We start from the raw sequence: 271,909 nt of genomic DNA, 5'->3' as shown, positions 1-271,909 counted from the left end.
TAATCATGTGAAACTGGTTACATAAATTTTAGTTTATCAATCATTTTATTTTTTTTAATGCCTTTAAAACTTGTATTACTACTCGTTTTTCTTTAAAATTTATATTAATTTTCTCTACTATTTATTAATGACCTATTTTATTTCATTTAGTGTTTTAAAACGCATTACGCACTAGTTAGGTGTTAGACGTCTAGCGTCTAGGCCGCCTAAGTGGGGTTTAGAAAAATTATTTAAAATTTAAATAAAATTCACATATATATATAAATAGATTATATATATAAATTTTTCTTTTTAACACTAAAAAATAGTTAAGTATTGGGTAACAAGTATTATATTAAAAAAATAATGTTAAAGAGAAATAAAGGGCAATTGGAAATTGGTGAGACTATTGTGGCTAACTTATATATATATAATGTTAATAACTATTATATTAATAACATATATATATATATATTGCTAACATAATATATTAATATCATATAATAGTAGGGAAATGAGAAAATTAGAGCAGCTGGTGGAAATTTCCTGTATATTGGAAACACAAAGGGCTTCTACCTCCATCGTCATTTTTTCTCTCTCATGTGCTGCCACTTGAATGTATATATTTGTATATATGTATAATATATGATATTAAAATAGGATGAATAAAAGGTAGCGGCAAGAGCCTTCTCTCTAGCGTCCGTCTTTCTTTTCCCTGAACCTTTCAGAATGCGTGAGCGTGCATTCTGCTTCTTTAGCGCTGCCTCAGTGCTTCGATTGTCTTCTTTCTCTTTTCTGTCCATTTGTTTAATATGTCGGACTGGTTTTTCTTACCTCCATGGTAGCACTAGGTGTAGTCCAAATTGAGCTTTCAACGTATGTGGGAGACTATCATGCAAGTGCTTATAAATAGTGGTCGAGTATAAACCAAGTGTCTAGAAATTAGGAAAAAGAGATAAAGAGAAGGTGGCGAGTTGACAAGAGATGACCCAAGCGATGCATGACGAGAGAGAGAAAGAGAAAAAAAAAATACCAAACAACTCAATATTAGTATACATGTTTGACACATATTTGGTCGACTCAGGTGTTACCTTGGCCGCACAGGTGTCGATTAATCGGCCCGACATCTGAAATTGTCGATTGGCAATTATTCACGGTGGCCAAGGGTCGCTTAACACGCTTAACGCTTAGGTGGTGCCTAGGCGACTGCGTAGGCCGCCTTTTAGAACACTGATTTCATTCACTCTCAACTCACAAGTTTATATTAGTATTTTTTTATATGATTACAATTATTTTAATTGAGTCTTGCATATATTTAATATAAGTCACTCAAATTTTATAATAAATATATATTTTTTAATTTTATTTTTTTTATTTGACTCCACATCCATCGTAATATTGTCAAGTCTGTCACACTCATATTTTGTAAAAAATGGTTCTTTATTACTTAACATTCTATCTCATATAAAATTATCTTTTAATTGTTTTATAAAATTTTCTCTTCAATTTAATATATATAAAACAGTGGATGTACTTTTTCATTTTAATTATTTTTCTTTAATTCTTTGTAGTATATTCATTATTTTTTCCTATCTTTTTAGATGATTGATCCAAGTTATTTGAAATCTTTTTTTGGAGATAACTTGATTTTTAAATTTTACGATAACATTATCTAAACTTATTTTTTTATTAAACTGACACTTTATATATTTAATTTTCAATTTACTTTGAACTTACAAATTTTTAGGTGATGTTCTCTTTATATTACATTTTTTAGTTTTGAGTTTTGAATTCATTTTGAATTTTGTGTTTTGAGTGTTTATTTTGAGATTTCTAAAAATGTATTCTCTTTGTTATTTTGAGAAATTATTTCTCAAAATTAAAAATTGAAAATGTGTTTACTTTCAAATTTTAAAAAAAATTATTTTATTCACAAAATATTGTCTACTTAACCCAATTTTTAATTATTTTATTTGTGTGCAGTGTAAGTGTATATCTACTTGTTATTGATAATGTCTAAGAATCTATCATAATAATAATAAGCTACTTCAACATTTAATGGCTGTTTAAATTAAAAGAAAAATAAAATTAATTATTATTATTATTTTAAAAATTAAAACAAATATAAAGATGATAAAGTGTATTTTTGTAACACTGTATTTTTTATTTTTAAATAATTTTAAAAAACATTGAAGGAGGCGGTGATGCAATCGCAACCGCCTCCTCTGCTCTTCCTCTTAAACCTAAAGAGGAAGAGCAGAAGATGAAGAACAGAGGAGGCGGTGGATCTAGCTGGAGGAGGCGGCAGATCTGGCTAGAGAAAGCCGCAAATATGGGCAAATTTGAGTTGCTAGAAGAGATGGTGGCTAGAGGACGAACATCGGCTATGGCTGAAGATGAACGATAGCGGTGGCTGAGGGCGAACGGCAGCCGTGGCTAGAGGGCGAACGACGGCCGTCGGAGAGGGTCGATCTAAGGCGATGGTGGTTGGAAGAGAACAAACAGTGGCGATCCGAAGGGCTGATCTTGGTCGACGATGGTGTTTCACAGAGGAGAAGGAGAAGGAGAAGAGTGAAGATAATACAGAAGAGAGAGAGAGAGAGAGAGAGAGAGAGAGAGAGAGAGAGAGAGAATACAGAAGGGCAGATGGAGGCGTTTTTCGTGTTTTGGGTTTGGCACTGTGGTTTTAGCTGAAAACGGCCAAAACGTATTTTTGGCGTTTTCAGTTTTGTGTGTAAAGTTTTTGGGTGTTTTGAAAAATGCATTTTTGAAAATGAGTAAGTAAACACGTTTTGGCCTGTTCTCTTTGTCGTTTTCGGACACTTTTGCTTTTGTTCTTCCATTACTATGCAGGAAAAAAAAAAAAAGAAGGTAGAAATTAGAAGGCACACTTTTGGGATTATCGCCCTTGCGCGGTCCCCTACTACTCATGCCCTTGATTTCAATAGAGAAGACAAATCATAGGTGGAGGCCTTATTTCATTACATAAGACAAAAAATCGAATTCACGATCTATTGGTATGAATTCCAACTTATCATAAGCTAACCATTTAACTTGTGTCTTGGGGGTTTAGGAGTCACACTTTTGAAGCTTATAAGTTGCACACAAGAAGTTAATTTTGACCAAATTAAAAGACAAATATACCCTTAAATAAATTTAAAAATTCCAAAAAGTATCTTGTCTTTTTCTCGTTAGTTAGTTGGTTGAACCCTAATTGCTGCACCCATTGTTTGCCATCTTCATCTTCCTCACGCCATTTGCCAAAATAAGAAGTAGCAATTAGGAATTTTTTTTATTTAAATCAAGACCCTCCCATAAGATTTCTCTAAGAATTTTGTCATAATTTTATTTTAAATCTATAATACTACATATAAATTCTTTTGTGTTGATTTTTGTATCTTTTCATTAGCCGTCTTTAACAAATTTATATTTTTCATTATTAACCTATCAAACATGAAACTAAATTGATTTTCAAACATTTTGATTTTTCTTTTTAATCATTTCTCCCAAAGTTTCATTGTTGCTTGGTTTCTCTCTGTAATTTACGCAACTTTAAACTTGGAACATGTTCTTTATTCTAATAAATGAGAACTAAAGTATTCTTTCTCCACTCCTCTAACAACATTTTTTCTCACATTAAATAATTTCATTAACTAAAAAACACTCTCTTTTGATTCGAATCCTTCACTATTATTTATCTTTTCCAATACTCGGCTTTATTTTGCTCTGACTTTTAGGACAATATATTTGCACTAGAGGGGGAACATTCACAATGTTACTATACATGTGTTGTTGGTGCTCTTCCAGGATTGGAAGTTGTAGCTTTTGGTTTTTTCTGCTTGTTGGACTTCTTATCTTATCTCGAAATTCGTTATACGTACCGTTGTAAAGACTGAAAGACATAAACTAAGGCTGTAAATCTGCAAAAATTAATGGAAAGGTCTTGCAACCGTCCACTGTCAACCCTACACTGAAATAGAAAAAATCTATCCACGTCTCATAAAAGCAGAAACTATATTACTACATATGAACTTCTTGTATTGTACAAAACATAGAGATGCCCTTTTTCTTGGTGGATGCATACTGTAATTTTATTAGAGAAAAAAAAAAATATCTTCTTCCGCTCGAGAAAAGGGAGATTCCCAACACACACAGCTCCTAGTTTATGTCATGGTGAAATGTTAATCCTTAAATTCTTCATCCATCATCTCGTACACTAAGATTCATAGAAGGAAAGACATTAGACCTCGTAGAAATCATCTGATTTGATAAAACATTAGCATGCATGTAAAAGGGTTCGCTCAAATTGAGCAGTTACAGACTTTTCTAGGCATACAACGTAGGAAAGAACAAACGGCTATTTTCCCATGCTGTAATATCATCTTTGCCTTTGATTACAAGATATCTGACACTGAAACTGAAGGGGTAAAAACATATCAGTCAGGTCAGTAAGAGTTGGAACTTCAGTTGTGGGGTGGATGCTCCTCTGGACGCAAGGATTTAGCTACCAAATACTGAAACCGACATCTTTGCACCTCTTTGAGAAAGTACTTAGCTTTGGTTGCATTCATGGAAGATGAAGCAGATAGAGGGGTGGACGAAGAAGATGGAGAACTCTTTGGATATAGAGTAGGATCATTCGAACCGATGTCTCGTTCTTCTTCATTGATCGTGTCCAGCATCTTAGATGCTCTGTTCCTCATGACACTCACCAACTGAGGCGGCGCTGCCTCAGTGACAAACCTTGCAATGCGAGCGTTTGCCATTTGATCAAGAATGAGAGAATAAGAGCTAAGGAGGTTGAGAAAGAGCTTGGAGGGGAATGCTTTCTCTGGATGGAATTTATAAGGCCGTTGTTGGGTTTGGATCAGATTTGTGAGGGCATGCTTGTCCATAGACAGAGTCACTAGTCCTAAATGTTTAAGTTACATCAGTTCTAACTTTTAGTGCCGCCCTTACTTTGGGCATTCATTGCATGGACGTTGATGTCAAGCCATTTGTGAGACTGTATACTGATGGGTGGAGCTGATTGCGCAATGTGTCGATGGATGGAGAGAAGAATTGGTATCTCTTGGAGATATGTTTTTTGTTGGCATCGAAAACATCCATTTTGAAACTTTCTGATTTCCTAGGGAGGTGCTGCTTAAATGCTACGTGTCAGGTAAAAGTTTCTGAGTGAAGATGCATGGTTTTGCATTAGGTTGAGTCAAAACAATGGTTCAATGGAGGAGTTTGTGCGTGCTTGACTTGCCATAATTATACTTTTCTGAAGAATGGCTCTCTGGACAGATAGGAAGCCGCGTGGAGCCATTTGGCACGTGGGGTACCTCTTGGAGGTGCCTAGCTCCCGATGTGGCCGGGGGTGAATTTGTGCAAGAATTCAAATGATATTAGGTCTGAATTTCATTCGTCAAGAAATGACCAAAACACCCTTGTCTTGGTAGCGACAATCACTATCAACACGGGCATTTTTGGTCATTTGAGCCCCTCAACAACAAATTTGGGCCGAACATACGTAAGTTACAAGAATACGATGAAACGCTTCAAAAGTAGAAGTTGGTTTATCTAACATTGTTTGCCTAAATCACAACATATGGGGAATCGATTAAATAAATTTTAAATTTTTATTTTTTTTCTATCAATTGCATTTTCTTTAATAAGACTTGTATATTTAGATAGTGTTTATTAAAATGAGCGAGATAAGATTATAGTAAGGTTTTCAAATCAAAATATGGAATGACCAAGATAAGGTTGAAAAGTATTCTAAAATTTTTATCAGACTGTTAAATTTTTAATAATCTATTGAAAATTATACTTTTTCTTTTCAAGTGTGAGATAAGATTTTTTTTATCAAAATATCCTTATTTTCAAATTAGTTCAAAACTATATGTTAACACCAATAACAAATTTATGATTAAAATAATATTTTATGATTAATGTGAATTGTCAAAAAATAAAAATAGTGTTTTATTTTCTAAATGTATGTTCAAAAATAGATTCTAAAAGAACTCAAAAGGTAGAAATAATTATTGGTGAAATTACAATAATTTCACTTAGATAATTAAAAATTGCCAAAACATATTTTTAAATTAATGTGAATTGTCAAAAAATAAAAAATAAAAAATAAAAATAGTGTTTTATTTTCTAAATGTATCTTCAAAAATAGATTCTAAAAGAACTCAAAATGTAAAAATAATTATTGATGGAATTACAATAATTCCACTTAGATAATTAAAAATTGTCAAAAATATATATTTTCATATTAGATAATAAAATATAAAATTAAATAAAATAATTTAAAAAATTGGCAAAAGGAATTTGTGTTAGATAATAATATATATATATATAGAAATTAAAATTTTAAAAATCGATGAAATCAATAATGTCATTTAAATTTTAAAAATTTTCAAAACATATAACAATTTAAAAATGTATTAAATGACATTAATTATAAGACTTAATAAATAAGTTCTTTTAAAACTAACTTTATTGTCAAAATAAAATTTAATAAATTTAAATTTAAAAAATATATTAAATGACATTAATTATTCTAAAATGGGTATATGAGTAATTTAAGTTTATTTGTAAGATCTCAGATAAATTTATTTAAAGGGAGCCTAGATAAATTTATTTGTAAAAAATCAAATAAGAAGTCATGTGAATGTATTTTTAGAAATTATTAGATAAATTTAACAAATACGTTAAAAAGCTAAAAAGTCTATAATATTTCCTATATCTTATATTTTCTACCACATATCTTAGTTATCAAACACAGCCTTAATATTTCCCTTAACCATCTTTGACTAAGTATTATTTTATTTTTTAGTATTCCTATATATCTTTGTTATTAACTATTTCTATACTATCATGAGTCTGTATTTGTGACCTTATAATATCAATTCTCTCTTGCATCTTATCTTTAACGATAAGAGCTATTATGACCTTATTACAAACAATTTCACTTTTAATTTTATCTTTATTTTGTATAATCATACATTTATTTTAGCATCCTGGTCTCAATTGTGCTGATCATATAACCAACATTATGTTTGCAAAAACTAAATGTCAACAATTGTTAACCAAACACTAAAAAATGAGAGAATATTTTCTTAAAAGTATTTTACACACATTTGTCAACAATTTTTTTTGGGTGTTTATCCTGCGGGTTACCCTGCAAATTGTGTGATTAACATTATATTTTCATGACTTGATCCAATAATCCTCTCTCTCTCTCACTGCATAGTCTTATCCACATAGAATGACTCTCTCTTTCTCTCTCTCTCTCTCTCTCTCACACACACACACACACACACACACTGCATAGTCTTATCCACATAGAATGTGTAGTCACACCTCATGGGAGAAGTGAGGTCTACATTCACACAAATGTCACACAGATGGTTTTAATGGCCACACTCCATCTTGAATGCATTCTTGTTCTTTCCTATTTATTTGCTCACATGTTGCCTTCATGAGCCGATGCTCACAGGCTAGCACTTGATATGTATATATATAATGGACCGACTGGGACAAGAAGTATACAGATGTTCGTATTTAGGCCGTGTCCTCGCCTCCCTGGCTTGCAGGCAAAGCACCCATATATAAGCTGAACGCACGTGATCGCTCCAATTACTGAATTGTGTTCATTGTAGGATGAGCAGCATTTCCTGCACTTTGCGCAGATGACACGTGATATACCACTCTGCATATCCTAGGTGGCATTGTTTACATACTGGCTACATATGTTGTGTCTGAAATGTGTTATATGGATCTTAACTTAATTTTGTTATCATTGAAAATCTTAACACATTAATAAAGATAGACAAAAAATGATTAAAATAATTTAGATATGTGAGAAGAATATTAATACACTTGTAATAAGAGTGGATGGAATAGAAGAGAAGTTTGAAAAAAAAAAAAAAAAAACAGATGAAGATGGAAGAATACTTTGTGGAATAATGATACTATAAAAAATTTGTCTTGGATTGGAATGATTGCTAGGATAGACTCGATAATTTTGTATAGGCAGCCTCACATGATTGGGATAAGGCCTGGTGGTGGTGTTGGCAATCTTAACTTGGGTGGCCTTTTAATGAGATAAATGATACATAATTATGCATTCATAACAGCAATCTAACTATATTTTTTGTTATACCAGATCTAGTGGTCAGAGCATGTACATAACTATGGGATTTGGCCACCGCAATGGCTTCATCCATGGCCTTTTCAAGTGCGTCCAAAACTCTTGCTTAGCCCAATTCTGAAGGCCCTATAAACCAAATAAGAGAGGGAGCTGTCATCCACATCTTTTGTAGAGTATGATGAGCAAACTTCACATGAATATGATCATAAATCGTAGTCTTAATTATCTTTGAGGTCTCGTAGCTTCTTTTGCGCCTCTCATAGACCATATATTTTTGGTAAAACCACAGTTTTGAACTGTCCCTTGAACGCATCCTAGTGCACACCTTCTCAATGCTAGCATGCTTTCAGTGCCATCACAATGCAATACCGGCGCATGCCTTAGCCGGGTCATCCTCAATGTCCAACCTCAAAGTATCTTTCGAATTACGAAAAGAAGTTTCCCACCTCATTGGTGTCTCTTATGCCCTTGAACTCCTTTGACTTGGGCAAGTTAGTCTTTAAGAAGTTAAGAAGTCTCGTACTCCACTCGATCCTTTGCTAACTTCCTAGGTCGATCCAAGGCACAACACTGTTGGGGTAGTTCCAATTAGTTCGCCCAGGGCAAGGCCAACCTGGCACCGGGAATGATGGGCTTGGTTCAAGCCGAAGTGTTGCACAACACACTTAGAGTGGTTTGATTACAATGATGGGTGTCAAAATGATTTAGGCTGTGACATGAAGGAAGTTCGTGGGGAAGAGAATGTGAAGGGAGGGGAAAGGCTCGAAACAAAGCAAGAGGAGACATGTTGTTAATAAACTGTCTAAAGAAAATATGAGACAAATCTCAGAAATAACTGCAGGCAGCATTTAACTAGTTAGCTTTAATAGCTGAGCAAGAAAGAAATAGAGACTAATTAGAAAGGCAAGAAACCCACAAGCAGAGTGTGTAATCCAAACTTAAAAGGTTAATTTCCGATTAGTACCCAATCAAGGTTAATCATAATCTTAATTTTGATTATCTTGTTTCTTTTACGGTTCGTTCGTTCGTTCTTCTGCTTCCATTGTTGCCGTTTTGCGTGTTCATTTCTTAACTCTACATTGGTTGTGTCCAAACTGCAAAGGCGATAAGATGAAAGAAAAGCACATCATCATCGATAGACCAGGCTTATTAAACCCAACAAAACATTAAAAGAATACCGTCATAATTCTCTTTACGATGACCCTTTGCAGTTGGTGATAAGGTGATGCCACTAATGGCTTTTCTGTTGTACCAAGGGCATCAACGTTTCTGGGTTTAATTATGTAGGGCATCGATATATTGAACGTGGGTTTAATCATGTAGAAAGGGGCATCGATACATTGTACAAGGGATACGTACAAAAATCTCTTCTCCCTCTCCAAAAAAGAGACAACCTCGAAAAACAAAAGAACACTCAAACAACCAGCTTTGACATAGCTTTTTGAACAGTGGAAGAACAATCTCCATGGTCCATGGATGCAACTTGGAGCCACCTTCCAAATCTCTCTCTCTCTCTCTATATATATATATGTACACACACACACACACACACACACATATATATATGTATATCAAATACCAGGTACAGTGCAACTTTAAAAGCGTTGCAAGAAATATTCCATGTGGGTGGAATGCAAATGCATGCTCAGTGGGAAAATATTGAAACTGATCTCTGCAACTTCTTGAGAAAGTACTTGGTTTTGTTGTTTGTGCTGCTGGAAGGTGATGAGGAAGGAGAAGCAGTAGACGTGAAAGAGCTGCTGGAAGAGGTAATTTTTGGAGAGAGAGAGAGAGAATCAGTTGAGTTCGCATCGATTCTCTCTTCTTCATTGATCGTATCCAACATCTTTGATGCTCTCTGCCTCATCACCGTGACAAACTGTGGCGGCGCCGTCTCTGTAACAAACCTTGCAATCCGGGCATTTGCCATTATGAATTATAATTAATTCTGTGAGGAAGAGGGAGGGAGGGGGGGAGAGAGAGAGAGAGCTTTGTCAGGAATTTGGAAGGGTTGGGAATGAGGAAGGAGGGGGGCGATTGCTGAGGGTTTAAATGGAGTAAATGGATGAGATATGCAAGAGCATGGACAGGCTTAAATTGAATCACTGGTCATAATCACACAAGTTCAATCACTTTTAGCTTTTAGTGCCGCCTCCCCCTTTTGAGTATTAAGTCCTCCAATGATCCAAATGGCGCTTTTGAAGTGAAATCTACAAATATTTTAAATTGAAAGTAGGTTCGGCTGACAAAGCCAAATTAATTTTAAGAAAATCAGATGGCGGCACCCGCACAAAGATATGGTTTTTGTTAGGATCCATGGGATGCTTCCATTTTTGCACTTTCCCCAAGAGTTATTTATTGTGTATGAGAAGATGATGTATTGCAATTACTTGGCTGGCTGAATTGAGTGCAAAGGGCGGCTGCCCCTTTTGCATGCATTGAAGATCCTGATAGTTGCTCTTTGCGTGCTTAATTAATTAACTCAAAATACATACCAACAATGTTGACATGTGTATTAAATAAATTCACTCTCACAAATATCTAAATTTTAAATGTTTTAATGTTTAATTTCTGTTCATTTTAAACTCATGAATATATATTTCTTTCTATTTTATTATTTTAAGAATAAATTATATGTGGCATTCGTATAGTTTGAGATTATTGTGAGAAATATCTTTAATGTTTGAGAAAATACAAGAAGTGCTTCCAAAATTTAATATATGTTGCTTTTTTTTTTTCTCTCTACCTTTAGTTAACTTCCTTTTAAACATTAAAAATAATTAAAATACTGTTATATTTAAACACTTCTTTCTCATTTTTTATTTTTATTTCTCTCTCTCTCTCTTTTCAATCTATTCTCTAGGTCTCTTTCTCTTGCCGCCAATGATGACAACAATATTATTGATCTCTTTCTTTTTAATTAAGGTTTTGATTATGTTGACAATCGTTTTATATTTGGAACAATGAGACAGTAGTGACAATTCAACAATAACAGTAAGTTTTTTTTTTTTATCTCTCTCTTCTCTATGAATCCAAATCTGGTTTAAGTTTAGTGTCTTTCCAAATTGGACGATCGTTCCTAATTTGAATGGTGGGATAGTAGCGATGATTCAATTCTCTCTCTCTCTCTCTCCTCTACAAGAAACTTAGATGATCTTATCGTTCTTTTAGACCTAGATGATTCTAAATCTAGAACGATCTAGATAGTGGAATGAAAACGATGATTTGACTTTTATTTTCTCCTCCATGATGAACGCCATTCTAGATTTAAATGGTAGAAAGTGGAGATGAAAGCAACTATTTGACTCCCCCTTCCCCTCTCCACCTTCCCTTTCTCTCTTCTATGATGAACCTAGACGGTCTAGGTTAACATCATCCTTCTAGATCTAGGCGATTGGTTTAGATTTGGAACGATCTAATTGGTGGGATGATAACAATGGGTTTAGAGGAGATGATGACAATGGTTCAACAAAGTTGGAGGCAATGTTATCTCTCTCTCTCTCTCTCTCTCTCTTCCTCTTTTACAATGAACACAAAAACATTATGATGAACCTTTTGATGACAATACATGAAATATCATGTATATATATGTTCCTTATTTTGCAAAGAAATTGACATATTCTTTTGCTAAAGAATATTGATTTTCTAAGGAAAGGTTGAGATATGGTTATCCTAAACAAATGGCAAATTGAATGAAAGGTTGCACATTTTAGGAGCATTTGAAGCTAATTGCCTACACTGTACAAGTAACCTGTCAAAACTTATTAGAATTTATGATTGAAAATAAATTTGAATCAAATTATCAAACACACAAATACAAAAGATTTACGTGAAAAATCTTAATCGAGAAAAATCACAGGTAAAAGGAACAAAATATTACTATAATAATATTGCTATAATAATTCTAAGGTATTGGACACTTACTTAGAAATGTTGAATGGATTAACGATGGTGTCTATTGAAAAATATATGTTAGAACAAATTGATTGTAATAGTTTAATTATTGATTTTTCATCTAAAGATACTAAAAGAGTAAATTTAAAGTAAAATATTATGAATTTTAAACTATTATTATGATAATTTTGAATATTTTTATATAATAATTTTTTTTATTAATATTTGTTACATATAATTTTATTTTTAAATGTAGAGGGCCCCATATATAGGTGTCAAAAGGGCCGGCCCGGCCCGGCCCGAGTCAGCCCACGGGCTTTTTAAACGGGCCGGGCCGGGCCCGGGCCCTTTTATCATTGATAGGGCCCGGCCCGACCCACGGCCCCCCTACAAAGGGGCCAGGCCGGGCCGGGCTGGGCCAGCCCGTGGGCTAGAGGGCCGGGCCGGGCCCTTAGCCCACAGGGCCTAACGGGCCGAGCCCGGGGGGCCGGGCCCTTTTTTTTTCTTTTTTTTTAAATAATTTTTTTAAAAATAATACATATAATATATACATATATAAAAATTAATTTTTTTCTTTTTAAAATATTTTCTATCTTAATTCTTAAGTTTTAAATATTATTTCATTATTTTATATACCTTATAATTTTTCTTGTGAATTGATATGAAAAATAATGTACATATAAAAAGGAGAATGTTTATTTATAATTTAAATATATAAAAAATTTAACTTAAAAATTTTAAATAAATTAATTGATGGTTATTATTTATATATATGGTGAAATTAAATTTTTTAATATCCAATATCAATAATTACTAAATAATAATAAAATTAAAAAAAAAATGAGTAAGGGCCTTACTGGCCCATAAGGGCCTCATGGGCCCAGCCCATAAGGGCCCAACGGGCCACGGGCCGGGGGCCCAATTTCTTTGGCCCAGTTCGGCCCCCCAATGGGGGCCGGGCCGGGCCGGGCCCGTATGAACAGTAACGGGCCGGGCGGCCCGCGGGCCGCCCGGCCCTTTTGACACCTTTAGCCCCATATAAAGTTTTGCTTAGGGCCTCTAAAATCTTAAGCCGACCTTGTAACTCTATGATTGTGACATTTTATTAAATCCCAATAGTGCATCATCCAAATCTAAATTTAAATCTCAATAGTGCATCATCTAAATCTATTTATGCCAAAATTGCATACATCTTTACTTGTCATAATAAAAATCTAATATTTCACTCCAACAATAAAATATCATATTTCAAGGTTGCCATTGCCAATATCAAATAACCCTACCCACGGTCAAAAGCTAATAAACAAAAGACTCAACAAAAAACAAACAAGGATAGCAGATTTGGGCAACAAACTTAGGCTAGACAGATCTGGACTAGGCATATCTGGTGGGTTGAATTGGGTCTTGAATGGATCAGATTTGGGTGGATCTAATGGATTTGGGTAGATCTAGACCGGATTTGCAAGATTTGGGAAAAGCTTGGAAGGTTATCGTCAACGGCGGAAGGAGAGCTGATGCCTATGGCAAGAGGTCGGTGACCGAACACGAGACATGGACTATTAGTAGCAGTGGCGGAGGCTTAAGGGGTTGTTGGGTTTTGTGTTTCCTAATGAGGCCCAAGGCGGTGACGATGGTTCGGGTTAGCTAAATAGGCTTCGGCCCGGGATTGAAGCAACAGTTCAACCCACTTATTGGCAGCCTATTTATAGAAGTCGGGCCATAAGCCCTTAATCCTCCATTTGGAGGAGAAATGGGCCTTGACCCATTTGCTCAAATGAGGAAGGAAGCCCATGAAGCCCAAGTCCATGAAGCCCAAGGCCATTTCCTCTCTTGCCCTAAGCCCACAATATAAAAGGGATTTTTCCCCTTTTGTGCCCTAGGTGTGGCAGCCGATTGTGTGCTCTCTCTTGTTCTCTCTCTCGGTCGAATCTCCTCTCATTGATGGCGATCCTCTTGGGGTTTCTTTCCTTCTCGGATGGATGCTTCTTTCCTTTGCTGTGTGCCGCACTTTCCTTGTGCGTGGTGGCTGTTCCTCAATGGCGTTTGCAACGCCTATTTAGTCCGAGTTGTTGTCTTCTCTTTAGGGTAAGTTTTTCGGCCATTGTTGAACCCATATCTTTGTGATTTCCCTCTGTTCCTTGGTGGATCCTACTGTGTGTGGAAGCTTGTGTGGCTTGGGTAAGGGTGTCGATCGGCCGAGAGATTTGGGGGTTTGAGGGCTTCGGTTCTTGGGGCTTTTGGGCTCCTTTGTGGCTTGGTGTCCCTATTCGTTGGCGTTACCTAAGTGGTGTTTGAACGAGCCCAGATCTGAGCCTTGAAGCAGTCTTCGTGACTGCCATTGTTGCTAAACATGGAGTTTAATTTTCTGCCTTGATTTGTTCTTGCATTCAGTTATTTTTAGTTTGATTTCGATTGAGTTCTAACCCACTGTTTTGTAGAGTTTTCCGCAACAGGGGTCATCGTCAATGGCATGGTGGCAGAAGGTGATCGGAGAAGGCCGATAGTTGGCCAATGAAGATGAAGGCAAACGGGAAGTTGAAGAAGCGGTCGCCGACGGTTAAAGACAAAAATGAATCGACAACGATGATGGATCGATAGCTACAACAAGTTGCAGTGACAGAGTCAACGGTTGGGGAAGCCACAGGAATAGGCAGCCACGATGTAGTTGACAGTGACTACAAAAGAAACTGACGACAGTCGGCGGCCACGGAGCTCAGGAAACTAACAACGATCAGCGGCGATGAAGCAGAGGCGACGGTGGTTAGAAACCCCAGTTGTAGAAGATGATGAAGGATTGCAGGTCCGAGGTCTGAGATCTACCAAAAGTTAATGATTTGATCCAACAACTTTAATGCTAGTTTGTAAGGATTTATGATTGATAACAAATCATAATCAAATACATAAATGAACATAAAAGATTTATGTAAAAAAATTTAAATAAAAAAAAATTACAGATAAAAAGAACAAAACATTACTATGATGATATTATTACAATAATTTCAAAATAATAGATACATATTTATAAATCTATCACTTATCTATAAATGTACATAATTTTTTTTTTTAATAAATTCACATTCTAATAAGAAGATGAGCAATGAAGAAGATAAATCATGTTGAGCCTTGAAGAAAATAAATATTCAATTGTAGATATATTTTAATTTTCAATAATGATTAAATTTAAATTTTAGATTATAATTATCACAAATACTACATCAATAATTAATAAACCTATATATATGCTTACGTCTTGCGCATGGCATGGAACAGTCACAGGGTTCAGGCCTCATGGGCAAAGCAATGTAGTGAAATGTGTGAGTCCATGACTTTTGGTTGTTTGTTGAAAGTCTTTCCACTTTTTGTCTCACCAGTCTCCTTCAGGGATAGAGTATACAGCTACAGTGACCTTGGATAAGCACTGGTAGGGGGAAGAGCAGTAACAAGCTTGTTCGCATCTCCCTCCAATTGAATGCAATACTGACAGATCCTGCAATTGGATGTAATAAGGACAGAACGGTTTCTATTAACGTGAGATATATATTGGATTAATTAATTAAGATAATCTAATTATGTTAGGAGAGTATATATATATATATATAGAGAGAGAGAGAGAGAGAGAGAGAGAGAGAGATTCAAGTACGTACTAAAGAGAGTGGTTAATTAGAATGATAAAAATATTGATCTAACATTAAAAGATAAAAATATTAAGAGTTAAGACAAATTGGTGAGAGAATGGAGAGGTTTAAGTTCTAAAGAGAATGGTTAGAATGAAACAAATTAAGTATTGATCTAACATTAAGAGATAGAAATACTAAGAAAAACTGGTAAAAAAATTAACACTTAAATATCATGTGAATTACAACGTCTTTACAAATGATATATAAGCCATAAAATTTTATGAATTTGGCTTGACTTATTGTTTATGAATTTTGCTTGAGTACTTATTTAATTTGTAACTTTAAAAATAATTAATAAACTAAAATTGGACTGACTGATCTGTACAAGTATATATGATTAATATTGGAAAAAAGTTGGTATTTTGTTGAGTACGATGAAATGCATGCACATGCACATCAGCTTCTTCTTTCTTCCCTTGTGCATACAGAGCAGATTCGCTTAGTTAAGCTTCGTCTTCGGTATATAACTAGTTAGTAGGGAAGCACACTGGAAAACTTATTGATCGAGGCATCATCCATGCATGCATGTACATGCATCCTAGCACTTGCGCCACCGGCGGCAGACAGTACTGATTACTACTGTACAGTACTCATCATTTTGGACACCACCGGTAATGGTACTGGCGGCTTCTTGAGACATCCATTGTTATCCTTATCGGCTATATAAGCTGTCACATTATAAATAATTAGACAAATTTGCCGTGCAAGGGAGGGCAAGAAATTAAAGCAAAAAGGTATCCTCACCTCTTCCAAGTCTTGACTTTTTAAACAAATAAAGCAATCCTTTGTCTCTTCTACTTCTATGTATGATGATTCCCTCTCTCTCTCTCTCTCTCTCTCTCTATCTCTCTCTCTATATATATATAGAAATAAAATTTTTATATAATAAGATTTTGATAAAGAATTATATATATATTTGTAACTTATTTATATTCATGCATTGTGAAGAAAAAAAAAATATTAAGTTAAACTGCCGTATTTAAATAGTATTTTTTTATTTAAAAATTATGTAAGAACAATATCATTTTCAGTTTGTAGCTCCCACCATGAGAAAAAAGTGAATGTCCCTGGCAGGCAGGCGGCTGCTTGATTGAGAGCGACTCAAGGGCTCCAAATTAATGTCCAATTAAACATGACGATATTAAAACAGAATATTTATAGAATTTAAAATAATTTTAAGCAAAATTTTATATGCAACCAATTCTTTTGTTCTCTACACTCACATTTTGATAAAAAATTATTTTTACTCTTACTTGCAGTCACCCATCATTGACGGCAGCCCAATCTCTCATGACTGCGTTCTCATTGGTTGCCCAAGCTCCCATCGGTGGTCGCAACGAACACGGCCGCCATCAACTCCCACTTCTCACATATCATCACACCCAATTTCCCCCTCTCTCTCTCTCTTGTTTGTGTTCCTTGCGCCCACCATCCTTGAGGCGTTCCTTCTGGGTTCAGGTGAGATGATAGCAACCACGAGGAATGCCGCAGGAGAGGGGGAAAGAGAGAAAGTACAATAGGTTTGGTGGGAGATGCCGACGAGGGAGAGAGAGAGAGTGGGTGTGATGATGGGCGGGAGATGGAAGCTGATGGCAGCAATCGATTGGAGCTTGGGCTGCCAACGATGATGCGTGATGAGCGATGCAAGTGGATGGTTGTGTACAAGGGTATTTTTGAAAAATAATTACAGAATTATAGAAAGTGATTGTGAAGAGTAAAATAGTTGGTTACAAATAGAATTTTCTTAATTTTATGGAAAAGTATTATTTTTTGTCGAAATTACCCTTTTCTTATAGACTCTCCGAGATGCACACGGTCAAGACTTTCCTCATGAACTTTTTTAACCTTTGTGTGAGTTAATTCATCTAGGGTCAAAACTATCACATAGGTTTTGTTTCCTTTCTTCTGGGGTGATCCCATAGCTATAGTCTCCCAGAGGTTCCTCATAAGATGATCTGAATTACTCTTTTGCGACTCTTGGCATTTCATCTTTGGGGGCCTTTCTCTATAAAATGGGCCTTAGTTATTTTCATTTTCATCACAAGTCAAAATCTTTCAAAGATTCTTAAGATTTCTCTACCCTTGGAAGACTTTCTTACTCCCCCACAAATTCCTCGTAAACTTTCTTGATTGGTCACTTGGTCTCTTAGAGACTTTTTCAATCACATCCAAGTCTCCCATAAACTCTCTCGTTCTTTCTTTCTAAATTCTTTTGTAAGTTTCTCCAAGTTTTATACTTAAGAGAATTTAGTGATGGATAGAATGTAGCAAACACAGAGACCTTCTACTCTTGAGGAAATAAAAATTATCCTAGGTAGTAGGTCCTGATTTTTAGTGGCAAATCTTGTGAGGGTTCGTGTGTTTTTATCCTTTTTTAAAGAATTATGAAATAAGACTTCTTGCGAGGGTGATACATGTACTGCTTACATTAACGAAGACTGCATAGGAGTCCACGAGCTTTGTTGGCATTCGGTCTTTAGTTTTGCCTTCTCAAGTTTGGGGTGAACTTCTTAAGGGAGAGTTGTTTGGACCCAATGCATTTTTACCTTATCGGATAAGCCAACTGGTGGTATTCTCAATCGTATGTCATTAGAGAGATGTGATGCCCATTAATTCCTGAGTTATTCAATTGCTTTTATCGAGTGAGAGGGATAGACCATAGGATTTAGTTTTTCATCCTTCAAAAGTCACTGGGGATCGAGAACTTATTTACCTATCTTCAAAGTAAGGTAGACATGGCCAAAATTGAACCGGACCGGCGGTTCGAACCGGAACCGGACCGACCGGAACCGGACCCGGAACCGGCCGAACCGGAATCGGAACCGGACCGAACCGGCGAAATTCGGTCCGGTTCTAGTTCAAGGTTCCGGAAAATCGGAACCGCCGATTCCGGTTCCGCGGAACCGGCCGTGCCCCCCCCTCCCTCCCCCAACGGTCCCCCCCTCCCCCGTGCGGCCGTGCCCCCCCCCTCCCCCAACGGTCCAATTTTGGACCGTTGGCCCCCCCCTTCCCCCCTCAACGGTCCAAAATTGGACCGTTGGCCCCCACCCCAGCCAACTTTTTTTTTTTTTTAAATTTTATAATTCCTATCTATATATACCCTTCCCTCCCCCACTCATTTTTCACACTTTCTCTCTCTCTCTCTCTCAAGTCTCAAGCTATTATTCTCTCAATTTTGTCTCTCATTTAATATTTTAATTTCAATTTCTTCAATCTTCTCATTTTGTTATTTATCAATTTATTCAATTATATTGTTAATTATTTATTACTTGTTACTATATTATTTTATCATTATTATATTTTTTTATTATCATACTTTTTTCAAAAAAGTGGCAAGTGAAGGTAGAAATTTTGAAAATGTTGAAAATGTTGAGTTTGAAGCTCAAAATTTTCAAACACAAGAGAGTGAAACTCAACAAAAGGGAGGTGGAAAAATTTCTACTTCTGATATTTTTAATATTCATTTCAAGAAAACACCAAAAGGAGATGGTAAATTTGATGTATCTTGTAATTATTGTAATCAGGTATACAAATTCAAGCAAGAAGGTGGATATGGTACTTTCGCCCGACATTTGCAAACAAAGCACCCGCTCAAGGTTGGATTGAGCCGCGATCAAACACAAATATCCGGGTTTGCTACCTCTTCAAACTCTCCTCAATTATTTCATTATAATGAAGCTAATTGTAGGTCTGGTTTAGCTGAAATGGTAGCAATTGATCATTTATCTTTTAGTTTTGGTGAAAAATTAGGTTTTACTCGATTTTGTCAAAACTTTGTTAATCCTAGTTTTAAATCAATTCCTAGAAATACTTTGAAAAGGAATTTGTTAAAATTGTTTAAAAACTCAAAAATTGAATTGATAACATATTTTCAAAACAATAATATTAATGTTTCTATTTGTAGTGATATTTGGAGTGATCATTGGCAAACTCATTCATATATGGGTATTACTTGTCATTGGGTTGATGAAAATTATGTTTTACAAAAAAGAATTCTTGCGTATTGATGTTTTGATGAAAGTCATAATGCTGAAAATATTTGTAGATTAATTCAACAAATTTTACAAGAATATAGATTAGTTAATAGAATTTTTTCAATTTCTTTTGATAATGCATCGGCTAATACTGCTTCTATTAATGAATTGAAAAGAATTTGCCAACCAAATTTTGGTGGAAGATTTTTTCATGTTAGATGTGCATGTCATGTTTTAAATTTATGTGTTCAAGATGGTATTAAGTCACTTAATTCTTATTTAGATCCAATTAGAAATGTTATTTCTTATATTTGGGTACACCCTCGAACTGCAAAAGCATGGGCACATTTTTGCACCTCCAATGGTCAAACCCCAAAACGTTTTTCAAAAGATGTCCCTACTCGTTGGAACTCAACTTTTAAATTACTTAATCAATCTTTTGAATATAAAGATTTATTGTGTTCTTTTGCAGCAAATTATATTCCACAATATCCTATTTTTCCAACTATGTGGAATGTTTGTAGTTCAATTTTGAATATTTTACGAATTTTTAATGATGCTACTCATACACTTAGTAGTGTTTATAAACCAACTTCACATCAATTTTTAATAGAAGCAATGAATGTGGCCGGTGTATTAATGGAAGGAATTAATGTTGAAGAAATTTGTCATGCTGTTTTAGAAATGAGAGAAAAATGGTTACGTTATTATCAATTTATTCCTGAAATTTTTCTTGTTACTATGGTATTTGATCCTAGGTGTAAATTTGATGGTTTAATTGAGTGTTTGTCTAACTATTATTCGTTGTTAGGATTAGAAAATAATGAAGAAATTGATGTGAATATTATAATTTCTAAGGTTAGAACTTTATGCAATCAATTATATGAAGCATATGTTATTGCTCCTAGTAGTGAAGAATCATTTCCATCCATGGCTCCGCATTCCTCTTCTTCCCAACCAATGAAATGGGGTCATAAATTTTTAGATCAAAGGAGGAAAAAACCTAGATCGAGCTCACATTCGGAGCTCGAAACTTATCTAACCACAGTTTTTGAGTTTGGTGATGATACAGGTTTAAATTTTGAAATTTTGGAGTGGTGGAAAAGGCACAAGGAGACATTTCCAACTCTTGCAATTATTGCAAGTCAACTTCTTGCAGTTCCAGCTTCAACTGTAGCCGTTGAACAAACATTCAGTAGTGGAGGCAACATTTTGGACGAAAGAAGATCAAGATTGGCTCCAGAATCATTGGAAGCTCAAGTTTGCCTCGATGATTGGGAAAGAGCTAACATGCGACGTCAAGAAGAACTTATCCATTCATCATCATCTGACGAATGGGTTAATGATGGTTCAACAACGGCGACTTCCGACTCCAATGAAGATGCGTAGGATCCAAGTCCATATTTTATTTTTTTTCACATTTATAAAAATTAATTACTTGTATTACATTTTTGTTGTAATTATTTTTTAATGAAATTAAGTCTAATTCTATTTTTTATTTTTTATTTTTCACATTTGTAAAAATTAATTACTTGTATTACATACTTGTTTAGTTGTTTTAATTATTTTTAATGAAATTATTACTTATATTTCTTCAATTTTTAGTAGTGTTTTTTTATTAAAAATATGGTTGAGAATATTTATATTTACAATTACATTTAACAATTAAAAATCGAAACCAAACCGAACCGAACAACGGAACAAGGACCAAAATTGAATACAACAATATTTAAAAAAAATTAAAAAAATTCGGTTTGAACCGGAACTGGAACCGTTGACCGAACCGGCTCAAACCGTTGACCGAACCGGTCCAAACCGTTGACCGAACCGGCACAAACCGGAACCGGAACCGAACCGTCCCAAACCGCCCTTGGGCGGTTCGGTTCAGGTTCAAAGATTTCTTGAACCGGAACCGACGGTTCATGAACCGGAACCGGCGGTTCATGAACCGTGGCCATGTCTAAAGTAAGGTTGATAATTTCAAGGCTAGTTGGTTCATAGTGAAGCCACCAACGGGTTGGTACACACCTCCACAATGGTGTTGGGACGAAGAGCGAGAAACGCAAATAGTTCAAATGCCTTCTCTCAAGATGTTCGCACGTGCTATTAGTTCAAATGCCTATCTTATAATGCCTTCTCTAGTTAGTCCCATAAATTCCCTTCCAACTTCATGAGGTGTTAACCTTCGAGAACATAGCTTCAACTAAATGGGGGCTTTCAATTGTGTAGCTACTAAAACCTTCTGATTTTTTTCATAAGGGAGCTACTTTCCTAGTTAGCCTTCCAGTCTAAAAGGGCAACTCTGCAACTCTTCTCGAGCAAAGAAGAGGGAAAACTCTTTTTGGAACCCATTGAGGATCCATGCAAGAGGTGTTCCTTCAGAGTCCTCCGAATTTTCTTCTTTGATGCCTCATCTTCTAATGATGAGCAGGGGGAAAGGCTTTTCCATGATCACAAGAGTGAATGGGATCTTCCTCCTTTACTGGTCATCTTTTATTGGCACTAGCTTCTTTTGCTTTAATACTTGATTGATTATCTTCTTCATATTAGTTGTCTCTCGTGCGCTAAAAACAATCTTATTTTCAGTCTCCAATTCTTTTTTGGGTTGGTTTTTTTGAAAAGACACCGAGTTCTTCTCCTACATTTATACTTTACTACTTCGTATGTAGTATATGTCTTACGTGGATGTGCGTTCCTAGTTTCATCATGGCCTATGCCTACACCAACCCCTACTTGCCGAACTAGGTCCCTCTTTAGCTATTGGATTGGGTCTAGAGAGTCTCTTCAACACCCCTCTCCCAATAGACTTATGGGATGGGTGGATCATTTGGTTGGTTATCTCAAAAACCTTCTCTTAGAATCTTTTACTAGGTCTCATGTGCTAAGTCATTTTGCCCATTTTTACATAATTTTGCAAAGTTGATGGTAGTGAGGCGTGAGGTATGACATTCTACAAGAAAACCATAATTTCTTGGAGAACCTTATTGCTCTCCTCGTGTTGTTTTTGAAGGGCTTCATACTAGCATAGAAGGACAATCTATAGTACAATCCCAGAGGCCCCAAGAGCCTTTGCCGAGAGTTTCCCACCGTTTTACAAGGTTCGAAGGACTGTTAACATTTTGTCTTTCGCTTTGCCTATTACCAACTGTTTGTAATCTTGTGCAAATCATTTTGAAATTTAGTATGATGAATGCATTTGGCTTTTTGATTGATATCCCTAGATAACATCAATTGTTGTGTTATTGTTTGAACACAATAATGAATTTATTTGCCAACGAATTCATCTCAAAGCTGCAAGGATTCTGCAAAAAAAAAAAAAAAAAAATTCTGATGACTACGTTAAATTCTCAGACAAGATTCCAGAGCTCTTAGAAGAGTTGAAGTGTTACCTAAGATGGACTCTCCTCTGTTTATAACTAAGTTGAGAGGGGGAAGTGATAACTATCCCCTGATATTTTGGGATTAGCATCAATTCAACAAAAACATAATTTGTTACACAACTTTTGGAAAAGATCACGGAGGTATATTTACGCATCTCTTTCATAAAAAATACCCTAGAGAAGGGTCTACGAGAGACTCTCATGACTTTTCCAACAATTTGGTCCTTCCCTTTCCTGAGGCACTGTCTCATCTCTCCATGCTGGAGGGACCTGCACAGATACACTTTATGCAAGAGAGTATCCAGGCAGGCAATCCATGTCTACATCAACTATAATATTATATAAATTATTTTTATCATAGAAAAAATAAGGACCATTATTTCTTGGCATCAGTACCTTTCAAACATGTAATAGAATTATTTAATAAAAATAATAATTTACAAATCGTCGACATCCCATAAGCATACAAAAGCATTTGTGCGGACTCACCTTAAAAAATAATCACCCACATCCCATTACATACTCTTTATCTCTACATATACAGCTTAACATTGGGGTAAAACATAAAAAAAAAAGAAAACCGTGGGGTTGAATTTCATACTATATATATGGAGCATGCACAGCATGATCTGTCGGCAAACCCCTCTAGCTTTTTTACTCTCTCTCTCTCTGGGTGGCAGCCAAATTCTCAGGAAAAATGGCAGCTGTTCACATTGCCGGCGAACCAAACGCCGCCGCTGCCTCACTCAGAAGTCCGTTCTCCGCGGTTGCCCCGCCTCGCTTCCCGGCGGCCCCTCGACGGCTACAAATCCGAATAACCCTCGAAACGATCTATGAAGAAGGAACCGGGGACGACGAGTCCAAGGAAACATCATCGGGTGCTTGCTCTTCATCATCAGCCTCAGTTCTGCTGCAAAATCTTTGCTTCTTGGAGGTTTCCAGTCACTAATCGATCTGCCTCTGCCTACAGCCGCCATCATTGTTAGTGTTCTACTTAATTAGGGGGAGGACAAGTCATCTAATAACTTTTTAATTATGGGCTTCTCTTCCATCAATTAATTATGGGCAGAAAGAGAGTGTGTGGAAATATTAATTAATTAGCTCTTCTTGTTGGGATATATAATAATTAATTAATCTTGGTAGCAGTGTGATGTTATATCAATCGCGACTCGTATGATTTCTTGTGTTTTGCTATAATTGTGGACATGTATAATTAATTAATCACTACATATGAGCCTCTATATTATATTCTTAAATTTTTTTTCTTAATTAATCAAGCATTCCATGTAATTTATATAAAAAAAAATTGCATTCCGGCCTAGCCATATAATTTTAGCCTAGAATTTTGATAATAAAGATGATTAGAATGATGTGACTAAGGGCAGTTTTGCAACTATATATGAACTACTTCAATAGGGGTATCTTTTTTCAATACATAGTCACTATATAATGAATGATGCATCTTATTGCAAATAACATTAAGCCCGATATACTGGGCAGGTCCTCAAGCCCAGGTTAGTTAGCCCAGTCAAGCCTTGAAAGTGAAGGAGCTGAAGTCAAGGCCTCAACAATCAATTAACTTACTGATATATAATATATAATTTAAGCAGCAATTAATAAGCTACAATTAATCGGGCAACACCCCTCTAAAGAAAAAGAACCCTACAATAAGAAATTCCCAAACATGAGCCGTGGCATACATATACATATATATATAAAAGTTACCTGTTTATGCAGTTTTTATGACATTTCCCCGTGGGGGCAGCTATGATGATCAAATGCTTATGGTGCAGCCCCAAAGACATGGTTAAAAAATTGCATTGATTAATTGTTTAAAAATTGCATTAATTAATTTGAGTCAATTGTAAATAAGAATTTTATTGTGAAAACCAAAAGACGTCTATAATTTTAAAATGAAAAAACACTCATTTAAATTAAAAAAAATAAACTATATACAACTAGCAGAAAAAGTTTGTAAAAAAAATTCATTGAAATGCGAACTCTCGAACTCATGTTAACAAATCTTCTTACTTGAAGGCTTATAACATGAATGTTTACATTTATGATGTTAACACTTGATTATTTACTTAGAAAAATTTAAAGAGAGCTCATTCAAAGTATAAGTTGTCAAGTCATGGAACTTCCCTAAGCATTAGATTAGTATATTTGCATGGACGACAATATTTGTGATGAAAATATTGGCTACTTCCTAGGTAATGGCTTAGAGTGTCAACAATATACTCATGAATCAACTATTATTTTACGTGAAAGTTGACATTAGTAATGTCAATCACCAGTTACTAAGTAATTCAACTTAGTAGAGTAGAAGAATATTGGTTAGCCAAGAGTTGCCAAAAATGTTGCAAAGCACGGTTCTACAAAGTATGAGAAAAGAAAATGGTAACTAACTTTGTCCAGACAATACACAAAATTTGTTGTGCCAATTGGGACACGGATCGCTTTTGCTTCTTAAAACATCTATTGTTGTGCTCTTTTCATAGAATATAAACCATAGCCTGTAAAACCAAATGGTTAACTTGCTAAGGGCTTTTACCACTCCACGTTGTTATTGCCCATAGTACTCCCCTTTCCCATCGACGCCAATGCCATTCAAATTTCTTTGAATGATAAAAGAAAGACAACACTTGACAAGAATATAAGTAGTAAAAGAAAATATGACAGTGTCGTTTTGTTACGTCAATCTTGTAAAGAAAGTATCTATTTAAAAAATATAAATAATGATTAATATGATCAAAAGTATAACCAATGTTCAATCATTATCCAAAAAATAAACATATATGAAGGAATACTTGAACTATGCCATACCAAACGATACCAAGAAATACATGGACACTGCATCAGAAGACCCTGCAAAGGCAGAACGAATAGAAAAAATTCCATTTGAGGTTGCCAACCACCTCAATTCATTCTTACACCCAACCCTAAGAAGACTAGGCATTTGGGCTTGAATAATTTTCAAACATGGTAATGAAGTTGTCTCTGGTCATATCCAGGAATCATCGACAATGATTTCTGAGACCTATGTCTTAATAGAGATACCCAACTGCTGAGGCAATTGGTGAGAAAATCAATCTATGAAAACCCCAAGGAAATGTCACTGGTCATGACACAAGAAGACTTTTCTACCATCTCCTATCTTTCATCCTAATTTATACCTCATCACTTTGTGGAGTGATATAAGTTTTTAACAGTATGGGAAACATGAATAAGGCACTGGAAGCAACTAAAAACACTGATCGTTTACTTGGTAAGTGTGAACTCACCTAACCCATAAAGATTCACTGTCACCCAATAGTAGCTACCAAATTAATCTTGTACTGAGAACTTGGTTCCAGATACATAAAGTTTGACGCCTAAACCTCCCCTGCTCCATCAAGTAGCACACATCTCTCTAGGCAACTTTCACTTTATGGAATCAACCTCATTGCCATTCCATGCGAAGTTATGCAGTAATTATTCAAACTTGAATTAGATTACCCTATTGCTCTTAAACTTGATATTTTATACAACTTACATGAATTTCTTAATGCTCATGAACAGTCGAATTAATACGAGTGATCGTGCACACTGTAATCAATGTGTGAAATGTCAGGATTAGTGAATAAATATAATCTGCTTTAATTAATAATCTCATTTTACACAAACGTTCTTATTATACAGCCATGCATGTACAAGCCCATTAGAACAATCCCCAATTTACAGGCTTTAACAGCTTTAATTATGGCAAGGAGAGGGGAAACCACCCGATCTGATAAACAAATATAAAACCAATAATAATAAAAATATAATCAAACAACGACACATCTGTTGGCTAACGCGTGGCAAAGAAAAGTAAGAAGATTCCTGAAAACCCTCTTCTGCGCAGCCGCCGCAGCCTCCGCCTCAGCGGCGTCCGTATCTCCACCACTATCAGAGCAGCAGCAGCCGCAGCCGCAGCAGCAAGCCTCTTCAGCTATGGTGTCCAACCTCGGAGAACACGAACTCCAAGGCTTCTTCTTCTGATTGTGAGACACGAGAAGCGCCGGCGCCACCTCCCCCCACTTGTTGTACCCTACATCTCTCCCAAATTCTTTCGCCATTAGTTGTTACTTCTCTGATTCGACGGCTCAAAATAAAAGAGATCAGAGACGATGCCGGAGATGGAGAGGGCAGGTGACAGCTTATATATATATATATTTACACATACATATATATTGTAATTTGCACGTGCAAATCATTTGTAACAGTGAATTGTCAGTGCAATGAATCTACCATTATTTATTTCGATTTCTTCCAAATCTCACCCACTTGATAACTTACAGACGTCACCTGCTTGGTATTTTTTATTTAGTAATTAGGACAAAGCTCTCGTTACGTCAGAATTGTCATTCGTTTATAAGAATTTGTTAATTTTATTGTATACTCCCACTCCCACTCCCACTCCCACGATTTAAACAGTTTATAAAAGCATCTTCCCACCAAACGAAATAAGAAGTAGAGTGTGCTAATACTACAGTGTTTTCCACAGTGGGATGGGGGGCGGCCGACCAAATACTGTGGATATGTGACACCACATTCACGACCACCTAAACATTTATTAGCCTTACTTGTAAGAGTGAAGACAATTGATTTTCATCTCACGTGTTTGTTTAAATACAGTTTCAACGTGACAAAAACTTGATATATTGTGAGTTTGGATTTGAAATTTTGAGATTTAAGTGTTGAATTTCGACAATGATCCTATGGCTTCACATATCGTTTATTGTAATGCCATCCAAGATGTTTTTCAACCTAGTATTAAAAATGACCAAAATTTGTCTAAAAAGAAGTGTTAGGTTTGTATATCAATGACACCAGTACTTAAAAGGATGAATTGGGTTATTTAAAAATTTGATTGATGTTTGAAATCATTTTTGGTGAAAAATGAGATTTTAATGCTTGTAAAAGAATTGTTTAGAGCTATAAGTAAAACATGAACAAAAACAAGAAAGACACAAATGATATATAATAGTTCGATTTAAATCAAGTCTAATCTACTTAGCTCTTTACTAAGAATTTTTCAATTAATCCACTATAATCCTCTTATAACTTTGAATAGACCCTCTAATAACAAATTAGGAACTTACAATCTCTTGTTATCCTCTTATAACTTTGAATAGGCCCTCTAATAACAAATTAGGAACTCACAATCTCTTGTTTAAACAAATAAGCTCTCTAATAACAAGCTAGGTATTACAATCTGTTGTTTAAACAAGCAAGTCCTCTAGTAACAAACTAGAAAATACAACTTCTTACAATCAATGTAGATTCTCTAGCAATCTTACTAGAAAAATTAATAATAATACAAAAGAGATGATCTAAGTGTAGATACTCTTATTTTCAAATTTTCTTAATAAAGAAACAAGACTTGAAAGTAAATTTATAAAAATGAAAGCAAGCATTGGAGACAAAAATGAAAAACAAATGAAACAATTAAGTTATCGAAAGAATAAACACTTGAGAGGTTGAAATCAATCATCTTGGTTCACTTGAATAATCCATTTATTCCCTATTTATAGAGTTTCACGACTTCTTTAAAAAATCTTGTCGTTAGTAGTGGAAAGAGCATTTTAGATGAGAGAAAAAAACTAGTCGTTGGTGATATCAGACAAAAGAAGTAATCAACAGATGAAAAGAATTAGTCAATAGATGCAAAAAAGTTTGAAAGGTTAGTCGATAGTTTATGAAAATCGGTCGACAGTTTTGGTGTAAATTTTCAATCTGTTGATAGATGTAAAAATTACATTCTGTTGGTTAATAAATCCAAGGAGATTAGTCGACAATTTTGCCAAAGAAAATTGAAATTCGATTTACTATATAATTAATTTTGTTCGTATATATAAGTGAGAAGTGCTGCAGATGGAGTGGTTTTGTGCGTGCGCATAGGAGCCCATGTGCGACTAGTGGTGAGGGTTTAAGCTTGGAATCAACAGCGATGGAATTTTTTTTTAAAGCTCTTTGAAAACAATTTTTCTATACACCATTTTAATCAAATACAAACATAATATTTCAAATACCATCACAATATTTTTGACACATAAAAACATAATATTTCAAATGCCATTAAAAAATTTATCACAAAATTTTTGACACATTTTTAATCAAATAAAAATATAATATTCCAAATGCTATCAAAAAATTTTTCTTTAACCTTGGATTGCATGATGAATTTAATTTTTATTTTGGTACTTAATAGATCATATAAAAATAATTTAAAACACCAAGTTAATAATTATTAATAAAATAATTTTATCATCAAAATAAATATAAGTCGTTACAAATCTCCATTTAAAATATATATGAATATAGCTCTATTTTAACTAAGTATATGAAATTGATTTTTATTTAAAAATCATATGCTTGACTTATGATGTAATATATAAATCAATATGTTTTTCATAATCAAAATTAAACACAAAATAAAACATCAAGAAAACTTTAATTAAGTTTCCTAAGACTCGTTTTACCTAAGAAAGAAAAAGATTAGAGCAAACTTCATAACTCCTAAATAAGGCAAGTTAATGGCTATTAAGTCAAAAATTATTCACAAACTTAATTTGGCATAGATGACTCACCTGAGCTTGACCAATGTAGTTTAGGAGATAATGAGATGTCACATTATAACAAACTAACATTACACATGCATAAACTTTAAAATGGGATTTACTTATTTTTTAAGTTCAAGTGAAGTTCAAATTATTTGACTTACACATTGGTTAATTCAAGGTGTTTTGACTCAACATTTGACCACCATAATTAGAACACTCGTATACATAAATATATAAATCCTATATCTAATTCTTCTCCAACCATCCCATAGCTATTCCAAAAACTCTCAATTATCAAGAGCCCTCTTTCACTCTCTTTTAAGGCCTTCAAACGAAGGTTAGTTACTTGGCTCTTTGCATAGCCATGGCCAAGTAAATAAGCTCATACATGAGCAACTGGGTCGAGGTTGCACCACGTCCTTTCATTCCCCCAAAACCCTCATCAAATGCTCCCAAAATGTTGGAAACGAAACGATTGTCCAAGAAGGCTTTAATTTCGTGCAGCACAAGGCCTTCTATTTTTGCCCTGTGATTCTTTCTCTTCTGTCCTATGTTGTGATAAACAAATACACCGTTAATCGAAAGTGTTAATTTACTAGGCATATATTCGAAAGATAGTAATTGGAATTCTCATTGATAACAAGAAAAAAGACAAAAAAAAAAAAGAAAGAAAGAAAAAGTGCAAGCTTTTCATGAAATAAATAAATGGAGAGATCTCTCTTTAACGAAGAAGAAATGACACAGAGGAGTTGAGATACGTCTAAGACTAAACATATGTCGAAGAAGAAGATTTCATTTTGTATGTGTTTCTTGCGTTATGTACAGGTTAGATGGAAGAGCAGCCGCTGATCTCCAAGAAGTTTTGAAAAAGATGGACGTGGAGGTTAAAAGATTATTATATATATTTCTAGGCCTCTGTGGTTAATTATGAAAAGGGAAACGAAGGCAATAATACACAAGATTTGAGATAGCTCTCCCCGACTATGAACTGTTCTTATTATAGTTGAGCCCCCGGGATTTTCCAACCATATCCATACATGCTGCACCATCACTATACCTCGTTGTATGATTTCACTGCTTCCAGTGCATTCATTTTATGAAATTACATTTGCTTACAGTACTAAAGCATAAATGGAGCTGCAATTTTCGTCTAAACAAACAGCAGATCAACAACATCCACACATTAAAGGCTTTGTTTTCAGGCAATTTTGCATGTAACACCCAGAACAACACCGCATCTATTCAAAATGCCCCAACTTCTGTCCATATCAAGTTGGTTGTTCTACCTCTGTTACAAGCATCTGGCTGAAAATTCATATCAACTTGGTTGCTCTACTCTTGTTTCCTTTGCAGAAATTGCTCCAAAGAAAATATCCTCTATGAATTTTCTGATGCCGGAACAAACTACCACCCCCCACTCAAAGATAAACTAGCTAGCTTGTCATGCTTATAAGGAAGAGGCTTCGGCTCTCCATGGAAGTGGAGGTTTGGATTCTTCTGTGGAATGAAATACAAATAATTACTAGAGACAGATAACTAATGGTCAAAATAATACTAGGTCAGAGTTTAGAGCAGAGGTATTTCACAGTGAAATTGGTTGTTTGAGAGATAAAATAACAAACATGGGTTACAATGTGGGCTGGGACACCGCAACACAAGTCTTCACTATTCCAACAGATATCAAACGCTGTTCATGGCATTTACAACAGCTCAATTTCAACTGATGGTCAACCTTTGTGAGTGTATGCATCGTCCCGCATTAGAAAGTCTACATTTTTCATGCTATTAACTAAGAACCAAGGAACGGTTGTTACTGTAGCCTAACCCTTATAAAGAAGGATCTGGATTGTACCCTTGCCCTATATCATCTAGAAACACTAATAATAGATCATCTAGAAACATTAATAATAGGCAGCTGTTACTAAACAAGGAAGCTTAGCTGAAAACCATAGATTAAAGCTCACTTGAGTACCTTCTTCCAAGAGACTTCAAAACAATGGATGCAATTAAACCCTATGCTGGAAAAGAAAGTGAAAATGAAATAGAACAATCTGCCCCAAGCATCAATACAAACAAACATCAACAATACGAGAACTCCTACAAGCTAAAACTTGTATGAACCATGGACATATCAACAAATGACAAACACCAATTAATAAATGATTCCTATATGGATGGCCAAGTGTTACAAAACTGGATTAGGTGCATGAGTAATATACCACACAAGCTTGTAGACTATTTGGCCTTTTGAATTTTTCAACAGTTCCACAAAGATAATTCCACCATCTGAAATTGAGACCTTCAGTGCATTCCTATCCTTTCTTATGCTGACATATCCTTGCATCAAGTTGGAGGTAGGCTTTCATAATCTTAAAGTGATACAAGGCCTCATACTCTTTAAGTGTTCAAGAGAGTTGAAGGATAACCATGTTTGGATGACAGGCACACTTGTGCTTAACTAAAGGAAATCCAAATTCTCAATTATGTTGACATCGATGCCTGAATTAAGACATAAAAAAGCAAGACAAACAGGAACTTACATACCACATGATATGAAGTCCCAAGGCCCATCAGCAATTAATAAATTGATCAATACTCGCTTGCGGACAATACATTGGCCAAAACCAATATTAATGGCATATACAAAAAAATAATTCCCCTAAAATATAGACTAACTATTTAAGGCCCCCAATAAGCAATAAGGCTGAAATTTCACATCAAAATTAAATTTATCAAGTCCTCTCCTATTAAAGTTTACTGTATATCACAGTTAATACAATGTAACTGGGATGAAAAATTACTTTTAAGGCAATCACATGATAAAGAAGTAAGATCTCCTTCAACTAGAAATGCCTTTCCAGTTCCAAGATAAATAAGTTGTATCCCCATAAGGCCTGCATAGAAAGAATCCAGAAGATATAAACCATATTAGATTTTTTTTTCTTCAGTTGGCAAAAGAGGAACGTAGGACGATTAAGGTAGCAACCCCCTCTAGGTGTAACAATGAGGGACAGCCCTTGCTAGGGAATGTCTGATTTGAGCCATAGCTACTGCCAAAAAGGCGAGTCCATTGCAATGCACAATGTCAGGTCTCTGTATCCACAGCACTTTTTGGCATAATGGGTCTGGGTCTTCCTGCAAGTAGGATGGATTTAAGGTTTGAACCCCAAACCCAAGGGACACGAGAACTCCTGAACCGCTAGGCTACCACCACGATGGTAAACCATATTAGATTTTGACAATGGATTGGAAAAACTAAGTCTAAGGGTGGTGCCAAATCTGTGTACCAGGAGATATGTAAAGTTGTAAACCTTTAACTGATAGCTACCTTGAGCTAATAAAAATATTAATTAGAGAGACATCCAACGATTTAGTGTTCAATTTTAGAAAAAAAGCAGATTTAATGCAGATATGAGCTAATTAGAAAGGTAAAGAAACCTAAAACACACAAGAAGAATCTCAATTTGAGATTGGTAAAATGGATCCCTTTCCGTCTTCGTTCTCTTCCAAAAGCATATTATTGACTAAATCCAGCCAGTCATTTCATTCTTTTTCTGTTTTTGCCTCTATCCCTCCGTGCCTGAGCCCTAAAGCTTATTGGCAAACTTAACTTTTTATAGGCTCCAAGAAAATTCTGTTTGACCCTGAGAAATCTTCAGAGAGATAATAGATTTGATGGCATGTCCAAGCAAACCCAAAAGTGTTCAAAAATAAATTGAACTTGGTGGAAATCAGAAAAAGCTGCCAGCTGTAAACTTTTAAAGCAATAACCATTTCTAGGCAATAGGCATTCCTAGGTTTTCATCTATGCATTCTTTTCAGTTAATTTTGAATTCACAAGGAAGACCATCCCCATACAATTTAGTGGGTGTTTGGCTTAGCTTATTTTTAGGTCAAAGAGAGCTTATAAGCTCTTAAACAGCACAATATTTTTTTTTTTCTTTTTACCTGTCTAGCAAAGTTGGACAAACTTATAAGTTACCCAGCATAAGCCCTTACTATAGCTTTTTCCAAAAGCTAATACCCTCTTAACTTTTTTGTTGGAGAGATTATAAGCTATCTCAAACGAGATCTTTGTTGACCAAGTAAAAGACCAAAATACCCTATAAGCTCCAATAATTTGAGCTAAGCAAAAGACCTTCTTACTGTTCCCTTTCCTATCTAAGATAACTGATGCAGCCTAATTGATGAAAGACTCAAATGTTCCCTTTCCTATCTAAGATAACTGATGCAGCCTAATTGATGAAAGACTCAAATTTACATTGTTAATGAGTCGAGGATTGTATATGGAAGTATTCTTTTATTTATGGTGCCATATCTTCTTACTTTGAACGCTATCAAGGCTTTAATGATGAAACTTGGTCATTAAATAGTTATCATAATATATAATAATTGTTTATATAAAAACTACTTGTCTTCAAGTTTTAGAAGGTTTATAAAATGGCCCAAAAGTGTAGGGCAAAATTAAGTTCCTGAATATTTGGACATCAGAGGAGTTAGCACTCTCCTTTTGTCTTATTCCAATGTTTCTTATTTAAGTATCTGTTATTCTCCAATTATCTTCCTTCTTGCCTTTTTCCTCACGTCTATCCTTATTCTTCCTCTCTAGTCTACTTCACTGCTTCTCATTGCTACTCTGTTACCAGTTCTCTCTTATATCTTCTCCAGTCTTCTGTTAGCTTCTCCTTATTCTTCCTCTACTTTTCCTGCTTGCCACTCCATTATTTATTTCCTATTGCTGCAGGTTAGTTTTACTTGGCTGCTGATCTATTTTTTCTGACTTCTCTTTTTGGATGTGGCCATAATTTTTTGAAATAGTACCTGCTGCATTTATTGATATTAGATATTATTTTTCCGAACATAGGTTGCGGGGAACTCTAAATAAGTCCAACCAAACTACACAAGTACTAAATAACGTATAAGGAAATAAAAAGATAAAAATAAAAATAAATCAGCCAATGGCAAAGAGAAAAAGTAGCAACCACAGACCAAAAATAACTCCATATATATATATATATATATTTTGGGGGGGGGAGTTGCTCAATGCATAAAATATTTATTGCAGCCTTAAGTAAACATATAATGATATCTTACAGTTATCTGCGGATGCTTGAAATTTTTTACCTTGGATTTTTCACATGAAGCAACAGGAAGACGAGGGAGATGAAAATAGAGGAAGAACCAACAAAAAGGTAGGCCACCCCAAGGAAGTCATTCTTTCCACCCAACCAGCTTGACGTTGAAAGAACAAGCCTCTTTTTTCCGCCAAAACTGTAGGTATTATAGTTGTTCAAAACTTTTACAGTTACAACATCTTCCACATCCAAATCCTCTTCAATTCTTCCATACAATTTCCGGAAGCTAGGCAGTGCAGCAGTCCTCATCCACACTACAAGATCCTCTTGGTCACTCAGCTTTTGATTTGATGAGCCCCAAGAGTAACCAATCCAAAGAAAAGGACCAAAAATAAAAGAAAAAGTTAGGAATAACTGTTAGAACTCATTATTTTGGCTGATTTGCACAGTAAAGGTCATGCTTATCCTTGCTTCCTCTCTGAATGCTGCAGATGCAAGCAGCCAAGAGTAGATTTTTCCATATTGAGTGAAACATAACACATCAGACAACGGAATACTGCAGTGAAATTGGTCCAAGTGAAACCTCAACAATCTATCACAGTATTACATCATATGTGAACTTTAAGACGATGAATAATAACTAGTCCCATCAAATGGTTTCATATCCAATTCCGAGTTCAACTATAAGTGCAATTAACCTTTTATCAAGCACAATAGTTTCGCTTCTACCAATCATGCGGTCTAGTTCTTGTTGATCAATATACAGAAAATTTCAGCAGACTAAATGCTACAATAAATGAGCTATAATGTTCATCAGTAATAATCTTATCTAATTAAATTTAGTCAGAATGCAAGCTCCGAAGAGAAGATGGAAAAGAAGAAAGGTGTTAGTGGTATGATATATTGCCAGTAATTTTATGGAATCTTTTATATTTTGATGTAAAGTAGATATGGAATATTTAAAAGAAAATTTAGGTATGTAATTTTTTACATTTTGATATAATATATTTTTTAAGCAAAAAAATATTTTATGCCAAAATAAGTGAGGCATTACTTAAAATATTTGTTTAAAATGCTTATTTAATATACTAGAGTCTTTTTAATTATTTTGCATATCTACAATACAATAAAATATTAACCAAACACTTATCACTAGCTTTTAATGTTATCTAGTTTGCCTCGAGTAAGCCCTAGGAGTTAGTGAAGCAAGTCAATGTGTAAAGCGGTTGTTTTAGTTAGGCGGTTATCTTCCAACGGTACATATTGGGGGTAAAACCAGTAATAACTAACCCGGTAATTGTATAGATTAGTCCGCCCTTATGTCTATAAATAAGAGAGAGGGCAGGGGTTAGTTGTTTGTACACATGATTAGACGAGTACATTTTGTTGTGAGAGGAAAGGCTAGAAAAGTGGTAGTTTTTTGTAATCTTGTGAGATCAAGATTGTACTCGTGTGTGTAAGGCTTGTACTGATTCATTCTAATTAAAGGAAGACTGCTCTCGAGAGATTTGAAGGCTGGATGTAGGATCATTCCATCGAATGATCTAAACTAGGATAAATCTTGTTGTCTCGTGTGGTTTGGTTTATAATTTCTGAACTTATTCATTTACGTTTTGTTTGTTCTTGATTGATTCTATCTATCTGTGTGTGTGCACGTGTGTTTCCAATCCAAACAAAGTGCAATTTCAGTGCTCCCGGGTTTGACATTTAACATTAACAAGGACAACACCAGTCAATTACCAAACTTACTGCTTTCATCAACATTGCTTTCATAGCACAAAACAACAAAGCATAGAACAAGCACAACATAAGACAATAATACCAACCATGGCTACTTCTTTCTCCACACAGAAGATATAAGCTTCAGAAAGTACATACTAATTACTCAAGATATATAAATTCTTACAGGAATATTTGGATCCAGCTTTCCACCACCAATCAAGGTGCCATTCTGGAAATTGAAGGGATAGACATGCCTCCCAAATTTGTGATCCCGGTCACTCTTCCAGGCAATGTTCTTCCTATTGACTTTCAGCCCCACTGTCCCACGAGAAAAGCTATATGTGTCATTAAACAAACTCCAAGCAATTAAACCACAAGGGACAATTGGAAGACCCTTGTTGGAGTCTTCAGGTTTACACAAACTTGTGTCATTGTACTTCAAACCATATATGAGCTGCTTATCACTTTTACTCTTAACATATCTGGAAAAAGGGCATAGAGCTGAATCATTATTGATGAATACTCAAACAGCAAGTCTGCTAACAAATAAATTAGGAAGCAAGATGGAATCAACTAAAATTTACAAAGCCCAGGGGCAGGAGAGAAAGGTATATAATTTTAGCATTCAAACATTGATTATGGCAGGTTCTGTAACCCAAATTAATACAAGATGTGCATAAATTATAGATTGATGCGAAAATACCATTCAAACAAAAGAAAAAGATAATACACGTGTTAAAACATATAAAACAAGCCTTAGAAAACCGTGAATGCTTGCCTAGATTGATATTAAGAGAGCTTGAAAATATATACGGGTTATATCCTAATCTTTCTCCTATAAAGTAGGAGAATATTTAGGTAATCTATCCCCTAAGAACTAGGATGAACTATCTCTTAAATTTTAGGAGATAAAAACAGAAATAAAATACAAATTTACAACAATATCTACAACTTGAAAAATAATTAAACAACTTTAAGATAATCTGATTTTAATCTACGCCCAAGAATTGATAGGCTTCCACTTGGAATTTCAATCTCGTCCAATACTCCTCCTCAAACTGGTGAATATATGCAAGTCATTCCCAGCTTGCTAATTAAGGACTCAAAACATGGTCTTGCAACTATTTTTGTTAAAATATCAGCCACTTGATCAGTAGAAGGTATATAGGATGGACTTATCCCTCCTTCTTCAATCTCCCTCTTTATAAAACTTCTATCTATTCTCACATGTTTCATCCGATCATGCTACACCGAATTTTTTGCAATATTGATAGTTGATTTGCTATCACTAAATACCTATGTTGGTTGAGATAAAGGTATTTCCAAGTCTTTCATTAGCCTTTCTAGCCAAATCACCTCACACATCCCTTGAGCTATTGCTTGGAATTCAGCTTCAGTACTGCTGTGAGCGACCACCGATTGCTTCTTACTCCTCCATATAACCATATTCCCCCATACCTTGGTACAATATCCTGAAGTTGACTTCTTGTTCTCTCTAGAGCTTGCCCAATCTGCATCTACATAGCTCTCAGTTCCTCTATTCTCAATTTTCTAGAACATTAAGCCTTTCCTAGGAGTACTTTTTAGGTATCTTAGAACATGAAACACAGCCTTCATGTGCCTTTAAGTGAGAGAATGCATATATTGACTGATTACATTGACTGCATATGCTATGTCTGGCCTGCTAAGTGACAAATAAATCAATCTCCCTACTAACCTTTGGTACCTTTCTTTTTCTACCAAAATATCATCATCTTTTTCTTCAATTTTCCAGCCCTTTTCTAAGGTAGTTCCAGATGGTCTGCAAGCTAGCATCCATGTATCTTTTAGTAGATCAAGGGTATATTTCTGTTGTGATATTAACAGCCCTTCTTTGCTTCGAGCTACCTCCATGCCTAGGAAGTATCTCATGGCTACTAGGTCTTTTACTTCAAATTCAGCCTTTAGTTGCCTCTTCAAGTTGTTAATTTCCAATAAATCATCATTTGTCACGATAATATCATCAACATATACAATTAATATAACCCTTTTCTCATTTCCAGTGGGTTTTATAAACAAGGTATGATCTGATTGTCCTTGTTTATACCCTAATCAGTTGAGAGTCATGTTAAATTTCTTGAACCATGCCCTTGGGAACTGCTTTAATCCGTATAAGGATTTCTTTAGCTTGCACACACTCCCACTATACCTAATGTTCAAAACCGGGTAGAAACCTCATATAGATCTCCTCATTCAAATCACTATTAAGGAAGGCATTCTTAATGTCAAACTGGAAGAATGGCCAATCTAAATTCACAGCAATAGACAGTAACACTCGAATGGAATTCAACTTAGCAAACGGAGCAAATGTCTCCTTATAATCAATCCCATAGGTTTGTGTAAACCCTTGGGAAACCAATCTAGTTTAGTACCTTTCAATACTACCATTAGCATTATATTTCACAATAAAGACACACTTACATCCTACCACTTTCTTGTTCAAGGGCAGTTTCACAACATCCCATATATTGTCCCCACCAGGGCATTCATTTCCTCCATAACTGTAGCCTTCCACTTAGGATTATTCATGGCACTTTGAATATCCCTTGAAATTTCAGTGCTGTCAACATTCGCAATAAATCCTTTGAATTGAGGAGAGAGCTGTGCATAATTTAAATGGTTAGCAATATGGTACTTGACACATGATTTTACCCTTTTCCTTAGAGCAATAGGCATGGCCCAGACCATCATCTTCCCTGGTTGTACTATTGTCACTATTGTCTTCCCCTTTTTCATTTGATGGACCAACTAGACCAGCCTCTAGAATAGATGGTTGACTTTGTTGAGGTTCTAGATGGCCTTTAGGGCGTTTGGAATAAACAAGCAAGGGATTGTTTGGGTCTGAATGGGAAGGACAATGAGGCACAACTGTTATTTCAGGTTTAGAGGTAATAGGGGGAGGGTTTGGACTAGGATCTGCTAGTGTTTTCTCAGGTGCAGAAGATGAAGATGCTCCCCCTTGAGAACATATTGGCAATGGAAGGCCATGATGAGGTAAGGGAAAGATGGTATTCTGGCTTTTAGGAATAAGCACCTCTTGAGAACAATCAGATTGATAGAATGGTAAATCCTCATAGAAAGTAACATCAGTAGAGATAAAGAATTTTCTGGTTGTAGGGTAGTAACACTTATAACCTTTTTGAGAGGGTGAGTACCTAATAAAGATGCATTTTTGGGCCTTAGGATCTAACTTTGTTTGTGTGAGGCTACTGTTGTGTACATATGCAGTACACCTAAAGACTTTAGAGTCAATTTTTGAGAGATAAGGAGTATGAGGATATATATCACATAGGATGCTGAGAGGAGTGTGGAAGTTCAAGGTTTTAGAGGGAAGCCGATTGATCAAATAAGTAGCTATGAGAACAGCTTGCCCCCAATAGGAATTAGGAACATGAGAGGTAAATAGCATAGCTCGTGCCACTTCTAGAAGATGTCTATTTTTCCTTTCGGCCACCCCATTTTGTTGAGGTGTGTAAGGGCATGAGTTTTGATGAAATATTCCATGTTCAACCAAGTAATGAGTGAGATCATTAGAAAAATACTTTCGACTATTATTAGTCTGAAGGATTTGGATAAAAGTTTGAAACATATTCAAAAAGAATCGATGGAATCTTTTGAAAATGTTGCTAGCTTCTAATTTTCCTTCATTAGATAACCCAATAGGCTCTAGAGTGATCATCAATAAATGTGATGAACCATCTTGAGCCGGTGATATTAGGGTGTTTAGAAGGACCCCAAATATCACTATGTATCAAATGAAAAGATTTTGAGGGTTTATAGGATTGAATAGGATGATGACATCTAGGCTGTTTAGCAAGAGTGCATGATTCACATGAAAAACCATGCTATTTATTGATAAAAATTTCAAGATACAAAGATTTAAGATAAGGAAAGCTAGGATGCTCTAAACGTTTATGCCATAATAAACTTTGGCATTAGAAGTTACATTTAGGACTAATTTATTGGTAGGAAAGTTGAGAGGATCTCCTTCCAGATAGTAAAGACCACCCACAGTTTTAGCATTGCCAATCATCCTCCCCAAGACTTGATCCTGAAACAAACAATAGGAGGGTGAGAAAATTACACTGCAATTCATATCCAGAGTGATCTTGCTTACGGATAAAAGGTTGCATTTTAACCTTGGCACATGTAGGACTGATATCAGCCTTAATGATGATACACACACTGTTCCAAAACCCATAGCAGGGGATGTTGTGTCATCGGCCAAAGAGATGTTAATAGGTAAAGTGCACGAAGTATAATCAGTCATTAGGGTTTTAGAACTTGCCATATGGTTAGATGCACCCGTGTCTACCACCCACACATTTTTTAGAGGTCTATTTGAATTTGAGGAGTAGAATAGAGAGTTACCTTGCAATGCTACAGATGCTATGGGCTGAGTAGCCATACCTTGATTGAGTAGCCTGTACAAGGCCTGAATTTGTTCCTCAAAGAGATTCAAGTTGGTACTAATTTTAGGTTTTGTAGGAGTTTTAGCAACATATGTTGATCTTGGTACTTCCTTCCTTTTTTTTGGCTTCCAATTGGATGGTTTTCCATGGATCTTCCAGCACGTCTCCTTCATGTGGCATGGTTTCTTACAAAAATCACACCACAATTTGTTCTTTCCCTAATCTTTTGGAAAGATCTCCCCTTGCCTAGCAGTGGCCAGTGTTGAGTTTTGATGGTGTGTTGAAGCATGACTTTATGCTTGCTTTCTTCCCTCTTGACTTATGCAAAAACTTCTTTAAGGGCTAGTAGGGGTTTTGAACCCAAAATCCTTCCCCTGACCTCATCCAAATTAGTGTTAAGCCCATATAGAAAATAAAAAATCCTATCCTTTTCTACCATCTTACAGTACTTTTGGCTATCCGTAGGAGATTCCCAGCTAATGGAGTGAAATAAGTCCATTTCATGCTACAATTCTACCAAAATATTGAAATATTCAGTAACACTTAGATTATCTTGTTTGGTAGACTTTATGGCTGACCTAATTTCAAAGCATTGGGATGAGTTTTCTAGGTTTGAGTACATCTCCTGGATTGAATCCCAGATCTCTTTTGCAGTTTTGTAGAAGAGATAAGTCCTGCCAATTCTAGGCTCCATCAAGTTTATCAACCATGCTGTTAAAGCATTTGTTCTAGATTAGAGTTTATAATAGTAGGGATATTTTCATATAATGTTTCTGCTGTATTTCTAGAAGGATTTTATTAATTTTCTAGGGCTGACCAAGTTGGTTGTAACTGCCAGTTTTGGGCAGTCGGTCAGGGGCCTTTTCTCCTATTAGTTTCTTATATATAGAGGCGGAGGAGAAGGCTTTTGGGGTGGCTTTTCTTTCTCAGGTTTATTGATCTGTCTTGGGGTAAGATTGAGCAGTGAGGAAGAGTGAATATCTTTCTTGTATCAACTCTATATAGCTTTCAGGTATTTTGGGCTAGGTGAGAGTTGAGTTTGAGTGCTTTGTAATCTTGTATTATCGTTCAAGATAGTGGATTAGTGGGGGCAAAAGCCAAGCTGGATGTAGGTCTTCTTTAAGATCGAACCAAGGTAAATTCTTGTGTTCTTGATTGGTTCTTGTTTTGTTTTCTGATTGCTGGTTGTTTGCGAGTCAGGGAGAGACTTCATTTGAGTGTTTTTGAGTGATCCTTAAAGGGTGAGATCTCGGTTAACACATGCCATGATTGTCGAGTTCTCCGCCTCCCATACGCCATAGGTGGCTACATTTGTTGGTGGAGTAGGAGTAGATCCTATCAAATATCCTGCCTTTCCCTTCCCTTTAATCACCAACATCACAGATTGAAATCACTCCCTGAAATTACTCCCATTTAGTTTATGTGGAGTGATTTGCAAAGGGTGATTATCAATAGGGACGACAAGAAAATTTTGCTGAGGAGGAGGAGGAAGAATGCTCAAAGAGCTGGTAGCAGAAGCTTCTGTTAGGGTAGTGTTAGGTTGTGGGTTGGCCATGGTTGGAACAAACAAAGATTGAAAAAACAAGCAAAGACTTGTTATGATCGTAAAGCAGGCTCTGATACCATGAAACAAGCCTTAGAAAACCGTGAATGCTTGCCTAGATTGATATTAAGAGAGCTTGAAAATATATATAGGTCGTATCCTAATCTTTCTCCCATAAAGTAGGAGAATATTTAGGTAATCTATCCCCTAAGAACTAGGATGAACTATCTCCTAAATTTTAGGAGAGAAAACAGAAATAAAATACAAATTTACAACAATATCTACAACTTGAAAAATAATTAAACAACTTTAGGATAATCTGATTTTAATCCATGCCCGAGAGTTGATAGGCTCCCACTTCGAATTTCAATCTCATCCAATAACATACAGTAGAACCAAAGGAGAAAAGGCAAATAAATTAAAATAATGAAGCAATGTAATTGAAGTAAAATGGTTTATCTTTCTATGTATTAGGTAAGAGGAACAAGAAAAACTCTCACCGCCTATGGTTCTGGTAGTAGTTATCAAGCTGGTAGTAGACATAAATTGGAGACTTCATCGGTTTGGGTACCTGAAAATTAAATATAAACCACATTCATATGATAAACAAACAACTGATAGTTTTACCTTGAAGATTAAGTGATTAACCAGTTATGCACATAAACTATTAAACATCATCAAGTAATGCAAGTTTCACCTAAAGAGATGCTAGTTAAGCAATGAGCATCACAGAATTTGGGGTCTTTAATGATCTAGGGTACCAGAAGCCACATTACTTCCATAATTGTATTCCTTTTTAGTCATGATTTGAAAAAATGGCAGGAAAGTTTAGCAGACAAAGCAAAGTTCATAAATTCACAGCACCTAAAAGAAAGGAAGACCAGAAAGGTGTTTCTCCCACCCTCCACTAAAGAAAGTAAACTTTTAACATTAAGGTAGATGGGCCCAGATTAGTTGTCTGTATGCCATCTCACATCATCTCCTTTGCCCACCTAGGCCTCACATATCAGCCTTGTGAGTTGCACTCTAACCAATGAAATTTTGTTGTGTTGATTCTCTGTCAATGATAAGGTCTAAAAATAGACATAGACAGACCAGCGAAAAAAATGATATGTGGCACACACATAACTTCAAAAAATTAAAGGATGCTAAACAGTGATGACACCACTAACATGTGTGCATGAGCGCATGAATGTGCATAGTCTTATATATATATGCAACTATAAATGATACAAATAAAAAGCCATGCTAGATAACATGTTCTATGTTTTCCCCGCTTCCCTTCTGATTGCATTTCTCTCTTTATTTTTCTTCTTCTGATTTGGTGTTTTCTACACACCAGGCCTCACAAGAATTATGAATCCTAAGCCATCTTAATGCTTGGCACTAAATAATTACAATAAGACTTAAGACAGAATAAGTTTAGAACTATTTAGGAACATGACGAATTACCTCAAGATATTTAAGTGTGAAATTAGTTATATGGGCCTTTACAAAAGATAAGATCATAGATAGAAATGACTAGAAAGTTAAGAGTTTATGTAACCGACCCACATAGTCCAATAAAGGCTTAGTATGTCATTGTTGTCATTGTGGGACTACCTTGAGAACTATGGTCCGATTGGATATTAAATGAGCTAAGAGATTGAAAATCCTCACACAAAAATAGGTCATCAACTGTGACAACTTTTGATGGCCATTTAATAGTGTCACTTAATTCAAATTTTACAATCAACACAGATAAAGCCAAAATTTGCTGCTAGATAGAACAAACGAGATCTGCTCTGCAGCACTGGAAGTGCAGCTATTTTAAGTGCTCCTTCCATAACAAGCTTCAATCTAATTTATGCACTATATTGTGAATCATGTACATATGTGCTCCTATAAACCCAGTATGCCATTCTCTGCTTGCAGAATGTCATGTACCTAGGGTTGAGCTAGGGTTTAGAAAGGAAATGAGAAGAATCCGAGGAAGAGAGAGCAGAAATGGAAGGAGAAACAGAACAGAAAGAGAGAACAGAGGAGATTGAGAGAGAAATTAGGGAGAACCAAGAGAAAGTGAGAAGAATTGAGAGAGAATCTGAGAGAGGCAATCTGATTATCATTCCACAATGACATTCTCTAACTAATCTAGCCTATTTATAGGTTGTCTAAGCTTTCAGTTATTAGAACAACTGAAAGGTACATACAGAGAAAGCAGTAAAGTACAACAACTAACTATTACATGTAATATGCTATGACTAATATACCCTTGGGGCCGTGACACAGACTTAATAACTAGTAAATAAAACACAAAGCTTCTGGAACGTAAAGACTAGAAATCCCACTCAATGAAACAGCCAGCGCTCCTCACAGCAAAAGTAAGACAGCCATCACAAGAGAAGGATCATTAAAAGTAAGACAACCATCTATTGGAGAATGAAAAAGGAAAAAAGAACTCTTACTTGAGAAAATGAGAAGGCATATAGACTCACCTTCAGATGCAGGGTACAGTTTTTGGGGATTGAGCTATCCTTGATATATGCAACCTTATTGCTTTTAAATGGATCAGGTATGCAGTAAGTATCATATCTGTCCACAATTTCCACAACCTAACAAGGAAATGTCAAATACTTTGTTATTACACCAAACTTTTTGGGCTCAATTGAATTCATTGCCGGTATTTTTTTTTTTTAGTTTTTTTTGTGTTCGCTTATCATTTTTTTCAGGTTCAAAATACATCAATATTTTCTGAATTATTACATATATTTAATTATCATATGTAAACATATTTTTATCAAATGATAGGTTCGATTTTTGTTTTTAAAATTTTGAGAAGAGACAACATTATCAAATGACAACTTTATCAAATGATAGGTTGTGAGGAATCTAGGTTCACCATCCAAATCTAGTCTAGCTAAAGAGGAGGAAGAGCAGAAGAATAAGAAGAAAAAGAAATCTGAGATGCAAAGAAAGAGGAGAAGAAGAATAAGAAGATGAAGAATCACAATCTAAGTTCACCATCCAAACCTAGTCTAGCTAAAGAGGAGGAGGAGAAAAAGAAGAAGAAGCCAAAAGAGAGAGAAGAAGAAGAAGATCAGACAAAGCCTTCTTTGGCTCTATTACAGGAGAGAGAAACAGAGAAACAAGCACAGGCGTGCACCCACCCTGCAAACAGAACAAACACACACAGAGAAAGATGATAAGTGCAACAGAGAGAGAGAGAGAGAGAGAGGAAGAAGAAGATAAGTGGAGACAGCGCCTTCATTGGCTACAGCAATGGTGTCAACAGCATTGCTGTGCGAGAGAAGAGGTGTAGGCAAATGAAGGAGATTCAAAGAGAAAAACAGGAAAAAATGCTTTAGGGAACTCAAAGGGAAGACCTCAAAGATGGGTCCACGTTTTACCAAAAACCCCAACTTCCTTTTGCCCATGCAAACAAACAAACCAAATTTTGCAAAAAAGTGATAGAATGATCAGTATTTTCAAAATCAAAAAAACCCTACTAAATGGTGTTTTCTATTTAACTTTTTTCCAAGAATTTTGAAAACAGAAATAAAGAATTGAAAACCACAACAAAATCAAATGAGCCTTCATTTAGATGCTTTAGAAGGAGAATTAAAGCAGTAGCAAGACGAATTAAAGAAGTAAAAATAATAGCAAAGTAGTGGAAATTTACACTTTGTGAAGCGTGAAGAGACACAAACCCAACAGGAATACAAATGACGCCCATCAAAAAAAATGTTGTAATGACCTGGCATGGATGACATTCATGAAACACAGCATGAATTGTAGATAGTAGATTCTAAAAATTTAATCAAATGGGAGATAAATTCTTCAATGATGAGCTTACAGATGCTGGAGACAGGACAGGTTTACAAGATGGCAGACTTTGTTGGGTGAACTGCTGTATAGCTGCAAAAGGACCATGATCACCGCACACAACATGAATTATAAAGACAATGCGACAATAGCATGAGTTATAAAAGTAACGAGTCAAATGTTCCCTATAAGTACAAACATATTAATAACGCATATACAAAGGAGAAAAACGAGAAACTACTATTATGGTACGGCGGCTGAGGCACTACCTCAAGGAATGTAAAACACCCAAGGAATGTAACCAAAGACTCGGGTAAACGAAAAACCACCAAAAGGACCAAAAGGAAGAATTTGATGGCCCAAACATCAACACCATATCAGACAGATTAAGAATCTGAATAAAGGGTTCCTATCTTCATTTGTATTCATTCTCAAATTTAGTTAACTATTCCTGTGAAGGATCCTAGTACAGAGCTTCTCTCTCTAAGAGTGGGTGAGTTTCTCTCTCTAGCTTTGTGTGGGAAGCCTCCATCCAAGAGCTCCGTTCAAGTGTGGGCGGAAAGGCTGAGTTAGCCATTGTCAAGCAGGAAACTTTGGCTAAGCACCAACACATCTTGGCTCGGGGTAATCCGGGGGCTAGACAGTTAACTGTGGTATAGACGTAAAATGCGAAAGTTTGTTCTTTCCACGAATTTCAAATTAACAAGGTAAACATCAATGCATGGTCACGATTTCATTTTACGACATCAAGAGTACTAATTGTTAAGTATAACCAGAACTACGTGTTCTTCTGGTATAAAGCTTCACCAAAATTGAAAAAAATAACACTAAATTTGCCAACACAAAAAAGAAGAAAGAAGAAGAAGAAGAAGAAGAAGAAGAATTTACCGTTGGATCGACGAGTCGGAACGCATTGATCTTCTGGTACGGCGGCTGAGGCACTACCTCCGTCCATACGGACCATATCCATCAGATCAAAATATGCGGCCAACCTTCTAAACCCAATCTCCCAGTAACCACGTCAATCAAACGACAATCTGAGAACCAGAAAGAAAGGTTAATCGGTTCGAATCCGCATCAAGTCATATATAGGGTTCCTACTAATAGTCTCCGCTTAGTTGCCCAAACACACAAGGGGCTGCCTGACCTTGAGAAATCAAAGAGAGGGAACCAAAGATGGAGTAGTTTAGGGTTTGTCATCTGCGAACGTATAATAAGATTGCTTCCGTTGGAGGGAAGAGAGAGATAGAGAGAGCGTGGAGGACAAGGGGAGAACGAGCATTTTTGAGGATGCGACGCTAATTTGCGGGAGATGCCTGCGTGCGTGGACCTGTCAAGGTCAAGCCGAGCTACCCACTTTACAAGATACATGCCCCAATTTAAACTCCGCTGCACGTCATGTAGCAATGCGTTACAGCCAATAACGTAACGTTGTTTTTGTCACAAATGACGGATTCATAAAACATCTTCCCCAATTGAATTGAGCTCCGTCTCGTCTATTATTGAAATATTTAATTTTGGTGTTTGGTGTTGTTTGGGTAATTATCTCTGTTATATAATTTACATGTTTAAAGATGAGAAATACGTGACGTTGTCTCAATTCTTAAAAAATAAATAACAAATGGCCTTGGCCTTGTGTTTAGTACCTGAAGTTGGTAAAGAAAAATTGTATTTTAAAATTTAAATCTTAAATTTTTTTTTAACAATTATCGTGAATTAACGGGCCTGTTGCAGCTTAAAAATTGTAACTTTTAGTTTCTAGCTTAAAAAAAGTGGGTATGTAGTGTTTATTTTTGTTTTTAAAATTCTAACTTATAGCTTCCACTAGCTTTTAGAAATGGTAGAAGTTGGCTTTTTTAAAATTGGGGTACCTCAACTTCTATAACTTCTGATTAAACAGTTACATTTTTTTGACAATTTTGCCTTTATTTTTAATAAAGAATTATTTTTCTGTCCACGCAATCAAGGATCTCTTTTCTCTACCGTCATCTCTATTTTCAAATCTCTTCTTTTTCGTCATCTCCCTTTCTCTCTATACACTAATTAATTTGTTTATAACACTTGAAATTTATACATATACACTAATTAATTTTTAAATTATCATTTTATAACTATTAAAGGTATTATGGATAATTATATAAAAATAAGTTATTTTATAATTTATGGTATCAAATACCATAACTGTTTAACTATAACTTTTGAGAAGTTGTAATAAATAAATTCACAACTTATTCTAAATTTTAAAAATTATAATCTAAAAAATTAGGAGCTATAAATTTTTTTAATTAAGCTACGACAAACGAGCCAACGTCATGAAACGATAATATATCATTATTATATTATAATACCCGACGACCAGATGGCATTGTTATACTAATATACCTAATATTTTCTGCTTTGTCGAACCGAACCGACCCAAAATCATGAAAATGCTCCGCGCGTTGAGATTCAGTTTACAATGCTTCGCCCTCAATGGCCAACGCATCTGATCAACCCCTTCCCTCCAAAACTCAAACTCTTCACCGCCTCTCAATCCTCCCTAACTCGGCCACCGAGCTCCCTCTCTTCCCTCTTAGCCCTCTGCAAAATCCCACGACATCTCCAGCAAATCCATGCCCGCTTCATCCTCCATGGCCTCCATCAAAACACAGCCCTCGCTTCCAAACTCATCGACGCCTATTCCAATCTTGGCCACCTCGGCATCTCTAAACAAGTTTTCTACTCTATTTCCGACCCAACCACAACCTTGTACAGCACATTTCTTGGGTGTCTTTGCAAGTTTGGAGAACATAAGCAGGCCCTTTCGGTTTACCAAGAAATGGCCTTGAAATCGATGTACCCAGATGAGGTTGCGTACCCTCTTCTGTTGAGGTCATCCTCTCAACTCTTAGATGATGAAACTGGAAAAAAGATTCACGGGCATGCGTTGAAGTTGGGTTTTGATTTATCCGAAACGGTGCGTTGTGCTTTTGATGATGGGAATGACCGACAGTTGTTCGAGAAAATGACTGCTAAAGGTTCAGTTTATTGGAGTTCACTGATTTTCGAGGCTTGTTTAGATGGCGATCTAGAGAAAAGTTTTCATATATTCAACAGAATGAGAATGGAGAGGATGGAACTGGAACCAGTTACTGTAATTAATTTGTTGAGGGCAACTGTTGATTTGGGCTTGTTGAAAGTAGGCAGATGCATTCACTCTTTGATAGTTGTGAGCAGTTTATGTGAAGATATGGCTGTGAGTACAGCATTGTTGACCGTGTATTCCAAATTGCGTAGTGTAGAAGATGCTAGGTTACTGTTTGATAGAATGCCTGAGAGAGACTCTGTTGTGTGGAACCTTATGATTTCTGCATATTCTCGCAACGGTTACCCCAAGGATTCATTGGACTTGTTAATGAGGATGGTCAGATCAGGGGTCAGAACTGATTTATTCACTGCAATTCCAGCTATTTCTTCTGTTGCAGAGTTGAAATCCCTTGAATGGGGGAAACAAATCCATGCTCATGCTATTAGAAATGGTTCAGATTATCAGGTATCCGTCCATAATTCTCTAATTGACATGTATTTTGCCTGCAATGGCTTAGAACATGCACAGAAAATTTTTTATTCATTGACAAACAAGACTTTGGTTTCATGGAGCGCAATGATCAAAGGATACGTAAAGCACGAACAATTTTATAATGCTTTGTCCTTGTTCGCAGAGATGAAATTGGCGGGGTTTAGAATTGATAATGTTACAGTTATCAATATATTGCCGGCTTGTGTGAATATTGGGGCACTCAAACAAGTGAAAGACCTTCATGGATACTCCATCAAATGTGCTTTAAACTCATTGCTGTCAGTAAATACAGCGTTTTTAGTCAGCTATGCCAAATGTGGATGCATAGAAATGGCAAGAAAACTTTTTGATGAAACAGAAGTTGATAGCAAAGATACAATCACATGGAACTCTATGATCGGTGCATATTCTAAGCATGGAGATTGGTTCAATTGCCTTGAGCTGTACAACCAAATGAAGCAGTCTATGATTAAGCCTGATCACGTCACCTTCCTAGCTTTATTGACAGTTTGTGTTAATTTGGGTTTTCTGGAAGAAGGGAGACAATTTTTCGAGGAGATGAAAGAAACCTATCACTGTGAACCTAGTCAAGAGCACTACGCATGTATGGTAGACCTTCTGGGGCGTGCTGGACATGTAAACGAAGCCTCAGAGCTTATCAACAAAATGCCATTCAAACCAGATGCCAGAGTCTGGGGGCCATTGCTGAGTGCTTGTAAAATGCACTCAGAGACCAGGCTTGCAGAACTGGCAGCCGAGAAGCTTATAACCATGGAACCGAAAAATGCAGGAAACTATGTTCTGCTTTCCAACATATATGCTGCATCAGGAAAGTGGGATGAAGTGGCTAAGATGAGAATCTTTCTTAGGGATAGAGGTTTGAAGAAAATTCCTGGATGTAGCTGGCTAGAAATAAATGGGCAAGTTCATGAGTTTCATGTCGCTGATCGATCTCATCCAAAAGCCAATTATATATATGCGATCTTAGAAAATCTAGAGTTCGAAATTAAGGAATATGAAGAGAAGGGTTCAAATTATCCTTCATATAAGCCGATTTGTAGCTGGAGATATTTTCAACTTTAATTTGTTCAATAGTCCTCCCTGCAATACAAGTGAGCTTATTTTGCACTTCAGTTTTGCAGCTGCCCATGGTGAAGGTGGCTTCTCTGGCTGCTATTATGCTCCATCTTGTAGCCTTTTCTGAAGTCATTCTTCTGTTGTCGTGCGGATAAATTGAAAGCAAGACACTTCTATCAAGGTACATATACATTTCTGGAGGTCTTTTGTTATTATACAAGAGAATGGTTGCCTTCACAGTTCAAATGTTTTGTTTTTTCTTGTAATTGATAAGAACTTGGGGTCAATACATTCGGATTAGAATACATTATTAATTAGGACAATTTGGAAGTGGAAGAGGAGAGGAAAGCCGCCTTGTTGCTTTTACTATCCTTGAGGCTTCTGCCATATGGGATTCTGAAAATATATTAAAAAGAAGGAACCATGTTTTATCTTGGTTCTCTTCCTTTTTAATTAAAAGATGTTCTCTCCCCCAAAAATTTTTCTAGGAATTTCTGGGTTCTAGCAAATTAATGACAAAAAATCATTGAAGAAAAGGTCTTACCAATCCTCACACTGTGAATGAATGTAATTGTGCTTTTAGGGTAAATTACTGCCACCCTTAGGTAAAGAGTTCTCCTTACAGTGGCATCTTTTAATATTAGAAATTTGGAATAATTTAAACCTTTTTGTTAGATAATTGTAATTAAATTTTAAAAAATATATAAAATACCCTCTCCCCATATCTCTCTCCTTTTTGAGAGAGCGAAAGTCTTTTTCTCTCACTTTGTGTGAACCCTAGTGTTGATTGGGTTAGTTTTTGTTGGGTTCTTGCAAACTAGCGATTGAAATTCAAACAATAGAGAGAATAACGAAAAAAATGTAAGGTTAAATTGGTTATTTATTTTTTTAATAATAAATGAGATTTATATAATTTCTCAAAGTAAAAGAAAGCTCCTAAATTATGCTTTGCCACCTGACTTGTGTACTTTATCCTATTTTATTAAGATAAATTATGTTATTGGTTTTTAAATTTTACATTTTGTAATAAATTAATCATTATACTTTAATTTTTATCACTATAATTATTAAAATTAAATTTTTATTAAAATTCAATTTATTTTTAATTTTTATCAATTTCTATTTATAAAAATTGATGTGATATACATTAATATAAATCATAAAATCACTTAATGTTAAAATTAATCAAAATCTCACAATCTAATGATTTTAGATATTGTATTAATATATATCACATTAATTTTTTAATAGAATTTAGCGAAAAATTAAAAGTGTTAAAATTTAGTAGTTAAAATAACAAAAATTAAAATTTAATAACTAATTTATTACAGAATGAAAAGTTCAAAAATTATCAATGTTAATTTACCCTATTTTATTATATATATAAAAAGTTAAAAATATTTTCAACTAATGAATTGTTTGATTTATTGATTAATTTAATAATCTATACTATGCTAAATAAATTTTATATGTAAATTTAAAAATACTTTTCGTGTGTTTGGGAGATGCCGCTTGTGAGATCAGTCAATAAATCATTCATCGCGGGACTCAAGTGGACAGCAGGAACCGACTCACCGTTGCGCCGCCGTTAGACGGTGAATTCGAAGAACAAGGGCCGCTCCGCCGTGACCGGAACACCGTTGTCGCCTCTCGGATTCGGTGCCAGCTGCAGTAACCCTCTCTCTTTCTACCTAGGGTTCGCATTATATTCCTGCATGCTATTTTTTTTTTTTCCCAGTCGTGTGTCTGATTTACATCTTTCTTATGTACTTCACTCTGTTATCAATTCTGTTGGTGCTGTCTGTTTTTTGTGCGTTTAAACCTGTTTTTTCTTCCTGTTTCTTCCTTTCACCTTTCTTCTGCAATATAAAATCAAAATAAAAGAATATATGGAGAATAGGCGAGAGGGCAAAGACCTTCTGATAGAAGAATAAATGCCTAATTTTTTGAATTGGTTTCTTCATTGTATCATGCTGTTCGCATCTGGAATTTGTGTAGAGCTACAAATACTAACCAACCTTTCTGATCAAATATTATTTTTATTTCCTGCACTTCTATGCAGGGGCCGTAACCAGAATTTTATTAAGGTAATGAGGCTTATCAGGTGTAGGACTCCCCAGCCTAAATTGATGCTACTTCATAAAATTTATTTAATGTATTAATAATTTAATAATTGAAAATATTTGGCAGGATAGAAAATCATGTTTTTGAAATACATTACATCAAATTATCGTTTTCTTCTTTAATGTTTTTTTTTCCTGTAAATTTTCTTCTTTAATGTTACGGGTCTTAAAAGTTAAACCAAAATTCAAAAGTAGTTTAAATTTTAGAGAATAAGTTCAAAATATATGAATAAAAATCTTAGACTGATTTATCAAATAACGAAAATTATATGTTTTTGCTAACTTTTCTGAATTAACATTTTAAACTTAACCAAGACAGTGAAATATGGATGAATTTTGGGAAAAATGTTGAATTATTGTTTAAAAATTATGAAACGAAATCTGTTGATGGCATCATGGACTCTCATTAGTTAATTTTCAAAAGATTTTAAGGGTCCCGACATTTTAGCATAATCATGTTTTCCATATAAGAGATAAATTATCTTCAAAATTTTAGGGATTCAAGGATAATTCCAAAAATTTGAGCCCCCTTCCTTTCACCACTGAAAGTACATGGTGATGCATGTGTGGTACTATATTTGAAAAAACAATTGCTATGCAATAAAGTAAGACTCATCTAATGTATCCTTGGAAATGGGTCAGTACTTTACTCATGCCATAGTGCAATATATTTATGGATAAGTGTTCTAACTAAATAAGAATCAAGGGAGCTCTAATAGTAAAACACACATAAAGACAAACTATATGATATGCCATAGGACATCCCTGCCAATAATCATCTAGAAGAAAATGGTATTATGTATATGGAAAAAATCCACATAGAAAGTTATCAATTTTTTACCGCAAAATTACTTAAAAATTTCATTTAAGTTTGGCTCAACATGCAAAAAGGCAAAACTTGATCATGTTTTGGAATTTCTTTAAGTTTTTAAGCTCAGGCTGAACTTAGTTTAGTAAATTTATTCTGCTCTTGAACTGTTTGTAAAAGCTACTTAAGCTTAGCAAGAAATAGTTCATTCGGGATGGTCTGAGTATCCTCTTTCATAATTTCATAAGAGTATTTAGGAGTTTGAGAGAGAGAAAGAGAGTTTGACTATTTTCTTTCCATGCCTTGTCGCAGTCAGTACAAAACAAATGTCTTACTAAATTGTCAAAATCATTCTTTGAAGCTTGCAAGATTAAGTTCCCTAAAACTTGAAATTGCTATATGCATATATGCATAACTACAAATATACATGAAACAGGATAAGTTGATTTTGACAAAGCTAACGAGGCCATGGCACGAGTTGACAATTCATCACAATCAGAACCACCCTCCTTGGAATCTTTAATTGCAGGTCTCTTCCTCTTCTTCTTCCTCTCCCTCTCTCTCTCTCTATATGTGTGTGTACTTTTGTTTTATACATGCCTTTGTTTTAGTACCTATCCTCTTTTTCACTTTACATGTACATATGGAAAACCTATTTGTACCTATACATGTATAGTTCTTGGATAAATCCCAAGGCCCAACACTATAATTGAAAAAGAAGGCTGAAGATAAAATACACATTTCTTCTTTTATTATTATTATTTTTATTTCTGTTCTTTTAGGGGGTGCAGTCAGTTGGAGTTTGTGATAGGTATCTCCCATCAGCTAGATTCCATTCCATATTTCTTTATTTTGACATAATGGTTTATTATAGATAGTACAAGTAACTGAACCGCCGCTGACAATTGATCAACAGGATGGCAGCTGAAAAAGTATACAATAGAAGAAGTTGTTCACTTCAGGAAAAAGAAGTTGAAGCTTATGGTTTCAAAAACTGTTGTCTGGTTCTGAAACTTAAAAGATCAGCATAATGCATTTGGTGAACTGATTGCATAAACAATTTTCAGGAAATTAGCGTATTCCAGTTTTATAAATGATATACCATGGCACAGAAAAGGCAAAATAGAAATTAATAATAAATGGGTTGACCCAGATCAATTGGGCCAACCCAGCGACAGAAAGACGCAAGAGCCTGCAGCCCAACCAAAGTGGCCGCAAGGACACATAATCCGAAAAGACAGCCGTGGGGGCACCCCTGCGGCCACCTGGGCACTCCTGTGGCCCACACGGCTGCAAGGAGGCCCCACGGCCATACGACCGCAAAAGGCCCCTGCGGCCGAGGAGGCCCGTGGGAGACCCCCACGACCTCAGAAGGCCAAGCAGCCCATCCTTCGTAGTCGGCCCCAGCCCTGGAGTTCAGCTCTGCAGTGGGCTTCCTCGTCCCCCCGAGGCAGCACCATCGCCAAAACATTTCCCTGAATACGGGGGGTTCCAACGCAACACGCAAAACAAGATAACTCCGATATTCGAAAATTCATCCGGGAAGATAAATATCATCTATAAGAGATGGATGTTATCTATAAGAATCCTAGTTCTAGCCTACTTAGGATTATCTTATATCCCTCTATAAATAGGCAGACACTCATTCCAAAAAGAGATACGTCTTTGATATTGGTGGAAACTTTGCTCTATAGTTTTCAGCATTCTCAGTGTCTGACTTGAGCATCGAAGTGTTTGTGCGGGGGTTCTCCTGTGCCCTCTGATTGTTTCTTTCGTTGCAGACTCAAGTGGCTAGGTGACGACGTTTCTAGTCAAATAAATTTATTGTTGTATCTCAACAACAATAATAAACAATAAAAAGGCCTTTTAAGTATTGCTAGAGATAAGTTTATTTTCATCAGTAATTGTTGTTCTCTTTCTGAAGGTGCAATCTTTAAGATTTTGGAAGTCGATTAACTGTCAGCCTTTTTTAGCATATGAGATGATCATCTCCCATCAGGGGGATATAGGTGAGCTTGGCATTTGTCAGTAGGTGGGTCTTTCTCTGTGTTCTATGGGCAATCCCCATTGTGACAAAGGGAGAGCAGATTTTCCTTAAAAGTCTTTTGATATTCAAAATTTCCTCCCAGAGTTGCCTTTTCTATGTGGCTAGCCCCTTCGGTTCTATTCTCACTTCTGATAGGCTGAAGAGGAGGGGACAAGTGGCAGTTATTTGTGTTTTTGTGGAAAGAGAATGAGAATATGTTGATCAACTTTTTTTTTTGCATTGTACAATAAATATTTGGAGTTTGTTTTTGTCTATTTTTCAGGCCCATTGAATTATGCCTAGTATAGTTCTGGAGGTGATGTGGGACAGCAATGAATCACATAAAGTTGAAGACAAAGAATTGATTAAGAAGAAGAAGAAGCTGGAGAAGAGAAGAAGCAAGAAGAAGAGAAAAGTAGAGAGAGAGAGAGAGGGAAACTCAAGAAAGGGAAATCATATTATTCAATCACCCAAAGTTGAATAGAAGATTACATTACGTGCCTTATTTATAGGCAACAACAACAACAATATAAACCTATCTAAAAAATAACTAATGAAAACATGATTATAATCTCCAAAATCAAATATAATTCCGTCTAATCCCTAAATTAAATAAAATTCTGTCATTTAAACAACTATGATAAATTAAAATAGAACAAGATAAAACAGGATAAAACCTAATCTAAATCTTAATTTTAAAGTCAAAATCAAAATATCCCTATGAGGAGGTCCTTGGAGCTCATAGTTCAGTCTGAGGAGCTGAGATGCACTTGGTTAACCACTCCTTTTACTATCATGGGGTTCATTTCGCATGAATGTAATTGGAGCGTTGAAGGAGTTGAAAAGGATAGTAAATAGACTGAGGAAATTATTCCCATTTTCTATTTTTGTGGGCCAGGGAGCACATTCCCTTTTCTTTGGATCCCTACATTTGGTTTGATGGAATGGGGCAAGAGGGTATGGGAATGGGGAAGGAATCCAAAAGAAGTGTGTTTGGTTGCAACATGGGAATGGAATGGACCATACCCATGGGAACATAGTTGTCAAAGGTGCAAGGCGCACTAAAAATTAGTGCTTGGGCCCTAGGCTTGAGGCGCAAAGTGAAGATAAAGCCTCAGGCACATGAGGCGCACATTTATTCAAAATGCTTATAAAATACTTATACACTAATCTTTTCAATATGATGTGCCTATACAGAGATAAATGCAAACTCATAAAATCATAAATGACAATATCCAACTCTATTATAACAATTAGTATTATTATAGAAAGCCAATTGAGTCCATGAAATTCCATCCAACCATTACCCTTACTTTGTGTCAGAGCTTAGATCTGACAATGGGGAATTCTCCTTTGCAACAGGGAGAATTGAGTAAGAGGAAAGAAATAGGGAAATGGGATAGAGATTGAAAGAAAAGAGAGAAAGAGAGGATAAGAAAGATAGGCAGGAGAATTATGATGATTATATTCCAAAATGATCATCAAGAATGGGATCAGTGATTATTTATATTGATCCAAGCTCAGAAAGAGTGCCAGTAGGCTGCCAAAATTCAAACAATACATGAGTTTAAAAATAGGCTATAACTACCTAACTACATTTGTTACTAGATAGAATCTTACTGAATTTCCTGCCAATCAATTACACTCTATTTCCATGATAATTCCCACCCCCTTAGGATATTTCTTAGCCTTAAGAAATCTAGAGGAACCCAGTCGCCTTTGGAAATTGGGAAAAGAGGTATTCTCAGGTGTTGTTCTCTAGATGCAAGTTGGACCAATGCACCAAGACTTGTGTAAATGGGGCTCCACGTCAGTAGATAACCCTCTTATCTAGGATGGTTGAAGGTTCTAGTTCCTCTTGGACTTCCGAGAGTAGGGTAGGCAAAGTTGTACTGACTATGTTGGTTCCTGCTGACTTTTTTAAAAGGGACACATGAAACACTGGATGTATTTGAGAGTTTTCAGGTAGCTAGAGTCTATAGGCAATCGTCCCTACTCTTGCCATGACAAGATAGGGATCATAGTACTTGGGGCTAAACTTAGTGACTTTGCCTCGTGCCAGGGCCTTTAAATGGGCATGCCTTAGTTTCAGGTAAACTCTATCTCTCACTACAGATTCTCGGTCACTTCTTCTCCGATCCACAAATTGTTTGGCCCTATTTTTTGCATTAGCCAACTCCTTCTGTAGCAACTTAAGTATGTTCAACCTTTGTTGTAGGTAGGAATCCACCACAACTACTGTAGTAGGCTCTAGGATAGATGGTAGTAGGGGTGGTTTATACCCGTATAAGGTTTCAAAGGGGGTTATTTTGATGGAACTATGGTGGCAAGAGTTGTACCACCACTGAGCTAAGGATAACCACTGGTGCCACCCTTTGGGTTGTAGGAAACAGAGGCATCTCAAGTAGGTCTCAAGGCACTAGTTAACTCTCTTAGTTTGGTCGTCTGTCTCTGGGTGGTATGTAGATGACATGTGCAACTTGGTCCCTAAACATCTTAATAACTCCTTCCAGAATAGGTTGGTGAACACCTTGTTCCTATCAGACACAATGGATTGGGGTATCCCATGTAGCTTAACTCCTTGGTCTAAGAAAATTCGGGGCACTTCTTGTGCTGGAAAGGGATGTGATAACCCGATGAAGTGGGCAAACTTTATTGTCTGTCCACTACCACAAATACACAATCCTTCCCCTCTGACCTTGGCAACCCCTTAATAAAATCCATCGACACACTGTTCCATGCTTGCCCTGGGGTGGCCAAAGGTTGCAACAACCTAAGGGGAGCCACTATCTCGTGTTTACACCTCCTGCATGCATCACACTTCATAACATGCTCCACCACCCCTGCCTTAAGCCTTGGCCAATAAAAGAGTTGTTTAACTCAGTGGTAGGTATTTTGTATGCTTGAGTGGCCTCCTAAGGGGCAATCATGCAAGGTCGGGAGGATCTTATCCTTTAGTTGATCATCATTTCCAATCACTAGTCTTCCTTGGTATCGAATTATCCCATTTCTTAGGGTATATCCTACCCTACTACTAGAGTCCAGGATGAGTTGTTCCAATAATTCTTTCGACCATTCCCCCTCCTAGTAATGATGTCCTAGACTCTCAGTACCATTTAGGTACTACTAAAGTAATTGAGGTCAGGGCTCCTTCTACACATCAAGATAAGGCATCAATAACCTTGTTTCTTTCCCCTTCCGATATTGTATCACATAGTCTAGCCCCATAAGCCTTGTCATCTCTTTCTTCTGTAGGTGGGTATGTAACCTTTGTTGCAACAAAAACTTTAAGCTCTCATAGTCAATCTTTATGATGAATTGACCCCTTCCAAGTAATGCCTCCACCTATCCACTGTGATGAGCACTACCAATAACTCTTTGTCATATACACTCAAGCCTCAGTGTCTAGGGTGCCAGGGACTTGGCTAATAAATGCTAGGGCTCTCCTCTCCTGTGTAAGGACTACTCCTACTCCAGAGCTACTTGCATCTATTTCCAGCACAAATGGCTTAGAAAAATTCGGTAGACCAAGGGTAGGTATTTAACTTATCACTTTTTTAAGCTTCTCAAAGACTTCTTCTGCCTTATCACTCCATTGAAATCCATCATTCTTTAGAAGATCTATAAGGGGTTTACTAATGGCCCCATAGTCCCACACAAATCTTCGATAGTATTTGGTAAGTCCCAAAAAACCCCTTAAAGCTTTCGCATTCGTTGGTTGTGGCCATGCCTTCATAGCAGCCACCTTCTTTGGGTCAATGCCTTCATAGCAGCCACCTTCTTTGGGTCAATGCTCACCCCTGCACTACACTAGATATTACGTGTCCCAAGTATTCCACCTGATGTTGTGCAAAGGCACACTTGGATTTCTTGATAAACAATTGGTTGAATCTAAGGACCCTTAATGTGGTTCATAGGTGTTCTAGGTGCTATTTGAATGAATGGTTGTATCTCAAGATATCATCAAAGAAAACTAAGATGAATGTCCTGAGGTATGGCTCAAAGATTTGGTTCGTGAGGGCCTAAAATGTTGCTAGGGCATTGGTAAGCCCAAAAGGCATTACTAGGAACTCATACTGCCCATAGTGTGTGGTGAAGGCTATTTTAGGAATATCATCAGGGTTCATACAAATTTGGTGATACCCTGAACGTAGGTTCAATTTGGTAAATACAATAGCATGTTTCAATTTATCAAGTAGGTCTTTGATGATGGGTATAGGGAATTTGTTCTTAACAATAAGGGTATTCAGCTATCGGTAGTCAATATAAAAATGCCATCTATCATATTTTTTCTTTACAAGAAGTATAAGGGAGGCATAAGGGCCTTGGCTAGGTCTGATGATGGACTTTTGAAGCATGTCCTTAATCATATTTTCAATTTTTGCTTTTTGTTTGGGTGGATAACGGTAAGCCCTTATGTTTATTGGTTCAGGGTTAGGTTTAAGTGTGATGGAGTGGTCAAGGATCTAGTAGGAGGAAGGGAATTGGGTTCCACAAACAGGGTCCCCGTATTTAACCAATAGTTTATCTAGAGAATCGAGTTAGTGTGCCTTCCATTGAGGTTGGGAACGGCTGTCAGCAGTCAGCCTCAATCCTCCCTTCTGCTCCTATCCTTCCTCCTCATGTTCCACTGCATGAATGGAGAAGAGTTGGGCCACTTGTGCCCACTTGTTCTTGAATATCTTTTGTAGCCTTTTTCCCAAGATCATTTTACATACCCCCGTCTCCGTACTACTGGCAGTAAGAGTCATTCTCCTCCCCTCTCTTTCAAAGGTCACCTCCATCCTGTTAAAGTCAAAGCTAATAGGGCCTCACTCCTTTCATCCAATCCACCCCTAGAACAATATCACATCCCCCAAGTTTGAGCAACCTTAAATCAACCTCAAAGGCTTCCCCATGCATTTCCCAGCAAAATCCCACACATGCCAATTTGTAGATCACCTTGTTATTGTTAGCCACTGTAGTCGATAACGGTTGGGTTCTCGTGAGCTCACGTCTCAATTTCTTGGCAGTGCCCTCATATAGGAAGTTATGGGTGCTTCCACTGTCGATTAAAACCATAAGTTGGTTGTTATGACCCGGGGGTAGAAGTGTAATAAATAGAGGTTGTAACCGTAGGAAACTAACTGGAGGGGCTGTTGTAACTAGCGGGAATGGCAGTTAGCCATCCAACAGATTGAGTATGCGCCTATTAAGTAGGTTGTTGTAGAAGGAAGTGTTATGCTTGGTTGAATAACAGAATTCTCTCTCATTCTTCTCGATTCTCTCTCCATCTCTCTCGTTCTCTGTTTCTCCTTCTTTCTCATTCTATCTGCTGTTTCTCCCTTCCTCATTCTATCTGTTCTTCCTACATTCATTTCTTCTTGGAATTCAATGCGAATTCCTTCAATTGTCCAGCCCACAATTTGAGGGCATGACAAACGGTATCAGAGCTAGCAATCTTGGCAGTCGGCAAAGGGAGTCCGTTAGGCGGGACGACGGACTGGAAGGTAGTTCCATTCACGCCTGTGAAAAATTCCGTTCCAATCAATTGACCCAGGTGGACGTAACTAAAGTGGGGTTCACGACGCTGGAATTTGGGGGTCGAATCTTGAAGGCAAAGCAGTGCAGGGAATTGAATTCCAGCAATCTTGGGTCGGAAATTGAAGGCAGTGGCTGATTGTCGATTGGAATTGGTCGTGCAATTGAGGGCGGTAGCTGATTGTCTATTGGAAGTGGGTTGCGCAATTGAAGGCGGTGGCCGACGGCGGAAATTTGAGCAAGAATTGCCTATCAGAATTGGGTCGCGCAATTGAAGGCGGTGGTGGACCGCGGCTGACGGCGGAAAATTTCAGCAAGGATTGGCGATCGGAATTGGGTGGCGAACGACCCCAAACCATGGCAGAAGGTACGCGTTTGAAGCAACTTGAGTCTCGGATAGAGGCTATGGAGTCCGGTATGGCGGCCATGAAGGACCAAAGCCGGGAGGATATGGCGGCCCTAAGGGATAGCATATGTGAGCTAGAGAAGGGCTGAGAACGGGCGGACTATTATGGATAGAAGATTGACAGAATGTTTTAACATGCTGTCTGCCTTGCCGCAATTCCGTTTACCGGCGGATTTCCCTCCAAGAACAGGGCCGGAACTGATCTTGGACCGGGACGGTATCCTGCCCAGACCGGATGGGCTGAGGGCTGGGGAGAATAGGTCTGCATGGGAGCGAGAAACGTAGGGAAGGGGTCCTGCGTCTTCGGGTGTTGGCCATACCCCCACACCATTGGAAATTCCAATCTTTGAGGGGGTGTGGGTCCGCTGTTGTGAGAGGTTTTTCGAGTTGTACCGGATTAGTGAAGAACAGAAGGTGACTATGGCAGCATCGTATGTCAATGACACTGCCAACGCTGGTATCAAGGTTGGAAGCAAGCTGAGGGTGGAGCAGTGTCTTGGCTGGAATTTTCAGAAGAATTGTGTGGCTGGTTTGGTTAGAAGAGCATGGCGGACGTGGTCGAGGAATTCAACAAATTGAGGCAAGATGGGTCAGTTGAGGACTACCAAAAGAAGTTTGAAGAGTTGCGAGCATTACTATGGGTGGCACAACCAAGCTTGACCGAATCTTATTTCGTGTCAAGTTTTATTAGTGGATTGAAGGAGGAATTATGATCTATGGTTAAGATGATGGGGTCTACAACAGTGAAATAGGCGGCTGAGAAGGCAAGGCTATAAGAGCTTACGTTGGTAGCAATTTGTGCAATAAGTACGCAATGGAAACAGACATTCAGCCTTTGCTTAATCAACCATTGGAAGGAAATCCAGTGCATGTGAATTCTAAGGTTTATCCCAACCCGGATGCAGCCGAATCAAATACCATGGAGCAGAGACGGAAGTTGGGATTATGTTATAAATCCGGCCACCGATGTCAAAAACAGTTACTTAGCATGGACGGCATAGAAGAAGAAAATGAAGAATAAGAACCCGCAGGGATTGGGTAACAAAGAGGGCACATCAATTCTAAATTCTTGGAGACAAGAATTCTTTCATGGGGGGGGAATTTGTTAGGGTAGAAGTGTTATAAATAGAGGTTGTAACTGTAGGAAACTAACTGGAGGGGCTGTTGTAACTAGCGGGAATGGTAGTTAGCCATCCAACAGATTGAGTATGCGCCTATTAAGTAGGTTGTTGTAGAAGGAAGTGTTATGCTTGGTTGAATAACAGAATTCTCTCTCATTCTTCTCGATTCTCTCTCCATCTCTCTCGTTCTCTATTTCTCCTTCTTTCTCATTCTATCTGCTGTTTCTCCCTTCCCCATTCTATCTGTTCTTCCTACGTTCATTTCTTCTCAGAATTCAATCCGAATTCCTTCAATCTTTGCTGGCATGGGTCTTGACATCGACAATCCTGGGTCTTCCCTTCTACCTTAATGACCTTGCTATTAGTTAATCCCCTTAGGTCATGGAGTAGGATCTCCACATTTTCTTCCCCTTCCATCTTTGCTGGCACCATAACTCCTTCTGCTGCCTCCACCTCCTCCTCTCCTTCCAATAATAGGAGTTGTCTCCGGCACTGATGTCCTGGAGTATATTTGTCCCCACATCTAAAACACAAGCCTGCCTGCCTCTATTTCATAATTCTTCCATTATTAACCAGAGCAGGGACAATGGCAGTTGAGTTACTCATTCCCTTCGTGCTCTAGGTATTCCTTCTATTCTCTCTATTGAATCCCTTGTTACCAGCTTGAATGACCCCCGAATTCACTCCCCTCATCTGCCACCTTTGTTTCTTCAACAAAGCCTCAACCGGCAACTCCTGCAACTGTGCACATTCGGCTGCTTGTTTAATAGTCTTAGGGTACAACATTTTCACAGTGGGTCTCAGCTCTCCACTCAAGCCACTCACAAAGCTAGAAACAAAGTACCCCTCCGTTAATTGTGGATTTAGAATCAGCATGAGAGATTTGAGCTCTTTGAATCTCAGTTGATATGATTGCACCATTCCCTCCTGCTTTAGTTTATTGAACTCCTCTAGAACATCCATCATATTTCGGTCCCCAAACCATTCACACAAATCCTCCACAAATTCAGACCAACGACAATTCTCCTTATCTCCTATCCATCCTTGGAACCACGTGTCTCCCGTGTCATTGAGATAAGCAGCAGCAAGAGTAACCCTCTGCTGTTCAGGTATGTTGTATACACTGAACATTCGCTCACACTACATACCCACCATTGCGGATTCAATCCATTGAATAGGGGAATTTCCAATTTCGGCATGGGAAAGCCAGGCTGATGATGTATAGTCTGAGCTCCCTGCCTCCTTTCTACTACATTCTCTACTACAACTGCCAGATCAGCCTTGAATTCCGAGGGTCCTTCCGTCCGGTGGGCAATGCCATGCCCTGGTAAGATTGGATCTAATCTCTCTTTGGCGGGGAAATTCAGGCAAGAGTCTTACCTAATTGTGGCTCGTGAACATACGCATAAACTGTTGCATCTGATCTCTCAATTGATTGTTCTGTTCTCAGCTCTCTTCGTGCCACTTCTCCATTGCTCCGTCTATTCTCCTTTCTACCATCAATTCTACCGTTGATTCCAAACCTCCCATCCTTACTTGCATATCTGCCACTGCAGCTGTCGCCTGCTGCAATTGCATCTCCATCTGTTTCATGCGGGTGCCATCAGCCATCATACCCAACGTCGCCCTAGACCATGCTTTGATATCAGAATTGTCAGAGCTTAGATCTGACAATGGAGAATTCTCCTTCGTAACAGGGAGAATTGAGTAAGAGGAAAGAAATAGAGACATGGGGGAAAGATTGAGAGAAAAGAGAGGGAGAGGAGAGGAAAGATAGGCTGGAGAATTATGATGATTATATTCCAGAATGATATCAGGAGTGGGATCAGTGATTATTTATACTGATCCAAGCTCAGAAAGGGCGTCAATAGGCTGCCAAAATTCAAACAATACATGAGTTTAAAAATAGGCTATAACTGACTAACTACATTTCCCGCTAGATACAATCTTACTGGATTTCCTGCCAATCAATTACACTCAATTTCCATGACAATCTGTTAATAAAATTACAACAAACCCAATGTAAATAGTTGCCAAATGAAAATAGACCCACCATTCTGTTGCCTAGGGGTGTTAAAAAAAATCGGTGCACCGCGAAAACCGGCCAAACCGAACCGAACCAAACCGAACCGATCGATTTTTTTTTTTTTTGCGGTTGAAAATGGTTTGGATTCTATCCAAACCGCGCGGTTTGCAGTTTGGACAGTTGGCGGTTTGGTTTTAAACCGAACCGCCCAAGAAAATAAAAAAAAAATTATAAAAAAATTATTTTTATAAAAATCTAATAATTGGCAGCCCTATCCTATTTATTTTTTACACTATTTTGTCTTTATTTTTTGCTCCTATTTATTTATCAATATTTGTGTCTTTATTTACCATTTTTAAATATCTTTTTTAGTGATTTTAAGTAACATTTTAAATCGCGGTAAACCGCACCAAACCAGACCGCAAATGCGGTCTGGTTTGGCATGCTGAAAATGATTCAGACCGGCCATACCGCACCGCAAACACCCCTACTGCTGCCAATTCCTCCATCTCTTTCTAAGTAGTTGCTTGTTCCTTTTTTTTTTTTCAGGTTTGCCCTCTGTTGATGCTTTATTTTTTTGTCACCTTATCTGTCTCTCATGAAAAAGATTGTTGCCAAGCATCTGGAGCATGTCTGATTCTAAAGATGTTATTGAAATAAGAAGAATAATGTAGATGCGAGTTCAAAGCATATCGGGAAGTGAAGTGTCGGTGTCTAACATCTGTCTGATAAAGTGATGAAGTATCTTAAGCAATACAAGAACTAGATGATAAGCTACTTTCCAAATGTGTCTCAAAGACAAGCTGCCTGTGAACCGCTTCAATTACTAATCTCACAAGAAGGCAGATACTGTTACTTACCTCTTAATATAGTAATAAAACTAACATAATACCTCCGAAGACAGGAATGTTAAGCATATAATGATGTTAATCCAAAGAGTCTACTAGCTCTTTTTACACAGTTATGACTTGGATTTTGTTATCGGTCCCCTATTTAGATTGCATTAATGTTTTTTATCTTGTTTGACTATTACAGTTTTCTCGTGAGTTTGTTCATCCAGGCTATTTGACAGTGTAGATACTAGATAAAATGTGGAAACACTTCTATATTTCACTAACTCCATATTGTGCTTTGCAGAAGCTACAACATACGGCGACAGTGAAAATGAGGTTTGTCCACTTTGCAAATATAGATACTCTTAATTTTAAAACCGAACCTTTTGTCAGATTATGTTCTTTAGTGAGTTGAATTGCCTCCATTTCAGTCTCTTGATGCCAAAGCGCAAAAGGCACTAGAATGCCCTTGTATCGCTAACTTAAGGAATGGCTCATGTGGTGCCCAGTTCTCGGAGGCTTTCCTCTGCTTTCTGAAGAGCACCGCTGAAGAAAAGGTAAACAATGTGAAAGAAAGTCAAGTGGAAATAGATTATTACTCTTGTTGTCTAGCTGCTGCTTTTGTATGCTGTATCCTAGTTTTACAAGTAACAAAATTGACTAGTGCATCATAAAAAGTAGGGTTCAGTGACACATTAATGGTTTCAAGTCTCCAAGTCCCATTACGTTTAATTTAATGAATAAGTATATTTGAGTGAGTTTTTAGTTTTTCTTCTTTGTATTTCCTTTCAACTAAAGGGTGAACTTTGATAATAACAATAAAGTTGCTCCTTTATAACTAAGAGTCACGAGTTCGAATTATAAACATAATCTCCTTGCAAAGTAAAGGTAAGCTGTGTATAACAAAATGATCATCCCTTAACCCTCACAGAGCGAAAAGCATCATGTACCGAGGATGCATTTTCTTCAGCAACAATTTGTGTTTTATCGACTAGTACTAGTGATGTGTCGAATGGGTGATGGTTGATTATCAAAGTTACGCGTTAGTAATCTAATGTTTATATTTTTGTCTCTCTCTTGTAGGGCTCTGATTGTGTAAATCCTTTCGTGGCGTTGCAGAAGTGCATCAAGGTAAATCCTGATGCATTTTCAGAGGACGTCTTAGATGATGAAGACGAAGTCAAGAAGGAAGTTGAGCCAACTAAAGAATACAAAATAATTCCTCCCGAATGGTCTGTGGCATCGCGAAGTCCGAAGCAGAAGCTATAGTAATGTTTGTTTCTTTTCTTACCCTAGGAATTCATAGGGTGCCCTTGAGTTTGGGGAAATTTGAGTCATCCTAATTACTGATATTTATTTTCACTTTATTTTTGAGCTTGATTGATATCAAGACAAGAATAAGTTAACCATTGGATTGATAATAAAAATAAAATTTAATTATCGAGATTTGATCTCATAATCTCTTAAAGTATGAAGTATTTAATATTGTAAATTAATTAAGTTTTGTGTTAATGAGGTTAAATTCTTAATCATCATATGAATTCTTTTAAATATATTCAAGAATTTAATCTTTTACTGAAGTGCGACAATATTTAATTAGTTTGAGATATCAATTATTTTTGTGCAAGGTAGTACTTGGAAAACACAATTTTTTTTTTCTCATTGGCAACTTTTTTTTTTTTTTTTGATAATTCAAGTTTCGAGTTTCCCTTGATTAGTTTTGAGGATAGGCAGTTGTTTCCTTAGTTTACTCGTTGGGTAAATTCAAATGTGGCCACAGCTTTTACACACACAGAATAAAATATTATCACAAAAATTTGATTCTTGATACTTCTTGTAAAATTTTGCATGCTTCACCATTGAATCGTACCTATAGGGGCTACAACTTCTTATTTCATGTGTTGTGTGACATGATCCTCAAGAAATAGTGTCCCTTTTAATATTTATCTAAACACATAAAGTGTATGAAGGTGATACTAAATAATATGATAAATTATGAATTGACCAAAATATTGACTTTATAACAAATTTAAAAATTAATAATTTCATACAAAAATTTTAAATTCTGTATAAATTTTTAATGTAGACATTCATTAAGAAATTTTAAAAATCTTTATGAAATCTTGTTGTGGTGAAAAAAATAAAATATATCTTCAACACATACAAATGCTAATTTGGTAATCAAACAATATATTTTACTTTTGTTGTTCGAAGAATATTTTACTTACAAAAATATTGTTTCAAAAATTGATTTTATCTAAAATATATAAATTTTTATCGTTTTTACATAAAAAGGTATTATATGTAGAAAAGCCAAATGATAAAATATTTAACAACATTCTATATAAAAAAGATGAACCAAATACGCGAAAGTCGATTGTATGAAGACTCAACATTACTTTTAAGCTGAACGTGTAATCTCTGAATCATAGCAGAGCAACCTTCGATAATGTGTGTAACTTTTGTTAAAATAGTAAAGCTTTAAGACTTAACAATATTTTGGTATGTCATTTTTTAATATTTTCCCCCTAAAATATCACTTCTAATATTTTAAAATATATTTTGTTTTTCATTTTTTGCCTTCAAACCCTGTAAATAGTAAAATATTTCATCCAAAAACATTTTGCTCCAAAACAATCGCAGCCTAAATAATCTAATCTATCTAAACAGCTCTAACCATGTTAAAATCAGTTGGGATGTGTCTTCTGGCAGGTAAATCGGCTGTGCAAAAGCATATATATATTTACTTCCTCTTACCAGTAAGTAAAGATTCTTGGAAACAAAGGCAAAACCTTGTAAGCTGCAGCTATCTAACATAAAAAGACGCATTAAAGAAGGAATGTCACTTCTGTCCGAGTAGATTCACCCATAGCCTTGATAGTGGTTTTGCTATTCTTCTTGCCGAAGGCCCCTTCTGTTGGACAAAATCAACTGATTCTGAAAGCCGGTTTAGAAGGTTCATCAGGGCAATCACTTCGTTGCGCTGCAACTCTAACTGCAAGCAGATGCAAAATAAAAGTGGAAACTCTTAGTTCAACAATCATTCAGTAATCGCCCAGTATTAGTATAAAACTAAGAGCCATGCTACAGTGCCCAAATGGTTGACGCACGGAACGACCGAGTGGAATGAAGCCTGCTCGGCCAAGGTTCGACAGATTTCATCTAAGATGAAATCCGCCCAACACACTGTTTTTAAAATAAAAATAAAAAATAATTAAAATTATAATATAAAAATTAAATTAAATTAAATTATAATTATAATATAAAAAATAATTAAAATGAAAGGGCGGGCGTTCTTCAACTATCCCATTCAGTTTGGACAGACTTCATCCATGATGAAGTCCACCCGACTTTATTTGGATGCATGTTTCGAGGTGAAACAGCAATTTCAATGTGAGGGTATTTTTGTCTTTTAATGCTTTTAGTTATCCTGTGCGTTAACCAATTCGGGCCAAGTAGCATTTTTCTAAAATTAAAGGGAAAGCAAATCCTGGAATGTTGGAAAGCAATTGCAGATCTCGAAAGCTTGACAAGTTTAAGGGGTGAAGGCAATGAATGTCCTTCCTGTCAAAGGGATTTGCTACATTCAGGTTGAATTTTGGATTGGTTTCCAAGCAAGGCCATGAAGACTTAAAATTGGCATTCCTGCTTTCTTGTTTCTTTATACATATATATATATATATATTAATATTTTGGCAAAAAAGGTAAAGGCAAACCAAGAAAAACTTGACGAGAAAATAAACAGCAAATCCAAATGTTGTTTTAGCAAGAAATTGACTTAATATATATATATATATATATATATTAATAAGGCACCAATATGTCGTCGTCTTCAGTATTTCAACAAAATTGAAAAGTGTTTAGCAATTACAAGAAGATAAACAGCAAATCCAAGTTTGTTAAGAAAGAAAACCCTAGTCATTGTAGTTTTTTTATAAATGTTGACCCATGCATGTCCTCTGTGTACAAGATTCTCTATAGCGAAGCAGTTTTACCTAGAACTGCCAGTCCAGAATTGTTCCCCTCAGATGGAAAGAGTAACAAATTAATCGTTCTCTCATGGTTCTCATGCCTCTTTTGTTTATTTCAGTATTTAGGTAATCAAATCTTCTAATTCCCATCATTAACTTGAATGGTAGGGTACGTTTTGATCTCCCCCCACAACCTCCCAATATTAATTTCTTCTGGAATCCTATTAAGTGCTTCCATTAGCACAGGAGTGCAGAAATGGTCTATAACAACATATCAAAAGCCTAAATCCCATTAGGTGTGATTGGCTACATGAATTCTGACTGTCCGATCATTAGATTACAACACCAATTAGCAAACATAAGGGAAAGGAAAATTGAATTTTAAAGCCATGTTTAAGTAACTTACAGTTTGAGCCAAATTCTCTTGTCCATTGACAGAGAAAAGGATTTTCAATGCAGTACCAAGCCCAAGAACCTGAAGCTTTCCCCAAAGACGACACTTCTCACATCCCACACAGTCCATTATTACACTGCAACGTCAAGAGAATGCATGATGAAAATACTAATATGTATAATATACAAATTTTTATGGCATATATAAATGAAAAGACAGTAATTTATGGACTAGCCTACATGGAGAATATTTAAACCAATTTGAAACGAGAAACTGGTGCATTCTACATTTGAGATTAAGATTTTATTTTTTGACCTAAAAACATTAGTCAAGGGGTTTTAAGCAAAACCTAAGGGCCTGTTCTTTTTCCCGTTTTCGGGCCGTTTTCTGTTTTCAATTTTTGAAAACATGGAAAACGCGTTCTCTTTGTTATTTTTCAAAACGCGTTTTCAAAAACAACTAAAAATTTTGTTAAGAAAACCCAAAACAACATTTTGTTGTTTTGGGCGTTTTCAATGAAAATACACTGAAAACACAAACCAAATGCAAAACGTGGAAAACAGGCTCCACACCCCCCCTCCCTCGGGCACGCGCACAGACCCACTCCCCCCCCTCTCTCTCCCTCTCTCTCCCCATCTTCTCTCTATTCTCCTCTCCTCTTCTGGCCATCGCCAGCCATCTCCATCGCCACTGCCACCGCCATCGAACTTCAACTCCACCGCCACCACGACCAACGCCCCTCAATGCCACCGCGACTAGTACCGCAACCATCATCATCGACCTTCAACCCCGCAGCCACCGTCACCGCGACCAGCTCCCCCCATCGCCACCACCATTGCGACGAGCACCCCCCCCCCCCCCGGCAACCACCGTCATCGACCTTCAACCCCACAGCCACCGTCACCGCAACCAGCACCCCCCTCTGCCACTGCGACCAGCGCCCCCCATCGCCATCGCCCCCCACTGCCATCGCCACCGTGACCAGCCCCCCCCCCCCTCCCCAGAAAACCCTAGATGAAGAAGATGGGTTGCGGCTGATTTGATTTTTTTTGTGTTATTTAATTTAATTTATTTTATTTATTTATTAAACTGAATATGTGATATATTTTGTTTGTATTAATTTTTTTAAATGATATTTCTAAGGTTGTTGATTTTTTTATTTTATTTTATTTGAATTTTATTTTATAGTTTAAAGTATTTGAATCAAATTTATAATTTATTAATAAATATTTATTATTTATTTTAAATTAAATTTATTAAATAAAATATCATAATAATAATAAAAAATCATTTTTAAAATTTTAAAATAAACGCGTTTTCTAGTTTTCTGTTTTGAGAAATAATTTTTTAGAATGACAAAAAGAACGCATTTTCAAAAATTTCAAAACAGACACTCAAAATACAAAATTCAAAATAAATTCAAAACTCAAAATACAAAATTGAAACACAAAGAGAACGCTACCTAATGTTTCTGAATTGTCTTTGTATTTGTTGCTTCAGTTCAGGTCCCCTTTCGCCTTTCCACAATTTGGCTTCATCAAAAGGGATTGGGCATGCTGCTTGTAATTTGGGATGATAGAGTAGCTGCCTCATCAAGGACTGTGCTTTGAGGTCCTCCTCAGGGTTACCTGTGTCATACTCTGCCTTCTCCAAGTAATCTGCAGCCTAGAAAGCATTGCAAAGAGATGCTATCACAGAAAACAATCACAAAGGAATTGAAGTTTTATGACTTACTTTTGTCACAGCACGCAGAACAAACAGAAAAGTGAAGTACAAGTTGCTGACACGATCTGGATATCTCAAGACTCGATCATACATCAATGAAAGATTTTGACCCCACTGCAATTAGAGAAGCCAACAACAAAAATTAGAAAAGAAATCAGCAACCAATTTAATAAGAATTATTGAATTCTCTTTTTCTTTTACTTTTCTGTTTGGCTTAATTGATGGCAGAACTTGTCAACCACCCACTGCAGAGTCAGCTGTCCCGAACATAGTAATAGCTGAAATTGTCTATATTACTAAAGGGCACAGATCATAACGCCAAGATATTAAGAGCTAGGCATTAATTGAACTGTTTGTATCTGCTGTTCTTGGTAGTTTGTAAGAGAGGCCAATGTAACTCTTCTGAACATCAACTGAATGACCAAAAACATAAAGATGTGAACCATGAACCAGAAGCTTTACCAAGTTTTTTGCTTCATCAAGTAGATAATCAGCAGCAATATGAATGGAAATGGATGAGTGAAGGCCTGATATCAATTTGTACAATATATTTTTCTCTTGGCAGAACTCTCCAGATGGATCTGCAACATGTATTGATTATCAACATAGTAAGTGCCAAGTTTTTTGCTCATCAAGTAGATAATGTCAACACAGCTGTTTACACTTTAGACTTGTTTTAACTTCCTATCAATGTCCTGCAGAAATACATGCTTCAGTAAAACATAATGGAAATCACCTAAGCTAATATTTGTTGCTAACACCATAAATCACTGGTGATGCCCATCTAGAATGGTGAGTTTTGTCCTTCATTTTTATTGCAATCCACTACTAGTGACTTAGATTTTTTGGTGTCCTACATAGCAATAATGTGGCATTCTATATATTATCATATTCTTTAAATGGTCATGCCACAAAGGTAGTTGATATTGGCCCACATTATGCACCTAAATTATCCAATTAAGTTCCTTATTAATGAAAAGTACATAACAATTCTCAGCCAAAAAGAAAAAGAAATGAAACTACATAACAATTAAACAACATGCATGTTTCCTGATCATCTTGAAGTTCCAACACTGTGAGGTTATGTAAGTACTACTTATCTTTAATAACTAATTAATTATATCATATAACATGTTAATTTAATAAATATCAGCCACTCAAAGAAAACATATAAATTTCTTCCATAGCTTCAGCTGTTTTAATATTTTAAGGTAGGGCACTTACCATTCTACCCAAAGAATAAAGCTTAGGTCAGATGGGAGGTACCCTACCTACATGTGACAGAATATCTTCAATAGTTTGCTTGAGGAACACATGGACTAGTATCCATGGAAATCAGGAAAGGAAACAACTTACATTTGGGACAGTTCTCTGTATAAATAGCATCCCATATTTTTCTAGCTGAGGGACCAGTATAGCCAGTGTACCGTTCTGGATTCAGTTGAAGATTGACGTATGTCATCTCAGCTGAAAGAAAAAATTACCAATCAATTTCTAAACAAGCTCCAGGTTAAAGCAAAATAAAATCAGAAGAAGGGCTTATCTCAAAGAAAACAAACCCAAGAGAACAACGAGTTTATTTTGGAAATATAACAAAAAAGGCAGGCAATGATATTCTTAAAAGTATAAGATGACTATTGAAACTGCAAGGTAGTTTTTATGTAATCTACATTATGATGCATTGATATCTGCAGTTCCAATTGGATCATTTGTGACTGTCATTTGCATAAAATTAATATGCACTCATCAGTTTTAGGTATGCCAGATTCTATCAAGGCACAATATCTTTAGTTCTCGAGGGTAGTACTAGTGACTATTTGAATAAAATTAATAGAAGGCATCAGTTTTCAGGATGATAGAAATCCACACGGTCAAGGGGCACCAAATACAAATAGAATAAAATATCAAACACAGGTCTAAGAATTGTAAGATTAAATAGCCTTAAAGTGAAGCACCATTGTCTGTCTCATCATCATGTGTCCATGGATTGTCTACTTCTATCCAGCCTTTGAAAGCTTTGGAATCTATAGTGCGGTCAACAACAGCCTCTGGCTTTCCCTCTTGACAAGCAACATCATCTGATGAAAGGCCATGATTGAAGGACCTTTTAAATGGTTCCGGAAACTCATTTTCTGGACATTCACAGACACTGCAATCCCGCAAACGGCACATACCATCATCTGGCCAGAAAGGGCAGTCACACCATAACTTAACCTAAGAAGCAAAATATGGACCAGAAATAAGAATAAGAGAATATTCAGCTTATTAGGGGAGGACCATTTCAATTATGCACGTATTAGATAACAAGGTGACTAAAAATGAAACTCAAGGAGTCCAGCTTAAAAATAAAAATCAAAAAGTGGAAAGCCCCCGAGTTTACAATTCCCCATTCAAGCTGAACATTCATTAAAACAGGCAGTGGCACATCACATGACAAGCTACAAGATCAAATGACTGATTTTGGCTTTCATAGGGCACTAAATTTATAACTAAAGGGAGATACATGTTTGACAGTATTACATTACCAAGAAAATCATTCAGGCAGCACATTTTGAATGAAAGAATAACACAGAAGCTTATATTAGTCAGAATTACTTTATACCAGTTTAAATTTCACACTATTTACCTAGTCAATGTTGCCAATGTTGGATGGAAGTACATTTAGTCAAATTACAACGTATTTAGCCTCATTACAAGAATTAAATAAGTAGATTTCACATAGACAACTTAGAATAAGAGGTTCTAGGGCTGTAAAATAAATACAAAACACAGTGTTAATCAAGTTTTAAGTAAAATAGCAAAACAGGAAGATCAGTTACTATAAAAATGTATGTGTATCAAATAAAATTGTTGAATCATTGATTTTAATGTTTTCTACAAAACATATGCTTCAAATATAATCTGTTGAAATAAAACTGAAAACAAATTGTTAATCGAGTGATAGTACTCATTAATAGATTAACATATCTTTTACTCGAATAACATTCCATCTTAATCGAGTAATTTTGTTAGGAAATGTCAGTTTTAACTAACTTTCAAAGATTACTTGAGCAATGAATATTATTAATTAAGGTATATTAGGGTTTGAAGGTTCAATTAGATTAATCAGCTAACATATTGAACTTAATCGAGTAATAGCTTATAATCGAGGAAGGAGATATTTCAGTCGAATAACAAGCATTTTATTCGACTAAGTTCTCTTTGTAATCGAATAAAGTCAAGACACTTAAGACATTAACTGATTACTCATTTACATTACTCGAATGATGATGAAGAAATGTTAATCGAGTGACCAAGGAGTTAATCGACCAAGAGATATTTTAGTTGAGTAACATATCTTTTTAGTCGAGTAATTATTTTGTGACAGTTGTACTCAATGGATTAATCGACTAAGAGTTATTCCTTAATCGAGTAACATCTTGCTTAGTCAAGTAAGATAATCATTTAATTGAGTAATAATACTTTGACAAAGATGTATCTAAGAGTTTAATCGACTAAGTGTTAATCATTAGAGTCCTGGTCGTGACATTCCCTCCCCCTTAAAAGATTTCTTGTCTCCAAGAAATCACAGCAATGAGCCACTATTCTTCATCCAATCCTAGTTTTCACTATCTAATTTAGACCAGTCCTTTAACTTTTCTTTCCTCTTTTCTTTTTCCGTTCCTTACCTTCTCCTTCTTGACCTTTTCCTCTTCTAGTGTAGAACCATATGTATTCAATGCAACAACCTGATAAGGTGCAGAATCCCTGACCTTCATGCAATAACCACACCAATGAGTTTTAGTCGTAAGTACTCCAGCAGCACCCAGCTCTTCCACCATCTTCCATTCCTCAACATTCTTGGACTCTAACAGTGCTTTAAAAGCATTTGTTGCTTCCTGCTTGCTAAGGTACACCAAAGGTTCTTCTTCAACAAATTTCTCCTCCAATAGTATCACAGTTATTTTTCCTAATAAATCAATATTTTTTTTTTTCCAATTCAGATTGTTCATCGGTTTCTTGTAAGTCAAAAATCTGAGGAAGGACTCTCACATCAGTTTCCTCATATATGAATGATTTTTTAGTTAGAATTACCTAATCCAATGTAGGTACTTCATCAACTTTTTGCAAATCGGAGGTCTTAGGTAAGATTCTAGCTCCGGCTGGAATCAATTCTGCAATAGATCTAGAATAAAGTTCCATTGGTATACTGACCTAAAACTTCCTTAAAATCAAATCTAGTAAATCATCAGGCTTTTGGTTGAGGTTAGCGAATTCCTTCTTGAATCCGTTCTCCATCCCATAATTCAAATTCGTCGGATTGTACTCTGGATAGCAATGGTAACTAGATCCAAGAATGGGACTGCTCTGATACCAATTTGTCAAGAACCCGAGCTTGACCATAATTCCTTTGATGAGAGAATTGAAAGACAGAGAGAAATAGAGAGAAAAAGGGAGAAGAATTAAACTGGTTAAGAGGGAGCACTGAGAATTGAGAGAGAGAAAGGAGAATTTAGACAAGGAGTAGGGAGAAATAGAGAGATCCGAGAGAAAGGGAGAATTGCAAAGAAAAAGGAAGATCTTTAATTCACAATAATCATAATGATTCTCGGCCACGTGGTTATAACTTTATATATAAGCCAACCACAAATTTTAAGGGGCAGTTACCACTCCTCCACTACCAATAACTACTCTTAAATGATTCCATAACCTCCTAAATCAATCCATAACTGAGTTACAGTAATAACTCCTCCTACAAAAATAAATTAATTAACTGTCCTGGTCATGACAAAAGGTTAGGTGCTTGAGCCTCAAAAGCACACTTTGTAAAGGTTTCAGCAGCATCTTGATAAAAACTATGTAAAGGTTCTAGCTTAGCCTTCTAAAAGCTATATAGAGTAAGTTGTTGAAAATCATTAATGAGTTAAGGTGGTAGTGGAGTAGGCAATTGGGGCCAAACCAGTATAAATAGTTGTGTGCTGCATTCTTACTTTATTTACTTTTAAGTTTTTTTAAAATTTGAGTGAGCTTAATTCACTCTCCTTTTAACCTAATTGTCTTTCAAAAATCAAACTCAAAAAAAACTACCCTTTAATTGGTCACGCTTTGTGGTAATTTATCAGGCTATAGGTGAAAATAAATATGCTAAAGGCTAAGTTCAATACTAAAGGAAGAGTTCGAAAGGATTGTCTAATGATATTAGCAAGTGCTAAAAAAATTGATTACACGTTTCAGGATACTATTCTTTAAGAACAGCTAGACAATCAAAAGTAAAAAAAATATGCATCCATAACAATCAAGAAAAAAGAAAAATATTTCAGAACCATTAAGCAGTCCATGCTTCTCATCATGCAATACAAAATCAGTAGGGAATATTAACATGCCTTGAAATACCGGAAAAATTGGGTTTTAACCAGCTCTTGGAGCAAGATGCTCAAGACTTCCTCATTAAGATGGTCTACCGTCTCGTAATCACAGCAACAGTCCTCCACTATCCCATTTTGCATATGTGTATCCTGCATCAATTTTACCAAACAAACACTTATTTCAACTCAGAATAGTAGGTTCCTACAACTTGTGAAGAGAATAATGAAAAAGAAAATACTTATGCACTCTTTTTTAAATAATCAAACCAACAAATGAACTTTCTTAAGAAACATCTATTTTAGTTTTCTCCTTAATTTTCTGACCTCGCCTGGCCAAATAATAAACAAGTTTAGCTTCAAATCTTTTTATTTTCTTTTCTTATCTTTTTCTCTACCCTCTATATTCCCCTTAAACATTCAAGGCCCAAACACAGTAGTAAAATCTAAGAATCCAACGCACTCTCGGAGTTCTCCCTAATGTTGAATGTAACTTCAAGCATAACAAACCACAAAACATAAAGAACAAAATTTCCGAGAAAAAAAAAGATGCATAATAAAGATTCTACTTCATGAAAGACTACTTTTAGGTTAATTTCTCGAAAAACAAGCATGAGCGAAACGGAAAAGTACCGAACCACAGTGGCATCGGTCGCCCCTTGAATCGAAGACACCAATCGTCGACGCACCTCTATAAGCTAGTGCGACGGCCAAGAAGATGGCGATGAGAGCGCCAGCGTGCCAAACCCATGGGATCCGTCGCCGATTCTCGTCAACCACAGTATTCGCCATCACTGGTTCAAGTAATATTCAAGTGGCAACTCTAAAAATCGACAATTTGGTTTCTGAGAAAATGATGCATACAAGAAGAGAAGAAGAGAGTAAAGAATCACAATGTATGCCTTTCGTCTTTGCAGGGCTTTCTCGGTAATCAAACGGCAGAGAGTTAAAAGTGTAGAGAGAAAGGGATTCGAAACGGTGGGCGTATTCCGGTTGGCTCTGCAGGTTGAAAACTGGAAAACCGGCGAACGTTCGTAGTGGAAGTTTCTGTGACCTTCCAATTTAAGATTTTGGTAAATTATAGCAATCTTCCCCCAAAATTAACCTAATTATAAGTTAAAAGGCCCACTATTTCATATTTACACTTTCTAATCTCGTTGTGACGAGGAATTAGGAAGAAGGTAATATAGGATTCTCACTTGTCATCTAAGTGAATATTTTTTTTTTTTTGTATAATTATTTAATTACATAATTTAATAAGTTTAATAACAATTTATTATTAGAATATAAAAAATAAATTATGCAAGACACTTAAAATTTGGTATTTTTATAATTATCTCTATTTAATTAGCCTGTTAAGTTTAAAATTAAGCTGATTAATAAAATTTATATTTTTAATAAGTCTTATAGTTCCTTTCTCTAAAACTTATAATAATTTTTTCTACTTTCGCTATTTTCTTTTTCAATTATTATTTTAAAGTCTATTTCTTATTTCTTTCTCTCAAATAAGTAACAGATTCTATATTCTCCAAATAATGATATTTTCATCAAACCAAACTATTAACCAGAATTGTTGAGCAAGTGACTGAATAAATTAAAATGTCTTGCCTTTAATTTTTACAATTATTGAATTATGGTATGTATTTACACATCTTGAAAATTAAACTAAAATCTTCTTAGTGAAATCAACGTGGTTGTGTTGTAACCTACTGCAATTCCCCTAAAGAAGTCTTTAGGGAGAATTCTCTAGAAAGAGATATCATTCTCAAGAAGAGATTTTCTCTTGAAAGGCTTTTGGGGCTTGTATAACTTGATCGAGTAATCTTTTTGGACAAAGACTTTAGGGAGATTTGTCTCCCACACTACTTAGCCGCATTGTTCTGCACAACGTGGCCTGCCTCTTTCCAGGCCTTTTTCCTTCGAGGGATCATTCTTTCAAAGGGATTTCTCACTAGGGTCCTTTCAAGTTTAACCATAGGATAATTGCGTGCAATCAAAAAAGTCACACAACTTAAAATTTGAGGAGTCGCACGTTCTCCGCATATGTGTGCCATGTGTCCCAGTCACTAATTAATGCATATAAATACCTCTTCCCTCGTGGTTGGGATTCTAATTTCCAATCCTGGATTCCAATTTTGATTTCTCAAATTCATATTTGATACCTCTTTAACTTTTTAGGTGACTCAAATGACTATTTTGTGTAATTCTTTGATAACCATCATATATTTGGACCACCAATTGCATCCACATTGCTTCTGCATACTTTTTCTACCATAACAATGTTTGATTTAAGTATCAAAAGGCTCGCGTGGGAGAAATCCCCATATGCTTTTTAACTACTTTCTGCCTTGCAAACCACATCTTTGGGCAACCTCTTCAAGGATATTCCCTTACTCTCTTAGACAGTCGATTAAGCATTCATCCAATTGTGTTGGATTCTTTCGAATAGACCCTTATGTTCCCTCTTAGCCTTACCAACTTCTTGAAGAGAATCACTAGTATGACAACACAGGCAAAAATAAAATTTTTACTGTGTATTAGATACACAACATAATATAATATACACGACATACATAACTTAGGTATTTAAACAACAAGTATATTCAACAATTGAATACATAAATAAATGCATACATGTTATTCGATGTAAGTTGAGGTACATAAACAATTTTTGTACAAAAATCATGTCCACCTCACTCTATGATGGTTTTAGTTTGTTCACACCTAGTATACAGCAAAATACCATTCTAGTCACATTTTCTTATGCTAGACACAAATGATCTACATACCACCGATACCTGTGTTTCAAAATTATACGCATAACAATTACACGTATAATTTTTATGATTTTTCAAAGAAAGTAGAAATAAGAAAAAAAGAGCAACGTGTGAGGGGGAGACAGAGAAATAGCGAAGGAAAGAAATAGGGAAAAGGCCCTACCCCTTTATTTATTAATTTTTCCTCATCACTTCCCCCTTTCTTCTTCTCCCAATTTCATTCTTTCTCATATATGTCGCCTCCTTAGTTATTATGCAATCAATAATTGATTTCATTATGCACTATACACATAATCCGCCATCTTTTAGTGTACAATCAATAATTGATTTAACATTATGCATTATACATTTTTACTAGGCACTATACATTTTAACTATGCACAATTGGCAGTCGGAGGGCCAATGGTTAACTTTTGACTAATCAATTCTTGAGATATTTTGGGCACACGATATTGATGTCAAATACAACATTGTATGGTGTGTGACTTTTTAGATTAACTACTCGCTAGCAATCAGGTAACATCGAAACTTTTTTTGGTATTGGTCAACCCCTTGACCCATCATCGGAACTTCTTTAAATCCCAACGACCCTCTGAGAGTTTTTAAATAGTGTCTAGCAACGGTTCAAAATAATATAAGTGCCTGTGAAGTCTCACTTTAAGTGAACTTATTACAGTTAACGGTTATTGTGTGCTATAATCCTTCCATCACCGAATATCTCGATTGATCAAGAGTCATGAATGACAAATTCACAAACTCAATAACTATATGTTAGACCTCATTAATGTGACTAGATAATACTTTAGAAAACACATTTCCTGACTTTCAATCTGCCTTGGTCAGGGATTATCCCGTCACATCAATAGTAGATCACATAGAACGTTCACCCCATCAATTACCAACGAGGGCGACAGATGTTGTTCCCAACATCTATCTCCATATACTAGTAATATAGAACCACATAAATGAACTTTCTCACCTTCCAATTGAATGGTTTGGCTCATTAGCAAATCTCACACACCAATACACAAAACAACCGTGCCAATTCAAGTCTAAGGATCAATACATCATCGCAACCTGATGACACGACCATTATCTATTAGGCCATGTGGTCAGTCATCGACATCACATTCAGCTGATCGTTCACCAACTCACCCACAAGTTTACTAACGACATCTCATGTCATATAGCGTGTGGCACACAATCCTTCCATCAGTATCTCCATATTGAATGAGGTAGTAACCTTTGTGCTAGTCCATACTCGATTAAGTAGAGTTCTCATCCAAAAAATCTAAGAACTATGAATAGTTTAAAAAGTTATGTTACCAGATAATCATGTTACACAGTCTCAACACATTAAGAATAAGATTTTCACACAAAAAGATATAGGGACTCATTCATATAATTAATTAGAGAAAATATGAAATAAAGAAAATCTTGCATTTTATTGATTTATACAAAAATACAATTAATGCATAAAAATAAATCTGCTAGATGTGATCATCCAAATCTAGCATCATAGCACACAATACTAACACTCCTTGCTGAACTTTTTCGAAACAAATAAATGTTAATTGTCATAATCCAGCAACAAGAGGTTGCACGAGAAATATTTTTAATAATGCCAAAAGATCAAATTTTTCTTTTTAAAATTATGATTTTTTTTATTTTGGATCAATGATCAAAATTATTAAGGTTTTAAAAATTAAGATTACAAATTTGGGGGTTTACATCAAAGAGATTTGGACAAAAATCAAGAGTTTTTAAATCAATGAATTGTCTATTCAGAATATATTAATCTTCCAATATTAAATCTAGCTTAAACTAAAGATAAAATTTACATGTTACAAGTGTCAAGTGTCATGAATCTAAAAAGAACACAATAATCACTTTTGGAAAATTAATAATTGAGTTGAAAGCTCTGTTTAAGAAAATATAACAAAAATAATAGATATGATAATTTTTCCCTATTTCCGACATCTCCATTTTATCTAGTTTGAGTTAAAAGTTGGCCTTTTATAAGTAAATTGGATTTGGATTCAAGTTTAAATTAAAAAAAAAAAAACTTAAAATACAAAGACTGTTTTCAACGACATCGAAGATAATACTCCCTCTCTTGAATTAAGAATTGATTTGATCCAATCCAATCCGATACTGACCCTAATTTGTTTCATCTTTGGTTTAAAAATTGATCTGATCCAATCCAACACTGACCCTAGTCAATGTTCTAGATTTTAAAAGATATTTACATTATTTATTTTACTTGCTAAAATTTTCTTTTTCCATTCCCCATTTTCTTCCACTTCTAGAGAATTCTTTAACCTTCCAGAGCTTTCTTCCATGTGTGAAATTCAATTTCACTCATTACAAAAAAAATGATTTTTAGCAGCGTTTTTTTTGCGGTGGCTTCTAAAACCGTCGCAAAATACTATTTTAGTGGCCGTTTTTTTAATATTTTGCGGCAGTTTTCAAAAAATCGCTGCTAAATTTAAAAAATAATTAAATAATTAAAAAATAAAATAAAATTTAGCTGCGATTTTTGAGAAACCGCTGCTAAATTAAAAAATAATTAAATAATTTAAAATTAAAATTAAATTAACATTTGCGGCAGTTTTCAAAACCGCCGCAAAATTCATCAAAACATTTAATTTAGCGGCGGTTTTGAAAAACCACCACTAAATTAAAAAATAATTAAATAATTTAAAATTAAAATTAAATTAACATTTGTGACTGTTTAAAAAACTGTCGCAAAATTCATCAAAAAATTTAATTTAGCGGTAGTTTTGAAAAATCGTCGCTAAATTAAAAAAATAATTAAATAATTTAAAATTAAAATTAAATTAACATTTGTGGTGGTTTTGAAAACTGCCACAAAATTCATCAAAAAATTTAATTTAGCGGCGGTTTTTCAAAACCGTCGCTAAATTAAAAAAAATTAAATAATTTATAATTAAAATTAAATTAATATTTGCAGCGATTTTTAAAAATCATTTAATTAAATTTTTAAAATTGTTAAAATTAAATTGAATTAAATTAACAAAAAGAAATATAAAATCTTACAAGAAATTTAAAATTTAATTTAAATTAATTACAAAATCTTTATATATATAAAAGTAGGATAGTCTTGAAAAAAGAAATTTTTCCCCAAAACTTACATTAATGATTTGCAATTAATACTTATTGTATTAATAATTTATATTTTGTAATTTACATTAATAATTTAAAATTTTCAATTGCTTTGAAATAATAAGTAGTAATAAATTTTTTCCCCAAAACTTACATTAATGATTTGCATTTAGTACTTATTGCATTAATAATTTACATTTTGTAATTTACATCTTTATATATATAAAAAGTAGGATAGTCTTGAAAAAAAAATTCCCCCCAAAACTTGCATTAATGATTTGTAATTAATACTTATTGTATTAATAATTTATATTTTGTAATTTGCATTAATAATTTAAAATTTTCAATTGCTTTGAAATAATAAGTAGTAATAAAATTTTTCACCAAAACTTGCATTAATGATTTGCATTTAGTACTTATTGCATTAATAATTTACATTTTGTAATTTGCCTATTTATATATATAAAAGTAGGATAGTCTTGAAAAAAGAAATTTCCCTCCAAAACTTCCATTAATGATTTACAATTAATACTTATTGCATTAATAATTTGTATTTTGTAATTTGTATTAATAATTTAAAATTTTTAATTGCTTTGAAATAATATGTAGTAATAAAATTTTCCCCCAAAACTTGCATTAATGATTTGTGTTTAGTATTTATTGCATTAATAATTTACATTTTGTAATTTGCATATTTATATATATAAAAGTAAGATAGTCTTGAAAAAAGAAATTTCCCTCTAAAACTTGCATTAATGATTTGTAATTAATACTTATTGTATTAATAATTTACATTTTGTAATTTGTATTAATAATTTAAAATTTTGAATTACTTTGAAATCATTAGTAATAAAATTTTCCCTCAAAACTTGCATTAATGATTTGCATTTAGTACTTATTGCATTAATAATTTATTTTGTAATTTGCATCTTTATATATATAAAAGTATGATAGTTTTGAAAAAAGAAATTTCCCTCCAAAACTTGCATTATTGATTTACAATTAATACTTATTGTATTAATAATTTAATTTGTATTTTGTAATTTGCATTAATAATTTAAAATTTTCAATTGATTTGAAATAATAAGTAGTAATAAAATTTTCTCCCAAAACTTGCATTAATGATTTGCGTTTAATACTTATTGTATTAATAATTTACATTTTGTAATTTGCATCTTTATATATATAAAAGTAGGATAGTCTTAAAAAAATAAATTTTCCTCCAAAACTTGATTTAATGATTTACAATTAATACTGATTGCATTAATAATTTGCATTTTGTAATTTGCATTAATAATTTAAATCTTTCAATTGCTTTGAAATAATAAGTAGTAATAAAATTTTTTCCCAAAATTTGCATTAATGATTTGCGTTTAATACTTATTGCATTAATAATTTACATTTTGTAATTTGCATTAATAATTTAAATCTTTCAATTGTTTTGAAATAATATGTACTAATTATTGTAAAATTAATAATAAATTTTAAATATATGAGTTTTTCAATACTAATTGTTTTGTATTAAATTTGCATGAGTTTTATGAGAAATATTAATAGACAACTTAAACTATTAATTAAGTCATAAAAAATTATCTATTTATTTAAAATATTATTTTTATATCTTTATTCTATGTATATTTATATAATATTAAAATATGATAGTCAAATAAAGTATTTTGCAAGTGTCAATCAATGGTGAATTTTTTCCCTCAAGAATTTGTATTAAATCAAAGGTAGTGATTAATTAATTATTAATTATTTTAATAATTATATTATAGTCTTGAAAATGTGATGTCTTAACAAATTCATAAAAAATTATTTAAGGTTGTCAAATACTATGATTTTTCAATGCTAATTAATATTTAAGGTATCACATTTTTAAGACTATGGAAGAAATTAAAATTCATTTTTTTAAAATTTTGTTATTATTGAAAAAATTTATTCTTACTCATATTTAAGAATTTTAATTTATATTTATAATTATAATATAATAAATATAAAATAACGAACGTCTTTAAGTGGAAATATTATAGATTTTATAATATTTATTTATAAATAAATATAATATAATAAAAAAATTTATAAGTATATTGAATTAAAAGTGTTCTCCATTAGCATATTGAATAGTGAATAATTAAGTAAATTTAAATTTTTTCAACATGATTAAAGATTAAAAAAAATATAATTATCAATTTTGTTAAAATTATTTAAAATAATAAATTTATTTTTTTAAATTAAACTCTCCCATATATCACACGGGTTCACCACTGGTTAACTAAAAATTTAATTTAAAAAAATAAAAATAAAAATAAATTTAACAAAATTTTAATAATTTTAAAAAATATGTATTTTTATTTTTAATAAATTAATTTAGTTAATTTAATTCAATTAATTTATTTTTAATTTATTCCTTTACTCTTTTAAAAAATAATAAATTAATTAATATTTTTCTTTCTATATTAAAAAATATAAAATATAATTCTGAAAAATAGTGGTATATAATTTATATATGCGGTTATATAACAAGGAAGCTTGGCAGATCAAATGGTTACACGCACGCACGTGCACAGGGGAGGTTGTGGGTTCGAAACTGGGGAAGAGGAGCCTCGCCACGTGGCTAGGCGGGCAGGTCCAAGCGAGTGGGCGCGGGCGTGTGGGAGAAATTAAAAATTTTAAATTTGTTTTATTTTAGCGGTAGTTTCCAAAACTGTCGCTAAAATTAAAAATTTTAATTTTTTTTTAATTTTTGTGGCGGTTGAAAAACCGCCGCTATATATTTTAAAAACCGTCGTTAAATCACTAATTTTGCGGCGATTTTAAAACCGTCGCAAAAAATATGATTTGCGACGGTTATTCCAGCGATTGGTCAAAATCGCCACTAAATGCTCTGCAACGACTGAACCGCCGCTAAATGCCAGTTTTTTTATAGTGACTTACTATCGATATTGTGCCTAAAAGACTATTGAAATTTCAACTTTGAGATCACTATTGAAATTACGGTTGAAGTTACTATTAAAATTGCGGCTGGAAGTCACTATTGAAATTGTGACTAAAAGTTACTATTGAAATTACGGTCGAAAGTTGGCAAGTTGAAATTGTTCACTTTCCTCTATAAATACAGCATTTCCAATATTTGAGACATAATCTTCAATTTTTCCAACAATCTAAAGGTAGATGGCTTCTTCTGATATCAACAATTCTATTGACAATACCATCAATCCAAATGGTGAGGAAAATCCCATCAATCTTCCATCTCATGTTCCATCCATACCATTATTGTCATATGCCAAGGCGTTTCCTGACATATCCAAGATCGAGGTTTTTTCATTATTATGTGTAGCAGAATCTATCTTTAGATTGTTGAAAAAATTAAAGATTATGTCTCAGAGATTGGAGATATTGTATTTATAAAAGAAACTGAACAATTTCAAGTGGTGGCAAGAAAGAGTAAATTTAATACTTGGCGTGCATGGAGTTGCCTTTGCGTTAACCAGATCCAAACCCAAAGATGGTGACAAGCAACTGGAAAATTGGGTGCATGCCAACAAGGTATGCATGTACACCATTATTAGTACCTTATCTGATGATTTGTTTGATGCCTATTGTCTTTATAAAGAAGCAAATGAGATATGGAGTTCCATGATCTCCAAGTATACTGCTGAAGATGTTAGCAAACAAAAGTTCCTAATTGCAAAATACTACTAATAGGAGATGATAGACGATAAAGATATCAAAATCCAAATCAACGAGTACCAACAACTGTTGGATATTTGAAAACTAAAAAGATTAACTTGCTAGACAAATTTATAGCTGGGTTGCTGATTGAAAAGTTGCCCAAGTCCTAAAATGACTACAAGCAACAACTCAAGCACAAGTACAAGCACAAGCAATTGTCACTGTCAGATCTCATAGTCCATATCATCATCGAAAACAACAAATAAAAAGGAATTGAAGCCTACTAAAGCAAAAGAGATTGTTTCAAAGGCTAACTTGGTGCAAGGAAAATGTACCAACAACAACAGGGTGTTCCTATAAAAACTCTAAGTTTAATTTCAAGCCCAAAATTTCTAACCCCAATTTTAAGAAAAAGAAGGGCAATTGTTTTGTTTGTGGGAAACTAGGTCACCACACACTTCAATACCGAAAGAGAATGAGAAATGACAATCCTACTAAGACTAATTTGGTTTTGAAGTAGATGACAATGAAATAATATCTGCGGTCATTTCTCAAGTGAACCTCATGGCCAACATGAATAAATGGGTGGTAGACTCTGGTGCTACCAAGCATATTTGTGCAAACAAAAATATTTTTTTCCTTTTACACACTTATAGGGAATGAAGAAGAACATGCGTGCCTGGGCGACGCAAAAATTGCACAAGTTATTGGAAAAGGTAAAGTTCTTCTCAAGTTGACATCGGAAAAAACTCTAGCTTTGCAAGATGTGTTACATGTTCCAAACATGTGGGTGAACTTGGTTTTTGTTGCTCTTTTGGGAAAGGTGGGGGTTAAAGTGTTATTTGAATTTGAAAAAATTGTAATGACAAAGAATAATGTTTTATGGGAAATTATAACTATTTTCATAAGGGACTTTTTGTTTTGAATGTTGCTCAAATTATGAATGAGGATGATGCTTCTTCTTATGCTTACTTGATCAACTTGTATGATATTTGGCATGCTAGACCACGACATGTTAGTATTTCTTACATCAAGAAAATGCAATCACTTGGCTTGATTAATTAATGGTATAAATAATTCATGTATGGATAAATGTGAAATTTGTGTTGAGACTAAATTGACCAAGAAAATATGTTCATTTGTTCATAGGGAAACTAAATTATTGAGTTTGATTCATACAGACTTAGGAGATTTAAAATAGACTACGAGTACAGGTGGTAAAAAATATTATGTGACTTTTATCGATAATTTTTTTAAATATACTAAAGTATATTTACTTAGAAATAAAGATAAGGCTTTTGATGTATTTCTTACGTATAAAGTTGAAGTAAAAAATTAATTAAATAGGAAATTTAAAAGAATAAGATTAGATATAGGTGGTAAATATGTTCTTTTGAATGATTTTTGTGAAAAAAAAAGGAATTATTCATGAAGTTACACCACCTTATTCACCTGAATATAATGGTGTAGCAGAAAGAAAAAATAAGACATTGAAAAAAAATGATGAATGCTATGCTTATTAGTTCTTCTACACCTAATAATTTGTGCGTGGGGAGGAGAGGGGAGCTATACTTACAAAATAGAATTCTTTATAAGAAAATTGATAAGACACCTTATGAACTTTGGAATGGTTACCTACCTAATTTGAAATATTTAAAAGTTTGGGGTTGTCTTGCTAAATTTATGTTGCTTGATCCCAAGAAAAGAAAAATTAGGTCAAAAACTTCTGATTGCATATTTGTTGGTTATGCTGATCATAGTACTGCATACAGATTTTATGTGTTAAAAAGTGATGTGCTTGGTTGTAATACTATTACTAAGATAAAAAAATACAGAGTTTTTTGAAAATATTCTTCCTTAAAAAATTGAGAGAATTTCTTCTTCACCTGCTGTTCAAAATTATTTTGAACATTTGAATGAGGAATTGAGAAAAAGTAAAATGCAAAGGAAAGAAACTTCTTCTGGAAATGATTTTTAAACTTATCTTGTTGAAAATAATTCTTCAACTTTTACAGAAGTTATTTCTTCTCCTAATGCTGTTTTTTGAAAAGAAGCTATTAAAAATGAGATTGATTTTATTTTGCAAAATGATACTTGAGATTTGGTTGATTTGACTTCTAGGATTAAACCGATTGGTTACAAATGAAATTTCAAAAGAAAATATAATCCTGATGGTTCAATTGAAAATTTTAAAGCTAGACTTGTTGCAAAAGGTTTTACTAAAAAAAAAAAAAAAATGACTATTTTGATACTTATGCCTCAGTGATTTCTATTCGTTTTTTGATTGATTTAAATTCGATTTACAAACTTTAGATATATCAAATGGATGTTAAAACTGCTTTTCTAAATGATGATTTAGAAGAATAAATTTATATGTTGCAACCTGAAGGTTATGTTGTTTTTGGTTAATGAAGTAAGGTTTGTAAATTAAGTATTTATAAGATTTAAAGCAAGCACCTAAACAGTGGCACGAAAAATTTAATCAAGTCTTACTTTGTGATGGATTTTCATCTGTTGAAATAGATAAATATGTCTATACAAAATTAATTGATAGTGACTATGTGATTATTTGCTTGTATGTGGATAACATGCTTATTTTTTGTATTACTTTTGATATAGTACATAAAACTAAATATTTTCTTAAATCTAAATTTGACATGAAAGATATGGGTGAAGTTAGTGTCATATTGGGAGTTAAAAGCATGAGGAATAATAATGGTATTATGTTGTCATGAGAGCATTACATTGAGAAATTACTAAAGAAATTTGGTAATTTTGATATGACACATGTGAGTACTCCTTATAATGCTAATACTCAATTAAAGAAAAATCGGGGTGATCTAATATCACAGTCTGACTATGCACAGATTATTGGGAGTCTAATACATTTAATGAATTTTTTGAGACTTGACATAGCTTATGTTATGTGCATATTGAGTAAATATACTCAAAATCCCAATCGTGATCATTAGGTTGCGTTAGTCAGACTAATGAAATATTTGAGAGGTTCCATGAATTATGGTATTATATATAATGAATTTTTCGTTGTATTAGAAGGATACAATAATGCTAATTGGATCTCTGATTCAAATGGGATAAAATTCACTAGTGGTTATATATTCACTTTTGGTATGGGTGTTATTACTTGGAAATCAACCAAACAAACTATCATTGTTAAATCCATCATGGAATCAGAGTTTATACCTTTAGAGTTGGCTAGTAACAAGGTTGAGTGGTTGAGAAACTTCTTAACCGATATTCCATTAGGTGTGAAACCAACACCATTTGTGTCTATGCACTGTGATTGCCAAGCGGCAATAGCTATTGCAAAGAATAAATTTTACGATGGCAAGAATAGACACATTCGTTTATGATATGATGTAGTAAAACAGTTGCTTAGAGATGGAATTATTTCCATTGATTTTATAAAGTTAGAAGTGAATTTGGGCGATCCTTTGATTAAACCCTTGGGTTGAAAATTAATAAATGAAACATTGAGGGGAATGTGACTATTGCCAACAAACAAAGAAAAATCAATAGTGATGGTAACTCAACCTAAGTGATTGGAAATCTCTTGAATTAGATTCATATGGGTAATAACAAGTCATATGTTGATATTGGTGAAGCATTATTATTTTTGTGGTATTCTATCATATGGTGTAAATAGTGCATATTAACTGCAATGTATGAGAGTTGAGTTAAGCTCTTAATGAATTACATATCCTTTATGGGTGGTGTATAGTATTATAGTATACACTTAATGGATTCACCTATATATGAGTGTGGAGCGAGATTGCTCTAATAAAATTTGTGACTAAATTTCTAGAGCATTCATGAATTCAAGGCACATGCGTGGCTTGTTAACGCAAAACAACGATGAACAACAAAGAATTGTGGGGGTGTAATATGAATTGTGAGGTTTCTAATTTACAATAAAAAATATGATTCATAGAAATTTTATATTTCACCATTAATTTTGTAAATTAAGCTCACTAGTTCTAGTTCTAGTTCATAGCCTAAAAAGTACTAGATACGATGCATTACATTCAAATAAGATAATTCAGCATTTGATGATTTATTTTTTTATAAATTTTTTGAAATATGTGAGGGATTATTATATATTTCAAAAGATATTTATATTATTGATTTTACTTGTTAGAATTTTCTTCTTTCAATTCCTTTTCTTTTTTTCCACTTCTAGAGAATTCTTTCACCTTTCCATGTGTGAAATTTAATTTCACTTACTATTGATATTGCACTTGAAAGATTATTAAAATTTTAATCACAATTAAAATTGCGACTGAAGTTATTATTAAAATTGCAACTGAAAGTTAGTGTTAAAATTGTGATTGGAAGTTACTATTGAAATTGCGATTGAAACTTGATAAGTTAAAATCGTTCACTTTTCTCTATAAATACAGCATCTCTAATCTTTGAGACAAAATCTTCAATTTTTCCCACAGTCCGTTCCATCTTCGGTTTAAAAAATTTAAGAATTTTAATCTCAATTCAGTGGGACAGAAGAAAAAGGCTTAATTACACCAAATTTGAGGTCCACGTAAGACAGTCAAAGGGTGAAAATGAGGTGGAGGAGAGTCAAAAAAGCATGAGATTTGGGAGTGGAGAGATCACAAGTTGTGGGTCTCTGGAAATGAAAAAATCATTGGTCAACACTGCAATGCGTCGTCACCCCAACCCACTACAGATCATTCATTTCAATTCCGTTTCCGAAATGGAAGCTGAAAATCGGCCACTGTCCACGCCAGCCACCGCCAATTATTGCGATTTACAGCCCGATGACGTATGCACTGGAAGTAAAATCATATTTATCGGTGAACATACAAAATTATATTAAATCGAACACAATTAGTAACCGTTCATTTCACCAAAAAGGGATTAACGGCCGCCGCCGCCAGACAAGCATGGTCTGTGGCAGTTACATAATTTTATAAAAGATTATTGATATATTTTTGTATATACCTTAAATTACACAAATGCATATCAATAATAAAAATATCCCTTCTGAAACGCATAGAGGCGTGTGAGAGGTATTTTGGTCATAATACCCTTTTATATAACTGAAAATATACAAAAATGATGTATATCTAACATGATTCTTTATAAAAAAATGAACCAATTTCACTTGTATGTTCTATTTTAAATATGATCAAAACATAAGAGAAAATTATCATGATATATAATTAATAGTCTTAATAAAATGATAAGTAATTGTGTCAAGAACTAATTAGTCTGGTGTTCCTTCCAGTTTCATAAATTTAAGTAAACTTCTAAATCTCATATGATGATCATTTGTGATTTAATTTCATTGAGCTTAAGGGATATATAAAAGACCCAAAAAAATTATGACCAAAATTTAATAGAGATATTATGTGTGTGATGAATGAGTTTTAGATACACTTAATTTTCTTCACTTATATAACTTAAAGTTAGCCTCATGAATTAAACAAAGACTAAGTTTGATCTATGGCACACAAATATCCATTAATTCTCAACTTTACCTCTTTTTGCTGGGGAAAAAAGGAAAGTGACACCTTCTTACAGCACATATACCCAAATCATCACTTTTTAAAAGGTACCCACCCTAGCTAGTATTTATAAGGTAATTAATTACATGATTCATGCATGTGTATATATAATGAAGTCGCCTATTAATATTTATATGTTAAATAATCAATTTTTGTAATTTCTTATATACAAATTTGTATGAATATATATTTCCCTTTATTTCTGCTAGAAATTAATTAATGTCACTGCCCCTTTTAAAATGATAATATTGTTATCCTCTACCCACCATGAAATTAAAAATGATGTATCCTTAGTCCTTACCCAACTTTCCCATAGAAAAATATAAATTAATTATTTTCAATTGCCAACCATATTTCTTTTTTTAATATTATAGGATTATTAATTACCCAAATCATTTCCTATATTAAATACATTGTGAGTTAACAGTTTCTCTCTGACGAATGCCTCATATATATTTTCATGCTTCATATCGACCGATTGCAGGTTTACAACCAAACCCATAAACCTCAAAGGGTGAAGAAGAAGTGGCCTGTAATAACTTCTGCAACTAAAAGTGTACTGATCCTTAACAAATAGTTTCTGCTAAGAAAGTAAAGAGAGAAAATGATTAATGGAGAGAGGCAGTTTATGATTAAGCAACCTTGTCGTTAATATTTCCGGGCAACCAAACAGCTCTGAAGTCTGAACCACAGAGTAGAGACATATGGTCTCTACGTAATAATTAATTCATGATTCATCACTGTCGCTATATATACATATATAAATATATGGGATATATAGTTAAAAAGCATGATAATGTCATGATCTTCTAACATGGGCAATGTCAGATTTGCCGGCGATTATGTTAGATCGGTGATGACGTCGTCGACGGCGGGCGTAGTCATGGTTAGAGCCAGAGAGCGCCGGCGTCTTTGAGGAGAGGGACTAGAGTGCCATTGATGTGGCAGGCCATCACGGCCTCGATGCCGCCCAAGAACTTCCCGCCGACAAAGACGGCCGGGAGCGGCTGCTGCGACTTGCCACCGGCGAGCTGGCAAAGGAGGGCGTGGATGTCGGCGCCGGCCTTGTCGTGGTCGAGCTCGACGATGGAAGGCCCCACGCCGAGGCCGAAGAGCAGCTGCTTCACCACGTGGCACATGCAGCAGCCGCTCACCGTGAACACCACCACTGCCTTGCCGGCGGCTAGGCGCCGCACCCTCTGGTACACGCTCTCCATCATCCCCTCTGTTCGCGTATTATATTATATTTGTATATGTATATGTTGGATTGATTGATTAATCAATTTCAGCTGAGATCGGCAAATCCCAAATGCCTTTGAGCTTTATATATAATAGTGAGGATGGAGATGGGGCCAAAAGGAAGCGACAACGATGGAGAGAGAGAGAGAGAGAGAGAGAGAGATTAAGGTAAGTGGACTGGGGCTCCTAGGGTTTGCTTTGCATGCAGAGAGAATAAGGGAGGGGTTTAGGTTTTAGCTGGAAAAGGAGGGATGGGTCTGAAGCGAAGCCGGCAAAGTCTGAGGCAGTTTTATATATATGTTGGGTGGTTGCTCAGACTCAGAGTACCATTTCTAATCATCATCATCATCCACCTTTAATGGCATGCCTTCCCTCCCCTCTTTGTCCACGTCCACGTCTTCCTCCTTCCTTCCATGCATATATATTAGAAGTGAAATCCCCTTTTGATTCATATACTTAAACATAATGTTATGATGTCATTAGAAAAGATGATAAACAAAGAAGACAACAACACATAATTTCTTTAGATTCATCTAATGAAAAAATGTTTCATAACTAATGACTCCTAATATTATTCTAATTAATGTCCATGCCTCCTAATTGTAAACATGGCTAGCTCCAATATTTATATTTATATTTATAGGGATTTACACAAAAGAGTGCAAAAATTTGTTTAAAATAAATTAAATATGTTAAAAGTAAGAAGATTGATTAGGATCAGTGGAGCTCTAGAGGAGTAGTAGTAATAGACATGTGGCAACACTTCTCAGTTTCATGCACTGTGAATTGAAGCTATTTTAAGTCATTAGAGTTAGATTAAGGACCCCATGATAATAGGATAGGGGATGTGTAAAAATAGTTCCTTTCTCTTTAATTTGATTATTATGGGATCAAATTAAATATTGTATTTTGAAAAGGGTTAAATAAATATAAAAACTTACTTGATTTTTCCAAAACTAAGAAAAAAATTTGAAGAGCTGACGTGGAAATGGCGATGGAAGGGGGCAGTGAATAGTAACAAAATCCCAACAGAACAAAGGTGGCGTGGCGTGGGCTGGCGGGCTGCCTGCCCGCCTGAAATCACCTGAGAGAAGAGAGAGAAATGGTACGGTGATATTACATACATACATACATATATATATATAATGTTATGGATGCATGCGAGAATCGGTTTCGTTTGATTTGAATGAGAAGAGAAAGTAATTATAATTTATATTTTTATTAAATTGTTTACTTTTCAGGGAACCGACAACCCGACAAGTAACGTCTACCCCGCCGTCGTTTGACGGTCAGTCCTTGTCTCTGCTTCTTCAAACTCTGTGCACCCGCCCCTTCCCCCCTCCTCATGATATACTTTTATCTGTTATTTCACAGTTTTATCTTCCTCTTTTTGAAAAATAATATGACTTGTGTTATCGGTACAAGTATTTTTATTGATTAATAAATTATTTAAAAATAAAACATTTTATTATCAGGCTCAAAGGTGTATTTCAAAAATGATAAAAATTACCCATTATCTTTTGCCCAAACATAGGATAGCAAAATCTTATAATATATATTATAATTAAATGTGATGTATTTTTCTAATAAAATGTGATGTGTTAGAGATTAAGCTTATTATAGAGAAAGCTTAAGTCCAAGAAAAAGAAAATTAAGAGACTATTCAATTTTTAAGAGACTGTCGATAATTCTAAATACAGGAAAAAGTATATATCTCAAAACTCAAAAAATTATTTAGTTTTTGAGAGATTATTGATAATTTCAAAAAGAGGAGAATGTATGCACCTCAAAACTCACTAGAAGGCTATTGACAATTTTGATAGATTAGGGTCTCCCCATAGTAATCAATGACAATTTCAAAAAGAAGACCAACAAGAAAGGTTTTGAAAGAATAAAAGGTCTCATAGAGAACGATCTTGCTTTTGGCGAGGAAGTCCCAAGTAAAATGCAAACATAATGCCAAAAACCATTCCAAGAATCTCATAATGAATAAGCTTCATCGACAAAGAGTTCTAATCATATTGAAATCTTGAATATCAATGATGTTTTTCATAAATCTCCAAACTCTTCTATAAATAGATAAATATTCACCTTTAAAAGAATGTCTCTAATATTAATTTCAGTACTGATTATAAGTTTTCTTTAAATTCAAGTGCTTAACTTAAATATTGAAGTGTTTGCATAGATATTATCTTGTGCTCTCTAATTCAGGAGCAAGCTAGGATTTTGATTCAATGGGGGCAAACTTAAATACAAAAAATGTAATTTAAAAAATAAGACAATAATGATAATATTAAAATGCAAAAACTTTTTACAATTATTCTTTACGGCTTTTCATACTTTGATAACGTCATATAATGATCTCATTATCAATTTTATTATATACATCATTTTCAATATATATAACTAAATTATAATTCATCCATTGGTCTATAATCTTATTATTATGCAATCGATTCTTCACAATATTCATTACAGTAAACACTTTTTCAACTGTAGTAGTAGCAATAAGAAGAAAGAAAATCTTGTGGGAATTGGGAAAGAAAGCAAGAAATGAGATAAATTTAGAAATGAAATGGATTAGGACTTAGGAGTTAATGGATTTGGGCCATTTGACTTATTTGAGCTAAGTTTTAATATAATAATTTTGGGGTGATTTTGAGAGTTGGGCTTGAGTTAAAAATAATATAAAATTAATTTTTTTTTGTTTCTTTTTTAGATTCAGCTCAGTAGATCTACCCAACTGAACCTCACTTAGGTCCACCTTTGCTCTAATTATATTCTCTCTTGTGGAATTCAAAATGACATGATCAGGAATTTCTTAATTACAAATTTTATTGTTACGTAGCAGCAACAATAATTGAAAACTTCAAAATTATTGTAAGCAAAATGAATTTGCAATTTAACTCGATACATTGTCATGTTATTCGAGATATTTAAAAAAAAAATCACACTAAAAGCATAACACTACAAAAAAAAAAAAAAAATTAGTGACAGATTTAGTGACTTAATTTTTTTGTTGCTAATTAGAGACGGCTCAATATTCCGTCCCTAATTTTTTTTAATTTAGTGACGGAATATTCTATCACTAACTAATTTTTAATATTTTTATTAAATTTTAAATTTAGCGATGAAAAAATCCTTAGCTAAAAAATTTAAATAAAATTTAATTTATTTCACGATGGAATATTCCTGTTGCTAAATATTTAAAAAAAAATTACAGTAAAATTAAATTCATTTAGCGACAAAATATTCCCATTGCTAAATAATTAAAAAATTAAATAAAAATTAAAATTATTTAACGATGAAATATTTTATCGCTAAATATTAAAAAAATAAATTAAAAATTAAATTTATTTTAGTGACGTGCAACCTGTCACTAAACAGGGACGGGTTGTCCTGTCACTAAACTCTTTGCATTTAGTGACGAGCTGACTGATCACTAAAAAAAATGTTCAGCGACGGGCAGACACCCGTTACTAAACAAAACATTTAACGAGCTAACCTCACGCCCCTCCTTTCCTAGTTGTGCCCTCCCCTTTTAAATTAAAATTAAAATTATTTATCGACATAATATTTCGTCACTAAATATTTAAAAAAATTAAATTTATTTTAGTGACGGGCTATCCCGTCACTAAACAAAACGTTTAGTGAGCCCCCGTGCGGCCATGCCCCCTCCCCTATAAATCCCCCTTCTTTCTTAGGACACTCTCTTTCTCATTTCTCTTTTCCTTCTCCTTCTCCTCACCCTCTCTCCACTCCCAATTTCATATTCAAAATTTTATTTAATTTTTTATTTTTATTGTAGTCTTTATTTAGAAGATACAAGTATCACCAAAATTTATAAAGTATTTTTTTTTGTGCATTATATTTTTAGTATTTTATTATTTTAACTTTTAAATACTTCTTTGAATATTTTTTAGATTAAAATTATCCATGTTATTCATATTTATTGCATGTATATTATTATTTATTTTTACATTTATATAGTTGCATATTATGTATATATTATTGTGTTGTGTATATATTATTAATTACTTAAACAAGATAAAAAAATTAGAAATAAAAAATTATTATGTCAATTTTTTTCAATAAAATATTAATTATATAAATAAAATTTTAATTTCTATTCAATTAATTAAAATAAATTGTTAATTATCATAAATTTTATTTATATAATTTATATTTTTAATATATATTAATTATTTACGATTAAAAATTTTATCTTTTATTTTTAAATTTATTTATTTATTAAAAAATATTATTCATTAATATATTAAAAATAAATAATATATTTATTTTATTTATAAATTTTTTAAATAATTTATTTTTTAATTTATGTTTAAATTTATTTATTTTTATTAAAAATAATTTTTTATTTTCTTATTTAGCGACGTGATTTCTTATTGCTGATTTAGTGATGGGTATACCTCCGTCTCAGATTTGAATTAGTGATAGGGTCTCCCGTAATTGATCAATGACGAGTATCTTTCGTGGTTGATTTTGTCACTAAATACATTCGTTAGTAAATTTCATCACTAAATTTTAACGACGTCAGTTTTAATGATGGAGTTTTTTCGTTCTTAAATTTTTTAGTAATGAATTCTCTCACCACTAAATTATGAATTTTTTGCAGTGTAAAAAGAATAACTATTCTATCTACAAATGAAGATGAACTCATGCATTTCTATAGGAATAGAGGGCATCATGATCAACCACCTACCACCTAAACATTTAACATACCAACTTCTAGTAACAATTTTTGGGTAGGTTGGATTCACTTTTATAGTAACTTGGATATCAAATCAAGGTAATTGAGTAACCTAATTTTATACCTACCTTTGATTATTATTGCCTTCATTAACTGGGATGGATCTTACATTCATTCAATTGTCATCATTTTGGGCTTTGGGCAATAAACATTTTATGCATGCAAACTGTTACATTCATTTGGTTATGTTTAATTTCCCCCGGGATTAAGCTTCTAATTATATTAATTTGAACTGAATAGGGTCGGCCGGCTCAATCAGTCCAATGCAAACTTCTATATTATATATCAGTAATGTAATTTGTCAATATAGAATTAAACCCCTGAAATTAAATACTAAATCCGTATGAATCAAGCATAAATAGCCACTACTAGACAAAAGGTATTGTTTCAAATTTTAGCTTTGGGCTATGAGTACTGAGCTAGCAGCCCAAAAAAAGACTCAGACCTCACAAGATCAGGCCCAAATAACAATAAATTTCTCAAAACTCTCCAATTTTTGAGAAATAACAAAGGAAATAGAAATCCAATATAATGTTAAGGATGCCATGAACATAACTCATAAAGTAACGTATTTAAACAACATACAATTTTTATATTCTTCAAATTATTTTTGCACGAAAATAAAATACTAAATTAAAAAAAAAAGTATATTGTGTTTTATAGGCGCCACAATGGTCGCATCTTAAACCAATGATATATTGTCATGCGTTGGTTTTAGGATTCAAGCCAATTGCCCTACTTCAAAGGGTTACCAACAGATTGGGATTACTAATAGAAAGATGTTCTCTAGATCTCCATGAAAATCAAAACCATGCATCCAAAATAGAAGCTCTACTAACAATCTATTTGAATTTACGCATCTTCTCCCGTATTTTCATGGCCGAAATGATGGAAGATCACACCTAATTGGATCGCCTTACCAGACAACCGCCATTTTCGTTTTCGTTATGCCTGAATCTACCAGCAATCCACCCTCTTATGGCCCGTAGCGATGGGCAAATTCCCTCATCGTCACGAACTGCGAAAACTTTCCTCGCTGAATCTGAGAAGCGATTCCGTCAACACCGATGATTCGATCAACGTCGAGGAGCTCCACCGGTACACCAGCCTGAAGGACATTATCGAGACCTCGCCACCCCGCCGCGCCGGCAGCCACGATCCCTCCGGCTTCGACTCCGCCAACATCTCCATCCGCAACGAGCTCGTCAAGCATGCCGCCTCGGTCTACGTCCAGTCGGCGGCGATTCTCATCCAGCGCGACCAGAATGTGCTGGCTCGGTTCTGGGAGAATCTGAAGCACAAGCTCCCGCCTCGCTCGTGCTGGCGAGCCTACGTCGGCGAGCCGCTGCGAGCTTGCTTCGAGCCGGTGTTACGGCTACTGAATTGCGCGGCGAACAAGATCGCGAGAGCGAGGCGCGAGAGGTTTTACAATCGCATGAAATTAGTTTAATTAGGTAATCAATCAATCAATCAATCATTTTTTGCTTGAAGATTTGTGATCGAAATTAATCTGATTGCACATACTTAGATCATCGTTATCAATTCGCGCGTAGATATATCTTAATTTCTATATTTGATTTTGAGAATGTGGGATTGATGTAGAATTTAGAATTAGAGGATCACTGATCCATTGTGAATATGTAGCGACAGTTTTCGACTTCAAATTTCATCATCTTCCATTCATATATTTGAATCAAGTTTTTATGTAAATTTGTTTGTTTGTTTATTGAGTATTGACCAACCCTAATTATTTTTTATATTAGAAATTATGTTTCTGTGTCGAATTAATTACTTTTATATTGAGAGCATTTTTATATGGATAATCTTTTAAGACATCTTCTCGATCCTTCTCTCAAACACGATCATCTTTAGTTCATAATTAAATTAACTCATAAATTAAGTATGGGCTAACATTAGTTTAGGCACTGACCTAGATTTCATCTCTTAATCAATGGTTGATCCGCTTAAAATGAAGATACAGAGGGATATGTGCTAGACTCAAACTTACATCATGATAATGTTTGGTAATAAACTTTATCTACCTGGGATTTGTGAGAGACTCAATCTACATGGTGATGAACCTCATTTACATTTACATAGGGTGACAATTTTAAAAACAAATGCTATCAAGTAATCTTATGATACGTGTCTAATGAATTCATCTTATAGATAATTAGAAAGATAATTAGGGTAAATTACACTCGACACATTAGAGATTTAAAAAAGTGATAGAGATATATATTTAATATTTGACAAATAATACAGATCTCTTTTAACTTTACGACTCTGGTTACATTTTCTCTTACTATTACTTTAGAAATGTAATAAATTTTAATATAATGAAAATACCTTAACATTTTATCTTCTCCTTGTAATAGTGAACTAGTCGAAACCTAGTCCTCTCTCCCTTTTTCTAGTTTGATGATGGCTAAGCCATCATCGAACCACAAAGAAATAAGAGAGATCGACAAAAATTGTCTAATTTTGACTTGTTTTCCCAATAGAGAATGAGGATAAAAGAATTGACTAATTTTGGCTTGTTTTCCCAATAAAGAACAAGGATAAAAAGATAAGAGAGAGAAAATACAATGATATTTTTATTATACTAACATTTTTGACAATGACAGAGAGAAATATATAATTGGAGTTGTAATATCATAAGGGTCATTACCTTTTCTCAAACATCAGAGAAATTTTTGTATTTTTACTTAACCTCAACACACACCAAGTCTCTTGAGTGTAATTTATTTAAAAGATAGTGATTAATGATTCAATAAGAAAAAATAATAGAAGAATACAAGATTTAAAATGTTGTCATATTTTTTTTGGGGTATTGCAATAATCACCCATAAGGTTTAATGTTATTGTAAAAATACCCTTCATACTTCAAAAATATCAATAACCTCCTTTATTCTCATTTTTTTTCCTCTCTCCTCCAAAATTTGGAAAAGTAAAAATAAAAAAAGAAATAACTAGTGGTTGTTAGTCGCAAATGACCACTAGGTTCAAACCCCATATATCTAGGTTTCCAAATCAAACTCCCATTACATCTAGATTTGATCATGATCTAGAAGAACCCAAATGAGCTCGCCTATGGGTTCAATTAATACCAATTTAAATGTAGAAGATTTGTTAGAGTTTAATCAAATCTTTTACATCTAAGTTTGAATTAATATCAAACCCTAGTAAGGATGAAAATTAAGAGAGGAAAAAAAGAAGAATAATTATTTCATGCCAGACAAAAATAAAGTGATTGGTGGTGATGGTTGCATAGGCGAAAGTAAAAACAAATACAGTTGAATTTCATGAAGAAGAAAAAAAACTTTTCGAAAATGATAATGACAATGATTATTTGGTGGCTAGAGAAAGGGTGAGAATATACAAGGTGTTAGAAGAGAGTAAAAACAATAATATCAAGAACGATTATTTAGTTATCTGAGAGAGAGAGAAAAGTTTTTTTAAATATGTAAATATTTGAGTCAATGAAAAATATTCTAATTAGGGTTACTAACTATAGGAAAAATTATAACACAATATTAAATTTATATTTCTCAAATATTAAAAATAATTTTCATAATTACCTTAAATTTCAAAAATACTTTATAGAATATTTTATTTGTTTTTAAGTTAAATGAATGTTGTCATCTTTTGATTAGCGTGTGAAAGGCCTAAAAAAGAGGATGAGAGAGAACGAAGTCGCCTCTCTCTGCGTGCGGTATGTATGGGGGAATTGGCCGGCAAAATCTGACCACTCTTCTCTTAATTGTCTGAGTGAGTATATATATATGGAGAAGAAGATGGAGATGGAAAGAATAACTTTTGCTTTATGTCCATGGAGATGGAGTACTGATGAGGAGTTGTCATCTTTGAAAGGTCTTTCTAACTGCCTTTGCCCGGCAAAGTTAGACTTAGACCCCCCATAATTGAAAGGAAATAAAGGACATCTTTTGATAAAGTTTGATTTGAGTACAATTTTCACGAGCAGCTTGCAATTCAGACTCACAGCTTATCTCTTCCAGATCCATCCTTGAACAAGGCAAAGCCTCTATGGAATCCAAATTTTATTTCTACACACACACACATATATATATAGGAGCCACTTTGTTTTTTTTTTTTTTAATATATGGATGTTAATCAGTCACCTCTTAGTAATTTGATTTTATTAATTAATAATAATCTTTTAGGTGATTAATCATCAAAAATAAAGGGAAATAAAAAGAGAAAGGTAAGAAGAGTAATGGATAAGTGTAGGACTTGAACCAGTGGTTCTCCTTCACTGTCTAATTAGTTGAAATCAAAGTAGGAAATGTCAAAAGCTTGTTCTCTTCCGCTACTCTTTTAGTCAGCAGCATGTGCCAACACACCTCTCCTCAGGTAGGACCTAAGATATCGACTTTTTAAGGTAGGATATATGAACCTTGGTTGGCTAACTTCTTTATTTATTTTAAAACATTATGTCTTGTATTTGGTACACATAATTAATAGAGATGGCATGTTACTGATAGCGTCCTTGATTTTGGTTATTTCATTAATTAAGCACTCATAACTCACAATTATGGGCTCAATATTAATTAGATTTATGGGTTCAAAAACTGTACGTGTTGTGTGATGAATAATGCATTTAGTGAGTTTATGTGCTGCTTTGAAAGGATTAATAAATCCATCCACCTTTGAAGGGTGGGCGAATCATATCATTGATGTGGCTGCCGGCATCTCCAATTAACCTTTGTATAATGCGCCATCATTGGCCCCTTTGCCATTTTAGTTTTGGCATAAATGAGAGAATGGCATCCATCCATTACCCATATGATAATGTCAAATTATTGACATCTATTATATTAATATATCCAAGGGACACCAAGCCAGCATGGTCCAATTAATTGGGTGGTTTTTATTTATTTAAATTTGATTTATGAATAATATGCTAGAGATTATGTTTTATCTTTTCCTCATCTAAATGATAAAAAAGAGCAAAAGGGCAATTAACCCAATGCATGCATGCACGAAGATGGGGTCATCTAAATATTTTAATTTATTAAATAAATATTACACACAAATTAATGTTATTGTTTTCAAACATTCTATCACTTTAAATAATTTAAGAACAAGTGATGTTAGAAGTCATAATTAATGACAGTGTCATCAGTCATGTGTTGCATCGTCTTTAGAAGAGATATTAGACAAATGAGACAATAGTACATTATCTGCCTAGCATCTCCTTTAATGAGGAAGCACCACATAATCAATAACTAACACCCTTATCAGTCATGACTCCTAACATTATCCTTTAAGAATTATTAACTAATTTAGTAATTTCATAGCTCAAATAAATTTAGGAAAATGTGTTCAATAAATTAGTTTTTTTTGAAAAAATTAAGAAATAAATTAATTTTTAGAAATCATAAAAAAAAAGTCATAATAAAAAAGGATCTAGTCAATTGTCATGTGAGATAGGCTTATCGAATAAATAAAACGAAAAATGGGATTAAATACTGAGGGATACCACATGAAGTGACCTATCATAAAAGCATGATTCTACTTTAAATTAGAAGCCAAAATCTTGAGAATATAATTTTTCCCTTTCCTTTTAGTGGATCTCTTTTGCAAGATCCAATGAACAATGATATACATATATTGGAAGTGTTTGCTAGAATTATGCCAACCTAATCTTGGACATAACTAAAACTATTTGCTATGATATTAGTGTATTTTTAAGAATAACTCTTTCTTATTTAGGTTAAGAGTGATTGTGGCAAGAAAATGTTTTTACCATTATACATATTATAGGGATTATTCAATTCTGTGAGTACTTGTGTTAAATGTGGACTATTTAATTTATATTTAAAAAAAAAATAGAAGCCAGACATCAAAATGAATTTATAAAATACTTTGTTGTGAAAATAAAATATTTTAAAGTAAATGGGTGGTCAAAATCAATGAAAAGAAATAGTTTTAATTACAAAGCTATTGGGCCACAGAGCATTGAACTGAACGAACATATATAGCAGTTATATGTGAAGGTTAAACCACAAAAGCTGGAAAGAACTTCTTGTTTGGCTGTCAATTAGATAGAGTTGATGAGCTTTGTCCTTGACATTATTTTGCCCTTTCACCGTTACTATATATTATTTAATTTGCAAAATCCAACCCACAAAAGCTGTAATTATCAATCATTTGAGGGGTTGGTTTGATTATAATAAGATTGAAATTTGAATGTTAGTCTGACAGTCTCCTCCTGAGCTCATCTCTTTGACTAGCTAGCTAGCTAGGTTAAGCACAAAAGCTGCCAAAACTTATGCTTTATTCAACTCTTGCCTTGACACATTAAAAATGAGCAAAATCAGCAGCAGGAGTCAAATTGACTGATTTTTTTAAGTTATATATTATCACTATGTTTAATCACTCACACTTATCCATCTCCCCCAACTCATTACTTGCCTTGTTTCTCTTTTCTTATTCCTTCCTGCTTTCAACTGCATATCTATCTGTCAAACCACTAAAAATCTTTCAAACCTACCACTCTCCGCCCACTCCAGAATTTTCATCAACTTATTATTGAGATTAAACCCCTCCTTCAAGAGTACTGTCTGAGTTTGATTATATAAAAATATTTAGTAAATTGATTGAATTGAATTTTTAATCATAATAATTTGATAAAATACTTCAATTTAACTTGGTGTATTTATTGCATCGAAATACTCGAGTTGAGTTGAATTAAAATTTATCAAATTTATTATTTATTACTACATTTGACCATAAACTCCACTTTCCATGTGGGTAAATTCAAAATCATGAAAGACCTAAATATGTTAAAAGAAAAAGATGTTCGGTAGTGTTTCTTTGTCCTCATTTCCTTTTTTTTTTTTGTTTTTTTTAATTAAAAGAAAAGCCTAATATCGAATGATAGGTAAATAATCTCTTTATCTTATTATCTTTTATAATAGTGTTATTAAGTTCTTTTTTTTTATCTTTTAGATCTATAAAAGAGTGTTTGTCATTTACGATACTTGAACTCGAGATTTAAGCTTTTAGTAATTGTAATAGATATGTTTGTCGTCATAGATAAATACCAAACTTTTCTTAAAATGCTATACACACATATATATATTATTGTATGGTATTTCTAAAAAATATCTTAAACTATTTGTATAAATGTCAAGGCTGTGGGTGTAGTTTGTCTATGATTATATTTGTTATCATTAATAAAATTCTTCCACCTTCTAATTAATAAAAAATATAATGCTCTTAAAATATTAGTTTTCTTGCCTAAATAATAACTCTTTCAAAAATAATTCCATATCTAATATGGAGTTTATGAAAACATGTACGAGGCCAATTTAGAAAATATGAAATATGCTCTGAGTTAGAATATGTAGCAAATGTCAAAATTGTCCCTCTCGTCTCATATAACCTAAGTAGCATGAAAGTATCAGAAAAAAAAAAAAAAATCATTTCTGTATTTGTATTGTAAGTGTGATGGATATGCAATTTTATTAAAAAATTTTAAAAATTACGAATATATTTGTCCGACACTTTAAACAAAAGTGTCAAAAATTTATAGATATGACGAATTCTTTTAAAATGTTTACAAGAAGTTGGGATAATTTTTAAAAATAATTTTTATTTTATATCATTGTACGTATTTAATGATGAATTCTTTTATAAATATTTTAATTATTTGTATAATTATATAAAATTTAAATTTATAAATTATATTTATATTTTTTGTAATTTTATTAAAAAAATAATATATATATATATTATTGTGCACTCGTTTCTTAATTTTTTTAGTGTCTCTTTTTTATGCGCCCTTTGCATATAATAGACACACAATGCGACAGTCAAATGACTCAGCATAGTTCTTCACTGCATAGTAAATAGAAGTGGGGAAATTAAGCAAAATAAGAAGGGCAAAATCGTAATTCCGGTGGTAGGAAGGGAAAATGTTGAGCTCTATAAGCAGAACCAAGCCATGCTCCTCTCTGATGCCTGTCCTCCCCCCCCTCCGCCCCTCTCTATCCAATATCAGGAATAAGCCAACAAGGCCGGGTTTGGAGACACCGAGAAAACGCGAGGAAAAACTCAATTTCCTTGTCTCCATTTTAAAGACGTAGATGGAAGGAGCCATACATCCGACGGATACGTCGGCTTTCAGAGACTGCTTTTCGCTCGCATGGCGGAATCCTTATGTCCTTCGCCTCGCCTTCTCCGCTGGAATCGGTGGCCTTCTCTTCGGCTACGACACCGGTAATCACCTTCTCTCTCTCTCTCTCTATATATATATATATATGTATGTATATGCAGATTATATGTATTCTAATCTCAATCTTCTTCTTCTTCTTCTTCTTCGTCTTCGTCCTCTCCGTCTGGTTCTATTTTGCTGTTTTGCAGGAGTTATATCAGGGGCTCTGCTCTACATTAGAGATGACTTCAAGTCTGTGGATAAGGAAACAGTTTTGCAGGTAAACTACAAAATTGCATTAAACATATTAATTTTAAAAAAATAAAAACAAACAAACAATCAACTCTAATATTTTATTATTTTTTTATGCAAGCCTAAGGTCCCTCATTTTCTTGTTATTTTAACATGGTTAATATAACTACAGATTTAATAAAAAAAATTATCTTCTAACCCATAATTCATTCAGATTAGATGTTATAATACTTAGTAAATAGTTCATAATTATAAACATATTATTAGTATAGTATTTTAATTTTCTTTTCGTATAAAAATACTGTAAAAATATTATTTTCCTTGCTGTGTTGCGTTCGAATATAATCAATAATGCGCCTCAGTTTTCCCTCTCCCTGAATGGATACACTGAGGTACTGAAATTGAAATACCCATTTCTTTTATTCGCCCTTCTAATTTGATGATCACTCAAATTCGCCCCCTTGCTTTTAAGGTTTTGCAGAAAGGCCCTACCCTGAATGTGTTTGCCGACTTCAGGTTTAATAAGTGGCAGTTCTGAAAGAGTTTTTTTTGTTTGTTTGCTTTTACCTACTTCATCTTCTATGTATTTCATCGTGATGGTGACTGTTTTACAAAATAGAAAGACGGTGAACTTTGTTGCCAAATTAGGAGGGGATATTTCTGAGGTATTTCCAAAATAAGAGGGTATATTGGAGTATATACGTAACTAAGACGGCAATCACTTAATTGCCCTTCTAGGATCTAGATTACCAGTATGCCCGGTGATGCCTCCGTACGTTTCTTGGCACACTGCATCATTGATTGAGGGCATTCATGGCTATTGACCAAAGAAATGCTAATTACATGAACTACCATGCCTGTTTCCTGGATAAATGCTTAGCTGCCAATTCCCACAATTGCTACTTTACTGTAACTCTATTAATTAACACTGGCTTAATTTTTTAGCTTAAATTCATTATTCTCCTAAAAAATTATAATCTAAGACACTTTTTTTTTTATAATTTTATTTTTTGATTGAGAATTTCCTTTTACATTATTATTAGCCAAAAATTCAATTAAATTTACATATTAGAAAAAAATGACCATAATACCCTAATTAATCTTAAACAATTATAAATAATTCTATTATTATAAGTTAATGATTAAAAATAAAAATACCAAGCTTACTTTTAAGTGGAAAAGATTGGAGTCAATTGATAATTAATTTGAGAGAGAAAAATAAAGGAAAAAGTGAGATAATGTAACACCAACTCCACTCACTTTCTAAATTCAAACAAAATTTTAATCTATCTCCAAAAAAAATACAAATCGTGCAAGTAAAATAAATTTCAAAGAATTAAATTTTTGATTGAATTTTCTTGTTTTTCATCAGTAAATGCCATTTTTTTGTTGAATGTTTAAACACATAATTATTTGAACTTTTTTCCTCTTGATGGAATTTTCAAATACTATATTTGTGTTTCTAATTTCAAAAGTTAAAACTTTCTTTTTTTCTTAAGTTAGTGATTATATTTTTCGTACTTTTTTCTTTATTTTTCTCTTTCAAATCATTAATTGGTGTCACTTTTCTTCTCTTAAGGGTAAGTTTTAGTTTTTTTTAATTGATTGTAATAATAGAATTATTTAAGATTAATTGGGCATTGTAGTAATTTTATTATACGTAAATTTAATTTTCTGGTCAAAAAATAATGTCAAACGAAATTCTAAATCAAAAATAAAACTATACAAGAGTTAAGTATCTAAAATTGTAAACTTTGAAGGGATTTAATAGATTTTAGCCTAATCTTTCTGATGCTAATTAAGACTTGAAATGCATTAATCGTTATGAAGGCTAAGCTACAATTACTACAAATGATTTTTTTATTTAATTAATATGCTGGAAATGGTAATTATTATATATGAATTTTGTTTTTCACAGATAGTTTTTAAGTGTTTATCAGCAGAAGCTGCATTAACTTGTGATCTGGGAAAAAATTTTAGGCTGATTCAGATTATTGGCCGAGTCCGGTAATATATATATGTAATAACCCTTGCTCTTATTGATTAGTCCGGACACATACAAGGGGCGATGGGTTTATATCATTCTTTTTGGGAATCCTGGACTGAGAATTCTGATTATGGAGTTGTAAAGCTGTTGTCTCGGTTGCAAATTAAGGACAGGAGTCCTTGAAGCAAAAAAGATCAAGGACGATGAATTGCCTTTGTATCAGCGTACAAAGATCAATCCTTATCGTTTGCTCTACTTTTAATTGGAATGCTGAATTGCTGGGCAAGTGTTCCTTGTGGTGAAATGAATGGCTAAATGAAGTTTGTTGTCTAGGCTTTCTGCCATCCTAAATTTTCCTCTTGTGACTAGCTGTAAGCCTTTCGTTGAAGCTCTACTTTATGATTCAAATTCCAAGATTAATGTGAGTCATGGCAGTTCGCAAAATTTTGCTAACCTTACATTCAGTAATAAAACTGAAACTTACGTAAAATTGCCTTATGTTAGAAGATGATTCAAAATTAGTGAGTCTGTCGACTGCAGCTCCAACGGCCATCCTCCCTTATCTCTTTATCCAATTCCAACTGTTTTATTTTTTTTCCTTGAAGTTAACGATCATTCTCTTATATATATAAAGACAGAGCATACGGAAAGATATAATACCAAAAAGGAAGTTCTGTGCGTGTATCTCCTGCTTTTCTCTGTTGAGTGAATCACTGTAAACTGAGAGAGAGAAAGATCAAGAGTGGTCTGTGTATATGTCGGAGAGCATGTGTACGGGCTTGTAAGTTCTTGAGGCTTCTTGTACTGTAATCATTTTTTGTTTTTATAGTGGATTGACTAGGGATCAACCCCTGCCGTGAGTAGGATTCATTACGAATCCGAACACGTAAATTCTGGTGTCCTTTGTGTGTGTGCAGATTGCTTGTACACTCTGTTCTTCATGTTCTTTGTATTTCTTTTATGTTCTTGAGTTATCGTGGACAATCTAGCTTCAGTAAGTCGACAGAAAGCATTCAAAACCTCAACACCTTAGATAAACGTTCTTTAAAATTTAATTCTACAAAGATATGGTCTGTAAAATTGTGTAATGGCGATGTTTCCTGCAGGAAAGCATTGTGAGCATGGCAGTTGCAGGAGCAATCATCGGCGCTGCTATTGGTGGTTGGTTGAACGATCGTTATGGAAGAAGAACTGCAATCCTAATTGCCGATTTTCTCTTCTTCATTGGAGCTGTTATCATGGCTTCAGCTCCAAATCCTGCTCTTCTCATCCTTGGAAGAGTTTTCGTTGGACTTGGCGTTGGAATGGCGTCAATGACATCGCCATTGTACATATCAGAAGCTTCCCCAGCAAAAATCCGAGGGGCCTTAGTCAGCACCAATGGCTTCTTGATCACTGGAGGCCAGTTCTTGTCATACCTTATCAACTTAGCCTTCACCAAGGTAAAAAGACACAATTTTTTTTTTTTGTATGTTTAGATAGTGTTTGTTAATTAAAATATAAAGTGAAAAAAGTAAATATAAAAAATATTCTGAATATTTATTTTTTTCAACATGTTTGATAAACTTATTTAATTTTTTTTAAAAAAACTCTTACGTGACTTCTTGACTTTTTACAAATAAATTTATTTGATTTTTCTTTTCTGATAAATTTATTTGATATTTTACAAATAAACTTAAATTATTCATATGTCGGATAATTAATATCATTTAATATATTTTTAAAATTTAAATTTCTCTCTCTCTATATATTTTATTATCTATTATAAAAATATGTTTTGACTTCTTTTTAGAATTTATTTTTGAATATGTACTTAAAAAATAAAACACTAATTTTAATTTTAATTTTTTGATAATTTATATTCATTATAAAATACTATTTTAATTATAAATTTATTATTGACGTTAACATACAGTTTTGAAACAAACAGTTTAATAAAAATTTTAAAATATTTTTCAATATTATCATGACTATTCTATATTTTAGTTCAAAAAATATTTTAATAGAAGCTAGGACCCGACTTTTGATTATATTATATGTTTATCTTGATCTCTTGTATAAGTTTACACCGGTACAACTCTCTCTATCTCTCTCTCTAAATGGTTTTATTCGACAAACATCTCACTTGTTCAGCTGTTCCTATCCTCTATTACTCTGAATTAGGCACGGGGAACGTGGAGATGGATGCTCGGAATTGCTGGAGTTCCAGCTTTGCTGCAGTTCACACTGATGCTGCTACTTCCGGAGTCTCCTCGTTGGCTATACCGCAAGGTTCTTTTTATTTATTGCTTCTAAACCACTTCTCAAAAGTTCAATTCTCATTTTTCTTTATTTTCACATTAGTGATCATTATTTGACAAATAACAGGGGAGAGAAGAAGAAGCAGATGCCATACTGAGGAAAATATACCCTGCAGAAGATGTGGAAGCAGAGATTGCGGCCCTTAAAGAATCAGTCCAAGCAGAAATTCAAGAAAAGGAATCTTGCCAGAAGATTAGCATTGTCAAGCTACTCCAAACAAAAACAGTGAGAAGAGGACTCATTGCCGGTGTCGGCCTCCAGGTCTTCCAGCAATTTGTCGGCATAAACACAGTTATGTATTACAGCCCCACAATAGTTCAGTTGGCTGGTTTTGCATCCAACCGAACTGCTCTCCTTCTTTCGCTCATCACATCTGGACTCAACGCTTGTGGCTCGATTGTGAGCATTTACTTTATTGATAGGACGGGAAGGAAGAAGCTTCTTGTCATGAGCTTGTTTGGTGTTATTATCTCGCTCGGCCTTCTTTCAGCAGTCTTTCACCAGACTACAACAAACTCACCAGCTGTTAGCGCTTTGGAAACGTCTCATTATGCTGCATACACCTGCCCGGATTACAGTTCAGCAGGAACTTCTGCTCATTGGGACTGTATGAAATGCTTGAAGGCTTCTTCTCCAGATTGTGGATTCTGTGCTTCACCAACTAACAAGGTAAAGGACACGTTCTTTTAATAGAACTACTCTTAAAACCTATGCATTGTTAGTAGGATAGAATTGAGTCTTCCTTTTGAAAATCATTGCCATTTTTGGGTAGATAAGCCATGGCTTATGGTAAGCACAGCATAATACATAGTTTTCACCGTACTGATCTCTGCTCTGAAGGTTTCGGCCTTTAGATAAACAGAGGATGAACCATATACAAAAAAGAATTCAAATGATCGAGCTTGAGAAATCTGATTTAGGCTCTTCCTTCACAGGGTTTTTTTTTTTTTTTTTTTTTTAATTTATAAATTCAAGTTGGTGGCTAATTATTCTTAGCTGTAGTATTGCATATTTCACATATTGCCAAAATTGTTAATGTTGCAGCTGTTTCCCGGGGCTTGTCTGCTCTCCAACGATACAGTGAAGGATAAATGTCGGGGGGATGACAGGTTATGGTACACAAGAGGATGTCCAAGCAAGTATGGATGGCTTGCACTCATCGGCTTAGCACTCTACATCATCTTCTTCTCTCCTGGGATGGGAACTGTGCCATGGATTGTCAACTCGGAGATATACCCTTTAAGGTTCCGGGGGATCTGTGGAGGCATAGCTGCAACATCAAACTGGATTTCAAACCTCATTGTTGCCCAGTCCTTCCTTTCCTTGACACAGGCAATAGGGACTTCTTGGACATTCCTTATATTTGGGGTGATATCTGTTTTAGCCCTCTTCTTTGTCCTAATTTTCGTTCCAGAAACCAAAGGGCTTCCCATCGAAGAGATCGAGAAGATGCTGGAGATGAGAGCTCTGCAACTGAAGTTCTGGGAGAAGGGGCCTAATGCACAGCAGAAGAATCAAAATGTGTGAACAAAACATGAAGATATGTTGGTGCATTGAAAATATTTCTGCCTAGCTCTAGGTTCCGTCTATTTATCTAATAATGCGTATATATGTTGTAAGTACTTGACGCTTCAATTTGTGGGAACATGCACCCATAAATTCTTAATTTTCTGATCAGGAAGAAGCCAATAGATATGAGTTGGATTTGTTGAAACTTTTCGTACATAGCACGACATTGTTATTGCAACAATTATGTGTAATAGTTAGAAGTTTAGAAATTTGTTTGTATGTTCGTCTTAAAAGTGATTTAAATTTTAACAGTAGAAAAAGGTTTATCTTACTACTCGGACATGCAGCTCTTGAAATTAAAGGACTATTCTTTGAGTGACTTAATTAATAAAAAATTAGGTCTCTTTTTTTAATCGCATATTTAATCTTTCATATTATTTGATTAGAAATTGGGGTGTAGTTTGTGCATGCTTCTATTTTGTGATATAATAAAAGTAATTGTTAGCTTCGACAAGGACTAAATGATTTGAGGATTATAGAAGTACAAAAGACGAAAACAAATGGAACATTTGTCCTCTTCATCTGACATTTTTCCAGACAGCAAATTAAAGAAATAAAAATAATAATATTGTGGCTCTATCACCAACTGGAAGGTGGGGGGAAGGAAAGAGTGGAAAGGGGACAAAGATAATGTGGTCCAATTGACACCACAATGTCTCCTTCAACACATCAACTTCACTTCTCAATGATGGGTTAATTTTCCTTCTCTAACCTTTGGAAATATATTTTGTTTAATCGTTAGCCTACCACATAATTATTGTGATTTGAGTCCACCTAAAATTATTAGGAATTTTATAAAGCTATCAGATGATTTGAGAGTCACCTAACAAACAAACATATATAGTTTAATTTACCTCTAGAAGAAAATTACACAAAATAATAATTTATGTTAAAATCAAAATTGGATCAGGATATTAAATCCAAAGAAGGATGATTGATTGGACCGATTTATAATTTAAGAATACGATATAAAAACAAAATCCATCTTCAATTTTAGATTCCTAATCCAAAGTGACACATATCTGCTCTATTATATAAATAAAAGGTCATGTTATTTGTATATTATTTATGTATATCTTAATCTACACAAAACACATAAATAACATAAATATTTCTCATCTTACTGTGTCTCACCACCCACCTTGGATAAGAGCATTTTAAATATTGATACATCATTGTATAGCTCAAGATGCATACAATTATGTACTAATAGTATTTTTTATAAATAAATATATCATTTTGATGTTATTAAATCTCTTAAAAAAATGACTTTTTAAAAGCTCCTTAAATATTTTTAAAAAATTAAAGTTAAAAAAAATAAAAAATATATATATATTTTTTACAACTGAAGCGACTGTAATTAACCTTTCGAACATCTCCAAAATCAACTTTATAAATCAACCGATTAGGCCATCTCCTGCTCTCAATCATATCGACTTGTGGAGGGGAGATTCAGCTGCCGCTGCCACCATCAACTTTCTTATTTTTGTTATTTAACCATTAAATTGTATATTTCAAAATTCATCTTTAAAAGATTTTGTCCATTACATTGGACGAAAATAATAATAAAATTAAGATTTGTAATTGTGGGTGTTGTGCCGTTATAGTATAAAATAATATTAATTAATTAATGCGACAAACTTTTACTATAAAAAATATTGTAAAATTAATAAAATACTTGGATAAATTTTATTTGAATTTTGTATTGCTTAATTAGGTTATTTTTAGGTTGAATTTTTTTTAAAAAGGAGTTCAATTTAGTAGACAAAAATTAGTTAGTTAGTTAGTCAGCGTGTTAAGGTTAAGGTTAAGGGTTTGTGGAAACTCATATTCAGTTTATGTTTAGTTTTTACAAAATCACATATAAAATCAATCATTGGTGGATTCATTTAAGATAAACTGATGGCAGGCAGTGTGTGTAGTTGTACTGATAATAAGTGTAGAGTGTTTGGCATCCGTAGAATATTAATAATTTTCTAATAAATAGAAAATGGGAGTTTGGGAGTGTGTTTAAACCTTAAAATGACCAGAAATATATATATGTTTAAAATTTTAATATTTAATGTTAAACTTAACGACGGTGATTGCTGTTGTCGTTTCCCAATAGGCCCGGGGATTTGCTCCAATGGCCGGGGAATTCACCTTAGGGCATTGAGCCCCCCAATCTCTCTCTCTCTCTCTCCCCCGATTTTGGATTTTGCTTCAGCTTTCTGAGCGAGGCAAGCAAACCCTAGATACTCAACTTCTCTCTCCCCGGAAGAAAATTGAGAACCCGAAGGGAGAGAAACGCCTCATCGAGCTCCAAATCGAGAGGGTCCGTTAATGGCGGTTTTGGCCTAACTAGTTTTTGCAATTGCTTGTATAACTTGCGGACAGAGGTAACTTAATTATGTTTCTCTCCCTCCCTCCCTCCCTCCTTGAGAGCATTTTGAAGGGATTAGAGAGAGAGAGAGAGAGAGAGAGAGAGAGAATGTGGGTTTGAATCTCGAGGGAGCAACACAGCTCAGGAAACTCGGGCACCAGACTTCGAAGTAGTAGTCCTTTGTTTTTTCCTTCTTTTTTTTTTGTGACTTACTCCTCCTATCCTCTTGAAACCAACCCGGTCCTCTTCGCCTTGTTTCTCGTTTTCCTGATTAATTTGATGGAGCAACCGAGCTGCAGACTTGCCTAGAGTTGTTTATATGTTGTTCAAATTTTGTATGTTTCAGTCAGCTAAGACAAAAAATTTGTCCGTTTCGCGCGTGGTGTTACCGTAAATGAGCTGCTGCCTAGTAATTTCGAACTCGAGTTTCTTTGTGATCGAAAGCATTATGCTGGTCATGTGTTTTTGCAGCTTTTGATTTCAGAAAATTTTGGATATGTTTGGATCATTTTAGGTTTCAAGTACACTTCATTTACCAGTATGCGCATGTTCAAGCAGCACAATTAACTAGATAGATTCGTCTATCTAAAGAGTACATTGACAATGCACAACTGCTAGCTGAACGAACCCATTTATTTGACTCGTGATAGTTAACTTTTTATCCTTGGACGTCATTATTTGGTTGGGTAAGGTTGATTGATCATCGTTAAGCGGGGGAGATTCATACGAACTTTTAGCTCTGAGCATATATAAAACTTGTCCTCTGAGTCGGAAATTGATGCAAAAATTTAATGTTTTTTGCAGGTCACACGGACTGAAGGGCACAGTTTCTGTTCGTTTTGGCTGTATAATCGGTCGTGTAATTATATCTTGTTATAAGCAAAGAAAGCCGGTAAGAAATCACACCTTACCCTCCTTTGTCCTCACTCTCTCTCTTCACACAGGCGTGTAATTTAGGCACAGTGGCTTCATTTTTTGGTTCGATAAGCGCAGCGGAGCATTGAATACGAAGCTGATCGAAGGCACAGCTTTAACACTCCTGCACAGCTACTGATCCATAACTTTTATCATCAAACGCCAGCTTGCATTGCACTTGCAAGCCGAGAAAGCTCAGATCAAAGGTAAATGATAGATAGAGAGAAACACATTACGCACAAGAGGCATAGTAGACTTTTCATCATATTACAGCTTTCTCTTAAAGCTGAATCATATTAGAAAAGCTCAGTGTTTTAGGTCTGATATATAATAATGCACACACATACTATATTGTACTGTACACAGCAAAGTCAGATGCTATTCAAACTATGCCGCCGGCAACTTAATAATGGGTTCTGGCGATCGTGTAAAATCAGTGTACGTCTCTCAGCACCTGATGCCTTTATTTACCCCTTTTTTTCGTTTTTTTTTTTTTTTGGGATCTGTTTGGTTTTACTCTTCACAGTTCACAGGCTGAGAATGGTCTGAGCGAATTCAGAGGCCTTGCTTTTGAAAGCACTGCAAAAAGCTTAGGCGGAGCCTTCCTCTGACATTATCGGCCTGCGAGTGAACGTGATATATCAAAGCCTAAAAGAGAGGACTTTATAAATATCTAGTTATCCTCTGTGTATACATCCATACAAAAGCCAAAGTGCTCCGCGTGATTATCATCAATGCAAAGGACACACATAGGCCCCAACACCCACTTGCATACAACCAAGTTTTTCTCTCTCTACAAACTCTAGCCCTGGTTCTGCTTCCCCTTAGGCCTGGCTTTCTCTCTGTAAAAGTGGGGGATAAGAAACAAGGGTGAATGCTTGCCTTTTCAGTTTTGTAGAGAGAGTAATGAAAGTGATATGGATGTGGAGGAGATTCGCACGCAGGGATGTAAATTTCAAAGGATCGGCAACGGTAGGGCTGATCGGGACAAGATAGGGAAAAATGGGGACGAGCAATACCCAGACGATGAGGAAGACGGGGAAGTCAAGACAGGTGGAAGAATTGGTGGTGGTGGAAGTGACATCGGCCGCGCTCTTGGGCGGTTTTGCGGGTGGCCAGCTTCCCGGATCGTTAGGGTTTCTCGATCATCTGGTGGGAAAGATCGGCACAGCAAGGTCTGGACCTCAAAGGGGCTTCGAGACCGTCGAGTTCGCCTCTCGGTCTCCACTGCTATTCAGTTTTACGATCTTCAAGATCGTCTGGGTTACGATCAGCCGAGCAAAGCCGTGGAATGGCTACTCAAGGCTGCTTCCAAGTCCATCGATGAGCTCCCTTCTCTCAACGCTTACTTTCCGGACACATCCAAGCAATTGAGCGACGAAAAGTGGTCAAGCACAGGTACCGATCAAGGATTCGATTCTGCTGAAGTGGAATTAGATGGCGATCTGAGCTATCAGCAGCAACAGCAGCAGCATGTTTCCTTACCCAAATCTGCTTGTAGCAGCACCTCGGAGACGAGCAAGGGGTCTGGGTTTTCCCTAACGCGGTCTAAGCGTCGCATAAAAGCCCGAGAACGAGCCAAAGAAAGAACGGTGGAGAAAGAAAAGGAGAAAGAAACCAATCATCCAACTGTCATCAACCCTATATCTCAAAGCTCTTTCACTGAACTTCTCACCAGTGGCATACATAGTGTCAATGGCAACAACCCTGCTGCTAGTCATAATGGATCAGCTCATCAAAACCATGGTGGCGGCGAGGCTAATTTATTCCAGAAGCACCATCGTCAGTGGTCTTCGGCTCCGATGGACTGCTTTGTCTCGGGACTTCCCCATCACTCATCTGGGTTTTCCGGGCAAATTCAACTGGGTAATCCTCTTCCACAGTCTATGATCGTCGATCACCATCACGAGCTGCAGCATTTCTCTCTTGTCCCAGACCATTTCATTCCGGTCGCTTCCACCGCCGGCGGGACTGACTATGACCTTAACTTCACAATTTCTTCCGGCCTTGCTGGCTTGAATAGGGGGACCCTTCAGTCCAATTCACCGTCTTTGTTGCCTCACCTTCAGAGGTTGCCTCCAATAGACGGATCAAATGTGCCCTTCTTCATCGGCACTGCGGCTCCTAATGCTGTCCCTGTGGAGAATCACCATCACTTTTCAGCTGGGTTTGATGGCCGCTTGCAACTCTGCTACGGCGATAGCGGCCGGCATTCAGACCAGAAGGGGAAAGGAAAAAACTGAATCTGCCGGAGAGCTATTTCCTCTCGCCTCAACTTATTCTCTGGTAAGAATACCAAAATGCTAATTTATCCTTTTTTTCACGTTACATTTATTTCCCTGAACCGTCTGTGCCTTTCCCGCTTACTTAAATCTTTGCTTGTTTCTCTTCTCATTTGTTTCCCTGTGTTTGCTGCGGCAAAACTTTCCTGAATTGCCTTTGGGTCTGGATCTACGTATTGTGGTCCGTGAGTCTTTCGGTTTATTGATATCATAAAAAAAACACAAATACTGGGCACATCACATATTTTATAGCACTCTTAATATTATCTTTTCTGAAAACTACGTGGATTGATGCGAATGGGGATCGGCTGGTTGTCTCTTTGTCTGTTCTCTTTCTGGTTCCCCTCTTTCTAGCACGCCCGAGGTCAAGCCAGGTGTTAGTCCCTGGCCTGGACGAACGCACTTTCAGCAATGGCGTTATTCTAGCAGCTAGAGTTAATTTCTCCCCCCCAAGAGCTTCTTTCTGACCACTGGTACAATAAATTTCAGTGGCATCGATAGATGCCACAGCCGTTCCCGCACCATCTGACAGTGGAACGGCTGATGGCTGATTGTCCAACTTTAGCGAGTAGCGGAATGACTTGTCTTTTCCGGCAAATACTGTCTATACATGTGTAGGGTAAAGTTAAACCTGGCATGCACAAGGTACAATTATGTTAGCGCGACTTTTTGAGGCCATGATATGGATCCTTAATATTTATATAAAGAATAAGGTATCAAATTATTAAATTAATTTACAATGATAAAAAATTTTCACTTATAAAAATTTTTGCCTCGATATTATTCTTCTTAAATTAATTGTAATGTTCACTTGGCTAGAATGTTAATCAAAGTTGATAGTTGTTTTGTGCAAATTTATCAGAGGTTAAGCTACATTCACTTTGTGTTTCAACTTCTAGAAACATTTAAAATTTATTAGTTTTGAAAGTTTAGACTATACTTGATGAGACCAATCACAACTATTTATATATATATATATATAAAGTAATGTTATGTTGCGTCGCTGGCGAGCAACATAGCATTGGCCCCACATGCATGGAACTCACGCCTCTCTCACTGGCAACAAATGTGGGCAACACAACATTACTGTATATATATATATATTTATATATATGATAACCTAGATTTGCGTTCAGGAATAAACAACTTAAAATAAAAATAAAGGACACTTGTATAGAAACTTGGGAGTCAATAGAAATAATATGGAGAGCTAAAAAGTATCAAATTAAGACAAGCACTCTAAATAGAGAAGTTAGTAGGGTTTACTAACTTGAGATGCAAAACCAGTTTGACACAAAACACGGCATAGAAAGCCTTGCTTGCTCGACTCTGGGACACATTATACGTCTTGTGTTTGATCTAGATATTATTAGTGAATTAGAATTTATGTAGCTAATCTCACGAATTAGAATTAAAACTTCGATTAAAAATTTGGTTTGCAGTTTTAATGAGGCTGCATTTTTATTCCCTCCTTTTTTCCATTGTTGCACTAGACCATCTCCTTCCATATGGCGACCTCCCATAGATATCACTAACTGGCCTCTCCCACCTATATGGCTATAATCGCCAAGGGACAAGAGAACACGCATGTAAATACTCCTTTACAGTTTCTCAAAGTTCTCCTTATTCTTGACATACCTGATTTCCCAAATGCAGCCCCAGCTACATTCCATTTGAACTCACCAACAACTGGAGGTCCCCATAGAGAGAATATTGGCCATTGCTTCTTATTTAGTTCCCAATGTATCAAAAGATCAGATAAGTTAAATAAGTGATTACTACCCATTAAAAAAAAAAAAAAAGTAATAAGTGATTACCATTAAATGGAAATTGAGCATCCTAAACATGTATCCAAGTTGATGATTTGATTTGGATATGATTTCAGAAGCTTTTCAACATTCATTTTAGTGTTACTGAAATGATATTCTGCTCTAACTATATAGACAAGCGAAAGTAAAAGAATAGAGAAAACAAACTCTTTTTTCATTGAAATTTACTCCCACTGTTGAAACAATTCTTTTAGAAACTTATACAGAGGTGTCATTCCAAATTCTATTTGTATTAGACCCAAATCCACCTAGATTATTTGGACCCAAATCCAAATGCTTTCAACAATTATATAACCAAACAATGAATTCGAAATTTCAAATTCCAAATGACAAATGATAAGGTCAAATAATCCTTTACTCGCATAACCTTAGAGATCTTGGGCATATCCAGCTTGTTCCCCACGAGCGAAAAACTTTACACTATAGCCCGTAGGAAAAATCACACCAAAGAGCTGATTTACTGATCCTGAATACTCACGGCATGGCGGGCCTACATCGTAGCTGCTACTAATACTACATTTTTTGGAAGGATTATCCCTAACATTCAACCTTCCATGTATAGCTAGTTAAGTGAAAATCTGAAAGATCTTCCAGTTGCTTAAAAGATGACTTCACAGAAAATTGCCCGGCAACAAAAACTCCATAGGAGCCTGTCTTGAGAAGTCTGCTTCCGATTTATGCTAGAGATGATCTTTGAGAGGGTTTCCAAAGAGACCCCTTCAATTGGACCGAGGACTTTCACCATCTAAATTCCAAATCCAACTGAATCAATCCAAAAATCCTATCTTTTACAACTTCCCTGGTCAAGAGAGAATGTTTTCAATCTGGAGATAATGTTTGAGCAGGGTTTGTTCAATCCACACATCCTCGCAAAAACGAACATTATCACCGTTTCCAATAGGCAATGGTAGATCTTTTCTTAGATCTTTCTAGTTCGAGGATTCCACTATCAACATGTATAATATCACTCCGAAGAGCCTTCTTGATCCCCTCGATTTCCATTGAGGCAGTGAGGTTACTCCACATTCCTATTAGTTACAAATAACTCTTCCCACTAAGAATTCTTATTCTTTAAAATCTCCATCCTCCTAGCTCCTTAGCTCTTCTCACAAGATCCCATTTTAGCAATGCCATTTACAAAAACTCTTCCCACAAAGAATTCTTATTCTTTAAAAATTTCCATATCCAATTAAACAATAGACTTTTTTCAGCAAACATCTAACGCCAAGTCCTCCTAGCTCCTTAGCTCTTCTCTTGATTTCGTGGCGGGCAGCCCCTTAGAGTAGTTTTTTGTAAGCCTCTGTCTAGCATGCTGACTTTTGATCTTCCATTCAGGGAAAAAAAGGGCTTACTATTACATGACATTTTGAATATCTTTTCTTTATGCGGAAAGCCATTACAGTTGCACCACAATAAATCTACTGTCTACCCTTATTGGAAGCCGATCACGAACCTTCATACTCGGGGTTAGAATTCGATTTTCAGCATACTTTATTTGTTTTCAGCAGTCTCCCAAGCGTTTTTTTGTTGACTAATGTCTACTTTGATTGAGTTCCCATGTGGGAGGAACTTTTACGTGGTAGAAGTTCTTGAGAAATAAATTGTCAGTCGTTCTCCAATTACCTTTGTAATATCTTATTTCACCTCTTGTTGTCTCCCTCTTTCGTTCGCCTTTTACTATTTCTCCCATTGGAAATGAAGAGGTACTTGGTCCTTGGTTTTTCATGACTAAACTATTTTCTTATTACCAATATAAATGGCTGCTACTATAATATTTCTTTGTACCTTAATCAGAGCCGTATGTTTGTGATGCTGTTTCTGTCTGTCGTGTACACAAACTCAACTCCCAGAAAATGTTGAGCTACTACTTATGGTTTTCGTAGTTCCAAGAAAATAAAACATGTAGCATGAAGTACTTTTCTTGTTGTCCATTAATTCCTCACTCTTCCTAGTTTCCAAAATCTAGCGTGTTTATAGCAAAGCTACTCTGCTGCTCTCACGTGGAGTCAGCTTGTCTTTGCACGTGCCTGGGTAAAAGAGCTGCGGATAACATAGTATTCGGTCAATTAGCTAGAAGATACAGACGGCACTCGATCGAATTTCTTAATTTGGTTAAGCATTCACCTTCTTGTCGCTATATTCCTTCGTTAATTTCTCCTTAACCTGTGAACATGATAAAGTAGAAGCGCAGATAGATTTATTAAGAATAATTTTCTTGTATTTTCTGTGGGAGATAAAAGTTTCTTACCATCTCCTCCCTGTGGTTACATACTAGAGAAAACATACCTTTAACGTCACACTCCAGGATTTCCCGAGCCACATGGAGCAAACTAGACCTCTCCTGGTGGCTAAGCCCACCTTTCACGCCAATGCCTAAAGAAAAGCTAGCTCACCCTTTTCAGAGAGAAACACCAAAGGAAGCTTTCTAGTGAATGTAGTTCTCAACTTCTATAACTTTGAAGATGATTACAAAATAGGACGAGGGGGATTTATATAGGCCTATAACTACAAAATGTACTACCAAGATGTAAAAAATCTAACAGCTTATAATGAGTGACCTTTCATGTGGGTGACCTTTGTCTATTCACCTACCCAGATATTTCATAGCACATTCTATACAATATGGGCATATATATAGAAAGACACAAGATAACCACTATAGAATGACCTTGGACAGTCCAGAGTCTTTCAAAAGCTAATAGATTTTGTAGAGAACTCAAAGGTCTTGCCATGCAATTATATGTGCTGTTTGCGAAGTCATCGCATCAACCTGCCAAGCGCTTGCGTGGCACTTGCATAACAGTCAGCCTCGCACCAAAAAATTCAACGTATAACATTAAGTTCAAATCCTTCATGTTATAGATCTTTTATCATATTGACATTGAACTATTATATTGTGTGTGTGTGTGTGTGTGTTTCCCATAAATGTTAAATCATCGACGTGGTGAAACAATTAAAATGTCAATTTTCCTCTTGCCATGATGTATAATATTACTTTCACTTCATTGAAAATTTTCTTAATAAAATAATATCACTTTTATGAATTCTTTTTTTTTTGTACTATTTATTTTCTGTACACATTATAGTGAATTATTATCTTTGCATGACATGTTTTTCATCCCTTAAACCCCACCACTTATATGTGAGGAATACGTTCATATTAATTAATTTAATTTTTTATGGTCTCATAATTTTTTTTATGTGAGGATGGTATTGAAAGTTTTATCTTATCATTTCTTCACTAGAGGGTTGCTTCAAAAAAATATTCATAAAAATTTTGCCACATTATTCTTTGGCATAGATTTGGATTTTCAATGTTACTTTTAAGAATGAATTAAAATTATGAATGTCACCATCCTAAAATTAGTTAGGATAAAATTTATTTATGACAATATATATATATATTTCCTCCTCGCTGTATGAATTTGGTACAACAAGAAACCGTGTTCTTCTGCAGTTCTGTTGAATGTAGATTAATGTTAGTTTTGTTAGTCGCTCCTTAGTCTGATTTTTCTCAATGCATCGTCATTTCTTGTTGCATTGCCTTGACCGAACCTTCTTAGTTTCTGCTTTTCCAAAATCTTTTTAGGTTACGAAATTGTAAGTCTCAAATTTTTTTTGAACAGTGAGAATACAAGGACACAACTACAATTCAACTCCACATAAACCCCATTCAAAATGATCACACACTCAAAGATATAAATCCAACAAAAAACCATCTAAATAGTCTTCAATTAGGGGGGGGAAAAAAAACAGAAAAGCTCATAGATTTCATCCAGGATTCTTGTTTCCCTTGGAGTAGATTCTGGTCAAAATCGTGGGGCCGGAAAATTCTATTTGAAATATATAAAGTTAAATCTTCAATAGTAGCCTAAATCTATAGGAGTTGAAAAGTTATTTAGGTTAGATAAACGAAATGTTAGTTGTCTAGGAATACGATAGAGACACTGTTATTAAAGGATCAAGGCGCACTAAGACGAAAAATGGTGTTCGAGCTTGAAACACAAAGTACAAGATGGGGCGCACGCTTGATGGAACTAAGCGCATGATAACTAAACAAAAATAAAAATATATATCTTAATTGAAAAATAAGATTTAAAACATATCAAAACTTCTAATAATATATTTACAAGCATGTTATTAAGGAAATTAAAAAATTCAATATTTACTAATGAAAAGAACAATAAAAAAATGTCAAAAGATGCAATCTAAAAGTCTTTAAGTCAACTTAAATTAAATTCTAAATAATTTATAAGTTTTAAATTTTAATCAAGATTAACTAATTATGTATTTTAAATAATTTAAAAATCATTCTTATCATTAAGATCAAATATTTCCATATTTTTATCTTTAGAAGCATCATCTCTAATATCTTTTTCACATCATCTTCCTCTCCATCTTCATCTAATTCAAATTCAATTGGAGCATTTGAATTAGTAGCCTTTTTATCTATTGTCAAATTTGTAGTTGAAGTAATAAATTTAAACCCTAAATAATAAAAATTAAATAAAATAATAAACAATAAAATAAAAACCCTAAAAGACAATTAAAAAAGTCCAAGCGTGCCTAAGCCCAAGGTGTCTTGGACTTAGGCGCACCTTGATGGTCTGTGCTCACTTGGAAGTATTCCAAACACCCAAGGTGCACCTAGGTGCGCCTTGTGCTTAGGTGGGCCTTTAATAACACTGACAAGAAGTACTTAGATATTTGTGTGCTTAGATAGAGTGTTTTGCATTGTGTGGTTCTGTCTAATGGATATCAAAGGTTTTGTATGTACGAGTGTATAAATATCTATTTAAGTAGTCTTGTTTAGTAGAGTGAAGTAATGTTTAATTTGCAATAAAATTTATACTTTTGTACTTCCTTTCTTTGTAAGTTTTGAGGATTATCCTGAAGATAATATTCTTATTTTGCTTTCGTTGTCAACGTCGAGTATCAACAAAATCACACACAAATGTGATTTTGACTTTGAGGAAATAAGTGATAATTTTAGTCCCAATTATCACGTTCCAAGGATAGTATTTATAATTTTGGTTTTTTAATTTCTATTAGGGGGTATATGTCTTGTAGCTAGAGACAATTAAGATTATTTGTCTTGTAGATAAGGTAGTTAAGATTTGGGGTACAATACACTTGGGTGCTTGGCGTGGCTGGAGGCTATATATTAAGCCACAATTGTAGGATGGAGTAATGAATTGATATTTTGGTATCTCTTTCTCCTATCATTTCTTCCTTCCTCTTGACTACTCTTCTTCAGCCTTCTTGTTATATCTCTCCCTCCCATCTGATCTCTCCATTTAAATCTTTCTTTAATCTTCCCAGTTCCCTTTAATACCCTAGCTCAACCTAAAGGGTGAGAGAAATGGTATTAGAGCTAGCTTTATGGCCACTTGTGCGCCGCTGATGACTACTCATTCTGATTAAAAGTTTCGACCCCAATTGGTGAAGCAAACCGGTGGCCTTCGAGAGTTGCCCTCCCTGATCGAAAGCTCTAACCCATATTGGTGAAGCAAACCGTTGGCCTTCGAAAGCTGCCTACCCTGATCGGAATAAGATTCCTATCTGTTCTAGAGAGGCAACATAGAGCCACAAGTCCTAGGTTCCAACCCAAACCAGAACATGAATCCAACTGGTGCTAGGCGATGCGTTGAAGTAGTTAGAGCATAAGGCAATTTCAACCCAAACGATGAACCTTCTTATTGGTGAAGCTTCCATCCGGTGTGCGGTTGTGTGCTGTAGTTTTGATTGGAATGCTATGATTTCAGACCCTTCCCAACTATTAATTCTCGATGATACTCGACCGTTGCTTCTCGACACTTTTTGGTAGATTATTTTCGATCGGTCCTGGGCTATGAGTCAAGCAATTTGTAGGCAACCTTCAGGCTTAGGATAAATTCAAGTAGAGACGAGTCACTATTGAGAAAAATAGGTTGCAATTAGAACAGGAATAACGAAAAAATGTGTTGTGACAAGAAAAGAAATCAAGAAATCACGCAATCAACTCGTAGACCTCAAACACAAGCTGGATGACTTACTAACTCTGTTTTTACAGAAGTTCCAAGTTGGTATTCCAGCTAAATGTTTTCCCAAGAAACATTCTAAGTCCTTAAGAAGAAAAGTTTTGAAAGACAGTTTGTTTGTTCAAAATTTTTATACTGCAATTGAGGAAAGACCAGAATTGGAGCAGACAAATCCAGGATGACAAAGAAAGAATGGCAGCTACTGAAGACATTAATGAGGCTCCTCTGGGAAAGAAATTTGTTGAAATAAATTTGGTTACAATTGTCAATAAACCAGAAAAAGAGCTAATGGATCAAGATGTGCCAATTGAGAGGGTACAGGAGAAAAATGAGGAATTATTTGATGAATTGACAAAGGAAGTAAATGTCATTGCAGTGGCCCAGGGGCCTAGTTCAATATTTGAAGAACCGGCTAATATTTAGGAATGGAATCTTAAGAAGCCTTATCTTGAGAATGGTGGGTTTAGACATACTACTCCCTTGCTCTTGGCTGAGGAGTTTGATAGGATACTGAAAATGGAGAGAAATACAACTGAAAAATTAAGCAAATGAAAAGAAAAGTGGACTTTCGAGACGTCCACTCTTTCCCAATATCCTCACTAAAAATATTCCCCCCATCTACTATATTTGCTTATCTATTTATAGAAATCTGTTGCCCTCACATGCCCCCCCCTCTTTCCTCTTCCCATTCTACCCCTTAACTAAATTTGTTAGTCTGCACATGCACCAATTGGCCTTTTCCTATTTCAATTCCTATTATGTCCTTATTGCTTAGGTCTTTGGTAGCGGAATGTTATAGGCTGCCTATCAATACTCCCCCCACGGAACTAACCTTGTCCTCAAGGTGAAAAATAGGGAACTGTTGTAGGGTTCCTAGGTGGTCCAAGGACCCACTTGGGCTTGGAGTATGTGAATATTGTCTTCAATTTGTTGGGCTATCTCCATGATTTGCGATAGACCCAATGGCTGTAACACCGTAACTTCTACCTTGATTTTTTGCTTCAACCTGTTAACAAATGTGCCCTCCAGTATGGCCACTGAAACTTCTCCCACCAGGGCCGCCAAAGTCTCAAAGAGGAGGCAATATTCCCGCATGGAGTCATCCTGCCTGAGGGCCAAAAGCCTCTCCTCCATTGATCCCTCCTGTGAAGATTGAAATCGTTTACTTAGGTGGATCTTCAGATTCTCCCAATTTCGAACTCCCTTCCGTCGAGTCTCCCATTGAAACCACGCCAAAGCCCCTGCTTCGAAACTTGATTTTCTCCTCCTCGAACAATTGATTGATAGAGAAATATCTTTTGGCTCGGAAAATCCATTCATCCAAATTTTCCCTTCAAAATTCGGCATCTCCAGCCTTCCTCCCCACACTTTCGGTCACCAATTCCACCCTCGAACTCCCTGCCCATTTCAATTCCCGGTGATCCCTTGGAATTCTAGGTAAATTCTGAAGGTCTATCTCCCTCCTTCGCTTTGCTCTTCCTCTCTTGTTCTTGATCCTCCCACTTCGTCCTCAAGTATGCGAACTAGTCTAACATGATTGCTACATTCCTTTCCATCGATTGCACCTCCCTTCTTATGGCATCAACTCCCTTCTGCAACCCCTCTATCTTCCCCTCTAACTCCCCAACTCTATCTGACAAATTCACCATTGGGATCGTTAACCGGCTTCTTAGAGAATTGAGCCCTTGACTTCTAGAAACATGCTACCCTTCCACCATCATGACCTACTTGATGAGGCACCCACCCCTCATGATGGTGAGAATACATGGGGGAGCGGCTCCATTATCAACTTACCCCATGTGAAAACTCTAAGAAACTGGGCTAAGAATCAAACTAGCTCTCCTAAACAACATGGACCGTTGATGGTGCCCCAATCATCAGTAAGATGCTCTCTTTAGATGTCTCTGGATCCGCAGTCCTTGGAATTTTAAACGGACTTATCGTCAGATGCCCTTCTGCCTCGCTAGTGAACTCCCCAACACCACAGAATTTTACCTTCATCGTCTATGGAGTTAGGCCTACCATAGAATTCAGCGACAATTCCACCATCTCACATTCCTTAATCGTGTCCTCCAGCTCATCCAACTTCTCCACCGTGCCTTCCCGCATGGATCCTAAGTGATTCCTCAACAGCCCCTTTAGCTTTTCCCAGCTTCTCACTCTTCGTCTCCATTGCTCCCACTGGAACCCTGAAAGTTCAGCACCCTCCAAACACAATGTTGTTGTGTCCATCTTCTCCTCGTTAGTTAGCCCATTCACCGCAAAGTACCTATCAACTCGGACTATCCAGCCATCAAGTTCTTCGCCTTCAAAGAACGGCATCTCCAACCGTCACCCTCGGATCTCCGACCACCAACCCTCCTCGGACCCCCTAGCTTCAGCTTGCGGCACTTTTATTTCCAGCGTCGCCTCAGAATCCAGAATGAATTCGGGGCTGGCCCCCCAACTTCTCCTCGTTCTTCCTTTCCCGTTCCTGCTCTTCCCACCTCTTTCTCATCCAAGTGAACTGTTCCAGCAAGCTTGCCACCTTCTTCTCCACCAATTGAACCTCACTCTCATGGCATCAACTCCTCGTTGCATGCCTTCCATCCTCCCTTTCAATTCACCTACTTGGTCCGTCAGGTTGACCATTAGGATCGATGATGCTCTGATACCAAATTTGATAGGATACTCAAAATGGAAAAAATACAACTGAAAAATTAAGCAAATGAAAAGAAAAGTGAACTTTCGAGAGGTTCACACACTCCCAATATCCTCACTAAAAATATTTCCCCCATCTACTTTATTTGTTTCTCTATTTATAGGAATTTGTTGCCCTCACATGCCCCCTCTTTTCTCTTCCCATTCTACCCCTTAACTGAATTTGTTAGTCTACACATGCACCAATTGGCCTTCTCCTATTTCAATTCCTATTCTATACTTATTGCTTAGGTCTTTGGTAGTGGAATGCTATGGATTACCTATCAGAGTCCATAACTTTGGTTAAATCAAGCATCAAGATGATGACAATAATTCTAGCAGGAAAATACCTCATTGTTGTTATGAATATGCTTGATCCCAAGCAATATGACAGTTTTGTTGTCATTTCAGTTGGAGCAGACCAATTTTTTATTCTTGTCCTAACCAGGGCCGGACCTTCCACGAGGCCCAAGAGGTGGTTGCCTCAGGGCCCATGGATATTTAATTATTTGGGGGCCGCCCATGGATATTTAATTATTTGGGGGCCCATAAATCTCCCCCTCTATAAGCGCCCATAGCCCACTACCCAAGTAATCCAATCGCCCACCCCATCCCCCTCTGCAAATAGGCTTCACCCCTACCCTAACCCTTCTTCCTCTCTCGCTCTCGCTCGCTTTCGTTCGCTGCCTCTCTCTCGCTCTCTGTTACTTCATCGCTCGTGCCCGTGCCCTCGCCCTCGCCATTCGGTTGCTCATAGCTCGTCCTCGCTCTAGCCTCTTGCTACTCTATCGCTCACTGCCTCTCTATCGCTCTTCATCGCTCGTAGTCTCGCATTCGCCCTCGCCGTCACTAGCTCGTCCCTCTGTTGCTCATAGTTCGCCCTCACTCTCGCTACTCCGTTGCTCGCCCTCGCCGATGGTGGCTCGCTCTTGCCTCTTTCTCTATCGCTGGTCTCTCACTGACTCTCATCTTTGGATTGCTACTGATTGATTCAGATTTGCTTCTCAGAGGCTTTGACTCCACAATTAATGTACTTTACGATTCGGGGCCCATTTTTGTATTTCGCCTCAGGGTCCCAAAATCTCAGGTATGGCACTGGTCCTAGCAAAGGAAGTGCAAGAGATTAGGAACATAAAAAAAAAAGAGGAAAAAGCCTAGGAGGAGAAAGAAAAATAAAATTGATAGAGAAAACTGATATTGGATTAATAACAAAGGATCAATGGTAATAAGTTTCTTGGGGACAAGAAACATTTCAAGAGAGAAAAATTAGTCACGTTCTAAGGATAGTATTTGTAATGTTAGTATTATAATTTTAATTTTTTAATTTCTGTTAAGAGTATTTGTCTTATAGCTAGAGACAGTTAGAATTTATATGGGTGGTTAGAGGCTAAACATTAAGCCACAATTGAAGGATGGAGTAATGAATTGATATTCTAGGATCTCTCTCCTATCTTTTCTTCCTTCCTCTTGACTACTCTTCCTCCGTCTTCTTGCTGTATCTCTCCCTCCCATCTGATCTCTCCCACTAAATCTTTGTTTAATCTTCCCAATTTCCTTTCATACCCTCAACCTAAAAGGTGTGACACCAACATTCCTAAATCCCGTTGGATTGAGACCTCATTTTCGAACATCTGAAAACTGTGCGTGAGGCTTTGGCTTTACCGTAGGCTGTTTGGCTTGAGACCTCATTTTCCGTTTTAGGGTATCCCAAGTGTGTTGTGTTGTCATGGAATTGATGGGTGCAAACTAGTTTGATTTTCTTGGAATTTCTTCCTGCAGCTAAGTAATGCTTGCGTTGAACTTTGAAGGCCTAATTTGTAATATGTGATTGCAGGGTGTTGAAGATGGAGGGACATGTAGCCTTTTGGGTGCTTCCTTCGTAGGGTACCATATCATTATTAAGCTTGATAAATTTTTGCTTTCTTCTGCTGCTTTTTTATCGGTTGTGAAAACTGTTGGGCTTTGTCTCTGCGGATGCTAGTGTGTTAATGGGCTACGCCACCAAAGACGTTGGTTACAGCGAAGGGTTGGGGCAAATGGCCTTGGCGGACCCCCTCCCCATATGTTAAGTAACATGTCACATTAATGAAGCTCAGTGTGTCTGCCTGTAACCATCCCTGATCCCCACCCCAACCACGGGGCAATATTTTCCTCTCTCTTTCTTTGTTTTTTCTTCCCTTTTTTGATAGCTTGTTACATGTTTGTTTTCGTGGGGTGCGAATGTCATACAGTTTACTGTCTCATTAATAATTGATCAAGCCAATTTGAAGTGTGTCATTTTGAGAGTTGTAACTTATTTGTTGCTTATGTTTTGCTTTGGACCTTCTCCCTCTACTCTATGGAAACTTATTTGTTGCTTAATTGTTAGAGGTGGTTGTAAATAATTTAAGGTAAATGAAGGGACTAGGAAGAATCAAAGGTTGGATTATTTGAACTATTTTTCCTCTAAATTCACTTCGGGGAATAAAATTAAATATTTTTAAATGTAAAGTATTGTTGTTTCAACCTTTTTTTCTTTCTTTCTTTCTTTTTTTTTTATATATTTGAACTCAACAAGAGAAAGCTAGCTCTCACCTCAATTGTGATGATGCAAGAAGTTAAAAAAAAAGGAAGAAAAATTTGCCCTTAAGGTATGGATTAAGTGACGGGCTAGTGATATGTTGATATTAGTACTAGTAGATCACGAGTTCGATACCTGATCTAGGCAAAAACTAAAGTTTCGCTTGCAATTTATTTTTTTTATTGAAATCAATGATACAAGTGGCGAGAGACTGCGTAAGGGCAATAATCTCAAAAAATTTAAAAATTATACTTATTTAGTCCGTCATCAATTCTAAGATACCTTTAAAACATTGAAGACAATCCCCTCTTTTTTGTTTTTGTCAGTTTGATTTGAGTTTTGGAATGAAGCATCATGTGTCTTCTTCATGATTCGAATTAATGTTGCCTTGATTGTGCTTTATTTGATGATTTTGTGGACAAGTGTCTGATTCCTATCTACCATTTGTTACCATTGTCTCGTTACTTAATAGTTTGATTGAAAACTCAGTGGTCCTTGGAAGAAAACAGTTGCTGATAAATAATAGGGACTTTGTTCGTTACAGGAATTTTCTGGGTTTGGAGAAGGTAGTGAGGTGGTAGTCTTTTGATTGATTTAAATAATTGTTAATTTTAAAATATTAAAAATTATTAAATTCCAAGTGGGTTTGGAAATTTACTAAATCTTTATAATATTTTTCTTAATTAACAAGTACCGTGCTTAGAGAATTTAGTAGGGTTAGCCGAGGTGTCAAATTCTCATGTCCATCCGGTTGCAATCCTATCCTGCGTCCACGCCCAAGGTTAATAATAGGTTACCACACCTAGCAATTCTAACACGTAATGTACCTTTCTGTGCCATGCATTATCACGTGACATGCGCAGGTCAAGCTTGTGTTATTCACGTGCGTACAGTAAGGCAGATCCAAGTCCACCAATGCAGAAAAAAAAAAAAAAAAGGGTAAAGACGGGAGAGACTAAATCTGCATGTGGAGTTGCTAATTTATTCGGGCAATACAACAAATATAAATTTTATATTAAAAACACAATCAAAGCATATACTTCTTTCACTAATAGCAAACTAAAACACTATTATGATCTCTTCCAAACATGAGAGAAATAACTGTTTCCCCCACTTCCCTTCAAAAAAAATTTAATTCTAAAAAATTCATCCCTCTGAAAGGAATTGTCTTAATGCTAACTATGTTTGAATGAAAACATTATTTAGAGACGAAATTGTCGCTCAGTGTGGCATTCGGTATTAAATATAAAAAAAAATTACTAGTAATTATTTTACTTATTAATAATTATTTATTATATAACAAATAATCACCAATAATACTAAATATCATATGAAATATTAAAAAAATTATGCCAAAGTAACTTTACAAAAGTTTGAAATAGGACAGCAAAAGGGAACACAAAAAGATTAGAAAGAACGAAAGAGAATAGAAGAGCGCTTGCTGAAGTTAGTTGCAAACAAGCAATGAGAAATTGAAAGAAGTAAATGATTGGAGAGGCAAGTGACAGTGGGGACGAGTACTCCCTTCGACGCAACGCAATTATTAACCACACCATCCACACGCTAAAACACCATCCCCATCCCCATCTCCATCCCCCAGAAAAATACCCACCAAAACTTCCCACTGCCTCATCCACCCCACAACTAACTCTCTCTCTCTCTATCTGCCTATCCGCTTAAAACAAGAAGGCCCCGAGTTAACGCACCAAACACAAACAGAAGACCTATACTTATTACTTATCCACCATAAATTGAATGTTTACACAAAAGAATTGTCATTTTCGTATATCACTTTCTTGAACCTTTTTTTTTTTTTTTCTTTTCTTCTTTGGTTTCTGATTAAGCAAATATAAGACCTACATTATAAGATACGAAATTGCTGTACAAGACCAATTCCTGCAGAACTTACCAACAGCCAAACTTCCTGTTAAGAGGGACAATACACCAAAACTAGCTTAAGCTAAGCTGACAGACAAAGCATTGAGTGACAGAGAAAAGGCAGAGATAACTTTTTTGAGGCATACAGAATCTCAGCTCTATGCATTCATAAGTACCTTAGTCATTGGGGAGGCAATGCCGAAAAGGTGGTCCTAAGTAAAATGCTGGACCATAAACAACACAGCATCACTAGTTCGAAATAAATATGAAAAGAGATTATGGCAACAGAGATTTGGGCATCAGAAGTTCAAATGCTAATGAGGTTGCAAACCAAAAATAAAGTAAACGAAGCTGCCTCAAAACAATAACCGCAGTTTAGAGACAGGGATTTGGAACAACTTAAGAGGCTGCTCATAACAGAATAAGTACAAAACTAATACTTCAAAGTTTCAAACCTCATATAATAAACAAGCATCCCAACTCCATATCAAGTCAAGTAGTCAACAAATACAATATTTGGTGAACATATGAAAATGTCAGCATGAAAATGTTGGTATAATCTGGAAAATGTGAGAATAAGACTACGAAGAGGAAAATCAGGTCAAACAGAAAAGAGGTGAGAACAAGCAAGGATGTGATGGCAAAATCATTAGGCATATTATATAGTCCCTAATTCAGAGAGCATGGCAAAAAATATCCTAGAAGCTAAAGCAGTAGCTGAGTTATCTAGACTTCGTAATATTCATTCAGTCCATTAACTGAGTTTTAGTAGATATTAATTCCTAGAAGCAAGGAATATTGTAAACTGAGCAAGCAAAAAATCTGCACTAACATCCTACTTGACCAATCCTCTAATACAAGTCCAATCTGCTAAAGCCAGAAGGCCAGTTAAGGTTATCCATCAGAGAATTCTGCCACAAATGTGATAATAAAAATCCAGACAAAGCCATGACTTGCAACTTCCATTCCCACACACCTCCCCCCCCCCACCCAAACAAAAAAAACAAAAAAAATGGTAATCATCTCAAATTTGAGCAAAGTTCACACAAAATAACTGCAAGAAATTAGGCAATGGAGTAAACGTGACATTGTATCAAGAAAACATAGCTACAACCAGTTAACTAGCCACTTAACATTGAAACCTAAACACAAAGTACAGAACTAACGTAGGAATATTTGCACCTAAATATTCACATAAAATGAGATGATTAAGAAATCCAAAAGACTATGACCTCAAAACTCTTCAAATGTCAATCTAATTGCATCTCGAGTGCTCTTAAAGCATTTTCCCAAAGCAAAGGTACAAACAGCAGATGCATTCCATCTGTTGGCTCGATCACTAATAAGTACAAATTCTGCAGAGTTCACTACCAACCAAGGACCAGCATTTCAGTCACTAGTATTAAACATGATAGGGCATTGCAAGATAACCACTTCCTTTGGGCCACATGGAAGAAAAATTGTGTATTCCCTGACTTCCACCATAAGCAAACACTGCTTTCCCTCATAACCTGCACTTTTTCCTGGAAATCAAGAAAAAAATTAAATAAATTTAGTGTGATAAAGCAAAGAAGGCTAAACTTGTTGAGACTTCCATGAATTTCGGACAATCAAACACCTGAAAGACAAGGTGATGGAGATTTAGGAACAACATATGAAATGCACACATGATCTCTTCACTATTATACCACAAACTAGGATGTTGTTAGTCGGGAATATCGCCAAATAAACTTATATCATCCTCTAAGCTAGAAGGCCCTTTTTCACTTCTAGCTTGGTCTCTAGCTTTTGCAGGGTTCAATGAGATGGGAAATTTTCATATCAAAGGTTCAACATTACAAAGATAGCATCTCAGAAACAATAAGTTAATAGTTCGTCAAGTGCCACAGTTTGCATCTACAATTTTCTAAACCACAAATAAGCATGGTAAAATTCATAAGATACGCCTACCTTATATTGAACTCTCAACAGAATTCAACTAAATGCCTGATTAAATGATCAAAGAGTAACTAGTTACCTAGGCCTCTGGATTGAAAGATACCTATCATAAAAAATAAAGAACAGATCTGATGATAAAATACAATGGAAGCAATATAGGATACATACTATTATTTAGACTATGCATATTTCCCTTCAAGTAAAGATATACAACATGAGTTCTATAGACATTGTTTTAGGAGCTTGTAACATGTTCATTGATCCCATTAATATGTAACTAAACATCTGTATTTCCATCCACATTCATCATAGACCCAAAATGAAAACTACCTCAGAAGTACATATTGCTCTCAGAAGGAGTTCATCTCAAGACAATAAGTTCTCCTTTTCACCAGCATTTTGGCAGCAGTACCATATGGCTCCTCAAAGGCAGCTGAAACCCAAGACCCGTCTGACACCTCCTTCTTGACAGCTGATTGCTCACTGGGTCGAATTGCAACCAATGTTGCCCCCTTGAGCACAGTGCCATCAGGCAATTCCAAATGAGGTGCATACCACAACCTCATATTCAGAGCCGGCACAAGGGTCCTCTTTGAAGCGGAGGAAGCTGATAAAGGTTTCACCCTCAACTCCTCCAACTGGTCCTTATTCATACAAAGCACTCCCTGCCCGTCTGCATCAGTCAGAACCAAGCTATCCAAGGTCTTATGCTCAGCAATTATTGGCTGAAGCAAGTAATGCCTTGCTGAAGCAGCGATTAACGAACTTATTGTCCACACAACTCGCAATTTCAAGCCCCCGTTGGTGTAAAACGACTCAGGAATACTACCGTTATCATCGCCATTGCCATTCCCACCCGCATTAACAATAAACTCATCAGAATTATTGTCTTGTGAGTGCAAATTCTTAGCTGGGAAATGGTAAATCACAGAGGAAGCCCCGAGAATTACACAATTATCAAGGGTCGATCCAAAATCGGCCCTCCATTTCAATAAAACACCATCTTCAATACCCAATTCCCCACTAGGAAGCTCGATTCGGAGAAACCGAACCTCTTTGAAATTCTTCAGTACCTGAGTAGGCGAATGATGAGTCACTCCATTCTGATCAAGGTCATCGTCCTCCCCCGAAACCCCACCGCCGACGGCCAACGACGACGAACCCGAGCTCGAATTAGACTTCTTGGGGCCGAAGAATTGGCCTAGGGCTTGCAGCGGCTTCACGATCCCGCCAAAGAAGAGGCGGCAGAGGCTGGTGAACGCACCGCGGGACTTATCGGCGGAGCCGGAGGCCGAGGAGGAAACGTCATCGTCGGAGATGACACAGTCGACGCGGACGACGACGTTTTCGACCTGCGGGAGCAAGGAGTGGAATCGCCTCGAAACGACGCCGCATCGGCCCAGGGCCTTGACGTCACCGATCCTGTTGAAGATCAACAGCAGCAAGGAATCCGGCAGCCGATCGAAGTGATCCATCCCCGACGCCGAAGACATCTCAACCATACACATGCGTGTATTTATATATATATATATGTATATGCTCAGAGAGAGAGAAAGTAGATCTGGGAGATAGATCTACCCTAGTTTGATGAAATAGGGAACATTGCGTAGAGACAGAAAAACAAACCTAAAATCCGGATCGAACACATCGGCGTCGCAGCACAAACGGAAAGAACACACAGAGAGAGGGAGGGGAGGGAGACGTATTCCTTCCAGCTATGGAGTTCTCGAAAGATAGAGAGACAGAATGGAGGATGAGATGGATCCACGAATTTGTCTTACAGACAAGCCAAGGCGCAGAGAGAGAGAGAGAGAGAGGAAAGAGAGAAGACCGACCCGGCCCAATCAGATGAAATCAATTTCCCATGGAACGAACCCCTCTTTAATAAATAATGTCCCCCCCACCTCTCTCTCTCTCTCTCTCTCTTAATTCATCCATCATTATTATTTTCCAGTGGTTTCTCCACCGCAATGACGGTGACCATTCCCTTCGTATTTTCCAAGTATTGCAGCTACTCCCCCGAATATTTCTAGCAATTGCACATCACCCCCGCAAATCTTGATTTATATATATATATAACATTATTGGAATGGAATGAACGCTGAATCGGCGCACAAGAGCGGTGGATTTGGATAAGCGATGGGAGTGAAGTCAGCAGCACTCATTGAGTTTGGGGTTTAGTGGGTGGGTGGGAGGGAGTTGGCATTTTTCGTACAGAAATGGGGGATGTGGGTGGTGGCTTTAGTTCGTCCACTTGGTTAACACAGGGACATATTTAAAAGTGAGGTTGTGGCTGGCATGCTTTGTTTTGGGGTGTGTCCCAAGTCCCAAGAAGGTAGAGCAAGCCAATTTTGCTTGAGATTGGTTCTGAAAAAGTTTAAGTTTACTTATTAGGCAAATGCCTCCATAATAATTAATTAAAGTGTTAATGCAAATACTTTACTTTTTAAGTAGTGTGTTTAACATGCTTTTGCCTAATAAGTGTTGGTAAACATTTTGGATTTGTTTAGGAAACTTAAATAAAGGGCTTTTAGCACTAAAAAGTTAGAATTTTTTGAGTTGTGCCAATTTTATCCAATCTTTTTAATTTTAGCAATTAAGGTTGAATTTGTAAAATTAGTAGCAATTTTAGCTAAATTGAAATAACGAGCTACCCTGTTATTTCATTTTTTGTATAATTTTTCTTATAATAAAATGTTAAATATATATTTTTGAGTATATGAGTATAATTTTTTTATTGTAGAAAAATTCGCTAAATAAATCACTCTCGCTTCATTTTTAAATAGCTTCAATTCTAACCAAATTGAAATAACGAGTTGCCCGACCGTATAATTTTTTGTTAAATACAACTTTGTATAACAGTTTAACATTTTATTATTAAAAAAAAATACCATTCAAATGTAATATATTTGCTCTATGATTCTAAAAAAAAAAAGGGAATTATTTTAACATTTATGTGTAATATAGTAAAAGAGTTTTTTTTTTTTTGCATCTTTTTAAAGGAGTATAATATTTTATCTTGTATTTTAAAAAATTCTAGTGAATGTATGTATGTGTATTACTTTAGTCGCCTTCATGAAATAATTATTTATTATTACTTATAAAATGACTATGTTATCTGTTAAATTTCTTTTTTTTTTTTGCATAAATTTATGTTTGAACTTTTCAAGTAGGACAATTTTTTTTTTCTGTCCTACTTGGACCACCATCGTAGTCAATGACTGTGGTGACAATTGAAAGTATTTAACTCTTCATTTCCACTGCTATTACACCTAATGTATTTAAATTTTCATTAGATTTTAGGGATTGTTCAAAAATAAAATGAGTGATTTGTTGTAGGGTTATCTAAAAAATTGATATGAAATGAAAGGGACTATTTGTTTAGAGTTATTTAAAAAGAAAGTGAAAGTGATTTATTTAACTGATCATCTTGCAACAAAAAAAAAAAAATTAACTCACACTCAAAAAATATATTTAACATTTTATTATAAAAAAATTACACAAAAAATGAAATAATGGGCTGACAGCCAGTTATTTCAATTTGGCTAAAATTACTATTAACTTTATAAATTCGACCTTAATCATCAAAATTAGAAGCATTGGATAAAATTGTCACTACCTCGAAAAATTTTGACTTCTTGATGCTAATAGCCCTTAAATAAAAGATTCAAATGGGTTGATTGAATTTTTTCAGTTATGGTACCATTCATTAATGGCTAATCAATTCATAATTTATAAATTACTTGAATAGTGGACATTTAAATACATATTAAATAATACGATTGGGTTACAGGGTTATGCACAATTACGAAACGATAATAATTTAAATAATATTTTTAATACACTACCGTAAAAAGCAAATCAATAGTCCATTAAAAGGAAAGAGAGAGCAGAATTAAGTATAACTACCGCAGCCCCACGAAGATGGTCGCATTGGCGTGCTGTTTGGTTTTAATTTTCTATGGAACTTCCTATTAGTAGAAGAACAAACTTTAATTACGAAATGATTAAGCAAGCACTTTGTCTTGGAGACTCAGTTGGCCATTGTGTTACATACACAAATCTGTCATTGTAACTGGGCTGGGACCACTGCAAATGCTGGTTTCGAATTATTTTTGTTAAAAAAAAAAATGACATTAGAACGACCTTCACTGCCCCCATATTAAAAAGAAATTGATAAACAACTTATTATTCTGAAGTGGGTCTTGATTTTTCAGTTTATAGTCAATACCCAGAAAGGAAAAGAAAAAACAGAGGGTAAGCAAGTTGGTACTTAATTAATCTTGTGCTTTTGTTGGCAACCCAACACTGCATTATTGGATAATAAAGATGTCACAAGCATGATTGATGAAGTTGTGTTTCATCATTTTAATTAATAATTCGACGGTAATATTACAAGCTTAGACTTAAGAAGTAATAGAAGTAGATGATTTTTACACACTTATATATCAATTGACATATCACCAAGGGGCCTAAAACATGGCGCAACTCTCATGTCACTATAAATTCTCCCAAATGCAGCATCTTGACCCCATTTAAACCACAATAAATGTAGGTCAACTCCCAAACCAAGACTGTTGAGTGATCAATTAATGAACAACGCTAATTTTAGATAAAAACACTAAACGCCTCGCCTATCTCAGTGGAGAGCAGAAGTGACTCCTAACCAACGAAAGAAATGCAAAACGGAAGTTGATCCAACCCATACAGAAAATGGGTAAGTTGGAGCAATTCAATTCAATGGTACAAATGGATGGGCAATAAGAGCTAGCAAGTCATTGTCAACACAACCCCTTGTTCAATTGATTATTTGAAAACCCTCCATTGTTACGGTTAAGAGTTTAAATAGCATTAATGTAATTCTAGAAAAAGGATATCCTAAATCCACTTTACCGGGAGAGGATCACATTTGCATATAATAATATTATCTTTGTTTGTTAAGAAACTGTTTTTGTAACTCCAACTCGTGACTTTGAGTCATACCCAAAAGGAAGAATTACAATTGTTATTTCTTATACTCCGAAATTCAAAAGCCAAAAAGGACCCATTAAATTTACTTAACTAATTGCTATAGCATTAAAGTGAGCTATTTGAGTTTCATTTGATAAACAGTTGAATCCACCCAGAAAGCACAAGTAGAAACAAAAGGTGCAACTTGCTTGGCACCCATCCCTAATAGCCACCCGCCTAAAATTGACTCATTTAACCTTGTGCATGGTCCCTAGCCTTTTTGAAAGGTGCACTAACTATCTATGCCCACCAATTAAAACACGAGCAACCCAAAAACATGAACAAATTGTCTGATGCCAACTGCCTATATGACAGCATGAGCAAATCACAGTTGACTAACATTTTAGTACATTATTGATTATATTAGCAGTATAATCATAGTTGTTAGCTTCTATTTTTGCACAAATTAACTAATATTTTATCAGAAAATATGGCCTGCAAGAGATGCATGGTAAGAACTAAGAAGTCATCTTGATATGTGATATTAATTAAATCACAGCAAAACAGCTAAGCTATTTTCTATTTTCCACTGCTTCGATCACAATTCAATAATGAAATCCAGCCAAGGCACCAAAGTAATGCAGAGAGCACCAAAGTAATCCAATTTCATAATTAGCCACCGTTTGTATAGAGCGCTCGTGGACTAAGATGATCCATCATTGTTCGTTGCAGATATTATTAAAGAGAAGGAGCTGTCTCAAAATAAACAATAATTACATGACAACCAAAAGTTTCAGCATTATTGTGTCTCCATCATGTCTCTATCTCAACGTGTATTTAGAACTATAATTTGTGCAAAAGTATAAAGGAGTGGAACAAAGGGAAAAGGCCTATAATTTTACAACCAATCCAATCTTATATGGGCTCCACAGCCCAAAATCCACCTTTCAGATTGGTTGTGGCTTGTTCGTCTGTTTTATCATTCCCATGTTTTGTTTGGGATTCAAACAAAGTATGGATAAGGGTATGTGGATAAACAGACGTCACCTATTTCTTGTCCCAAATAGTAATTGCTAGAGCTTCAATTAAAGCCGCTCCAAATCAGTTTTCTCCCGAATAGCCTAGCAGGTTGGATCAGATTTATGCAACCTAATAGTGGGGTACAGGGAGGATCAGACTTATGCAACCTAATCCTCCATATTAGATGTCTGAACACCTGTAAAAAGTTGGTGATATTGATTCTAGCCGACACAATTACTCCTAAACAGGGGCTCATCATACTGTCTGCACCCTATGAAGGTAACGGTAACCAAATATCAGAAGATACAACAAGCACATACTGTAACACGGGGGCTCATTTTTATGGTTAATTGTATAGTTGTTCTTTTATTGCTGTTTTACTGGTGAAGAAGAGGTAATGGGGAGACAGGGTCAGGAAATGAAAAACAAATACCAAAAATAACATCAAGATGTTGAATTAAGAAGTCTCGGCATAATGTTGTCCTGAAACATATGAATGAAAACTTGGTTCTCAAGCGGCATAGTAAGGATATCATAAAAGCACATGATAGTATGGCAATAGTGTTATAACCTGGAGCTCCTACGATGACTCATACAAGTTGCGTCCACAACGATCGCATACAGTAGAAGCTGGAGCAGAGACAGTTACTGGCTTTGCCTTCTGCATCTTTGGTAGATCAAATTCCAAAACATCATGCAGCGCCTTTGACCCTTCATTGAGCTCATCCCGGCTGAAAGTACCAGTTTATGTTATAAATTAAATCTTGATGTGAAATATATAGATAAAGAGTAATGCACAGCAGCTCATAGCACATTTCTGCAGCCAAATACTGTATCCACCTCAGAAATTTGGTTAGAATCCACGACTGATTATGAAATTGTATGACAAATGGAATTCTGTAAACATGGAGTTAATGAGATAATTTGAAATCAACCAACAACATCAACAAATATGCGGTAAAATTCATTGGCCAGGGTTAAAAGAGAATTAAAATATTGAGCATGTCACAAAAGAAAAGAGAAAAAATATCTACTGGATGAGAATATTTATAATGACTATAGAGATCCATGATTACATGAAATGGAGAATAGGAAAAATACATTGGTGAGAGAGAAGAGATGGCATCTATAATAAATATCAAAACTGAGATGGCTGGCTTACAAGCAGGAGAGCTATTCATCAAACAACAGGGTAGGCATAGTGTTGAAAGGCAATAAGGCGGCACAAGAGAAGCCAAAAGCACATTGAGTTGACAGTACCTCAAAGACATGATGCTCTACATACTAGCAGCAGGAATAATAGAGCACTCAGGGCAGTGCCAAAAAAAAAAGGTTTTATAATGATGAAAAATAAATTATACATCCTTCCAAGGTAGCCCAAACAATAGAGACTCAGAATTGACACGGGAGATAATGGGCTGAGCTGGGAGAACACATCAGAACTATGATATATTGAAACTGTATGTGATTAATCAAAAGTTCAAAATTACCTCATGCAGAGGGGAGGAGTGAGTCGGATAATGGTATCATGAGTAGGCTTTGCCAAAACTCCTCTCTCCTTCAACTTTAGACATATATCATAAGCAGAGATAGGGAATAAATTATTGCTGTTAAGTTCCAAAGCATTGAATAAACCTCTTCCACGGACTTCCTTAATGATGCTAGGGAATTGCTTCTGAACCTTTAACAGGTGTTGCCTAAGCTCCTGTCCCATATGGTCAGATCTGCAGAGCAGTGCAATCAAAGATTTATATACAGGAAATTAAACCTGGAACCTCAAACCAAATTTGTAAAAGTAAATTGGATGGCAGTGCCCAAACTTTTGATGAAAAATCAGTGCACACTAGTAAGAGTTAGAGACAAAGACTAAATCATATTTACTGAAATCCATTAAAGATGGGTCACTGGATGATTGAGTGATAATCTTGCATTGGGAACTAAAGAAGTAGAGATCTAGATGTATGGAGCCAAAGACCCAGCTGTGTCCAATATGGTCTCTAAATAAAAGGTTTTCTTAGCATTCAGTAGTTAACATGTTCCTCCAAATCAAACCCGTGAAGCAATCTTTTGAAATGTACAACCCTTATTGATGAACCATTCATATGAAGGTAGATCCTATAAATAATTAAATGTATCTTGAAAACAGAAGAATCAATCATTTTAGTCATCAATTTGGATTTTGTTTGCAGCAGTGGAACCACAAGTTCGAGTTGGGGGTTTCTCTGCATTTAAACACTGGTATGGCATGTTAATTCAAACTGCCAAAGAGAGAGAAAAAAAAAAAAAAAGAATGAACATTTCATCACTGTTCAGTTTCTTCAAAATTTCCTTCTCTGATCTTGTACAAGTAACTTGTCTTGCAAGAACGGTATCAGAAATATGTTAATACCTCTTAGCGAGTCCCTCCTCTCTGATCACCTCTAGTGAAGCAACAGCAACTGCACTGGCCAAAGGATTTCCCCCAAAGGTGCTGACAAGGGTGCCAAATCAGAAGCATTAACTCCAGAAAAATGCAGCTCCACCACAGCATTATGAGTAACACAGAGTGAACAATAGGAGAAGGATAAAAAAATAATAGCTATCAAAATTTGAACACTTGTGCAAGGATTATGCAGCATTATAGTAAATCCATGTTTTGAAATCAAGTAGTTATCCAAAAAAAAAAAATCCATAACTCAGCCCAAAAAACGAACTCCCATGATATTTTTCTTTGTAGTCCCGTTCTATTCAATATTTCCTTAACATTTATTTATCTAGCCGCAAAAATGGAACTGATCCACTGGCCACAAGTCATGTCCCGGATGAAACATTATTGACTGAAATTGAAAGTGAAAACAAGTTTTTTGTGTGTTCAAAATTTTTGAAAACAAATATAGGTAATGAAACAGAATTTTCTGTTTTTATTTACAAAATTTTGCAAACAAAAACAAAAAACTACAAATGAAAGTGCAATCAAACAGGCCCTAATCTCTGTTATTTAACTGTTTCTGAGGAGACTAAAAGACACTGAACACTGAACAATTTGTTCTACAAAAGAGAACCAAATAAGGCTGAATAGAAAATACTCTTCATAAATGACCCTAAGTCACTAAAAAAGGATATAAGTACAAACCTTCCATGCTCTCCCGGTTGAATACAAAGCATAACATCTTTGTCTGCAAGCACCGCACTGACAGGTACCACACCTCCACCCAATGCTTTTCCTAGAATCTGAAAAATGTAAACAGGAAAGAAGTTATGTCAAGGAACTGATAAATATTTGAGCTGTTAAGAAGAGAATATAGTATGTGTTAATTTCAAGATTTGGATTTTGTTCAAGGTTTAAAGAACAAGCCTTGCACACGCCAAGTAAAGAAGATAAAGACATTGGGATGTCAATGCATGATTAAAGAATAATAGTTCCTGAATTTCATCTTTTGCAAATTAAGCTGGACATAATTATTTTATACAGTGGACCTTCAGAGGGGAAGAATGGCAACAGAAAAATTAAGTTGATATTTCTGAAGGAAACTGTGTAACTAATTTATAATCACAGTTTTCAGCTCATATTCAGTCATTCAAATCCATTATTAGCCATTGGGTCCTTCAAAAGAAATCAACTATCAGTAAAATTGGGTTATTAACCGATCTACTTGTCTCAGTAAGGGCACACATTCCTAATGAAACATAGATCAATACACATACCAAAGTAGCAAACACGCTAACTCCTATCTATTTGCAAATTAACACACTTCCGGTTTTACTACTAATGTATATAGTATTTCCATTTCTTTTGGTTGGGGTGCACAACCCCATGTGCAATTTAGAGTCGAGGGTAGAAAAAGCAATAATAAGGCAGCTACAAAAGCACAAGAAATGAACTTGCAAACCAACTTCAGTGAACTGAATATCTTGCTGAAGAAATTTTGAACAATAAGTTGAAAAAGGATCGTGCATTTATATCAAGAATTGGGTGTACAAATATGACAGAATAAATGGCCTTACTACAACATCTGGACGAACTTCTTCCCAATCACATGCCAGCATTCTTCCTGTTCGTGCCAATCCAGTTTGTATCTCATCGGCAATCATTAAAATATTATACTTCGAGCAAAGATCTCTGACAGCTTTCAAATAACCATCTGGAGGAATAATGACCTAACAACAAAATTGTTCAAAAATAAACACAAATGACACCCGAAATGAGGTCATATCAAATGGATTCTAGTTCCTCTGTCCTAGAAAAGAAATGACATAGACATGCAAAGAAACGATCGACAATTTTAGCTCCACACTCTGGACTTAGGCCCTACACCAAAATAGTTTCATTCAAACAGAGGAAAATAACATGGTTCTAAATAAGGTAATGGTGCAACAGCTGTTTAAAAAAATGTCTTGATGTAAAAACCAGATGAGCCAGAGCCCAAAAGGTTTAATAGACAAATCTGTTGTTTACTATTGCTTGCTAGTTCAGCTACGAGAAAACTAAAGTGTAATGAAAGAAAAGAAAATGAAGTTCATGTACATATGGCTCATGCACCTAGCTGCTAAAGACACATACCCCTGCCTCTCCTTGGATAGGTTCAAAAAGAAATCCAGCAATTCGGTCTCCATTTTCTACATATCACAGAAAGGACAATAAACTAGTCATATAAGTGCTGACACCTGACAAATATTGATGTAGTACCAGATAACAAAATATGAGAACAAAATTTTTCTAAAGAATTGAGGTTTGTTAATTACATTGAGTTAAATCAAAACTTTTAATAACAAGAACCAGCAAGTTTAGATAAGTTTTCATTATTACAAACCTCTGAAGATCTTCTCAAGAGCAACTGCATCACCAAAATCAACTTTAAGATGACCAGGTAACAAGGGCCCAAAACCACGAGTAGCCTCATTGTCACAGCTCATAGAAATAACAGCCAGCGTACGGCCATGAAAGCAGCCACAACATGAAACAATGATAGCCTGCAAAAGGCTTGATTAGAACAACAGAATTGAAAGCGGAAACTCAAAAATCAAATAAATATTTAAATGTCAAAATCGTAAATGCTTCTTGCCAGAACAAGTAAAGCTATAACAAGTTAACAACCGCCAACTATCATCTGACTTTATGAACCCAGGAAATTTTGAGGGTGGAGAACAATATAGGCAAATCAAAGTCTGAACAACAGGACTGTCAATATGGACCCGGCATGTTGTTTTTAAACCAATAAATGGGAGGCCAAGACAGGAGGAGATGATCATATTCTATACATTCTGCTATCCAGACTTACCTTATTTGAGGCATACAAAATAAGAAAAATTGGCTAAGGTGGTCTGGTATTGTGTAACATACAAATGAATATCAAGAAACAGGGAATTGACATGGGGCACAACAAGAAATGGGTAAGGATACTAGCTTAGAAAGAAGCTGTAAAATAGAAATAATGTTCCTGATATGGCTTTATCTACAGTTGAATGACATCCAGTAGTCCAACCAAGAAATTGCAGTAAGACTTCATTAGCTTAAATTAGTAGGCCTTAGTTAAGTAAACAACCTTAGAATTAACTCATAACCATTGAATTTCATTACTATAAAGCCTACATAGGACAAGGAACCAATATATTTCTTATACAAATTGTCCAATTTCTCCTGTAGTTGCATTCTTAGTATTTGGAAGTTTGTGAACTTAAGCTAATGCCTCCAAAGACAGGATTGAATCAGAGCTCAAATTCCCAAAAATCATAAATCATGCCAAAGTTGAAGACTTGCTTTGCAAGTGTTCGTTAAGGGAAATGTGTTTGTGCATGTGAATGTGTATTTAAGCACATGTTCATTTATCTCAGTGTGTGTACCTTAGACTGCACAAGGGAGGTCCAAAGCAAAGGTTCACTTAAGGTTTGTTTACAAGGAAAAGATAAGGAGCTCCTAGTTCAAGTTGACATTTAAAGAAAAAATTATGTTTTAATTCCCATGACCTGTCTTTTAAATAAAATACAATATCAAGCAAAAGTTAGTTAGTTAGCTAGCCAGTTGACAAGTGGAAATAAACCAAGTAGCAACAAGTGAAAAACCAATATAAGGATACACAACAGAGGACGGATGCCTAGGAGTAAAATATAGAAAATAAACTTTCAACATTCTGCAAAATAATCAAATGCATTTAAGAAATCCAGTTTCAAGACCTCAATCATACATAATTCAAATATAGTTATTTTAAAGACTTAAGATCACTCAAATAACTTGTTTGCATTAACCACTTTAACAGGTTCAGGTTATCTTCATGTCACATGCAAAGCCAAACATGGTAAAATTGTAAAGAAAACATCAATAAAATAAAAATATCAGAGAAAAATAAAATACTGTCTCTCTAGGTTTATAACGAATTTGAAACTAACACAAAGCTAGGAAATCTTTCCCAGTTCAAACTACTCAATAAGTATATATATTTTTTTAAAACCAATTGGGACAAACAAGCAAACCTGTTGAAGCAAAGCTCAGAATCCCAACTTTAGTGCAAATTTCTCCAAATCGAATGCCCCCACCCCCCTCCCCATGCGACCAAAATAGCAAACTCCTACTTGTGTTTGTTTTTCCATGAACCTTCAGTGCATAGATAATATTGCAATAAAATCATACTATTGTTCAACCAGCAAAGTGAGCATGCATAAGTCCATGACTAGTGAAGACATTGCATGGTATCCATTAACCAAGGATCCCCTTCTTCTTTTTCTTTTTTTTGGGGGGTTGTTATTTTTGTGTGTGTGTGGGTGGGTGTTTTTTTTTTTTTTTTTTTGGGGGGGGGGGGGGGGGGGATTACAAATAAGCAAAGCAAGTACCACTTTTGCACTTAAAGTAAAGTAAGCTCTTGAATTTAGCCCATTTATAATAGGAATAACACACCAAGATAAACACAAACCTCATCTTTTGGAATCTTTTTCTTCTCATAACCCCATTTCCTTGCCAACTTCAGAGCTGTTTCTACACCTTCAGCACCAGTATTCATTGGTAGGACCATGTCATATCCAAACATGCTAGTTAGATGCTCTGCAAATAAGGGAAATCTGTCATTATAAAAGGCCCTAGAGCTAAGAGTTAGCTTTTCCGCCTGTTCTCTTAATGCTTTAAGAACCTTTGGATGACAATGTCCCTGCAGCGAAAGAAGGCAATGAAGTCAAAATTTACACTTTGCCTACTTCATCCTGCAGATAAGTAAGAAATATGAACAGAAGCAGTTGCCACTTTCAAGTAAAGGCTGCAAATGTTTATGGGTCTATCCACTAATTTTGCACTCTATTATGTGTGGAATGGATTGAAGAATGCTGGTGTACACCAACAATCCCTCCCTAAACCATAACAATAGAAATGGTAACAACAAACATCAAAAATAGTAGTAGAGATGAGGATCAGGATGATGACAACGGCAATTCAAGATCCCACCCCAAAAACACGAGAGAGAGAGAGAGAGAGAGAGCCCATGAAGAAAAAGGTATCCACAACAGTTGTGAGTGAGGTAAATCAGAATGATTAGGTAAAGCTTATTACAACTTGCACAGGACACATAATTCATGCTAAAAATAGAAGACACATGCACTCTTTAATTTCTTCCCCCCCCCTTCTTTGTTAAATTATTTAAGGAATAAAAATGTATCTCTAAAACATTCCTAGAATTTTCAGCTGTAAACTACTTCTCTACACCCTGCATGATTTATTTAAGTACTCCATAATGAAATGACCAATTTATTTACACATAATACATATAAGATATATTACAAATATTTGAAGAACATTAAAATTTTGCATTGTGTTCAGAATGTATATCTTGTACATTGACCTTGGAGCAGAGTCAGCTGACTAGATGAATTATAGACAACATATCAAATCCTTAATCCACAGTTGGTTTCATGAATTCTAGCTCGCCAGTCATTTCACTACAGCCTTATCATCTGCAAGGTTCTTCTACCTCATATGATATCTAAGAGGCTCCCACCAAGTTTTTCTTGGTTCTGCTCTACATATTTTGCTGAAGACTTGTTCCATTACATCCATAACCAAACTATCTTAATTGTCTCATACATCTTATTTTCAATAGGAGCCACCATCAACCTTATTGCCAACAACCTCATTGTTAAATTTCATCTTTCTTGTATGGCCACATATCCACCATACAGATCCTCATCTTCTATGTACTCGTATTATGCACATGTTGGTGCTTTATTGCCCAACATTCAGCTACACAACAAATCTAGTCTTATAGTTGTCTTGTAAAATTTTCCTTCTAGTTTTTATGAAATCTTACCATCACATGAAACAGTGGATGCACTACATACCATTCTGTCTTAATTCCATGGGTAATATACTCATTAGTCTCCCTATCTTTTTCAATGATTGTTCAAGATATTTGAACTAATCTTTTTTTTTTTTTTTGGTGACTTGTTCTTCAAGTTTTAGCATAACATCATCAATATTTGTATTTTTGCTAAACTTATATTCCATGTATTCAATTTTCAATATGCTTTAAGGTAAAACATCTAGATTATAAAGTGTTCCTCCATATGTTGACCTTAGCATCACACACCTTTTTTTGTCTCATCCATCAAGATAATGTCATCTGCAAGTAGAAAACACCAATGCAACTCTACTTGGATATGTTTAATGAGTTTATCCATTACTAGGGCAAAGAGATATGAACTGAATGCAGATCCTTGATCTAATCCAATTGTAATTAGACAAAACTTAGAATCTTCCCCACAAGTTCAAACACATGTTTCTCCTCCATGATACATGCCTTTAATAACCTATATATAAACAATTTGGACTCCTTTCTTCTTTGAGACCATCCATAAAACTTATCTAAGAACTTTATCATAAGTTTCTTTAATCAATGAACACCATATTTAAATCTTTTTGTTTATTTCTACCTCTTTCCATTAGGCAACTTAGGAATTATATCACTTCCGTTGTTAACCTACCAAGCATGAAATAAAATTGGTTTTTAGACGCCTTGGTTTCTCTTCTTAATCTTTGTTCAATCACTCTTTTCCAAAGTTTCATTGTGTGGCTCATTAGCTTGATTCCTTTAAAACCTTCCTGACTTTGAACATCTATTTTATTCTTTTGAATAGACACTAAAGTCCTCTTCCTCCACTTGTCCACCAACATTTTTAATTTAATAATTTCGTTAATTGAAAAATGCTCTCTTCTCCCATGCATTTCCATCTGTCTATTGGTGTATTATTTGGTCCAACAGCTTTACTATTCTTCTTTTCAATGCTTGTTTTCGTTTGGACATATAGAACATGTAATTCTATCTTTTTCAAAGTTATTACAATGCCCCACATAACACTTGTTTCTCCATCTTCATATGACTTTGAGAAATAATCCTTCCATATTTCCTTAATTGCTCCCTTTTGCTAGCACTTTTTGAATTTTCGTCTTTTATGCCTTTCACTTTGCTCAAATACCTTGTCATAAATTACAGACACTAGGATCAATTACAAATTTTATTATGACTCTTCACATATATTCAGAGCATTACTTCATGTCTCTTGCTAACAAATTCTATCTTTATTCTTCGACCTTTATGAATTTAAAATGCAATTATGAATGTCTATAAGATATGCTGTGTACAAACAAAAGAGAATTAATATAATCAATAGATATGATGATTCAACAAGCACAGACCCAGCAACAAACCATAAGGACTGTACAATAATTTTTGTGCCTTTTCTTGAAAACACAACAAACTTTTACCAGATAATATATATCAAGCTATTTAAGAACCTCAGCTGAAGCTTACATACTCTTCCATTCATTTTTCAATTCCTTTTACAAGTACCCTTAGGGGCTAGGATGTTCAATTTCTAAGACTATATTTTAGAGAACACAAACATGATCTTTAACTAGGTTGAGAGTCATTCTAGTAGAATGCTCTTTAGCTCGCATTCTAGTGTTGAGAGCATTTGTTTCTAAAGTTTATCACGTATGGCCACATAAAATTGAACCATTGGCTACCAGGTTGTCCTATATGAATGCAGTAAAATTGCATCGGCATGCGCATATAGATGTAGAAACTCATTTACTTCCTTTCTCTTTTGCCACTCTCTGTTCATGTTTATGTTGGCCTCTTATGATGAACGTCCTAAATCCAACCCAAGCAGACATAACAAGCTGCATCATCCCATAGAAACAAAGAAAAGCAATTCCAAAACCATAAAAGGCAGGCAACAACGATTCTCTGACAAGGTATGCATGATGGTAAATCAGAAGAACATAAACAGCCCTAACTGTGACCTGATTAACAGCAGAGTAAGCAGCGAGGAAATCAAGATACTTGTTGCCTTCTGGATCCCAGATAGCCGATCCCTTCGCTTGAGAGAATACAATAGGAATTGGATGGTAGCTGCAATTTAGTCAGGAAAGAGACTTTGGTGAAGAAACAATTACAAAGACACTATATAAACTCTTGTGGTACACAACATATATACATCTTTTTTCCCATAAAAAACAGCATATGGACTTCCTCTTTTGCTCATTTCACTCAAACTGCGGACTTCTTGGGACCACCCAAGGATTAGGCATCAATTAGCCATTCAAAACTGAAAATAAAAGTAAATTAGACGTAAATCCAGGCTAACCATAAGCTTCCCCAATCATTAAGCAGGAGTTTTAGAATTTAAAGGCACAGTATATGGCCAGTGATGATAGGCTCAATAATCTACATCCAGCTTGATCACAATGGTACTTCTGATTCACAATTCATACACGTTATTTTTGTCCCACAATTAATTATGTACAATCCTTGATAAAATTTAATAGAGACAAATATTCATGTAGGCAGCCCTCAAGTGGTTGAAAAAACGCACAGTCGAAACTACATTGAGATGTATTTCAAGATAGCATCAGTAAAGTAGCTCTTCCAAGTTCCACGACAGGAGAAGAGAACACAAACCAAACTAGAGGAATTACGGCAACCACAAAATTGCAAATAACCATTTCAACATAGATTAATTTAACGCTTTTAAAAGTCTTCAATTAGGCAAACCCAGAAACAAAACGACCATTTCAAAGCCCGAAATTGGCTATGCAGCAATATACAGAACTAAAATTGCAAACAAACATACACATAAACCATGTCGCCAAATAAACAAAACCCGGCAACCAAAACATAAACAAGATAACAGAAAGTGTACCCAGAAACCAAAACATGGAGAGAGAGAGAGAGAGAGAGATTGATTTTACTTGTGGGCACTGCACTCATATTCCAAGTTAATGAGGTGTTGAGACGAGGAAGGCAAGGCGTTCTCCGTGACAGCTCCAAAACTCCTACACCCAAAACTTACCCTGCAAATTCTGCCCAACAAACTCTGCAAAGGCCTCTTGGCAGCCATTGATGCCGCTAAATTGCTTCACCTGAATGCACTGTTGCTCAACTTTCCCTTCCCAGATTTGTATGGCTCCCTTCAACGGCCTCTCTCGCACATGAACGAATTTGAGTGTATATCTTGAATTGATATATCGGGAACTATCATACCGCTACTTTACGGAAGGGCATTCATTATGGAAAAGTACCTCTACCCTACCTCACTTCAACATTTTCATTTCTGTTTTATATATATGAAAAATGTTATTGGACACTTAGATTTAACATTTTAATAATATATTATATTACGTATAATATTAATATAAATATATAAAATATTAACATAAAATTATTAAATTTAAATAGAATTTTATTTATTTATTGACACAAAATTAATAAAAGGATTATACTTTAATTAAAAAATTATACTTATTAATATAGTATTTGTTAAAATAAATAAAATAACATTATATCAAAATAAAATTTGAATATTTTTGAATTAAAATAAGTATTAATTTTTTTTATAAAATATGTGTTAATAAATAATTTTTATAATAAATATAATTTTTTAAAAATAATATTTATATTAAAAGTATCATATTTTATAAAATTTTATTAATTAATAAAATATTTTAAAATGAAAATAAAATACGAAATTATTTATTATACTTTAAATATTATCTTTTTAACATATATATCATGAAACAAAAGCGGGAGAGACAGAATTACCCTCTAGCTTTTTATATATAGAAAAGGGTAATTCTGTCTCTCCAGCTTTTTATATATCTCTTGTTGTTATGCGGCGGCGGAACAGTCTCCAAAGCAAGTCTGTGACCGGTACTCACGCCCACGTGACGAAAGTGCTACGGACAAACGTGCCCAAGTGCCCTACCCAAAGCACACTCTTCTCTTTTCTGCTTTACCCAAAATAACCCTCTTGCCCTGCGAATTTACAAGAAACGTGGGACGGATCCTCACCGGGTAAAAGGAGTTTAATAATGATGAGAATAATAGTAAGAGTTATAATTGATGATAATTTTATTAATTATGTAATATTTTTTATTAAAATATATAAAAATATATTATTTTTTATTTAATATTTTTTTAATAAAAATATGACACATGGTTAATGATAATTATAATAATTAAAAAAATAATTAAGATTAATATTAACAAAATTATATTAATTATATTTATCTCTACATGTATATATTACTTAACCCTCTTTAATTATATCCTCTTGACAATGCACAAGAGGATTTTTGTTCATGGAAGTGTAGAAAATTTAATTAATTTGAAGAATTGTCAAATTTTTACTCTTAACAGTTAATTGTAATGAAAAATAATGCGGCATTTGGTGTCATTCAAATTACTATGCTAGAATCCAAATTAAATTATACTCTTATATGAAGGCTTGACATATTGGGTAGATGGAGTATGTGGAGGTGGAGCCATCGTTTTTTGCTTTGTCTCCAAGAAAGAATCTTAGAAAGGTAGTGCCAACGTGACTTTTTGTTAACTTTTGTAAGTGCTCAAAGCAATGTGATTAATTTAATCTACTTAGATATAACATGAAGGGGGCTAAATACTGACACCCTCCTAAGTTTGGGATTTCATAAATATATTAATAGAGTTAAGTCACTTACTGACAAGGTCAAGATCAGATGATCCTATAATGGGTCGTGTTTAGCAAAGTTTGCTACCATTGTGAGTTTCGTTTGGTCTAAGGTGTGAGTCACTATCATCGTCTTATTTATGTGTATAATTTTTAAAAATATTATATTATGCGTGTCAAATAATATAATATTTATCTAACAAAATAAAATGAGAAGGGAATATGAGCCCCACTTCTTCCCCTTACATGCTCGAGTTAGGTAAATTCAATGCGAGCAAAAGAATAAATTTGATATAATCTTTACTTGTTACATGAGACAGAGAGAGAATAGGAAAAGAGAGAGATTATGTGAGACGTAGGGATGATATTATAAGAATGTTTTAAAATTTAATCAGTTATATACAATATGAGGTTAAATGTACCAAATTAAAGGAGTATTATTGTACTTAAAAGTCAAACATTAGAGGTGTCTGTGTCATTTATTAATTACAAATACTATTAACTATGTTAATATTTTTGTTAATACTTTTACAATAGGGGAGAAGTAAACTGATCACCTTGATAAAGAAACAAAAAAGTTATCCAAAATAGGAAAACAACCACCAAGGCGATTGGTGAACAGTGATCCTAGCTAAATGCTCTTGGTTGGAACCTGAGCAGATCTCTGGGAGGTAGACAATTAGTATCCGAGCACAGTGCAAGAAGGTGCGATCATGGCACAAAAAGGTTGAAGCTAGCTGGCGCAAAGAGAGGCAAGCAGATGTCTACTACTCCAAGAGCCTTTGGATTACAAGTAGAAGGCAGAAGGTAACTCGCAAAACCAGAAAAACATGCAAATCCCTAAATTTACACGACAAAAACCAAACTACTAGATCCTAGGGCTGATCAACCTTTTAGTACTATTTGATCTCAAGCAAAAACAAAAGAACCAACCAAGCTTCAACTTCATCTTCATCGAAGTAGAAATCAGATTCGTGTAGGAGTTGATATCACCCACTACCTTTATATGCAAAGAGAAGGGATCAATGCAAACCTAAACCATTTTCTCTGGTCCCATGGCAAATCAACTACTGAACTCCCATGAGGTGCGGCGGTAACCTTCAACCAAAATGTCAAAAACCCAACAAAGGGCCCACCAATAGAGGTTCTTTACCTGACACACTTGTTGCTAAGGAGGGGATGAACATATAAACGACTTAGCAAGAATCAGAAGAGAGAAATGGGGGAAGAGCTTGGATTAGGAATTAGGCATTAGGTTGGATTAATTAGGAATTAGCTTCAAACAAAGTTGTGTATCAAGATGGCTGAAATAGTTAGCCTGCCTCAAAGCTTGTTATTTTGGATTATCTTTTTCTTTTCTCTCCTTTTTTTGCTACTGTGTTTTCTTTCTTTTTGGTACTGATTTTGTTTGTCGTATTTCTTCTTATAACCGGGGGGGGGGAAATTAAAAAAATAAAGGGAAGGAGAGAAGGGTGAACAAGATTAGAGAGATTCAAGGAGGAAGCAATGATACAAACTTAGGGTTTGCAACAGGAATCACTTGGGAAGGGAGGACATCACCAGAGAATATCGAATTTCTCAACATAGAAGAGAGAAAGGGTTTAAGTTTAATCATTGCTGTTGATTATTATTTTCCTGCTCATTAAGCAAGTCTTTTATCTTTTAGATAAGCAAACCTACTATTGTCCTTAACAAACACATGAAAAAGGGACAGTGGGACACACACACACATACACATTGTTCTCAAAGTTCTCAAATTAATTAAGCAGCTACAAGTATCAAAGAAACTTAGGCACCAGCTTTAACAATGCTTCCCCTCTCATTCCTTTGCATATGTAGGATTCAATAATGTGAAAACCTTCTGATGAGAGAACTTCTTTTTCACTTTCTACTTCAGTATATCGCTTCAACCCAATTAAGCCAAACCTACCCTGTAGCCCATACTTGCAGAGCTCTATCTCTCTTTCTTTTTTTTCTTCGTTTTTGTTAGTTTACGAGGAAATAGAGAACCAAAAAGAATAGAATGATGATTATTTGTTTGATCCAAAAGGTAAAATGAGCAAAGAAAAAAAAAATTGGACTCCCAAAGCTGTCTCTACTTATGCATCCACTATCCCCATCTTCTTCCTGACCATGAGAGCAAAATCATAGACGTTGAGGTGATGGGGCAGGATCCTAGCCACAGCGTCCAGTTGCATGTATCTTTTGGCCCAAGCCAAGCCACCAGCTTGGGGCAGACTGCCTGAATGTAGAACCTGTTGGAATGGGGCACCAGAAGTCACATCCACAAGCCCCATGGCTTCCGCTCCAAAGTATGGCTTCTCCCCAAGCTCTCCTTTCAGCAGCTTCAGGCACTCTGTCAACTCTTGCTTTGCTGTTTCTTGCTCTTCTCCAAATTAATTTCTTCATCCATATCCCTTTCACTCATTGTATGCCTGCAATCAATTAATATTAATTCAATGCATTCGCTGGTTAATTCTCTGTGTGTATCATTATCCCAAATATATGTTTGAAATAAACAAAAACATCTTTTATATACATATACATGTATCTTTTATACAAGTTTATAGATACATGTATGGTTTTAGGTACATGAAATAAAAAATGTTGAGTGCAATGCACCATGTCTGTTTAATGTGTCAGTCTATAAATCTTTAGTTAGGAAAATATTCTATTAAAATAATTTATTTGTAAAGTTCAAGATAAGTTATTTGAAGACGAAAAGGATAAATTTATTTTGAAAGTTTAAGATAAGAAGTCATGTGATTTTTTTTCTAAAAAATTTAACAAATATAATAAAAAATATTTTTGTTCATGATGCTTTCTATATCCTATCTTTTTCGATCTATATCTGATTAACAAATGTTACCTTAATAGTGGAATGTCGATTTGAGAATTTTTTTTTTGATAAATTAATATGAAATTATCTCTATTGTATTCTTTACTCTCCCTCTAGTTTTGTTGATGCATTAACTTACAAAAGTTGTCAGAAATATAAAACAAATCTTAAAAATTTAGATTATACATTAGAAATTAAAAGTTATTTAAGGATGTAAGTCTCTAAATACATATATAATTCTAGATATATCAGACAGGACTTAACAAGTGCTTAATATATAAAAGATACATATATTTGAGTATGTGAGACTATATATTCATAATCAAAAAAGCTACCAAGTGTAAAGTGGAATCATATGTTTTTAAATGAAATTATATTTATTTATTTTTTCTTGAGATAATTGTCTTTGTGCGATTTTTGGTGTTCGTACCCTCAATTACGTCAAAAAAAGTAAATCATAGGTGTAAGACTTTGCCTCACTACACAAGAAAAGAATCAAAGTCACGATTCACCAAATTGATACCGACATATTAATTGTACGATCGCTTGACCTATCTAAGAGTTTATTTGTTCCTCTTTATTCTATATCCATGTAGTTCTTGATGCATTAACTTGTTATTGAGATGGTGAACAACCTTCCAAATGCTGCTCTTCCACCAGCAAAGTGATAGAGGACCCACCATACTTTCAACAATATATATATATATAAAAGATTTAAGAAGTTTAACATAGTTTTTCTTTTTAAATTATTTAACATAAGTTACTAGATGACAAATACAAGAATCATAATATTCACAAACTTTAATCTCATTAAATTAAATTAGCTACGTAAATTCTAAATCTCTAATCATTTTTATCTACGATTATATCATTTGTAAAACACTATATATATATATATATATTATGTTTCCGTGAATATTTTTATATAACTTTAATTTTCTTGTTTGTTGTAAATTTATATATTTTCATCCATCTGCCTAACAAAGTAATAATTGTAGAAATAAATATACTTTATGTATATTTAAATCTTCTTAGTCTCTCCCTCGCATTTTATCTCAATCCAACTTAGTACTCATATTAAAATCCAAACTCAGACCATTAACTCAGTGGACCAAAATCTACCTCTAAATCGTCTTCATCAATCCCAATTCACATTTTTTTTTTTAATTTTGATATTGAACAGTACTGCCGCCAAATTTCAACCAACCTTACGTTTGGGCTAACAAAGACAACAAAAAAAAAAAAAAAAGATCCATTTATGGTGCATGAAACAAACAAAGTTAAAGATGGCAACAATTAGGTGTACTTCCTAACCAATTTTTTCAACCAAAACGCTCGAGTGGAGTATGCATGCAGCCCGATCGACCTATTGCGCAGGCAAGACATGCATGTGAGTTTACTCAACCAAAGGGTAGCAATCGTTATCAAACAACAACAAATTAAAAATATATATAAATATCGAATTAACAGTGGCCAGCCTGAAGTGGAAAGGGTGGAAGAAGACGAACCTTTTTGCCAACAAAATCGGCCCCAGAACCTGGCTTGAGGCTTGAGCTCGCTGGTAATTAAGGAACGAACGGAAGGCAGCAGAGGGGAGCTGTCTGTCATTCCAGAGCTGGTCGATGTAGGATATTCGAGTGCAGATGGGCTAGCTTGTCGTTGTGAATCAAAACGGGAACCAGCTTGTGAATAGGGTTGGATTGCAGAAGGAGAGAGACGATGAGAAAGTCGTAAAACAAAAGTATATAGTAATGAAATTTGAAGATATCATTTTTTTGAATACAACAGGATACAAGTGTCATTTTTTACTATTAGGCTGCCTTAAAAGGAAAATGACATTGTTATGCTTTTTATACAAAAATGTTTTTAAGTCATAATTACAAATATTTTTATAATAACTTAATAACTAAATCTGATTTAATTCAAAATAAAAAACAAAATTCAATAATAAAAAATTAAGTCACGAGAACCCATCGACCAATGAATGATTCCCAACACGATAGATCCAAAATGTTTCTAAGCCATTCGAGTGAATAAATTTCTATTATTTATATTGATAATATAAATTCATATAAAAAAATCATATGACAAGTGTATGCTCAATATTTTCTTTGGCCTAACTCTCTAACCAAAAAATAATCATAACAATAATTTTTTTTTAAAATTCCCTTTTTACCCTTTGTAAGTAACCAGCCTGCTTTTTTAGGTCAGCCTGCATTGCGCGAGCCGGGCCTGACATGGCCCATACAACACATCCATATGGGCCATGTTGGGCCGTGCTATTAGTGCAAAAAATAAAAAATGGGAATCATCCATGCATAATAGCTGTAAACCCTCATATTACCTGAATATTAACATACAAAAATGGTCCATTAATACCTAAAATACTTGTTTTTCATTAAAAAAATTGAAAAATTATCCCTAGTAATGATATTTTCTTACAATTAATTGCCAATACCCACCTAAGTTGTAGCATAAATGGGAACCGGAATTAGTCTATCTCCGATTCAGAAGATCTAACGCTATTACTCACAGTTACAGTCAAACAGTTATAACACAGTTTTCTGTAAAAAATATGGAAGACGATGAAGACCAACAAACATGAAACAGCAGCTCTTCAATTTGGCTGATCAATACCTGTCCCTGTAAGGTGTCCCATAGACTATCAGGTAAGGTACGGTACGAACAACCGTGTCGATAGGAATTGCAAAGTTGACGCCAGAAGACATTCCTGTCCCTGAATTAGAACATAACACAGGAGAATTTCGTTCAAATTCTGGAGTAAGCAAGTTTAGTTCACTAACAGATATAGCCACCATCATTTAGGTATACACTTGATAAACCATCAGGCACGTACAATAGCCCACAAATCACAGATGCTAAGTAAGCTTCGGATTTGTCTTGGACTACTTGGTTTGATCAATAGGTGGTGAAAATAGAGAGAAAAGATCTCAAGCAGTGGAACTTAAATCGTTTAGGAAGGTTTTTATTTTCACTTTGTTGCAGCAAACCCATTACTAACCAAAAGAAAAGAAATAAGTTCTATCACCTTTCCGAGTGAAAGTTGCAGTATTTACTCCAATAACGTGACCATATGAGTCAATTAATGGCCCCCCTGAATTTCCTGTACAAGTATAACAAAATAAGTGAAGAGTCGTAAACCATTATTTGTGAAGGGTGAATGAGAAACTCAATTCGGAGCTAGAAACAACCAACTGAATTGGGTGAGAGTTAATTAAATCATTTCCTAAAGAGAGATCTGACTCGCCACTCGGCCATCTAAACCCAATTCGCAGTTGTCTTTTGTTCTTTTAGTTCTTAAATAACATAACTGCAACGAAAGCTGGCATTCCAAGCTTTCAGTATAAGGAATACTATTGAAGCAATGAAGCTATATAAAACAGGCAAAACGGAAGAGTGGACGGTCCCCCCCCCCCCCCCCCCCCCAAAAAAAAAAAAAAAAAAAAACTCTACGCAAAGGCCAATGATATCTGCAATTTACCTGAATTAATGTCAGCATCAGTTTGTATAGCTCCGCGGATGGCTTGTCCATTTGGTGAGGGTATCTCTCTTCCCAATCCACTAACTACCTGAATAATGAAATATAAGTAACTAACACTGAAAGGCACCCAACATCAAGAGGAGCGCAAGCTACAAACGAATAGGTCCTCTGGGAACGGAAAAAAGTGATGGACTTATTAGTTCCGTAACAGATTTACCCAAAACTGATAATTAAGATGTAAGATACAGATGATTAAAAAGAGTACCATAAATTTACAGTAAAAATGCGTATAGAATAATGAGCTTGGCCTGAAAGTATAATAGCACAGATAAATTATATACATCAGAGAAGTTACCCCTGTTGTTAGAGTGTTCTCAAATCCATATGGATTTCCAATGGCAAAGCAGCTCTGACCCACGTGTAAATCACGAGAAGAACCAACTACAACTGGTTTTAGTTCATTCCCTCCAACATCAACCTGCAAATTGCATGATATTAGATATCTGACACTTCAAAATTACCTTTGTGTCTGTGTTTTCACATCGAGAATTATTTGCAGATGAAGAGATGTCAAAGGGGCTTCTTTGAAAGCACAGTCTTAAGGGAATGGATGGATTCCCGATGACCAAAGAAAGGCAGAAAAACTACGAGATGGAGCCCGAAGTAACCTGAATATCCTTTTGGAAATGCTTTTGGCTTGTTTTAATCCCTAAAGTGTATGTCAAATTGTAGATATTGAATTCGTAAGTGCATGGCTTCGGGTAGGAGGTCAAAACAAGGTCTTTCTTCACTAATTAAAATCCCTCTTTGGATGCTAGATGGTCTTTTTAAGACATTTCAGATTCCAGGAAAATGATAGTGCCAGTGATGAGAGATTCAACGACATTGGTGCACAACAATTTGAACCGAACCTCCTAAATGCAAAATTCCTACATGTCACCTTGGAAGGAAGCAGAGAAATAACATTGAGAACCAACCTGCTATGCAGTGAAGGCTAAGAACAATACGAAGCAATCGAGAAAATAACGTATTTTGAGAACAAGAAACAGACATCGGTATACATAAACTCAAGAAGTGAGACAAATCTTAAGAAACGGTCATGCAGCAAACAGAAGATAGTATGAAAGGGTCCAGGTTTCAAACACAGTAAGTGGCATTTAATTTATGTTTAATACTACACAGGGTTCAGCAACCCTAGATCCAGGCATTTTTCTGCTTCTAAAACAGTAATTTTGAACTCTTAAATCTCAGCTATAACCAGAACACTATGATCCATACATGAAACAATGCTAGCAATAAATGATTTGGGAAGTTATTTACCAACATAGCATAAAGAAGAAAAGAAGAAACAGTAACTGGTAAAATTAAGCATGCATGATCTAGCAATTTATCAGAACATATTTTCCAATGCCAAAAATATGATGACTATCACTAGATGGCCTCTTGTGAAACTCTTAATCAAAAGCCTCCCAAGTCACCATTACATGAAAACTGGGAGTAGGAAATGTGAAACTACTTACACACTTGTGATCCATATATTCAAACTCTATTATTAATTGGGAAAAAAATATAGAAAAGAGGCACTGGTCAGAACTGTTATTATCTCCCATTCTTCCAGTAAGTTGGTAACCACAGTCAACAGATATATAATATTATGATTCTGATTGAATACAAATTCCAACGCAAATGGAAGATCAACTAAAATTACGCCATTGAGAATCAAGAACCTGTCAGCCTAACTTTCAAAGCTCAAACCATATTCCAAAGTAGAGAGTCCATTGCACTGAACGTGTGTATGCCTTATACCAAGTTTTCAGCTTCTTTATCCAGTCTTATAAAATTTTTCAGGTAATAAAGCAAGTTCTGGAGGATTTTCTTTTCTGAAAGTGACTTGTATGAACAATGTTAAGAAACAAAAAAATATGAAGATGATGTCGAATATTGCTGATGGAGAGCATAATAAAAAGTTAAATGCATTCATAACAAGCTAAAGTAAAACAACAATGTTCCAAGCCTTAACTCAATATATGGGATAGGCTATATAGATTCTAGCTTGCCACTCATCTCTATTTATGACATATCGTTTGCAAGGTCATTATAACTCATGTAATGCTTAAGAGTTTCCCACCAAGTTTTTTTTTTCTCTTATCTCTTTTATTACAAATTTCTTTCATCCCATCCACTTTCCTCATAGGAGAATCTATTGGCTTTCTTCTCACATGACCAAAAAACTATCTAGAATCAAGAATATTGGTGTCCAATGCATAACGCTCCCCCTTTTTTTTTCTTTTTTTTTTTTTTTTTTTTTGGGGGGGGGGGGGGCGCTGTACTTGTACACTGTCTTCCATTTCTTTTCCTTTTTTTTTTTTTTTGGCAAAGAGGTTGTTTCCTATGCCCTTCTAGTCACAAAGAAGCAACCTTACCATTGCTACCAAGGCTCGCCCTCTACTTGAAATTAAGAATGTTATTTTTTTTTCTACAAAAAAAGGTGAACTTATTATGATAAATAATGTGAATCAAGTTGGACTTACAGGAGCAAGAGGTGGCTAGAAACACTTCACACTCTATAACTTGGCTGAGGATATAACCCAGAGGAAATTTCAAATAGTCATCCCTAACTAGGGGAGATATGGAGATTCATTATTTTTATCATAGGGTTATTTAACAGGTCATGTTCCCTAAGATCAGCTTCCTCAACAAGATGATATATAGCCCATATGGGCAGTTCATCCTTGTAATCCTTCAGTTATATTTCAAGAATTCAGTAGTTAACATTTGATTGTTAGAGGCTTCAAGTTTCCCATATCTATTGATGGTCAGATACCACAAGCATTTTTATTCAATTAAACCATGAAGAAAGGAGATCAGACAAAGCTATCCCGCCTAAGACTGTATATGAAGTAGAAAGCCAGCCCACCTAAAACCATCTATCAAATAGACCTACCACAAAGGAATGGCTGAAGCATAAGGTTATGCACCTTCGTTTGCACTGCTCCAAAGACTTTATGTCAATAGTATAAGAATGAAATAGCAAACTATTTAACATATTTTATAAAATATAAAGGCTTCCAGATGATTAAGGTTTTCTTCCATGATGGTGATTTCTCCGCTCTCAATTGAAGAAAGTTAACTTCACCACTATTCCATTCTCAATTGAAGAAACTTAATTTCACCACTTTATATAACTCATGCCTCATGACCTAACTATTCACTGGGAAATCAAGTAAATGGTGAAAGCACTGAATGAAGAATACTGCATCCAGATCAACTATGGACCAAAAGTTAATTATAGAGGGAGTTCTAATAAAGAACCTTCAGAACAGCAAGATCATATGCTGGATCAAAACCAACAATCTTAGCATCACGTGAAAAGCTATTGCCTTTTGCATCAACTAGAAACACCTGAAAATGAACAGCAAAGATGTTGCAACTGCACCAAGAAGATAGGCTGCTCAGCTAAATCAACAATGGTGATGTGCATCCTAGTGCATTGCCTTGATAAGAATGATAATGGAAAAGGAAACTAACAGAACCTTACAGCGTTGTAGTCCACTACTATCTGTGGCCAACTTCGCAACAACATGATAATTGGTAACCTGGTATATACAGAAAGTGGCTTGTTTAAAGATACAGAAGTATCACCCCTATCTGAAAAGGCAAAAAAAAATCTGACAAGAATACAGAAAAAATGACAGATTCCTTACCTGCACAAAATTCTATCACTAATACATTATAAAATGAAATTATGGGTGTTTGGAGGTTTTCAAGACGGCATAGTGGAGAACAGCTAGTCAACTGTGCAAGAACACTGTCAAATAGAGAGCACTTTGCCAGAGTTTCCTGTAAAGTTTCTGGAATTAAGCTAAACAACACTATTCAGAGAACTTCAATGAATTTTGGAACCACGTCATGCAATGGTCAAAAGTTCTTCAAGCATTTATGCATGTACTGAAAATGTATGTTTGGGAGGGAAATCATCAAGTGAAGTTACAAGAGTTTTATCATCATACTGAAAAACGCCATTTCATATAGTAAAGCATGTGTGAAACAATCATTACTTAAATTTCTGATATGCATATTTTTCAGAAACAATTAGAATAATCATTTGTGTGGAATACTAAAACATGTAAAACTCAAGCTGCACGCAAACAAAATCACGAATACTACTTGGTAAAAAGTACCAGAAAGTAGAGTTAAAAGGAAAAATTATGCTTGAAGAGAACATCTGTCTTTGCAACAAAACTGTTGCAATGGACAAGCTTAAAATTTCTCATCAGCTGCTTTCTGACACAGTCAACGTGATCATAAAGAACAAGTGAAATTATGACAAGACTGAGATATAAGATGTTCAGAAGATGCAGCCTTCATCTTGGGAAAGAACAGTCATTGTAAGAAGCTTCAAAAACCAATGGGACTTTAGAGGACAAAAGCACCATGTACTCTGTATTTTTTATGCACACTTTGAAAATTCATAAGGAAAAGGATTGCCTACAATGTGTCCAAATTTATCCCAAATGAAACCAGAACCGGTCCCTTCCACTTTCACATTTTCATCTTCGACAAGCATAGTTTCATCTGAGTTCCTCAGGCTTTTCAATAATTCAAGGTCCTTGATGAAAACAACTGATGGTGAGGCATCCTACAACCATGGCCAAAAGCTCTGTTACCATGAAACTTCAAGGAAAAACATCAAGGTGCAGAATGATAAATCAGGTGATGGGCTTCCCCCATCCCCCGAGAATGAAATAAGATTGTGTTACATTGTTCATGAATCTCAAAAGTCATGCAAATGATTATTGGCATTGCTTGATACAGTGAACTGAAAACATTTGCCTAATATGGTGATAAAAACAGTGGCGAAGTTCATCAAACCATAATCTACAAAATATTCTTCAATTTTTTCTTTTTTCATACAGTAAGAGTTGCTCATAGGAAACATAAATGACTTCTGCTGGCCCTTAACTAATCTCATGAGCCATGACTTAACGTTGTTCCCAGGAAAAGAAAAAAACTGTCACCAATCCATTTTCTTAATTGAAGTGGACAAGATCTAGAAACTAATTATAGAAGTTAATCACCAGTCTTCTGATAAAAGAATATGCTAGATGTGTTCGATATGAGAGAGCATTTCTTTCAATTCTTTTTTTTTCTTACTTTCAATTTTATTTTCTTTCTTCTTTCTTTCAATGTTGTAGCTTCTTATTCTTCAGATGCCATTATTCCAAAATGACTCAAGCCTTGAAATTTTGGTTTGCCCTTATACCAAGTGAGAATTCAAAGGATGTGGACATTAGGCTTTTATATTTCCACTTCCAGTTCGCCAACCTGATTTTGGGATGTGTTGTTGTAATCAATTGCAATCAGAGTCACACAACTCACGATTTGTATACATGGAAAACTATTTTGGTAAAAGCCAAAGAAACTAGTCTAACCAAAGCAAACTGCAATCAGAACAGTAACAAGAAGACAACTTAGAAAACCATTAATCAAAGTCTTGGATCAGTTTCTAATAGGATGATGAAAATCTTCAAATTCTTTGTTAAGGGAGATGAGGAATATTCTGGGCGTACTAGAAATGTTTGAGGCTGTCTATTGTTCTCCTAGCAGTTTTCCTTTAGTGAAGCACAAGGAGCTATTCTACAACACTAGATCACAAAATTCTAGGTAAGTAGGATTTTGAATTGACAAAATTTTCCAGCAACACTTGTGTGATTGTCAAGAAACAATTGAATCATTCTATCAAATGTGTGGATTGACGGCTTTTTTTTATCATTTTTATACATTTTGTATTATTTCTTATTACAAAAATAAAAAATTATAAATTTATGATTTTGAATGTACAAACTTCAAAATAATATATTAAGATAATGATAAGAATTAAATAAAAGGTTACAGAATACGTACAAACTTACCATTTACAAATTATAACATACAAAATTATAAACGATACACTAAAATGAATTAAAAATGTTCACTAAATAATACCTCAATAAATTTTTGTTGTTTTAAAATTATCACAAATAAACAGTTAGATTTACAATTATAATTTTGAAAATAAATAAATATATATGCACATATACATATATATATATTTGTTAGGCCCACAAGGTACCATGGGCGGCCCAATCTCAGAGTCGGCTCGACCATGAAGCCATCAAGGCCTAAGGCCCTGCATTTACGAAGGACCCAAAATTTTGCAATTTATATTTTTTTATTTTTTTATTTTTAATAATAAATATTTTATTAAGAAAAATTTGAGCCTAAAATTGTTGGCTGTGAAGCTCCAAACGGCGTCGTTACTCTTAGCTGACTGAAGGGCTACGTGCAGCAACCGCGTGCTGCCATTTGGCAGCCGCTGGATGGCTACACGTGGCAACCATCAGCTCACCTTCAGCTGGCGCCTGATTATGCCTTCTCAACCTTTTGCCCGATCATCTCCTGCTCTCCTGCTCCTCTGCCGTTTTCTGTTGGGATTATAATCGTGCTTGCACAATTTGATCTGATCCATCCATCTACACTTTATGAGGCGCAATCCCATCCGCTCTTAATCGCTTTTATTGATGCCTCGAGATGTGAACCATGAGAGGCGAAAATACGAAGAAAAATCAGAAAGGTAGTCGGGTTGTTCTTGCGGGTTGAAGGCTCTCGCCTTTTGGCTAGGGTTTCGTTCTAGTTTGTTCCCGATTTCTTTTCTATACATGTTTGTATAGTTTTTATGGTTCGATAGGTTTGCCTTTAATCTATATTAAGTGATTGATCGGCAATTTTGTTTTCTCGAATCATTGATTGTTTTTGAGGGTTTTGTTAGTGAGGGCTTATGAGGGTGTAATCTGATTATTCATCTCATAGTGCAGTGAGCTCTTCTCTCTCGAGCTCAACGTGGATGTAGCCTCAGTATGAGGTGAACCACAGTAAAAACTCTTGTGCCTCCGTTTCTTTTTTGTTTCTCTGTGTTTGTATTTTTGATTCCAGCACTGTGAATGATTGTTTCATTCAGACCATCAAATAGTCTGTGATTGCTTAAGTAAAACCCGAAGGTTTAGTGTCGAGTCTCAACAAAAATAAAATCCAACTTTCAGTCCAAATTTCCACAAGCGCCCAACCCAACAATTAATTTACAACGTTTTGTTTTTCCAATTTTTACGTTCTCTCTTCCCGTTATTCCCAATTTTCTCTTCCCAATTTTTACCATTTCTTTTTGAATATTCCATAGACTTTAAGACTGCAAATTTATTTTTGATTATAAATCTTTCAATTGCATCTCTAAAAAAAATTCCATTATTCCCAATTTTTACCATTTCTTTATTAATTGTAATAGGTTGTTTGGCTTCTTTTGATCTTTCAGACATTATATTTTAGTTAAAAATTCACTATCGCTAAGAGATTGTCGTATTTCGTAATTGATTGAATTTTATTTTTTTTTCTTTTTTAATTTAATGAAATGATGGAATTTTCTTGTAGAAATGTGTATTATTTATTTTTTTACACGAAAAATTAATACTCTTGAGAAGGCCCAATAAACTTTTTTGCCTAAGACCCCCAAGTTGGCTGACCCAGCTCTGCCCAATCTGTTTGCTATGTCTAGCATGAACCTATTAGTCATAGAACTAGCACTTCTAGGTAAGGGCTCGTGGAACTAGCACCATATATTTGGCAAGATAATTGGCAAAATCTTGGAGCTTTACGCGCTATTCTTCCATGGCCATAAACAAAAGATAAGTTAATTTATATTTAGGATAAGCAGCAGAATAAGAGCAATTCATTATTTACATGAGAACTTGAAAGAAAAATCGAGTTTTAAAAAATAAAATAAAATAGGAACTTCATGACGAGCAAAAGGGTTATCACACACGAATTGGGTAATGCATCTAAATAAAATTCATGAAACTAAACTGAACTCAGTTTGGCCATAGATTGTGCCAATTTTGCTCAAACAAGTACAATGAAATCTCAAATAGGTCGACCACCTCGCCGCAAGAAAATTACAATTCATAACAGTACCACTCCATCAGTAAATGAAAATATGACGAGTGCAGTTAGAGAGAGGGGGAGAGGGACCTGAAATAGACGGACGAGGCGATCTTCATCTGGGTCGAGCTCATCTTGCTGCTGGGCAATGGCGTAATGAGAAGACAAATGCACGGAGTTTTGATAAAATTGGAGATAAGAAGCCAACACAGAAGCAGTGAAGAATATTGTTTTGCGCCTTGTGACGAGTCTCCTGTTATTATTACCATGATTTGAAGAAGAAGAAGAAGAAGAAGAAGAAGAAATGATGTGAGGTGGGAAAGGGTTCCGAACAGATTGCAGCGAACTCAACAAAACCGCCCCCATCCCTCACTCTCTTCTCTCTGTGTCTCACCGATTTCCGCCCCAAATTTCTCGTTAAAAACAGAAAAAGAAAAAGAAAAAAAACAGAGGAAAAGCCATAGAGATTAGAAAAAAAAAAAAAGAAAAAGATAATTATTGTACCTAAAAAAATTGTTTTAGGATAGAGATTTAATAAAAAGGAAAATTTATTCTTTTAATTTTTTAAAAATAAAAAATACAATTCAAGATCTAAAACTAGTTAAGGTTATTTATTTGTTAACAATCACATATCTATGTTAAATTATTATAATTTATAATAATAGATAATATTATTTATTAATAATTTACATATATTATTAAAAATTAAAATTCCCATTCCATCCTTTCTTCTTTCTCTTTTGGATATATATATTATTTATGAAAATCCTTTTTGGGTGATATAAATATATACATGTATATTTTAAAAAATTGTATATTAAAAATAAGAAAAAAAAAATTAGTTTGAACTAGTTAGAACCGAATTAATTTAATTTTCGATTCAAAATTTTTAAAAATCCTAATTCTAATATAGATCAAATGAGCAATCATAAATCTTAATAAGCAAAAAATTCACATCTATAAATAAATACGAGTTTTTATTGATCATAAAAGAAAGTCTGAATGCTTAATAATTAAAGAGGGTAGATTAAGGAGAAAGTGAGAGTATATTGTAAACTCTTATTGATTATAATTATCTTCTTTTTTGGTTAATTAAATGTAATTAATTATATTTACAATTATCAATTATAAGAGTCCTGGTTGCTGGGTTGTGATACTATATATATATATTAACTAGTGATCTGATATGATTAGGATGTTATTGACCGATTAATGCAGTGATCTTCCAATAATCATTTAGTAATTGCAGCCAACTAATTGTGGCTGAGATTGCCTAACTAGCCAGTTCTTACAAACTTCGAGCAAAGCTGCTGTACACAAGAATATCATAAATCTTTAATTAGCATGTTTTAAACTATTGTTTTATATTTTGATAACAACACATGATATGAGATTTAAATCAAATTATAGATAAACTCAAATGGCTTTTTCAAATATCTTATACCATATTCATTTCAATTCTTTGATCTGCCTAGATAAAAAGAATTAATCTACTCTACTCAATAGATCTATTATGAGGATTATCGAATAGTGTCAAAAAAACAAAAATGTCCTCATTCAAATTATAAATTTACAAATCCTATCATTGTCTTGCTTGCCTGCTCTTTCATGTCTCTCCCTTTCCTATGATTGTCGATGCAATTGCTGACCGTCACCTCGTTGTCTTCGCTCGTTGACCATCAATATATTCTCCCTCCACTGAAGATGCAATGATAGTCAACGAGAGCTAGGCGAGGCAACAAGGCAAAGCTCCTTTCAAGAGAATTCATGTTATTAAATCATAGAACATTCATAAAAATCGATACGATAAGAGTGTTATTGTGATTAACCTGATATAATCTTTTTAGTCTATTTGTTTGAAAAAAAGACACTCCATGTTATTAAATTTCTTCCTATATATATTCTCGTCATAAGAAAACAACAAAGCACAAGAGAAGACAAATTAAATGGGAAAAATGAAAAACATAACCTACGAAAAAAGAAAAGGAAAATACAAATTCTAAACGTGGTTTCGAGCTGCAGCTTGAAGCCGAATCTGCATGTTAGATCTTCGAATGAAATCCTCCACTCTTCTGTTCAGTTCTTCATCTGACATGGCCGAAAACTCATTCTCTTCTTCTTCTTCATGATTTTCCTCTCGCTTTTCGGATTCCGTCCTGCGTAGCACAATCTGGTTTTCCATCTTCTTCGCAACCGGAAAAGCTTTCTCGGACAAGCTCCGAACGTGTCTCGCTGCATTATGATCAGCTTTTGAAGTGATCTCCGGCTTTACTTTTTCTTCAACTTTCTTCTTGATCTTATTCTCCGGGGTGGCTTCGCTGTTATTAACAACAACAACAACAACTTGTTTGATTTTCTCTGGAGTTGCGTGCAATTGATGACCTTTTTCTTCTCGTGAATTCTCAACCTTAATGCTTGGCTTCGTCATCTCCCGGTACTGTGATTCGAACGACGGGAAGCTACTGGTTCGAGCAGAGGTATAGAGGTCGGGTATATTATAATTTCTAGAGGAAGAGAATGCGCCAAAATCGGCGGCGATGATAAGAACGAGGGTGTTGGAGATGAGGAACCAGAACTTGGTGGTGTTGAAGAGGGAAGAAGGAGACAAGTCGAAGATGTAAAATATGGAGATGTAAATGAAAACGGAGAGAAGGAAAGCCCAGTAGGATATCCCGCTGGATTTTCCCTCCATTTTCTTGGGATTATTTTCCCAGGGATTTTGACGGAAAGTCGCCATAATTCATGCAAAGGGAAGAGAGAATGGGGTCGATGATTTGAGTTTGGAAAGGAGGGGCCTTTGTACTTTTGAGTGGTTGGTGGAGTTGAAGGGGAGGGGGATTTATAGGGGCTTCCCAGTGAAAGGGACAGGTCAGCAACCACAATCTGGAAATAATTGAATCTATTCAATTACTAATATCCCCCTGGTCAATGTTGATTATGCCAGTTTAGTCTTTTAAAAATTATATATAATTAATAGTGTAATTAAAATTTTAAATAATAAATAATCGAATCAAATGATCTTATTTAAATTTTAAAAAAATCTATTTTATTAACATAAATCCAACCACTAAATTATGGTGTCTGCTTGTGTAAATGAATAGTTGATTAACTTTTCATTGCGAGGGTGTTATCGTAACTTTGTAATAATGCTATAAGTATTGACGGCACACCTGGCATAATCCGGGAGGAAGTCCGAGAACACGACGACACCTATAGCAACACACGTGGCATTTTCATTTCCGCAATTTTTCGTAAATCTTGGCGGAGTTTCAGAAAAGGTTAAAATCCAATCAAGTTCCAAAGAAAGCTTATCCACCGCGCGCCTAAGCCTACGGACTGTCATGATTATGCCACGTGTCGCTTGATTAGCTCGTGCCATGAATCATCAACCATAGGATTGAATTTTGTTCCGGGACCCACATTCATTCATTCATTGATTCCTGCTCAATTCTCTTTCGTTTACCTTAAACCTCGGATTATGTCAATTACGAAACTCAAATTTAAAATGTTAATAAATCTTTATTATTATATATAAACACCTGACTTGATGATACAAAAATTATGGACACATATCCAATTTCTTACGTTATACAGTAGGCTTCACGGGTATGACTAATTTGGAAATCATTGCAATAAAGCCTTAGCTGTAACCTTTTTTTTATACTTACGGGTGTGGAGCAACGCAATCATCCATCCTCATCTTATTATTCCGTAAACGGGGGGCTTGGGAGGCCAATTTTTTCAACATCGCTTGTAATTTTTATTTTTAATAATAATCCGTGGCATTCCACCTACCCACCTGTGCCCCATTGCATTTAAATCCAGGGCCCACAAGCCGCTAAGTCTCGTTACGTGGCCTCCACGTCATCTAGCCAGCTCCAAGCCCGCCCGCCCGCCCGCCCGATCGCCGCCGCGTGTGAATACCTACGGATGCTGTCGTCCGTCTTGCTGTGTTTTTAAATTACGGCGATGATTAATGTTTAGAGAATGGGACAGTACGCAGTAGTAGCTTCTCTCTCGAACATTAATGGTGAATTCCAAATATATATTAATGCAAGGTTTCGGGGCAACCGGCAATGGTGTCGCTTCGTGATTAGTTCTTGGCCTTTCCAACCGAATTGTTAATGTGGTCGTGTAATGTAACCCACAATCATGCATGCTCGCTCAGGATATATATAGTTAATATATCTATCACATGCGAATGATTAAGAAGAAGAGTCTGGAACGTGTCGACGTCGACAATGGTTTCGTGCTGGAAGGCTAATGAGTGTGATTGCTGGGTTTTATTAGATTGACACTACTATTATTATTTTTATGATCCAGCTGGTTAATCCCGTTGAAAATGACACAACTTATAGTTTATCTTTATCTTTGTGGTGCATGCATGGCTCAATCGTTCCAGCGCGGGACATGGTCGTCTAGTTCATTTTGTTATTTAGGTTCGACTGTAATTTCGTCAGCCTAGCCTTTTTGTCACAAAATAGTTAATAGAGAGCCAAATAATTATGAGAAAATAAAAAAAAACGGAGTTAGATTCATTAGGAGAGCTTTCAATTATGCAAATTAATAACTTTTGTGAGTTAATTTAATTGACAATTTTCAATTTCATTTATGTTTTTCTTAAACTAAAAATAAAAAAAATATCATCGCATTAATGCTGTGAAACTATAACTTCAATGGTTCAAAGGATATGATGGTTAAGTTGTGATTCGAGAAATAAATATACTATCAATAATAGTTTAATTTGAAAATTTTATTCTAAATATTCCAAACTTATAACTATTATGTACGATCTTAAATCAATTTTATCATAATATATACCAACACAGTTGTCACGTATTCCTATTGATAGTGAACACTAATAAAAGAAAAAAAAAACATAAATTTAGATATTTGTCAAATAATAGATAATAAGTTTGAAAAAAAAAAGTTAAACACGTTTGACCCAAATAACTAGACGAGTAAGCAAATCGTAGCAATATTAGTGATTGAATTGTATCTATCCTCACAATTTATTTCATGATTGTTTTGGATTGTCCCACAATCCCAACAAGGTTATCTCTAGTAGATTGCCTCTTCAATTCTCAGATTGATATTTTTTTGTCACCACTTTTCTTTTTGTTTTACACAAAAAAAAAACATAATTCATTTAATTATTGACTCCAACTTACAATCTTAAGCTACATTTAAAGAAAAACTAAGGTGTAGTCTTTAACACCATTAATCTTTGAATTTAAAAGATTTTATTTTTTTAACAGTAAAAAATATATTATTTTAGTATTGGGAATTGAAAAAAAAAATAGAATTGTGACGTTATTATGTCCACCATGGCTTGATTGTGGGACCTCGTCCAAATAGTATTATCTTACGTGTACTATTTTACAAAGCAGGAGACGTTAAAACTCATATGACAAATCATATCACATGCATATGATTAAGGTCGAGTTGGCATTTTCAAGGGTATTGTGGGACCCATCTAAGCTTCTGTCAATTGGGCCGTCGGCGCAAATGGCTGCTTCTGCCCGAATAATTATGTGGACTTGGCAACAACTCATATTCTTTCTGTAGAGCCCAATTGTTGGGCCCATGGCCCATGTCAATTGACTTAGTCGGCTAGGGGAAGCCCTTCTTCTCTCTTAAGAGGCAGGAATATCATCATCATCATCATCATCATGATAATAATATTAGGGTAGGGCTGGGAGAAAATATCATCACAATGATTGAATGTTAAGAAGTATCACATCAGCATATAAAAATTTTGCATGGTTTGGTTTTATAATAATTAGATAAATACGCTATTTATATTGATTTTGAGGGATTAATTTTGGTTAACTTATTTATAATCTTTTGTCTCTTCTCTCTCTCTTTTTCACATTTGTTGAAAACATGGCGGCTATGGCCAAAACTGGTGCCTCTTGCCCTTCTTCTTCTTCTTATTCTCTTGTATTTGTCGAAAAACGACAACGATAGACCAAACCACCGATGGTTTGACTGTTTTTTAGTTCTCGTGCATAGTTAAAAGGATCACTTGGCTTATTTTAATTAGCAACTCTGAAGATAGCAGCCGGTGTTGATGAATGTATTAAAAAATATATAATTTATTTTTACAATAAAAATAAATTGTGATTTTAATTGTAGGTGTATTATATTATATAATATAAAGTTTTGAATGAATGGCGTAGAGAATGAGTGGGGATTAGATTATGGGAAAGCAAGCGAGAAATGGCCTCGCAAATGGAGAGAGTTGACAAATGTTCTTTTCAGCTTAAAATGAGTGATTGGCAGGGGCTGCTTTCAGCCCGTGCCAACCCCAGCTAAACAACAATAATATTATATATATATATATATATGTAAAAGCCCAAGTAGAGCTTCAACTAAATATTAATATAATCCAGTCCCAGGACTTCCCCTACATCCGTCCCTGATGGCTGGACGTATGCTTGTAGCGGCAAGGAATGGATTTTAGGGAGTGGTTAATACCTACAAGTATTCTAATGCTCAAACAAGTAAGATTATTGATAAACTAAAAATCATATATCTTAACTCTTGATAGAACTGATTTATATAGAAAAAGAAATTTTCCTGCATGTATGTTCATAGGGCATTGCATGATGATAGAACTAGATATTTGGTGCTAACGAGACTATTTAACGGTGGTATAGTGTCAATGAAATTTTTATTAAATATGGATAAGATTTGGAGCGGAGTAGAAATATTAGGAATACAAAAGTGATAACAATCATCACTGACAGGTGGAAGGGGTCAAAAAATTGATGGAGGTCCTGGGCTTCTATTGGGCCAGGCTCGATCGGGCCGAAGCGGTCCAAAGAAGAAGAAGGAATAGCAGCTTGCGAGAACGAAGAAACGCAGTCTCAAATCCGCTTGGAAAAAGCTGGAAAGATGGAAATCAAATCATTATGTCATGCCTATTTACTTAATTAATTTTTGTATTCCTTTTCCAACTTTGCCTCGTCAATTGGTCAATCCTCCACACTTTTGGAAGGGTATTGAAAAACATCATTGCGACTGAGATGGCCGGATTGAATTTAAGGTTCCATTTTTAAGAAAAAAAAATATTAAAACATTTAAACATCATAACAAAGTGTTAAATACATGTCACTTATTACTTCGTCATTTAGTTAAACATATATTTTCTCGACTCAATGGTTTGACTGTTTTAGTTAAACATTTTTCTTATTCTTATTCTGTTGTATTTGTCGAAAAACGATAACGATAGACTAAACCACCAATGGTTTAACTGTTTTTCAGCTCTCGTGCATAGTTAAAATGATCACTTGGCTTATTTTAATTAGCAACTCTAAAGATAGCAGCCCGTGTTGATGAATGTATTAAAAAATATATGATTTATTTTGACAATAAAAATAAATTGTGATTTTAATTATAGGTGTATTATGTTATATAATATAAAGTTTTGAATGAATGGCGCAAAAAATAAGAGGGGATCAGATTATGGGAAAGCAAACGAGAAATGGCCTCCCAGATGGGGAGAGTTGACGAATGTTCATTTTGGATCAAAAAGGGTGATTGGCATGGGCAAATGTAGGGAAAGTTGGCACGGGCTTCAACAGCAGTAATATATATTATATATATATGTAAAAATTCAAATAAAGTCCCAACTAAATATTAATATAGCCCAGTTTCAAGGCTCCCCCTACATCCGCCTCTAACGATTGGACGTATGCTTGTAGTGGTAAGGAATCTTTATATCTTTATATATATATAAAAGTAGGATAGTCTTGAAAAAAGAAATTTCTCCCCAAAACTTGCATTAATGATTTGTAATTAATATTTATTGCATTAATAATTTAAATCTTTCAATTGCTTTTAAATAATAATTAGTAATAAAATTTCTCCCCAAAACTTGCATTAATGATTTGCTTTTAGTACTTATTGCATTAATAATTTACGTTTTATAATTTACAAAATCTTTCAATTGTTTTGAAATAATATGTACTAATTATTGTAAAATTAATAATAGATTTTAAATACACAAGTTTTTCAATACATTATTATGTGAATATTAAATATTTAATTAATCCGTTAATCAATAAAAAATAAATACTATTTATGAAGAATATGAATAGACATTTAAACTATTAATTAAGTCACATAAAATTATTCATTTATATAAAATTCTATCTTTATATAATATAATATAAATATTATATATTATAGTAGAATAGTATACAAATATTTCTTCCCTCCAAATATCTACCAAACTATTTTTTACGTCTAAAATTTATATTAAACTTGCATGAATTTTTCAATACTATTAATTAATCAAAAATAAATATTTTCTGTTAGATCTTCTCATCAATTAATCCGTCATTCAATCAAAAATAAATATTATTTATGAGAAATATGAATAGACACTTAAAGTATCAACTAGGTCACGGAAAATTATTCATTAAATAAAATCTTATCTTTGTATAATATAATTTTTATATATATAAAAGTATGATAGTTTTGAAAAAAAAAAATTTCCCCCCAAAACTTGCATTAATGATTTGTAATTAATATTTATTGCATTAATAATTTACATTTTATAATTTGCATTAATAATTTAAATCTTTCAATTGATTTGAAATAATAAGTAGTTATAAAATTTTCCCCCAAAACTTGCATTAATGATTTGCTTTTAGTATTTATTGCATTAATAATTTACATTTTATAATTTACAAAATCTTTCAATTGTTTTGAAGTAATATGTACTAATTATTGTAAAATTAATAATAGATTTTAAATACACAAGTTTTTCAATACATTATTATGTGAATATTAAATATTTAATTAATCCATTAATCAATAAAAAATAAATACTATTTATGAGGAATATGAATAGGCATTTAAACTATTAATTAAGTCACAAAAAATTATTCATTTATATAAAATTCTATCTTTATATAATATAATATAAATATTATATATTATAGTAGAATAGTATAATATATAGTAGAATAGTATACAAATATTTCTTCCCTCCAAATATCTGCCAAACTATTTTTTACGTCTAAAATTTGTATTAAACTTGCATGAATTTTTCAATACTATTAATTAATCAAAAATAAATATTTTCTGTTAGATTTTCTCATCAATTAATCCGTCATTCAATCAAAAATAAATATTATTTATGAGAAATATGAATAAACACTTAAAATATTAACTAGGTCACGGAAAATTATTCATTAAATAAAATCTTATCTTTGTATAATATAATTTTTATATATATAAAAGTATGATAGTTTTGAAAAAAAAAATTTCCCCCCAAAACTTGCATTAATGATTTGTAATTAATATTTATTGCATTAATAATTTACATTTTGTAATTTACATTAATAATTTAAATCTTTCAATTGCTTTGAAATAATAAGTAGTTATAAAATTTCCCCCCAAAACTTGCATTAATGATTTGCTTTTAGTACTTATTGCATTAATAATTTACATTTTATAATTTATATTAATAATTTAAATCTTTCAATTATTTTGAAATAATCTTTATATATATAAAAATAAGATAATCTTGAAAAAAGAAATTTCTCCCCAAAACTTACATTAATGATTTTTAATTAATATTTATTGTATTAATAATTTAAATCTTTCAATTACTTTGAAATAATAAATAGTAATAAAATTTTCCCCCAAAACTTGCATTAATGATTTGCATTTAGTACTTATTGCATTAATAATTTACATTTTGTAATTTGTATTAATAATTTAAATCTTTCAATTGTTTTGAAATAATATGTACTAATTATTGTAAAATTAATAATAGATTTTAAATACACGAGTTTTTCAATACTAATCATGGGTTTTCCAATACATTATTATGTAAATATTAAATATTTAATTAATCCGTCAATCAATCAAAAATAAATACTATTTATGAGGAATATGAATAAACACTTAAACTATTAATTAAGTCATAGAAAATTGTCCATTTATTTAAAATACTATCTTTATAACTCTATTCTATATATATATTTATATAATATTAAAATATGATAGTCAAACAAAATATTTTGCCAAGCGTCAATCAATGGTGAATTTTTTCCCTCAAAAACTTGTATTAAATCAAATATAGTGATTAATTAATTATTAATTACTTTAATAATTATACTATAGTCTTAAAAATGTGATATCTTAACAGATTTATAAAAAATCATTTAAGGTTGTCACATGTTAGGGTTTTTCAATACTAATTAATATTTAAGGTATCACATTTTTAAGACTATGGAAGAAATCAAAATTCTTATTTTTAAAATTTTGTTATTATTAAAAAAACTTATTCTTACTCATATTTAAGAATTTTAATTTATATTTATAATTATAATATAATAAATAGAAAATAACAAACGTCTTTGAGTGAATATATTATAGATTTTATAATATTTATTTATAAATAAATATAATATAATAAAAAAATTATAAGTATTTTGTTAAGTGACATACTTAATATATTAATTATTCTTTAGTACATTGGATGGCAGTACATTGAATTAAAAGTATTATTTATTAGCATATTGAATAACGAATAATTAATTAAACTTAAATTTTGATAAATAATTGAAAATTAAATAATATATATATAATTATTAATTCTGTTAAAATTATTTAAAATAACAAGTTTATTTTTTTATTTTTAAATTAAATTCTCCCGTGTATCACATGGGTTCACCACTAGTAGATTTTAAAGGAAGGTTAGCATCTACAAGTATTCCGACGTTTAAGCAAGTAAGAGATTATTGATAAACTAAACATCATATATCTCGAGTCTTAATATAACTAGGTTATAAAGAAGAAGGATAAATTTTTCAGCATGCATATTTTCATTGGGCATTGCGTGGTGATAGAACTAGATATTTGGTGCTAACAAGACTCCTTAACGGTGGCATGGTGTCAATGAAATTTTTATTAAATATGAATGGGATTTGGAGCGGGCGTAAAAATATTACAAATACAAATCGTCACTGACAGGTGGAAGGGGTCAAAAAATTGATGGAGGTCGTGGGCTTCTACTGGGCCAGGCTCGATCGGGCCGAAGCGGTCCAAAGAAGAAGAAGGAATAGCAGCTTGCGAGAACGAAGAAACGCAGCCTAAAATCCGCTTGGAAAAAGTTGGAAATCAAATCAATATGTCATGCCTATTTATTTAATTAATTTTTGTATTCCTTTTCCAACTTTGCCTCGTCAATTGGTCAATCCTCCACACTTTTGGAAGGGTCATGAATAACATCATTGCGACTGAGATGGCCGGATTGAATTTAAGGTTCCATTTTTAAGAAAAAAAAAATATTAAAACATTTTAAACATCATAACAAAGTGTTAATTACATGTCACTTGGTACTTCATCACTTAGTCATTTGGTTAAACATACATTTTCTCGACTTAAAAGTTAAATTGAGAGTGACAGACAGACAATATGACATGAATGAAAAATAAAAGTTTAATGTAGGAATTGAACAATTAAAACTAACTAAAGATTCAATAATTTTTAATAATTTACTCTAACAAAAATAATTTCATAATTTTAACCAATCACTTGAAAAAAAAAAGACTCACCCAAGCAAGCATGAGGCCCTTATTCAGATTATGAAGATAATAAGCATAATTAGATAGGAAAAAATAAAGATTAGTTCACGTGCAACGTTAGATCTCATAAATTCAGTCTCTCACATTCGAGCAGAAGAAACCAAAAACACACCCTCCAAACAATTTTCATGCAAATCAACATAAACTTTGATTCTGACAATTCCCCACATTAGAAGCTAAGGCGGTGTTCATTTCGTATTTCAGTTTTTAATTTATTTTTAGTTTTGTATTTTGAGTGTCTGTTTTGAGATTATTAAAAACACGTTCTTTTTATCATTCTAAAAAATTATTTCTCAAAATAAAAAATTAAAAAAACATATTTATTTTAAAATATTTTATTCAATAAATTTGATTCAAAGTTGTAAATATTTATTAATAAATTATAAATTTAATTCAAAGAATTTAAAATATAATATAAGAGATAATTGATAATCTAATTGTATACAATACATTAAAATTACAAAGTATTTTCTAAAATCATTTTTAATTTGACTCAATTATTAATTCCACGATACATTTGTTTTTACCTACAAATTGAAATTTGACATTAATTTTGAGATTTAGATTACTCACAACATAAATATTAACAAATATATAAATCATAAAATAGCAAAATATTGATTTATCTAAAATTTTAAAAATATCATCAAAAAAGTAATAAAAAAAATTATATTACATATTCAATTTGAGTGTGAAGGGAAGGCAATGGTGGAATGAAAAAAATAGCAGAAGGGAAAAATGATAGAAAGGCAAAAGGGCAGAAGGAAGAAATGACTGGTGGTAGTAGGTATGATGGCGAATATGGGCGTAGCCGATGGTGGTAGATCTAGGCGTGACAAACTGTGGTGGTGATGGCGACGGTAGGTGTGGAAGACAAACAATGATACTGACTAGAGGAAGATGAATGATGACGGTTAGAGGGACTGATCTCAATTGCTAGTTGATGATGATGGTGTTCTTTAGAATATAAGACAAAAATATAAAAGAGAGAGAAAGAGAACATAATACAAAAGAGGCATGAACGTTTTTTGTGTTTTGCATTTTAATAGCATGTTTTGATTGAAAAATGCCAAAACACATTTTTGGTATTTTGAGTTTTGTGTATAAATTTTTTTTATGTTTTAAAAAATATGTTTTTGAAAATAAGTAAGTACCCGTGACAAAAACAACATGCCTTAATCTACACAGCTGAACTCAATTCTAATTTCATCACCCTTTATGGTATTTATGATTGTCATTCGTTGGTTGAAGGGAATTCTTTAATTATTTATATATTTTTAATATTTTAATTAAAATTTAATCCTTACACTAACTCGTAATTTTGTAGATATTTCCGTTCACAGGCTTCACAGATAGGGAGAGTTGAAGAAGAAAAAGGAATAGCAGCTCGCAAGAATGAAGAAATGCAGTCTCCCATTGATATGTCTAAGCAAAAGGTCAAAACAATATTAAGGCTCACTCCAACGCAGCTTCTAATTATGTTTTTTATTATATTATAAATAATTTATTTTATATTTTAATTTTATCTAAAAAATTGTAATTGCTCTCTATTTTATTTTTTATTGCACTCTCTATTTCATTTATTTATTACTAAACTTTAATTCTATTTATTTTATCTTTAATTTTTATACATATACAAAATCAATAATCAAATATATAAAATAATCAAATACATGCATAAATAAAATCAATAATTAAATACACAAATCAATAACCAAATTAATAAATATACAATATCACTAATCTAATACACAAATAAATAAATAAAAATCAAAATCACAAATCCAATTCGTATGTGTAAGACGATGAACAACACGTCGCGGATCCTACTCATCGCCGTTGGTTTCGCTTGTTGTCACTAATGGTGCTTTCACTGGTTGTCGTCGTTGTCGAATCTGATAGTTGTTCATCTTTTGCTACGTTTGCAACTCACTTTCTCTGGATCTATTGGTTGTAGCGGTTGGAACTAATTTTCTCTAACTAATTTAGTATGTGAATCATGTTTGGCTAAGCCTTTTTTCGACGTTGATGGCCATTGTAGAGAAGAGATGGCTGAATTAGATCACTAATTTTGGTGAGGTTTTGAGTTTTGCCAAAATTTTGGCGAGTAATTTTTGCAATGGCAAGCAGTATTGAAGGTGAAAATTTTCATTTAACTCGCTATTATTTGACTTAACAAGCAGAATAACAACCTCGTTGGAGTCAACAAAAAGATAATTGAGAGATTACAAGCCCTCCAATATCTTCTCGAGAACAAATGACATGATATTTCACGAATAATTAAGAATTTACATCAATACTATCATACCCAATATATATTTATATTTATATTTCACTAAAACTAAATTAATGTATCATTGGTTTTTTAACAATTAATAATAAACCAAATACGCTAAAAATGATATTTCTTATCCATTAAGATCAACAATGCAAATTACTTCCTCCAGCATGGCCACTGGCACACCTTTTTGGAGAACTCCATCAATGGTCACACCTTTTCATCAATAGTTAGTTAATGGTAAAAATATAATATTATTAACGGTAGTTTAGAATCAAAATTAAATATAAGGTTAAATACTACAAGTGATAAAATTAAAAAAAAGTAATTCTAAAATTAAAACACATTTGATATATTTTTATATTAATAATTATAAAAAAAAAAGTTGTGCTAAACTCTTAATTCACCTATGAAATTAAATTTAATAAAGTCAATTTAATATGAATAATGAACCATTATTTTATCAAAGAAAAAGCTGGTAAGATGGAACTCAAAATCATTATTTTATGCCTATTTATTTAATTAATTTTCGTAATCCTTTTCCAACTTTGCCACGTCAATTAGTCAATCCTCCACGCTTTTCGAAGAAGGTTCACGAAATACGTCATTGCGACCGACGGCCAGATTGAATTTTAAGGTTTCCGTCTTTTTTTTTTTAATATATTAAAACATTAAACAACGTAACGAAGTGTTAAACATACATTTTCTCGAATCAAAATCACTTTAAAAATTAAATTGAGAGTGACAGACAGACAGACAATATGACATGATTGAAAAAAAAAAAAAGACTCACGCAAGTGGGAGGGAGGCCCTTATTCAGATTATGATGAGAATTAGCATAATAATTAAATGGAGAAAAAACGGAGATTAGATCACGTGCAACGTTACAACCCATATATTCAGCTTCTCACGTCCAAGCAGGCAGAAGAAACCAAAAACCCACCCTCCAACCAATTTTCATGCAAATCAACATCAGCTCTGATTCTGACAATTCTCAATCCTAATTCGTCACCCTTTTGTCCTTGCCCAGCACCCTTCTATGACTCTCTCTCTCTCTCTCTCTTTCCTTTATTTTTTTATTTTATATTTATTTAGAATCATGCTTGTTTAATTATTTTGTACATCTTAAATTACATAAGAGGTATTATGATCAAAATACCTTATATCTTACATGCACTTCACGCGTCTTTATGCGACTCATGAGGGATATTTTTTATCATTGATATATCTTTATATAATTGAAGGTGTACAGAAAAGTATACAGTAGCATTTTCCATTTGTTTATTCGCTTCTTTGTTTTTTGTTTTGTTTTCCTTTTTCAACCACCCTTAAACTTCGCTGCCCGGCTCTTCAGTTTCGTACTTTCACGGACTTCTTTGTTCAGCGCAGGAGACCAAGGTACCTTCTTCTACACTCTACGCTCTTGCTGTAGTATTGAGTCCTTGGTGGTTTAACTGTTTGATCTGCTTTCTGGTTGATTCATATCTGGGGTTTGATTGGAATTTGGTGTTTTATCTACGACTGTATTGATTGATTTTGGATGGTATTGATGTTATAAGCTGTTTCTGTTGGGTTTTTTTTTTGAGTTTTTGATATGAAGACTCCATGTTTGTGTTCTGTCTCAAGTGGGTGGGATATGTGCATAACAGGAGAATTAAGTCCTTGAGAATACAGAGATTTCAAAATCTTCTATCTTGATTTTCACTTCTTAGGTTTGGGTGGGATTTAATCAGAACTTAGTACGTGGCTTGTAGTTGATCGGTGGTTTTGTAAATTGCTCATGTCATGAGATCACAAGTTATTGGAATTGGATCGGAGTATTGATGAACTTATTCTTAGAGCTCATACAGTTCGCATCCTCTGCAATTAAAACTTAAAAGCAGGCGACTGTTAGGAATATTGATGATCTTGCAGCGAAAATGAAACTTAAGTTAATATTAGAGGATCATATGAGAGAGGAAGTTCAGTGGTTTGCTTGCTAGGTATACTTAATCCACGTCTTATTTTTCTCCGGTGCAACCTGCAATCAGTTTAGTGGAGTTTTAGTAGAAGTAGAATAAGCAGCTCCTCCTGGTCCTACTTTTTGGATGCACCATGTCTGGAGGAAGACATTTTTTGTGAGCTCAACCTCATTCTCATATTTTCATGCTTCATATAACCTGTCCATTCTAAATTTGGACACATTTAAAGGAGAAAATAGGAACTTTCATGATCTTCTGAAAGCTCTCAGAAGTACTGCTACACTGTGTCATAACAGGATGCTTGAATTGAAAAACAGAATAATCCAGTAGAAATCTCAAACTATTCTGTCAACTTCAGGAAAAATCAGATTTTGTTAAGGAGAAAGTTGGTCATTTATCAATGGATTTTATTTTTTAAAACTGATCAATCTCGAAATCAATTGAATATAACTTGGCTCATAATTAGCCCACACCAACGCATTTGCTGAAAGGTAAGAGCATGAAGGATATTTACATATGTATATTTATGTATGGTTGAGAAACAGTTCCATAATTCTTTAAATGCTGATTTCCTTTCAACAGTTTGGTGGTTTAATTGGTGATGGCATGAAGCAATCCCCATCCATTGATGGCATCTCGGAGCTTGATATGATAATATGTCTTTGATAGAATGCTTTTGTATTAACGAAGGAAGAGAAGACTACAAACTCGTTGATTAAACAAATCTGTGCCTGCAGTGACCAAAGCTCCTCTAAACGATAATACCTCTGAAGAAATGCAAATATACCACATTAATTGGCACTGCATTAGACTTTATTAATTGGATCTGGAGGTGAATACATGGCTTAAAGCTTTAAGAGTATAAAATCAATTTTGGTACATTATATCAGCCAAATTATGACCCTGCATTTACAACCAAGCTAATAGTTAATCCAGATGGATTATGATTAAGATTTGGGTTCTGTGCCCCTTGTGTTCTATGACAATTCTTCATAGGATATTCTGGAATCATTGTTACTGTTTCTTTCTTTCTTCACCTCCTTTCTACTAGGGCATATTTTATCTCCATGTTCACTCTGCTTTCACTTTAAGCATACATGCATCACAGCACCTTGATACTATTTTGTTTTATCATTTCAAAATTTTGAAGGTCGGACTATATCAAAATAACTTGGTCTGATCCTTGTTTAATTTCTTGAATTTATTTCAGAACTTCCTGGTATACCAGAAATAGTGCTTCAGAGAAATGGATGAGATAACCAATGTTATGGAGTATGAGGTCATTGCAAAGGAGAAGTTACCAAAGATGGTCTATGACTACTATGCATCAGGCGCAGAGGATCAATGGACTCTTAAAGAAAATAGAGATGCATTCTCAAGGATTTTGTAAGTTTCCACCTTGATAATTGTACCCCCCCCCCCCTCCTCTTTTTCCTTCTCAAGTGATTCATTGCATTAGATAGCAATGGTAAGTTTACTCCTTTGTGATTGGATATTCTTGAGTTTGAGTTGTGGAAACAATCTCTTTGCACAACAAGGGTAAAGTTGTGTACAAAAACGATCCTCCTCTGACCCTCGTAGAATGGAGAGTTTCATCTACTGGGGACACTGTTTTTTTAGTGATTCATGGCTTTGCTCTTTATTTTGTGGAAAAATGAATAGACCATGATGAAGACTAATTTCTACCAATACTTCTTTTATCACATATTATGATCAACTAGTAGAATTCAGGTTTGGCTTCTGGTTCTCATCTGAAATATATTTTTTTCCCTTTAAAACATAGGTTTCGACCTCGCATTCTTATTGATGTAAGCAGTATAGACATGACAACAAGTGTCTTGGGCTTCAAAATTTCAATGCCAGTCATGGTAGCTCCAACAGCTTTCCAGAAAATGGCCCACCATGAAGGTATGTGGCTATTTTTACCTGAACTTGTGTAATTTTTATTTTTATTATATTTTTCTGCTGCAATTGGTGTGCTTACATATGGATATACATGTTGATGGATTTGAACCGCATATACAAATGTTCACAGATCAGTACATTTTCATTTCCGATGAAATTTAAAGATGATTTTTTATATTGACTAGAGTGACAAAAATCAACCATGATGTTTGATTCGTAATCCTTTACCCATGTAGCAATCTGGCATTATTTAAATGGATTTGTATAAAAGATCAGGATACCAGAAGTTTGCTTGGAGACCTATGAGTACCTCATGGTTTTGCATTGTTCAAATCATCTATAAAAACTGTGACTATCTTCTGCCTTTTTAATTTCTTACGGAAAGGAGGTTTCTGTTCTTCATGAACACTAGCATCAGTCAGACAATTTTGATGTAGGTCCTGTAGCATTCAAGTCTTTCAAGATTTGACATCAAAATGATCTGAGAATTTTCGTCTTCTGGTTAGTTGCTTTTAAAAAGTCCACCTTGAAGCTTGAAAATACATTCTTTCATTATTTCACGAACAGAGAGAGAGACAAAAGATAATAAAATGCTTCATTAACCCATTTGGGGTTTCAGCTACTTTATTAAATACTCCTAGAACTAATACATCAAAATGACAAAAATGCCATTGTTTATTCAGCAACAGAAGCAACAGAAATCAGAAATATAACATCACAAAATTATTACAAGACTAACAAAACTATTACACAACTAAAATACTCTAATACTTCCCCTCAAGATGGACTATGAACATTGAGAATAGCCATCTTGGAAAGCAAAGGAAAGAACCGAGCAGCAGACAAAGGTTTGGTAAACACATCAGCTAGCTGATGTTGTGTGCGGATAGGAAGAAGTTTGAACACGCCATCGGTGAACTTGTCTCGAACAAAATGACAATCTAACTCGATGTGCTTGGTGCGTTCATGGAAGACCGGATTAGAAGCAATGTGGACAGCTGCTTGATTGTCACAAAAAAGCAAAGCAGGAGCTGTAGGAAAAATCTGAAAATCAGTAAGGAGTTGATTAATCCAAATAATCTCACTAACAGTAGAAGCGAGTGCCCGATATTCGGCTTCAGCAGATGATCGAGAAACTGTGCTTTGCTTTTTAGCTTTCCATGAAACTAAAGAATCACCAATAAAAACACAAAAGCCAGTAATAGATCGCCTAGAATCTAGACAAGACCCCCAATCCGAATCAGAAAAAGCACAAATTTGTAAGGAAGAATCTGTAGAAAATAACAAACCTTGACTAGGTGCACTCTTAAGATATTGTAAGAGATGATGTGCAGCTTCAAGATGAGGTTTTCTAGTCTGAGAAACATATTGACTAAGTTTATGGACCACAAATGTAATATCAGGCCTAGAAATGGTCAAATAGAGCAAACGACCAACTAGATGCCTATAAACAGACGGATCCGCAAGCAATTCACCATCAAAATAACTCAGTTTGACATTAGGAATCATAGGCAAAGTAGCAGGCTTACTTGAAAGAAAACCAGTATCCTCAAGAAGTTGGAGAGTATAATGCCTTTGAGAAAAGAAGATACCTTTAACCGATTGAGCAATTTCGAGACCAAGCAAATACCTCAAGCATCCAAGGTCTTTAAGCTTAAACTGACCATGAAGAAATGCTTTAAGGGAAGCTATTACTGCAAGATTAGAACCTGCAATGATGATATCATCAACATAAACGAGAAGTGCTACAAAAGATGCACCAGTACCCTTAGTAAAAAGGGAATAATCTGACTTAGATTGATGAAAACCATGTGAAACGAGAGCATTAGAAAACTTAGAAAACCATTGCCTCGAAGCCTGTTTAAGTCCATATATGGATTTATGAAGTTTACATACCAGTCGCTCCCCCTGATTAGGAGCTGGAACCTGAGGCTTATACCCGAGTGGAAGATCCATATAAACTTCTTCAAATAAATCACCATTAAGAAAGGCATTATTAATATCAAGTTGAACAAGAGACCATTTATTTATAGCAGCTAAAGCAAGAAGAACTTTAACTGTGACTAACTTGGCAACTGGGGAAAACGTATCAAAGAAGTCCAAACCTTTTTGCTGGGTATATCCCTTAGCAACTAAACGGCCCTTGTGTCTTTCAATAGAACCATCAGACCTATATTTTATCTTATAAACCCACTTGCATCCAATGGAATGTTTATCATGAGGCAATGTAGTAACAGACCAAGTATTATTCATATGCATAGCATCTAATTCAGCTCTCATAGCATCTCTCCAATGACCATATGGCACTGCTCGATGATAAAACTGAGGTTCAAAATTGGAAGAAACATTGAGTAGAAAGGTTCTGTGAAGGACAGACAAAGCTGAATATGAAACATAATGGTGTAAAGGATAGGTACAGCTGGAATCATGAATGGAAGTATTAGTCAGCAAATTACAATGAAAATCCTGTAGATAAGAAGGAGGTTTGCTGATTCGAGAAGACCTGCGGACTGTAATATCAGGGAGAAAATTAGGGCTGGAAGAATCAGATTCTGCTACATCTGAGGATTGAATGGGTGAATCATGTTCCAAGGAATGAGAAGAATCAAAGTTCGAATGGGGTAAGACCAAATCTGGAAAAGGATCCACCACCTCAGCAGGAGAGCTGATAGAATGAAAAGGAAATACATTTTCATGAAAACAACATCACATGACACAAATGTATTTTTGGCAGCAATGTCATAAAGTTTGTAGCCTTTCATACCCGGAGGATATCCAAGAAAAACACAAGCGGTAGCACGAGGATGAAATTTTGCCCTATGAGAAGACAAAGTAGAGGCAAAACATAAACTACCAAATGTGCAGAAGAAAGTATAATCAACAGATTTTTGGTAGAGAAGTTGGTAAGGGGATTGATTTTTCAAAATAGGAGCAGGAGTTCTATTAATCAGGAAGACAGCAGTGAGGATACAATCACCCTAGAATTGAATAGGCACTCTAGACTGAAACAATAGTGCTCTAGCTACATTAAGAATATGTTGATGCTTACGTTCCACTACGGAATTTTGTTCAGGCCTTTATACACAAGAAAATTGATGTATCACCCCTTTTGTAGCAAAATAATCCTGAAATTTGAGCTTAGGAGCATTATCTGACCTAAATTTCTTCACTTTTGTGTTGAATTGTGTTTCCACCATAGAGAAAAATTTAGGGACAATAACCCTAGCATCAAACTTTTTCCGCATCAAGAAAATCCAAGTAAATCGTGTGCAGTCATCAACTATGGTGAGAAAGTATCTATAACCAGCATATGTTGGAACATAATATGGACCCCAAGTGTCACAATGAACTAAGTCAAAAGCATGTGGAGATAGATGGTTATTAGACACAAAAGATAACCTTCTTTGTTTAGCCAATGGACATATGGAACAAGAAACATCCTCAGTGTTTTTATACTTCAGCAAATCTTTCAAATTTTCCATCTTATGAAATGAAATATGCCCAAGCCTATTATGCCAAGTATGTTTGCTTATAACATGGGCCATATGAGTAGAACAAATACATGTTCTATCTACTGGTTGACATTCAGAATCAATAGAATCAGCATCAATGACATATAAACCTCCGTGAAGATTACCACTGCCAATCATCTTCGAATGTTTGACATCCTGGAGAATATATGTGCGAGAGAAGAAACTAAGACTCATACAATTTTCTTCTGTAAGTGCACGGACAAAGATCAAATTAAACTTGAACTGAGGCACAAACAAGACATTCTTAAGCACTAAACAATGACTAAGCAATACATTTCCAGCATATAATACAAAAATCCAAGAGTGATCTGGTAGAGTAATATATGTGTTTTGAATTGGCCTAAAATGAACAAATGAAGACTGATTGAAGCATATATGACTAGTGGCCCCAGAATCCACTATCCAATACCTAGGATTATTGAGAATTGGACTCACGGAAATAGAAAACCAAGTACCTGATGCTTGGTCTTGCGAAGCATCAGGTTCTGCCCGTGTTTTAGCCACGTTTAGATGAGTGTTTAGCATGTTCAACAGATGCTGATATTGTGTAGGACTCAACGTTTGCATAAAATCTCCCATAACCTGATTATTGCTGGACAAATTCTAATGAGTCTCACATACTTGATTAACAGTGGAATTCATTTGATTAGGATGTATTTGACTAGGGTTTCTCAGCTTGAACTTATATCCAGGAGGATACCCATGCAACTTATAGCACTTGTCAATGGTGTGACCATGAAGCCCACAGTGTGTGCACAATGATCTTTCTTTCTTTGTGGACCGACCATGACCAGTTTTATGCATATCATGTTTAAATTGAATAGAGCAGAATCATTCCCAACAATCTGATTTACTACATTCCTCTGATTTTCTTCTTGAGAAATTAGAGCAAAAACTTTATTAATGGGGGGAATAGGATCCATTAATAGTAATTGACCCCTGACTTGAGCAAAAGAATCATGCAAACCCATTAAAAACGACATCACATACTCCATGTGATAATGTTCTACTAATGCCCTAGTGCCTCCACATGAACAATTTCCGCATGTACAAACAGGCCTAAAATTACCAAGTTCATCCCAAATAGTCTTCAATTTGGTAAAGTAAGCACTTACAGACAATGAACCCTGAGTTAGGTTCATTAATTCTCGCCTCAGCTGAAAAATCCGGGGACCATTACTCTGCTGGTACCTCTCTTTAAGGTCTGTCCAGATATCTTACGTCGACCCAAAGTATATGACACTCGTGGAAATTTCCTTAGACACAGAGTTAAGTATCCAAGAAATGACTATATTATTGTTCCTTAACCAGGCATTAAGTAAAGATTCATCACCTATTGGTTTCAATATGGAGCCATTTACGAACCCTAGCTTGTTCTTCACCAACAAAGCGATCACCATCGCACGGCTCCAGGAGACATAGTTATCTTTGGTTAATGGATGGGACACCAGGACCAGGCCAGGGTTGTCAGAATGATGTAAGAAGAAAGGACTCATTCCGTCGTCAATGGCGGAATTAATCCTTGATGAGGAAGATGATCGATTCTCTGTCGCCATAGATAAAAAATGAACGAACAGTTTGGTTGATTAAGAGGAATCGCAAGATTCGCGATTTCCAGAAGAAATCTTCGAGCAAGGGAAAAAATTTCAAATCTAAAAAAAATTTCAGATCTCTCAATCTCCGAACAAAGAAGATACGAAGAGAAAATTTCTGATCTCTCGATCTCCGAACAAAGAAGATACAAAGAGAAAATACGAAGAAATCAAAAAGGGAATCCGAACAAAGAAGACTCACGGAATCGTTGATCTTCGTATCACAGATCTTTTGATCTTCGTATCATAGATCTTCGAAGATTCGAAGAAGAGGCGAAGCAAAGCAAGAAGCGAAGCATGCGGCGACAGAAAGAAGCCCTAGGGTTTCAAAACTGCTCTGATACCGTTTCACGAACAGAGAGAGAGACAAAAGATAATAAAATGCTTCATTAACTCATTTGGGGTTTCAGCTACTTTATTAAATACTCCTAGAACTAATACATCAAAATGACAAAAATGCCATTGTTTATTCAGCAACAGAAATCAGAAATATAACATCACAAAATTATTACAAGACTAACAAAACTATTACACAACTAAAATACTCTAATACATTATGAGTTCCTGAAGACTATATGTTTACCTCCACTGTTCTTCTTCCAGAAGTGATAGCAATATATATGCAGTTTCCTTATCTTCAGTATAATACAATCTGCCACATCAAACAAGTAATCAGTTGCAACCCATAGCATACTTGATGGAACTTGAAAATATTTAACAAGATTTTACTTGTTGGATATTAGTAACCCTAGATGTCTGGTGAAATTGGCACCCTCTAGAATCATTTGACCTTGATTGCTTCCAAACATCTTCTTCCGAGCACTAGAGTGAACTTTAGTGAAAGGAAAGAGAATCTAAGACTATTGAAACAGTTTACTCATTTTTATTTTTTGCGAAACTAGACCAAGGACTTTGACCCCATGGCATTAAGGTTGCCAAGGCAAACTGGTTTCTATTGGTCACAGTCACAGGATTTGGTGCTCTTTGGTATCATTGACCTTTATTTCCACATTTTTAAAATATATCAGACTTTTTAAATGAAACATTGGCTAAAGTTGATGTGAAATTAGACGTACACTCCTTTGTTACATTTAGCCAAGAATTATCTATTGATTTCATCTCTTCATGTATGGCTATTTCCTAGGCTCGAGATGTATCTAGTTCATGGTGATTGAGTTGGCTATTATTTAGAATCCATTTTGATATGAAAACAAGAGACTTGATTTACTGGGTGCAGGAGAGTATGCAACAGCAAGAGCAGCCTCTGCAGCTGGCACAATTATGGTCCATTTTCTGACTCTTGTTATCTCGTTTTACTAGAATTCCGTTAACATGTAACAGTTCATTTTCTGATACTGGCTTCTATTATGTACCACTGTGGCCTTGGGACTACAGCAACTTTAACTGTAAATATCACCAATGACCATGTCCCTGGAATTCACTTGTGCATGGTTGGTTGTTCCAGACATTGTCCTCATGGGCTACTTCCAGTGTGGAAGAGGTTGCTTCAACAGGGCCTGGCATTCGCTTTTTTCAGCTCTACGTGAGTTTATCATTTTTTTCCCAATCTTTGTAATGTGAACGGATGTAATCCTTTTGTTGGGAAACCTTGAATTATTCACCATACCTCATTACCTACAAAAAAAGGAAAAAGAAGAAAATTACTCTAAACTTATCTGAGCACATTTGACATTCCCAAGCTTGATTTTTTTTGTGAAATTTATGGATTTCACCAATTCCAGAATGAGCACGCATTGCTGACCAAACAACTTTTTACCCCTGAACTCATCTTAAATTGTCAAATTCTTGATGTATTCTCCTCAATTTGTTTCTTCCAGTATATTTGTTCATTATTTTGTTGTTGTTGTTGTTTCTGTTGTTTCATTATTAACTGAAATTCCAAGTTATTCAATTGAATCTGAATGTTGTTACAGCCTTATATATTTTTAATTAATTTGTCTTCTTATCCTTAGGTTTTTAAAGACAGGAATTTAGTAGTACAACTCGTTAGAAGAGCTGAAAGGGCTGGTTTCAAGGCAATTGCCCTTACTGTGGATACTCCAAGGCTTGGCCGTAGAGAAGCTGATATTAAAAATAGGTGAACTGAGGCATAAACACTTAAAAATTTGGTTTAATCACAATTTTTCTTGCACGTGGTTCGATTTCTTCTGACAATATTATTTAATTGAATCCTTTATTTTGATCTTCATGTTTCCCCTGCTCCTAAATTCTGTGTGGGACTACAGATTTTATCTACCACGGCATTTGACATTGAAAAACTTTGAGGGACTAGATATTGGCAAGATAGATAAGGTGATCTACACAAAGATTTACTTATTCTAGACAAAAATACCTTTCATTTACACAATGTGCTTGTTAACGATAAATTACTGGGATACTGTGCAGACCAGTGACTCTGGACTAGCTTCTTATGTTGCCAGCCAAGTTGATAGGTCTCTTAGCTGGAAGGTGATTTAGCTTTCTCTGTTTTACCTTTGCCGGGTTATAGGCTGAAGCTAATATTCAGTTACTGTTTTTGCATTTTGGACAGGATGTGAAGTGGCTTCAGACTATTACCCATTTACCAATCCTAGTGAAGGGTGTCTTAACTGCCGAGGACGGTAACTTAGTAGTCTTAAAAATAAAGGAGTTGCCTTTGCCTTCTTGAGGTCCTACATCTGGACTTGCTAATGTTCTCATCATCTGATGCACGTTTTCGAAAATCATGCAGCAAGGCTAGTAGTAGAAGCTGGAGCAGCAGGAATCATCGTGTCAAATCATGGAGCTCGGCAACTTGATTATGTCCCTGCAACAGTTATGGCTTTGGAAGAGGTGTAATGGTTTGCTTCTTACAAGTTCATAGTGTTAAACAAGTGTTACTGTTGGAATTTTGTGTAACAGTATTTTAGTGAGGCATTGTCAAGGAAGATGTCTTCGTGTTAATTTTTGTGCAATACAGAGTAGTCATTTTTATTTTAGATGCAAAAACCATCCTTAATATACTTGAACTTCTCTCCTTGCTAAGAAGTTTCCCAACCAATTATTCCTACTTGTCCTTAAAAATGTCTTTTCGATGTCACATAAGCTAAAGCAATTTGGATAATTCTGATATAGTGGTGTTCCTGCAACTAACTTAAAGGTTGTTAAAGCTGCCGAAGGCCGAGTTCCCGTTTTTCTGGATGGTGGGGTGCGGCGAGGAACAGATGTTTTCAAGGCGATGGCTCTTGGGGCATCTGGAGTCTTTGTAAGTGAATAGGATGCCTTGGTTACATTTCTAATATTTTTTTCCCTTACTTGTATATTGTTAATTTGTTAGCAACACCATAGCCATGCTCCTAGAACACAATGGCCCAAAAACTGTATACGTTTTATGCTTAAAATCTTATGACAATTTGCAGATTGGGAGACCAGTGGTGTTTGCATTGGCTGCTGATGGAGAGGCTGGTGTGAGAAAGGTACTTCAAATGCTCCGCAATGAGTTTGAGCTAACCATGGCGTTAAGTGGTTGCCGCTCGCTCAAGGAGATTACTCGCAAACACATTGTGACCCCATGGGATCCTCCTCGTATGGCGCCCAGGTTGTAGAGGTAATCTCATTCCTGAGAGGCTCTGATCTTCTGAAAGGATAAATTTCAAGAGCTGCTATTTCTCTAGAATAATGTTTTGAAACTGATGGTTTCTAGGAAAAAACTGAATAAAATGATATTTGTGGTTCAGAGCTGCCATTTATGTGTATACCCTTCTTGAACCAGAATATATGATTCTGTTTCTCACTGAACCTTTTTCCTTTGATCATCTTCAAAGGACATGGTTTTAGTTTAAAAGTAATAAAAGTGTGATTGAATGTACTGCTATCTCATTGTGTACTTGCTATCAGTTTTCTGGGTTCGCTGTCAATTCCACAGAAAATGGTTGCAAATGAACCTTGCAGCTTATTCATTTTTGAAATGGATGAATATGATATAATATCTTTAATGGTGTTATAAAAAAAGAAAAAGAAGATAGGTAAACAGTCAACTAATAAGCTCAAATGGACATGTGGCCAAATGCATTGTTTCGAGGCATCAGATTGAGCTTAGCAAATGATCACACTTTTCATTTGCTGACAAAAATGGATAAAAAGACTGAGAACAACATGGAAGCAGCTTTGAATTAACCTAAAAAAGAGGGAACAACCATATAAATTAGACATTTCATACAAAGATCACAAGAAAAAGATGAGATATATATATTGCAGAAGGTCAGCTGATAGATCTCAAGATTGTCACTTTTTCCTCATAGGAATAACTAGCAAAGGCTGTTCCTTCTGTAATGTTACACCAAAACTTTCATTCACGTCTATCTTAGAAGGATCCTCTCCATTAGGAAGGCACCAGTGAAAGCTACTGATCAATGAAGCTAAAATCAAGTGAACTTGCTTGCTAGCCAAGGCTAGCCCAGGGCACTGTCTCCTTCCTGACCCAAATGGCAAGAACTCGAAATCGTGCCCTTTGAAATCGATATCTGAGCTCAGAAATCTTTCAGGCTTGAATCTTAAAGGGTCTTCCCAGACAGTGGAATCGCGCCCGATTGCCCAAACGTTCACCAAAACCTGAGAATTCTTTGGAATCGTGTAGTTCAGAACCTTGCATGTGTCTAGAGCTCGGTGAGGGATTAGGAATGGTGTAGGTGCATGGATTCTAAGGGTTTCCTTGACACACGCATGCAAATATGGGAGTTTTGAGAGATCAGATTCTTTAATGGAGTCTGTAGTCGTTTGTGTTTTGAGCTCTTGGCTGAGCTTTTCCATGGCATCTTTGTTCATCAGGAGCTCAGTCATTGCCCACTCAATCGTTATGCTTACGCTTTCTGTCCCTGCACCGAATAGTTCCTGTAAATCAACAAACCAGAGAATCATTTTAGTAAAAAAGATGAACAAATAAGAATAATGATATTCCATCTGGGAGCCCGAAGTTATTGGGCTGCAGGACAAAATGACCAAAATGCCCATGCAATGGTAATGATTGTTGAAACCAACACAAAGGCTTTTTGGTCATTTTGTCCAGTTGACCATTGAATTGAGCCACCCAAATTGGACCAAATACCATTGCTCATCAAATAAATCAACGGGAGCCAACTAGTGAGTTTGCATACCGAGATCAAGATGACAATTTGTTCATCAGTGAATCCATTTGCTATCAGAACATCCAAGAAATCCCTTGGCTGATCGAGACCATTATTGCGCTCTCTTCTATCTCTGATTATAACTCCCCACATTTTGATCAATCTTCTATGGCATTCCAAGGCCTTCCTCTCAGCCCCTGAGGATCCAACTTCCCCAGCAAACCAGGATAAAGATCAGCCACATTTGGAGTAATGACCAATTTCTTCATGGCTGAAACAATCTCCTTGAATTCTCTTCCCACTCCACCTCTCAAATCTATGAAATCCTTGGAGAAACAAAGGTTAGATAAAACATTAGAAACCAAAGTATGCACCACTTCTCCTATCTCCATCACTTTCCCTTCCTTTTCCCCCAAGAACTCCACCACTTCAGCTGTCTTCCTCTCCCTCAGAGCGGCTCCCGTCTCGAGCACCTTGGCCGAGAGCAGCTCGTTCCTGCACAACGCTCGCAGGAGCTTCCATCTCTCGGTGCACTCAGGAGCCCAGATGAAGGAGGAGCGTTCGAGAACAGAGGCTGAGATGGGAAATGCCTGTGGAGCACACCGCCCAGACAGCAACCGGTCCTGTGATTTGAGGACTTCGGTGGCAGCTGCCGGGGAGGAGGCCACCACGAGAAGCTGACTGCCGAGCCTAAGAGAGATGAGGGGGCCGTGGACTCGGGCGAGGTTGGAGAGTGAGACGTGGGGCTTGAAGCCTATTTCCATGGCGTTGCCCAGAATTGGCCATGGACGCGGACCCGGTGGGAGAGTTTGGCCTCTGGAAGGAGGAGATTGAATGTGCTTCTTGAGGATGAGAAGAAGAAGAAGAAGAAGAAGAAGAAAGAGTGGATATAATAATGCATAGATGTCTGAATTGGCCCAAGACTGCATTGCATGAGATAATGGAGCAAAATTCATCTTCACATGTAGCTACAATAACTTCAACTTCTATCTATGTGACTATGATCGGATCATATAACTTCGCCGGGGAATTTAAAGTCGATGGAAAGTAAAATTTTACCCCACAGAAAATATTACTAATATGATATGGCCACCATATTCTTTTATTATGTATATTATATAATTTATTTTGATAACGTGATTTTTTAGAAATTTTAATAATTGTCATTTTTCTAGTAACTAACAAATTTATAATTATTATCACACAAATGTATATTAATTTGGGTATGCTAGTTAAGATATGTTAGGTGTCATCTAATCTAATGAACTAACAATATTAATTCCTATTAGATTTTAATGGTATGCCGTACGTGAAATCTTACATTCAATCAATGATAATATAAGACTAATAGATTCAACTGAATGAATAAATTGCTTATGAAACTTGAAAATAAGACGTGTTAATCAAATCAATACTCCAGATAACATTGGGCGACCATGGTGGGTAAATTTACAATAAATTCTAATATCAATTTATAGTAAATAATCCTTAATAATTGGTCTAATAGATATTAATTAATTATTAAAACTCAAAAAACAATTTACTAAATTCTAAATTGAATTTAATTAAACAGCGCATGAAGCAACTGTCCCACCATGGAATTAAGTAAATAAACTATAGCTGCTTTATTTACCATGCATCGATCATTCTTTTTCCTTAAACTATTTGAGTGAAAAATTATTCTATGTGATTGTAACATGATGTGTGATGTGGTGGGTTATAACTCTCCCATATTATGATAAGTTTTACATTACTTTTTGGATATGAATTAATATAATAATTAACAGTCTCAATCAGTCGACGGCCTTGGATTTTGAGTGGGTTCCATATTATGTAGCCACCTTTTATTTTTAGTTATTAGTGACTAAACCCTTTTATTCCTAATAAATATTTGTTTGGATTATTTTAATTTCTAGCTATTCTCACAATAATGAATATGCGATCTATATGCATTTATTTTATTTACTTTTTGTCAAGAAAAATAAAATAAAAATAAAAATAAAAAATGACATAGCATAGACAGAACTTAATAGAGATTAATTAATGTAGACATATAAAGATAAATTTATTAAACTTTCACTTTCAAACAATTATTAACTTAAAAAACCCATAACACATCCCCATGTATTTATTGTAAGAAATAAAACAAGGGAGATGGAAGGCCGAAGTATCAATCACATCCCTATGTATTTTATTTATTTATTTATTTATTTTTCTTTTACTTCTTTTTAAGGAAAGGGAAATAAACAAAATGGTATTGGGAAGGAGGAAGCATCAGCCATCAGCTTCATCCATATGTTGCAGATTTAACCTCAATTACTATTTGGACTTAATTTTTCCATCACTTCTCTCCTAAATGAAAGTTCAAAGCCACCCATCATTTAATTTTAATTTGTATTTGTCCTTGCCCTTAATTGCTTGCTTATTTCTTTCTTTGTTTTGCAAAATTGGGGCTTCTTGCTACATAAGTTTCTTGTATTTTGGGATATAGTGTAGTTTAATACAAAAAAAAAAAAATGAGATATTATAGCTTTTGGGTATCATAAAATGAATTAAATTATCTATAATTGTTGGTCTTTATCCCAATTAAGATATCATTTTTGTAATAAGAAATGTGGTGTTATAATGAACTTTCCTCTTAACATGTCACATGTTGTGGTAGTTGAGCAAAAGATAGAAAGATAGTAAGTGTCATTGAGTTTGATCCCAAAACTCAAATTTATAAGATTTTAAGGGTGAAAAAGTTAATAACTATAAAATTTAAATTTTAGATATTATTAGGTATTATGATTCTTATTAACTTATGAGATGTCATGTGAAATAACGAGTTATTTAATTTTATATTTAAAAAAAATTATCTTATTAAACCATAAACAAAATTAAGCCACAAACCAACTTTTAAGATTTTGTAAGGCGGGGGGGTGTCCAATACAGGAGAGCTTAATTATAATTTTGTGGTGAAGCATCAAGTCATCAATGGATTTACATTTACAATTACTTGATAATTAAAGCATCAAGTCATCAATGGATCTATATGGTTGGGCAGCCTATTTAATTTGGTTACAAGCGCTTCATCAGCCCCAGTGACTAAATTAATGTGCATCAGTTCAAAAATTATGACATTTTTGCAGAATTTCTGTATATAAACATCATATATAAAATGATCGTAAGATTAAGAATTAATGGTATTTTTTTTATAATTATGAGTTTTATTTATTAATTATTTCTTCTTTTTTTAAAATATAAAAGGTAATAAGTACTCATGTTATTTTACAATGTAAAATTTCTATTTACAAAATGATATTCAATGACAAGTAAATGTTATTGTCAAAATAATAATAATACTTATAAATATAAATTATTATGTTACACATGTCAAACAATATAAGATTTGCTCGGTACTACTAAAATTAGAGGAGGGCATGAGCCCTATACCCATGCATGCATGTTTTCAAATGGACAACAAATCATTATCCTTTTATAAATAAACTTGTGGGATATTCATATGAATAAAGTGAAGGTTTTCTTTTCAATTTAATGATGATAATGCCCTGATTACTATAAATAAACTTGTTGATCTTAGAATGGCATTTAGTGATTACACTTTAATTTATTATTTTTAAGAAAAGCGAAACTGAGTCTTGGTTAATTAAAATATTTTCAATACTAAATCAAATATATATTTTCTCAGATAATAATGGAACAGATGAACAATATCTAAAAGCCTAATAGTGACCGACCATCTGGCTGACACATACACGTGCAACTTAAATCATCTTCTTCTTCTTCCTCCTATTTTGATGCATGCACCAGTCCTAACTACTAAGAGAAATTAAGAGAATGTGGAAACTGAAGGTTGCAGAAGGGCATGGTCCATGGCTGTTCAGTACCAACAATTTTGTTGGCCGACAAGTTTGGGAGTTCGATCCGGAAGCTGGCACGCCGGAAGAACGAGCAGAGGTTGAAGAAGCCCGGCGAGCGTACCGGAAAAACAGATCTCAAACCAGAGCTTCCGGCGACATCCTAACGCAGTTGCAGGTGCACAGAGAAAAGAAAAGAACGATTGATCAGCTTCAAATTAATTAATATACACTGCACTGAAGGACTAATTAGTTAATATGAACTGATATTGATTTCTTTAAACGTGCAGCTCATCAAAGAGAACAGAATAGAACTGAGCGAGCAATTAGCTGTGAGACCGGGGGAAACGGAAACGGAAACGGAAACAGCTCTGAGGAAAGCAGTTCGATATCTTTCGGCGATCCAAGCTAGCGACGGGCATTGGCCGGCTGAAAGTTCTGGCCCTTTGTTTTTCATGCCTCCCCTGGTTAGTCAGTTTCCTTGTCGCGTTGATTGTTCTTAATTAACGACTTATAAGCTGGAAGAAAAAGGAGAAGTATGGTTTAGAAATTGTGGGTTGCTGTTGTTTTTTCGGTTTTCTCTCACTTTCTCTGCAACCAAACAGAAGTTAATTAATTAGCTTGTTATCTATAGAAATATACATTTATATATATTTATGTTTGATAAGTTGTAATGTGTATTATGAATATATAGGTAATGGTTCTCTACCTCAGCGGGACGCTCAACGCTGCTCTGTCATCGGAGCACAAGAAGGAGATTCTTCGTTATATTTACAATCACCAGGTAGGTACGGTACAATTAATGCTGAAATTACTGGGTCGTAATGTGATGGATGATCAATTAATGTTGTCGGAACTAGATAGAATGAAGATGGCGGATGGGGATTCCATATAGAGGGCCACAGCACCATGCTTGGAACCGCATTAAACTACGTCGCTTTGCGTTTGCTAGGAGAGGATGCAGATGGCAAGGCAGTTGAGCAAGCTCGGAAATGGATCCTTCATCATGGTGGGCTCACTTTGATTCCCTTTGGTGGAAAGATTTTCCTGTCGGTAAATCCAATCACTCATCTAAATTCTCAATTTTTAAATATCAAATCAATTCTTATAATTGTCTCAAAATTTTAACCTTTTTTTAATTAAGATCGAGTTTGCATGTAAATTTTTGTTTAATTTGTGAATTATTGCAGTCAATATATATGAATATCATTTTCTCAGGTTAAAGGGGTAAAAATAGTTAGTTGTTGTGGGATTAATTTTTAATTAAATTGTTGAACCAATGTCATGATTTTTGATTGATTAATCGTTTAATCTCTCTCACAATAGGTTCTGGGACTGTACGAGTGGTCAGGCTGCAACCCAATCCTCCCAGAGCTATGGCTGCTCCCTTCATTTCTTCCACTAAATGCAGGTACGTAGTCAGACAAGAATTTACTCACCCAATCGATTGATTGATGGGGTTAATTAGAGGGATACCAAAATCATTTTCCTTAATATAAAAGTTATGAAGAAATGTCATTATTTGCAGGGAAGATGTGGTGTTATTGCCGGGAGACTTGCATACCCATTTCATACCTCTATGGGAAAAGATTTGTCGGGCCTATCACAGAAATCATCACATCACTTAGACAAGAACTTTACACACAGCCATACCAAGAAATTGACTGGAACACAGCCCGCCATTCTTGTTTGAAGGTTGGCTACCTAATTAAATTAAATGAAATTAAATGTATTCTCGTGTCTCAAAGTGTGTGTTTTTATTTTTTGATTCCCGTGGTTTATTAGCAGAAAAAAGATTGAAGTTTTGTTGCTAATTAAACACTTGCAGGAGGATCTCTACTGCCCTCATCCCTTCGTACAAGATCTGCTGTGGGATGGATTCTATCACATTGTTGAGCCAATGCTAAAACGTTGGCCTTTCTCCAAGCTTAGACACAAAGCTCTACAAAATGCTATAAAGCACATCCACTATGAGGATGAGAATAGCAGATATATCACCATTGGTTGTATTCCCAAGGTATATATATGTATATATATATATATCCAATTACCCAAATTAAGCTGAAAGTTATGTTTAGGCAAAGTGAATTTAGTAATAATTGAATTACAAACTATTGTTGGCTTGACATAATTAACTGATATATAGATTGATTTAGATTTAATACATATATATATATGTGTATATCTTAATTAGCAGGTGTTGAATATGATGGCTTGCTGGGCAGAGGACCCAACTTCAGAGGCCTTCAAGTATCACCTTGCCAGAGTCCCAGATTATCTATGGGTAGCTGAAGATGGAATGAAAGTGCAGGTCCGTCTGTGTTGAATTACTACTATATATCATCAACTCATCTTAGAACCACAAATTATTGTCAAGAATTTAATTTTATTATCTTTTATACTAAAGCAGTGCCAAAATTCTTCTGACTGCCAATTGCTAAAAAATTGTTGGCATTGATTTTCAGACTTTTGGTAGCCAATTATGGGATTCTGCTTTTGCCACTCAAGCAATAATAGCTGCTAATCTTCCTCCAGAATATACCGCTACTGTTCTCAGGAAAGCTCACCACTTCCTCGTACAATCACAGGTGTGTTTTCTTTTCCCCCCCCCCCCCCCCTTCCTTCCTGCCTGAGAATTCCCATGCAAGCGAGTGGTGAGTGGCCCTCACAAAGTGGAAATCTTGTACATTGAGACACCCCTTTTTAGTCTTCGGAAAATCCTATTTCCAAACATAAATAGCCTCCATATATTTACATTATCAATTATCATCTGTGCCTTTCTGATATACACATATATATGTTGTTGATGTTAAAATTAACCCAATTCAAAGATCCGACAAAACCCATCGGGAGACTTCAAAAGCATGTATCGAAGCATTTCAAGAGGCGGATGGACGTTCTCGGATCAAGACCACAGTTGGCAAGTTTCGGACTGCACAGCCGAAGCCCTGAAGGTATAATTATGGCTCATTTTGATTTAGACAGATTTGATTTCAAGCGTTTAGCTAGACTATATGTAACTAATCAATTAAACATGTTGATGTTGTTGATATTGGCAGGCTCTGATTTTACTTTCCAAAATGCCAGCACAAACCGTGGGAGAAAGGATTGAGCAAGAGCGATTATTCGATGCTGTCGATCTCCTCCTTTCTTTACAAGTAAAAATAATTTTCAGCTTAGTTTGGCACCATTTGAGTTCAACACGTACATGGTTAACAAGGTTTTTCCTTTTCTAACTCTCTGTTTTAGAGCAAGAATGGAGGATTTCCGGCTTGGGAGCCAATAACAGCGCAGTCATGGCTCGAGGCAAATTAAAATTCCTCTTCTTCTTCTTCTTCTTCTTTATTTTTATTCTTCAGTTCACTTAAATTAAATATATTCATTTAATCTTGTCAGTAATTTCTCTTTGCTTCTCAGATGTTTAATCCTACAGATGTTTTTGGTGATATCATCACAGAACGCGAGTAAGATCCTAAATACCTTTCCCATGAACATGTTCTAGTTGAAACCGTATATATGGTACATGACAGTAGTGATCATAATTAAGTCATTGCTTTTGGTAATTTTGAGGTATATCGAATGCACTTCGTCGGTGCTCCAAGCTCTTGTGACATTCAAAGATTCATATCCATGGTATCGGAAGAAGGAAATACATCTTGCAGTGGCCAAAGCAATCCGGTTCCTCGAAGAACAACAGTTGCCAGATGGTTCTTGGTCATTAATTGATTTTAATTTTCTTGCTTGTAAATTAATTAACACATGGACTCACAAGACAACATATATTGTTGTTCTTCTTCATAATTATCTGACCTCATTATGATTTACTTTAACATTAAAACAGAATTAATATGGGCATGCAGGGATGGGTTTTGGGGAATTTGCTTCATCTATGCCACATGGTTTGGGCTGGATGGGCTAGCAGCTGTTGGGAAGAATTGGAAGAACAGCCCAGCTGTTGACAGAGCCTCTCAGTTTCTGCTTTCAACACAAAATGATGAAGGTGGATGGGGAGAGAGCTATCTTTCATGCCCTAACAAGGTAATTAAGAATTAATCATCCTGCTTAATTTCTTAGCTTAAGTCTCTACTAATGGTTTGATATACTTTCCCATTACCGCTTTGAGCGAAGTTTATATCTAATTCTTGAAAAAAAAGAACATTTTGCAATTGTAATTTGTCATTAGACTAATGGGTTTAATTTCATTACGTGGAATTGTAATCTGTTAATTTGCTCATCTGTTTATAATTTATGATATTTAATTGAACAAATTTCACTTCAATTATCAACTACGGAATACAATTCTCTTCCTTTAGACGAAAATTAAAACCTGAAATAGAAAGTCATAAATCCCACCATTTTTAAATGCTTGATGAACTGCAGGAATATGTGGGGATGGAAGGAAATCAATCAAATTTGGTGCAGACATCTTGGGCCCTAATGGGCCTTCTTCATGCTGGACAGGTTAACTACTTTACTCCTTTTATTCATAGCACAAACGAGTTACCGTAGAATACAATTCATCAACCAATCATTATTTGTCTAAATTTATTTATTTTTAGCTAACTTCTAACATGATAAGAAGAGAGCAGACAAGGTCCTCATTCTTGATGTCGACTACTTAATCCTACTTCATTTTTTCTCTTTTTCTTTTTGTTTTAAATTGAACTTAGAACCAATTGAAATAAGAAAAATAACTTAATATTAATTTAGCGTAGAACAGGCTGAGAGAGATCCAACACCTTTACACAAAGCAGCAAGGTTATTGATCAACTCTCAGATGGAAAATGGTGAATTTCCTCAACAGGTAATTAATTCCATTGGAAGTGATTGTTAAACTAAATTTATTGGTGTTTTGATTTTATTTTATTTTTATGACAATATGAAATTTGCAGGAAATCACTGCGGTTTTCATGAGGAACTGTATGCTACATTTTGCGGCATATAGAAATATTTTCCCGACTTGGGCTCTTGCTGAATATCGAAAGCACCTGGCAATGGCATTGTCTACCCACACCACACCCTCTTAACTAAATTCATTCATTCATTGCCTTGTACAAATTAATGCACAATTTTCATTTATACAATTAAGAGTATCTGTACGGAAATGCTATTTAGACGTAAAGTTATAATATTTGGTGTGATACTAATTAGTATTGATATTTTATATATTTACTTTCGAAATGAGTAATTCTAAATGGAATAACTCACCATAAATACTAAGTGACACCTAATAACATTGATGGTTATTATTAAGATAGTTTATTGTGAAGTTACCACTCAGAGATATTTAAGTTTTTAAATTTATGCTCTCCTTTTGTTTTTCTCAAATATTCACTTCAACCATCAAAGATCAATGCATATCATTCACAAATATACGGAAATCGAGATCACCCCTTCAAGAATCATTAATTAACAAATCAACCCAACAAGTCAAGACTTTTTAAGGAGTGAAATTAAAAAGTAGAGTAAAAAAATTTAAATTATAAAAATAAATTTTCTTTCACTTTTGGAAATGATATTTGTTAGATAAAGGTATTACCTAACGAGAAGATTAAACACATGCTTTTCCTATCATTGTTAGGGTTCACGCCTCATATTAATGTTATATAGCTAATCTTTTATGGGTTATTTTGACCATTAATAAAAAATAATAATATTATTACATATCACTTGAGTTTAGGATTAGTGACATAATAGATCAGTGGTCACTAATCTCTTGTCCACTTAACAACTGTGTAGAAATGGTAAGTTAGTGGGTCATGTTTAACCTTTACTATTGTTTGTGATTAAAAGTGATGTTAGTGGATTCTTTATAAATTAATTTAACTATCAACAACAAAAAAAAAAAGAGAAAACATAAATAAAAATTGAAAACAAAAGAGGGAGAAAAGAAAAGGAGAGAGGGGATGGATCTCTCTTGTCAAAATCCTCCCACAGCCATTCAAAATATCCTCCCATGCACTCTATATGCCAGCGAATATGGCACAAACAAACAGATAAAGCATCAAATCAAGCGTGCGAAAGCCAAATCAATCAGCCAACAAATCTTGCATAATTTACATGTAATGCATTCATTCATGACGAACGATGACCACCACAACTGCTGCTAGCTTGGTGTGCAGTCCCATTTCATCGGCCGGAGAAATTAAGGCTACCACACCACTACTCATTCTTAAAACGAACGATATATATATATATATATATATAGATCTTCAAACAAAAAAAAAAAAAAAATCAAATATTGATTAGATTTCTACTCAAAATCAAACTCTGCAAAGATCTCTACTATTGCGGCCTCTAATGAAACAACAATTAATTGTAGGCAGCTATAATTAAAGCTAGCGGCTGTAAGGAGAAGTAGCCGAAAGCCGGTTCTTTCGCTTCTGCAGGAAGCGTTGCAGAGATCTCTTCATGGAGAGGTTGGCGTTGGGGCTGCACATCGGAGACTGCGGAATATTGTTATAATTGTTATTATTATCTAATGTTGAAGGCGACGATTCTGGGGTCACTGGGCTTCTCATTTCTTCCATTTCTCTGCTCGCCTCCATTATTATGGCTCTCGCCTGCAATTGTATACCACATCAAACAAAGCTCAGTAACCCTGGCTACCTACCTCTGTAATGATAAATCATTTTTACTTATATATATAACCAACTCATAACAAAATGTAAAAACAAGATGAATATAGTTGAACAAAGCCCATGCATGCCATTAATGGATGGGTGGCCGCGCTCTGGAAGTTGAGAGATTAATTCTTGAGTGTGTGCATGTTACAAGTACTAACTCATCCAATTATGGTGGTGTTTGATTTTTGACCATACGGGTCCAAGAGTTTTAAGTTTACCAAACGATAAAAAAAAAAAAAAAAAGATATTGTAAAAGTGATCAAACAGATTCGTTTCTAGACCTGTATGGTCAAAAATCAACGATCAACGATTACCCTACTGGTGATCAAACAGATTCATTTTCTGTGGCCTTCGCAACCCCCATTTGTACGTTCTAATTATTTTCTTTTTTTTTTTTGGTCTCAAAAGTACAACCACGACATGCACAGCTGGTGGCCCGAGCCATCAACCAGCCGGCGGCCGCCTTTGAAGACCCACCAAGAAATAATAGATAAAGTAACCGGGCGTGCACCCACCTCCCGTACCCCAAATTTCGGCCATTCGAGATAACTGATCACAGAAAATGCAGAGAAAATATATTACGAACCTGAAGCCCTGTAACGTCCCAAAAACTGATCTTCCCGTTGTAGAAAATCGTTAGCTGCTGTTTCTGTTGGTTCCCACTTTCCAGATCCAACCTTCAGACAATAACAAATCGAACAAAATATTAGAGACGAAAATTTGCTATTAACTTTGTGACAGATGAACATGTATATCTGCATGTGACTAGTGAGTGTGTGTAGAGAGAAAGGAATTGGGAGCTTACATGGACTGCTGCTGGTGGTGGTGGTGGTAGCGGCCGGGGCGGCTGTCGTCGTCGTAGTCGCCGTACTCTGGCGAGCCCAGGGCTGCAGATGGCGTCACGAGGCGGAGTTCCAAGTTACATTTCCTCCTCATTTTCGATAAGAAATTAAAAGAAAGCGATGGAGCGGTTTGAATTGAGAGAGGGAGAAAGAAGGAGAGAGACAGAGAGATGAGAGTATATAGAAGTAAGTGTGTGTATATATATATAGATAGATAGATAGAGAGAGAGAGAGAGAGAGAGGGGGGGGGGGGGGGTGGAATATAAGGAGGAGGGGTGGGGGTGGCGGTTAAGGTCTGAAACACGGAAGGCACGTCGAAATTAAGGTGGAAAAAGACAGATTAAAACATCAGCTAAATATATAATTGTGGTGTGTTTTACAAGGATGGAGAAACGTGATCTCGAATTCCAGCACGTGAAACACGGTTTCCTTGCGCGTTCATTCCCCCAGCCACGGGCTTTGGCCAACCAGTCCACGTACGGCCCACTCCACTCCCAACCCCAACATGCCCTGCACGCCATTATTTTGAGGGCAATTTTGGGAACACAATTTGTCAACAGAACCAAAAAGAAATCTATTTACAGCCAAATACCCACTTTAATGAATGATGATATTATAATTAAGCACATAATTTATATACTCTATAGTGTAATATAATATAATATAAAATTAAATTATATATGGTAAACATGCATGTGTTGGGGGCTTAATTAGAAACCGATCGAGAGAGGCTGAGTGATGGGACTAGAGATAGATAGAATGGCCCACGTGTTAACCATGTTTTAATTGAGTGAATTATTTAATTACTTGTTAAAAACTCACGAAAACGGTGGATTAGATTAAGAAAAAAAAGAAATTAATATTAAAAATTGAATTTTAAAAGAATATATATATATTATATATATATAGTCTTTTGTTTATCAAAATTGACTTTTGTTTTTTTGTGTTTGGCTTTCGGTGCTTAATCCAAAACACGTGTACTAAAGAACATAAAGAAAAAGTTTTCATAATTCACACTTGAACCACTTCTCATATATAATATCTATTTGGAAATCAAACTTTTAAGATTTATTTTAAAAATTAAATAAAACTATTTGCTGAATTAGTTTTGAATTGATATATTTTATAAGAATTATCTCAAACATTCTTCATCCCACTTTGTCGTATATGAATATATATATAATAAATTTGATTTATATGGAGCCTCTCCATCATACCCAATCGTTATCAAGTCAATAGCCGACACCACCCATTTGCCATTTCCTCTTCCATCTTCTTCTTCCTTCTCCATATATGGTTTCCAGTTTTCTTATCCTTCCTTCCATCGGAACCATCGCAAATCACCCTCTCCGTGCACTAATCTCCACCACAAACCAATACGAACACCCACCATTTCCAACTACCGATTTTACCCACCATCTTCTCCGCTGTATACCACCGCAAACCGCCATCCTTCGCTGATCTCCACCACGAACAACCGCCATCTCCACTAATTTGACCCTCCTTCCGCCGGAACCACCGCAAACTGTTGTGACCCACAGCCCACACCCACAGTCGGGATAACCCTTTTATATTTTATTAAAAATAATGAGCTGAATTTCTTCAACATTTATCTAACACACTGGCCTAATTTTTTCAACCCTTTGAACTGTTCATTCAAAACAAATATCTTCACAAAGAAAAAAGGTGTGGTCACCAGAGAAGTCTAAATGCTGACATGCTTGTACTGCATGTCAAAACATTATTAATTGAAAACATAGCACAACATATATATCCAACGGTCGTCCTTTAATTAAACACTCAAAATTCTGTACTGAACAATCTAATTAATTATCACTAAATTGCGTCGACATGCGACCCAAATGAATCAAGAATTAAACACGTGAAATATTTTATATATATATATATGTGTGTGTGTGTGTGTGTATGCATGGCGAAAGTAGCAAAGCATCTTTAAGTATTTGCAAAAGGTGAATGGATCAAATCAGGAATGAACTTGACTGAAACGTTTCTCAAACTAAAATTTGTTTTTCTTCAACTCTCTCTCATATATACATACATATATATATATACATATCATCTAGGGTTTCTTCTTCAGGCTAATGGATGCATAAGTTGCTTATATAGCATGCTTTGCTGGTTATTCACATGGACGTTAAACTATGGGGTTCCCAAAGGAGCAGCCTTGGTTTTGGTTTCAGATTTCACATATCAACGATTACCCTACAGGAAAATGGAGCTACCATTTATGGGTTATTGTGTCTATTTAAAGTTTATCTAGTATTTACTCAAAATTAAAATAGTGATTACTGTGGGTTTATTATCGTAAGAAAAATAATAATAATAACAAAAGAACATTGATACCCTAAGTCTTCTATGGTATCGCGCGTTTAACCCAATATATAGATATATATAGATGGTGTAATTATATATCATTTGATCGAGTAGGCATTCAATAAATTCAAAACATGCATGATATTAATAATTTACAAATTGTGTATATATACCAGATAAGTATATAGAAATTTATATATATGTAAGCTCATCCTTAGTAATATTTAGACTACTAGTTCGGCAAACTCTAATAATTAATAATTAATACATTAAAAGAGTATTAATTATTTACTTTTTAAATTGTATTATAGAATTAATACAAAATTAAGGGTTTAAATGTAAAAAATTGATAATTGTTTTAAAATTAATTTACTATATTAGATCAATTAATACACTGATCAAAATTTAGCAATTTTTATTAATTAATCTTACAATTACTTTTAACGTTATTATCCTCATAGACTCTATATTTCATCAGATCCCAACCCCTTTAAAACGTTGATCCACCCACTAATTTTCTTGGCATCCAAACAGGTCATGTTAATGGTGGTTGAGGCACCAAACCTTGAAAAAAAGTAAAGGTGGGCGATTTAAAAGCAGTCTTTTTCCATTATATATATAGTACACACGTGAAAATTACTTTTTGCATGTGATTTTTAGAAATTAAGTTGGCGAAAGCATATGCACGTGTCACGTAATTTCGTAGAGATATATCCCCCGAGGACGCAATTATCAACTATGGTATCCAAGAGCAAGATTTCCTGTATCATATCTAATTTTTAGTAAATTACCTTAATTATATATCCTTCATATTTAAGTTTAATATATAAAATATATCTTCAGATATATAACAAATATTAATATTGACTACTATATTTTTAAAAATTTATAACCAATTCCTACTTTGATGTGAACAATCATGCATTGTTTGTTGGATTAATAGATTTTGCTCATATATATATCATGAAAATTTACTACATTTGTAAAAAATAAAATTAGTATGCTACTCTACATGCATAGACAATAGCTATAGCTCAAACTGTACATTTTTTAATAGAAGTGGACTTTTATGGTCATACTAAAAAAAAATTAGTATGCTACTCTAATTAAATCACCTGACCTCCCCTATTTCTTTAGCCCAAGAAAATAAAATAAAAATAAAATCTAGTTTTGATGATGTTTAATTGTTCTCGTTGATCGTCGTTCAATGGAATATGAACCATTTGGTCAATGCTTGCTTTTGAAAGTGGAGTCAGTAGGATACAAGAAATTCATGTCTCTGACTGATCAAAAGGTAATTAATCTAATACAGGCAAGTAACGACTTATTGTGATTAGTGGATGGGGATGGCTTACCTTTGAATATCTTCATTTGAGTAGAAAAACATGTGTGACGAAAGGAAATTAAAGATCAGATGGTGCGGTGCAAATTAACGTTAATGGTTTGGAATTTGCTTTAAAAGGGGAAATAATGATAATGAAAGCCCATCAAATGGCACTAAAGCTGAGTGTGAAATTGGGTTTCTTAAAGGCAGCGCTGCCTGAGCTGAGAGTTCAGAAGCCATCAAATAGGGAGACTTTCTTTCTTACTTTCATGCCAAGTCTTGTTATTCAGCAAATGATGATTATTGTTGGTGAATTAAAGTACAATAAAATTTATATGGATCAATAAAATGTAAATCAACAAATTTCAAGGGTTAGTGCCCATACTGCCTGCCTCCACAAATTTGTGCCTGTTTGGTCACTTCTTCAGTTCATGATTTAATCGTTTTAAATATATTACTTACCCCCCCCCCACCCCCACCCCCTCGGCCAACCAAAAATAAAAATATATTAGTTTCTATAGAATTTTTACAGAAAGTCAAAATTTTAAAATATATATATATATTTGTATAATTTATTTACAGAAAATTTTATACCAATTTTTAAACAAAAGAAATTTGGCTAAAATTTTTATCTTTAAAACATTTTCTGGTACAAGCTATATTTCTTAGGTAAATATTATTATTATTATTATTATATGATGATGAATATAATCTATAAAATGGTTGCAGCTTAATTTGGATTTTTTAACATATTGATAGTGATTATGGGCACTCTAATACCCGGAGAAAAACCTAATTTAGAGCATTTTAAATTTGAACTTGAGGTCTTAATTAGATAAGGCTTAAAAGGTTGAGTCTATCTAAAAGTATGGTCTAAGACAACCCAAAAGAATACCAAAGCTTGGGCCAAGCGCTTGCCCATACTTGGCTTGCCTAGTCCATTTAGAGGGTAAAATTTGATCATTCAAGTAATCTCATCCTAACTCATGCTAACAAAATTAAACGAGCGATATTTATTACGTATTTATCGTATCACTATCAAATTTCTTCAAAGATAGTAATTGACTTAAACATTAGAGAATCTACCAAAAAACCAAAGCCCACTCTCCTTTTATGTAGAAAAACTTAAGATCAATTAGATTGACATTCTTTTTCATGAAAAATGGTCATTTTCCATTCAAATTTGAACTTTTGAGTCGTTTGATTGCCAAATTTTTCATAAAAACTATTTTTTAACTTGTGGCCACATGATGTCCTTCTCGCACTTTTGCTGGAATTGGTTTTCTCGTGGGGGTGGGGGTGGGGGGTTTAGATTTTATTTTCCATAGAAATAGAAAAACCCACCCACTATGGGGAAGTAGTGAGCAACGGCTATTGACCATCGACGATAGTTGTGGCTGGACGACGAGCTCGAGCAGTGAGCAGCGACCATCGGTCATGAGCAAGCAATGAGCGACATCAACAGCCAACGGCCATCAGGCATCAAGCATCGATGAGTAATGAGTAGTGGCCATGGCCATCGGCCATCAACGGTCAATGACCATCGGGCATCAGGCATCAGGCATCAGCCAACGACCATGGCCATTGACCATGGGTGAGCAGTGACGGCAGCTGTGGCCATGGTGGCAACAACGGCTATGGCAGATTTCTGATGGGTGTATGTATATTGGACCATGCTTACTTCATGTGTTATACCATAGATTATATAATGCATTATAAATGACAAAAAAATACACTTTTCGCCTCAGCACCTCGTGTTGTCTTAAGTGAGGGGTATTTTAGTCATGCGCTTCACTGCCTCACTTCATCATCTTGGGTGAGGTATTTTAGACATTTTAGCTATATTATGTAACCCATGGTGTACCAATAACATTTTTTATGTATATTTGATTTATTTTTTGAATATGCATATGTTTGATCATTTTATATAATTCATTATATTTGTATATTTAATTATTGATTATCTCCATGTAATTATTTTCATGAAAATAATGACAATCAAATATCAAAAGTTAGAAAAATACAATGATTTCAACGTAAAAAATTAAACCAATCAAATATTTTCAAATTACCATTTTTCTTGAAATTTAATTCTAAACAATTCAATTGCTTAAAAAATATTTTTTTTCCATACAAATTCTATACTTACAATCAAACGCACATTTAGTTCAAACAAGCTCAATCTCGAGAATTACTTGGACAACTTCAAAACTAAATAGAATTTCAAAAAAGCACAATTATATCACAAATCAAGTAATGATTAATCCTAAAGCCCTCATTAAAAATCAAACTATAAAATGTTTTTCTCAAATTTACCAAAATAAATCGTTTTTTTGAGTAACTGACACTAAATCAAATCAAACCAGGGCCAAACTAAACTGATTTGAACTGAACTAAATAATGTACATCCTGTTTTGTGAGATAAAATGAATTGTTATGAATTTACCATTTCATTTTCGTAAGTTTTCACAATGGTCCAAAATCTCAAAATGCACCTAACACAATCTGTGAGACTCATGACTCGAGATTGAGTAACTTTGTAAGTAGAGACTTATCATTGTTTATTTTGATGATGATATTGTTTATTTATGATATATAACAAGAGCGCTCAACAACATCTTGATCACTTATTTATCCAGAGTTATAAATGTAATATCATGACTTAACAAAAACGAAGTCTTGTCCATACTTGTGGTTCTATTAATCTTCAGACTTGAAGTTGGCGACGAAATAGGCCCACTGCTCCACCATGATAAATCCGACCAGGATCTTGAGAAGTTGTAACATCAGGTCATGGTTTGTCTAACCTATGCGCATACAAATTGTAACAATCATAATCACTATGATAATCCAAACAACTTGAGAAAATTGCAAAAAAATGAAATTCGAAATGAAATGACATCCCCAACTCGCCAAAAGAAAACTCACGAACTAGGTTTTTGAGGAAGAAAAATTACAAATGGAGAAAGCTGAATGGTTTGTTGAGTAATTCAAATAAAAAAAATAAATATTGAATAAAAATATCAAGACTTAATCCCATTAAATTGGGTCAGCTCAAATAAATATCAAGTTTGTTCAGTAGTAGTTCGCATGCAATGACTAAGAAATAAGCCAAATTTAATTCAGTCCAAATAAAATGGAAACCTCAATGAGAGACAGAATATGGAAAAGCAATAACCAAACATTAGACAGATCAAAACAAACTATTAAAGCCAGTGGAAATAAAGACAATATGATGTTTACCTAACCAAGAAAAAAAAAAAGACAATATAAGTTTGCATATCAATCCACACAAGGTAGACGGGTAACAGCCCAAACAGAAAAAGAAGGCGTTTCAAAGCATATTATATTTGTCTGATAGAGTAAATAGAAATGGGTCATCCAAAAGCTCTGAGCTCTCTACGTTGTCAGGGCGAAAAACACCCTTATGGACCCCCAACTTGTCCCACGTCATACCAACTGGAAGGATGGTTGACGAGAATGAGCTGCTTGTCAGAATGAAAGTAAGCAAGAGATCAGAACAACATGGACCCTCAAACTGGAAAAATTGGCCTGTTGGAAGAAAGCAGAAAATGAAATAGAGCAGCTAATCCAGGATTTGATAACTACATTTGTCAATCCAAAGAAGAAGATTATTTTGTAGAAGGTTTTGACCTTTATCAAAGCCCCCTGAAGGACTAATCCTTTCATAGAAAAGCTATAAGAGCCCAGACCGTCCACGCCCTCTGAAACCAAAATAACCTCAACTAGAGTGACTCTCCCCATCCTATAAAAGTCACCAGAACCTCTAATTGAAGCGGATTCCTAGGCCATGGTAGCAACCCTCTCAATTAGGCAGGCCCAGAAACACCTTGAGAGGAAACAAAAACAAATTCTAGTTTCCATAGTGGCTGCGGGAATTTTGGTGGTAGGAAGCAACTCAAGGGTTTCACTCATGTTCAAATAAAGTGAAACAGAGACTTAACTGCTTGTACTCAGCACCAGGGCCACTTAGCATCCCTCCATGTGAAGCAACGATTCCTCCCATTCATGCCCTTCACAGAATCAGATCCACTTCCTTCATGTGGTAGATCATTATGTATTCCCTGAGGACATGTAAGTTTGCTGTCACGTATTAAAGCTTCATGCCTGTATTCTGGGTTAGAATACCGTGGATGTTGGATGAATGGCACACCTTTCCACCAGAGCTTGAGAGCCTACAAGAGCATAATACAGAAAAATGCTGAAATTTTCTGTTTTAATTCAAAGAACCAGCATCCACAGAAGAATTCTCTTTATAGTCAAATTATTTATAATGGGAAGCAATCATAAGCATGTGTTCTTTAATGGTAAAGTTATATAGTTAAATCTCTTAAGTCAAATTATTAATAATGGGAAGCAATCATAAGCATGTGTTCTTTAATGGTAAAGTTACATACTTAAAACAGTTCAATTTGCCAAATGCGGTTGCATGGAACATTGTTATCTAAAGACTTATTCTAGTAACCTCATGCAGTATTCAATTCAAGTAGGTTATTAGACATATTGCAAGATTAATTTTAAATGCATAAACATTTAATTTGTACATGTCCAAGTCAAATCACTTTCTTTTATTCTCTCCAAACAAATGCAACCATCCAAGTGAACATACAAAATGTGATATCTATACTTCTAACTTCAACAGTTATCTCACGTGGTTCAGCTTGCAAAATCCTGAAAATAAACCCAAAAAAAGAAGTTGTCTAATTAATTGTGCCTAGCCTTTAGAAGTATAGAAAACGACAAGATCCATGGATGTTGCTAACTTGCAACATCAGTCAAGTTTTCTTTAGCAAAACCTACTTCTGGTATCACTTCCAAACAACAACATATCAAGCCTTATTGCCATTAGGCAGGGTTATGGATATGAATTATAGCTTGTCAATCATCTCAATCTTTGGCCATATTCTATAAGGCCTTTATAACTCACATTGTATCTAAGAGTTTTCTCATATAGGCCTTTAGTTGTTCTCTACCTCTTTTTGCTAAAAACTTTCTTCCATTCAATCTACTCTCCTTAGAGAAGCCTCTATTGATCTTGTTCTCATATGATCAAACCATCTTAATCGTGCCCTATACATCTTATTTTCAAAAGAAGCTACACTAACATTATTATAAATAACCTCATTTTTAATTCTACCCTTTCTTGTATGGCCACACAATCATCGAACATCCCCATTTTTAATTCTATCCTTTCTTCCATTATGCTCATATTTTGCACATGTTACTATAAAGCACAAACACTCCCTAGGGGCTCTCGTACAAGTGTCGTGAGCATGTCCAAACACTTTCTTAAATTTTTTTAAAAGGATATAAGAGGGGACATGCATAAGACTCACATGTGTCCCCTACCCTAGGAAGATTAAAAAATATAAGGGTTTTCTTTTTGTTTCGTCAGTTTTTCAACTTCTTAACTGTCAGTTTTTCCATGTTTTGATCGTATGATTGTTCAATTTCAATACCCTTCATGCTTCTATTCTCTAACGATTTAAACATCGACTGGGTTGTGAGGAACAAAGATGACTAGGTAGGTTGTGAGTTATGGCAGCGTATTACTTATGGCAAACCAATGCCTCCAACGGACACTAGCACCACAGGCAACAAGAGGTTCAAGCTCCTCGAGGGCAGCTTTCTGCAGTAACAAAATTCAATAGCAGTAGACTCATTTTTATGTTGATATTCTCCATAATATGAGAAAAAAAGTATATTTCCACCGGAGCTGAGTGTGAATTTCCAGTTTTTCTCCCATTTCTTTTTTTTCGGATGAATGGATCCTTACAGTTTGGGTCACGGAAAATAATTTAGCAGAACCAGATTACCTTAAGGTGAATAATATAGCCAAGCAAAGTGAAGATCCATAAGAAAGCCTATACACTTACATGCCAGTATATCCACAATGCAACTTTATGGGGCATTAACCAGAAGAACAGTGCATAATCATTTTCCAGTAATGAGATTCTTTTTGCTCTTAATGTAGCTGTAAAATAGTCACCGAGATTGGGATGTTGAACTGAAATTGCTACAAAAATACTATCCCCAGGTGCCTTTGTTCTGATGCTCCAATTTCCAAGCATATCCTGCACTTCAATTTCATGCAAAGGTGAAGTAGCTCCATTAAAGTTAAAAAGGGTGAAGCAAGAAAATATTGTGCATGTGGACAAGCAATTAAAAAAAAAAAAACCAGTTAACACATGACATTTTAGTTTTTTTTTGGCAGAGTGGACATTTCAATTTTTTTTTTTTTTCATGTAGTGAACAATTTCACTTTTATTAAAAGGTAAAGCAACTTGTTTTCCCAACTGACAAGACACGAAATCAAAAGGCTTAGCATCAATTATCCATAGACTGGAAGCAGGATAAATAGGCACGTCCTAAACAAGAGTACAAGGTACTCGAAGATGTAACAATGACAAAACATTGAGTAGAATGATGATTGGGAACATGTATCAACTCAAAGAGACACCAACCTTGTGGCTTATCCCAATTAGTTGGCCTCTCTCCATCACTGCCTTATCAACAAACTATCTACTTACCGCAATTTAGAGGGCCGCAAGATTGCATACTGCCTCAAGAAGAAGGCCAAGGATTACTCACAAAGACAAAGCTGCTACTCTCTCAAATAGGCTGCTGTCATTTCTATTGATTCATTAGCTCCAGACATCGTTAGTACAGCCGACATTGAGGGAATCATTCAACAAGTTCAGTTATCATGTTGGTTTCATTTCAACTTCTTTAACTGTCTCAGACTGTCAGACACTTGTCTAGTTCCTAGTTTGCCTCAAAATGCCATCCATACCGGTTCAGCAAGGTGAGCTGTTGAGGAACCACATGGGGATGTAGATCTTGCTCCAGGTCCTGCTGAGGCCTTAACTGAGGTGTTAATGGCAAGCAACTATCTCTTGGCAAGGTGAGGCACGCTAAGCACATACTCTTCAAGCTGATGGGTGCACTGTGCATATCTTTGGTGGGTGAGATGGCCTTGGTCCTCAGCTTAAAGGTAGGGCACCGCATACACTACTCTGACTAGAACCAAACTGATCCTTTCAAAGAGATGCTCAAGAGAGGAGATAATGACAGCTTATTTAGCCACCTCGCAAAACTAGTTCACAGGACCATTAGGGAGAGCAATCACATGGGTTCTAGAGAGTGTTATGTAAAGTCTTGCAGACAGACTGAAGCCATGCCGCATGGAGTATGCCAGTTCATATACCCCACAAGTTACTTCTATAAAATATGCAAGCTTGATGCCCATTTGTCACTTAAATTTAATCAGCAATACTACATCACATATTTTGTGCATGCTGAGTGATGATGATAAGTCCTAAATGGCACCCCAGCCAAAGCATTCTTCAAAATGAAGGAGCTTGGACCCAAGCACAAACCATCTAAGAGAGACAGACCTCATGAACTGTCAGGAATTTTCCTTCCACCAACCTATCTTGTAGTCTAAGTAACAAGCACCAATCGTTGTGACTTAAAGAGAAAAATGGTAGCTGCTCCAAATATTTGGCAAATAACTACATCAGAGAGCGCAGATGATCCAACAAAGTCAAGAACAGATGGCAATCTTGAAATTCCGTATAATGCCACTACTTTTATGCTCCTGACAGCTCAAGTTAGACTGACAGATTGAGGCATTCCAATTCTGACAGCTCAAGTTAGTTAAGGTTAGCCCACATTGATAAGTTTCGGTAATCAATAAACTGTTGCAGAGATTTAAGCATAACTGTAGATGTTACAAATTCCTTGAGGCCTTCACTTGACATAAACACATATAGAACAGTCAACATAGTTCATGGACTATGGTTGTTAGACTGTCTCAAAGGTGTTCTAGTCATCTTCTAATCTACTGAATGAAGAAGGAGAACCAATAAAATGAATCTACAACCCGATGAATCACTTAACCTGGCTAGGACCTCATGTAGCTTGGATCTCATCAAATGATTTTCATGACATTATTTTGCAAATTAGTCAAAACAAATGCCAAGCAAACACATGAATACTCATGAGAAAAGAAGCTTTGCTGAAACTCTGGATGCAGCAAAGTGAAATCAAGCAATGTGTTAGAAGGATACAGCTTAGTAGTATCGTGCATAGTGCTGTTTCCCTTAGTTGTACAGAGTTTTGTTTTGTAGAGCTGTATATATACCTAACAGTGAATAGAGAATTCAGTTCTTCTTTTTCCCTTCATATCATTGTCTCTCTCTCTCTCTCTCTCTCTCTCTCTCTCTTCTTCACACAATGTATCTTTATTCTTTTTCTTTTGGGTAAACTACACTCACCTGCTCTAAGGTAAGGATAAATTCAAGAGGCCTCTCCTTTGAGAAATTACAATGACCTGCCCTGAAGTTAAAAATTTGGAACAATTTAGTCCCTAACGTAAGATAACTAACACTACTTTCTGTGTAATACCCAAAACACCCTCACTCTTTTTCTCACTCTCCCCTATCTTCTCTGGAAGCAGTTGCTCCTCTCACCAGGGTGGCCTCCCTGCCTCGCCAGGTGAGCCCTTACGACTGCTGCTGTGCAATCTGAACCCCCGCAATCACCAGGGTGACCAACAATGTCTGCCAGTGTGTAGACTGTAGCCAGCAATTGTTGGTCACCACCAATGTTTTTCATTTTTCTTTTCTTTTCTTTTTTTTTAATTCTCTGGCATGAGAGAGGAGAGAGAAAGAGACAGGACTAAAATGGTCCATTTAACCCATTTTTTTAACAACGGAGGAGGTCTCTGTAATTTCCCAAAATGGAGGGGAGGTCCCCTGAATTTAGCCTTACCTCAGGGGATGCAAGAATAATTTACTCTTTGCTTCCCTTTTTTTTTCCCCTTGTTCTGTTCTTATGTTTCTTAAACAATGCATAATATGCCCATTCACATTATTTGCTACATGAAAGGGGATTCATTGGTTGTTGCAGAAAGAATCGCAAGTGCAAAGCAATCTGGCAAACAATGGAACATCAGAGTGCAAATAGGGATCAGCATAGCATGTTAACACTGCACTACATCTTTCAATTGGAACATGGAATATGATTAACAATATGAACCATCAAGTTAAATATGAAAACGAGTAAAAGCAACAAAGGAAATGAACATATGATAAATAAATGAAACATCAATTAGACTTACCATGAATGGACTGACATGAAGTGGTTTTGCAACTAAATCAGAGTTTGGATTGAACAAAAATGATACTCTTTCACCCCATGGTGTATTAGTGACCTAAACCAGAAATTTTCAAGGCTGTTAAGCGAAGAGCAAACAGATCAAGCACGAATTTGAAATCAGTTTGAAATTTTATGCAGAATGAATTCATTTATTTACATGTACAAACTTTATTGTAAAAATATGACATCAGTTATCCAGAAAATGATATTTCTTCATTTGTGTAAACTATATAATTTGATGATTAGACCTATCTATGCATAGCAAATGGGAAACAAGGAGGACATGATGTACAGTCAAATTTCAGTGAGGAACTGTAAGCAGTAGCTTTCTTTGATTAGCCAAGTGTTTACCCTGGTGGGAGAGAGGGGGTTGGTCTTCCCTACATGGTAAGTGAAAGAATTGATCCAAGGTGTGCCTTTTTGTTTCCTTTTTTGATAAGTATGTTGATTTGGAGTATGTTATGGTGAAACTTCAAATTTTTGAAGTGTCCAAAATGGTGGTAATAGACATAGGCATAAGAATGAGGGACCGACCAATGTTTGCAATTAACAGGAAGACAAAAAATAAAAAATAAAAAATAAAGATGAAGTGTAGAGAACTTTTTATTCCTTCCTAGAGTTTCAATGCAAGACATTCTAGATCAATTACTCACCCTCACATATAATTCAAGATTAGTTGAGCACCAGGAAACAAACACTATGAAGTTGAACAATTGCTCTTCATCATCAATTCAATACACTGCCAAGAGCAGTCAACAACACTTGGTGGAAGTTGTCAACATTGTTGACAACTTAATTGAGCTGAACTCAACCTCCTTCTATAGCTGGATAGAAAGGAGATGCTAGATGTTGCTTTAACCTATTGACCCAACTCAGATTTTATTAATCCATCAATACCATGCCAATTAGTGAAAAGGGATACCCATTGTTCCTATCCCTGATAGCTAGGATTATAGCACAGTAACTGTTGATTTGTGTGTGATTCAAAATTACTTAAATGTTTTCTCATTTTTGTTGATTTGTCAAATCTGATTGTATGCTGATTATATGAAATTGTTGAGTTGCATTTGTTACTCATTTTTCAAGTGAATTTAAAATGCTGTTTAATATATATAATCTGTTGGTACATCATATGGGAAATCTGTTTTCATGCGGGCTGAGTTTGCTATGGGCCGAGCCTATGCCCGTATTTTTCCGTGTTGCATCTGCTGCTGGCCCAACCCATTTTCGTCCATTTTGATGATGCTATATAAGGGCGGTAAGATGCCCTAATCTCATCAAATTGCACTCTCTCTCTTCTTGAAACCCTAAGTCGGCGATTTCTTGAAGTGAGACACATCCTGTGAATCCTTCGTTCTGATTTCTGGTTTCGATCGGTTAGTTGGCTGTTTCCATGGTAAGATCGTATGGTAAGTGGCTTTATTGCTTAATCTCTATGTTGTTTTAAACGCTTGAGGCGTGAGAGATTGGTTGGCTGAAAGAACAAATCCTTAGCCTTGATCGCGAGATCGGTATAGAACAGATCTACTCTTGATCTTGTTTTTGGTTTCTGTTTTAGTTGTATTTTTGCAATATTGTTTTACTTCTATTTGATATCTTGTAACCGATTGTAAAACTTGAGATCTAGTGGATTGACTAGAGACGGAACCTCTGCCGTGAATAGGATCTATTGATCCGAACACGTATCTTGCTGTGTCACTGTTTGTGTGTGTGAATTGTGGTTTGAAATCTTTTGTTTCTGTTTACTGTGCTTGATTTGTGTTTGGCCGAGATAATAGATTGGTTAAAACCTACATTAACAACTATCTGAAAAGAGTTCTACTAAACCTGGAAAATGATGGGATCTTTAAAGGGTCAGGAATTTTTAAGTTTTTGTTTCCTTCTTCAATTTGAATTTCTAGTTTAGTAAGGACCAGGATGTTAAGGTTTGTTTCTTTCCAAAATTTGGTTTTGCAGTTTGATAGTAATTCGTGAGTTGAAAACATAGAAGCTGATAAAGCAAGCTTGGATAGAAGTTAAATTTATGAAAGGATTTGTTAATTCTCAATAGAAGACCACGTATTTGGTACAAGAGGCCAACTACAAACTTGTAGATCTAAAGAATTAATTTCCAAAAAACAATGCTTTTACATAGCATCTACTCTCCATAAATGTAAATTTATTTTAGCAATTTAAACAAGTTGATGTTATGTTTCCTTAGAAGGAGATTGCAACGGTGGATGATTCCAAAATAAAGATACATGTGTACCATGAAAGGCCTAATAAAATGAAATATTAAAAACAACTCAAAATAAAGGAAAAACACATACCTCAGCTATGCATTTCCTTAAATTACAGGTTGAGCCTTCAACATCGTAGCAATAGTACAAACTCAATGGATTTTGTTCATATCCAACACTAGGAGGGATCGTCAAAAGGAAACTGTGCAAGGAAACCATCAATGTGAAGAACTAGAACACACGTATTCTACTAAAGCATTGACTTACTATACCTGGATCAGAAAACTGGCAATCCACAGGCAAAACAATTCCAATTTACTGTTTCAATCCTATATAATTACTTCAAATGTAGGTTGATTCAATTTACAACTAATAGAGCCAAAGAGTAGTTTGGATTAACAAAGTAATCTATACTAGTATATAAAGGAAAATATCAACTAGGTGCCTTCCCTTGTTTAAGGTTGCGGCGATTCCTTATATCCGTAAAATCAAAGTGCTTATAAAGTAAAGTAACTACCAGTAATCGGCATTTAATTTATTCCTTCTCCCCGCACGCTTGATTCAGATAATCAATATAAGAGAGTTCATAATCTAGGTTGGATTTTAAATTAGAAGGAAATGAACGAAGTTGAAATTTCATTTTCCCAACTTGATTATCTACAAAAAAAAAAAATGCATGCGCAAAGATAATATTTTGCCTTTTATAGTTTCATACACAGCATAGAAGAATATGAATCACACATCTGAATTTCCCAATTCACGCAGAAAGGAGTGAAAGAGCAAGAGTGATTACACAGGACCGTTGGTTTCGGCGGCGGAGCGAGCTTGGTCGGCGGATAGATGATCGGGCGGCGCCCGGGGCGCGTGGTCGAGGTCAATTAGGGCGTAACGGACGGCGTAGCGGAAAGAATGGTGGAGGGGGCGGCGGCGCTCGTGCCAGACGGCGCCTTGGTACAGGGAAACTGCCTCTTCTCCGCCGCACACGGCGGACTGAGTGGAAAGGCGGCGGAAGAGTAAGCGGAGGGGGAGTAGGAGGGAGAGAAGGAGGGACGTGAGAGACGTAGACATGATCGAGCATAGGAGATAGAGTGCCTCCATCACCAGCCGCTCAGTGGTGATCCGACAACTGGCGGTCTTGACCGTAAAAGCAACGGAAAAATTGGAAGTGTTATTTTATTGGGTCCGAATCAAATATTTCCTTTTTATGCCTTACGTTTCTTTTTTCTTTTTTTTTTCATCCCCGTCCCATTTATTTGTAAAATTAAAAACTGTCAACGTTGGTAGGACTATCTATAACGATAGCAAAATATCATGGTTTGGTGATCTTCCTGATTGACAATTGCCTACAAGCTCTGACGCTTAAATTAGTGAGAATTCATAATCTGTTTTATAAAATTTGTAAATAACATATTTTGGCCAAATCTAACTTATACAAAGATGAAGGTACTTTGTCTTCAGGACATAAAGTCAAGCGATTGAATAATTAATACGTCGGTATTAGTCTGATGGGTGGTGAATTTAATTTTTATTTTGTGCAATAAGACGAAGCGTCATGCCTACGATTTACCTCTCATGATATAATCAAGGGCATGAGTACCGAAACTCTCGTGACGATCATCCTAAGATGAAGGTGCTTTACGTGTCACTGGCCATCATGAAAATATAGAAGACTGAGACCAAATGTACGGTAGTAATATGGATCATCCACGAATATCTCATATTTAATGAAAATTATGAATTGATGAGAATCAGTACGTGAATTGTTCAAAGTTGATAGAATTAGTTATTGGTGTAAGAATCTCAATTTAAATGCTATATGAGTTTTTAAGGGACTAAGGTAAGTGCCAAGTAACGCCTGACCCAATAGATTAGTATGATCAAAAAATAATAAAAAAATACTTACAATACAATTAGATAAAATTAACTATGGATCATTGTTTGAAATAACATATATTATTAAGGTAATTGTTAATTAATAGAGTTTAGCATCATTTAATTATTATGTTTTATTTTTAGATAAAGCGGGCTTATTATTACATTTTGTTTTTAAATTTAAATATGTTTTATTATTATATTTAGTAGGATAATAATACTAAATAAGATAATAATTAAGGTGTAATAAATATATTTTAATTTAAGTAAAATTAATTCATTATATATTTTTCAACTAAAAAACACTTTTATTGATTAATAATAAATATATTATGTTCTGTAACAATTTATCAACTAATACAATTATTTTATTAAAATTAAAAATAAGATGTAATAAATATATTATTTTGAATATAAAGTACATTTACTTATCTTAATTATTGCCCTAAGAGCACTAATTGTCATTATTCTATTTTTTGTTATAATAAATGTATATATTTTAATACCAATCAATAAAAAAAATTTAAATCTAAAATTATGTATAACGAGCCGACAATTTATTAACTTAAAGTTAAAAGTCATTGGAAAACTCATTCCAAAGACGCTAGAGACAAATTTTTTAAACTCTTTAAACCGTGCATTTGTGCATCATTAAGCAGTAAATGTTATTTTATTAGAAAAAAAAAGTAATTTAACAATTAATATCATTGCAAGAAACAGCTGGCTTTTATGGGGGATGCTGTAGCAGATTTCTGCCTACGCTCTCAATTTAACGAGCCTTTTGTTTAGAGTTTTAGGCGGAGTGGGTCACCCACTCGCCAATTCCAATTCAATTCACATGAAGGACACGGCATTTTACTTGTGCCCACCCAATCACAACACGACGCTTCAAAACATGGGGACGTTTCAGTACGTTTGACATTGAAATTTGACTTATGAAATGGCCAAGTTGCCCCCACAGTCCACACGTGGCTTGTTTTGGATGCATTGTCGTAAATCGCGTGGAGGTGGGCAGCAGCTACAAGGAGCCTGGCGATGGAAACAAGGTGTAGTTATTTATACAAAACGCCCTTCGACTATCCCCAGTTCTCACTTGATACCCGTCCAGTAAGACTAAATTACGGTTGCGCCATATGTTATAATTTTAATCTCAACACTAGCCCACTATCCCCCAGTTCTCCCTTGATACTTGTAGAGTAAATCTGTGACTCTAAAATATAAGTTAAGTGATTGGATCACAATAAATTAGGATTCATATCAATAAATTGTAACTTTGATTCATTATTTTACATAATAAAATAAAATTTTTATTTGTAATTTATATTCTTTACCGAAATCAAAGGTACGAGCTATAGAGATTGCAAAGGACAAATATCTCAAGTAAGAGTAAATTTGTGTATATTATGTGAAAATTATTTAAACGAGGGAAGTGCTAGGGGTCCACTTGCAATTAATCCTAAAATAAATCGCCGAAAACTAGAACGATAGCCGATAGCGGAGCCAACGACGCCATCTCCCTCCAGCCTCCGCCTCAATTTCTCCGCCCGCTTTCCCTCTACAAAAATATACACTCTCTCTCTTCCTTTCCAATAGCCCCTCGTTCTGTATAAAATCTCTTCTGCCCTCTCTCGCCCCACGCTCTGCAGTCACTGTTTCGTTCCGTTCCAATGGCCGTCGCTTTCCAAGGAATCGGAGCCGCCGCAGCTCTCTCCTCCGCCAGTGTTCTGGAGTCGAAGAGGTTGCATTTCCACTTCTCTTCCCGCAGATCGCTCTCAGGTTCGCTTCTCATTTGCTTCACTCTTTGTCTGATTCGGTTGGTTAGTTTAGGGGATTCGCATCAATTGCTTTAATTGTATGTTGTTTATTTGGATATTTTGCCGTTTTGAGGTTCGATTTTTGTGTTGCCTGTGTGTTTTCAGAGATAAAATCAGGCTTTTTTGTTGTGAGATCTGATGGGAGGTCGAGTGCTGGCCCGAATCCGAGAGGTCGCAGAGCCGATCAATTGATTACCAGCGCAGTGGCGGTAAATTCCCCCTCTTTCTACAACACATATGCATGCATATATTCATCAAGCTTTCTCCATTGGATAATTGAATTCTATGGCTTGTGCAGACAAAAGCTGATAGTTCGACGGCTTCATCAGCATCCAAACCTGGGTATGCTTGGCTTCCTTTGATAGTTCGACTATTGATGTATACTGCATCTGTGAATGCACTTTCGTCGATTCATTGACACTAATTCTTTTAGTGAACACACTTGATTTTGATCAATTCAATTCTACAGTCTCAGTTTGGCATATAGTAATAATAATCTGTTAGGAAAATATAGTTTGCAATAATATCTCAAGCCCCGAAGTCTTCATAGGTTTGTATAATAGAAAAAGGTAAAGAAACAAATGACTACATATCTTAGTTGGGGATATTTTCATGGTGATCAAGCCAATAGAAAATTATAGTTCAAAACTATCTGGCCATTTCAACTAGCAAGGGTCTGGCATGAAGAAATTTTAATGAAGTTTTTTAGTTTTATTTGGTTTTATTTTAGTACAGGAAAATTCCAAATTTTAAGTTGAATTGCTTTTATTGTGGCTTTGTGCCAATAGAGCTATCATTTGAGGGATGATGCAGTTATTATTTATTTCGTTTTTCTTGATAAGAAAAATATATATTATTAGTTCTCTTGTTTGTTGTGAAGTCTTCAGATGAGGGCATGTGGGGTTGTTGCAGTTTGGAGTGTGATATGTTTATTGGACTCTACCTAGACTAGCATTTGTGTTGTAAGCCATTGTCTCCGTGTTCTCTTTTGACCTGGGATGCCTATATAACGTGGCAAGTCATTCTCAAAAGTCTCTAAAGGACCATGACTGCCTACATACAGAAACAATAATAATCAGATGGGAAAATGTAATGTATTCTTTACACCAAAATTCTAGATTACTTATGTCACCATACAAGTTAATTTTTTCTCATTAATATTATAGGGATTGGTTTATCACTGCATGTCTCTGTGCTCTGATGTGATAGCTTTCATGCTAAAAAAAAAACTGCATACTCAATGGAGTTAGCATGGTCTTTCAATTTCAACTTGAGTTCATGCCATTGTACATGTGTCTTTAATTCAAGCACTGGAAGCTGCTTCCAGGCATCTGCCTCAGTGGGAACAAGCCCAATGCACACTATAGTCTTTGGTCATCCGGTGCATGAAGTCAGACTTAGTAACTCCTTGGTGTGGCATGATTTCATAGCCCTCTTAAAAAAGTTTACTTCATCGGTGATTTAAAGAACTCTCAATTGGTTAATTTGTTAAAATTATGCCCTATTTTGAAAAAGATGACATTTTATGAAACTTTAATCTTACAAATTATAGAATGATCTTATAACACCTTTCTATGAATGTCAGGATGTTAAAACAATCACTTCGTGCAGCTGCTTCATTTTATTTATCTGTTATATACTTTTTGGATATAATACTGAAGGGTTTCTTTGAATTCATCTGAAGATCGCCTATTTCTTGTGCCTAAAATAGGCCATGTCAAGAAAAAAGATAACAAATGCAAAGCCTACCTTCTTAATTCCCCGCCATACAACCACTAATTAAGGGAAACCTCTAAAATCCTTTGGGGATGGCTGTGACATCCCAAATTCCTTTACACCCGTACAGTGATAAAAAAGAAAACTAGTCATTTTGTTTCTCTTGTGCATGCAGCGCCAATTGACCAAGACTTGGCCATCTTTTATTCAATTATCAATAGTCAAGATATGTTTTCATATGACTCCGCACATGAAGCATGCTTTCAGGGGAGGCTTAACCTGACAAAATTCATATCTTGTCCATTATCCCAGTACAACCAAGTAAAAAGACCTCACTTTAACCATTCCATTAATAGAGGTTACCCACTCTGGAGATCTTAGGTCCTTTCCTGCTCCAGAGTAAATAAGCTGAAGGAACCCCTTAACCACCCCCCCCAACTGCTTTTCTGGTTGTGGTACAGACATGTATTGGGACAGGGAGGGATGCAACTTGGATCGCCAAAAATGGTGATCCCAAATATAGAACTTTAAAGTGACTTGATAGCGCAAATTCAAAGGTGTAAACTCAAAAATAGTTCAGAGACTTGGGATTTAGGTGCTCTATTATTAAGCTTTTGAGATGGCTGTTAGCTTTAAATGTGTTATATTAGCATTCAGTTTTTTATTTTTTTTGTTTCCTGTTTCTGGTCCTACTGTTTTGGTTTTATGTTATTGCAGACTTGTTTTTAGTTAAGTTGAACCTTATTTTCATTGCAATATCTTATGAATATAACAATTTTTTTCCTTTGAAACATTATTCAAAGTGAATCAGGAACCAAACTGATGTACCAACTAATCCTACCCCACACGAATGTGTATCTAGCTAAGTAGCATACCTCGTACCCAAATACGTTCCACAAATTGGAACATACCTCGTTCTCTGTAAATATGATTCAAACATAGCTGTCACCAGCACTTCCCTATCTACCACCAATAAATAGATAGTGAAAAAAGTTTCCTTCAGGCATAGCAATAACAGTTTGGTTTTTTTCTGTTTTATATATTTTTAGTTACATAAAAAAGAAGAACTAAGGGCAATGTTTCTGTATTAATGTTTGTTATTGCTTTGTCATTTTAGTGAGGATATGGTGAATTAACTTCTGTCCATCCTCAGGCATGAGCTTTTACTTTTTGAAGCCCTTCGTGAAGGCCTGGAGGAAGAAATGGATAGAGATCCCCGTGTATGTGTAATGGGTGAAGATGTGGGTCATTATGGAGGGTCGTACAAGGTAACCAAAGGCCTGGCTGAAAAGTATGGTGACCTCAGGGTTCTTGACACTCCTATTGCTGAGAACTCGTTCACTGGGATGGCCATTGGAGCTGGCATGACTGGGCTGCGACCAATTGTTGAGGGAATGAACATGGGATTTCTCCTTCTGGCTTTCAACCAGATATCCAACAACTGTGGCATGCTTCATTATACATCTGGAGGCCAGTTCACTATACCAGTGGTTATCCGTGGACCTGGTGGAGTTGGCAGGCAACTTGGGGCTGAGCACTCTCAGCGGCTGGAGTCTTATTTCCAATCAATCCCTGGTATCCAAATGGTGGCATGCTCTACCCCATACAACGCCAAGGGCTTAATGAAAGCTGCCATTCGAAGTGAGAACCCGGTGATACTTTTTGAACACGTTTTGCTTTACAATCTCAAGGAGAGGATTCCGGATGAAGAGTACGTGTTGAACCTCGAGGAAGCAGAGATGGTTCGGCCTGGAGAGCACATCACCATTCTAACGTACTCCAGGATGAGATATCATGTGATGCAGGCTGCTAAAACTTTGGTGAACAAGGGGTATGATCCCGAAGTTATTGATATCAGGTCACTGAAACCATTTGACCTTTACACAATTGGGAATTCAGTGAAAAAGACACATCGCGTGCTGATCGTAGAGGAGTGCATGCGGACAGGTGGAATTGGTGCTAGTTTGACAGCAGCTATTAATGAGAACTTCCACGATTATTTGGATGCCCCGGTCGTGTGTTTGTCGTCCCAGGACGTGCCAACGCCGTATGCGGGGACACTGGAGGAGTGGACCGTGGTTCAGCCAGCCCAGATTGTCACTGCAGTTGAGCAGCTCTGCCGGTAGTTGCAGCAGCTGAAACAGTTGTGCACAACTGGAGGACCTGTAGTGCCTCAATGTTCAATCTATGCTAGTTTGCAACTTTGCCTTGAAGTTAATTTATGTTTGGCTTTTTGCTAGGCGGTTTCTGCTGTTAAAGAGAACTTGCAGTGGTTGATTTGGTTCTGGTGTTTGTTTTTTTTCCTTTATTTAATGGTAGGTATGATCTTTGTTTACGAACCTTACACTGGCTGCGAGTGGGAGCGAGAAGAATACAACTGTGTTACAAGATTATCTGTGTCATTTGCCTGTAATTCTGACATTGACATATTGGGATATCTGATACAGCAGAAATCAGAAATGTGTTGAGAAATAATCCCATTTTGTTTTTGGCTATTCAATAAATAATCCTATTTATTTGTTCTCATTTATATTATTTTATTTATGTGGAGACCCTTTTTTGCTTCTCTCAACAAACATGCATTAATTTTTGAAAGGGAGAAAATATCATGAACTAAACATATGTCTAAATCTTAGTTATTAAATATATGAGTACGCATATATATCATTCAATTATACTTATATTATAGTATATTTTTTTTTATTCTAGGGATTGATTAGGATTACGACTTAAACTCATAACATGAGTTTTTATTTTTTATTTTTAATTAAGAATAGCAACAAGTGACTCAAATTTATAATTTATAGGCTAAAATTGTAATTTAGACCAGCATATAAACAATTTTACCCTTCCTTTTAAAAATGACAATATTATTGTTAAAAGCAAAGGTAGAATGATTCTTTTTTGCCTCATTTGGCATTTGGCACAAGCTGATTGGTCGGAATCACCACGGTCTGCTAAAAAAATGCTTATAGACGTGGAATCGTTGTGACGTTCGATCAAATCGAACGCTTTGTTCCAACTAGAAAAATCGAACACTTTCTAGTGCCACCGAATTCGAAAGTGGATCACAGCCGCAATCAACGGTTTCGATTCGCGGATCCCAAAGATGCGGAGTACTGTTACGACTAGGTTTCATCGTCATTATCATCTCACCATCGCTTCTTATTCTTCTTCTTACTCTCTCTCGCTCTGTAGCAGTACTTTGGAATACTTGTACACACATGATATATACTTGTATTAGGTATATATTTGATCACCATCGTGTTCCGTTTCTGCTTTTGAATCCTTTCGCATCTAATACTTTGGTTCGGCATGATCGAATTGAACTCAAATTCTTGATTATTTGCTATTCTAATTGACCATATTTGTCTTGGCTCAGTGGCTCAGCCCTTGTACCCACCTATATGGGCACATAGCTATGCAATAGTACTAATTTCTTTCCTGCATTGAGCATGGAACAGTTTAATCTAGTTATCGAGTAACGAAGTTTCGATTTTTGTCAAGTTGTTATCAATGCCTAGATTAAACTGTTCTTGGTTATCAATATCGTACCCGTTAGTCGCTCTCTTGTTTCTTTCATCTGTAGTCCTAATGTCTCTCGTTAATTGTTGTCAACTTCTTATGTAGCTTAGACCGTAAAAGGCATGGCTTACCTTTTCTCTTTGCGAAGCATATATTAGATTCTACAGGATGCATGTATGATTAAACAGTCTATGTCAGGGAGCTTAGCTTAGAAAAAGGGTTATAGTTCTATACAGGGCTAGGCAGAGTGGGTTTGCTTTAGTTAAACGTTGTTACTTGTACTTCTGGTTGCCAAAACTCAAAAGGTGTTTGTATTGCATGAGGCTCCCCGCTTTATGAGGGTTGGAGAGTCATATTTATAACTAGCCTGCCCTCTTGCAAGTCTTAAGAGGTTGTTTTGACAACTCAAATCCTTGACCTTCGAGTCACAAAGGGGTGACTTACCATTGATGCCAAAGCTTGCCCTTCTCTGGAGTCTGATTGCCAAAACAAACTAGAAATTGGAAAATTGTTGTATGCATTATTTCAGTCTATTAGGTCTCGCGTCAAAGCTTTTATAAGGTGGGTTTTGGTTTTTTGTTTGACAGGCCAATCTTGAGTCTGCAAACCCATTTTACTGGTATGGATGAAGAAATTGTTAACTATATTGTCTTTTAAGGCCAGTGTTCCTACCTACGAGCACTTGCAAACTCACCTTAGATGAAATACAAACTATGGTAGATGAGTTATCCATTCGTTTGCTGTTTAGATGTCCCTATTGGCAACTCTCTCTAGTGGAGATTTAGCCATTGTTTATGAAACATCGAAGAATGTTGGTGCATCAGGGTACCCAATTTTTACATCTCAAGAAAGCAAGAGAAAATTTTCTGCCTTGCATTTTCATGAAGTTGAATATTTATGAAGCATTCTTTAGCTCTGAACGGTTCCATTCTTTTTAGTTTTTTTTATTTTTTCTCTCTAGTTCTTGCCAATGTGCATTCAATTTATTCCTTTGACACATATAACCCTACCAATGCATACAGTTCTTGTAGCTTACCAATATTTCCACCTTTTTTTTCTCAGGTATGCTTCCCATCCCTATTGCTTCATCTATTGGAAAGGTTGCTCTTTTTGTGACTAGAAGATCACAAGTTTGAGTTGTGGAAACATTATTTTTGCAAAGCAAGGGTAAAGCTATGTACAAAGATGACCCTTTCCCAACCCTTGCAAAGTAAGGAATCTCGTGTACTGGGAAAACACGTTTATTGCATACTTGTCACGGTCAGGGGCAAGGGCGCCTGCTAATCTAAGGGTAATGTAGTAATAATGGGTAATGGGTATAGGCGGTTGGCGCTGGGAAATATGTAGAAGCTGGTAGTTAGCTGATTGTAATTCAAATGTTGGCGCCTTCTTGAGGAGGGTATATAAGCCAGCTTATGGCCCTTTAGCAGCTATCTGATAATACAAATTGAATCACATTTTCCTCACTCATCTCTCTCTCGATTCTTTCTCTTTCCCTATCTTTCTCCTTCTAATTTCTCTACCTTCGGGTTCTCATTCGCGCGCAATTCTATCGGAATTGCAGAAGAAGCCCTTGCCAGATTTGAGATCTAACAATTTGGTATCAGAGCAAGTTCGTGGGCGATCGGGAGGGCTATGGCAGACGGCACTCGGATGAAGCATATGGAGGCGCAGCTCCAGCAGGTGATTGCATCGGTTTCGGAGATGCAGAATCGGATAGAGACGTTTGAAAGTTCAGTGGAAAGAAGGATCGATGGAGCGGTGAATGTGTGGCGGGAGGAGAGTCGAACACAGACTGCTCGGTTGGAGGAGCAAATGAAAGAACAGAATCAAACTCTCCGGGATCACATGCATCAGTTTATGCTGATGCTATCACGCCAAACTCAGGTATGAATCTCTCCGGAATTTCCTCTGAGGGAGCATTCGGAACCGATCCTCAACGATCTAGGGGGAAATGGTAGATCGGAGGGATCTGCGGAATTGGAAACAGAGCAACCAGTGATGGAGGAAATCGCGGGCGTTAGGAGATCTGGCATAGCGCAGGGATCGAACCAGAGCGGGACATTGATGCCGCGTATGGAGATTCCTTTGTTTGATGGCCAGAATCCACGATGGTGGGTGAGGCGTTGTGAGAGAGTGTTTCGTCTCTACAACGTGGCCGAGCAACAGAAGGTAACAATTGCGGTAGCCTACCTCAATGATGTGGGGGATGCGTGGTACCAAGGGTGGATGGGAGTGAAAGATGAGTGCTCTTGGGAAGAATTTGCGGAAGGAATGTGTGGAAGATTTGGTGAGAAAGGAATGTTAGACGTAGTAGAAGAATTCAATAAATTGAAACAAGGAGGAGCTGTGCAAGTCTACCAACAAAAGTTTGAGGAGTTGAAGGCACTCATGTTAATTTCCAATCCCACTCTTTTCGAAGGTTACTTCGTGTCAAGCTTTATTAGTGGCTTGAACGAAGAAATCCGCCCCATAGTGAAAATGTTTCAACCTAAAACTGTACAACAGGCTACTGAGTGCGCTAAGCTGCAAGAATTAGCGGTGGAGGCCTTATCGAAGAAACAGAAAGGGGTCGGGAGAGGTTGGCAAGCGCCGAATCAACAGAATAACAAGGGGTGGAGCAAGGAAGGAGGAACAGGGGGATCCAACGGAAAGGCATTAGCCCTGCCAGCCCCAAACCCATCGTTTGGGAACAATTTGAGGGAACAGAGGAGATTAGCTGGGCTCTGTTTCAGGTGTGGAGATAAATACACACCAGGCCATCAATGCAAACGCTAATTGTTGTTGCTAGAGGGTACAGAGGATGGGGAAGAAGAAGAAGTAGAAGAAGCAGAGACCCAAGGGAACGAAGGAGACGAAGAGAAAATGGAGATTTCTCTCCATGCATTAAGGGGAGTATCCACAAGTAAAATCATAAAAGTAGATGGTAAAGCGCAAAAGGATGACCTGTTGATACTCATTGACAGCGGAAGTACACATAGCTTCTTGGATGAACGGGTGGCTAAGAGGCTTCAATGTCGCCTTACCGGAACAATACCATTGTCGGTTACAGTGGCTAACGGACAGAAGGTGATCTGTAAATCTGCTTGCATAGGATTCTGTTGGCAGATGCAGGGGGAGAACTTCGAAGCTGACCTAAGGCTTCTCCGGTTAGGAGGCTGCGATATGGTCTTAGGCGTGGATTGGATGAGGGAGGTAAGCCCTATTTGCTTTGATTTCAAGAAAATGGAAGTTACTTTTGAAAAAGGGGGGAAACGAATGACTATCACCGGCGGTGCGGAGACAGGGACTTGCAAACTGATTTCAGGTAAAAGACTCCACAAGCTGTTCAAAAGCAAGTGGACACAGGTGGCCCAATTGTTCTCGATACAAACAATTGAGCAGGAAGATGGAGAGCTGGATTTTGGTGGAAAAATCAAGCTGGAAGCAACGAAGAACAGCTCACTTCCTTGGGAGGTAACTCAACTGGACTTACTTGAGGAACTCTTAGATGAATTTAAGGATTTGTTTGAGGAACTGAAAGCTCTACCTCCCCCTAGACATCTAGACCACACCATAACCTTAAAACCTAATTCAGAACCGATCAATATTCGTTCCTACCGGTATCCTCCAAGACAAAAGGCTGAGATTGAACGCATGGTTAAGGAAATGCTTCAGCAATCAGTCATTTGACCCAGCCTTAGTCCATATGCCTCCCCTCTTCTCCTAGTCAAAAAGAAGGACTGCAGTTGGCGGTTTTGCATAGACTGCCGCCAACTCAATTCCCTGACCATAAAGAATAAGTTTCCCATCCCTATCATAGAGGACTTACTGGACGAGTTACATGGAGCCAAAGTTTTCTTCAAACTCGACCTCCGCTCTGGATATCACCAAATCCGTATGAACCCCCAAGATATCCACAAAATAGCCTTTAGGACCCACCAAGGGCACTACGAATTCTTAGTTATGCCTTTCGGTTTAACTAACGCACCAGCAACTTTCCAAGCCCTCATGAACCAGATATTTGAACCTTATCTTCGCCACTTCATTCTTGTTTTCTTTGATGATATCCTAATTTACAGCCCCAATTTCCTTACACACATAGAACACTTGCGGTTAACCCTGCAAATCCTTAGATTCAATAAGTTGTTCATCAAGAAGTCCAAGTGTGCCTTTGCACAAACCCAAGTGGAATATTTGGGCCATGTTATATCAGAGAACGGGGTGAGCACTGACCCCCAAAAGATTGCAGCTATGAATAACTGGCCAAGGCCGGCGACCGTGAAGAGTTTGCGGGGATTCTTGGGTCTCATGGGTTATTACAGGCGGTTTGTTAAAAATTACAGCATCATCAGCAAGCCACTTACTGTGTTGCTCAAAAAAGACGGATTCCATTGGGATGAAGCAGCTGAAGCTGCCTTTGAAATGCTGAAGAAAGCCATGTGCAAGGTTCCCACATTGACCCTTCTTGATTTTAATCAACCATTTGTTTTGAAAACGGATGCCAGCAACTATGGAGTGGGAGCAGTGTTGGCTCAGGGAGGTCGGCCTATAGCCTTCATCAGCCAGGCGTTAGCACCAAAGCACCTCGGTCTTAGTGTGTATGAGAAGGAGCTGTTAGCGGTATTGATAGCAGTAGACAAATGGCGGCATTATTTGGAAGGGAGCCAGATGGTTGTTCGCACTGACCATGAAAGTTTGAAATTCTTATTGCAACAGAAGTTACACACCCACCTCCAACAGAAAGGTATGTCTAAACTCATGGGACTTGATTATACTATTCAATACAGGAAAGGACACGAGAACAAGGCTGCTGATGCCCTCTCCCGCTGTATGGAGGAAGGAACAACAGTAGCCATGACTTCTGTCATACTGGAATGGCACCTAGAGGTGGCCGCCAGTTATGAGAAAACAGAATGGACCAAGGATCTACTGGAGCAATTAACATTAGATCCCTCGAGCAAACCCGGGTACTCACTAAGGAATGGATTGCTACAATACAAAGATAAACTGGTCATTGGAGATGACGAAATGCTACGAAGAAAGATCCTAACCACCTTGCATGACTCACCCGTAGGGGGCCATTCGGGGATCCAAAGCACATATAACCGCATACAACAATTATTCTATTGGCCGGGGTTAAAGAAGGCCGTGCAGACTTATATCAAGCATTGTGACATTTGCAGTCGATGTAAACATGAGAACATTCACCCCCCAGGGCTGTTGCAGCCATTGCCTCAACCAGAGCAAGCTTGGGCCAGCATCAGTATGGACTTTGTGGAAGGATTACCCAAGTCAGAGGGCAAAGACTGTATATTGGTCATTGTAGACCGACTCACCAAATACAGCCACTTCCTAAGTCTAACTCACCCCTTCACAGCCCAAGAGGTGGCACGAGTGTTCCTTGATCACGTTGGAAAATTACACGGCTTACCGCGAGTCATTGTATCCGATCGCGACAAAGTCTTTACTAGCTTACTATGGAAGGAACTTATGAAATCATTGGGTACCAAGCTCCACATGTCCTCGGCATATCATCCGGAAACGGATGGACAGACGGAACGAGTAAATCAATGCCTGGAGACCTACCTTCGGTGTGTGTGCTTGGTCCAATCCACTGGGTGGCACAAGTGGTTGCCCTTGGCGCAATGGTGATACAACACCAACTACCACTCGTCCTTGAAGATGACCCCGTTTGAGGCTTTATTCGGATACAAACCGCCCCTATTACCGATCAGTAGTGGACCTAACTTGGTAGCCACAGTGGACAATTATCTCACCCAACGACAGCAAGTGATGCAGACCTTAAAGCATGAATGGGCTAATGCCCAAAACCGTATGAAGCAACACGCTGACAAAAAGCGGAGTGAACGCACCTTCGCAGTGGGGGACCGGGTTTATCTTAAACTACGATATGCACAATTGAAGACTCTCTCCCCAGCGGCAGTCTCCAAACTGAGTCCTAAATTCTATGGGCCATATGAAGTGTTAGCTCGGGTGGGCAACACGGCCTACCGATTACAACTTCCAGCAGAGACTTCTATCCATCCCGTGTTCCACGTCTCTCTCCTCATACCATCTCCTGGTATCAACCCGGTGAGCGCATCTTTACCCCTAGCTGCTCTAGCAGCACAACCGACAGTTGAACCTGTCGCTATCGTGGACAAACGTGTGATATACAAACAGCATCTACCCCTCACTCAGGTGCTCGTTCGCTGGTCCAACCTCCATCCGGAAAACAACACCTGGGAGTATCTCCCCAACTTACTCCAACAATTTCCAAGGGCAATCGGACTCCTCTAAACTCTTCTTGCGGACAAGAAGAATCTGAAGGGGAGGGGAATTGTCACGATCAGGGGCAAGGGCGCCTGCTAATCGAAGGGTAATGTAGTAATAATGGGTAATGGGTATAGGCGGCTGGCGCTGGGAAATATGTAGAAGCTGGTAGTTAGCTGATTGTAATTCAAATGTTGGCGCCTTCTTGAGGAGGGTATATAAGCCAGCTTATGGCCCTTTAGCAGCTATCTGATAATACAAATTGAATCACATTTTCCTCACTCATCTCTCTCTCGATTCTTGCTCTTTCCCTATCTTTCTCCTTCTAATTTCTCTACCTTTGGGTTCTCATTCGCGCGCAATTCTATCGGAATTGCAGAAGAAGCCCTTGCCAGATCTGAGATCTGACAATACTGTTAGCCTAGATCTATCCTCTTAGTATGATCATGCACCCCTCAAAACACCTGAAACAATCTCTCAATCTCACAGTATAAAAGTGAAACAGAAAAGATACAAGAATTGTAGCAAGAACAGTAAAAAACACAAGAAAACTTATCTTGGTTCAATCTCAGATGAGACCTATGTCTAGATTGGCTTTGCCCTTTGCTTTCTCCACTATCTTTGAATGATGATACACGATTACATGTGTCCTATGCACCCAACTCTCTTATAACCCATAAACCTGAAAGCTATACAGAGTTGATTCCTGAAAGATATACCATCTTTCACACACAACACATACTCGCAAAAGATAGAATGAAAACACAAATGAAAGCTCTCTACAAAGCCTACCTTCCGACCCCTATTTATAGATGTTAGAGGCGGGAATAACAACCTGACCGATTGCCCCTTAATGGCAGTTAAAACAGAAACTGGTCAGCCTTTTAGAAGAACTTATACAGAAAATAAAACCTTGACATCTCTCTCACATTAAAACTTCTAATCTAGTACAAATGACTTTTAACAAATTCTTCACCCATTTGACTTGATTAGGCTTCTCCCAGTTCCTACAACCTTCAGATCTCTGCTTGTCCAAACTGTAGAATCTTCATACAGTACTGACGCTTTGTTGATGGTACTGCTTTTGTGAAGATGTCTGCTGCATTGTTTTCTCTTGCAACTTTAGTTAAGAAAATAGATTTATTTTCAATCATTTCTCTTATAAAATAGAGTCTCACATCTATATGTTTTGTCCTCTCATGGTGTGCTTGATTCTTAGATAGATATATGGCACTTTGACTTATACATAGCAAGGTGGCCTTAACCTCTAATCCTAAGAGTTCACTCACTAGTCCCTTAAGCCACATAGCCTCTTTAATAGCTTCCGACATTGCTATGTATTCAACCTCGGTTGAAAATAATGCTACTACATGTTGGAGACTTGATTTCCAACTAATTGTGGAGTTCCATAACCTAAACACATATCCGGTTGTGGATCTTCTTTTGTCTATATCAACAACATAGTGTGTATTTAAATACCCTAGGATACTAGGTTGGACTCCTATTTTAGCACCACCATAGGTTAGGACATGACTTAGGGTTCCATTCAAATTTCTAAACATCCATTTAACTGCTGACCAGTGGGCTTTCCTTGGATTTGCCATAAAACGACTCACAACACTCATAGGATGAGCTAAATTTGGCTGAGTGCACACCATGCTATACATTAGGCTTCCTACCACACTCAGTATGGAATATAACTCATTTCCTTCCTTTCTCTCTCATTCTTAGGGGATTGGACATAGGACAACTTAAAGTGTGGTGCAAAAGGCACACTAATTTCCTTTGCATTTGACATTCCAAACTTGGATAAAACCTTGGCTAAGTGAGACTTTTGAGATAGGTATATCCTTCTATGTTGTGCAAAAGGCACACTAACTACCTTCCATCCCTTATTATAATAATACCCCGGTGTTCCCCTTGTATACTCCTGCCTTGGTAATCAACCTATGGGTCTGTGACAATTCCCCCCTGCTTGAAACCTTACTTGTCCTCAAGTAGGTCAAAGTAGCCCTGCTGTTCTGGGGAACTGTTTCAAAAGATTGGGCAGGTATTCCTAAGTGTTGTTCTCTAGGTGGAGGTTGGACCAGTGCATTAACACTTGTGTGATTGGCACCTTTTGTTTGTAGATAACCCTTTTGCTCACTATGGCTATAGGTTCTGCCTCCTGTTGGGTAGTTTGAGCTGTTGAAGGTAGAGTAGAACTTACCAGACTAGTGCCTAGTGAGAGCATAAGAAGTGACACACGAAACACGAGGTGGATGTAGGACCCCTTTGGAAGCTGTAGTCTATAGGCAGCCTTACCCACCTGAACTATCTCTTCACAAGGATCATAAAATTTGGGGTTGAGCTTAGTTTGGGCGATATGGTCTTCAGCTGGGCTTGCCTCAACTTCAAATACACCTTATCCCCCACAGAAAAAGACCTCTCACTCCTCCTTTTATTAGCAAACTATTTCATCCGGTTTTGTGCATTAGCTAACTCTTTCTTTAGGGTGTGCACCATCTGTTGCCTTTGAACCAAATAATTATCCATTGTAGCCACTAAGTTATGGTTCCTACCTATTGGTAATAGAGGTGGTTTGTACCTGAAGAGTGCTTCAAATGGTGTCATTTTTAGGGAGGAATGATGGCTGGTGTTGTACCACCATTGTGCCAAAGGAAGCCATTTATGCCACTTGGTAGGATGTATTAGACACACACAACTTAAATACGTTTCTAGGCATTGGTTTATCCTCTTAGTTTGCCCATCAAGATGATAGGAGGAAGTCATTTGTAGTTGAGTTCCTAGGGACTTTATGAGTTCTTTCCAAAGTATACTTGTGAAAATTTTATTCCTATTTGAAACAATCACCAGAGGCAGCCCGTGTAATTGGCCCACCTGGTCTAGGAATGCCCTAACCACCTCTTGTGTGGTAAAGGAGTGCAATAGGCTCAAGAAGTGAGCATACTTCGTTAATCTGTCAACCACCACCAAAACACAGTCTCTACCTTCTGATTTTGGCAAGCCCTCTACAAAATCCATGTTGATATTGGTCCACATCTGATCAGGTATGGGTAGAGGTTGCAACATCCCTAGAGGGTGGATATTTTCATGTTTGCACCTGTTGCAAATGTCACAACCCTTCACATATTCTTTCATTGCCTTTTTCAATCCGGGCCAGTAGAATAGTTGTTTAACCTTGCTATACATATTTTGCACACCCGAATGGCCTCCAACAGGAGAGTCATGTAGTGCTATCAATACCTTTTTCTTGAGGGGTTCATCCTCCCCAATCACCAATCTTTCCTTGTACCTTAACAATCCGTTTTTTAGTGTATGTTATGTTGTTGTCTTGAGTATAGGATAAAGTCATTTCTAGAAAATTAGTGAAGGCAGTACACATAAGTGGCTATTGAAGGTTTAGATAAGAAATTGTATCTCATTTGAAATTTGTGAAAGTTATGGGGTTAAACTATAATTATCTATAGTCTTCATTGGGATGTCTGCCCTATTCTATAAGTAGAGGGAAAGGGGTAGCCGAGTGTGCGCGATTTTTCTCATACTATTGTAACAAGTGGATATTCATTATGAGAGGAAGGCTAGTGAGGAAGATAGCTTTGTAATCTTGGGGAATGAGTGTTGGATATACTCAGGAATAAGAGAAATTATTCATACTGTTGTACTAATCATTCTTGGCAATAAAGAAGGCTGCTCTTGGTGGGTGTTTTGGACGCTGGATGTAGGGTTGCAACCATTGCAATCCGAACCAGGATAATCTACTTGTCTCATGTGGTTTGCTTTACTTTCTATTCTATTTATCATTTCAGTTTCATTCTTTAATTTGTTCTTTCAATTTCGTCCGTGAGTGTGTGCGATTGAGCGTGGCATAATTTCCGTTTAAGAAATTTGATCCAGTGACCCTAGGTATAACAGTGTATAGCTAGGTCTGCTATCTAGGTCAATAGTAAGCTGCTCCATAAGTTCCTTGGTCCACTCTCCCTTATTATAGCTAGATGTTACTTCTAGAACCAATCAAGTGTAAGGGAAGTAATAGTAGCTGAACCTCCTTCCTCCAAGCACCAAGAGAGAGCATCAATTGCTTTGTTCTCATAACCTTTCTTGTATTGAATGACAGAATCAAGCTCCATTAGTTTTGACATACATTTTCTCTGGAGATGTGTATGAAGTTTATGTTGCAACAGAAACTTAAGACTCTCATAATCAGTTCTTATAATGAACTTGCCCCCTTCGAGGTAATGTCTTCACTTCACTATTGCTATTAGAACAACCAAAAGTTCCTTAGTGTATACATTGAGGGCTTTCACATTAGTAGGTCTTGGCCAAGCAGTCATGGCTGGCTGCTACCTTGTGGGGATTTGTGCTTACTCTTGCCCCTGAAATAATGCGGTCAAGATACTCCATTTGGGTTTGTGCAAATGCACATTTAGACTTCTTGATGCACAACTTATTGAACCTGAGGACTCGTAGTGTGGTCCTTAAGTGCTCTAAGTGTTTGGAAAAAGTAGAGTTGTACACTAGGATATCATCAAATAATACCGGAATAAACTGGCTTAAGTAGAGCTCAAATATTTGGTTCATAAGGGCTTGAAAGGTTGCTGGGGCATTGGTCAATTTGAAGGGCATTACCAAGAATTCGTAATGCCTTTGATGGGTTCTAAATGTGGTTTTCTGGATGTCATTAAGGTGCATACGTATCTGATGATATCTCAATCTGAGGTCAAGTTTAGAGAAGATTTTGGCTCCATGTAATTCATCCAGTAAGTCCTCAATAATCGGTATAAGGAATTTATTCTTTATAGTGAGGGAATTGAGTTGGCGGTAATCAACATAGAACCGCCAACCACCATCTTTTTTTTTACTAGGAGTAAGGGAGAGGCATAGGGACTAGTACTTGGTCGAATGGTAGATGTGTGTAGCATATCTTTAATCATTTGTTCAATTTCAGCTTTCTGTTTTGGGGGGTATCTGCAGGAACGAAGGTTAACTGGCTCAGAATTTGGTTTTAGATTAATGGTGTGGTCTATTAGCCTAGGGGGTGGTAAAGCCTTAGGTTCCTCAAACAAGTTCCCAAATTCAGCTAAGAGTAAATTAAGAGTCTAGTTGAGTTACCTCCCAAGGAGTTTGTGCCGAATCTTTATAATTCAACATGAGCTTCCCAACATCCTCTACTTCTTCCTCTAGTTCAATAGCATGTATGGAAAAAAGTTGGGTCACTTGCATCCATTTTCTCTTAAACAATTTGTGTAGCCTCTTTCTTGTGATCAACTTGCAGGTTCCTGCCTTAGCATTGCCTGTAGGGTCATTCTTCTTCCTCATTTTTCGAATGTCACTTCCATCTTACTAAAGTCAAAACAGATCGGACTGACTTCTCTCATCCAATCCACTCCTAAGACTATATCACAATCCCCCAACTTCAATAAATGTAGATCAACTCCTAAGACCATATCACAATCCCCCAACTTCAATAAACATAGATTAGCCTCAAAATCTTCCCCTTGCATCTGCTAACAAAACCCTATGCATGCTGATTTGCACAATACCTTCCATCCATTGGCTACTGTGACCAACAGAGGATGAGTCCCTGTTAGGCTGCATTTCAACTTCTTGGTTGTCCCTTCATCAAGGAAGCTATGAGTGCTTTCGCTGTCAATAAGTATCATCAAACTAATCTCTCTTGCTCTCCCTTCCACCTTGATGATCTTATTAGTGGTAACTCCCTTTAAGGCATGTAGGGAGATCTCTACCTTCTCCTTTTCTCCTTCTTCACCTTGATTGCATTCCTCCCCTTCTTCCCTAGTATCATCTTTAGTTCCTTCCAATAGTAGTAACTGTTGTTTACACTAATGCCCGGGAGAGTACTTATCTCCACATTTGAAGCAAAGACCTGCCAACCACCTTTGCTCTATCAGATTTCCCCCAAATGGTTGAGAGGGTGCTGGGAGGGCCAACCCATTGTTCCTCCACTTTTACTCCACCCTTTGCTGCCTTATTGTAAGGGTATCACCTGTCATCCCTTATTCGCTCCCTTCTGCTTCTTCACTAGTGCTTCTATAGTTAGCTCTTGTAATTTGGCACATTTTATAGCTTGTTGGACCGTATTCGATTGGAACATCTTAACAGTGGGGTGTATTTCTTCGTTCAAGTCGCTAATGAAGCTTGACACGAAGTATCCCTCCGTAAGGATGGGATTGGAGATCAACATGAGAGCCTTCAACTCCTCAAATCTTTGTTGATAGGCTTGTATAGATCCCCACTGCCTCAGCTTATTGAACTCCTCCACCACATCTAACATGCCCTTCTCACCAAACCGCTCACATAGGCCATCCACAAATTCCCCCCAAGAACACTCCTTCACTCCACTTTAGCCTTGGTACCACGCGTCTCTTGCATCATTCAAATAAGTAGCCGCTAATGTTACCTTCTGTTGCTCAGACACATTGTAGAGGCTGCACATCCTCTCGCATCACCTCAGCCACCACCTTGGGTTATGGCCATCGAATAGAGAGATCTCCATCTTAGGCATAGGCAAACCGATTTGATTTGATCCGGTTGCATTGCCTTGCCTTCTTACTCCTACATTCTCCTCCACCATCTGAAGTTTCGTCTCCTACTTTACACGTCCTTCGGATCTAAAGTGTCCTCCCTGGCCATTTAAGATTGGCTCAGATCTATCATTCGGAGGAATTTCAAGTGAGATTCTTACCTGAGTTTGGCGCGAGAGCATCATTACAAATTGTTGCATTTGATCCTTGAGAGCCTGACCCTACTCTCATCTAATCCTTCAATCTCGTAGTCTGTGATTTGCTTTCATCACGCCACAAATTCATAGCTCCATCAATCCTCCTCTCCACCGAATTCTCAAATGCCTCCATACGGTTTTGTATCTCCGTCATCGTCGTTGTCACCTATTGGAGCTGTGCCTCTATCTACTTCATCCTAGTTTTATTCGCCATAGCCCACTTTGATTGCCCAGGATTTGCTCTGATACCAAATTGTCAGAATTCAATTTTAACAAAGGGAAATTCTCTCGCAATTCAGTGAGGAATTGCGTGGGAATTGCTGAGAGGGAAAAAGAAGAATAGAATGATGATAGAGAGAGAATTGAGAGGGAAAGAGGGATTGAGAGAATTGAGAGGGAAATAGAATCAATTGTATTCCAAAATCATGCCTCTAGTGGCTGCGGAGGTTGGTTTATATACCAATCCTTGGCGCCAACATTTGTATTACAATTTGAATTATTCTCTATACCTACCTTCCATCCCTTGTTACAATAATACCCTGGTGTTCCCCCGTATACTCCTGCCTTGGTATCCAACCTATGGGTCTATGACATTTGTTCATACAGCATAGTATTATTCCTCCTAACTTGTTAATTGTCTTTTGCTAATACAACATGCTGTTATGCAGATCCTAACTTGAGAGACGCACAAATATGGATGATCATTTTGTTCCTTAAAGACCTACACACAATGTCATTGAGATTTAATATGCTCTCTACTTTTCTTATCTTCAACTTTTTTGCTTATTGTTACATACCAGAAAAAAATGAAAAGACTTTTTGCTGCTTGTTTCATAGAAAATAAATTTATTTTCCAAAGTTCCCGATCTAGCCAAACTTTGTACGAAAATTTATTCTTAAGGCTACTACAATGGGTTTGTGGTGCATTTGTGCAAGATTAGGTTCTAGGGTTGAGGTTTTGAAATTTAGAAATGAGTTCTAGGGTTTGAGGAAAACAACTGAATTGTTTTGGTTCCATAAGCCAGTCCTTGCTAGATTTTTAGAACTAGCTAGGCTTTTGATGACAAGTATATAGTTTCAATGTGTTAAAGGTTGTCTCGAGTATATGGTATAAGAAGAAAATGATGGCAGTAGCAGTGAATGATGACAGTTCGCTCGAGTTCCTTTTGAAGATTTTAGATAGAAGTTGTAACACAAACTGTAATTAGTTATAGTTTAGGGGTTAAACTGTAAATATCTAATAATATTCATTAGGATATCCACCCAATATTATAAATAGAGGGCAAGGGGTAGCAAATAGAGAGAGTTCTCATTTTTCTATTTGTAACGAGTGCTGATTGTTTCTGAGAGAAAGGCTAGGGCTGTTAACTTTGTAATCTTGGGGGAAAACAATTGGGGCGCTCGAGAATAGAAGGGAGAGAAGGGCCGTTATTGTATTGATCGATTTCTGGAAATAAAGATTGCTCTCAAGAGGATCTTAGAGGCTGGATGTAGTGCCATTCACATGGCATGAACCAGGATAATCTTGATGTTCTTGTGGATGTGTGGTTTGTGTTTCTTGTTTGGTTTAATTCTGTTTTCTGTTTTATTTTCTGTTGATTCTATTAAATCTTCTCCTTAGATCAAATCCGTGAGTGTGTGAGAGTAAGTGTGGTAGAATTTCTGTCCAAGAAATTAGTTCCAGCAACCCTAGATATAACACAATGGCTAGATTTAAGGTGAAAAGGTTGGGTTAGGGGCAGGGGCAACACATTACACGGACTGAAGTACTGACAGTGGCCATGAAGAAGTGCCAAGTGTCAAGACCCATCTCATTCTCATGTTTAAGGACACAAGTCTAAATTTTCAACTTTAAAAATATTCTTTTAATTTATTTAATGTAAAATTTTGTTCATAAACTACCATTCATTACTTCAACATTATTATTTATTTCACATCCTTCTAATACATATCCCGTATTTTATCCCAACTGTGAACTGTCTAGATCAAGTATTTAACCAATTTACAAGAGTCCTTGTGATATACTGTCAGTGTCAGGTTTATTGAGCCTAATTAGCATGGGTTCCTGGCTTTATAACTCGAGATGCTATCTTTGATTGTTAAGGAGAAGTGTGCTATTTAAAGGGATGCACACATATCCATTGGCTGCTAGACTTTTCATACTCCAACCAACATCCATAAATCAGAAATGATAAACTCATAAATCTTTAGTAATTAGAATGCGTAGACTTACCAAATATTATATAAACACAAGGACCTTTATTGCCTATGCCTAGCAAATTGTAAAGTTAGCTAAAAAGAAAGAGAAATATAATTTGTAAAACATAATAAATAATAGTATAGTGATATTAGTATCCAACAAAAACGTAAAACAATAGTAAGGTTACTCCAACATATTGTCATATAATGTTAAAGGTATGCTCTTTGTGAATTTGAAGTATACCCCTTGTATCATTATGCCTCTTGTTAAGGGTCAAAAGAATTCCGCAGTCACTGGTGCCAACATTTGAAATATCAAAATCAAGTATTTTTTACTTGCAAGGAACATGGCAACTTTGGCTACTCTTTCCCACAACAAAAATTAAATTAAAATCATGCTGAATATTAGGAAATTTAAGATTCAATTACATAGCTCAATCTTTGTGACAAAAACAAGAAACCCGCAAAAGGTTGGTAAATCCATCATTTGGGCCCCTCTACTTTTTCATTGACTAATTTAAGGAGGTGAAATTAGGAGATAACCTCCAAATTTGCAATTATTGTGCTGAGATAACCTCCTTGCTCAACATTATGATGCGGTCACCAATTAAGACCCGACTCAAAGCTGACCCGACCACGCCGGAACAATATTTTGATACTTCTTAAGTTTTAGAATTCTACTTGATTTAGGATTCAATTTCATGTTTTTACTTGATTTAGGATTCTACTTCACGTTGGATTAGGATTTTATTTTTATTAGGATTTTAGTTGGATTTTGTTTACAAATATTAGATGGATTTGAATTAGCCAAATACTATAAATATGCCTAGGATCTAGAGTTTGTAATCAAGTTTTTCTCAATCAAATTTCAATAACCTATTTGGGTTTTTATAGCAAAACAGTCTTGTTTTTGCGTCTTCTTGAAAACCAAGCTTCTGCCATTGAAGTTTGTTCTTTCAAGGGTTTATTTTGCTGTATTTTTTCACACACGCACTACACGCTGCGTCAGGTGGTATCAGAGCGGTTAATCAACCAATCAGATGGCCAGGTAACGGTAGCAACCAGCCTCGTGACGGTGATCAGGGGTTGTTCGCAGTTTGGAGAGTAATCGAAGAACAGCGGGAAGTAACCCGTACTATCCAGCAGCGATTGGAGCAAATTAGCAACCAATTGAGCACCTTACTACGAGTTGATGATGACAGGAACCTGAATAATGGGGTGAATCAAGCCGGAGCGGGAAGACCACCCATTAATCATATCCTTGTTAATCCTAGAAGACCAGTGATTGAAGATAGCGATGAAGATGATGATTTTGGTCAAGCAGTAGCTAACCCTAGTGATAGAGGGGTTAGGAGGAATGCGCATCATCACAACCACTGGGGCAACGATGAGTATAAACTAAAAGTTGATGTTCCTACCTTTAGTGGAGATCTTGATATTGAGGGGTTCCTGGATTGGATCACTGAGGTTGACCGTTTTTTCGAATATATGGAGATCCCAGATGAACGACAAGTAAAGTTAGTGGCTTACAGATTGAAGGACGGTGCATCTGTTTGGTGAGAGTGATTAAGAGAGACGAGATTGAGGGAAGGCTGACAGCCAGTTCAAACATGGAGACAAATGAAGCAGCTGTTAAGAGGTAGGTTTTTGCCCTGATTATGAATAATATATGTTTGAAGCTTATCAAAGATGTGCACAGGGAATGAAGAGTGTGAATGAATATACCTCTGAGTTTCTGCGATTGGCGGAGAGAGACCAATTGTCAAAAAGTGACAATCAACAAGCAACTCGTTACTTGAATGGATTGAAGCTTGCTATTCGTGATAAAATTGGGGTTCAGATGGTTCTGAGAGTGCAAGAAGCAAGGAACTTAGCTTTAAAGGCTGAGTTAATGTTGAGCGAGAGAGCTCGTAATGACAACTATCATCAGTATAGTGGGAATGAAAATAAACAAGTAGCTTTTGATGAAAGCAAGTCAGTTCAGGGAGCACAACCCTCCAATCTACCCCATACAGGTAACCCTAATAAGGCTACAACGGGGGGAAACATTCAAGGTACTACTTCTAATCTTCCAAAATCCCTTAATCCTTATGTAAAACCTATTCTTTTAAAATGTTTCAAGTGCAATGAGGTTGGGCATCGATCTAGTGATTGCCCAAGGAGAAAAACAGTTAACATTGTAGAAAGGGAAGGGGAAGATGTTGCTGAAGAGGAAGTATATTGCGAGCCTGATGGGGAGGATGACGAAGAAGATTATGGACATGGGGAATATACCTGTGTAGTGAGGAAGTTAATGCTATCTCAAATGAATGAAGATACTACACAACCGCATAACCTTTTTCGCAAGAGGTGTACAGTGAAAGGAAAAATCTTTGAGTTGATTATTGATAGTGGAAGTCAGGAAAATATCATAGGAAGAGACGTGGTGGCAAAGATGTAGTTAACTCCTAAAAAACATCCAAGCCCTTACATGATTGGATGGATCAAAGAAGTTGGTGGCATACATGTAGATGAACGCTGCAGGGTGCTTTTCTCTATTGGTAAGTATTCCGATGAAGTCTATTGTGATATTGTTGATATGGATGCTTGCCATATTTTATTTGGGAGGCCTTGGCAATTTGATGTGGATGCTAAGTACTCAAGTAGGAAGAACACATATTAGCTTGAAAAAGAAGGTGTGCGTTATACTTTGTTATCCATCGTGGAAAAGAATCAAACCAAAGCTTCTAAAATGGAGGGGTGAAATTTTCTTACCATTACACATAAACACACTTTGTGAGGGAGTGTAAGGATACTCGAGAGGTTCACTTATTGGTTATCAAGGGAGAGAGTGTGAATGAGCCACTGAAGGTGAATCAAATTCCAGTGGAGGTGCAGGGATTGTTGGAGGAATTTCATGATGTGGTTCCTGAGGAGTTGTCTAATGAGCTACCTTCTACGAGAGATATTCAACACCACATTGACTTGGTTCCTGGTGCTAACTTGCCTAACCTACCACATTACAGGATGAGTCCTAGGGAGAATGAGATTTTGCGTGAACAGGTAGAGGAATTGTTGAGAAAAGGGCACATTCAGACTAGCATGAATCCATGTGCAGTGCCAGCATTATTGACGCCAAAGAAAGATGGGAGTTGGAGGATGTGTGTTGACAGTAAAGCCATCAACAAAATTACTATTGGGTACAAATTTCCAATTCCTAGGCTCGACGACATGCTTGATCAACTTGATGGGGCTATGATTTTTACCAAAATTGATCTTAGAAGTGGTTATCATCAAATCAGAATTCGACTTGGAGATGAGTGGAAAACAACTTTCAAGATGAGAGATGGGTTGTTTGAGTTGTTAGTCATGCCCTTTGGACTAACCAATGCATCAAGCACTTTCATGAGACTAATGAATCAAGTATTACGCCCTTTCAGTGGTAAATTCATTGTGGTGTATTTTGATGATATTTTGATATACAATAAGTCTATTAATGAGCATGAGGGGCATATTCAAGATGTGTTGAGTGTGTTGAGGGAAAACAAACTTTATGCTAATTTGAAGAAGTGTACTTTTATGAGTGAGAGCTTGTTGTTCTTGGGCTTTGTTATAAGCAAAAATGGCGTAAAGGTAGATGAGGAAAAAGTGCGAGCTATTAGAGAATGACCAACCCCTAAAAATGTCAGTGATGTGCGAAGTTTCCATGGGTTAGCAACTTTCTATAGGCGGTTTATCAAACACTTTAGTAGTATTGTGGCTCCAATTACTGAGTGTTTAAAGAAAGGAAAGTTCCATTGTGGTGAAGAACAAGAGTAAAGTTTCACCTTGATAGAAGAGAAATTATGTACCGCTCCTGTCTAAGCTTTGCCAAGTTTTGACAAATTGTTTGAGGTTGAGTGTGATGCGAGTGGAGTGGGTATAGGTGCTGTGTTGTCCCAAGAGAAGAGACCAATTGCATTTTTCAGTGAGAAGTTGTGTGAAGCCAGAAGAAAGTGGTCTACTTATGATAAGGAGTTTTATGCAGTGGTGAGGGCTCTTAAGACATGGGAACATTACTTGATTGTCAAAGAATTTGTTCTTTACACGGATCACCAAGCTCTTAAGTACTTGAGTAGCCAAAGGCAATTGAGGAGTGATATGAATGCTAGATGGTATGCTTTTATCGATCAATTTTCATATAAAATTGTGCATAAGTTGGGACAGCATAATCGAGTGGCGGACGCTTTGAGTAGACGCGTGGATTTGATCAAGACCCTTAGTGTTGAGATTGTTGGGTTTGAGTGCTTGAAAGAATTATATGCGACAGACGAGGATTTCAAACATGTGGGAACAATGCATGTCTCAGCAACCATCAGGAGATTTCTATGTGCATGATGGGTTTCTCATGAAGGAAAATCAGTTGTGCATCCCTTGCACATCTCTTCGTGAGAAAATTATTCGGGATTTGCATGGTGGTGGCTTAGCAGGGCATCTTGGTAGAGACAAGACTATTGAAGCTGTTATGGGAAGGTATTATTGGCCAAGAGCAAGGAGAGATGTTTTTATTATTATGGCGAGGTGTTATATATGTCAAACAGCTAAGGGGCACTCTTCTAACGTCGGTCTTTACATGCCATTGCCTGTTCCCAATGCTATTTGGGAAGATTTGTCTATGGACTTTGTGTTGGGTCTACCGCGAACCCAACGAGGCATGGATTCTGTTTTTGTAGTGGTTGACAAGTTTTCCAAGATGGCGCACTTTCTTCCATGCAAGAAGACGACAGATGCAGTAGCTACAGCCAAACTGTTTTTCAAGGAGATTGTTAGACTACATGGAGTCTCTAAAACTATTACTTTGGATCGTGATACAAGGTTTTTGAGTCACTTCTGGATTACCTTGTGGAGAATGTTCGATTCATCTTTAAATTTCAGCAGCACAACACATCCCTAGATTGATGGACAGACAGAGGTGGTGAATCGTACCTTAGGAAATCTGATTCGCAGTGTTTACAAAGACAAGCCAAAACAATGGGACCTAGTCATAGCTCAAGCGGAATTTGCCTACAACAACGCCGTGCATAGTTCAACAAGAAGATCACCATTCTCTATCGTATACATGAAAGTTCCTAATCATGCATTGGATTTGGTAAAATTGCCAAAGGTACTAGGTTTCAGTGTTGCAGCTAGTGATTTAGTCGAACATGTTCAAATAGTTCAGGAAGATGTCAAGCAAAAGTTGCATGAGGCGAATAAAAAGTACAAGGCAACAGCTGACAAGCATAGGAAGCACAAGGTATTTGCGGTTGGAGATGAAGTCATGATATTTTTGAAGAAGAAATGGATTCCTGCAGGACAACAGAACAAGCTCAAGCCAAAGAAGTATGGTCCTTACAAGATTACAAAGAAGATCAATGATAATGCTTATGTTGTGAATTTGTCAAATCATATGGATATTTCCAAAACATTCAATGTTGCTGATCTTTCTTTGTATTTGTCGGACGTTGAGTTGTCATACCCAGATCATAATTTGAGGACGAATTCTTCTTAAGTGGAGGTGAATGATGCGGTCACCAATCAAGACCCGGCCCAAAGTCGACCCGACCACGCCAGAACAATATTTTGATACTTCTTAAGTTTTAGAATTCTACTTGATTTAGGATTCAATTTTATGTTTCTACTTGATTTATGATTCTACTTCACGTTGGATTAGGATTTTAGTTGAATTTTGTTTACAAATATTAGATAGATTTGGATTAGCCAAATACTATAAATATGCCTAGGATCTAGAGTTTGTAATCAAGTTTTTCTTAATCAAATTTAAACAACCTATTTGGGTTTTCATAGCAAAACAATCTTGTTTTTGCGTCTTCTTGAAAGCCAAGCTTCGACTATTGAAATTTGTTCTTTCAAGGGTTTATTTTGGTATGTTTTTTCACACACGCGCTACACGCTGTGTCACATTATGTAATTTGGAGACAACCTTTCTCTTTAAGACTCTTGGGGACTTTGTTCAAAATTAATAAATAATTAAATAATATTAAAAAACAAAAAATACTTTCTGCAATCTTATGTGGGAAACAAATCCATTTAGCATATTCAAAACTGGTTTTGGTCTGGACTAGCTATGTCACATGGTGAAGGATTAATAGGAATGCCAGCAGAAGGCTTGTTTTGTATAAGAATTCTGAATGCTTATGCCTTTGGTCTATGACATAAACGTTACAAGTAAAGCCTCAATTATTATTCTCTTCACCAAAATGTGCAATTCCATGCCTTTTGTTTTGAAGGACCACAATATTTAATGTGAAATCTTTTTGTAGTCTATTCTGATAAAGAACCATGTTTACTGTAAAACTACTTCTTTTACAAAAAGCTGTCTGTATGATTCCTGATTTTTGGAAAATGATCCTTGTTGACAAGTAATTTCTATTTCATTTTCTGTTATGTTTTTTCAATTTACCATTTTGGAAGATGTGGAACTAATTAACTGGTAATAGTTCATAGTAATATGCTGCTATGGATGATAGCTACTATTTACTTTTTAATTGTGTTACTGTGTTTGTTTTGAACTTCAGCAATGCAGATCTTTCTTTGTTCTTGAGAACTAACACCACCTGTGTGGCCATCATGACCATGATATTTGCAGTGCAGTTTTTTGCTCAAAGTGTTTTGTACCTGCCAGACAAAATAATATGAACCATATAAATGCTATGATTTAGTTTTAATTTCATGTAATCCTTGTGTATCTTTAGTTGAATGCATCTGTTTCCTACTCTCTTTGTGCTCTTTCCCTCTTGTCCTAAGGGTTTCCCCAGTGCATGAGGCTCCTGTGAGGGTTGGGGGCCAGGGGGTGGGGGAGTCATTTTTGTACCCAACCCCACCCTTGCTTTACAGAGAACTTTTTCCATAACTTGAACCAGTGACCTTCCAGTTACAAAGGAGCAACCTTCCTTGTTACCAAAGGTCGCCCTCTCAGTCTTTCTAGTCCTAATTGCTTAATTCCCTTGGGTGTTTCAGCTCCACTACTTACTAAAATATATAATGATCCACTTATTTAATTTATCATTTTATGACCTATAATACACACTATGAGTTGTGTGGTGATCTGAGTTATATTTGGGTGATTGCTAAATTGACAAGAAACAAAAAAGCTCATGCACAAGCTGGTTTTAGTGGCTGGGTTGGCATGATGAAATGAGATAGAGGGTATTCCATTTGATATTTATTCTACTGCTCAACTATTGAGCAGTTTTCGCTGACTGAAAAAGAAAAATAAATGTGCAGTTTTCACCTTTAACCATAAAACAGGATTATGGAAAAACAAATTTACTAAAATTTAAGTGCAAGATGCCACTTTAATATTAAACTAGGAAAAATCTCCTCTTCATTTGCTGGCATCAAATTTCAAGTAGAAAAATGTATGGAAGTTATTTGTCATGGATATCCTATTCATAAAATTCGATTAGCTTATAGTACAATAAACAAATATGTTAGCAGTATTGGATTCCTTAGCTAATTGGCCCTATTAACTATCAAGGAGGGATCTGTTGCCATTAAGATCCTTCTCTGAAGGTCTGTATTTGTGTGTATATTTTTGGTTGTTTCATTAATAATTCGATAGCTTTAATAGTTTATATTCAAAATCCTGCCAACATATTTGTCTACAACAATATATCTATCTATCTATCTATTCTTATTAACAAATATGTTTACAGATCTGTCTACATTTATATTGGATCAAAGATTTGTTTAATCTCAGGCTGAATGGGTTTTATGAGCCCTTGGCTATGAACTGGACATTTGTAGCATTGGCATTTTCCTCTGGCTTGACCTGTAGTTATGGGGACCCAATGTGGTTTCAGTCAGGATTTTAATGTAATGAATCAAACCTTCCATCTGATTTCCTGTTTCTGGCTGAACATGTCTAAACATGTTTCTTTGGCAGTTATTGGCTGAATTTATGTGATTTTGAACATGAATGTGGTCATGCTGAGATTTTTGAAAAGCCAAACTTACTAAGTTTTTGGGAATAAGCTTGGGAGCATTGAGGGGTTAAGTAAATCCTGAAAGATATCCAATACTTTCTGAGTTCCATATATAAAGCATTTTTAGTTCAAACTGTTTCCCTCTCCCTTTGGCCAGGCTTGAATCCATGTTGATATGATATTCTCCTATTGTTTTCCAGTATGCCTATGAGTTGTCCCAGGTTTCTACACATGGAGCATAAACAGACTATGTATAGTGTGATTGACACTTCCATAAAAAGGTTTGCCATCCCTGTGCTAGGTCTTTTAGTACCAATCTATGCTTCAGAATTTAGAAACTTAATTATCCTCTTCCACATTCGACCATATTATACATTATCATCATGTAACTACTGCTAATTAATTACTTTAGAAACTCTTCTTTATTTTGCTTGTGTCTATATGTCTGATCATGTCAGTGATGCTGTCTGTAGATTTTGTCTACTGATGATGGGCCTTTCATCAAATTCAGCACCTTATAAATATTAGGAAAAAGGTGTCTCTAGTCCCTACAGGATGCTTATGGAAGATAAGATATTTTGCTTTATATTGCACTTGCCAATCATGCATTTTAGGTACAAACAAGCTTTGGGCGTTTGTTATGTCACAGGCCAGGACTTATTGTTGCCTCCAGCCTTGTCAATTTTATGATTGCCAGTGATTTATGAACTGAGATATCTCCTATTAGGATGTGGGTTTTCTTTTGAACAATTTACAAGTTTTCAAATTGACTAGGTATTTATGGTATATGTGCTTATGTAAAACTAAATTGAGTCTAATTAAATATAGTTTTACATTTCAATGTTCAATAAATAGTGTATGAACTATATCCAAATTTTAAATGTTTTTTTGTATGATCAGGCCTAAATATGTAAAGATGCTTATGCTTATTGCTGAGGCTGATGCAAATCCAGGGACTAATGAGGTATAACACCAAGGCATGTAAAAATGACAAGATTTTTCCCATCTCCAGACATCAAAATGATAGCGTGCTGCCAAGAAAACCATAAATATCTGATTCACCATGAAGTAATTCTATTAATGCATTACTGTGGTGCATGTAGATGACATGGTGGCCCAGTCAACAGTAGGATAACCAATGGAGCATTTGGCCTGAAAATAATTAATTGTTTGCCCTAGCCATCTGCTTCCGAAGTGTCATCTAGAGTAGTAGAATGGTTTAGATGCGGTATTGGGAAGATGAAGGGTTGTGAGCCAATATTTGAAAGTGTTCTTCTAGATGTGGTAGCTGGAGCATCAAAATCACAGATCTAGGACCATCTTTAAACGTCTCTTTTCGTTAAGCATTGATTGCGTTCCTGATCCACACTGCTGCAACTTGAGCACTTAGAATTTATGCTGGGGAAGCATATGTCCAAGTGCATGAACTTAAGCATAGATGTGCTCTTTGTATAGGAAGCATTCTTCCCAATTATGTTTTTTTTTTTCTGTTCCATATTCCAGGAGAGCTGTTCTTTATACATTATTCTAGGTTTGGCTGTCAACATGTGCATTCAGATTTATCCATGTGGAAGATATGCAGTATCAAATTGGATTTTAGGTGGTTGCAATGGATTTTTCAGTAGATCATATGTCATTTGTTTGTCCACGAACCTTTTGGTATAGATTTTGGATCTAGATCCAATGGCAAGGGAACTCCATTTGACTGTATACACTTAAATTGATGTTATTCGATACCACATAGATACTCTTTCATGTGCCCCTAATGTTAAATAATAAATCTTCCCCCCACCCTTGCACTCCATTCTTTTCTCCTATCAGATGGAAGAAAAAAAATTAAAAAAGGTAAAAACAAACAAGCAAGCACTTACCATTTTCAAAAATTGCATCCCTCTCAGCATCGGTGCCCAGTTATCCTTGTATTCTGATTTTCACATGCAGGATAAGTAGATTCTATCCTTCAAATTTTCAATTCATGTATGCATCTCCTGTTTGTTCTCTCTCTCTCTGACAATTTGGTTAAATTGGTGGACCCGTTTTGAATCTAATTCTCACTTCTTGTCCGAAACATGCCGAAACATGTTTATTGGCATCTTCTGCTGTACATGCATGTTAACATGCCATGCCAAGATATTTGTAAAACACAGCAAAGTAGAAAACCTTGGTGTTGTTGCCACTCTATGAACATGGAAGGAATCAAAGATCAGCCAAACTAAACCAAGTTGGGTTCCTTTTTATACCCATGCATGGTAGATACCAAGCATTTTCCTGCGGAAATGTTTCCATGTCACCTGGACAAGGTTGATCTTTGTTTCTGGCCTAGTCTGCATTAAAGTGTACCCATGTGGAGGACTTGTGGAATCATGGTATATAGTGTTGGACTGAACCTGTTATTCATTTTAAATACATGAATTCTAGGACTGGACTTGCACTTGGCCACTTGTGTCTGCCCTATATGTTGTTGCCACTGACCTATGAATGAGAATATTCCCAGATCCTTTCAAGTCTACTACTAATTTATAACTAGGGCTTCAATATTGTAAAGCTCCACCACCTCTAGTGCGATAATTTGTTGAGTTAACAAGATCCATGATCTAATATATGTTTTTTCATTTGATTATTTCAGGTATACAATGCGGGTCAAAAGGAAAATGTTTGGCAGATGAGAAGTGCAGAAATTATTTTAAGAGAAGGGAATGGAATAATTATTCATTAGAGTGTATCCTATATATACATGTATAGGAGTCCTATCTTATGTGCAAGTCTATGCCATCTACAAGTACAAGATGGTTATCTAAGCTATTTAAATTCACAGAACAACTATCTTCAAAATAGGAATACAACTAATCTTCTAGGAGAATTATTCGGTCTCATTTTCAACTAATTTATTTTCAACTTTTAACACTCCTAATATACTTTCTAACATGCTTAAAAGTATTTACAGATTTCACATTGAAACTTATGAGGATCTTGATTCTTAAACATTGATGGGAACAATTTCCTAAGATAAACAAAGTTTGGGTGTTCTCCTCTATAGTGCCATAACATGATTGCACTATTATAGTTGGTCTAGGAATTAGAGAAACCAACAATGTTTAGTTGGATGGCAATTGTTAGAATGAACTTGGTTGTTCCTGGAGTTGGCCTTTTTAAGAAAATAGTCACAAACATGCCTTAGCACTACTAATCATCTTCCTTGAAGTTCATTTTTGAAATTCACACTTTCTTTGAGAACTTAGCAATACTATCAAGATCAGAAGTAAGCTTACTGATCAATAATAGATTGTAATTCAAATTGGGCACTAAAAGAATTGGTTTCAGGATAATATTCTTGGAGAGAGCAATAGAATTGATCCGTACTACCCTTGATAGTGAGCCATTTACCACTTTTATTGTGCAGTCTTTATTACAACGATGGAAGTTGGATAGTAGATTGTATGCCTAGTCATATGATTCGAAGCTCCTGAGTCAATAACTCATACAGTAGACAAATCTTGCTTAGCAATGAGAGCATGTAAAAAGTTACCTTTGTGGGCTATAAATCTTGATGCCACTGTAGAGGATTGGCAAATTTGTGCCTTGCCAAACATATTTTGCAGCCATTCTATCTGTTCCTTGCTAAAAAATTAGATGCTGAGGTTGTGGTGGTCTCTTCCATAGATGTTACGTTGTCTTTACTTCTCCTCTCATGGGTCGGTTTCCAATTTGGAAATTTGTCTTTGTATCTCCCAACATGTATCAGTTGTATGTCATGTTTTGTGATAGTGATCACATCAATGACGCCTTTTATTTGATTTGGAAGTCTGTGGAGTGCCTCAAGTGATTAAGGCTGAATGTTCCAGATTTGGTATTACAGGTTTGAGCATGATCTTCAACTTACTCTCCTCCCTACGAATTTCAAAAAAGGCCTCTGGAATTCTTGGGAGGGGTTTTGTACCAAGAATTCTTCCTCTTAACACCATCTAGGTTTTTGTTCAAGTCTATAAGAAACTTGTATAATCTTTTTTTGCTCCACAATCTTTTTGTACTTTGCTGAATCTTCTGTGCATTTCCATTGGATATTATTGAACTTATTCAATTGAAGACAGTAATTGTTTAGAGAATTAAAATATTGGGTTACATGATATTCAGCTCGCCTAAGATCATCAAGTATACTCTCAATCTAAAACAATTCAAAGATATTTTCAACATGAGAGTAGACTTCTCTAGTAGCCTCCCAAATATCTTGTGCAGTGTCATATAACAATTTTTTTTCTCTTGTTTCATTTACCATAGAATTAATGAGTCAAGACATTATCATATTATTTTCAAATTTCCAACTCCTAAACTTTGATTCTCATTCCCTAGTTTGATTACTACTTTGGTTAAGTAATCTTCCTTCATTTTTCCACATATAAACATCATAACTTATTGAAACTATTGTAGGTAATTCTACTTATTCAACTTAAGTTCAATAATGGTGAATATATTGTTGTCAATGGCTCTCGAATTATTGGCGGGTAAGGGGATGATCTCGGATGATTGACTATTCTTGTCAATCATGATGTTACGTAGCAAATTAGAGGGTTGTATGAAGAAGGGATTCGAGAAAAATTGAGTCGTGTAGCGGTTAAGGTCTAGGATTTGTAGATGGAAAAATAAGTTTACTCTGTTACCATGTAAAAATTATTTTAAGAAAAGGGAATAGAATAATTATTCATTAGAGTGCATCTTATATATACACGTATAAAAGTCTTATCTTACGTACAAGTCTATGCCATCTACAAGTACAAGATAGTTTTCTAAGCTATTTAAATTTACAAAACAACTATCTTCAAAATAGGAATACAATTAATCTTCTAGTAGAATTATTCGGTTTCATTTTTAATTGATTTATCTTCAACTTTTAACACTCCTAATATTTAGGACTATTATCTCGGTTGTATACTTTCAATAATGCTCCAGATTCCTTCTCAATTCTCCACAAAGCATGAAAAATTGCAATGAGATTCCATTTAGCAAGATTTCTTGATGACTCTTGCTGAAATGAATGGAAGAGAGAGCCAGTGAAGGTAGGCCCTTAGCCGACGTCGCAAATTACTTCAGTGAAACGAACACAGGTGGTAAGTGTCGCGATAGGGACAGTTGACAATCTCATATTGTAGTAGTGCTTCATGTTTTAATCGAAACTGGTAGGACTTAGGGGCTTGCCATTCTTTGAAAGAGTTTGCTCGCCAAGGGCAGGGCCAAAGGTTTCTATAACTTGAAGACTCGTATTTCCAGACAGAAGCGAAAAAACATTTTGCGCCCTGCTTGATAATGCCCTCTGGGAGGACAGCATTTTGTTATTGTGGCATTGTCTTTTGGTGTGGAAGTGACAAGGCGATTTCATTGTTGTTTTGTGAGGAATCAATCACATGTAAGTTTGGGTTCTTGTTGGGGGAATAAATTAATGGAGCTTTCGGTTGAAAGCGAATTGATTGTTATCTTCTGAAACCTCAAATTCAAACTTTTAGATCTAAATGGTTAAAAAATTGATTTGGAATATGGACATGGGACATGGCATGGGTCAAGTGATGGGCCACAGATAGGTCAGCCTTCAATTTGTTGTTTGTGGATGCGTGAATTCGCGGGCCATCAGAATCATAAATTTGGGTCGCATTCCCAGAAAGCTAGCTTTCTTTTGTTGATTCTTTAAGCATCTCTCATACATGCATGAAACCTTTCATTGAAGAAATTGGACCCTTTTCTAAAACACATCTTATTATTGCAGGAAACTGGACCCTTTTCTAAGAACAACAATCCTCAATCATTTATCATATAACACAAGAACCAAAATGGGTTAGTGTGGAAATTTTAAGGATACTTGAGAATGCTTAGAATTTGTAAAGGTTGATTTACATGCGGCGTTGTTGTGTTGGTCACCGTCTTCATTGTATGGTTTTTAATCTTATTTTCAAAATTTGGGGTTTTTTTTCTCTTTAAAATTTTGGGTTTCTTTGATTGTTCAAATGTTTTTGTTTTCTCAATGATTTCAGATTATAAAAAATTATCCGTCTTTTGCACTATAAAATTCTCACATGCAGCAAATGTGCGCACCACTCTTACTGTGTCTCTATTTGTTAATTTTGCCATTTAGTAGGGTTATAGTTTTAATTTTGTATTAAATCTCTAAAGTAGCCGTTACCGCAGCAGCACTTGTGACAAACCATTTCAAAGCTGGAGATTTGAGTACTTGGTATAGATTCGAGCACTTGTGACAACTGATTTGTCTTAATAAATTATTTGTCACTCCAAGTAAACCTATATGCATGACAATTGGACTCATCAAAATAAACCTATTACTAAAAACAAAACAAATGTGTGGGCAGCATGGTTGGAGCTACGTTGCTAATATAATTTTGTCCTAAATTATATACACATTAAGACAAATTGGTCAACTACCACGAATTATTTAACGTAGGGTGGCAATGCATTTTGAATGCTATAACTTTCTTTTTGATTTTTTCCTCCTTTTCGATTTATTAACGAGAATTTATAGTACGTCACTATATTTTTAGTATCCGTTGATTGAATTTCTTGAATGCACACAAGATAAATACATAAAAATGGAAAATTTTGAACCTTTAATTTAGAAAATGTCAATATATAGCCTATCATCTGATCAAACTCTAGGGGGATTATTGCTATTTATACTATTCAAGTAAAATATTCAATTCATCCCTAATTACTTTTTTTTTAAACTTGAATTAATATAGGATTCATCCCTAATATACATAAGTACGATTGTTTTGATATGTAATTGCTGGATTTGGCAGAGATATTGTTAACAGATTCGCTATAGCCAATATGGTAGTTGGTTGACTGCTATGGGGAGAAGGACATCTCTCTCTCTCTCTCTCTCTCTCTATATATATATATATATATAATTTTTAATCGTTTTGTTTATTAATTTCCCGGTCTGGGTTGGGTAGCAGTATAAAATGATTTCTTTTTGCCTAAAAATAGGTACCAAGTGACTTGCCACTTCATTGAGTCGCCAAGAGAGAATCTATACTCGGTCGGTGATCAGTTCTTGCAGCCGAAGCAAGTCGCCTGTGAATCGCCTCGTGAACAGTACAGCTTTGAGCTCGCACGTATACATGCATCAGAAAACATCTTCTTCTTCTTCTTTGGCTCAACCATTGCTCCAAAGGCCAGCTGTGAGGCTTGACATGTTTTCTTTTTTAACGTCATTCCAAGTTACTAGGAGTCATAAATGGGCCTCTCTCTCTCTCTCTCTCTCTATAAGGTGCTTCAGAGCTGGCTATTCATACCTCTCATGGCCCTAGGGACGTCTGTTGAGGATATTTGGATTACATATTGAGTAGAGGAGGGTGGGTTTCTGCTTGTTAATTAAATCTATTCTGAGTGCAGATTTATCTATGGTTATCTATGTGCCAATGAATGAATGGACTGCAAATCAGTTGAATTTTGGCGTTAGTTTTTTTAGAGCCAATGCATTTCAATATTTTATCTCCCAACTCCATCTTTCATATTTTCTATTATGGTACTAGCTAGCTAGGGTCGGTCATGCATGTCTCTAATTCTAACAAGTTACACTCTGCCTTTTCTTTGTTTACTCGATCATCTTATGACTCTGGGTAGTTTTGGCTAAGTTATTATTTATTTATTTTTTATTGGAGACAAATATCTATATAATAAGGGAGGATGGTTTTTGAAAATGTATAAGAGAAAGACATTTTAATGGCTTGGATCAATTTGTGAAGATTTGATGGCTGGGATTAAAAGTTTTCCCGCCCAAAGTCCGGCAGCCATCTTCCACTCATCGTCCAGCCATTCACACACACGCATATATATATATACATACTAAAAGTTTATATCACAGCGCAGCCACCCACCCACCCACACACACACATATATATATATACACACTCACATCTATATACACTCGGCTATATACACAGGCACACACTCACATACATCTATATACACAATCACAATGCAACCGCCCACACACAACCGACTCTCTCTCTAGCTATATATACAGAGAGCAAGCAGTGGGCGAGGAAGTTGAAGGCCAAACGGTGGCCGGTGGCGGAAGATGCAACGGTTGGGTGCGGCAGTTTGAGGCGCGGCCGATGGTGGTCGGACGATGCAGCGGCAGGGTCGAACGACGATGGCAGTCCGTGCGCGCAGGGTCGAACGACGATTGTGTGTGTATGTATCACGTAAACTGTCAATCAAATTTTATAATAAAATATGTTGAAATATAATTTATTAATTAATAAAAAATTAAATTTATCATTTAGGACAATTGTAAATAATTAAAAATAATCTTATTTTTTTATTTTTGTAGGACGATTTTTCTATTCTTTGATTTCTTATTTTAAAATGGATTGATAGTTTGCGTGAAAAAACAAGTGTTCAATTTATTATGTAATCAAAATGTGTGGGTGGGTTTGTGATTAATCCATTTTATTTATAACAAGTATTAATCCATTTTTATTAATTCAACTTATTATGTAATCAAAATGTATCACTCAAACTATCAATCAAATTTTATGGTGGAATATATTAGTGATGAAGTAAAGAAAATAAGTATGACATTTAGTTCAGTTACGATTTACTGTTTAATAAAAAATTAAATTTATTATATAGAACGATTGTAAATAATTAAAAACAATCTCTTCATAAAATAAAGATAAAATTAAATATAAAAAAACCCTCATAATTTCTATAAGACGATTCATCTATTTTTTGATTTCTTATTTCAAATTTAAATGTCACTATTTTATATTAAAAATAACATTATTATTATAATTATCATCTATATAGTAAAGCAAAAGAATATCTAAAAATATATAAAATATTTTAAAGACACGTTTCAATGCCTGAGATGAATGATGTTCCCATCCATTCACTCCCTCACTCAGTATCTCTCTTTCTCTTCCTTTATATTTCTCTCTCACCCACCCCTCTCTCACTTCCTTTATTTCTCTCTATCACAAACCCATCCACCCATGCCATCGGCAGGTGCAACAGCGGTGAGGGGAAGGGAGGGCCGACTATAAGTGGGGGGCTGGTGGGTGCGACAACCACTCACTCCCTCACTCTCTCTATCCCTCCCTCTCTCTTTCTCTCTCTCATAGACCCACCCACCCATGCCATCGACAGGTGCGACGGCAGTAGGGGAATGGAGGGTCAACGGTGGGTGGGGGGCTGGCGAATGTGATGGTGGTGAGGAAAGCAGGAGGAATGACAGCATATGGGGGGCTGACGAATGTGACGGCCACTCACTTCCTCATTCATTGCCTCTTTCCTTCCCTCAGTTGCACCATCTCTCTCATTCCCTCACTCACTGCCTCACTCCCTCTGCTTTTTTTTTTTTTTTTCTTTCACAAACCCACCCACCCATGTTATCGACGGGTGCAACAGCGTGAGGGGGCAAATGGGGGGTCTGCGGCTGGTGAGGGGGCCGACGAATGGGGGCAAAGCATTGCGAGGGATGGCAGGGGGTGATGGAGGTCCGAGATGACCCATGGGCCCTCGACCGGCCGCTGTTGGGGGCTCCAAGGGTCCCTGATGACGATTGGTATCTATTGTTTGATATTTAATTTTTAATTTAATGTATTTAGATTTTAGAACACTTACTAATGTGCTTTATTATATAGATTTAATAAAAACAATTATTATAAAATGTTAACAAGTCTATAATAGCTTTAATTTATATTTTTTATTCAGTATTTATAATTTTTTTTGCAATATTAATAAACATTATTACATTTTAATCTTAATATTAATTACACCGTGCCTTCAGGCACGGGTATACCCTAGTATATAATCAAGCCATAAGACCAAAACCTCAAGGTGCGATGCATCGGGACAAGCTCAGGCCAGATGCATAAAATACACCCCCCCCCCAAAAAAAAAAAAAAAAAAAAAAAAAAAAACTAATATAATGAACAACAAGCAACCAAACGAGAACTACATAATTAAAAACAAACAGGAACTAAATGCTCGAGAAAATCACAAACGTAACCAAAGCCTGAAAATGCAAAATAGAACTAGGAGCCATCCGAAGTTTGGCTGAGTTATATATTTTGTTGAATCCTTTGATTCAGTTTCTTAGGATCTGGTTGTTATAAAGTGCTGTCCCTAATTAAGATTTTTACTTTTTACCTAACGCCCCCCCCCCCCCCCCCCCCCCCCCGCGAAAAAAAAAACATATTCATCAAGCTTCCCTGATAGGTTTTGATTCTAAATTATGGTTTGATTAAATAGGTTAATTGGATACCTTTAAGTATTTTAACAACTGTCAAGTGTGGGATAATTTAAATATATTAAAAAGACGTCTTCAATACACTCAATATTCTTTGTTGTACAGAGATAATTAGAGAATTAACTGTTTTGTAACTGACGCTTTTACCTCCTTTTACAAAGAGGATGTTTTCAAACATAACTTATGTAACTTTCATATATATATATACATATATTTAAACACTTTAAATGATGTCGCATGATGTGGGAGGAGGTAGGTATAGTTTCGAGCTAGACATATATATAGAGAGAGAAATGGATGAAAGTAGCAGGGCACTTGTCAACATGCATGGAGGGCCATGTTGCTCATTTGACTGCACCGAATTATAAACGAAATTTAGCAAAGGGATTGTGTCTGTCGTCATATATATGACGCGCAGCGTAACCCTTATCGAAACTTGAAGAGACGCGCCCTAGCTAGCTAGCTAGGGCTTCCATTCATATGTCCGCCTGAAAAGCTCTCTAATCCCCTCTTATATAATAATAACAATATTATATATATTTGTATATGTTGGTTATAATATTCATATATATATATATGTATATGCAGCTCCCAGAATCCAGGAGGCTGAGAGCTTTCTACTAAAGTAGTATTGCTGGATAGAACCCCTAGCTGATTGACACGTTGAATGTAGAATTCTATCTGCATGTACATATGTCGAGCTTTCTAGGGTGGTGGCTGTGTTGACAATGTTCCTCTGTTAGCTGGGGGTCCAACCATATTCATGCATTCAATTTATACATACATACTGAATGATGCCAGGTACAGTGAATCCTAGCCTGGGATTTAAGTAAGCCCCATGAAAATGGTTTAAAAAAGAGAGAGAAGAAATTGAGGGAAAAAGAAAGAAAAGAAAATAGAATAGAATTGCTAGACCTATATTCATCACCAATTACACAATATAATTCTATAATTAATTGGAGTGGCATTTACTTCGCTCATATATAAACTCAAAAAGTCGCATTAATTACTTGGCACATTTAAGTTAGGATTTATGTTTTTTTTAAAGTAATATCAGACTAATAAAAATTTATTATTAAACGGGTGTTATAATGTATGAAAAGATTTTATGTATAATATTTGATCTTATGGATCTAAAAAGTTACTCCGATCGAGTGCTATTTTGAATCACTAAGAGCATGTTTGATTCCTTGATCAAATGGGTTAAGGAAAAATATTAAATATTGATACTAAAATCTAAATTGAATTTCACGAGTCTCATACATTTTTTCTTTAATCTTGAGTAATCGTCACTATAACTGCTTTGTCGGGTTTAAGAAGTAAAAAAAAAATAATAATAATGATATTCTCATAAAAAATTAATAAAATATTTTTATTAAATTATCAATAATATATTATATCTAACCTCATAGATAAAACTATAAATTAAATAACTTAAACAACATATATAGATAATGTTCCTTGACCATCCATTACTTTTGCCCTCTGACGAAGAAAGAAATTAATTTAGAATTGGCATAAGCATGCAACGAGAGTATTAATATATATGTCAGCAAATTAAATACTGATATAATTAAGTATACGTGACATGTAATTATTGTTTCCTCGTCAGTGTACATATCCTCCATTTTAAGGGGAAGAGGAGAAAAGCCTTCGCCATTGTCGGAGCTCTACACGAATTCTGATATTTCAGCCATGGCGGCAATTGTCAGGTTACCGTTGAGTCGTATATAGTAATATATAAATACATGTTTTATATATAAAAGTAATAAATAATTAATATATTATATGTTTGAAAGAAAATTATTTGTAACTACAAAAAGATATATAGTATCTTTAAAGATGTAAATGATCTGATTACTAGTGGACTACGTCGTTATATATATATATATATAATTTTTATTTTTTCATTATCTAAATATTATTAATTATATTGTATGCATAAATTCAGAGTAACTTTTTTTTTTAAAGATCTATTATATATTATTAGGTTGAGTTTTCTATCGACTAAAATTATAATATCTACTATAGTATTGGTGAACTTCATCAAATCTCAAGTTAATTTGTAATTTTCAAGTCAATATATAGTTGTTATCTTGATCTACGTTTATGAAGACCACTGGGAAATATGACACTAAGGAGACTTGAATTGTTAATCCCTTGATTTTTCATATACTGGTTTATATAAGTTTATATATCTAGATCGATGTTCAGGATTGCCTTTGCTTGAAAGCTTATCTTGAGAAATTTTTCTACTAAGACTATAATTAATTAAAATGCTATATATATATATGCTTGGAGTATATATATTTTGATAGTTGCCTTCTACTTGATTAAGTTTCCATTTCCATGTCCTACTTTTATCTTGTTTTCAGCATGAATGATGTCCTACAAAAGTCTTAGTTGTATTTGATGTCTAATTTGACCAAAATTCAATTACCATCACAGTCAAATCCTTAATTTGAGTGATTAGACATTGAGGGCTAACATGGCGTTAATTAACTTGAGTTTGCTTTTATTGACATGTCATATTTTATTTTATTTTTAAATATCATCGTATGGTATAATATCTTTACACTCACACACACATATATATAAAACAATTATAAGAATGGACAATTCTCTAATTTAATCAATGTGCATGGGAGCTGTATAAAATTTGTTTTGACACGCACATATAATTATACAAGCGAGGGAGAAGAAAAGTTGGAGCTCCATAGAATAATGCATCTCACGGCCATTAACACGAGGTTATTCGGTAGATTAATCTAATATTTATATCTATATATATTAGGGGTATTCAAAATAAATTGACAAACCATGAAAATTGACCGAACCAAATTGTAGTGCACTGCATCGCACCGCGTGATTTTTTGAGGGGCAGTCCGACATGATTTGAGAAATCCTCCAACCACAAATCGCGCAGTTTGAGAATTTATCGGTTCAGTTCAAAATCAAACCGTCCGAATATAATGTAATAATAAAAAAATTATGACAATTTATTTTGGTTCATGATGTTTAGATACATAAACCAATACAGATTGTATAAACAATATATACAATCTATTTATGTATAAATAAAAGATTAGATATATACAATCTTTTATTTATTTTAGTTTATGGGCTAAATGGTTGATCAAATAATTTATGAAATCGTGAAAATGGTACTATGAAAATAGGTGGATTAATATTTTGGATGTTTTGGAGCAAATTGCATGCGGTTCGGTGCAGTTTCTGCGTACCAAATCAGATCGCACGATTTGGTTTGACAAAAAAAATCGCACAAACAATTTAATGTACTAAAAATATTAAAAATTAGCTAAATCGAACCGTGCACACTTTTACTATATATATATATATATAATTCCTTGATTTCATTGATTGTCCACTCTTTATTTTCATCCACGATACATATTTCTTTAGATGTAATTAAATATTCAATATCACATATCAACTTTTTTTTTTTTTTTTTTTTTTGGGTTTATCGACAAAGTCAATAGGGAGACATGTTTTCGTATAAAAAAATTTGTATGATTTAATTGGAGACCAATCCATGATAACTTGCTAGTGAGCAAAATGCTTTTGACAATCTTTTCTAGACATTTTACTATTCTAGATGATGAGTTGACATGAATATTAAAAGTAAACTAAAGCATCCACATTCGTCAACTTCATATATATATATAATATATATCATAGTTAATTTGGCCGCCGTCCGTCAATTAGGGTTTACGTACCTATATATGCTATGATATCGGATGTGTGTGGGTGTGGAAGTTTTTTCACTGTATAATTAATTCAAGAGTTTCTGACCTCTAAATTAAATTGATGAAAATTCATTTTTAATATTCAAAAACATGGTCATCAATAAAAATATTTTATTCAAAATTTATTTGATGGACATTACTTAATATACAGAATTGGGACTAATTAATTAATTAAGTGGGTAGGATTCCACTAGTTATGATTTTGTTTATTTTATATATATATATATATATATTTATATGAAGGGAAATTAAGGAAGAAAAGAAGATGCCTTTTGTGAGTCCCTATCAGAGCGATCTTCGTTACCCGTGAAGCATAGACTCTTCAACAAGACAATGACAGTAACCAATGGGAGGGTGTCTCTTTCGGAATAAGTTTGTGGGTATTCAAGGATTCGTTTTTTTTTTTTTTTTCAAGTCTTACCATATTTTAATATTTAATAAGTATTAAATTAATTAAAAAAAAAACCTAATTCACATATTGGGTGGGTCACTGTAGGAATATCAATGCCCTAACCCACCTACACCTTTCTGTGTCTGTTGGATCCTTTACCTAATTCGCATTAAACATAGCACACTTAATGGACAAATGGGGCAAATTAACTCTGATAAAGACACACACACACACACACACACACACACACACATATATATATATATATATTGTTTAAAAATTTCAGAGAAGTTGGCCGGATTGATCACATGGGTGTTTAAAGTTAAGTGTTTAGCAACATATATACATGTTCTTGAGGCGTAAATATATATAAATGTGCGTGTAAGGCCGTAGATGCATTGAATGAAGAGCAGATTTAAACCCAGACCAGACAGCATCTCATCAGATTTTGTGGGGCAAACTTTCTACAAGATATGGGGGACAGAATAACGTCCGGTTTGCAAAATGTATGCCATTCTTGGATGGTTTGCCTAATACGTTGAGAGTGGGAAGAGTTTCAGAAGATAATGATGATTGATTCATTTCTGAATAGAATGAGTAATGAAAATGATAATGATGAAATTCCTACATGATCTCTTGATTGATACTAGGCCAGGCCGTCCCAGGAATTCACGCAATTAAAAGCAAAATTTTTTAAGACAAGTGACTGAATTGAAGAGAACGACTAGACTTAATTAAACTTGTGGAATATATTGCATATATGCATGCATGCATCGCAAATTAACTTCAACAGAGAATATTCATTGCACAATGAGGCTGCCATATGATCAAGATCCATATAAACAGTTCTATATATATATATATATATATATTAGACACACACGCCCCATTATCAATGAATTGAAGCATGGCTTTTGGTTATATCAATGTCCATAAACAGTGTTCAATATATTTTTTTCTTTAATAAAGGGTTACAAGTAGCGTTCTTTTTTAAATTATGCTAGACTAGACTGATCCAGCAATCAAACAAAAATCATGAAGTATTTGGTACATATATAGCAATTTCGCTTTGGACATAGCAAATACAAGACAATTAATTATATGATTCTCATGGAGTTTCTTTCTTTCTTTCTTTTCTTTTCTTTTCTTTTCTTTAATTTTTTTTTAAATCTGTTTCTTCAGAAAAAAAAAAAAAAAATTAGCATCACGCATACATTACATTTTGCATATCTATGTCTCCCTTTTCTGAATTATTGCTCCTCTCAATTAAGGATGGCTTTCATCCATATCATACTACAGTTAGACCGAAAACTGAGTTTTTCCATATTGGTAGACTATTAATTGTTTAAAAACAAATTTTATATATGGATCGATGGCTAGACCATATATTAATATTTTCCACGTTTATTCACACAAAAAAATGATAGTTAGCTAGCTCACGATATCAAATTAACTTGAACTTCTGGCAAAAGTAATTGAAAGGAGAATGGAGTAGTGAATGCTTGATGTGATTTGCAGTTGCCAGTGTCTGAATATCTGAGGCTTGCTGTGAAGAACAGATGAGCCTATCAGATGGGAGCCAACTTAACAATTAGTTCCTTCGTTTTGCATTCTAGCTCTTCCTTCACTTGGACAAATATTAAGGTAGATCGAGTGTATAAGTGAACTTATTAATTATTGAAAAATTAAAATTTGATCATGTCAACAATCAATCTAAATTTCCTCTCACAAATTAACTTGTTAAATAAAAAATAAAATAGTGCAAGCAAAAAATAAGTAAATAAAATAGAAATTGCCAACTTAATGAGAGGATTTGAGTTAATAAGTCACGTAGCTAAATCTTTAACTTTTTGATGCATGTGAGCCTAGCTACTTATACATCTAATATTCTACCTAAGTTTTCTTTTTCTCCAAAAATTGAATTTGAGCCTCTATGATTTGAAGGTCTCCTTAATTAGCTCATCAGGACTTTTGGGTTCAGCTTTTGTCCCATATATCTTTGTGTGAATGACAAGATCATATATAAAGTGGAAAAAAATCAACTTAATTAATTTGCACAAATTTTCCAAAGAAGAAAGATACTCAAAATATTAAGATATATAGCTGATAATGATATTTGAATCAATTATGATTTCGTTACATATGATATATAGAATTAACCGGCATTAGTATGAGCAGTTCTTAATTAGGAAAGCATATTAGATGACTTCTCGATTCCAATATTGCCCATTTGGGCTCTTCAAACTAAAAATTTTTAGCCATTAAATTGTTAGAAAAAAAGAAGAAAAAATCATTTGCAGAGAGATAATTAAGTAAAATTCTTATATATAAAGGACTATCATATTCATGTTAGATTAGTATGGTTTCAAATAAAATGGTGCTTTTACGAAACTTTTGTCAAAAAAGTTATCAATGTAACGTCCACAGTGGGGCAAAGGCTTTTGAACTCTCTCTCTCTCTCTCTCTCTCTATATATATATATATATATTAATTACTTTGTTAGGCTTCTAATTCATGGACGTGAACGAACCATATCGTTGATTCTCAACAAAATTACGTACAAAAACTTGTTTTGCACGAATTGCTTTCTTTGTAAATATTAATTAATTTGTTCCTGATTGATCATTCCAATCATTCATTATAAAAAAAATTGTATAAAATGATAATTTATGTTGGGCTTCATGAATCTAGCAATTAATTTAATTAAAATAATATGGACGCCGCATGTCACTTCTCACGTATGTTCCTGATTATTATTATTATTATTTTAATTAAAATTTGAACTCA

At 35.4% G+C, this 271,909-nt stretch overlaps 19 protein-coding genes across 55 annotated transcripts; 8 read left to right on the top strand and 11 right to left on the bottom strand.

The window, feature by feature from the left end:
* Positions 1-29,720: 29,720 nt before the first annotated feature.
* Positions 29,721-47,629, bottom strand: LOC127793234 (putative ALA-interacting subunit 2). 17 transcript variants are annotated; one of them, XM_052324052.1, is made up of 9 exons: positions 47,115-47,621; positions 46,258-46,319; positions 46,084-46,158; positions 44,900-45,016; positions 42,926-42,996; positions 36,616-36,913; positions 34,759-35,048; positions 32,436-32,528; positions 29,721-30,182 (listed from the first exon to the last, which is right to left on the bottom strand). In XM_052324052.1, exons 1-8 carry the CDS (start codon positions 47,194-47,196, stop codon positions 32,474-32,476), a joined length of 1,050 nt encoding a protein of 349 aa, XP_052180012.1. In that variant the 5' UTR covers positions 47,197-47,621; the 3' UTR covers positions 29,721-30,182; positions 32,436-32,473. The 17 variants fall into 17 exon arrangements, 16 of the variants coding, with proteins under 16 accessions (XP_052180012.1, XP_052180014.1, XP_052180020.1 ...); XM_052324054.1 differs by having other exon boundaries at positions 29,721-30,177; XM_052324053.1 differs by lacking the exon at positions 29,721-30,182 and adding an exon at positions 30,206-31,131.
* Positions 47,630-48,626: 997 nt separating this feature from the next.
* On the top strand, positions 48,627-52,937 carry LOC127793233 (pentatricopeptide repeat-containing protein At1g11290, chloroplastic-like). 3 transcript variants are annotated; one of them, XM_052324047.1, is made up of 2 exons: positions 48,627-51,043; positions 52,925-52,937. In XM_052324047.1, exon 1 carries the CDS (start codon positions 48,685-48,687, stop codon positions 50,866-50,868), a length of 2,184 nt encoding a protein of 727 aa, XP_052180007.1. In that variant the 5' UTR covers positions 48,627-48,684; the 3' UTR covers positions 50,869-51,043; positions 52,925-52,937. The 3 variants fall into 3 exon arrangements, with proteins under 3 accessions (XP_052180007.1, XP_052180006.1, XP_052180005.1); XM_052324046.1 differs by lacking the exon at positions 52,925-52,937 and adding an exon at positions 52,387-52,512; XM_052324045.1 differs by lacking the exon at positions 52,925-52,937 and adding an exon at positions 52,368-52,492.
* Positions 52,376-67,169, top strand: LOC127793236 (mitochondrial intermembrane space import and assembly protein 40 homolog). Of its 3 annotated transcripts, none has more exons than XM_052324067.1 (5): positions 52,376-52,558; positions 54,230-54,322; positions 66,030-66,061; positions 66,157-66,282; positions 66,845-67,169. In XM_052324067.1, exons 2-5 carry the CDS (start codon positions 54,262-54,264, stop codon positions 66,992-66,994), a joined length of 369 nt encoding a protein of 122 aa, XP_052180027.1. In that variant the 5' UTR covers positions 52,376-52,558; positions 54,230-54,261; the 3' UTR covers positions 66,995-67,169. The 3 variants fall into 3 exon arrangements, with proteins under 3 accessions (XP_052180027.1, XP_052180026.1, XP_052180025.1); XM_052324066.1 differs by having other exon boundaries at positions 52,378-52,533; positions 66,809-67,169; XM_052324065.1 differs by having other exon boundaries at positions 52,394-52,558; positions 66,809-67,169.
* A 1,259-nt stretch (positions 67,170-68,428) lies between these two features.
* On the bottom strand, positions 68,429-78,221 carry LOC127793268 (endoplasmic reticulum oxidoreductin-1-like). 2 transcript variants are annotated; one of them, XM_052324110.1, is made up of 10 exons: positions 78,060-78,221; positions 77,791-77,951; positions 77,179-77,310; positions 73,771-74,029; positions 73,172-73,282; positions 72,278-72,396; positions 71,825-71,929; positions 71,553-71,755; positions 70,103-70,226; positions 68,429-68,720 (listed from the first exon to the last, which is right to left on the bottom strand). In XM_052324110.1, exons 2-10 carry the CDS (start codon positions 77,947-77,949, stop codon positions 68,568-68,570), a joined length of 1,365 nt encoding a protein of 454 aa, XP_052180070.1. In that variant the 5' UTR covers positions 77,950-77,951; positions 78,060-78,221; the 3' UTR covers positions 68,429-68,567. The 2 variants fall into 2 exon arrangements, with proteins under 2 accessions (XP_052180070.1, XP_052180069.1); XM_052324109.1 differs by having other exon boundaries at positions 77,791-78,218.
* Positions 78,222-92,941: 14,720 nt separating this feature from the next.
* Positions 92,942-93,671, bottom strand: LOC127793178 (glutaredoxin-C9-like). Its single transcript, XM_052323970.1, has one exon. The coding sequence runs from the start codon at positions 93,499-93,501 to the stop codon at positions 93,169-93,171; it is 333 nt and encodes a 110-aa protein (XP_052179930.1). The 5' UTR covers positions 93,502-93,671; the 3' UTR covers positions 92,942-93,168.
* A 5,333-nt stretch (positions 93,672-99,004) lies between these two features.
* Positions 99,005-100,018, top strand: LOC127793088 (uncharacterized). The gene has a single exon (XM_052323870.1). The coding sequence runs from the start codon at positions 99,283-99,285 to the stop codon at positions 99,739-99,741; it is 459 nt and encodes a 152-aa protein (XP_052179830.1). The 5' UTR covers positions 99,005-99,282; the 3' UTR covers positions 99,742-100,018.
* A 6,253-nt stretch (positions 100,019-106,271) lies between these two features.
* Positions 106,272-112,815, top strand: LOC127792853 (probable inositol transporter 2). Its single transcript, XM_052323470.1, has 6 exons — positions 106,272-106,538; positions 106,683-106,753; positions 109,819-110,154; positions 110,876-110,983; positions 111,080-111,682; positions 112,058-112,815. Exons 1-6 carry the CDS (start codon positions 106,406-106,408, stop codon positions 112,538-112,540), a joined length of 1,734 nt encoding a protein of 577 aa, XP_052179430.1. The 5' UTR covers positions 106,272-106,405; the 3' UTR covers positions 112,541-112,815.
* A 1,890-nt stretch (positions 112,816-114,705) lies between these two features.
* LOC127792854 (transcription factor TCP2) lies at positions 114,706-130,946 on the top strand. Of its 6 annotated transcripts, none has more exons than XM_052323471.1 (6): positions 114,706-114,960; positions 115,749-115,836; positions 115,938-116,065; positions 116,226-116,297; positions 116,393-118,145; positions 130,504-130,946. In XM_052323471.1, exon 5 carries the CDS (start codon positions 116,777-116,779, stop codon positions 118,100-118,102), a length of 1,326 nt encoding a protein of 441 aa, XP_052179431.1. In that variant the 5' UTR covers positions 114,706-114,960; positions 115,749-115,836; positions 115,938-116,065; positions 116,226-116,297; positions 116,393-116,776; the 3' UTR covers positions 118,103-118,145; positions 130,504-130,946. The 6 variants fall into 6 exon arrangements, with proteins under 6 accessions (XP_052179431.1, XP_052179432.1, XP_052179435.1 ...); XM_052323472.1 differs by having other exon boundaries at positions 116,386-118,145; XM_052323475.1 differs by having other exon boundaries at positions 115,933-116,065.
* Positions 130,947-134,211: 3,265 nt separating this feature from the next.
* On the bottom strand, positions 134,212-136,942 carry LOC127792939 (F-box protein At5g46170-like). The gene is made up of 2 exons (XM_052323624.1): positions 135,376-136,942; positions 134,212-134,630 (listed from the first exon to the last, which is right to left on the bottom strand). The coding sequence occupies exon 1, from the start codon at positions 136,551-136,553 to the stop codon at positions 135,396-135,398; it is 1,158 nt and encodes a 385-aa protein (XP_052179584.1). The 5' UTR covers positions 136,554-136,942; the 3' UTR covers positions 134,212-134,630; positions 135,376-135,395.
* On the bottom strand, positions 134,212-152,495 carry LOC127792938 (ornithine aminotransferase, mitochondrial). 3 transcript variants are annotated; one of them, XM_052323623.1, is made up of 11 exons: positions 152,222-152,495; positions 151,274-151,382; positions 147,900-148,130; positions 145,806-145,965; positions 145,556-145,611; positions 145,000-145,152; positions 144,128-144,225; positions 143,405-143,485; positions 142,506-142,739; positions 141,587-141,746; positions 134,212-134,630 (listed from the first exon to the last, which is right to left on the bottom strand). In XM_052323623.1, the coding sequence occupies exons 1-10, from the start codon at positions 152,368-152,370 to the stop codon at positions 141,596-141,598; spliced, it is 1,422 nt and encodes a 473-aa protein (XP_052179583.1). In that variant the 5' UTR covers positions 152,371-152,495; the 3' UTR covers positions 134,212-134,630; positions 141,587-141,595. The 3 variants fall into 3 exon arrangements, with proteins under 3 accessions (XP_052179583.1, XP_052179582.1, XP_052179581.1); XM_052323622.1 differs by lacking the exon at positions 134,212-134,630 and adding an exon at positions 141,292-141,498 and having other exon boundaries at positions 152,222-152,494; XM_052323621.1 differs by lacking the exon at positions 134,212-134,630 and having other exon boundaries at positions 141,292-141,746; positions 152,222-152,494.
* A 2,837-nt stretch (positions 152,496-155,332) lies between these two features.
* Positions 155,333-168,671, bottom strand: LOC127792995 (protease Do-like 5, chloroplastic). 4 transcript variants are annotated; one of them, XR_008021253.1, is made up of 10 exons: positions 168,357-168,671; positions 164,791-164,937; positions 163,832-163,894; positions 163,611-163,700; positions 160,654-160,776; positions 160,299-160,386; positions 159,846-159,920; positions 159,434-159,533; positions 158,305-158,478; positions 155,333-156,392 (listed from the first exon to the last, which is right to left on the bottom strand). XR_008021253.1 is itself a non-coding variant. In XM_052323720.1 (8 exons), exons 1-8 carry the CDS (start codon positions 168,630-168,632, stop codon positions 159,427-159,429), a joined length of 969 nt encoding a protein of 322 aa, XP_052179680.1. In that variant the 5' UTR covers positions 168,633-168,671; the 3' UTR covers positions 158,835-159,426. The 4 variants fall into 4 exon arrangements, 1 of the variants encoding a protein (XP_052179680.1); XR_008021254.1 differs by lacking the exon at positions 155,333-156,392 and adding an exon at positions 158,015-158,162; XR_008021255.1 differs by lacking the exon at positions 164,791-164,937.
* Positions 168,672-170,082: 1,411 nt separating this feature from the next.
* Positions 170,083-171,063, bottom strand: LOC127793083 (uncharacterized). The gene has a single exon (XM_052323861.1). It carries the CDS (start codon positions 171,001-171,003, stop codon positions 170,266-170,268), a length of 738 nt encoding a protein of 245 aa, XP_052179821.1. The 5' UTR covers positions 171,004-171,063; the 3' UTR covers positions 170,083-170,265.
* A 12,321-nt stretch (positions 171,064-183,384) lies between these two features.
* Positions 183,385-194,997, top strand: LOC127793028 (glycolate oxidase). Of its 3 annotated transcripts, none has more exons than XM_052323776.1 (12): positions 183,385-183,551; positions 185,325-185,500; positions 185,898-186,022; positions 192,382-192,428; positions 192,610-192,687; positions 193,118-193,242; positions 193,391-193,457; positions 193,551-193,613; positions 193,696-193,765; positions 193,876-193,976; positions 194,284-194,409; positions 194,484-194,497. In XM_052323776.1, exons 2-11 carry the CDS (start codon positions 185,361-185,363, stop codon positions 194,398-194,400), a joined length of 933 nt encoding a protein of 310 aa, XP_052179736.1. In that variant the 5' UTR covers positions 183,385-183,551; positions 185,325-185,360; the 3' UTR covers positions 194,401-194,409; positions 194,484-194,497. The 3 variants fall into 3 exon arrangements, with proteins under 3 accessions (XP_052179736.1, XP_052179733.1, XP_052179735.1); XM_052323773.1 differs by lacking the exon at positions 194,484-194,497 and adding an exon at positions 194,543-194,997 and having other exon boundaries at positions 183,386-183,551; positions 194,284-194,388; XM_052323775.1 differs by lacking the exons at positions 183,385-183,551; positions 194,484-194,497 and adding exons at positions 183,569-183,696; positions 194,543-194,997 and having other exon boundaries at positions 194,284-194,388.
* Positions 194,998-195,407: 410 nt separating this feature from the next.
* LOC127793160 (probable (S)-N-methylcoclaurine 3'-hydroxylase isozyme 2) lies at positions 195,408-196,399 on the bottom strand. The gene is made up of 2 exons (XM_052323943.1): positions 196,277-196,399; positions 195,408-196,013 (listed from the first exon to the last, which is right to left on the bottom strand). The coding sequence occupies exons 1-2, from the start codon at positions 196,397-196,399 to the stop codon at positions 195,408-195,410; spliced, it is 729 nt and encodes a 242-aa protein (XP_052179903.1).
* Positions 196,400-196,404: 5 nt separating this feature from the next.
* On the bottom strand, positions 196,405-197,202 carry LOC127793159 (probable (S)-N-methylcoclaurine 3'-hydroxylase isozyme 2). The gene has a single exon (XM_052323942.1). The coding sequence runs from the start codon at positions 197,200-197,202 to the stop codon at positions 196,405-196,407; it is 798 nt and encodes a 265-aa protein (XP_052179902.1).
* A 2,775-nt stretch (positions 197,203-199,977) lies between these two features.
* On the top strand, positions 199,978-205,229 carry LOC127792801 (beta-amyrin synthase 1-like). 2 transcript variants are annotated; one of them, XM_052323388.1, is made up of 18 exons: positions 199,978-200,284; positions 200,397-200,573; positions 200,801-200,890; positions 200,971-201,159; positions 201,433-201,517; positions 201,635-201,801; positions 201,935-202,123; positions 202,304-202,417; positions 202,572-202,694; positions 202,938-203,060; positions 203,166-203,264; positions 203,356-203,412; positions 203,524-203,570; positions 203,677-203,820; positions 203,967-204,144; positions 204,487-204,567; positions 204,827-204,910; positions 204,999-205,229. In XM_052323388.1, the coding sequence occupies exons 1-18, from the start codon at positions 200,087-200,089 to the stop codon at positions 205,131-205,133; spliced, it is 2,280 nt and encodes a 759-aa protein (XP_052179348.1). In that variant the 5' UTR covers positions 199,978-200,086; the 3' UTR covers positions 205,134-205,229. The 2 variants fall into 2 exon arrangements, with proteins under 2 accessions (XP_052179348.1, XP_052179349.1); XM_052323389.1 differs by lacking the exon at positions 199,978-200,284 and having other exon boundaries at positions 200,522-200,573; positions 200,967-201,159.
* Positions 205,230-206,153: 924 nt separating this feature from the next.
* On the bottom strand, positions 206,154-207,806 carry LOC127792872 (protein TIFY 5A). The gene is made up of 3 exons (XM_052323493.1): positions 207,538-207,806; positions 207,319-207,409; positions 206,154-206,669 (listed from the first exon to the last, which is right to left on the bottom strand). Exons 1-3 carry the CDS (start codon positions 207,666-207,668, stop codon positions 206,445-206,447), a joined length of 447 nt encoding a protein of 148 aa, XP_052179453.1. The 5' UTR covers positions 207,669-207,806; the 3' UTR covers positions 206,154-206,444.
* A 5,996-nt stretch (positions 207,807-213,802) lies between these two features.
* LOC127793068 (uncharacterized) lies at positions 213,803-223,805 on the bottom strand. 3 transcript variants are annotated; one of them, XM_052323833.1, is made up of 6 exons: positions 223,428-223,803; positions 222,725-222,836; positions 220,378-220,470; positions 217,130-217,327; positions 215,198-215,428; positions 213,803-214,039 (listed from the first exon to the last, which is right to left on the bottom strand). In XM_052323833.1, the coding sequence occupies exons 1-5, from the start codon at positions 223,730-223,732 to the stop codon at positions 215,207-215,209; spliced, it is 930 nt and encodes a 309-aa protein (XP_052179793.1). In that variant the 5' UTR covers positions 223,733-223,803; the 3' UTR covers positions 213,803-214,039; positions 215,198-215,206. The 3 variants fall into 3 exon arrangements, with proteins under 3 accessions (XP_052179793.1, XP_052179796.1, XP_052179794.1); XM_052323834.1 differs by lacking the exon at positions 213,803-214,039 and adding an exon at positions 214,047-214,717 and having other exon boundaries at positions 223,428-223,804; XM_052323836.1 differs by lacking the exon at positions 220,378-220,470 and having other exon boundaries at positions 223,428-223,805.
* Positions 223,806-225,987: 2,182 nt separating this feature from the next.
* On the top strand, positions 225,988-230,562 carry LOC127793177 (pyruvate dehydrogenase E1 component subunit beta-3, chloroplastic-like). Its single transcript, XM_052323968.1, has 4 exons — positions 225,988-226,282; positions 226,426-226,529; positions 226,619-226,662; positions 229,190-230,562. The coding sequence occupies exons 1-4, from the start codon at positions 226,174-226,176 to the stop codon at positions 230,160-230,162; spliced, it is 1,230 nt and encodes a 409-aa protein (XP_052179928.1). The 5' UTR covers positions 225,988-226,173; the 3' UTR covers positions 230,163-230,562.
* The last annotated feature ends 41,347 nt before the right edge of the window (positions 230,563-271,909 follow it).

Source organism: Diospyros lotus, unplaced genomic scaffold (genome assembly GCF_014633365.1).
Source record: "Diospyros lotus cultivar Yz01 unplaced genomic scaffold, ASM1463336v1 superscaf1, whole genome shotgun sequence".
In the NCBI taxonomy this organism is placed as follows: domain Eukaryota; kingdom Viridiplantae; phylum Streptophyta; class Magnoliopsida; order Ericales; family Ebenaceae; genus Diospyros; species Diospyros lotus.
This window is presented reverse-complemented; position numbering and strand designations above follow the sequence as displayed.

Coding starts and splice junctions, on each gene's coding strand:
- LOC127793234 (XM_052324048.1), bottom strand. CDS start 40,149: ATGATCACTCTAGAGCCTATTGGGTTATCTAATGAAGGAAAATTAGAA. Junction 36,914..39,122: donor CTATTGCTCTAAGGAAAAGG/GTAAAATCATGT, acceptor CCCTTTTTCCAG/ATATGTTAAGAGTAAAAGTG.
- LOC127793233 (XM_052324047.1), top strand. CDS start 48,685: ATGCTTCGCCCTCAATGGCCAACGCATCTGATCAACCCCTTCCCTCCA.
- LOC127793236 (XM_052324066.1), top strand. CDS start 54,262: ATGGCACGAGTTGACAATTCATCACAATCAGAACCACCCTCCTTGGAA. Junction 54,323..66,029: donor CTTGGAATCTTTAATTGCAG/GTCTCTTCCTCT, acceptor TGTGCTTTGCAG/AAGCTACAACATACGGCGAC. Junction 66,062..66,156: donor ACGGCGACAGTGAAAATGAG/GTTTGTCCACTT, acceptor CCTCCATTTCAG/TCTCTTGATGCCAAAGCGCA.
- LOC127793268 (XM_052324110.1), bottom strand. CDS start 77,949: ATGGCGAATACTGTGGTTGACGAGAATCGGCGACGGATCCCATGGGTT. Junction 72,397..73,171: donor TACAGAGAACTGTCCCAAAT/GTAAGTTGTTTC, acceptor TACATGTTGCAG/ATCCATCTGGAGAGTTCTGC. Junction 68,721..70,102: donor AAGAGAATTTGGCTCAAACT/GTAAGTTACTTA, acceptor ATCTGCTTGCAG/TTAGAGTTGCAGCGCAACGA.
- LOC127793178 (XM_052323970.1), bottom strand. CDS start 93,501: ATGATGGAGAGCGTGTACCAGAGGGTGCGGCGCCTAGCCGCCGGCAAG.
- LOC127793088 (XM_052323870.1), top strand. CDS start 99,283: ATGGGCAAATTCCCTCATCGTCACGAACTGCGAAAACTTTCCTCGCTG.
- LOC127792853 (XM_052323470.1), top strand. CDS start 106,406: ATGGAAGGAGCCATACATCCGACGGATACGTCGGCTTTCAGAGACTGC. Junction 110,155..110,875: donor TCAACTTAGCCTTCACCAAG/GTAAAAAGACAC, acceptor ACTCTGAATTAG/GCACGGGGAACGTGGAGATG. Junction 110,984..111,079: donor CTCGTTGGCTATACCGCAAG/GTTCTTTTTATT, acceptor GACAAATAACAG/GGGAGAGAAGAAGAAGCAGA.
- LOC127792854 (XM_052323476.1), top strand. CDS start 116,777: ATGGATGTGGAGGAGATTCGCACGCAGGGATGTAAATTTCAAAGGATC.
- LOC127792939 (XM_052323624.1), bottom strand. CDS start 136,553: ATGTGTATGGTTGAGATGTCTTCGGCGTCGGGGATGGATCACTTCGAT.
- LOC127792938 (XM_052323623.1), bottom strand. CDS start 152,370: ATGGCTGCCAAGAGGCCTTTGCAGAGTTTGTTGGGCAGAATTTGCAGG. Junction 145,966..147,899: donor AAAAGATTCCAAAAGATGAG/GTTTGTGTTTAT, acceptor AGCCTTTTGCAG/GCTATCATTGTTTCATGTTG. Junction 143,486..144,127: donor CAACCGGGAGAGCATGGAAG/GTTTGTACTTAT, acceptor CACCCTTGTCAG/CACCTTTGGGGGAAATCCTT.
- LOC127792995 (XM_052323720.1), bottom strand. CDS start 168,632: ATGGGGGCGGTTTTGTTGAGTTCGCTGCAATCTGTTCGGAACCCTTTC. Junction 164,938..168,356: donor GCCTCGTCCGTCTATTTCAG/GTCCCTCTCCCC, acceptor CCATGGTTGTAG/GATGCCTCACCATCAGTTGT. Junction 160,777..163,610: donor ATGATCTTGCTGTTCTGAAG/GTTCTTTATTAG, acceptor TGCAATTTGCAG/GTTGATGTTGGAGGGAATGA.
- LOC127793083 (XM_052323861.1), bottom strand. CDS start 171,003: ATGGCGACTTTCCGTCAAAATCCCTGGGAAAATAATCCCAAGAAAATG.
- LOC127793028 (XM_052323773.1), top strand. CDS start 185,361: ATGGATGAGATAACCAATGTTATGGAGTATGAGGTCATTGCAAAGGAG. Junction 186,023..192,381: donor GAAAATGGCCCACCATGAAG/GTATGTGGCTAT, acceptor TACTGGGTGCAG/GAGAGTATGCAACAGCAAGA. Junction 192,688..193,117: donor TTCGCTTTTTTCAGCTCTAC/GTGAGTTTATCA, acceptor TCTTATCCTTAG/GTTTTTAAAGACAGGAATTT.
- LOC127793160 (XM_052323943.1), bottom strand. CDS start 196,399: ATGTGGGGAGTTATAATCAGAGATAGAAGAGAGCGCAATAATGGTCTC. Junction 196,014..196,276: donor AAATTGTCATCTTGATCTCG/GTATGCAAACTC, acceptor GTTGATTTACAG/GAACTATTCGGTGCAGGGAC.
- LOC127793159 (XM_052323942.1), bottom strand. CDS start 197,202: ATGAATTTTGCTCCATTATCTCATGCAATGCAGTCTTGGGCCAATTCA.
- LOC127792801 (XM_052323388.1), top strand. CDS start 200,087: ATGTGGAAACTGAAGGTTGCAGAAGGGCATGGTCCATGGCTGTTCAGT. Junction 202,124..202,303: donor CCATTGGTTGTATTCCCAAG/GTATATATATGT, acceptor CTTAATTAGCAG/GTGTTGAATATGATGGCTTG. Junction 203,061..203,165: donor GCACAGCCGAAGCCCTGAAG/GTATAATTATGG, acceptor TGATATTGGCAG/GCTCTGATTTTACTTTCCAA.
- LOC127792872 (XM_052323493.1), bottom strand. CDS start 207,668: ATGAGGAGGAAATGTAACTTGGAACTCCGCCTCGTGACGCCATCTGCA. Junction 207,410..207,537: donor CACCACCAGCAGCAGTCCAT/GTAAGCTCCCAA, acceptor TATTGTCTGAAG/GTTGGATCTGGAAAGTGGGA. Junction 206,670..207,318: donor GGGACGTTACAGGGCTTCAG/GTTCGTAATATA, acceptor ATACAATTGCAG/GCGAGAGCCATAATAATGGA.
- LOC127793068 (XM_052323834.1), bottom strand. CDS start 223,732: ATGGAGGCACTCTATCTCCTATGCTCGATCATGTCTACGTCTCTCACG. Junction 222,837..223,427: donor GCCGAAACCAACGGTCCTGT/GTAATCACTCTT, acceptor TTCCTTGCACAG/TTTCCTTTTGACGATCCCTC. Junction 217,328..220,377: donor TTCATGTCAGTCCATTCATG/GTAAGTCTAATT, acceptor ATTGAAGTGCAG/GATATGCTTGGAAATTGGAG.
- LOC127793177 (XM_052323968.1), top strand. CDS start 226,174: ATGGCCGTCGCTTTCCAAGGAATCGGAGCCGCCGCAGCTCTCTCCTCC. Junction 226,283..226,425: donor TTCCCGCAGATCGCTCTCAG/GTTCGCTTCTCA, acceptor GTGTGTTTTCAG/AGATAAAATCAGGCTTTTTT. Junction 226,530..226,618: donor TGATTACCAGCGCAGTGGCG/GTAAATTCCCCC, acceptor TGGCTTGTGCAG/ACAAAAGCTGATAGTTCGAC.